The following is a 288,358-nucleotide window of genomic DNA, read 5'->3' as shown; positions in this document are numbered from 1 at the left end:
AGGTTCCTAAGTAAAATCTATGTGTGATTCATGAAGCGTTCTTAAACAGCAGAATTGTTCGCAGGTGTGTTCTTAGAATGATGAATCCCAATATTTCGTAAGTCGAAAGCTCGTGCCCCGTTGCTCCTATTTAGCATAGGTAAACGCCCCGTTAATTCCCATAAAAAGACATGATATGGCAGGGCCGTGTGCACACTCAGAGAAATGTCAAAACGACGTGGTAAAGACGGTTGAGGCCTCGACAAAAGACAGAAAAACTTAATAATAATTCTGAAGTGGAGGTACAGCTGCAAGAAGTTAGCGACAAACGACACATCATATTTACGACACATCATATTTCCTTGAGGGTTTAGGTTGGTTGAGGGGCAGTTCTATGGGCGTATGTGAAGCCCTCTGTGACATGCTTGCGTGTAAAAAGGGCTATACAAATACATTTGATTTGATTTGATTTGATACGTAATAGCGTCGGCTGTGGATACAAATCAGTAAATAAAACCGATGCATGGTATGCAATTACTCATGCAGTGAACGCTGTATCTGGAGAAGTGCACAGAACTGATGAAGTAAAAAGATTAATGGTTTAACTTAAATCTGTATTCTTAAGCAAAAAACTGACAGTTTTTTTGACTGTTACAAATATCCATGAGGACTGCTCTTGGTAGCCCAAAGCGTTCCAACAGGTAGCCTACTCGTCGCTCTGTGCAAATAAATTGGTATGGTCAAGGAAGATGTGATTCCTCCTCAGGGAATGATCTGCAACATTTTGCAGCAGAAATAAATACGCCATTGTGTGGTGTAGTCCTAGTGTACGGAAAAAGCCTACTTTGGGTCTATAAATACAGTGATAAGTCACTTGTTATTTGATGGCAAAGTTCCCTGTTACAGTTTTCTTCAATCGCTATGACAGTTTTTTCAATACCTTTAACAAGTTTTCTAAACTCTTGACACAGTTAGCAGAACATCCGCCTGTGTTGGCTATACAATTAACACATTTCTTGTTGCTTTGACACAAAATGCATAGAGTAAACACAAATTTTAAATGCTTGAACTTCTTTTACACACAAGCTCCACCAAGACCAAAACAATCGATTTTTACGGACCAATTTACCAATGCTTTAACACTGTATGTCAGAACAGATAACACTATGTTCAAAACCTAATTTATTGGCTAAAGTCAAAGTGAACAGCTGTTCATATTGTGAATTGAAACACAAATATATCCCCTGTATTTTATTCCATTGCTACTGAGAAAAAGCTGGTTGAAGTTATGCAAATACTATAAATTACAGTTGATTCCCAACTAGGAAAAACTATGGTGTTGAGGTTCTTTCAATCGCATGACTATATGGTATATATACTGCAAAGTGGAGCTCTTTGTGCTGATCTTGTGTGGAAAAAAACCAATATAGAGAAACACGAAGAAAGTAAGAATACAGTACAGTAATACCTGCACGAAGGAGAGGAAGACAAGTACCAGGACAAGGGAGAGGAGTGGGACAAGGGCAAGGGAGAGGAGTTAGAATGTGTGGTGGCGCTCAGAGAAGGGCCAGAGCTAGGGTAATTGGCAGTTATGTTGCATATTTCTTGCAGTAATGTCCTGTTGCAAATGAAGCCTTTACTGCAGCAATTATGTTTCTGGCTTCTTTTTTTTCAATACAGTAACCATACATTCTATAAAGCTATTCTGACATCGTCATTCATTTTTTGTTCTGAATTTCTGCAGCAAAAGAAACAAAATGCATGCATTTTCTAAACCCAACAAAACAAAAATGTAGAGGCTTCAAAAGAAACTGCATTGCAAACACAATCTATAATCCATATACTGTGAGACCTGACACATACCTGCATAAATGAATGCAGTTTCTGTAATTCCATCTGATGTTAGTGTCCATCTGATGACATTGTGCTATGATTGACTAAATGTTACTGTGAAAAGAGAACGTGTGTTAGTGTTTGGTAGACATGGTGTCATTTTTAGTATATTTTTGTGTTATGACAATTAGTGTTTGAGTTTAGTTTACAATGTGTGATTTTGAGCATGAAATTAACAGTTTTGCCAATTGTGTGTGGTAGGTGTGTTGTTGCGTTAAGAGTTTAGAAAACTTGTCATAGCGATTGTAAAAAACTGTAACATAATTGATTTGAATTGAAGGCAAAGCAAGGCTAGTTTACAGTTTTTTGAATGACCCATCTCAGAGTAGCTTTAGAGAATGTACAGTTACTGTATTGAAAAAAAAGACATAGCATAATTGCTGCAGTAAAGGCTTCATTTGCAACAGGACAGGAAATATGCAATATAGCTTCCATTTACAGTATTACCCGAGCTTTGGCCCTTCTCTGAGCCCCACCACACATTCTAACTCCTCTCCCTCTCCCCTGTCCCACTCCTCTCCCTTGTGCAGGCATTACTGTATTCTTGCTTTCTTTTGTTGCTCTATATTGTTCTTTTCCCACACCAGATCAGCCCAAAGAGGTTCTCTTTACTGTCTATACCATATGGTCATGCAATTGAAAGAACCTCAAAACCTGAGTGTTTCCTAGTTGGGAATCAGCTGTGATGTACAGTATTTGCATAACTTCAGCTGTTTCTCAGTAGCAATAGAATAAAATACAGGGGATATATTTCTGTTTCAATTCACAATATAAACAGCTGTTCACTTTGACTTTAGCCAATAATTAGGTTTTGAACATGATGTTATCTGTTTTGCTGACAGTGTGAAAGCATTGGTAAATTGGGCTGTAAAAATTGATTGTTTTGGTCTTGGTTGAGCTGGTGTGTAAAATAAGTTCAAGCATTTACAATTTGTGTTTACTCTATGCATTTTGTCTCAAAGCAACAAGAAAAATTTGTTAATTGTACAGCCTACACAGACGGATGTTGTGCTCACTGTGTTAAGAGTTTAAGAGACTTGTTAAAGGTATTGAAAAAAACTTTCATAGCGATCGTAAAATACTGTATTTATATAGGCCTAGCACAATTCATACACAATGGAAATTCCAAGTGCATTACAAATGAGCAGAAGTGTAAGTGTAGTGTGTATTTATTAAAACAAACAAAAAAAAGTGTGAAATTAGGAAAATTATTAGTTGGAAAATTATAAAGGAGAGAAAAATTCAATTTAAAATTTGAATGGACGAAAAAGGTATAACTAGGCTATTAATTTTGCGCAAACATGTCAGCTCTCAATTGTGCGTAAGAGTGCTCATGGGTGTGCGTAAATTCTGTTCTTACCTAAGAACAAATCCCAAATAAGAAAACATTGGTGAATGCCAGAATTTTCGTGATAACTGCGTAAGTGGGGTTTGAGAACAAATTTGTTCGTAAGAACATTTGGTGAATGAGGCCCAATGTGTGCTTCTTGTTTTGGCTACCCGCAATGCTTTGGGGCTATCTTGTTGTTATTATCAGTGACCTATGCACTGTGTAAAGCTCTCTCTTGGAAGTCGCTTTGGATAAAAGCGTCTGCTAAATGAATAAATGTAAAGAGAGCCCGGCGGAGTCCAAACGTTACCGGGAACAAGTTCCACTTACTGCCGGTAATGCGGACCAAACTCTGGCACCGGTCGTACAGGGACCGGACAGCCCCTAACAGGGGCATAAAGCCCCCGACAAAATTGCTTCCAGGATCACTAGGACACGCAAACCTCTCCACCACATTCATTTAAGGGCCCTATCTTGCACCTAGCACAATTGACTTAGTCAACGACGCAAGTGTCATTCCTAGTTTGCACTCGACGCAAAGGTGACTTTTCCCTCCACAGACGCACATCGAAATGACTTTGTGCTCCCGTGGGCGGTTCAGCAAAAAAGGAGGCGTGTTCCGGCGCAAACGTTCCCTGGTGCTATCTTGCAGTTTCCAAAAAACAATTCCGCTACTGACCAGGAAAAACATGGTCTAAAGTCATTGGCGCATTATTCAGATGCTATTTTAAGGGCGCAAGCTTGGTCCGTGCGCACTGCTGCGAGGCCAGGGTCTTCTTTCTGCGAAGCTCCGTTACATTGTTTTGATTTATGGCTGTTACATTTCTTCAATGATTATAAAAAGATTTTCATAAGAAATTTCTATGTATGTGAACTTTATTTGTAACAACTGTGGCAATTTCCACAGTTCCACAATGCCCATCAGAATCAGAATTCGGTTTATTCGCCATGAAGCTTATGTTACACAAATACACGATTTACTGTGGTGAAAACAATAAACATATACAAAAGTACATTAGGTAAACTAATTCTAAGAACTAAACAATTAGAAAAATATATACAGAAAATAGTACAAAAAATATAACAATTAAAAAAATATATATATGTAAAAATAAGAATAATAATTTGAATGAGCAGCATGAGTGGGCAACTTAGTGCAATCAGAAAACTGCTCTGCCTTTCTCATACAATGTCACTTCTCTATCTTTTACGGCCCTGAGGACAACATCGGTCTCCTCGGCTGTGAACCGCAGGCGTGCGCCTGGCAAATCCGCCATAATAATAGCAATTCGCCATGGAACAAGCGCTGTTCTTAAAAGGAATGTAAGATGATGCTCTGATTTGTTTATTGCACGTTACTCCCAAACCACACCCATTAGTAATGTAGCTACTTCAGACCAGCCCTTTTTTAGATTTGCGCCAGGCGCCAAGTCATTTATCCCGCCAGCAAAATAACAACCAAGCTGAAGTCACGCCCAAAAAGTTACTTGCACTTTGCGTTTTGATACTTGCGTTTCAGATCTCAAAATAAGGGGGTAAATGTTAAATTTCAATTTTTTGGACTCCACTTCAAAGATCAATTGAAAATACTATTACAATGTAATCATTTAATATTAAAATACCAGTCACTAGAGAGGGGACAATTTCTGGGAAAATTGTCAGGTGTGCTTGCATCAGCTGAAACTGGGATTTAAAAAAAATATATAACCTATTGTTTACTACTATCAAACAACCAAACATTTAAAGAATTGTGTGTGCTAATTTTTACAAGTTTACGACTGATATTTCTGTAAATTTTAATTAAGTATGTATACTTATAATTTAGAAGATGGCATAGATTTAAAAGAATACATATTTTGCTGCTTAATTACACTTCAAAATAAAAAGAGTGAAGTGTGGAATGAAACTAGCCTGGTCCTAACCAGACGGTCATACATTTCATTTGTACAGAGTCTGGCCTCGCTCCATTGACAAGCGTTGACTTCTTTGTAGGCGGGTACTCTGTTGAAGTTTTAAACTATTGGATCTACCCAGAGCCACTCTGATCTGCCATAACCAATCGCTAGTGTTCGCCTTAGCCAATTCCTTCACCACTACTGTAACAGAGCTTGCTGCTGTAGCTGGAAAATCAAAGTGTTCCCGCACCCCGTGGGGAGGAGGGCCACAACATCATGGCCAACAACAAAACTCAGCAAAACTTGTTCTTGCTCTGGCTTTAGCTTATGGATATTCAGCAGCGTTGTCACAACAGACCGAATGGCTTCACTCCCATCTTTCTCCGCCGCCATTACGGACTACAACACAAACTAACGCACGACATCAACGTCATCATTCTCAGCCACTCCCTCTGTTCGCTGATCGGCCGGTAGAAAATTAACCGTCCCACAGGGGATGTGTGGGGGGGACAGAGAGAGGAGAGCAGGGATTAGAGAATGCCATGAGCAGCTAACAGTTACAGTCATAATAGAATGAGATCCCCACCGGTCAAGTCTGGACTCGTGCAGAAATTTCACAGAGCTAAAAGGGTATTTGATGCAGCCCCACACACCAAGACAGCGACAGTCCCCCTTGGTTGGAACACGAAATATGTTCCAGGGGAAAGAACTCTAAAATAAGTTATACTTAAATGAATAAGGATGAAAACAATCATTTGGAATACATGCATGAATGTGGTCTCTTTTGAAAGCTGACACTCTGAAGTTATTTCCCCTGTTGTCAGTCCTACTGGTGTTGAGTAATAGAAGCTTGAACACAACGTAAATTAAAGTTTCTATTTCCACCTAGATTTTGTTTTGAAAACAGAGGCCTGAAGAGGCCTAGAGGTGGTAGGTATTAGCTGGAAGACAGAATTGGACCACAGCTTGAAGCCTTACCCAATTCAAATCAAAATTCAAACAAAATACCACAATATATTCACATTTGACAAATTTTTTGAGAGTACATCCAGGCGTTTTCTAAAAGGGCCTTTTGGAGACTGCAAAATGACCCTATGTAACCAAGGTGAATACTTAAGATAAAAGTAGTGCTGTCAAACGATTAAAATATTTAATAGCGATTAATCGCATTAATGTCATAGTTAACTTGCGAATAATCACAATTAATCGCACATTTTTATCTATTCTAAATGTCCCTTGATTTCTTTTGGTCCCATTCTCATTTCAAATTTTAATGCTCTTATCAACATAGAAAAGTGGTTCGGATTACTTTGTGCAAATATTTTTTTTATTGAAAACAACATTGCAATCGCCTGGCTTTGACGAGGGGGCGGAAAACTTGCATCAGCTGTGTGCTTGGCCATCAAGTTGTATTTCAGACTGGACGTGCTGCAATGATAGCTCAGTTTACAACGACAAGACATACAGATCACTGTGGTCATGTCAATGGAACCATTTGGCAACTTTTTAACAGTAAACTTTCCATTCAGAATCTTATTGGCATCCATTTCGGCGGCTCGCGCTCGCCATCCACTCAAAACGTAACGTTAGCCTACTACCAGAGAATATCTAATATCCGTAAACGGGCTCTGCTACTACTATTTACCCGGCTCGCAAGCCAAACAAGTGTGTGTGGCGTGCCTGTTGTTTTGTTTCCGGTCTAGCTAGATCCGGTGTGGTGTTGTAGTTTTTCTAACGTCGGTAGTTGTTGCAACAGCATGTGAAAAAAACTACAAAGTTTGCTTGGCCAAAAAGAGCGTTAATCTCGCGATAAAAAAATTGACGCTGTTAATTTGGGTTTGCGTTAACGCCGTTAATAACGCGTTAAACTGACAGCACTAATAAAAAGGGATTTATTTTCATAATTGTTATCTCTAATGAAAGGTGGTACTGAGAACTATCATATATTATAGCTAAATCCCCCATTAGTATTGCCTAAACACAAAAACTGTAGCATGAACACGTTGGAGTGCTTTGCAGTATTGACACAGATAGAACACAGCTTTTGCCTATCAAGTTTGCACCCAGGACTTGTATTTATTTTGAAGGCTCCATAGATACCTAGCATTAGCATTTACAGCATTACCTTAACTACAAGGCTAACAAGCTCATTTCAGAGCCTTTAGAGGGCTGTCAACAGGGCGTGGAAGCTCTTATTGGGTCAAACAAGGAGTCAATTAAAAGGTCAGGGTGTAGCGGCCGTCTTAACTATCTCAATATTGTAATATTCAGCACATATCTTCATATGAGCGATATTGTGTGAGAGACAGCAAACAAATTGAATTGGCGAAGGCAGAATGAAGCAACAAGAACGTGGCTATGTGTGGATATAATTCATCGTTTGGATGAACTACTCAACATTGTTAGATAGTTTGGACCTTTGGGAATGTAACCAGTCCATTTTTGCAGTGAGGGGGTAACATCACCCTTTGCGCTGCTATTACACAAAATGGGGTCCTCCACCACCATGCAAATCTGAGACCGTATAATGCAAATCTGATACTTGACAGATTGCACAAGATTGTCACAACCAAGTGAACCAGATGCGGTACATTGTTGTTTGGGACAATGTCTCATTCCATCGGGCTGCTCTGGTCCGGAATTGGTTCCATGAGCACTGTGAATTTAAAGTCTTCCTTCCCCCATACTCCCCCTCCCTGAATCCAACAGAAAAGTTTTTTTCAGCTTGGCGGTGGTAGGTATACGACCTGCGGCCCTAAGACTGTTTGCCCTTCATTCAGGAGCAGGCCTGTGATCATATCGAAGCAGCTTCCTACAAGGCGATTCTTCCAACCGTGCCTTGCCAATGAAAAAATAGCCTGTGATGTGGATGAAATCTTAGGCCTGATCCAGCCAGACGGAGAGATGATGAATAGTTACAGTATTCTTGTTGCTTTTACAGTAGTTTTTCTCCAGAGTCAAAGGGTATGTACCCTTACAAAAAAGAAGTATATTAAAGTATACTATAAGAATATTTCAACATGGATAGTACACTTTTAGTTCACTTTTGATATACTTTTGAGAAGTATGCTTAGAAACAGAAAATGATATACATTTCTTCTGGAGTAGAATGTACGTTTTCTATTATTATACAGCAAAAACACTCAAAATAATTTTAAAGTACATTACAGGTTACATTTTTTAGATCCATCTCATTCTAATTATTCATGTCTATGAAAATCTATTATGCATTGCACATTGAATCTTTTTTTGTTTTGAAGCTGAAACCTTAATTACTGTCAAAACATTCTGAAGCCCTATATTCTTATACTAATAATTATCAATTGGAGTATTAATGAAAAAAAAAAGAAAAAGCTACTTGAGAATTTGAAGGTTATTCTGTCAAACTGACAGCGTGGCTCATTGGCTGGTCAATTCCCATGATGCAAGGCTGTAAATAGTGTTAACATTTGCAAACAAATTGAGTGTGGTGTTTGGATAATTGTGATTATATTTGGAAAAAAAGGACCCGGTTTTCAAAATTGTGTGTAAAATTGAAAAGAAACGTATTCCTACCGTATTTTAGGTTTGCTATAAAATTCCAGACCAGAATCTGTCCTGATCATGTATGCATCTCTGAAATATCTACATGACAAGATGGGGCTTATGTCGTTGTGATGTCAATGGCCTTATTTGGTAAAATATGCCTACTTAACCTTATTGTATTAATTCAACGATAACATTTTAAGATTAAGATATTATGAATGTTATCCACAAAGATACAGCTCTGGAATAAATTGAAAGACCACTGCACCTCTTTCTTTTATAAAAAAAAAAAGTTGAGAAGACAATTTTGAGTGAGGAATAGAAGGGTAAAATGTAAGAGGCCACTGCAAATGTACCCTTTTGTTCCTCACTCAAAAATGTTCTTCTCAACTTTTTCAAAAATTAAATAAAAAGGTGCAGTAGTCTCAAATTTTTCAAGAGCTGTATGTTCCTTTCTTATTTTGAGACACAAAATGCTGAATGTCCCCTTTCCACTGTACTGTGACCCATACACACATTCCAGGTAGGGTTTAGGCTCAATTAAACCACATAGACTTGATGCATTTCAAGTTATTTGTATTAATCATGAGTCTGGGTCAGTTAATCATAACTTTGGATTAGTGCAGCAGATGAGGAGATTAATCTTCAAACTGTAGGAACATTCCCAAACGTACATAAATAGAAATGATAAAAAGAGGAAAAGAAGTATAGCCACATCAGTCTGTTGATTTACATATTGCTATCTCTTACTAACATCTCCCGAGGAGAGGAAAAGGAGACGGATCAGGGTGCCCTACACTGGCTGGCTGGCTAGTTAGTGGGAGGCTTGCTGCTGGTTAGTGGGAAGGCTGGCTGTTTGGTACAAGGGGAGACTGGCTGACTAAAGGTTGGCAAACTGGCTGACGGATTAGTGTGGGGGCTGGATGGCCGGTTAGTGGGAGGCTGGCTGGTTAATGGGGAGGCTGTCTGGTTAGTGGGAGGCTTGCTCTCTGGTTAGTGGAGAAGCTGGCCGGCTGCCACTGTGTCATCCATCCAAGAGTCTAATCGAGTTATCATATCAACAAATCTCTCATCAGAGGCCCCACGCCTGACAGTCCCAGAAAAACACCTATAGGGAACGACAAATTTGGAGCAGCAGGATGCTAGAGCGCTGAGAGCTTGCCTGCCAGGCGGGATGAAAGGTACCTGCAGTCCCGGTCAAGCTCCCCTCTGGGAGGAAACTCACGCTGGGCGCCACAAGCCCTGACACAGTCCCACAGAGCATTGGTTGCTAGGAGCACGGTAGTCTGGGCAATAGAGGGTTGGACCTAATTTAGCTTGACACACAATGAGGACTGAGTAACTAATGTAGTGGCCACGGCATGTTTGGAGGGGAGAGCGAAGCAGAGACCGCCTATGGCTGTAAAAAGGAACTTTGGGGTCAAAGTTTTTGTGGCCCCTCCCTAGGAAGGGGGTTAATGTACAGCTGATGTGAGGTCAGGGCTGCTCATCCAAGGGGCCATACATCCTTACTGACAGCAGCACTCACTGACAATTGTTGCCAATCATCTGTCATAAATCTCAATGATGCCACTGGGGGGATGGCCTGTCAGGAAAAGCTGTAAACTCCATCCGTTTGGAGCACGTTTGAATGTAATGGACGAGCAAATAAAAACCGTGAGGAGCTGATTTTGGTTTGACTAAAACCAGATTAAACTAAGTAGTCTGAATGACATACACAGGAAGTTCTGTGAGGTGGCCTAAGAAACCAAAAATAAAAGTGCTTACCCATACAACAATTTCTCAACAATAGTATTAGCAAATTTGTTTTTTTGCTAGCTCTGTTTATACTGTGCTAGACATTAAAATGTTTCTGGGCTCAGCTCAGTCACAAAAATATTTGCTTGTGTTTCTCTTGCTGGCGGTGCACATCAATCCTTTTAATTGTCCATATGACATGTTTGGGGGATTTTGGTCCCATTATCAAACTTGTATCATCAAGTGCTGATCTCGACCTCTGACCTTATTCCCTCACAAGCCAATAAATATAATTGCCCATTTTGCTAAAAGTAGAGATGTTAAATTTGCTTCACAGCTCGGCTACATCTCCATGTTAAGAGCCTCCTATATTCCCTGTTGAATGGTTTCTATTGTTGCCCACTCTCTCTCTCTCTCTCTCTTTTGGATAATAAACTGTTATGCAGGGCAGGTATGGAACCTCTCAGAGGGGGCTCTGACCCTTGACCCCTTTCTACAGAAAGACTCTGGCCCATCCAGACTCATAATGCTAGTTGGATGCAGCTCTCCAAGTTGCCTGCTGCTTGCCACAACACAGCCCTTTGGCTGGGTCGCCCTGGACAGAAAGACCCCCTGGAGATTCTGCCTCCATCCGGAGCTCTTTCACTGCTCTTTACTCACTCTCACTCTCTCAATTTCTCCTGTTCAGCGCCAAGCTTCTGGTCAGAGGGGGGGCTGGCACACAGAAAGAGAGGAAAGAACGAAATAACAAAGAAGATAGAAGAGGAACAAAGGGTTTTTAGAGGGCATTTTAACCCGCAAGAAACACTGTCAACATCTGTGGTAGGATAGACACTGTGACCACTCTAAGAAAAAGCCCTTTCCTTATGGGCAAACTCAAAAGGGCTACTACAGTGTTTTGGGGCGTGTATGAGAGGGATTTGGTTGAGTCTTTGGACCCTTCTCTTTTCAAAGGCATTGAACTGCTCCATGATGCTCCACATCAACTTTGTCTCGCTAGGGAGCCAGGGCAAAAGATGAAGTGAATCTGCTTTCTTCTCATGGCCTCTTCTTTTGGAGGGTTGAAACAGATAATCGTAATACACATTAAGCAGAGGGGATGGGGGAGGGGAGAGGTGGTGGTGGTTGTTGTGTCAGCATCTGTGTTGTTGTGTGTGTGGTGACCACACGCAATGCCTGAATCTGGAGGTAGAGGTATCCCAGTTTTTCCATGTGTCTTCAACATGTGTTCGTTCCTCATGCTAGTACACTGTTTCCGCATAAAGAACTTCTTCAAGTCTTCCACCTCAATGTGAAAGGGATCATTGACTGTACCGCACACCCTCTAACTCGCACTAACCTTAATTTATCAGATATCCCCAATTTGGTTACTAGTGGTAACCAGGTGCTCAACATTAATTATGTTTGTTGTGGAGGACAGGACAGATGAGGAGCTGGGTGATGTTCCAACACGTCAAATCAGGGGGATCAACATCCAATTTCCCACGCACAAACTTAAGGCCCATTCACACCAAGGACGATAACTATAACTATAAAGATACAGTTTTAAGAATCGTTCTATATTTTAAACAACGGCAGAGTCCACACCACAACAATAACTATATAGTAGAACGATATTGTTGGGATCACTTTAAAAAAAATGATTTACAGCTGATGAATGCTAAAACACTGACAACCAATCAGAATCGATCAGAATTTAAAGCGCCCTCACATTTGAAATGGCGGACAACATTGAAGCTAATTGTTGACTTTGGTGTGGATGCAAATATAGTTATTGTTATAGTTCTCTTGTCCTTGGTGTGAACGGGCCTTTAGACCTGGGCTAAGAATTGTACAGGACGAGGAAAACATGTTTTGAAATTTCTTAAGAAGCAACTTCCTCTGTGTTGAGCAAGATTAAGGGCCCTATCTTGCACCCAGCGCAATTGACTTTGTCGACGACGCAAGTATCATTCCTAGTTTGCACTCAACGCAAAGCAGACTTTTCTCTCCACAGACGCACGTCTGTAAATTAGGGAATGACTTTGCGCTCCCGGGGGCAGTTCAGCAAAAAAAGGAGACGCGTTCTGGCACAAACGTTCCCTGGTGCTATTTTGCAGTTTGAGAAAAACAATTCCGCCACTGACCAGAAAAAACGGAGTCTAAAGTCAATGGCGCGTTATTCAGATGCTATTTTAAGGGCGCAAGCTTGGTCCGTTGGCGAGGCCAGGGTCTTCTATCTGTGAAGCTACGTAACATTGTTTTGATTTATGGCTTGTTACATTTCTTCAATGATTATTAAAAGATTTTCATGAGAAATCTCTGTATGTGAACTTGATTTGTAACAATTGTGGCAATTTCCTCCCACGCCTGTTTTGGGTGGGTTTCTTCTCCCATCTCCATCAGAATTCGGTTTATTCGCCATGTAGCCTATGTTACACAAACATGGAATTTGCTGTGGCAGGAAGGTGCAAACAATAAACATATACAGGTCTTAATTTAAGTTTAAAAAAATACAATAGTTAAACTCATTCTAAGAATTAAACAATTAAAAAATTTAACAATTTAAAAAATAAAAGAAAAAAAAGAAAAATAATTTGAATGAGCAGCATGAGCATTTTGGTGTAATAAGAAAACTGCTCTGCCTTTCCCATACAATGTCACTTCTTTATTTGTTATGGCCCTGACTAGAACGTTGGTCTCCTCGGCTGTGAACCGCTCCTGGTGTGCGCTTGGCAAATCCGCCGTTATAATAGCAATCCGCCATGGAACAAGCGCTGCTCTTAACTCTTAAAGGGAATGTGAGATGATGCTCTGATTGGTTTACAGCACGTTACGCCCAAACCACACCCATTAGTAATGTAGCTACTTCGGACCAACCCATTTTAGATTTGCACCAAGCGCAAAGTCATTTATCCCGCTGGCAAAATAGCAACCACGCCAGAGTCCCGCCCACAAAGTTACCTGCGCTTTGCGTTTTGATACTTGTGTTTCAGATCGTTAAAATAGGGCCCTAAGTCACATTGCTGTTTTCCTTCCTGGTGATTCTTGATTTCCAGTGAGGAAATCAGGCTACTAGAAACAGTCCGACAATAACAGAAGGCCCTGGTATCCTGTTATAGGCCCAGATGAACACTGGTCTTGGTGGTGTTACCACTGACAGGTGTGCTTAGTGTGTTTTCTCTCAATACACTTGCTTACCTGAACTGAGCGTAGAATGCAAACTAACTGGGTTGCCTGTTCCTGTAGAGGGGGATAGCTACACTAACACTCAGAAAACAAAAAGGTTTGTCAAAGACTACATCCTCTTTGAGGAGCGGTAGTCCTCAGTCCTCTCTATCCACAGCTTCCCAGGAGTGCCTCCTAGGCTTCTGTGTGCCAGTGAACCAGGCAGTAATGTTCATTGCCCTGCCCAGGAAGAGAGAGAGGGGGACACCTTTGTTCCCTAACCCTCACCCAAGAGAGCCAGGGCAGCCAGGGCATTTGGCTAATGTCTAGTGGCTGATAATCTCTTGTATTACCCCTCCCACGGTGCTCCTTTATTTTCATAGCCTCATTGGTTCTCTAAGCTACTTATCCGCATATAACAATTATTGAAGGCAGGAGACCCCCTCCCTTTTACTCCAAGTGGTAAAGGCCCCACATGGGAACATGGATGATAAAATGTCCCTAATACGCATATAATCAATGTTTCATTGCACATCAAGGGCTTCGAGGAGACAAGTAACCCACTTGTTTTTTTATTATTGCATTTTGGTTAGAGGAATTGAAAAGAAAGAACCTAATCCGTTTCTCTGTGACCCCCTCCCCTCCTCCACCCTCCACACACACACACAAACAGAACATGGGCAAAACCATTATTCATATAATGTGTATTAAATATCAATAACTTGTTTAGTCAATTTGGTTGATTGTAGAAGAAAGTCAAACCTTTTTAGTTATGGAGAGGGTAGCCAGCTATAGTGCTCGCTGTTTATTGGGGAAGGAATTCGTTTTTTCCACAAATTACTAGAATGGTTGGTCATAACTTCTAAACAAAATGTTATATTTCTAATCTGTCTGCTATTCTACATTGCCCTCATAATTATTTATATTTCATATAATTTATGTTTTCCTGTATCCGTAATAAAAGTGGTTGAAAAAGAAGTTGTCTGATGAAGTATGGCGGGCGGAGAACATTTTTGTAAAATTGCAGCATGAAATCTTCTTGATAAGGGATGATTTGCCTTAGATAATCATACATATACTTATATCATTAGAAAGCCCTGTTTATTTTCTTCAACAGGATGTAAACAGTTCAGGTGTATGATCTAAAAGGAAAATTAATGTAAATATGAAAAATGCATATTAATATATCATAATCGAGCACCAAATGTAATTTTCAGAATTTTGGCTCAGGCTGGAAAGGGTAAACCTTTCAGCATGGGTTTACACAGGTTGCTTGACATTGCATTTTTTGCAGCACAACCCCGGTTTTAGCCTGGTTTCTGTAGAGCAGCCTGGATTGCCCTGACTGGGGAGCACACCTGGGCCAGCTGTTAGCAGTAAAGAGCTTGTGCTGTCAGAGGCCAATAAAACACTTTGGCGGCGGCCACATTCCTTCCATTCCCCAAGTCTTCAAGCTTCTTAACTAACGGTAAAACATCCTATATTAATTGGTCTTTTAACTCAGAAATATTGGGCACATATGGCACATAAGGGATAGTGCCTGACGAAGTGTACATTATCACCTGATAATGGACGATGCGGAGGCCTGAACCTTCCGACGCGCAGCGTAGTCCATTATCAGGTGATAATATACACCTCGGTCGATTACTAGTATATGGCCGATACTTAGTTTGAGGAAAATCTTGATATTGGTTTTGAGACAGTGACATGGCGGATTAGCTAGCTAGTCTTCTAGCTAGCATTATCCTGCTTATACCATGATCATTGCCAAAAAATTTTTTAAATAAAAATTAATTCATGTTTTCATGCGTTGCAATAGAAATATAATCTTTTTCAACCTTAGCCAACTCTGATATTTCTAGTCCGCTAAGCTCATAGAACCAACACCGGTTTCCTTTGGCTGAGTTATTAGCCCGAAAGCTAACGTTATGCTACCAAGATTCAAAAGCAATGACATTGTGTACAGTTGACAAACAGTAAACAGTATGTTTGAGAAGAAGACTAGCTAGCTAATCCGCCATGTCACTGTCTCAAAACCAATATCAAGATTTTCTCAAACTAGGTATCGGCCATATACTAGTAATCGGCTACGGTATGGCCGCAGCCTGTTTAGCGAGTTAAATAGATGTGAAATGATTGTATGAAAATCGACATTCTCCAAACATGAATTATAATTTAACAGTATGTTTAACAACAAGACTAGCCAGCTATCGAGCCATGTCATTGTCCCCAAATCAAATCGAGCCTGTCTGAAGTACTGTAGATTGACTAGCAAGGTGAATAGCGAATGGGATGTGAGATGAAGGGTTACGTGACACTGACAGCAAATTCAGAAAAGTAATATTTTACAAATAGGTTAAAAGAAATATTGAAGTCACTCTTTGTTGTAGCTAATTACATGCTAGGCTTTGACCTGAGACTTGAGAGACTTGAGATGGGCATCACTGGCACTGCACTTTAGTGGATCTCATCCTACCTGTCGGGAAGATCCTACCAGGTCTCCTGGGGAGGCAGTGTCAGGCCCCCGCCAGCTCTCCACTGGTGTCCTACAGGGCTCCGTCCTTGGACCCCTCCTCTTCTCCCTGTACACCACCTCACTTGGACTGATCATCACCTCCCACAGCTTCTCCTACCACTGCTACGCTGATGACACGCAGCTGTACCTGTCGTTCCCCCCGACTGATCCGGGGATCTCAGCTAAGATCGAGGCCTGCCTCACAGACATCTCTGCCTGGATAACCAAGCACCACCTCCAGCTGAACCTCGCCAAAACAGAACTCCTTATCATCCCGGCCAAACCCTCCATCTCCTACGATCTCTCAATCACCCTGGGATCTGCGACGGTGACCCCTTCATCCTCTGCTAGGAACCTCAGGGTGACCATAGATGACAAGCTCTCCCTCACAGCCCACATTGCTGCGGTCTCCCGGTCGTGTAGATTCACCCTCTACAACATCCGGAAGATCAGGAGATACCTGTCTGAGCATTCCACCCAGCTGCTAGTCCAAGCACTTGTCCTCTCAAAGTTGGACTACTGCAACTCGCTACTCGACGGTCTCCCAGCATGCGCAACCCGCCCTCTCCAGAGGATTCAGAATGCAGAAGCCCGCCTGGTCTTCAATCAACCCAGATGCTCCCATGTTACCCCGCTCCTCATCTCCCTCCACTGCCTTCCCATCACGGCCCGTATTAGATTTAAGACCCTGGTACCGACCTTCCGAGCAGTGAATGGGACTGCACCCAACTACATCAAGTCTATGCTCCAGCCTTACACCCCAACCCGCCACCTACGGTCTTCTTCTGACAACCGTCTGGTGGTCCCACCGCTCAAGAGCGCCCGATCTCGTTGTTATGATCAGTGACCTATGCACTTTTGTAAAGCTCTCTTTTGGAAGTCGCTTTGGATAAAAGCTTCTGCTAAATGCATGAATGTAATGTAATGTCCCTGTTGTTATGGTTACTTATTTCAGACACTTTGTACAGGCTCATACTATGTTGCCAGCGCAATAATTTAGAACGTTGAACAAACAGTTTTGCTGAAACTACTTCGTAAGTGTCCATTTATCACCTGATGATGGACACCCCTGCAGCCAATTAGAATCGAGTATTCACCCAGACCATGATATAAATCCATATAAACACACCCAATATACAATGCAAAAGTTATAAACACAGCCCACAACACTGTTCTTTTTTTCACCATAGTTCTCAGACTTGTGACACAACAATTAGTTTTGTGAGAGCCTGAGGAATGCAAAGCCTGGTTACCTGACTCAGGATCAGCCTTATGTGCATTACAGCAGATTTGCTCATGATCAGTATTGCGCAGCTTTAGTTCTGCTGGCGTTCGTTGTACAGGCTGGGCTAAAGCAGAGCAGGGCCTGAGAACACAACCCATGTCATGTGTGGTCCCTTGACAGCACATGTCAGCATGAGGAAGATGGACTGCTATTCCAGCAAGGGCCTATTAAGCAAGCGAATGAATGAGTGCCGCAGAAGTTGCACAGGTGGGCGGAAATCCCAGAGGTGATGGGGGAGACACAACACCCCCAATAAGATTCCCCCCCCAAATACATCAGTGTTAACAAACAAAGTAAGTTCATGATTCATAATATAAATGGACTGCATTTATATAGGGCTTTTCTACCTAAGCAACACTCAAAACTATTTTTTGCATCTGATTTACCCATTCATATATATGGCAGTGTAGCTGGCATGCAAGGTAATCCAGGAGGAGTTGGGAATTGACCCACCAAATTAAGATTAGTGCTTGACCCTCTCTACCACCTGAGCCACGGCCGACCCACAATATGCAATTGAAGGAACTTGTGCTGACACATAATAAGTATTTTTACGTTTAAAGTATACCATTTTTTTGCAGGTGCTGTCTCAGTTACAAGACAGTGCAACAATAATTTCTCAAACAACATGCTCAAAAAGGTTGATTTCAACAGATAAGTGCCTCGTAAGGTACCCTTACTGTGCCACAGAAACGTTGAAATCATATATGTGTGCAATAACAAGTTAATTTAAGTAGAATAATTTATTCAGTTATAGGGGTGTAATAATACACTCAGCTCATGATTCTATACATATCACAATACTGGGTTAATAATGCATATCACAACATTTTGAACAACATTATAAACTGAAACTGAAATCAGTTTTATTTCCAAAATATTTAACATTATAAATAACTTTCGTACATACAACTTAGTTAACTAATTTTAAGCGATTTCTGTGAATGCAGTGAATACATGGGTGACACAGGTGCAGAGTGGGTCGTATGCCGGTAGCTCAACCAATAGGATAAAATGGATATCATTTAGTAAAATAATGCCATAACTCTACAATACATATTGTTTAAGTTTTGCTTTGTGATTTATTGCACCACAATAGAGTTACACCCCTATTTAGTAGTAACACAAAAGTTAATTTCCCTAGTAAACATTTTTGATGCAGTTATTTGTAAAGGAACTGAATTATTTTTTAAAGAAGTAGTCATTGTAACGAATGAGTACTATTCAGTAACCAGTTTTTTCTCCCTATTCATTAAGACAAATCATGCAGGCACTTCAAACAGTGTAAATCTCTGGTCCAACAGAGACTAGATTGGGAGACACATGCGTGTCTGTGAGTGAGTGAGTAGAAGTGTGACCAAGGGGGTATTCCAGAAAGCAGGTTATGCCACATAACCAGGTAAGTTAACCCACCAGCTGATTCACAATGTTGCAGCAACCTACTGGCAATGTTGCTACAACGCTGGATGTCAGCTGGGGAGTTAACTTACCCAGGTATGTCACATAATTTGCTTTCTGGAATACCCCCCAGATTCCACAAGTCATTCAACACATTTGTCTAGAAGGTTCCTGCCCTATTGACCCAACTTAGAAACAACATAAAGTTAGAAAAAAGAAAATCCTCAGTGTACAAAAATATGTTTGAGGAGTTAATATATCCTTTCATGACCCAGAAATCCCTGAGAGACTGTAAGAGGATAAGGAGTCAGTAGTCAAGCACCATTGTCACACAGGGCACTGAAGAACCTGATGCAAATATGCTTTTGTATTGCTGTCACCGGGACCCAAATGTGACTGTTCAAGCTTCAAACACTGCCCATTGAAGAGAAAGAGAAAAGTATAAATCCTCAGGCAAATTGTTGCATATAGACAAGTCACACACAATTTCCTTTTTTTATTGGGCTTAGGGCACAATTTCAGAGAATAACCTATTGAGGGTTTAGCTCTAAGTATGACAATCATTATATCCTAAGCTTATTCCTGAGGTTTCTCTGACCCCAAAAGAAAGCAAAAAGCCATAAAACTATTTTTTCCATATAATTGAATAAATTATAAAATGTATATTATTATCAATTACATATTAAAACAAATAAGGTGATTTAGTCTGTCTACTTGACTCCAAAATACCAAAATGAAACTTTCCTCTGTCTTGATGGCCTGATCAACATGTTTTCCTCTGTATATCTTTTCCCCCTTAATTACAATAAGTTAGTGCCATAATAGGATTGTCAACCACCAAGGACGGACAGCTTAAAAGAAATGCTTTCCAGTTGAAATGTGCCTTTGAGGGCCGATTTTCCAGAGCTTTCTTTCTTCTCATGAAAGCTCCATCCAATTCAGCACCCCTTTCAGTGTAACTGGGATACAAATCCATGCCACTGCAGCTATCAGAGGCCCAGAATGAGCATAAAAAAGCTGCATTAAATCTTGCCTCTTTTTTAAAGGGTTCCTTTTGGCTCATCCTGAGTAGGGCTCTCTCTTGGAATGAGCGGCCCACCTTTGGTCTGCCAGAAATCTTTGTTTTTGGGATCCGTCATAGAAGAGTCAGAGTATCGTGGTGGAGACAATGCTAGTGGCAACCATTTTATCTCCAGCCCAGCCTCTCTTTCTTATCTCAGAAACACCATTGTCATTCTGCTGCCTGCCAAACAAACTACCCAAGCCAGCCCTTTAAAAACAACCACCCCTCTAGTGATTCCAAGTTAGCCAGAGTATTTCTGAGGCTCATTGTGTCCCTCTCGCAGCTCCCATTCCTCCAGTACCAGGAAGGTTTGACAAAATCCAGGAGTCACTGTGTTTTAGCCATTGTGTCTAAGCAGCTGTGTCAGCTAGCGGATGCTACCGATAACCATCCCTAGCTAAGGGCTACTACTGTGCCCTTTGTGGACGATTTCAAGGCTCACTCACACTATCTCGCACCATCCACCTTCCTGGACGCTCCACAAAAAGGACACAGAAGCCTTCCCTGAAGCCTTCCCTGTGATTTCTTTTGCCTTTTGTTAAAGAGGGGAAAATCACATTTCGATGGGTCCAGAAACTCCACGGATCATTCTTGACGGTTCAAAAATAGATTTGGTCGAAGCAGAGACAGATGGGGGGAATGAGTGACAATGAGAGAAGATGCACTGAGGCCTTTACTCTGACTTGTTCTAGTAGACCATCACACCAGACCAATGTCAGGGTAAGTGCTAATGCTTAGCTCCCTTTAAAGGATGTTTTAAGGAACAATTATTTAGGGACAGCCCCCCAAAATTATTTGCTTAGAAATATCACCGTAACTTTTAACAAGAAAGGTTATGTGAAACGCTTCCACTGAAACATGGATCTTCATGGCTAAACTCATAAAACAACTTGACATAATGACACTTGTTATGTGGATAAATTACTTTCAAAATCATATATGAAGTCAGAAAGCACAGCATATTTATTATTTATGAATAAATAATAAATATTCAATCACTTCTCTTTCCTTTATCCCTTCCTCTCTCTGTTTTCGCTAAACCCAGATTCAGGGAGGGCCATCCTGGTTTCTGTTTTATGTTCTCCTCTCCTCCTCTGACCAAGCCAGAGATTGAGAAGGGAACTCATAAAAGATAATCAGGGTTCTCTTAGGAGGTCTGTCGAGGGAAAGGTCATTAGTCGACTTGACCTGCCCATCCCAGTAACAGTTTGATTACACAGGCGTGACCTTGTATCAATAACATAACACTGACACCTTAATTTGGAAGTTAAATGTAGCACAACCTGTTAAGGCTCACAAAAAGTTGTATTCATCGTTCAGAGGAACATTTTTTTGCATTCCATATACATCAAGAAAAAGAGACAGAAAGCATGACTGATTAAAGCAGGGAAAAAATAGCAGCATAGACAAACAGGACACAGAATAGAGAAAGGAAAAGACAGGTGTGCAAGTTAGAATTAACACATTAAGGTAAATAAGAAAAAACTAGGGAAGTGTAGGTGGTGCTGAAGTTATGCCAGACCCTGCAGCCATGACCTCAGTCACATCTTCTGGTGAAGCAGCCTTGCCCCACCTCACTTCTTCTCCCCAGCCCACGGCCCTGCAATAAATACACTTTCAATTACAGGCTCTGGGTGAGGAGGAGGATAAGGAGGAGGAGAGAGAGCCCCCGAATGGTCTCTGTCAATCCCCTGGATGAGAATTCCTCCAGCCACAAGCCCCAAACAACACCCTTCCCATATCCCTACCCCGTTCTCCTCCTTCCCTTACTCAACATGGCTGTGGCCTAGCCATCGCTGCCCAGCCAACTATTTAACAGGCCCACTGTCTGGGTCCAGGGGCAGAGGAGTGGGTTCGCTTTGGGCTTTGAAGGAACACCTGCAGTGAAGCAGTATATTTAATACCTGAACGTGAGTAAATCTCACAGAAAGAGAGATAGGAGAGAAGGTACACCATCGGCGTATCTTGCCCAAACTTTTTATTAGCCGCCCCAAAAATGTTTTATAAAAAAAAAATATTATAATAATAATTTAATATTTCTACATCTAAATGTGTTAATTTCTCTTCCTAAAACCCACTAGAGGACATAATTTAAAATAATATTTTCAAAAATGTCTTCTGAGGGAACATGCCCCCAGACCCCCCTAGTTTTGCTGGGTCACAGGAAAAATAATAGGTTTTATCTAGGGGCTTACCCCCCCCCCCCCCCCCCCAAAAGTGGGAACCTAGATTCGCCCCTGGGGTACACGTGTGTGGTAGCGAGTTGGGGGGGCACTCATCCATATGTGGCAACATGTTGAAGATTATTGAAGATGAGGGTTGTCAACAGCACAGCTAATGCAAGAGAGGCTAATGTAATGTGTACATACATTTTTTAATCTAAAGTATAGACATATTTATGTCTCTGAATGCATCAGTAGAAAACGTTTCATTTCTTTACGTTTGGGTTAAAACTATATGGCTGACAGACAGAAACCTAGCTTTTACACTGAATTAAGCAGAATACAAAACCTCAGAAGAACACAAGGAAAGAGATAAGATTATAACAACTAGAAAGAAAATAACAATGCATCTAAACTATAAATAGTTTATGGCTAATCACATGAACAGTATGTCTCATGTTGGAGTTTTTTTATACCGTGAAATTACACAACATTCCAAGCAACGTTCTTTACCATTTTAAGGGGATGCTAGTAATATACCTCAAAAACATAACACAATGCACCAGCCAGCAGGCCAGGTCATTCATCAATTCAACTGACACTGAGGGCTAAATGATGAATTTGTCAGAGAGCAGTTGAATTTATCGAACAAAAACGGGCTGTGGCTAAGTTCCATAGGGTATCAGTAGCAACTGCCAGTGATCCCAGTCTCCACACTGAATACCGTGACTACTGCAGTACTTGCCTTAATTGGTGCGAAAGGTTTTGGCATTCCAGGAGAGTTAGAGGGCTTGGTTTGTGTGGACGCAGAGACACTGGACTGTATTCTACTCCCTGGATGAAGGTACGTTTATTTCAGCACTCAGGGATGAAGGCCTTATCTGTCCCTGCTCAGATTTAGAGAGGGACAAGAGAGGTATGGCGCAGGTCAAGTAACGTTAGTGTACATGGTCAGTTTGCAGTCAGTGTGGTCAGTTTATGGGCATTTAGTTTAAGGTCAGTGGATGTAGGAAACTATGCTTTCGGCTCGATCATGTTATCTTCATACTGTTCATACTGTGAACTTCCCATCGTCTTCCCTTTTAGAATTAAAACTGCCCTCAGACATTTAACAGTTTTTCATGTTTTGGTCTTCTGAAAGATGGAGCTATTGTCTTCTTGCGTAATGAAGTGCGTATGTGTATTCAACGCCTCATGTACTAACGCTTTTGCGCCCACTTCAGGCATATTTGTTTCGCAATTTGCGTGTAAAAGCATGGCGAGGTATGTACAAACATGCTGCACTGACGGAAAAGCGCAGACTGCCTGTCGCGGAAACTTGTGCTTTTCCGAGTCATGCATATGCATTCACGGGAGGGTCAAGGGGAAAGTGGGAGTTCCCATAATGAGATGGGAGGAGATGCGTAAAGTGCGCCTAATTATGTATTCCGCGGTATGTACAGAAATGGTGAGAAATTTTGCAGTGAAAATGATCCGCCTTTTAAAAGCTGGCATAAACCAGGATGCGCATTGGCCTCCTGGTGAAATGGCCAAAGGATTTTTTACCACAAGGATCACACTTTTTGAGTTGAGTGAACACAAAATCATTATGCGTTACAGATTAAGCAGCCATGCAATATTACAGTTACTGGAAGAAGTCAAAGATTACATTGAATCTCCGACTCAGCTTTCACATTCCATTCCAGCATTGGCATCAGGATAATTTCAAACAGTCATCACTGTTTTGACTTTGGTGGCTGATCCACGAAAGAAAGAGAAAAGGAGGCAATGTATGGTATAGTCGGCGGAGAAATGCGCTGTTTACCCGATGACCTGCAGGTTTCATAAATACAACGTAAACTGAAGTATCACAATGTGCGCAATCTGCAGGTTGCCCATGGCACTAATAACGCTACTTTTGCGAATGTACGTACATGAGGCCCTCAGTATTCATTCTCTATCATAGATTTATTAGTCCCGTTATTAGTTACCTATACTGAGCTCACCGGTGCTTTTTAAAATGTGGACAGCTTTACTTGCACTGTCAAGTATTATATTGTCAGACAAATATGAACCCAGAAGGTCATATTACTGTGATGCTGCTAATAGCACTGAGCTATAGGGTTCAAGCACAACAGTGGCCTCGATGTTTGAGGACTCTCTAACCTGAAAGCTTTGTGGATCTTAGGTGAGTTTCTAATTGTCAAGTTGTTTTTCATCAGGCACGTTTATCTATTTGGAACTGAACCCTGTAACATCAGTTTTTCATTGGTGGTCATTTGGGTTGAGATTGGGTGACTGCAAAGGGCATAGAATATGATATACTCCATTTCCCAAAGTCAACCCCAGCCTTAGGCCGAATCCCAATACTTCCCCTAACCCCTTACCCCTAGCCCTTAGTTTACCCCTAGCCCTTGGCCCTCGAAAACATTAGCCCCAGCCATAACCTCGGCTCCATGCAGGGGCGAATCTAGGTTCCCACTTTTGCGGGGGCAAAGCCCCTAGATAAAACCTGTTATTTTTCCTGTGACCCAGCAAAACTAGGGGGGTCTGGGGGCATGTTCCACCAGAAGAAATTTTTGAAAATGTCCTTTTAAATAGTGTCCTCTAGTGGGTTTTAGGAAGAGAAATTAACACATTTTGATTTAAAATATGATTTTTAATATTAATAAAAAAAAATATTAACAAGTTTTGTGGGGGGGCTAATGAAACTTTTGGGGGGGGCTCCAGCTAGATACTCCCACTGCTATGTCCCAGCCCCAGCTTCGGCTCCATGTCCAAACATCAACCTTAGCCCTGGCCAGCATCTGCCCTAGGTCAGTCAACATGGCTAGCTAGCTAGGATCATCAGAGCTAAAAACATTTCCACCATGGCAGCAATCTGTGGAACCAGAGATGTGGAAGAGAGTGTGTTTATGTATGCTTGTTTGTGTACTTGGTGTGTGTTTGGTGTGTTTGTATGGGATGTGATGAGAAAGGACACACTTATTGGCATGTGGTCATAGCTTGAGGTGACTGACGGGTGGTCATAAGACTACAGTGTAATTTCGATGTCACCCTGATCCAGCCAATCAGCAAAGCTGGGGACCAGGGGGTTGTGGTAAAACGTGTTCGGCAGCGTGACTTGTGATTGTGATTTGGGGAGATGGTGAGGTGCAAATGGGTGGAAGGGGAGAGAAGTGTGGAGCTAGCTTGGACTGCTTTGGCACAAAGCCTCCCGCTCACACTGAGGTCTGCAATTACACAGGACATAAACACGGTCTCCCCAAGAACAAGAGGCCACGCTTTAACTACAGGCGTCTGCTCTGAGGGCTGGTGGGAACAGAAAGAGCTGGAGTGTGTTGGTGAGTCCACAGGGTCAAGGAAAACACCCCAGACACAGACGTTACGTGACTTCAGAAAAGCATGAAGAGGTGCTTAAATGATGTGGCTAGTGATGTGGACAGACAGAGAGTCTGACAAACAAACAATGCACTCCACATTTACCAACTGACCCAAGTTGAACACTTGATTTTGGTGTTTCAACACCCATTGACACTTCCCTGCTGTATGACTATGTTAAGCCTGTGTTCTGCACCTCTTTTTCACCAACCGTCTCTGGAGGAGGGGATCTCTCACTGAATTGCTCCTCCCAAGGTTTCTTCGATGTTTTCTCCTCTAGATAATTTTTTTGGGGGAGTTTTTCCTTGTCTTCCTTGAGGGTTTAGGTTGGTTGAGGGGCAGTATGTGAAGCCCTCTGTGACATTGCTTGTAAAAAGGGCTATACAAATACATTTTGATTTGATTTGATTTGACTCCATGGACAGACCGTGACAAACACTGGCCAAACATGCAAATCAAATCTCTCCAGATTTGAGACCTTACCTTATGACTTGCCTCCCTCTCCCCTCCATACACACACACACACACACAGGCAGTCACACACAGATCTGCATAAACAGATTTCCAGAAAAAAAACACATAAAGGAACAGACTGGGCTTAGAACAATTACCAGTTTAGGAGTTTGAAATCAACTGCTACACAGAAATGTCTAAATAACTGTCCCTGTTCTTTACGGCAATACATTTGGGCCCCATTATGTAAACACAACTGTTCAGGGACTGCTACTTGAGCAGGCTAAATGCCAGCAGATTAAATGGCTGTCAGGGAACTTAAAAATAAAACTGTGGTGGTAAGATCAAAAATCATCTTTGTATGAATGAAGTAGTAGAGAGAGATATAGGTGATGTGTTTGTGTGCGTGTGGGTTTATGTGTGTGTACATGTGTCTGTAAGGAGTTAGTTCAGTGGGACCCTACTCAAATATAGAAAGTCTAGTGAAGTGTACAAGGGCATGGGAGCAGACAGAAGTGTGAGACAGGCAGTCAAATGCACATAGATCACCCCCCGGTGTGTGAAGTTAGCATAGTGAGATACACACACACTTACACTCTGTATACATACACACACACAAATCTATCTGAGGTGAGATTTTTTTATGTGTCTTTGTTCGCGATCAAGAAGGCGCCGACGAAGGCAGCCGCGGTAGCTAGGTGCGCTCTGTTTTGTCTTGTTTTGGCTGTTAATTCAGTGTTCTGCCAGGATTTCCGGGGTTCTCTAACAAGAGAAGCATTTCTTAAGATCAAGACTACAACTCCTGTGGATTTATTTCCCACTTTTCTGGTTCCAGAGGCAGATTTAGTGGGATTTATAGTCAAAGCCACCCTCGGCTTTGTCCTAGCAGCGAAGCATCGTAGGAGAGGTAAACGGGCCGGTGCTTTGGTGCGACTTCGTCGGCGCGGAGTGCGCACAGCGTTACCGGGGATATTTCTCTCCAACATGCGTTCGCTGAGCAACAAACTGGACGAACTTAAGCTACTGGTGTGGAAAAACTTTTGTTCATCTTCCGTTTTTTGCTTTACGGAGACATGGCTGAGTGAACTGATCCCGGACTCTGCGCTACAGCTAGCAGGTTTCAAACTGCTGAGAGCGGATCGTAAATCCCTGCTTTCTGGCAAAACGAAAGGCAGTGGTATTTGTTTTTTTATTAACAGTGGCTGGTGTGAAGATGTGACAGTGATTCTGCAGCACTGTTCTCCTGATCTGGATTTTTTTTAATTAACTGTACCTAAACCTTTTTACTCGCCACGTGAGTTTGCTTCATTCACACTGGTCGGCGTCTACATGCCCCCTCAGGCTAGCGCTAACTAGACTCAACGTGTGCTCGCCAACCAGATATTGTGCGTGCAGCATGAAAATCCGGATTCCTTGGTTATTGTGCTTGGCGACTTTAACAAAGCCAATCTCACTCAAGAACCCCAAATACAGACAATTCATCAAATGCTCTACCAGAGAAGAGAACACTTTGGATCACTGCTTACTATCAGTAAAGCATACCATGCGGTTCCCCGAGCAGCACTGGGTCACTCAGACCACGCCATGGTCCACCTGATTCCTGCATACAGGCAGAAGCTAAAGCGCTATAAGCCTGCTGTGAGGACATCGAAACAGTGGACCAGTGAAGCTATGGAGGATCTGCGAGCGTGCTTGGACTGCACTGACTGGGACATGTTCATGACTGCCTCCAATAGTCTGGATGAGCTCACAGAGGCTGTGACATCATACATCAGCTTCTGTGAGGACTGCTGTATACCAATACGCACCAGGGTGAGCTACAACAACAACAAACCCTGGTTTACAGCTAAACTCAGAAGGCTGAGGCTGGACAAAGAGGCCACGTTTAGGAGTGGGGACAGGGACAGATTAAAGGAGTCGAAAAACAGGTTTAGCAAAACAGTGAGAGAGGCTAAACGACTGTACTCGAAGAGACTAGAACATAAATTTTTTGCTAACGACTCTGCTTCTGTCTGGAGAGGGCTCAGGTAGATCACCAACCTTCAAGCCCAGAGCTCCCCACTCCACTAATGACTCTGCCTGGCCACTAACGACTCTGCCTGGCCAACGACCTGAAAAAGTTCTACTTTAGATTTGAAAGACAATTGGACAGTCCTGAACAACCCCTTTCCACCCATGAGGCCCCCCCCCCCCTCTACAGTGACGACCCTCTCCATTCAGGAGAGAGAAGTGAACAAACTGTTCAAGAGACAGAAGCCCCGCAAAGCAGCTGGGCCAGACTCTGTCTCTCCAGCCACACTCAAGAACTGCGTTGACCAGCTCTCTCCGGTGTTTACTTACATCTTTAACACCTCCCTGGAGACATGCCATGTGCCAGCCTGTCTCAAGTCCTCCACCATCATCCCTGTGCCCAAAAAGCCAAGGCCAACAGGACTTAATGACTACAGACCGTCGCCCTGACCTCTGTGGTAATGGAGTCTTTTGAGCGCCTAGTGCTGGCACACCTTAAATCCATCACAGACCCTCTACTGGACCCCCTGCAGTTTGCCTAAAGAGCAAACAGGTCTGTGGACGATGCAGTAAATATGGCCCTCCACTTCACCCTACAGCATCTGGACTCCCCAGCATCCTACGCCAGGATCCTGTTTGTGGAATTCAGCTCTGCCTTTAATACCATCATCCCCGCCTTGCTTCAGGACAAGCTCTCCCAGCTGAACGTGCCTGATTTCACCTGCAGGTGGATCACAGACTTCCTGTCTGACAGGAAGCAGTGCGTTAAGCTGGGAACACAAGTCTCGGACTCCCGGTCCATCAGCACCGGATCTCCCCAGGGCTGCGTCCTTTCTCCTCTTCTCCCTGTACGCCAACATTCCACTTAGTATTGTTAGTTTATGTATCCTTAGTATAGTTAGACCACACATTTAAATTTTAGATTCCTATATGTTCATTGTATGCACCTTCCTGCCAAAGCAAATTCCTTGTCTGTGTAAACTTTCAGGGCGAATAAATCCCTTTCTGATTTCAGATTTTTCTTTAGGCAGACTGATCCTTGAGAGCAGGAGTGGAGAGAGAATAGTGGAAGCAGAGCGAGGAGCGAGCGCTTGACTGCTGCATGTTGAGACATTTTCACGGCATGCTCAACCACCAGATCAGGCTCACCTGCCTGGTGTGCTAGTGTGTTTGTGTGCGTGTGTGTATGTAGGAATAGCTTCACAGCCTGATGGCTTGCCAAGTCAAACATGCTCCTGTTCCAGTTTACACATGGGGCAGAAATCCCTGTCTGCATGTGTTTGTGTGCATGTGTGTGTATTTGTATATGGGTGTATTTGTGTGTCTATGTGTGTGTGCAATGGAAGGTAAAGATATTTAATAAAGGTAAATATACATGGTACTTTTTAATTGTATGTACATTTAAATATCTATACTGAATATATTAATAAAACACTTGTATTTTTCTTTCATTCACAGTTCACATAACATTAATTAATATTAATAATTCACATTCAGTTTTACACATATCTATTTGATAACTAAGTGCTTAATTTCTCTAGATATTAATCTGTAGTCGATCTGGTGATAAACATAGAAATGTCTATCCATGATTCTGAGACCATGATCCATGAAATTATGTAATGCACATGTGCTTCATTACTCCAAAGAGACTTTGGTGCTGACATGACTTCCACTCAAAGCCAATTCTAACTCTAAGAATGGAGCCGGCTGCAAGTGAAGAAGGATGTGGGGGGAGTTATTTCCTTCTCTCCAAGTCCAAACGTCCTCCATTACTCTTTTTAATACTTATTTTCAAATCACACTGTATGCTCTATTTTCCTCATTCTTTTGTTTCTCAGCAGGCTTTCAGACACTTCCCACAAACTTTCCAGACGCGCACGTGCACACATTCAAATCCTCATATACACATTCACAGATACACAGGCATATGTTTACGCACACACACACTCACAAACACCCACCCACATTTGAGTACACCCACCCACATTTGCACAAACACTCGATTGCTTGCACACAGACACACACGCGCAGGCACGTGGTGCTTCTCTCCCTCAAGCAGTCTGGCTGTAAAGTGATACTGTGTCTCGGAGCATTTCGCACATGCCTTCCCGGACAGTTCCCACACTCCCGGCCGTCTCTGCCTGTCTGACCTTTGCCAAGACCACTCTGCAGCCCCCCCAGACCTCCTCCCTCTCTGCTCTCCTCCCCAGGCCTGCGGTTTGGACAGCTGCGGCCAAGCTGGCTGCTCCACTCGTGGAAAACATCCGCCACACATGTAGAACCCCGGCATTGACTACCCCTGGCCCTCTCTTCTTGGCTGCCTGGCTGACTGAACGGCTGTGGAGGTCTGCTTCACAACCCCCGCGGACAAATGTCTGACCCCTGCTAACCTCCATTCCCTACCCCTCTCCACACCCCCAAAACCTCAGACTCCCAGGGTTTGCAGGCCTAATCCCCTGCAGCATGGCTCCAATTTAGGGCCTCCCCACCGACAGGCTGTGGTGCATAAACAGGCCCGGGTTACATGCAGCTGCCTGCTCTCCTGCTCTCCCTTTACCTCAGGCCCTCACTGGTCCCAAGCCAGACTTTACATCTGAGACTGGTTCATTTCTGGACCTGGACTCTGCCGACTGCACAGCTCAGAGTTATGGTTTTCAGAGTAGCACTGACTAAGCATATACACATGGGTGCTTCCTCAAACATACATTCATTGACAGAGAAGCCATGCTATACACATTGTACTTTTGTGGATAGACACAGGCACATGCACAAATAGAATTAGAGATACACTCACAGACACACTGCTTTTCTGCTCTACGTCTCAAAGCCATCTCCTTCAGTCACAGTGCACCTTTACTAGTACAGTACACACACACACTCCTTTCTTCAGTTTATTTTTCATATTGTCTTCACAGGTACAAAACGAGCTATGAGTAATAATACCAAGTCAGTGTATTGACACACACTGATGCACAGTAGACAACAAATACGATGTGCAACCTCCACAACTAATTGATTTAGGTTTATTGTACTTTCATGCATTGCTTAAAAAATGCCAAAATATGTGTTTTATCATTTAAACAAATAGAACAGTTATTTTAGCTACTCCACTACACAGCATTAACCCGACAAACAGCTTTGCTAGCTGAGAAGTGCAGGGTGATGGAATCTCTCAGGAGAGGCTGTAGAAGGCTGCACACCCACGGCAAGACCAGATCCTCCCCCCAGCCTTCTGCTCCCACCCACCTCTGCACCGTCCTCTCCCCCTCCCCTCAACATGCATCGCCCACAAGACCCTCTCGCTCTAAGGCTGTGGTAAGGCTGCTTAGAAAACCACAAAAAAAACATACAAGAACAAAAATTGTCCGGAAGAAGAAAAAAACCAAGCGTTTTTTTCCCTCATTGCTCAGAGCTTTTGGTTGAAGCTTAGAGCTCCCTGGGTGCCAGAGCCTTTCATCATTTGGCAGCCTGGTGTTGTTGTTTTACCTCCTGGCTGCAGGCTACAGAAGCGCATCCCATACTCTCTGCTGAAAGAGAGAGAGAAATAGAGAGAGAGAAAGAGAGAGTGAGAGAGCACTTACTTTAATGTTAAAGCACTCTCTGGAGTCATCTATGGCCAGAAATGGGTTTCTGTTTTTGGGCCCACTGTTGCTGCAGAATAATAGTGATATATAGCAGTGATTATGTAATCTCCAGTGATGGGAGGACAGCAAGGAGGTAAGGTGACCTTTGATGAACAGAATCTCAGAGGTATCATCACATAAATTTACCCATCTCCCTTCCCTAATAAAGTTCAGTGTTTTTTGAAAACACTCTGCTTGCTGTTGGACGTAAATACATTTACATTTAGCAGACACTCTTATACAGAGCAACTTACAGTAAGTGGGGACGTTCCCCCCCAGGCAAGTAGGGTGAAGTGCCCTTGCCAAGGACACATCATCATTTGGCACGGTCGGGAATCAAACCAACAACCTTCTAATTAATAGCCTGACCTTCTAACCGCTCAGCCATCTGACCCTCATCAGGTGACTAAATAGAGTACATCTGTCTCCCTTTTACCTTGATCTGAAGACAGTAGATTATTATTACCTCCAATGTTCTTGATTCTTGTGATTGTTCAGTAATAAAACATTTGAATCGTGGGTTCACCAGGTAAAAAGCATCTCATATAGGCTGAGGGCTTACCACAGGGGCCCAGGTTTGATTATAGCCTGGGTAATTTATGGCATATCCACTTTCTCTCTATTCATGCCTTTCCTGTCACTCTTTCACTTTCAAAACAGATAAAACTGAAAATGCCTCAAAAATAAATAGATAAAATATTCACATATATCATAATCCTTTCCACGTTTTAGATTCCACAAAGTCAAATCACAGCTTAATCTGGGTGCAACAGTTGTGTAAATGATCGAGTTAAATGAGCAGCCAGCTTTAAATTACACATTTAATCAGACCTCAGGCAGCCACTGATCAAGCCAGCATGAAAATGATGACACAGACACAGAGCCTATTGTTTATTCACTCAAGGCTAAAGGCCGTTATATGGTACTCCGTACTTCACGATTACGGACACATGGGAAGGGCCTACGCATAGATGGAACGCCCTGGAACGCCCTCTCCGTCGTCTGCGGGGCTGTCGGAGAGCTCTCCCGTGCACCATTGAATATCCTGTCGATCCGTCATGCCGTGCTGTACAGCGACGGATACCCCTTGGCCGTGATTGGTCCGCTAGGACATCATTTCCAAACGACATCATTTCCGACTTCGACAGAAAGGCGTTTTCTCTAAGGTCGTCTTCTTGAAAGACGTCTGTGATGAAAACTTCTTGGAGAGAACGTTTATTGTGAGCTAGTTTATGCTCTTCTCTAGTGAATTCAGAAACGTGAGTTTGTTGTCTGTGCACTGACTGTCACAGTTTAGTGACCTACAGTAGTACATTGTAGTTTTGACTGTACATACAGTTTGTATGGATCTTTTTGTTTTCAATTATATCAGTCTGTTTGTTTATCATTTTTCACATTGGATTATACACTTGGTGGTGAAGAAATGAATTCACAAAACCAGAGCCTTGTCTATATCGCAGGGGTGTCAAACTCATTTTCACCGAAGGCCACATCAGCATTATGGTTGCCGTCAAAGGGCCAGTTGTAACTACGATGTAACGTCAGTAACGATGTAAAAACATGGTGTTTTTGTTGTAGCTTTTGTGAACATAGGGCCTATTATGCTGCAATTGAAGTCCGCCTTTTAATTCTTGGACAATCTGCTGTTTTTCATGGAGGATAAATGTGCTTATTTTTCTCAGTGTTTGGTGACAAAATGCAAGAGCGCATAGCGCAAGAGTAAAACTTTTTTTGCCCTTTATTTGAACGCAGAATAGCTTTTTGGGCTTTATGTAAAATAAATATTTGTTTTCCAATTGGTAAAACCTTGTCTAATGAAGGTGATGTCTTCATCATTTCTGGCTCCAAATTGTCGACAAGGGAAGCAGAAACATGCTAGCTTGGCTGAGTACTCTAACCAAGTTCGAGAGTGATACCAACATGGGTTGAATGCCCGAGGACCTTGGCTGAAAATGCACATGGGGTACGTTCGCAGGACCGACTGCATTGGAGTGCTGTCATTCAAACCATGCTCGCCTTCACCCAGTTAAACTTTGCATTTAACACTGATGTGCGTACACTGCTTTCTAGAGGCGGGATGTCGTCACTTTGCCTTAACACAATCGAAATGCATGGTGAGAGATGTCGTTTATGGTCAATGCACGCTGTAAAGCAGCGTAGACTTATTTCAATAGCCCATTAAGCTTCCACGGGCCACATAAAATGACGTGGCGGGCCACATTTGGCCACGTTTGCTCTTTCAGGTGGTTATATTGCATTAGACACAATCTTTAATATAATATTATGCGACTGCACCTGAAGCACTCATAGTCTGACTAGTGACAGCTGGTAGGAGGGTCACACGTGTGATGAGAGGTGGGAGATAAACAATGACGATTTCTAACTTACAAAAACGCAACACAGCAACGTGTTTTCGACAAAAAAACGCTTCTCCACCTACTGTTCTGACGGCGAATTGTTTTCAGCACCCCCAGTCTTCGGAGAACCATAAAGGCAACAGAAATGCTAATTAATCCGTCCTATCTGGCGGCCCGCCCATTCATAACGGAGTCTGAGTACCATACTGGCACCTTAAGTGTTTGGTCTGTCAGAGCAATCCAGTAGTGACTTTGAACATAGGTTCCCAAAGAGACAGATAAAGCTCTCCTGCTCTACACATTCCTTAACTTTGGATATGCCACCATAGTCAGGAGACATAAGCATGTCAGCCTGCCTCATTGAAAGACCAATGACTCCTACCATTAGGGCCTTGGTGCTCCTCTGAGTGTGTGTGTGTGTCTCTCTGTGTTGGCACAGTGGGACCCACAGCGGGACCCACAGGCACCCCGCTTGGAGCACTGGGACCTAAGCATCTGGTATCACACACACATGCACTGAAATGTTTAGATGTGCACTTAAAACACACATGCATGCACCCACACACGTTCACAAAATGTTTAGACGTGACCTTTACACACACAAATGCACACACACACACACACATGCACTGAAATGTTTAAACATACACTTTTAACACACACGCATACACACCAACATTGTCCATACGTACACACACACACAGTCACATATATTCACTAAAATGTTTAGACACGCAGTTATATACACACAAGCATTTACACGAACACACACAAACACATACATGATGAGTTCAACCCTTGTAAATCCCAAGGACTCGGTGTTGGCTGACCAGCATGCTTTTAGGGAGACGTTGAACTTGTTTAGTGGTTGCTAATTGGGAGATGGAGGCGTGTGGCAGCCACCACAGTCATCTCCCTCAGCCAAGAATGTCATTCAGAGAGAACTGAATGTTGTGGGTGTCTCAGAAGGAGAGATGAAACTCCAGACCTGACAGATGTAGCTTCTCAACAACAAGTTAAATGTTTCTTTATCTAAATAACAGGTTGGACAGCAAGAGCCGTATCCTTGAGTTCAGTTCTACTCATATGTTACACTCCTACAGCCAGGATTGACCCATTCCTAGAGTAGAGTTACAGTTAAATCATAGGACCCAGAAAAATTACCTTTCTGTCAGGCACTACAGACTAACAGGCATTCCTGCAAAACCATCAGAGGTCTGGTTGTGATAGATGACCCGTCCCAGATACCTGCCACGACTCAAAGAGGACAAAACCAGAGGGCAGGGCCAGAACTAACTTAATTCTTGTCATCCGCCCCTTTGCAAGGTATGGGAAAAATAGCCCGTACTGAAGTTCTAGGGATGAGAGAAGGGCCTTGAATGGATAAAAAAGGAGAAGGGGGCTGAAAGAAAAAGTATCCTGGTCAATGGGAAATGGGCTGGAGAGGATGAATGCCTCTCATTCCCTGGTCCACAGTGTTGATATTTCCCTCAATGGCCTCTTCTAAAGTGAGCATTTTAAGCCACCCCGACACACTAAATTTGCCCTTTGTCAGGGGAGAGGCCCCTGCCTGTCGAGAGGCAAGGTGAGGAGGTGCTGGAAGCAGATGGAACCTGCTTGTCACCTCAATGGTCCCCTTTCTGGCCGCCGACTCCCCTCCCCGCCCATTGCCGCCATTCAGGCTGGGCCTCAGTGTCATGTCTCAAGACCCCGTGCTTTGGGACAGCCCCATATAATGAGCCCCTCTGGAATGGTTGAATGTGGTGTCATTGTTCGACCCAGGGCCATTAAACCACCTCCTGGGCAAACAAGAGCGTCCCTTTTCCTTTATGGGGGCCGAAGAGGCGACAAAGAGAAGAGTCATTGAGACACAGAGGGGCTGGCCTTTGTTTAGTGTCCTTTCTGAAACATCTGAATGCCCATGCTGGGAAAGGGGAGGCTTCTGTTGGCTCTTTAACACTAGCCCTGTATCACCAATGTTCCTTGTTTTGCTAGAAGTAGAGATATGAACTTAATTGACTAAGTGGCCCCAGTGCGCCACACTGCAGCTTACCTGGAGGAGAGACAGAGTCAGTGTTGTGTGTCCTGATGGAAGTGAAGAGTGGGTCAAGGAGCAGGGCCCGTCTGGTCCCCTATCTAGCTAATGTAGTCCTGGAGAATGTAAGAATATCTGAATATTTCAATATCATTGACAGACGGAGATCCTTGAAAAAGACCCAGATGCTAAATGTTCTTTGAAATATCGGTTGAATTTGAAGCATAACTTTCAGATCTTCATTCTCGTTCGCTAGTAACTAATGTAATCATCATGGCAGAAGCTTCCCTGCTCCCCACATACCAGAGTTAATGAACACATCAGAGATGTCTGTCACATGACAGGCAAACACAGCAACACTTAACCCCTGAAGCCACTTTTTAAAAGTTAAAATCTAATTAGTCTTCATTAATCTATCTATCTATGGGATAACTGACAACTAAGACCATTAAATAATAAACACATAGTGAACATCACTAGAATGTGTGTGTCTAACCAGCCCCTGATCCTTACCCCCAACTTCTAAACCTTTACCAAACGTTACTTAACGTTTTATTCTGGACAGAACACTCTCCAAACAGAGTGATAAGCTGACGACAGGTGCAGAGCACTAGTCACCTGATGAGTTCAGCAGAGAGATCAGCCCTCCTTTTCCATCTCGGGAAGCCTGGTCATCTATCTGTATTGGCTCTCTGCCACCATGTCAAGTACCGCAGGCTCTAATCGAGTTATCATCCCTACAAATCTCTCTTCATGGGGGCTCAGCATTTGACACTCACAGAAAGACTCCTGGAGAGGGACAACAAATTTGGAGCAGCAGGATGCCGGTAGGGAGGTGGCTGGCTCGCCAGGCCGGATGAAAGGTACCTGAAGTCCAGGTCACGCTCCCCTGGGAGGGGACACTCACGCTCAGACACCACACTGAGGAGTTATTTGATTATGCTGCGCGTTAAGTGGGCAGGCTCATTCTGCAGCCCTGGAGCCCAGCTAGCCTCCCACTGGGGCATCATTCTCTAGCTACTATGGGGAAGAAGAAAGGAAAGGAGCTGGAATCACAGGCATCCAGGCCTTCCTGTTGCAACATTTCAAACTTAACAACTAAAACACCAGATGTTTTCTGTGGTGACTTGAGATTTGTTAAAAGCCTCCAAATAATGGGAATTCTGTCAATTTGACCACTGTCTGGAATAGAGTAATTGGGAGAGAAGCTTTTTGGTCAGGTAGGTAACCAAGAACCCAATGGCCTCTCTAACACTTTAGAATAATGGTCTATTGTTAACAAGTAGCTATGCAGGAAGTAATAGGTAGTACTCAGTGTTTCCTCTAGGATTTTTTTTTGCAGTGGGGGCAGGTCCCCCTCCCCCCCGGCCAAAACAGAGTGCTAACCCCAACCCTATATTTTGGAGCAGGTTCATGTAATAGTCTAATAGCTAATGTAATATTGCACATATTTTCGTCCCATTTCCCCTAAAGAAATATAGCCTACATAAAGACACCTTACAGTCATAAAGTATGTTCTACATGGCATAAATGCTGCCAATTAATAATTGACGTAACAACTTATTGTAAATGGTCAGTGGCCTACCTTAATTGATAGGCTAGGCCAGTGGTTCTCAATCCCGGTCCTTGGGACCCCCTGCCCTGCATGTTTTAGATATTTCCCTGCTCCAACACACCTGATTCAAATAAATGGGCCTGATAGCGAACCATTAATTTGAATCAGGTGTGTTTGAAAAAAAAAAGATACTGGTTGTGCAGAGGCTCGGATGAAGGAACTAAAAGAAAGACTTTTCTTTTAATTTGTAACGTCCAAACACAGAGCAACTATTATGCTTCATTTGTTTGGTAGCCATGATGTCTCTCCAGGAAAAAACGATATTGCACTTGCCTTTGCACGATCGTAGCTCAGTTTCTCATGGGCGGGCCAGATTATCAGGGCGGGCAAAGTAAAGAGAGGGGAGGTAACCTTCCTCCTTGATACATCACAAGGAGGAGATTTTCAAACAGAGCAATTGAGCCTTCATTTTCTCAAAGGCGGAGAAGAACACCCAGGGCTTGGTTTACACCTATCGAGGCAGGCTAGGGGAACTCATATTAATGTTAAATGACCTCCTAAAGTGAAGTTTTCATGTCATGTGACCTTTAATACTATTAACTAATATGGAACCAAGATTAACTAGGCAGTAAGTAATAGCTAATTAATTTATTTTTTTGTTCCTTGGTAGGTATTTGATTATTACTAAATAAATATATCCTCATTGTGAACTACCAATTAAGAAAGAATAACCAATGAATTACTAATTACAAAAGTCATGTCTAAAAAGTGAACAATTGTGTTTTTACTCTTTAGATGGTCATAACATTTCAGAAGCTTGTGCCTCAAAAAGTGGCCCGGGAGTTACTGTCACCCCGGCCCACTCAATACAATGCGGCCCATTCAGTACACGGCGAGTTGCCCACTCAATGCATCGCACGTATCGACCAATCAGTGGCCTACTTGGAAAAATACCCATACACTTAACATTATTTTTGATGATTACAAAGAAATTACATCATATATATATTTTCTTACGTTGAACGTCCAAAGTCCTTAAGAACACATTTCAGAAGACAGTTCAGAACATTTTGGTAAAATAAGCACCATTAGTGTGAATATAGATTGCGAGGAGGAGTATAAAACTCAGTCAGTGCTTTTTTGATGGTCTGAGAGCAAATTGTATGTGTTCAAGCAGTGTAAAATGGAAAATAGTGGGAGGCGCAGGTGATGTTGGAGGGAGGGCCGGTTGGTAATGGAAGTGGGCCGGTATTTTGGACCATCCCAACCTAGTCGGCCCACCAGGGATTCCCCCGGTATACCCGATGGCCAGTCCGCCCTAGGCCTCAAATGAGTTCTTTGTGGAAACCAGTTTATGAATATTAACGTCTTTGGAGTCTGAGACATATTGAACTGACACTCAAGAGCTCATAATAGTGAACTAATCCAATCATGAGTGTGTCAGCATCACTTCCTAATTATAAAAAATGTTGAACAAATGATCATTATTTGTATTATTCTATGTTTAAGTTTGAAATAAACAGAGAACATACGTCCATCCTTTGGTAAGAGTAGTCACAATTCCAACCGGGGGAATATAATATTCATAAACTGGTTTCCACAAAGAACCCATTTGAGGCACAAGCTTCTGAAATGTTATGACCATGTTAAGAGTAAAAAAAAAGAATTGTTCACCTTTTAGACATGGTACTTTTGTGATTAGTAATTAATTGTTTTTTGTCCTTGAGTGGCCAAGCTCAGAGCCCGGACTGAAACCCAATGCTGATTTCTTCACTTAAACATCATGCAAGCCATGCATAGTGTGTAGCAAAGATAGCATGGCACACTCTGGTAAGACAATAACCAAATCACTCACTAGGTGAAGTCAGTAAAAATTGCCCTTCAGTAAAAGTGAGTGGAGTGACATTGAGTCTTTTTGCCATTATGGCCTGTTGCTTAAAAAAAACAGTTAAATAAATATACAAAGCTTTCACTTCATTTTTAGAGACCATCTGTACAGGCTCATGCCATCAACAAACTATTACACAGCATGTCAAGTAAAGTTCTGCTGATATTCAGTCAATGATAAGAGTCAGGGTTGTGGTTTTATTCTTTTACATTATTTGTTTTTTTGTGTTAGTGTTTTGGTTTTCAATTCTCACAGTGTTCCGGTGTAGACTTGATGATGATCCTTTATTCACCAAAGTCCTGCTCCCATCTGAAAAAAGGTTATTGGTAAAAACGCTAACTGACAGTAGCTAATCAAATCGGACCAAATTTAATTTTGCCTAGCTTCATTAGCGGTAAGGTGATGACTCGTTACTAAGTCATTGAAATGTGCAAGTTGAATACGAATTACCTCTAGAATACAATGGGATGGTTGATGAAGCAGTGTTAATTTCTGAGCTATGTGTCTTCATAATTGAGACACTCACCCACAAAAACACACACCCCAGAGTTGACCTGACAATCCACTGCTATCTGCTGGCAGGGAACAAAGGGATCCCAAGGTGGGTCACGCTGGGAAGAAAGAGCTTACAGATAATGAGAGGGTGCTCTGTCATCACAGAACCAGAGACCTACTTCTATAGCCATAGACCCCTCTGTCAGCCATGAATACAATTTACGCCATGGGAGTCTTTTCCTGACAGATCCAGCGTCCTTCCTCACCCCCCTTCTAGAATCTCTCATCTTCGCTTTGCACTCCTTACTGACTGAATCTGACAAATGTGTCCTAAAGCATTACAAATTGATTATACTTTTAAACATTTATTACATAGCAGCAGGGGGTCTGGGTGATTGGGGGCCGTGTCAAAAATGCTGTGTGGAAGTGGAAAGGGACTGGGTCCAACATTATTATCCACCAGTAATCATTCTAATATATATGCCGTATGGTCACAGGAAACATGACTGTATGGCTATCACAATAGATGACTTGACTCTTAAACTATTCTATTAGTCTACAACTTCATGAAAATGGCCATTATCCATTACCAGATAATCATTGGTTGAAGACAAATTTACTGATGTTAAAAATAGAAAGTTTTGCTTAGCCTTCATTCTGACTGCTTCATCTGTGAAGAATTCCCTCCAGTCAGTGGCCTTCTCATAAGTAGAGTGTGTGGGGGAAGCCCTCAAGGCCCTGCCTCCACATCCAGAGTGTCAGAGTTGCCTGGAGATCAGCCATCGTCTTGGGACAGCCTGACACATGCACACACACACACATTTTCTCCCACCTTACCACCTCACTCCCGAGTCTGAGAATTCCAGAGGACCTTTTGTGGTCTGGCCTTCTTTAACTTTCTCTCTGTTCTGGTCAGGTTTCAACTTATGGATCCAAAGTTGCTGAAGTCTGCGATCCTTTTGCATACTGTACTCCTGAGCTGGTGAGACAGGGGGTGGGATTCAGGGGGACGCTCTTTCATAGATGCTTCAGCCCAGGCACAGGACAAGATGCCAGCCCTGCTTCCTTTATAGCCTACATCAGCAAAAAAACAATAGAGACTGGAAAGTTATTAGTCTTAAAGGCCAGCAGGAATGAAAGGGGAAGTCTAAATTAAGTAATTATATATTGACTGAAGACCAGAAGGTCAGTGGAGGTTCAGCTACCTACAAATAACCAGCCTCTGAATAATTAACCAGGAAGAGAGCTATTCATCTTGACAAAGAACAAAGCCTGAAACAATGGGAACTAACCAATCATGAATGGTCACGTTCACACTCTGGAAACAACACACAACTCTGTGAGCTTCCTGAAGACACTGGGATGCTGCAGTATAGGAGGAATAGAGATGACTGGACAGCACAGCACAGGAGAGGGTGGGAGAGGAGATGACGGGACACGAAAGGAGAGAGGACAGAACAGGAGAGGACAGGACAGGAAATAGAGGACAGGAGAGGAAGGGAGGAATGGACAGGAGAAGACAGGAGAGATGAGAGGAGAGCGCAGGAGAGAGGACAGGAAATGGACAAATGCCATTCTTATACATGATATGGTAAAATGCACATAGACATGCAAAAGTAAGTTTTATCTTGTAGCTCTTTACCCTTGCTCTGAGTGACTTTTGCCACACTCCATACTGCCATTGTAAATGATAACTTTTTCCGAATGACTTGTCTGTATAAATAAAGGTTGAATAAAAAATGAAATACTGCAAATAAAAAAGGACAGAATTATAATACATTGGATGGTGTGAATATCCACTTTCTCACATTTTAAAAAACAACAAATTGCCTTTCCTTTTTCATCTACAGCTAACTACAATGGTGGTTAGCTGATGTCATAGAGTTAAATTGAGGAAGAACTTAGTAAGTGATAACTTCATGTAAATATAAGTTACTGCAAGGCCGTTATCATTATATATATTGGGGGGAACATCCCCCGATATTCAAATCTGTCCAAAATGCTCATTTGAGAGTGTATGTGTCAGTGTGTTCCTTTGTGTGTGTGTGCTAGTGGGTTCATTTGTGTGTAGATAGAGTTTGCCTAACGGGGTAACGTGTGACAGTATGTGGCAAACCCCTGGCACACTCGCCAGCTTCACACCACACTGCTCACTCTCCTGCCCCCCCCACCCACTGCCCTCCTCCTTGTGCCATTTATATGCCAGCATAATCTCACAGTTAAAAGGGGCTATGCAGGTGGTCTTATTCCCCCCTGCCAGCCTCACTGCCCCTTGTGTCTCTCTATACTCTGGCTGCAGAGTTAGTAGGGCCTTAGTAGGGGTAAGGGGTATTCACATTACCCTTGATTTCAAGTAAGCTCCCGAAACCGTTTGGTTTTAAGGGGTGTGTACCCCTACCCCTTAGTCTTACCCCTCGATCAAAACAAGTATTCGGACAGCCCTTACTCTCACGTGAACGCGAAAAGTAAGGGGTAGGGGTAAGGGGTAGGGGTAAGACTGAGAATTGGGATTTGGCCTTAGTGTACATCATGTATTCGACTTGGCGTACATTAATTAAAGACTTAAGTAAATATGTTGTTAGTTATTTACTCATGCTTTGTAAAGGTAATGTAAATGGTTTGTTCACCATTTGCTAATGCTTTCTATACCAGCTCATGTACCATTAACAGCTTATAAACTACTGGTTTGCAACTATATTAACAAGCTGTCTTTAAAGTATGGTAATGCAGTTATCAAACACCTTATGAATCGTATTATGAATCAAATACATCATTTTTAACAGTGTTTTATTAATGATTAACATAGTGTTTAATAATAAGCTTATTAACTATTTAATAATAATAATAATAATAATTTAATAATGTACTGTTAATGTTTCAAAAGTATTAATGAACTATTAGTTAACACTTTGTAAATGCCAAAAAGCGTTGACTTATTTTAAAGTGTTACCTATTTCTTTCATTGTGCAAGCAATGCTTATTTTGGGAGGAAGTAAAAGATCAGTTAAACTTTTACATTTTACTTTGCAATTTAACTAAAACTCAAGTTCACTGTGTCAATGTAAACAAAAATGACTTTTTACAAGGTTCTTCTACCGCTCTACTACTCTTATACTGCCAGGAAATAACTCAGTTGAAAGACACTCTGACATTGACAATCATGAAAGTGTCACCCATCTCTTGTTGGTCTGTTTTCTGCATTTTCTTTCTGTGCTATGTGTGTTATGGCCTTGTACAACTTTAACTATGTTGCTAGATTGTATTACATGTATGAAGAGACAAAATAATAGAACTGTATTTTCTCCTGAAATAACACAGTGCCTTGACTTTATACTAAACATTTTCCTAAATGTGGGCTGTGTTTGTATGATCAAGATGGCACCTCCTACCTTAGGGTACAAGCTTTAAGCTGTAACAACACCAAAAAGTTAAGTGTGTGCGTGTGTTTGTGTGCAAACCTGTACAGAAAAGACTTCAAGAGTGAGAGGAGACAGAGGCCACAATTTACAGGCCCAACCATTAGTTTTGCACTCACCAGCAAAACAAAGTTTACTAAGGTCACTGTTGTTGGCCAGGCATATAGACTTGGGTTCATGTACTCACAATATCAATCAAAATACCACTTTTACACAACATTTATTTTACACAATAATATTTTACTAGTGCAAGATTACAGTACACTAGGCTACATGTCACGCCACCGGTCACTCAACCAGTCATGTGTCGGCTGGGCTAGCAAGCTAGCAGTGGCACAGAACGATCATGTAATTTGACGAGACTGAATTTCGTATAAAAACACACCAGGGACACTGACAACATCGGCAACCCTGCATCATGGATTATTATTTTAATATCATCTTTAAATTCAGGCTTGTCAGATTAGGTAACTTTGTTCTGAACAGAACTGGGTGTGCAGACACATACGATAAGTTTCGCCTTCATCTTGAAATTGTACCAACAGTTGCTGCATTACAAGAAACCAATCCAATTGGCCAACGCTAGCGTTTTCACGCTCCTCATTTACATAAAGATGAAAAAATCAAATTTATGCTCCGCTCGCCTTCCCACAATGCCCTATGCTATCATCATCGCCCGATTTCATTGAAAATGAATTGGAAGCTGATGCCCCACGCCGCCCGCTCCGCTGTAGTGGACATGCACCGTTAGAGGAGGTCCTTGCAGCTGGTCACTCTGAGAGCTGAACGATGTGTTACTAATCAGATCTTACAATTCTTGGAAGTAAAAAGAAAGGGATACAATGACAATGTGAGAGAGATGGAGACATATGATAGACATATGATATAGATGACAGCCCGACATGAGAAAGAGGGAAAGGAGTGAGTGTTCTTAGCGTAGGGAGTGAATAGTGGAACATTATCGTGTGTGCCCGAGTGCAGGGTTCGGTCTTGCCTGACTGAACTTGCACCATGCTTCATTAGTGATGAAGCTACTTCAGACCAACCCATTTTAGATTTGCACGAGGCGCAAAGTCATTGATCCCACCTGTATAATAGCAACAGTGACGTAGTCCCGCCCACAAAGTTATTTGCGCTTTACATTTTGATACTTGCGTTTCAGATCGTTAAAAAAGGGCCCCAAGAGTGAAACAGCCTACCTAGTTTTTACTGTGACAGAAGAACAGGCCGAGGAGAAAACAGAGAGATGGTGGTAGACCGGGTATGGTACACTTCACAACGCACAATGAAAGGAACACATTGACTACCAGCAAGATCCACAGGGATTCTTCAGGCTCACTTGAGCAGAACCATACTCCACGCCCACCCCTGGTTACCCCGCATCACAACACAATCAAACTGCCCCTACCCTAGTCCTGCCTTTATTACACACCTGAAAATCTGTGTCTGTCCATGCAAATACTGTACCTGCCTTCTCCTATACCCACACCACCACCACTGCCACACACACACCTCGACACATACACACATACCGTCTCCACACACACACCTCCACACACACACTCACACATGCCATCTCCACACAGACAAATCCACACACACACACAGATTTCTCCCACTGTCTGGCTTGTCTAACCAATCGTATCCAGTCCTTTCACTCTTGGTCTGTGTTTTCCCTGCTTGTCCACATAAAAAGATACATCCGACACACACACAGAGGGAGACAATGTCATGTTTTTGTAGGTCCTTCATTTTCCAGCCACCTATCTCAAGACACAACCATTACAGACCATAGTGGGACAAGGAACTGCACAGGGAAGCTACTGTGGAACTGGACAAAAGGTCTCATTTACAGGGCAGTCTTTAGTGCAAGCCATCAAAATTAACTGTGTCATGGAAACATTTATTAAAACGGTTTTTGGCCAATTTAACAGAACATTGTGAAAGGGGGTACTCATAACATGCCAATTCACTTGAAACATCTAAAAGTGTGGAAGAGAGAGAAGGTTTCTTTATTGATCGGCATGGTTCCATTTTTACTTCTCTCCGGCACTGAGGCCAAGGAGGAAGCCATGACGCCTCTTTTGTTTTCACATCACTTGTTGCAGACAATGCTTCATGCGTGTAGACTAAAGGAATGTCCTTACTGTAGACACTGTGTGTTTGTGTGTGTGTGTGTGTGTGTGTGTATGGGTTTGTCTGTCTGTCTCTCCTTCTCTCTGTTTAAACCTTTGTATGCCTTTGAGTGTGTGTTTATTCCTTAGAAAATCCAATGTGGGAAAAAGTTCTGCCTTTTGTGAATGCTTTACGTGCATTCCAAAAGTGCTTCCGTTCTCTGACATCCAACTTGCGACTGAGAATGAAGTGTAGGACATATACAAATCAGTTCTTATTAGTTTCATTCATGCATAGCAGATTTGTAAATGAAATTACAAAAAAGAAGGGGGTGAGAATGAAATCTCTGTGCAACAATCCCACCGCCATTCACAGCCCACTGTCTGCGCGAACTGTCACCAACATTCCACAACCCGGGGCAAACATACTTTGATTATTATTATTTATACTGACCATGGCAAAAAAATATAAACTCAACGACTCAGCATAAAATATGTTAATCATATGGGATCCCTAGAGGACCTCAAAGGGGCCCTAGAACACAAATTGAATATTACTGATGGCTTCTGAGGAGGTACGCGTCTCAAAAGAGGAGCCCCTAACCCTGTTAGTCACACGGCCTGCAGCTCAATGATGCTGCATATTTCCAGTCACTGTCGATTACTCTGACACCGTCTGTGGCTGGGGAGAAAGAGGGAGAAGGCCTTCGTTCACCAGGCCTGAGCTGCACATGTGGGGGAAGAGTGTGTGGTGGAGGTTTCCCATGCATTCACTCGCTCATTCGGTCATTCAAGTTCTTTTGATTGCAAGAAATGCAGTATTAACTTGGTTGTCTATTTGTCATTGCGACTGTCGGCATGCTAATTCTGAGTCCTGAGGAGGGAAAAATGGACACAGCTTATCACGAGTCTACACCTGAAAAAAACTGTGCTTATTTCTCAATTTGTTCTGTAAAATGTATGTGTTTTGGTACATAAACTGTGAATATCTCTGTGTCTGTAGGAAGTATATAGGAAGTAATTTATTTCTTGAACATGTTGTTTATCATGAAACATGGTTTTTCACCCAGTGGCCAGTCAAGAGTAGAATAAAGGTGCGTGAAGCCAGCACATCCCTCCCTGACACTGACTGCGGTTCAAAGCACTGACACACTGAAGAATCACAGTCAAACTAATTAACCACAGTTTGATGCATTTGCATTGAGTGTGTCATAGGCCTAATCCACAGACTGTCCACTCAGGTGTATCTCAGAAAAGTGTATTCTCTTGGTTCTATTGCAAAGAAAATGTTGTCTTACGCCACGTTTTCTCAGCAGAAACTTTACCCCGGAATTCACTATGTTTCCCCCACAGGAACCAGGAACCAGGAACCAAATTGAGTTCTGGGGACCAACATACAGAAACTTTTGGGGTGGGGCTTGCAGCCCTGCACATTTAAAATTGGTAGAGTATTCGCAGCAGCCCAGAGTATTTCAACTGACAATTCAACTGTCAATTCTGTAACCGCAAAGATGTATAATGCGTTTGTGCTGCGTCTCCAGCTGGACCCTACTTTACTGCAAGCACACACACAGACCAAGTCTTTTTACAATATTGATGCTTGAAGGAGAGGGAGATCAAGTCGCCCATGCAAATTTCCCTGTCTTTTAATAGTCATGTAGTATTTATTTCCTAAAAATCTGGTGTTATTCAGCTCTCCTGCCGTCAGGCCACCAGGGGGCGCTTTCCATGACACAAGTGACAAATAACCTTAAACGGTTGGTCAACGAGGTATTCTAACCGTCAAATTATCAAATTTGACGGTTAATTATGTCTGACACACGTGAACTACCTTCAGATACCCAAAATATAATCCCACACTCCAGCGGTGATCAAGATCACAACACAACCACACATGAGCTGAATACATTTCAAACAGACACATTTTTGTAAATTCTAAATTGATCCATCTCTTGCTCATGTTACTTTTGAGCTACTTCAATGATCTCATACAGTCACAGACCATTTTAGGTTTACAAGCACAAACACACATGCAAGCTTGCTGGATTGGCCTCCAACAAACCATAAATTCACTACAGTTATAATGCAAAAGGCCAAACAAAGGTGTCCAGTGAGTGTGTGAGAGAACACACATGACAAAAGGTAAAGTTAAACAGCTGGGGGAGGTGGGGAGTCCCATTATGATTTTGTAACACACGTTCAGAGATGTGAAAACACACAACCACATCCTTTGGGATGGCATGCATCGGGGCTTTAGTGGCTCGTCACACCCCAACCCTATCTCAGAGCCCAGCTCCTGCCACTGGCTTTAAGGAAAAAGAGGATTACTGATTGGTCCACAGGAGCCATGGCAGGCTTAGGCTGGTTTGCGTGGCCGGTGTGAGAGGGTGGTGGGATAATTCCATTTCATGTCTCTCTGTTTCAGACCTTGGCATGATGCAATTTATCTCAACGGAGACAAACGAAAGCATAGGGCAACCAAAAACCCAATATACCACAAAAATGCATCCCCTTACTTACAGGAAATTGCCTCAGGATGTTTTTGGGGCGGATTGAAGTATGATATATCCCTCAAATGTACTTAAATGTGGGAGTTTACATCAAGGCATGGTGCTTACTGATATATGCTGTCCATAGGTTGATTGGACAAGAACAACCCAGATTCTACAACAACAACAACAACTCTTTTTTTTTATCTGATGAGAGCCTTCTTCTGAACAGCAGGTCCTCACCTAGATAGATTCTCCCAAATCAATGTGTTCATACGACACACTATCGCCCACACACACAAACACACTCTCTCTTACTCAAACACACACATACTGCACACAAATGTGTGATTGCTCTGTTCTTAACACTCCTTACTCTTTTTTACGGGAGCACTATGACATTGTTTTTGGTAGAGATCAAACACACTAGGTTATCACAACTGTCTCTGCATGCGCTGAATGGACATTCGGACTGGTTTTGATGTGTGCAGGGGTCAAACGAACGGGCCCTATGACAGAGCACTCGTTAAAGACAGGAAAATTTGAACTGCCACAAGAGAGCGACCACCTTAAGGCTCTATGAGTTTTCAAAGACCTAGATAATTGATCTCACTTTCATGTTTCACTTTCACTTTTTCGTAATTCCACCAAAAGCCTTGAAACATGGAAATGAACAAAACAGACTAAACATTTGAGTATGTAGAAAATAATACCTAATCATTAGAGAATACATTTGTAATACATAAAAAATAGCCACGCATGCCACACATACAAATAAAAAAAATTGTAAATGGTCTCTTACAAACTATATGTTCAGAAATAATATACTTTGTGTTTTATCAAATGTTGCTTCAGTTTAATTAAAAAATATATATTTTTACTTTAGTTTTAGGCTTGTTTTCCTGGCAAAAGCACAACATTGTCCTCCTTAATCACTATTACAGGGCTGAGTGTACTTAAAGACTCACAAAGGGACTGTGACAAGGTCATCACAGTCACAGTAAAAAGCAATCTGACGTGCCAACATTCTGACTGACGGCCCACACAGTCCCTCTCCCTGCCCTAAACTCCTTCGCAAGATGTTTACCAACTAGCAAGAGACACTGGGTTAACGCTTAAGAGGGTTTGGAAAAGAAACAACTTCTAAAGGCTCCAGATCAAAAAGGAATAAGTAATTAATGTCAACGGACCACCTTAGCTGGATACTCTTCTTTGTGGTTTGGTTGGTGAGAAAGCGCTGGTCCACCAATGCTGATTTCCATAGCCATCTCAGACTTCAAACGCAGGGGCTGACATCTGAATGGGGCGGCAAGGAGGTAAAGGGGGGGTCTTTGGTGGGCCATTGTGGAACCCCGGGATGGGGCGGTGAGGTGGGTGGTTGGCTGGCGAGAAGTGGGCATAGCATAACCTTGATAGGACTGCTGGTAGAGTTAATATTGTGTGTGTGCAGGTGTGTTTGCTTGCATGTGCTTGTGCATGTGTCAATGTGTGTGTGTGTTGGCAAGCAATTTGTATTAGTAATTTAGGGTATTTTATAGTTTACTTGTCAGCACAATTCCTGTACAATATGCATTAATTGAATGTTTTCTGTTGAAGAGTGTTTTTCCCTCTTAGAGTAAAATTCTAGCAATCTATACATTTTAACTCTTCCAACAGTGAATTTAATGCAATCAGGTACAGTATAAAGAATGGGCGAGGAGTTCACATTCAGTGAACAATCTGAAACAAGAAATGTTTTACAATGTTTTGCCTAATTTCAGTACTAGTTAGGTTAGTATTAGCCACATCTGAAGGACAAGAAAGTTGAGGACATCTCTGCACCTCTCTCTTACAAAACGCCCCCCGAGCAAAACAGCTGCATGTGAGACTTCTCAACTTTGAGTCTGCAGCATGACGGCCATTGAGGTCTCTCCTGTCACCACTCCTCTTCACACCTTTAGGGGAAAAAGTCACAACTGATGTAACCCTCTATCCAAGTCCCGGACATACGATCCAGTTCTATACATTTCTGGGATCGCACCTGGATCCAAGTTGAAAGGTATTTTGACATATGCAGCAAAATGCTTCGTTGTTGCCGGCCTTGTAGGCAGGTAGGTTTGTACTTTATGAAAATGTTTTGCTGTGTTGCCCAGTCTGGTGTGTCAGGGGACAGAGAGTCACTGTGAAGCTAAACAGAGTGATAAAAGGTCCAGCTCCAGCACCAAGGAGACAGCACAAAAAACATTGCAACAAGAAAGCAAGTCATAAAATGTAGAATGGCCCTCACTCCACTGTGTTCTCGTGGGGCAGAGAGTTTCCATCAGTGGACAGTGCAGCCCAACTTAAGTCACAAATAAACATGTACTTCTTGCCTGCTGCCATTATGGCCGTGAATAATAAATGTAATCTCTTTACCACAGACTCTGCATGAACATTTTATATTTTATTTTTTTACATTTACTGTACCTATATGTGAACATTGTTTTTGTTGCATGTCTTTTTATTTTCACTCACTTTCTCTGGTAAACCCCCATATTAACCACACTCAGGGAGGTCAGTGTTGGTTACATCTGTGATAACATGTTGCCCAACAGCATGTATGATTTAGGACAGAGTAGGTGTGAACTCGATCCAGCTCACAGTCACTGCAAACTTCCTGTCACCCTCTGCCCCCCCCCTCCCCCTCCCTCCGCTGCCCATCATCGTACTCCTCCTATTCCTCTAGGTTCTCTCTCTCCCTTCACTCCCCTCCACCAGTCCTGCTCGTTTGTGGCTGCCGCCTTGTCTGTCAGGCTGTCTCCAGCCGGCCCGGGTCTGGCCAACCCTGCACAGGGGAGGAGGACGGGCCAGGGGCCAGGGGGAAGGGGAAAGAGGAGGGGTGCGGGGGAGGAGGCGAGGAGGGGCAGGAGGAGGGAGAGGGGGGGAGCTGACGCGTGTGTCAGAGAGGAGCTCACACACATTCCCCCGGCGGCTGGCAGCAGGCCGGGCCTGCCGAGGGGGGTTCGCCTCTTTCTCACGACCTCTCAGGTTCCTGTGCTCATCTGGGAGCTATTCATTTCCTGCCAGAAAACAGCCTTCCCCTGCAACTACAGGAGGGGTGTGGGGGGAGGGGGAGTGGAAGGGGGCGAAGCAGGCGAGGGGGGGCAGTGTTTGGCTTCAAAATGAATCCAGGGCTTGGTACAGCAAGCCCCAGGCTTAAATCATAAAGCTCTCGCTTGTCTGGGCTGCAATCAAAGGCAGCCCCAGTGACGGGCTGTTAGAGGGATGGGGAGAGGGAAAGGGAGAACAAGAATGAGAGAGTCAGAGAAAGGGAGAGAAGGAGAAAAAGACAGAGGAAGGGAGAGAAGAGAGACACAGGGAAAGAAAGATTGCACCATATGGTAGCACTTAGTGAGCAAGGAGGAAGCATGGAGGGACTTTTTTCCCCCCTACATTTGTCCCTCCCTCCTATCGTTCTTGCATGCGCACGGAGTGTGGGAAAAGTGAATGGACACGCATGGCAGCTAACCCCCTGATGGTGTTGTGACATGTGTGAGGTCAGTCCGGCTGAGCAGCCACTGCAGCAGGGTAAGAGGAGAGCCCAGTAAAGCTCCCCTGCTCAGGAGAGCGGGAGGTGGTGGCTTGCTAATGATCATGATAATGGGGAAAATAGGGAGGGAGGGAGGGAGGGAGGGAGGGAGGGAGGGAGGGAGGGAGGGAGGGAGGGAGGGAGGGAGGGAGGGAGGGAGGGAGGGAGGGAGGGAGGGAGGGAGGGAGGGAGGGAGGGAGGGAGGGAGGGAGGGAGGGAGGGAGGGAGGGAGGGAGGGAGGGAGGGAGCTGGATGTCATCCAGCTGTGAGCCTGGAGTGGTTAAGAGAGGGCAGGAAAAAATTACAAACATATCCCCCCCATACACACACACACGCACACTAACATACCAGTCCAAGAGTACGGACACACGCAAAAAACTTCTGACCCACCACGCCCACCTCTGCCACCACCTTTATCCCGAGCAGACCCCAAGCCTCCACACCAAAGCTGCCCTGGCCTCTACACTGAGGTTCCCTCTACACACATGGCCCAAATCTGGAATCCCTGGCCCCCTATAAAAAGGTGTGATGGAAATTCAAAATGATGGCACTTATCCACACTTTGTGCCTCTTAGCAGATTGGTAATTACAAACACATGCCCCCACCCCCAGAAGAGTGACCACACTGGAAATGCTGGAGGGGGCACACCTGGGCAGAGTGCTCCCACGAAGCAATGGAAACCATCCTACCTCTAACACTCATCTCCATAAAAAGGACTTCACAGAGCTGGTTAAAGGAAAATCTTGTGTCATCACGATAGACGTGCCCCAAGACCAAGGCAGTGGATCTTATTGCACATTTTTTTCTTAAGATGCACATGAAATAGAAACATAGCCTGAAGTTGCAGTTTACTAAAGTAAACTTAGGGCAATTCTACAGTACATCAGTGCAGACACCAAGACAACCAATTCAAATGGAACAATTCTAGGCCTAGGCTACTTGTCAATTTTCCTACAAGCTCTTGAAATAAAAAATCAAGAGACAAAAATTCCTTTCTTTTGTAAAATGTGTATCTTTGTTTTGAAAAGTTTATCCTTGCTGCTATCTACGCATAAGGCCTGTTATCTATGTAGACTGTAGAACTTGAAAACATAATCTAGCCTTTACGCAAATTCTTATATACCATGTAAAAACTTGTTGTTGTTGTGTCTCTTTACTGATCCCATTTTGTATGTGCCAAACACTTTAATAAGACCAGTTTGCAGCTGTGTGTGTGTGAACACAATGGTCCGTTCATTGATCTGATTGCAGTTCTTTCCTGGTGTACTAGATGGCGCAACTGACCTCCAGGAAGGTGAGTGTAAAAGATAGGCTAGTTAACTGAATTGCCTCTCTTATGTGTCTGTTTCCTCAGTACATTGTCCACAGTCCATTTGATATGCATGTCATGATTGCTAGTCCTGAAATGATCATAGAAATGAGTGGACGCTAAGACCTGGAAAATTATAGGTTATAGCATATGAACTTCTGCTCCTCAATGGACAGAAACAGTACAGCCTTACAAGTCCATCACAATTCTTGTGGTAGTTTCTGACTTTTCTTCAGAACATAATGTAGTCTGAGACTTGTGCAAAGTGCTTCTATCTTTTATCATTTTTATACACCTATTAATTTGACAATAGGCCTACATCATCTCAGTGAACACTAGAAGTTGAATAATTAAATTGTAATACTCCCTCAAGATATCACTGGTCTAATTTTCTGGGCTTGCATGAAACAGAAATGGTTCCATCCCAATGCAATTATCTGCCATTTGTGCAGATTTTTTGAATAATTTAACATTTTCACACACACAGACCATAAAAAATGACCACAGAGCATACATAATTATTATTTTATGACCAAACTGACTAAATGGCTGTATAGGTATTTGATAACAATTTGAAAATCAGTAGGCCTTTAAAGAATTGCTAGGCAAATGTCCAGAGCAAATTAATGTCACTGAAGACAAACACAACGAAACAACAACGTTTGTTTTCCAAATCTTTACAAATTTATTTTGTCTTCCAAAACGAAGAAATAAGAGCATTTGACATATCTTTGGCATCAGACAGTAAAAATAGACACCTCACATAAAAATGCAGTGAACATGACTTAAACAATACAAATTTCATTTCAATATGAACTTCACTTCCGTATAGTCTATACAAATATAGTGCATACATCTTTCATTTACGCATTGCAATACAAAAACAATCCAAACAAACTCATGTAACATTGAACCAAAAAGAGAAGTGTCAACAAGTTTTTAAGTTTAGTCCAGTGATTTTACCAGGGTCGCCACACCGAGTCTGTATTGCCTGATGGTGCGCCTGGGGAGACCGCAACAGGAACCGGTGTGCTGACATTGTTGGCGTAAACGGGGATAACAGGACCATTTGGCGCAAAAGCTGCATTCGGGATCAAAAAGGCAAACTGTCCATCTGTGGCAGGTACAATCTGGAAGCCTCCATACACTTTTGTAGCGTCTGAAGGTAAATTTGATGGAGAGCTGCCTTTGCAAGGCATGGGCATGACGTTCGCTTGAGGAGAGCTGGGGATCTGGACCATGGACTGGCCAAAAGAGGGGTGAGGAGGGCCAGTAGGGATCTGATGTTGGGTAGGGTAGTTCATAGCATTGATCTGCGTCATGCAGCTGGCCAAGTGACCGAGAAGCCGTGTCCTGACCTCAGTGTTAACCCCTTCACAGGTCGAAAGGAAACGTGTGACTTCATTCATGCATTCACTGAAACCAGCTCTGTATTTCCCAAGAACTGTGGGGTCGGTGTTCAATGCAGCTGAAGAAGAAATGCAAAATATGTATTACTTGAATTATAAACCAAGGAACAAGGTGATGGTCTTCTCAAACATTCTGTAAAGTCAAATATATATTTTTGTTAATGATGCTCCAACTAGACTAGCTTCATTCTAACAAGATTAGATAACAAATGTGCGCCAAATGTAGAAATAGACTACCAAAGTGTAACAATATATATCTTCCTGAGGCTTAATCAAAACAGCTCCAATGACTTACCCGTCATCTGAGCTCTCTGAAGATTCCGGAGATGTTTCACCGTCATCTCCAGGATGTCCGCCTTTTCAAGTTTCGAGTGTCTGGAGCTCTGCGCCCAATAAAATAAATAACAATAATTAAGGATTGTTAGGACTGAGAATTGTTTTCTGATTTAGATCGTATCCAAAAGTCCTAACATCAATACCATGAGTAGACTAGTGTGCCATTCGTAAAGATAATATACACTACTTACATCTTTTTTCAGTGCATCCAAGATGAGTGTTTTCAACTGTCCCAAACTTTCGTTGATTCTGGCTCTTCTTCTTTTCTCCATAATAGGTTTAGAGGACTAAAGAAAAAATATATGTATAGGAAATTGTTAGAATGTGCTTCTTGTTTGAGTCATAAGGTTTCAGTTTTTTAAATTACGGTTTAAGGGTAGATAAGTAGAATTTCAGCCGGGTTAGACTCCCATTGCCTACCAACCTTTCTGTGCTCTGAAGCAGTCTTGGGTTTATCAGGTGTAGTGTTCATGCTCGCTGGTGTTGCAGCCACCGGAGAGGACGAGTTTTTTTCCATCATATCGGCAGGCATCTTGAGTCACAAATATCCCACAAGCGCACCACTGCAAATTGATAAGAGGGTCCACTGCTGGCGATTAATGACGGGCAACAATGTGCTTCCTGAGTGTCTTGTTAAAGTCCAAATCCTGTTGATACAAAAATCCGCTCTGGGTTGAAATGCGGAAGACGGGTGTCCCGTGAATGAGCGACAGCCTAAAGGATGTCACTGAATCTGAGATCACCGGCTGCCAGCGGACGATGCGTCTGACTGGTTTGGGGCTTCGTGTGGGTCTTATTTATATCTGGAACTGCACGCGAACGGCTCGTGTGAAACTTCCCAAACTTTCTTTCCCACAGTAACTTTGTACCAATCAGCGTGAGGGACACGCGGCCCGATGGGAGGATGGCTCGTGGTCGGCGCCCCTCCATTGGTTGTTTGGTGTTTGAGCGGGCGGCCAATGGCGCACGGTCTGGTTTAGGACACAACCGGGGCTGCCTTCAATCATGCCGTTTACATATTAACACTTGAGCCTCCGACTAGTACCACCCCGGCAGAAAGCGAGCACTGAGCTGACTTGACCGGGCATGTTGATCCCAATCTGGAGTGAAACACGAACAGAGAAGAGACATCTGAGACAGCGCACACTGCATGGCAACAATCCTGATAGTTTATTTCACAATGTACTTTCATAACATATAGGCTACTGTATAGTTTATAATATATTGACTTATATAGAATAATAAACAAATCGCATACTTCAACGTTTTAGGATAGGCTACTTGATATAGTAATTATGGTGTCTTGTATGGCATTTGAGTGCAGATTAAATTGTAATTACCCATAGCCTAGTAGAGTAAAAGTGGTATATAGAAATGTGAGTCTTCTCTGAAAGTGTCAAAACAAATTCCCGTCCTAATCAATCCAGTTTTAAGCAATATTTATTCAATGCGTGCGACTTCTGTACAAATTTGCCTTTTTGACATCTGTCGACATGCGAGCAGTATTGTGAATGTGAAGCACGTGCCAGGATGTTTTATGAGCGGTGGTTGGGGTTTGGCTGTCGGGCTGGGCGGGGGTGGGGGGTGGTGGTTGAGGTTTGGCTGCGGGGCGGGGGGGGGGGGGGGGGGGGGTGGTGGTGGTGGTGGTTTACATTAGAGGGAAGGTAAATAGCAGCTGCTGTTTTAAAAGCCTGGGAAAACCACGCCTACCGAGAGCTCGATCGGGCTTATCGGAATGTGAGCCAAAGCAGAGATATTTCAGTGTGAGCACACGATTAGAGCCTGTGGTCGGGCAGCAGTTGGGCGTTGAATTTCAAGTCATAATTTCGTTTCCTTATCTTTATCAGAGACAGAAAGAGAGAGAAACGGACTCAGACATGACCAGTAAAGTTAATGGTTATAATAGTTTCATACAATCGTATAATATTCTGTGTAGCCTATAGTTCCGGTGTTCAAGAAAGTAAACACAATGTCTATGAAGTAGGTTTATAGCCAATTTATTGTTACATGTTAAGTTACATAAGTTACAACGTTTATTAAACTATTAGCCTATAGGTCAACAGTTATAGACATATAAAGACAGTGTTGGTAATTAGCCTAAATAGTCAAGGATATCTCAAAAGGTAACTAATGTTACAAAAATGGTCGATCCCAATTATCATTAAGTAGGCTACGATCTAATTTCCAGCATTACTGGAAAAATGTCTTGGCCTCCTTCTGTTAGGAAACAGCAGTTGAAGACCGCACTGTGTCCGCTCCTTTACGGACTTAGTAGGTGAAGCTTCACGGGCGGGATCTCCAGCTGTTCCGGAGCCCGCGACACGTGGCGCGCAAGCGACGGAAAGCACTGCTCCTCTAGGCTTGCCGCCTGCAACTGCGGGAAGTTGCTCGCAGCTGCCCACAAGATCGTGGATATGATAAGCTCAATTGTGAGTGCTGTTTGGGACACAACAACTGCAGTCTCCATTGAGCACCACCAAAATACATGTACTCACTTCATACAATACACTAAAAAGGTAATATATCCCGCAAAATATAGATTTTTAGTTTTCTATAGAATCTATAAATCTATAGATTTATAGATTTTACTAAATAAATAAGATGTCTCAGCCGAATAGCATGCAGGGCCGACAATACTCATACAATCACTCTCTCTTTCCATCATGCTTTTCCAACCATGCACACATCTCCATCAATTTACATCTAATTCTTCATTCCATTTACGCTGTCTGCTGTGTTACTTCAACTCTGGCTTTTGGTCTTCAAATACAAGCATGCTGTCTTCTCCATCTGTTGGACCTCTGCTTTTCCTAATATTCCATACCTGTTCCAACTTTTCTCCATAAACATGATTGCAATATTTCTCCATAGGGACATAAGAACTGCTCTTTCCACGTATCTTATCCTCTCTTTACTCATGACTATTAATTTACAGTTCTCTTCTTTCTATTTTTTTTCTATTAATCACAAGCACACAAAAGGTATTCCTTGTTAAGCATACAATACAAATGTCCACTGCCAAGAAGGGATGCAAAAAAGTCTGTGAAAAACTAAGAAAATATTTAGAAACGGATGCACTTTCGTAAAATGTTGCATCACCTGTGCAAGGTATAATGCACACCAATAGCATGTCTAATTGTTTGCCTCTAACACCTGACTAATTCCGTCTTGCACAAAGGCACTGACAAGAGTTCCAAAACAAATGTATTGATGTTGAGAAGACAAGAAAGTGCAGGTTTTGGAACCCTCTCTGCCTGAATGACTTTCTCACGCTCATGTTGCAAGAGGTTCCTGCACCGAATCGAGCCTCAGCGCCCTGGGTCTCAGTCACTCCCTTTTCCAGTGAGTTTAGAGTCTTATCGGCTGCACCTGGTCGCAGTCTGTCTCAGGAGTACTGCCTGCTGCTGTGTGTCAGCTCCACTATCACACAGCCAGCACTGAAACAGCTTTACCACTGAAACAGATATCTAGTGTTTTACACTAGATATTAACACAAATTAATATCTTATCCTAAGAATGATACACATATGGTAAATTGTTATTGTTTAAAAAGAAAATACATTCTATAATAGAAAGTTTAACAAAGAAAAATAACCCAACAAATGTATTTTGCATGAGCTGCAGTGTTGCGTAACATCCCTTCCACCCCTAAATCATTCCTTCATTCATAAACCATCCCATTTCCTCCAGACTGCCCTGATCTAGCACCCCTACATCCCTGACCTACATCCATACATTCCCTCCCTTCTGTACCTCTCTTCTACTTTTCTCAATCCTCCACTCCAGGCTCTTTCCCAAGCCGATATCTTTGTTGACGCCTCTCTGCTGTGGACCTCCGTACTGCAATAACGCACACACGCCAGATGATTGCAGGGTTAAAGTGCGTGTGAAAGTGAACGATATTGCGCTCGCAAACCAAACTAGACAGTTATCAAGCTTGTGTTTAATGTGTAAACCACTGACAGCCGTCTCTGCCAGCAAACAGGAACAAAAGATGGCGTAGACTGAGGAAGGTTGAGAAGGTGCTAGTGTCAGGCTGGCTGGTCTAGGGTGCTAAGGGAGGCGTGGGGGTTGACAGACAGTCAGACTGTAGCCAAGCTTAAGATTTGGACTGGTATGCTAACCACAAGGTGGGCTCTACTATAGAGGATAGTGTGTATCTGTGTAGGTGGGTGTGTGTTTAAGTTCACACAGTCCAGTTCACCCAAACAGTTCACCAATGCAGGCTACCTAGTAACTGATTTTCAGCTTCAATTTCCAGTAAAGCCTTTTTTAAGGAAGCTTATAAAAGATCCAACTAAATGAAAAAGACAAACAGTTGGTATGTGTATGCATACGGGTATGTGTGGTTTAAGTAAGTATGTGTACCACTTGTGGGAGGAGAGGAAGACCTGTGCTTGGCTGCTGTAAGCAAGTTAACCAAGGCGGGAAGAAAAGGGATCAAAGCAGGGACTCAGAACGGAGACAGAGAACTGAAAGATCCTCCGAGCAGAGACAACAGAGGGAGAGGAGAGAAAGAGGAGAGGAGAGAAGAGGGGTCTGGAGGCTCTCCAGATACAGACTAACACATCGCCCACCTCCCCTCTCAATTAACCGCTCAAGAACACTTAAGCATCACAAACTTACTACACACACACATGCACACACATTGACACACACATGCACACACATTCAAACACACACATACACACACCCACCAGGAGAGAAGAGGAGGCCTGGGGGGGCCTGGGAGCAGGAAAAAAATGCAAAGCAGTGGTTCATGCGCCAAGCACACACAGATATACACACACAGCACACACACACTCAGATCAGCATGGGTCACCCCAGCCTTGCAGTCATGAGAGCTGGGGTGTGTTTGGCTGGCTCAGAGAGAAGCCCGGGCCCCATGCGTATGCATGGAAGATGTGAGGAGCCTCCCCGGGCTGCTGCTCTCTCCTCCTCTGAGGAGGGGCCCTCAGGGTCACTCTCTCTCTCTGTTTCTCTATCTGTCTCTCTCTTTCCCTCTTTCCCTTTCTCTCTCTCTCTTTCCCTTTTCTCTCTCCCTCCCTCAGTTTCTCTGTCTGTGTCTCTTTACCTCTATCCCTTCTTTCTTTCCCTCTCTCCATCTCTATGTCTACCTTTGTCTACCAACCTTGTTTTTGCTTCCTCCCTCTAATTCTCTCTTTTTCACCTACTTCCATCTCCCCCTTGTTCTCTCTCTTCTCCCTCGGCTCTTGAAGAAGGGCCTGTATAGTATTTGCATGTGTGGGGGAGGCTGCCAGTGACTGGGTCATCGGTCATCAGAAGTGAGTGAAATAGCCGTGAGAGCAGAGTGGGCTGGTGGGGGAGCAGACCGCTCAGTCGGCCCGGTCTGGGGCTTCAGCCTGAGGCCTGGACTGGGAATACTGGTGAGGACCTTCTAAATATGTTGTTTTAAACCGTGTACACCATAAAAACAATGAAACAATGGATTCAGCCCGAGTGTTTGTAGTGTGATATCATGCATGTACGAGGTATTTGGTAAATTATGAATGGATAACTGTCACAGGGAAAATTAAAAAAACTGCAGTTGAGCTTGACTGTGGTTTGTCCACATAATGTACAATAATGACAGATATTTCTGCAGAAATGTCTACATAGTATATTTCACTCCTCAACCTTGTATCAATTCAATCAACTAGCCATGAGGAAACGTGAGCCAGTGTCTTCAAGGTGTTGTGGGGAGAGTTGTGGCCCATTTCAAACACAGGTGCAAAAAGCCTCTCCTTTTCCTTGTCGTAAGCACACACACCCACTCCCAATCTCTTTGTTGACAGTAGATAAGAGAAGGGCCTTTGAAGACAAGGCTGCTTCTTTTAACTGATGGCACGGTGCTTCAAATCATTATCTCTAATAGGACTTACTCAGAGTAAACAAAAACTGGGCGGCAATGTGTGTTTGATGAGGACCTGGACCATTCAACTCACTGATCCCACTCATATCCCAACCATTATTTCTAAATGAAACATGTCAAATGTTCAACTGATGCAGATTTGCATGAAGACTTAACGAGTCTGTGTTTCGGAAAGGGTGTAGTGTGGGTGGATGGGGGGAACAATATAAGCTGGATGTGGGGACTCGTGGAGCAAAATAAGACAGAAACCAATGCAATGTTTCAGAGTTCTTGTTAGTTTGTGCTTGTTGAAGTTTGTTGGAAATCACTGAGAATCACTGAAAACCTGAAACTGTGACCAACACTGAATAAACAAGTTCACCAACCAAAAAGTCCCCCCTATTTTGACGATCTGAAACGCAAGTATAAAACGCAAAGCGCAAGTAACTTTGTGGGCGGGACTCTGCCCCTGTTGGTATTATACCGGCGGGATAAATGACTTTGCGCCTGGTGCAAATCTAAAATGGGTTGGTCTGAAGTAGCTACATTACTAATGGGTGGGGTTTGGGCATACTGTGCTGTAAACCAATCAAAGCATCATCTCACATTCCCTTTAAGAGCAGGCGCGCTTGTTACATGGCGGATTGCTATTATAACGGCGGATTTGCCAGGCGCACGCCAGGAGCGGTTCACAGCCAAGAAGACCGGCGTTCTCGTCAGGGCCATAAAAGATAGAGAAGTGAAATTGTATGGGAAAGGCAGAGCAGTTTTCACATTGCACTAAATTGCCCGCTCATGCTGCTCATTCAAATTCTTATTCTTATATATATATATTTTTTTTTATTGTTATATTTTTAAATTGTTTAGTTCTTAGAATTAGTGTAACTATTGTACTTTTTAATTTAATTTAAGACCCGTATATGTTTATTGTTTGCATCTTCCTGCCACAGTAAATTCTGTGTTTGAGTAACATAGGCTACATGACGAATAAACCAAATTCTGATTCTGATGGAGATGGGAGAAGAAACCCACACAAATTAGCTTCGGTTAAACAGGCATGGGAGGAAATTGCCACAATTGTTACAATTCAAGTTCACATATGTAGAGATTTCTCATTAAAATCTTTTTATAATCATTGAAGAAATGTAACATGCCATAAATCAAAACAATGTAACGTAACTTCACAGGAAGTAGACCCTGGCCTCGCCAGCAGTGCACACGGGCCAAGCTTGCGCCATTAAAGCATCTGAATAACACGCCATTTACTTTAGACTAAGTTTTTCCTGGTCAGTCGCAGAATTATTTTTCGGAAACTGCAAAGTAGCACCAGGGAAAGTTTGTTCCGGAACACGCCTCTTTTTTCACTGAACCGCCCACGGGAGCGCAATGTAATTTCGACGTGCGTCTGTAGATGGAAAAGTCGGCTTTGCGTTGAGTGCAAACTAGGAATGACACTTGCGTTGTTGACTAAGTCAATTGCGCTGGGTGCAAGATAGGGCCCTGTGTCTGCCAACCATTATTAACCAACACCAACACGGGCATCTCCCAAAGCAACAATGTCAGTTGAAGGTTGTGGTGGGGTCAGGATTACAGCCCAGAGCAAGCGTGAATATCCTGGAGACCTGAACTGGTCCCCTGCCAGGGACAAGGGAGACGACACCCATCACTCCCTTACTCCCCCTCTTATTCTCTCTCATCCACACATGCTCTCTCTTCTGATCACTGGCACATTATTCCAGTACTGTTTTCCCCTTTTTTCCCTTTTCCAGATTTTTGTGTCAAACTTTCCAGTTTTTTCCTCTCTCTACCTCCTGTGATTGTGACTGAGATTAGACTTTTTCCTTTCTCAACCTCTCTTTGTTTTCCTGCCATCCCTGCCATCATGTCTTTGACAGGAGGCAGGGAAGGGGGAAGAGAGGAAGGAGAAGGGGGGAAAAAGCAGCACTGTTCACATGATCTCCCTACGCCACCGCTATTATCTGTAGATTGTCGGGCTGCCAATTTCAATTTAGCCGCCCTATTATCAACCCCGAAATAACCGGCTAATTTGAAAAGTGGGAATCAAACTGTCCCCACAGGAGGCATGACTGACGTTGATTGCAAACTAACTGTTTGGTGGCAGAGTCGAACACTTTGTGTGTCTTTTGTCGCTGCCTTCCCTTCTCCCCTCTCATCTCTCTCTCTCCCAGCTCCACGGCTGTCATAGTCCTTTAGAGCTGGAAAGGTCAAGTGCTGCTTGCTGCCACGATGATCTGAGAGCCTGCTGGGAGATTCATCCCCTCTCTGTATAGAAGCAACAATGCTGCCCCTCACCCCACCTTCCAGCCCCCACCTCCCACCATAACATACTGTTTTGCACAGGAATGTGTTTATCCCTATCATTTAGCCGCCATGTTGACTAATTTTCCACATGCAGGAGATGTTAAAATATAGAGAGAATTAAACAGAGACCAATTACTGTCCATTACTGACATGAGTGAATTTCATTGCAAAATAGCTAGTGATGCTATTCCATCCTAGTTGACTGTAAGATAGGAAGGCTAGCAGACCCAGAGCTTGTTGTTGCATTTGTATTCAGAACTCAAATAGTCAAAAAAGCTTAAAAATGTATTTTATAAATGATACAATTGACTGTTTACTGACTGTAATCCTTCCAGTAAATATGTTGATGTTATGGTTTGGATGTTTCCATGACATCATCCCCAGCTAGCCTTGAGGGGTGGCAGCGGATACCTTTTGAGGTTCAAACAACACACACACGTGCACACACACGCGCACACACATCACTACTGCATTCACACCTGACTCCCCTTCTCTCCCTCTTGGTCACCTTATCTGCCACCTTTCCCACCCCACCCAGCACAGCCCCATTGTTTCCTAGTCAACATGGCTGTTTTCTCATGCAGCAGCATCAGCTTTCAGTCTTCAGACAAGCTTAACCCCTGGTGTTAAATCTATCTGGCTGAAGGCTCTCCACCTTTATACCACATGTCCCAGACATCAGATTCAATGCTCCACCCTTTTGGTTTTCTAACAGAGTTTTACTACAGATAAAGGAATCCTATCACATTGGCTGTTATCAAATTATACAGTATATTAGGCAACATGCTTGTTTTTACCAATATAATTATACACGTAAATGTTAATGTTTAAAGTTTGTAAAGTGTGTAAAGCAGAATTCCAAGCCTTCAAGTTAACTGAGCAGCACTTTAAATCAAGGTTATGTTAACTACACCATATCTACATAGCATTACCTGTGCAACCAACATTTTAGTGACACAAGTATCGCTAGGTCATTACTTTTTATCAAGTCTTAGCTGGATGAGGATGAGGCAGTTGAAGGTTTTGTTTGCAAAACAATATCAATGCTTACATTGAGCTACCCTCAAAAAGCTCACCTCCCCCAAATCAAGTTTCAAATTAATAAAACCTTGAACCTCTAAACTTTAATAAAGTGTAACTACATAGCAGTTCCTACTTAACTACATTTTGTTATCATAGCTGTTGCTATGTAGTTACATGGTAGTTCATGTAACCTTAATGTAAACTCGTCTTAAACTGACTCCAGGGCTATTATGTTGAAATAAAGAAACAAGCACAACAAAAGACAGTGTATGTAAAGACAGCATTAGGTTTGCCTAACCTATCCTGCCTATCCATGGTAACCAAATTTCACACCAAAGCACATTCGGAGCAGCCTGCTAGTAGCCTGCGTTCTGCTTCCCCTGAGTTTTGAGTTAATTGGTTTCACCTAATTGATTCCCTAGTTTTGTTGTTAAGTTGTTACTCTTTTATTAAAGTTTGTCTGACCATTTGTACCCCGAGTCTTGTCCGATCAGTGTTACCGACTGATTTTTTCTACTACTATTGGATTGGATTGATTGGATCTGATAGTAGGACCTTCTGCCTGTTTTTGTATTATGATTTTGGATTACCTCTATTCACCTACCTCTGGGGCAATAGGGCATATGCCTGAACACCGATCTCGGCCTGTTCCTTGACTACGCTATTTTGTAATAAAACTAGTGGTGGGCATAGATTTTTTTTAAAATCTAGATTAATCTCACTGTAATATTGGCATTAATATAGATTAATCTAGATTAACATGCCTCATTTGAATTCCGCCGAAGGCATTCATAATATGTGTGCTACCCAAATAATGACTAAAAGTAAGTCTTTGAGAACGGGTTTCTCAAGCCAGGTGGTACATTAGACCAGGGGCTCATCTCCTGTTTTCAAAATGCATCACAAACTGCTTGAGAAAGCTGTTCTACTATGATAACTGGTGATGAAAATAAATTATGTTCAATAAGATGTACTTGTGTTTATTAACTGTGAAAAATTGTAAAACTATCCTGTGGTTGGGTTAAAAATACTGTAGGGAGTCCGGTCAGAACTCCGTGATGTCATGCAGGGTTCCAGTGATCAGACGTTGTATCCAGAAATGTATTCTTTATTTCTCAACTGACAGGATTGGAGCTGGGATAATAGTTTTTCTCAGATTACTGAGTATGTGGGTGTGTGTGTGTGTTTCTGAAATACAAACATAGATATATAAGTAATGCAGAATAAAATATGCACGTTCTCCTAAACTGAAACTAAAGATAAGCTCCATTAGTAGGCTAGCATTGAACTGTAAACCATACATTACATACAATTTACTTTACTTAGGCTAACACGTTTTGATAAACGGACAACACAAAGTCAACTTACATTAAGGTGGACGCACACGATAAAGTACAGCAGGTTGTTTTGCCTCACTTTCAGACCTGTTGCATGATAAGCTTGGTTGTTCAGGCCACCCCGTTAATGGCAACTTCAGGAACACTGGGCCATGGGTCCAACGGCTATCACCACCCAGTTTCTGTAGAGTGAGTCCTCGAGTGAGGTCATCGGCCGGGTTGTCTCTGGATGGGACATAGCGCCATGTTGCAGAACCTGCCAGCTCCTGGATTTCCGCTATTCAAGTGCCAACAAAAACTTTGTAGCGGCATAAGTCAGACAGCAACCATGTAAGAACAGTCGTGGAGTCCGACCACAAGATACAGCTACAGATGGGGAGGGTTAACTCAGTAGCGATAACCTTAAAGAGCTGAGCACCGGTGAGGGCTTGACACAGCTCAAGACGAGGGATGGATTGTTGTTTCTTGGGAGCTACTCGGGACCAGGCAGCCAGGAAGGAGACCTCAACCTTACCCCTTATATTGTCAGTTCTGAGATAGGCCACAGCTTGCTCTGAAGCATCTCAAGACACACAAATATCTCTTACACTACTGAGGTGGTCCATCTCTGGGCTGGTGTAACACCTGGGTAGCTTTATCTTTGGCAGGTGTTCCAGCTCTGATTCCCATTAGCGCCACAAACTTAGTAACTCTTGTGGTAGCTGTGGGTCATCCAACTCTCGTTGGTTGTCCCATGAGCGTTGCACAAGGACCTTTGCTCTGGTTGTGTATGGCACAATGTAGCCGAGGGGATCATATCAGCTGGCTGGGACTATATATGTTCCTCATTGTGGCTACAGAATACTCGACTGTACAATCCTTGTAGGCAAGGGTGTCGGACTGACAGTGCCAGTGCAAGCCAAGGGCAGGCTCTTGGACATCTGGTTGACCGTGACTGAGCCATGGCTCTGAGTTGTCCGATTACTCACCCACTGTCTCAACTCAAATCCCCCTTCGGCCAGGAGATAGCGCATTTTGTCTACCAGACCCCTGGCAGCTTCTTGTGAGCTGAGACTATGCAGACAGTTATCCACGTAGAATGACTTCTCGATGGCAGCTCGAACATTGTCATCTGGCTGGGTCAAACACATGCTTCTGTAGTGCGAACGTTGCACAACAGGGACTTCAGGTTGTTCCGAAGGGAAGGACTTGCCACTTATACACCCTTGGCAGACTGTCCCGCTGTAGGTCTCTCAACAGGAACCGCAGCAAGGGTGTATCCTTCGGGAGCAGGCACACCTGGTGAAACATCCCACGTATGTCACTGCTGAAGGCGGCACAGCCAGTAACGAGGAGCCTAAGGCAGGTCCTGGAAGTACGAGCTAATTCAGATTGTGTCCTTGGTACTGAAATGAAACAGTTATACAAAACCCGGTTCTTTCCGTTGTGCAGGACTATATGATGCGGTATATACAATGCCTCCTCAGTTTCATTTACTTGATGTGGCTCCAACTTCACCACGTAGCCTGCATCTTCTAACTTGTGAATCTCTGCTTCGTAGGCGGCAGCTTGTTCTGGGGCCTTCGCCAAACGCTTCTCGATGCCTCTTAGTTGCGGCAGCACAGACTCCGATGAGGCGTGTAGCTGAGGCACGTGTTTGACTCGAAGGACAGGTGTGGCATGGCGCTCGATGCCGTCAACCTTCACTCTCACTGTCTGCTCTTGAAGCAGGTGTATGGCTTCCCGGTCTTGACGTGACCTCATGACCAACTTCTCACTACGATACGGAAGCACATCCATCTGCCACAACTTCTCCACATGGGAACACACTACTCAGGCTACTCAGCTACAGCTACTCAGGGATGATATAGATGTGAAGAGACATTGAGGTGCCTCAAGGTTGAGCTTGATATCTTGAGCTGGACCCTGCAAAGTCCATCCCAGACGTGTCCTCACCACGGCTGGCCCACCAGGTGGACCCAATCGTACAGGCTCTATGGGAGTGATGAGGTGTATGCAGTCAGAGCCAATCAGCAGCACCGGGTGCACTTTATTCAGCTGCTGGAGGGGCAACCCGGTTAAGTGTCAGTGTCTGTACTTCCGCTGGAGTGCGCTGACAGGATGAGTGTGCTCTGCCAGCCCTAGCTGCTCTGCGTAAAATGCACTCTGAATCTTGTACTTCTTCTTTGGCTCAGCAACAGGGGATATAGTGAACGACACAGCCGCCCCGTGCAGTGTCTGCAGCTCTTGTCTGACGGTGCGGAGAGCCAGCCCCTCTGGCTTGCTCTTTAGGCCTAGCTTCTTTGATGCTGCATGGAGAAGGATGGTTCACTCTGAACCATCATCTAGGATCGCATATGCCTCCAGGGACTTGTCACCATTTCTTAGGATGACTTTACTTATTTTCAAGAGCACTTTACAGTTGTATGCTGGACGATTGACGAACAGAACTTTATAGGCCGTGTTTACTAGACAGTACTCCGTTGCTGTCTCTTTCCCTTCTACTCTCTCGTTCACCTCGTGCAGCACAAGCAGATGTCTTCTGTTTCATGTCTTGCAAGGGGCCTTTAGTGTGCACTTAGCTGCTTGATGACAGCGACCACAACGCCAGCACCTGTTGTTATCCTTGATCCATGCTACCTTTTGTTCCTTATTCAGCTGCTTGAAGCTAGCACAGCTGTTCAGATAGCGGTCATCGTCGCAGTAAGGACAGTAGGCTCTCCCCTTCTCTGTTTTACTGGGAAGGCTGGCTGCAGGTTCCGACATGGGTAAGGCTGCTGGAGTACTTGTTTCTGTAGCTTTATTTGTTCCCAAGAAAATGGTGGTGACATTGCTGGGTTGCTTTGGATCTCTCCTGTTCTCTTTCTTCCTGGTGGAGGAGTCTTCTTTCTTGTTGCTGAAGCACAACATGCTATCTTCTTGCTCGTCCAGCTCATATTCCAGCCACTCAGCAAAGTCGATGAGCGTGTGGATAGCTATTCTCATTGGGTGGATGAATCTCTTGAAGCTGGCAGTGAGGTCATAGGGTAGCTCACCCAGCAATCTGGCTACATCAGAACCACATTGCAGCTCCACACGGCCCCTCACCCCTAACTGTTCTAGCATACCCACTAGTGATCGTACATTGAGGGCAAACATGCGAAAGGTCTTCACATCTCCACCACGGACATCTGGGCCATCCATCAAATCTGCCATACGATGGAGAGCCAGCTTGTGAGGTTGCCCATACATTTTTGTGAGAGCCGTCATCGTGTCGGTGTGAGGGTGCCTGGAGTTTCTATACGAATCTGCCATGAGTGAGGCTTCCTCACATTTCAGTTGATCTGTGAGGATTTGAAACTTGTATCGCTCAGTGGCATTATCTGGGAGGAGATTCTCCACTGCAATTTTCATCCTTGAGAACTTTCTTGGATCTGGTGAGATCAGATGTGGGAAAGATGGCTTAGGCCCTCTGTAGATACGCTCTTGGGTGATTGGCGGGTCTGCGTAGTTGAGATGATGCGGCGTGTATCTTCTATCTGGTCCGTCTGTTCTACACCAACGCTCGCGTGCACCAAAGGTTTGATGCGGCTGGGTTCTCTGACCATACTGGTCTGCACAAGGGTAACTTACTTGGGGAGGGGCAGAATATCATGGTGTTACAGAGGGGTCTTCTTTCTTCTGGTGTGTGACTCTAAGGCGGGGGAGATCCTCAGCTAGCTCATCACCGTAGCCAGGAGGGGGGGATAGGCCTCTCTATGTTCAGCTGGATGCACTGTGTCTTGCATCCAAGCCGGTGCTGGGTGATGGGTCTCTCTTGCCCTCCATCATCCAGGCCTGGTGACAAGCAGGAATGTGGAGGTGGTTGTGGTGTAGCAGCTACGGGTGGGGCTCTCATCTCTGTTACCAGTCTCTGGAATTGTTGCCGAAGCTCAATGTTCTGTTGCTTCATCTCCTGCAGGGCAGCCACAAGTTCTGGTACCTGGCTAGACTGCTGCCTCAGGACTGCATTTTCTTGGTTCACTTGCTGCCACCTGGTAGTCAAATCTGGTACCTGACTCATTTGTTGGCTCAGATCTTCCTGATCATCTCTCATGGTCTCCAGCATCTGTCTCCATTCTTCTGTCAGCATGCATTGTCTGGTACACCGCTTTGACTGTTAGGTGATATATCCCTGGAGGGAGCCCCTCCAACAAGGTTCTTATACTGTCTCGTTGGAACACTTTCTGGACAAATTGTCTTCGATCAACCTGCTCAGAGTAAGGATGACAGGGAACCACTCCTTACCCTACAACAGGGGGTTCAATCAGTGGCCCAGTATGCTATGGCCTTCCGTATCTTAGCCGGGGGTAGTGGGTGGAATGAGAGCCCTTTACAAACCACCTACCATTGCGGGCTTAACACCACCCTACAGTTAGAAGAGCTGCTTCGCGATGCCAAGTGGTTCACCAGACCTTTGGAGCGCATACAATCTCATCCGGAGGTTGGAAGATGAGTGGAAAACCGCGTTCCAAACTAGTGGTGGGCACTACTAGTACCTGGTAATGCACATGTCTGGTAAAGGCCCCTTATGTCTTTCAGGCATTTGTCAATTAGGTCCTCAGGGAGTTCCTGAACAAGTTTGTTATCATATACATTGACCACATCCTGATCTACTCTCCATCCATACAAGAGCACATCTCTCAGGTCCGTACTGTGTTGTCCCAACTGCTACAGGACAACCTGTTCATTAAGGCATAATTCCACAGAACATAGTTCGCCTTTCTGGGGTATATCATCAGTAAGGACGGCATTGCCATGGACCAAACCAAGGTCACAACTGTTAAAGACTGGTCTCCTCTGGACACTTTGAGCCCTGCAAAGATGGTTGGCCTTTGCTCATTTTTTACAGAGGGTTTATCAGTAATTTCAGTTCCGTAGCCTGCTAAATTACATATGTGCCGGTTCTTTTGAAGGAAACTCTCTCCCACGAAAAGGAATTATGATGTCAGCATGAAATTGACTGAAAGAATGGCGCCACTGGCTGGTAGTCAGCATCCTTTTGTTGAACCTACTGACCATCGCAACCTCGAGTACCTCCACTCCGCCAAGAGGCTGCACACCGGTCAGGCCAGATGGGTACGGTTCTTCACAAGGTTCAACCGCACCCTGACCTACCAGACAGGAAACAAGAACATCAAGGGTAATGCCCTCTCCAGACAGTTTGAGGCATCCACAACTCCTGCCTGTGAGAATCACATTATGCCCCATTCCTGCCTGGTGGCACCGGTCCGATAGGATACTGAGGAGAACATAGGTCTAACTCAGTCATCTTCTGGCCTCCTGACCACCATCCAGGACTTATGATCCAGAATCAATCTGGTCCCAGCTCCTAAACTTAGTTCACACCACACCAAGTTCTGGACACCCAGGTATTCAGAGAACCCTTACCCTCATGGGAAGCAAGTGCTGGTGGCCTCATCTTACACTTGATGTGACCCAGTTTGTCAAGGCCTGTACAGTCTGTGCACAGTCCCAGAACCCTCATCCACGCTGAGAAGGGTTATTGGAGCCTCTACGAATTTGTCAATGAGCCTGGTCATATTAAGCCATTGACGTTATCACTGACCTGCCCAGGTCTCAGGGCAATACTACCGTCCTGGTTATTGTAGACCGCTTTTCTAAAGCTTGCCGTTGGCTTCCTCTTCCACACTTCCCTATGGTCTTGAAAACAGAGTGTCATGAAAGGCTGTAAAGAGGACCCAAGCGCGGAGTGTTGAACTAAAAGTTTATTAATGAGTCTTGTTTGGTGTTGCTTGACCTTTTTGCCTTCCATTTGACTACTCCTATTGGATTCTCAATTTTGTCCTGTTAGCCGATGTAACAACCTTCTGCCTGTTTTGGAATTACGATTTTGGATAACCTTTATTGCCCCGTCTGCCTGAATACCGATCTCTGCCTGTTCCTTGACCACCCTGTTTCGTAATAAAACCCTTGGATCCCTCCTGAGTCTGGTCTGGTTATACCAAACAGAAAGCCAAGTCATGATATCTTCTTCAGACAACCGCTTGGTGGTCCCACCGCTCAAGACCGCCCGGTCCCAACACAACCTCTTCTCCTGCCCGGCCCCCCAGTGGTGGAATCAACTCCCCACCTCCAGCAGAGACACAGACTGTTTCTCCACCTTCAAGAGAAGGCTCAAGACGCACTTGTTCCAGGAGTACAACGGTACTTAGGAATGGTTTGCTGAACCCATTGCTAGTTTTTTTTCAAGGATCACAATGACTCTTGCTCAGAGACTTGCTGCTCTTGTTGGTTAGTGGCAACTGATTTAAACTGTTGTATTTTATTTTTATTTTACTGCTGCTGCTTTTTCTACAGGTACACTTGCACTTAGAGATTCATGTTGTTTAAATTGTAACTTGCTTAACTACATGCTCTTATGGTTTTTCCCTTTGGCACTTATTTTTTGGTTTTTCACAATGTGTGCTTCTTGTTTTGGCTACCCGCAATGCTTTGGGGCTATCTTGTTGTTATTATTAGTGACCTTTGCACTTTGTAAAGCTTTCTCTTGGAAGTCGCTTTGGTTAAAAGCGTCTGCTAAATGAATACATGTAAATGAAAATGATATTATGGTAAGGCGTTGTTTACTATTCTAAATGATTTCATGGACAGAGGCATTACCTGTCTATGTTCTTTCTTTGCTAGTAATAAGATCTTACTTTAACTACTTAGCCTATGGCTTTTTTAGGATGCATGAACAATTAATTTTGTTTCCTACTTCCTTTATTATAGTCCCACTTATCTGACTGTTGCATGACCAGGAACAGTGTTTTTCTATGGATGTCGGAACCTTGCTTAAGAAATTCAGTTAGCCACACTTTGGGGTTAAACATGTCTGACGAGCAGAGGTGGGGTAGTTACTCAAAAAAAAGTAATATATTACACATTACTGTTACTGTTTTTAGTAATGCTTTACTTTACTAGATTACTCACTGCTGAAAGTAACTAGTCACACTACTCGTTACACTACTTTTGGATTACCCACCTGAGATGCACTATAACTTACTTGCCAAATAAAAATACATGCACCACATATATGCCCAAATCAACTCAAATTCTTATTATAATGAGGACATACACAAGATGTTATGAAAAGACGGCGATTCCACTGTCGAAACAGGCAACATTTCCTCAACTATATATGCTCCTACAAGCCTGTTTAACTCTGACATGGTAACCTGCCGTTGGAAGTCCAGTCATGGCTGCTTGGCTGGTGTCAGCAACGGCAAACTTTTATCAGCATCAGTGTCACTCCGTTGATCTGTAGCTACTAATCTGGAGTTGGCATGTTGCCGTTGATGATGTTTTAAAAGATTAGAAATTGTGTTTGCGACGGTGGAGAGGTGTTTTTGGCCTGGGCAACATGTGCATTGTAGAGTTAAGTTTTTGCCCTTTTGCGCAACTAAAACAAAGTAATGTACATACTTCCATCCCTCAAATTTTGTCCTAATGCCATTATGTCATTATGTTTTCGCCTCTTGAATTTTGGCACAAAGGTTAAAGTGACGAGTGTTACGCAAACACACAGACTTTAAAGGGGAGTTTGATTTATTGATTTTTCCTCCCGATATGCAGATTGCAGTAATGCAAGTAACGAAAACATTTTTTTTAGGAGTAACAGTAATGCGATTACTGAAGTTATCAACAGTAACGCGTTACATTACTGTGTTACAGACAAATGTAATATTGTAATGTAATACTTTGTAACGCGTTACCCTCAACACTGCTAATGAGCCTTTATTTCTTCTGATAGGACTGTAACTAACTCCAAAATGTCACAAAAAGATAGGGCATCTTGAAATAGTGCTACAAATAGCAATACTTATGACCATTATACCATTTTACAGCAGCAACACCCTAAATTCTAGTCCTTTTTTTTATATTGAAAGTATTACATAAATTGGAACGTACTGCACAATGTGTACAACATGTGGTGTGAATGTTTTATTTACATAAATATATATAAACTCACTTCCTAAATCCAACCACCCTATGCATTTTTCAAAATGGAACACAAAAGATCCATTATATCAACAACATATACATAATTAAAAAGATAGAAGCAAGAAACTCTTGTTTTCATAATTGTAATCTACTCAGTATTTCTTTCAAATAAACTTGCTCTCATCTCTTATTATAGAAAACTCTTTCATCTGTAAGCCCGTATGAAATTCCCTAACAATATGACTTCACAGTGATCAATACTTATTCCATGTAATTATTATTTACTTACTAACCCTGACATTGGACACAACCATATAACTGTTCCATATAATTGTCCTGGGAAAATCACAGTTGGCCCATGGAGCGCAAAGGTCCTAATGAAAGTTACAGAGAGGGATTATGGGAAGCAGTGGTAGTCTGATGTGAGAGGTTCTGACATAGAGTGTGTGATCTTCTTACCTGATCCAGAATGAGTGTGTGTGTGAGTGTTTAGGAGTGAGTGGAGAAACTCCCTGTATAGGACGATTTTGCTTGTCATCATATGTTTTTCTGCATAAACCCAGAGAGACACACATGGAGGCATGTACACACATGGAGAAAAATCACACAGACACATTTTCAAAATGCATAAGAACTGACATTCATTTGAAGTGTTTCTTCATTTGTGTAGTTCATTCCCACCTCACGCCCTCTCTGGGGCGGTAGGGACCACTAGCTCCAGACAAACCAGGTGTGAGGATGGGGGCAATACACATCAAAACACGCAGCCCTGCCCTCCGCCACACATACACGCACACATGCAGGCTCAAAGTACACATATAGGGCCCTATCTTGCACCCAGCGCAATTGACTTTGTACACCGACGTATGTATCATTCCTGTTTTGCACTCGACGCACAGCAGACTTTTCCCTTCACAGATGCACGTCGGTAAATTAGGGAATGAACTTGCGCTCCAGGGGGCGGTTCAGCGAAAAGAGGAGGTGTGTTCCGGCACAAACGTTCCCTGGTGCTATTTTGCAGTTTCAGAAAACAATTCCGCCACAGACCAGGAAAAATGTAGTTTCAAATCAGTGGCGTGTTATTCAGATGCTATTTTAAGGGAGCTTGCTTGGCCCGTGTGCACTGCTGGCGAGGCCAGGGTCTTCTTCCTGTGATGCTACGTTACATTGATTTATTGAATGGTTGTGTTACATTTCTTTCATGTCAATGATTAAAAATATTTTTCTGAGAAATCTCTAAGTATGTGAACTTGATTTGTAACAATTGTGGCAATTTCCTCCCATGCCTTTTTAACCGAAGATAATTTGAGTGTGTTTCTTCTCCCATTCCCATACAATGTAACTTTTCTATCTTTTACGGCCCTGACGAGAACGTCGGTCTCCTCGGCTGTGAACCACTCCTGGCGTGTGCCTGGCAAATCCACCATTATAATAGCAATCTGCCATGGAATAGGCGCGCCTGCTCTTAAAGGGAAGGGCACGTTACGCCCAAGAGTCATTTATCCCGCCGGTATAATAGCAACAGCGCCGGAGTCCCGCCCACAAAGTTACTAGCGTTTCGCATTTGATACTTGCGTTTCAGATAGTTAAAATAGGGCCCATTAAGTTTCCTACGTGACTGTATTAACAAGATAAATCTCAGTGAAGAAGATAAGGTTGACAAGGAGGAAGAGGAACGTGTGGTGGAGGGGTTGTGTCAGTTCATGTCACCTAGCTCCCACACGGGACCTTAGCTGCCTGTCTTTCATCAGCGTCACAGATCAGAGCAGGGCTCACACATCCCCTCCCCTCAGCCTGCATGTTGCATTTGTGTGAGGGAGAGGGCAAAGACAGCCTGCAGCGCCCTCCTCCCCCATCCCACACAGGCAAGAAGGGCAGGGCCTAGCAGCAAGTACAGGGTTATGTTTACAATTGTGTGTGTGTGCGGGATGGAGTGAGTCAGCCAACCTGGGCACATTTCGTATCCTCCTCCCTCCCATCACCCTCTTTTCAAAATGTTCCCTCACTCCTTCCGTTCCACCCCCCACCATTTCCCTCACATAACTCTCATGCTTAGACAGCAGTCAGTAGCCGGAGGGGGGGGGGTGTGCTAGTGTTGAGGTTATCGATCCTCTCGAGCTGTGGGGGTGGATGTGCTCCCCCTCCCCCAGCCCTCTTTTAGCCGATATCGGCCCTCCTAACCCTGGGGGGTGGGACCAGGCATGGAGGGGGTTCAGGGTTGAACCTGCTCAAACTCCTCAAAGGCCTGTCTGGCATCTCTCTGTTCACCCCTGGAACTCCTCCAACCCCCCCCCCCCCACCCCCCCACACACACACACACACCAACACACACACGCTCATGGGGGCCTTACATGGCAACAGTTTGTGGAGTAAAATGTTGAGTTTCAGTTGCTTTTTGTCTTTCATAATGAAACCCCATTTGAGAGTTGTTTCAAAATTGAGATTTATCAACGCACCATCAAGCCATCCAGGAATGACCAGGCTACTTTTCATGTGCTAACAGGACAGTGCTATTCATTTACCCTCGTCTCTCTGTGTGGAACAATGTCTGTGTGTGTGTGCCAGGCGTCCTCACTCCTCCATCCCTGTTCCTGCTGAACACACAACTATTGGCTGTTCATCCATGTTTTTATCCACTGGCCCACTCTGTTGTTTTCTATTCATGGCTGTTTTTTTCTGTCAAAGCTTTCTTGCACGGCCGTGTTTTTGTGTGCGTGTGTGTTAGTGTAGCAGCCAGTGACAACTGTAGTCAGTAAAAAAACTAAAAACATTTACATTCAGCAGAACCGTTTTTATCAAAAGCATTATCACATCATCTTTTATGCCACCATCATGTGCCACAAATTTGAATAGTTGCACCATTCAACAATTATTAATTGTTATTAAGTTGTTAATAATTCAAGTAGCATTTCCATTGCTCAAATAAAAACAACTGTCATAAAGCTCACTTCTTCTCTTGCATTGAAAACATTCCCAAACAGGCTGACCTCTTATAGACGCACATAAACACACAGAAATATACGCAACACACACATATATTGGCATGCTTAACTTTGGTGTGATAGCAGCTTCTCAGGATCTACCCAGCACCCTGGACTATCCAGGACAGCCGTCCATCTGCCTGTGTGAGAGATGTCATCTTGTTGTCTTCCAAACTGCTACATGGTCCCAACACTTTATAGACACTTTTTATAATCGAACTGCGGCAAAACTGAAAAATCTAACGTGTGGACAAAGCGGAGGAAGTGGTTAAGAAATGGCAAAGTAAACACGCACAAAAACATTTATCACAGTATATCTGGAAAATGCATTCTACGTGCTCAGGACTGAGATGCAGGTATTTGCTTTTTTCTGATATCCTGTAATGTTATTTCTTTGAATACTGGCCAACACACACACATACACACATATTCTCTGTCTTTCTCACGAACCGCGTCCTTTCACACACACACACACACACAAACACACACCGAAATTTCACTCGTCTCCTCCAAAAGGAGGTCTGGAGGGCTATACTCTCATGTACAATGCTCATTCTCTGTGGCAAACAGTGCACACCCACACACGTCTCAAACGTACACACTCATACTTGCCAGCAAACTAATGCAAGAACAATTGTTTGAGATCCATATATACATACTGACAGTACGTGCCCTATACTTACACTGTAAACACACAAACACAGATACTACACACCCAATGAGCATGCACACACACAGTAGATCCTCCAAACTCCTTGAACTAACACATCTCCTCCCCTTCCCACAAACTAAATATTTACCCATGTTTAGATGTTTAAACCCTGAACAATTTCCACAGTCTATCTTCCTCCTCGCTCTCTATCTTCAGAACTCCCTTGAACCTCACATGTCCCTCCAATACACACACGTCATTCCAACACACAGAACCTCACATGTCCCTCCAAAACACACACACGTCCCTCTCACAGACACACACATGTCCCTCCAATATACATACAATCTGTCCACTAACAACATCAAAGGTTGTGCATGTGAATCTGCTTAGACCGGACTGGCAGTGTGGGACAGGGAAGACCCCCTGGCACTCCTCGCCTAGCTGGATGGATGGGGAAAGACAGGGGGAGTGAATTGTGGAAAAGGAAGGCCAGCCACGTTGTCCTGCTCAAGGCCTTGGCCCCTAGCGATAATTGGGCCCTCCACATCAAACAGGCTTCATTAGAAGGACTCAAGGAACTCCTAATCCCCGCCGTTCACACAGCAGGGGCGGGCTGTGTGGGTGTGTGTCTGTGTGAAGCCTCGGCCAACACAACAGCTCAAGAGCAGATCAAAGCCGGCTGCAGAGACGCAAGGAAGAATGTGTGTGTGTGTGTGCATGTGTGTGTTAGGCCCCCTGTGTGACTGCCATGTTCAGTTCACCTTATCTGGTTTGGGTGACAATAGGCTGGAGGCTTTCACAGGCGAGTCATCTGGAAACAAAAGACCATTTTGTCTCCTAAAAAAAGGTACGACAGGAAGGGACTGGTCAAGACAGGATCCAAGAAGGGCCCACTTCTCTCTCCCACTGACCCCTCTACATGGTCTCTCTCTCTCTCACTCACACAAACCACACATACGCCACACATACATACACAACACACTCACATACACGATAACATACCACACACACACATATGTGCACACACACATATATACACATTCCTGCACACACTCACATGCCAAAATTACACGTAGACACCATGTCATGATGAGTGATAACAGACTACCAGCCAAGTAGATCAGAAAGCATCCTTTTTCAAGCAGATGTGTGTTTTGCCAAGTAAAAAAAAGGTAGGTCTCTTGCTGTGTATGATATACTCTCAGGGCTTCATTTATCAAGACCTTTGCACCTGTTTCCAGGCGTTAATTGTTTGCAAAGACTGACTTAACCGGTGCGGGCTATTTACAAACAGGGCGCACTTGGGTAAAACAGGCAAGTTGCGTTTTCAATATGCATTCGTGGGAGGGTCAGGGGGAAAGTGAGAGGGTCATGGGGAGAGTGGGAGTTCCACCCAAAAAGGTGGGAGGATACACGTAAAGTGCGCCCAATTATATATTCTGCGGTATTTACAAAGACTGCCAGAAAGAGCGTGCCTCTATTCTGCGAGGGAAATTCTCCGCCTCTTACTGTAAAAGCTGTAAAAGCAGGTGTAAACCAGGAGTGTGTTTTCCTGTGTGTACAAATGTACCTTATTCAATGGCAGCACTGATCCCAGCAAGGCGAAGACATAAGCTAATTTGTTGTGGCCTATGTGTGGTGTGGATGTTCTTCATGTTCGTATGCTTCATGTTTTGGTTACCCATAATGTTTTGGGGCTATCTTGTTGTTTATCTCGTTGTTTGTGATCATTGACCTATGCACTTTTGTAAAGCTCTCTCTTGGAAGTGCTTTGGATAAAAGCGTCTGCTAAATGATTACATGTAAATGATCTGCCCTGTAATATGTTCAGGTTTGCTGTTAATTCATGCACGTCGCTAAATTTAAACTTGCCCTTTCTTTTTCCAGTAGAAAGATCCATGACAGATACATGCAGGGCCGCCCATAGAAATGGCTGTGAATGGGCCCCCACTAATATGTCTTATATATACTTATATTAACGCATGCACATGTGTGCTCTCTCTCTCCTACATAAAACATACGTAAACTGAGAGAGACTTACTCGGTGATGGGAGCTACATTATAGCAAAACAAATACTTGTAATCTTTATACATAAAACTTAAACATAAAGTTTATTAAATATAACTGAGAGGCCTTAACAACTTGTGTGGCACCGGGGCACACACACACTCACACATAAAAATAACAGTTTGACACACTGAGATCTGCTACACTCACCCCACATTTTCTAGTATAATATGCAATTTACCTGCCTTTGTCTTTGCGTTTTATACAGCCATCTTCCTTGTCTTTCTGGATGAATTTTTTATAATGTATTTGAAGTCAATTTGTTTAGCCATTTCACACTCAATGGCAAGTATTGTGATTGAGCCTCTCCTGGCTCATTGTGGAGCGCAAGTCATTTTTAGGAATTTGAGTTTACCGAAGGACTTTTCTCCCCCTGCATGTTACAGGTAAAGTGCATAATATCCTCAGAGCAATACGAGCAATGCAGAACATGCGCTTTCTCAGTGTCAGCTTTGCTCAAACTAGCTTCCTCTTGGCTAGCATCGTGGCTACTGCTGCTCGTCTCTGCAGCCTGGCTGGGAGCATCTTTCGAAGTTGACAAAAAAAAATGTTTTTACTTTTATTTGGGGGTAATGCCCTTGCTCGCTCTTTCCTTTGTTTCTCTTTTCTGATATGCCGATTCTGAACAGGTCCTGGCATAGCAACGAAATGTAGTCTACTCAGACATTAGTATTAGCTTAACCTTAGATCAATAAATTACATCGCTAAACAAAAAATGACTCATACCATTTTTAGGAGAGATAGGGGCTGGGGGGGGGGGGGTTCATTATGAAACAGGCTACATTTCAGTTCAAAATAAAATTGGTCATAATTTCTCAAAACATTTAGGACAAACATGATTATTGCTGGCAACATGGCTGGGCCCCACCACGGCTGGGCCCCAGAAAGCATTTCCCCCCTTATGGGCGGCCCTGGATACATGCAGGCCCATTGTTTGCTCTTTTAGAGGTGCGCTAATTACGCTAATGGCCGGAGTATGTGCTGATTGCCTGATGAGTGTCAGGTTTGATAAATACTACGCAAAATGGAAGCATAGCGTGCTATTACCGAACACGCAAAAACAGACGCAGCGTAAACTGCGCCATTGTACTACCGCTTTTGCGCCCACTTCAGGCGTATTGGTTTAGCAATTTATGCGTAAAGGCATGGGGAGGTATGTACAAACATGCCGCACTGAGGTAAAAGCGCAGACTGCCTGTCTTGGGAACTGAAAATGGCAAATTGCGCTTTTCCGAGTCATGCATATGCATTCACAGGAGGGTCAAGGGGAAAGTGGGAGTTTCCCATAAAGAAATGGGAGGGGATGCGTAAAGTGTGCCTAATTATAAATTTGCGGTATATACAAAAACCGCCTGTGAAAGCGCATCTCTATTTTGCAGTGAAAATTCTCCGCCTGTTAAAATCAGGTGTAACCCAGACGCACATATGCCTCCTGGTGAAATGGCAGCCGTAACCCGAGCAAGACGAAGACATAGGCCAAATGATTTTTGCCACAAGGATCACACTTTTTGAGTTGAGTGAACAGTAAATCATTATGCATTACAGATTAAACAGCCTTGCAAAATTACAGTTACTGGAAGAAATCAAAGATTACCTCGAATCTCCGACACAGCATTCACATTTAATTCCAGCAGTTGTTAAATTCCTCGCTACATTACAAATATTGGCATCAAGATCATTTCAAACAGTCACTGCTGTTTTGACTTTGGTGACTGATCCATGATAAAAAGAGATAAGGAGGCCCATTCAATTGCGTGTTTAAATGCTCGTAATGTACAATATAGTGGGCGGAAAAAGGTGCTGATTACCCTATGACCTGCAAGTTAATACGACGTAAACTGAAGTATCACAGCGTGCGCTTTCTGCATGTTGGGCGTGGCGTTAATAATGTTAAGTTTGCCAATGTATGTACATGACACAGCAATGCCATTGAGCTTTTTTGTGTGTCATGGTTGATCGCAACCAATAGGTCAATGAAAGGGAGCGAGCCAAACATTTCAATTTTAAGCAGCCAAACGAACGGGCCTACGAACGTCCTATCCTTGACAACCAGGAAGACGCCAAGCCTAAAAGCACAAACGCCGGCTCCCAAAAATACTTTAAATACGCGTAATACACTTTTTTTTTCAAAAGTGTTAAGGTACTTTTGTGTGGCCAACGTTACACATGCTAACATCGCCTAATCAGCTGTGCAGTTATGAACTGTTGCTTGTCGCCTTACGTAGGGAGAGTGGTGGGTACGGATAGGGGTCACTAGGAATCTGGGGGGGACACGTCCCCAGTGCCATCTGCGCACATGGTTGAGTGAGTTGGTCTGTCCTTAAACTGGTTTAAACGCATATTTTGAGTTTTCCTTCATCAAACAGACACCATCTTCTGTGAATTATTTTTCCTTCTATTTCTCTCCCTTTCTTTCTTCCTTTATTTCTTTAAACAAGTCTTTTAGAAATGTTGATGTTGGCACCCTGACAAAAACTGAAGCATTAACCCTTAGCCGAGTGAGTTATTTCTCCGAAATGGTAGCTAGCTAGCTTTAGTTAGCCATACTAAAGCATTTGTTGCTTAGTTTTTGTCTAACAGAAAATATTAAATTGGAATGTTAAAATCACATATTTGTGACGCTACTCCTAAAAGAAACAGTGGAGGGAGGGAGGGAGAATAAGGAGCTAGGGTAGGAGGGAGGATGTGGAGGGAGAATGGGAGGGAGGGAAGATAAAAAGGGAAGGGATGATGGGGAGGGGGGAGGATGAAGAGGGAGGGAGGTGGGATGAGAAGGATACGGGATGAGGGATAACTTAATTGGCAATTCATGATGGTCCGTGAAGGCAGGTCCTCTTGAGTCTGGAATAATTCTCTTTCATTCATCCCACCCTAGTTTTTTTCTCTTTGCGTGTCTCTTTGAGCGCTCTTCTTTCATGAGTGTTGCTTCTTCACCTGACCGATCAGCCACTGTGGTCTGTTCCTACAGGGAATTCTTTGACTGTCATTTGCCCGCCAACTGAGGAGATTAGATGAAGTTACAAGAGCAGCTCTTCCTCCTCTCTATTTCTCTCTGACAGGGAAGTGAAAAACCTCAGTTTTCTTTTAAATTGACTTTGACATTAAATCTGATCAAAACACCCTTAAAAACAAGCAGACTGCTGTCACTTTGAAAAGGGAGTGTCTGCATTTTTATTATCTTATAACAAAAAAAAAAAAACTGTATGTAGTGGTAGAAACAGGTTAAGTTTAGGGTTTCTTGTGTTGTCTAAGTCCATTAAACTTTCCCTATCTCTGTTCACTTCCTTGGAGTAGCAGGTGCTGTAGTCTGATGCGTGTTTAATTTTAGACCATGAAACAGGTTATTCTTTCCTTGACTGGATTTATTTACCTAAATGAAACAAACATAAAACTGCTACATAAACTTAAGAAGATTCCTTTCAAATTATCTTTCTTTATTCCAAGTGTCTTTGTCTTGGCGTGGAGCTCCCGTCCACACGTTGACCCGATGACATGGTCAATGACTGTTTCCGCACACACCTGCCACACCCCCGGCCTGGATCACTGCACCACCTTAAGTAGGTTTCTCATTGGAAAGGGAGGATTATGAGGAGTTTCTGATAGAGGGACGCCCATGCAGCGGTAAATGCACACTAACACAACGTAAACTAGAGAGAGTACAATTTCTGGGAAAATTGTAGGGTGTGCTCGCTTGCGTCGGTTGCAGGTGGGTAAAAAGTTTTTACCCATCAAGTGATATTTTCAAGCATTTAGCCTACTCACGAACCCCCTTTGAAACAAGCGAACCCCTTTGAAACAAGCTACTGTAACAACGTTGTAACCGGCAGTATTCCAGATGGAATCGTGATTCAAACAGTACCATCTGCTAACTGAAAATATGCCCCCAAAAACTAAAAATAAGCTTTACATCTATTTAGGGAGAAATGGCTAATTCCAAAGAAGTTTGCTACCAGCAAGCTAGTTGCAGTGGCTAGCCAAACTTCACTGAGTGAGGGGATTGTTTGAAAGCGCCGAAAATGAGAATGTTTCTTTTGACATTAAGTTTAGGCTGTGGCACTGAAGCCAGCAACGCACCACACAAGCTTGGGTTTAAACTTTACATACATTCTTTAACGTGACATTACTTACTGTACATGCACGTCTTGATTTGCTTAAATGTACATGTATGATGCTGCTAGTAGTAGTACCCCATGGCATGATACTCGCTGTGCAACAGCACATCAATCCATGCGTCGTTGCTAACGTGTGCTGGTGTGGTGACGTAGCTAGCACTGAGTACCCTTCGTTGACTAAAGGCACTTTTTGCCACAAAAACGTTGTAAACTCCTAAACCGTGCAACGGAACGTAAATAAAAATACAAGCAACGCAATCGAGACCAAGACGAACATTTTGACACAGGCGTTGTCTATGTAGTCCAAATATTGCCTGATCCTTAGGGGAGCGAAAATAAACAATAAAAAGAAATAAATATGTGAGACAACAATGGTTGTGCTCGCTGAAGGCGTGAGCACACCCAATAATAGTATATTAGTTAATTGATATAACTTAAGTCTATATCACATATATATTATATGTATTTAGAGCTCTTATAGTTTTTATCCAAAGTAAATGAATGGCTCCTACACACCGGCCCCTAATTGTGTGACTAGGCATCAATTATTAACAGAAATTCTGCATAAGGAGCCGTACTCTAAACACCATCATTTCGTATCATAACCAAATGTTACAAGGTGAGAACACAGAAAGTTCACTTATTTCTATATCCAACCATGCTGAAGCTTCTAGAAGCAGCCAAAGTTTATTAGTTTTATGAAAACTCCAGACTTGGTCTTAAGAGTAACAGTACTTGTTAGACCCTGTGAACCAGGATGGACTTTGAGTACCCTTCCCAGACACCAGGATCCTCGTGGAGCTGTGCTGTCGACCACTATTACGACATCTCCTTTCTGGAATCCTCTCTTCACAGTGAGCCACTTCTGTCTCTCAATAACGGTAAGTACTCACGGGTCCATCTTTTCCAAAACAAGTCAGCCAAGTACTGAACTTGTTTCCAACGTCTTCTAGTGTACAGGTAGGACTTCTGGAACAATCCAGGTGTGAGAACAGGATGAGTTTTTACGAGAATGTGGTTTGGAGTCAGTTTAACGCATTCGTTCAAGTACAACCACAAAAAAACTAACCAAGACATTCCCAAAAACCCTTAAGTCTATCAGAGCCTGTGTTAGAAGGATGAATACTTACATTACAGTAGGCTAAGCTGAGGAAACAGAGCATTCCCCGAATAAGCTGTCTCTCAAGGGCAGGAAGGGGTTAAGAGAAGCAGTGTGGGAAACACACACACACATGCACGGACACTCTCCCTCCCGTGACTCTACAGTGGTTGTGAGTGCCAAGGGCGGCCCACCCCAACCCTCCCACCTCCCCCCAAGACCCCCCTGCCCGCCGCCCCCATGCGCTGATGGTCCAGTCGGCTGGCTGCGGGGCTGAGGAATGTGTGAGAGCCATGTGTCAAATCCCCAGACTGTGGGAAAGTGCTGCTCTCTGCTGAACTCGGCTGCCTCCCGCCCTCCGCTCCTCCACTCCTCCCTCCTCCTCTCGTTTGTCAGTTTGTTCACTCTTCGGGCAAGCGGTCTGCCCCGCTCCGTCCCCGTGAGTGTGTCTGTGTGTGTGTGCCTTGCTCTGTCCCCATGTCTCTGTGTGTGCGTGTGCCCTGCTCCGTCCCTGTGAGTGTGCCTCGCAGCACACAGGAAGTCTAAGGAGAGCAGCTGCCAGAGGCATGCTGCCTGGAACTACCACTTCCTGCAGACGGTCTCTATGCCAACAACCCCTCCTCTTTCTCACACACAGACACAAACACGCACTAACACACACATACACATCCCTCTCTCTACCCCAGCCTTTTCCTCCTTGACTTCTTGACAGGAAGGACCTCTTTGCCTGAGGAGGGAGGTCCACACACACACACACAGAGTATTCTTTCTTTGCTCAATTTTTCTCACTATCTTCTCTTTTCTTGTCTGTTCCACTCTGGTGTTTGTGAATTTTTTGTTTGATCCTATTCAAGACATATCATAACAAAAAGGTTGAAAAAGCCAGAGATGACTGAAAACTACTCAAAATACACAAAGTAATGTGCAGACCAATGACAGAAGAATGAGTGCACACTCCACACACCATGGACACAGAGCAGATGAGACTGTGTCTAACATGGATGAGTTATGGATGGATGTTGTATCTTGCAGGATAATCATGTATTTTAAGAGATACAGTAGAGTGATGTGACAGTATATAGTTTACACAGTATACGCATACAGTACATACAGTATATAAATACATACTGTATATTGACAGAGAGAGAGAGTTCTTCATCAATCAAGTTATTCTCCTCTGGGGCCTAAAAATACACTCTCCTACACCTGCTTGGGGTCACCCAACTTCCTCATGAAGCATTTCCAATACACACCCTTATGCACGTAGATACTCCCACACAGACACACATACAAAGCTCATAATCTAAACAGGCAATGCTTTCAGCCTGATAATATTTCTCTTGCTGGAATTCCTTTTCGACTTGGAACCACCAGTGTGACACATGCTGACATGAACCCTTTTATAAGCACACATACACATTCACCCTGGCTGTGAGTCAAGAGCAGCTCTCCAATTCTGCCAGATGTCACTTTTCCATACGCTGATGGCCAAAGCTCCCAATATGAGAAAGAGTTAAGTTAAGAGGGAAAATTATTATTATAGAGTAACCCAGGTCTTTGATTGGTGTTCTGGAGGGTGGCAAGGTTCAGAGAAATTACAGTTCCTGTGGTCCTTCTATGGGGTGACAGCCAGAGCTTATCACACACACAATTCACTTGCACTGACTTGGGTGTAGTTTAACCCAACCTGGGATGGATGGCTGGTTGACATGCACATGCTTGCCCATGCACACACACATGCACGCCAACATGTATCTATGAATGAATATATTCATGGATACACCAGTGGGTTGGCGCTTCACCCACCAGTTGAATAAGCACCCTCTGTCCTTGGCACTGCCCCCCTCCAGCCCTGGCCCTTGTTGGCATGCTAATCTCATTCCCACACTCCTGTCACTGCTACAGAGAGGCCAGTAGGATTCCCTTACTATCACTGAGATACAAGCAGGCAAACATACTTCACCTGCTCAACAACCATGTCATGTGGAGGATGGTGATTTTCTGTTCATGTAAGGGTTTGAAAATTAGGTTTTCATCTGGCAAAGGTTGTGTGCATTTGTAATTGTAAATAAGACAAGAGAGAACCATAATTTATTGTTTGGATAAGCATGTATATAATGAAAATATACGTGTTCTATAAGTGTAAATGTACTTGTAGATGCTTTTGTATTTAAAGTTTTGACTTGTGACTACAGACTGGACAAAAGGATGTAAGTGATTATTTTAAAAACCCCGTAAGTTCCCATCCATTCATCCTCATATTTACAATAAAAGACAGTTATCTATCTTGATGTAATCTCAACATCTCTATGACTTGTTTAATATGTTGGCATTAAACCTGCCAGGTCTTACTGCTTATTTACAGCAGTGGCTATAGAGGTTATAGGTTAACTACTCTAATTAGATAGTGAGTGAGTCATTTGCTTACTCCTTTCCTTCTCTGTGCCCCATGCTTTTTGATATACTGATTCACACAAAAAAAAACACTACGCGACTTTACATGAACGCACCTGTATAGGTTTTGAGAAAATATTTGGATATGTACTGAACAAAAGACAATATAATCTTTTACAGTGCATATAATTATTCCAATGATTGCCTTATCATGTATATATGTGAATTTTAACAAAATGATAACAATGTCATAATACCAAAGTATTTTGGTAAAGAGGATTTTCCAAGGAATTTGACCACTTCAAAATAAAAAGAAACAACACCTCTCAGGATTCAGTGTGACACACAGTCGTCATTTCAAGTCCCCAGAAATGACGCACTGCAGACGTTTTCAAGCTCTGTGGCATGTCGGCTGCTCAGTGAGAGATGTGGAGTTAAAAGCATCTGGACGACTCGTCTCTCTCTGTTCATGAATCCTCCTGAGGGGACCCTGAGGACTGTGCCAGAGAGCGACGATCCTCTGTAACTGTGTGAGAGGGCAGAGGAGGGCAACCTATTTATAACCAGGGAGTGCCTCAGCATGGCTAAACAGCAGTATATTATATTATATGAAAACAACGCTGGTAAAAACCTCTACCTCCACAAAGTCACCATTAATTCATCGTTAAATCATGACTTTTTATAAACAGTTATGACATTTCTCCTTAAGAAATGCACCCAATTGTGTATGTATGTCTGCGTGTGTGTGTGTGAGAGAGAGAGAGAGAGAGAGAGAGAGAGAGAGAGAGAGAGAGAGAGAGAGCAGACACTCTTATCCAGAGCGACTTACAGTAAGTACATGATGATTTTGAACTGACACAAATTAAGCCTAACAAATCCCAACATGGAAAGTTAGCTTCTAAAGAAAGTTCTGGAGGAGGAGATTGCACCACTCAAATCAGCACCATCTGCCATCATGACCACACAACTTTGACCACCAGTCTTATGAGACAAGTCAGCAGGTCCACAGATACAGCCAAACACACTGTCATTCATGTATGTCTCCTGTCACACTCCTCTCTGACAGGTCTGAAGAGGGGATCGTCCCACCTCTAGGGAGCCTAGCTCAGATGTCTCCTTTGTCACACCCAGTTTTCCACCTAAATCACATTCATTCATCATTCATTGTTAATTTGTCCAGGAATAATGGCCTTCAGAAAGCCACAGCCAAACTCTATCCAAAACCCACTGCCAGGTCTCGGCCTTTAGTCAGGGGGCTTTTGGGCTGTTCATCGTTAGTTGAAATGTTGAAAGTCTGTGCTTCGGGGCAAACACAATGTGTCAGTGGAAAAAAAGGTAAAGATTACCGTTAGGAGGGAAAGGATACGATAGAAGGGAATGGGGTAGGGGGGAGTTGGGGGTAACAGGTAAGGCCAAGCCAAAAAAAGAAGGGGAGGAGAAGATGAGAAAGAGATAAGAGAGGGTCCATGGCCGTCTTATCGGCCCAGGGGGCCAGGCAGCTTATCATATAAGTGGGTCTGAAGTGTAGAGGAGAGTCTTTGTTGTACCCTGTGATCTGCGGCTTTGCTTTATGGCACGCTCCAGATCATTATCAGTGTGGGAAAGACTTCAGGGACAGAGGGGTGAGCACTGTGTGTGTGTGTTTATGTGTGTTTGTGGGTGTGTTTGGATGTGTGAGCGTGTGTATGTGTGTATGCATGTGTGTGTATTTGTATGTGTGTTTGTGTGTGTGTGAGAGTGTGTGTGTTATTGCTACTGGAGGACTCAGAGGGCTTGCAGTACCTGATAAGGACTATGAACAAGCAGAGCCAACAGCAGGCAGGCAGGTTTACTCACACACGATAAGACAGAACTTTGACCCCTCATAAGCTAAACCGACCATTCAACAACAAAAAAACACACAAACACAGTACACGTACACATGCACTGCCACATAAAAATACATATGACTGTCTTATGGAATGTACATTATGAAGTATATAACCAATGTTCCATAAAAGAGTCAAGTCAAATGTTCTAATGAAACACCATCGCCTTGCACCATTTCTCATACACAATACTCTAAGTCTCCTGAAGTATATGAATGTCTTTTCATACAATGCCACTAAGCGAACGTGCAGACACACACACCTTGTTAGTAATGTCTTGTCTCTGCTCTCTGAGCTACTGACCATTTGTCATCCTTCCTGGCATCACGTTGACTTCAACCGCCAGTAACGGGAGTTCAAGAGGAATGACTTCTATGATGTCATAGAGTGTGACCCATGAAATGAGGTATGTGAGATATGGGAGGAGAATAAGAAAAAGAGAAAGGCAAAATTATGGGACCTTGGGACCTACAGGGTTATGTGTCCCTTAATAAAAATCCATGGTCGAGTTTTGAGGGGAGGATGAGGTCATGGCTAAATGGATTTAAGTCTCAGCTATTAGCTAAGGCACAGATGAGTTCATGAGAGAGGACTGCTTACATGGGGGCACGGTATAACACCCTTCACTTCCACCAGACAGACACACAGTCAGGCCATGCACACCCACATTTACACACACAGACAAGCCCCTGGTGCCTTAGCCATGCACATACGGAGAGCCTGATAGCACACACACATAGATGTGCTCAAGTGTGACACCCCTGAACAATACCAAAGTGAGCTAGTGTGTGTATGAAAGTTTGTGTATGTGTAAATGTGTGTGTGTATGTGAGTGTACATTTGTGTGTGCCCTCGGGTGAGTGCCAAGGAATAGATGTTGGCTCCAGTGATGTCACCAAAAGGAGACAGTGAGAGCAACGTCGCCTGGTGGACTGGACGCTGTGCTCCCATCCTGATTGAACCTTTAACCTGTAACCTTTCGCTTGGAGTACCTGCCACAGCAGTACCTCATCTGGTGATGACAGAGGGAAGACAGAGAAAAGACAGAGAGAGGGAGAGGGGGCAAGAGTTAGGAAGTGAGGGGCTGTGGAAGCTGTTGAGGTAGGCAGGTCACGTTCTAGTTGGGCTCCAAACAGGAGAAGGCCCAGTGAGAAGAGACTGTCCCTACAAAAAGCTAGTCACCGTCCATTTCCCGTTATGTCAATCATAGAGACCTTAACCAAAGTTTTGTTTAGAAAGACCTTTTGTGCCAACCATGGAGGGTAGATGGACAACTCTTAATTTGTTCCTGCGATGCAGAAATGCATTTTCTGTGTGGCTGGGCTTGAGTGAAAGTTGCTGTGACAAGATTTTCCTGCCAAAATACCCTTGCCTATTAAAGTGACAATGTGTGCAATCACACATTTATTTAACATACAAAATCTGAAGTATTTTATTATTGCTGACTTTACAGCTCAGCAAACAAAACCATCTGACTATCCCAGTCCAATTAATTTAATACAAAATGGAGATAAAGAGAGATAGAGGGTGATCAAGAGTGATGAAGAGATATAGTAGATAAGATAAATCTTTATATTCCCTCTGGGGCAATTCATTTTGCAGCCAACAGTTACAAAATGCAGAAAATAGTAAGATTCGCTGCTGTGAGAGAAATTGAGATAAAGAGATGGAACGAGAAGTATAGAGAATAGAGACAAAGAGGAAGATTACCTTGTTTCATGCAATTGTCTCAATCTGGCCCTGCCTCCGGTTCTCCTTTGATTTACGTGGAGTTATTTTGTTTCCAGCCTGACACACAGACCACATTTGTATTTACATTTAGTCATTTAGCACAGTGGTTCCCAATCCGGTCCTCAGGGCACCCCTGTCCTGCATGTTTTAGATGTTTCCCTACCTCAACACACCTGATTCAAATGAATGGTCATAAGCAGGCTTCTGCAGAGCTGGATGACGACCCATTCATTTGAATCAGGTGTGTTGGAGCAGGGAAACATCTAAAACATGCAGGACAGGGGTGCCCTGAAGACCGGATCGGGAACCACTGATTTAGCAGACGCTCTTATCCAAGTACAGGGACATTCTCCCTGAGGCAAGTAGGGTGAAGTGCCTTGCCCAAGGACACAACGTCATTTGGCACGGCCAGGAAACAAACCAACAACCTTCCTATTAATAGCCCGACTCCCTAACCGCTCAGCCATCTGATCCATTTATAGTGAATTGAATGGAAAATAAATAGATGATGAAATATGTTAAAGGAAATTAAGTGATAAGAGAAGTGAGAGTTTTTACTTTAATCATAATCGTACAAACATACCTAAACATGATTTTGAGCATTCATTTTGCTATTGATATGGACAAAACACATGGGCCAATCAGTGCACACTGCTGGTCTTAATTAACTAGACCTGCAAAATATAAATTACCTGTGTGTAAGTCTACATTCAGAGTTGATCCAAATAAATGCAAATAAACCAAATGTAACGCAAAGCCATTTCAATCCAAGGTTAAGGCCTAAAGCTGAAAGCTCAAGCACAATTACAGCTGCTCCAGCATTGAGCCAAGGTCCTAGCAGAGGAGGCCTGGAGGGTTGGACACTCGCATGCAAGAAAGCTTTGTGTATCTCGGGTGTTTTCTGCATGTCCAACGTTAAACTAAACTGAGAATAATATCAGGCACATTATAACCAAACTGCATTTGTGCAATTAAGGGTCTGAAGGTGGCCGATATCCTTATAGCTAAAATTTGCCTTCAAAATCACGGATAATTCGGTATTCAACCTCAATTTGGTTTGTGAAGATTTTCCAAATTTTATGATATCCTTCCGTGTGGCACGTTAGGCTTCGAAACCCATCATGTTTGCCAAACCAAAAAAGTATTTCATTCAAATGGGCACTGCACTAGGTACTCATGACTGAGTAAGAGAATAGTAATGCATTTTATGATCTCATGCACTGTAAAAACGTACGCTTGGCACTTATTTTAGAACCTGTGTTAAAAGGTTAACAGGTTGCTATGGCACCACCATGGGGGACTTTGGGTCAATGTTTCTTATAATGTCAGTTGGTGAGGATTTGGAAATGCCTACAAAAGGGTAAAATATTTAACTGCTTATTGGTCAGAAGGAACAGAACAACTGCTGTTTAGACTTCTAATAACAATACACATGAAAACAAAAGGACTGTGCAGCTTCTCTGCTTGTACCTCAAAATAGATTACCAAAATCAAATAGATGCCTTTTTACCATGTCTGTGTAGAAGACAGTGTCGGTTCTCCATTTAGACTCATCATAGACAAAGATTCACTGGTGGTATTGTGAACATGATAGAGCAGTATTGAAAGAAACATGTTGACAGAGTGGATAGAGATGGAAAGCTGGTTGAAATCTCACATCTGTGCTTCATGCTGCTACTGTTGGCCTGCCAGATTACTGTGTCAGTGGAGAGGGGTGGTGGAGAGACTAAGTGTTCTCAAGTGTCTAAAGCCAGGCTTTACCCCCTCACGGACACAAAGTGATAAAAAGGCAAAATCAGAGGAGCATCAAACATCAAAACTGGTTTGATATTTGGGTTGAAACGGCGTAGAGCGATTAGGTGTGTTTGAAGTGTGTGAGTGTGTTCAAACTCCCCCTCACCAACACCCTTAAACCTCTTTCCATCCCACACACAATCGGACAGAAACAGTACACCTCACTAATCTGCAATGCCATTAAAAAGGGATGCCAGCGTCTTTTTCTATGGTAGCCTTGCCCCTGATTCCATATTGGTTGTTCCCTGTATAGACTGCAAAATAGTACATTTGCATACTAATATGAGCAGTGGTCTTCTAAGCCCAGCTGATCCCTGAGCTGAAAAGACCATTCACAACTCTGTGAAACTACAACACAAGGTTTGAGAAAATAATCCACCAACAATAAAGGCCAATTCACAACTATGATACCTCAATTACAGTAATGCCGCCTTTACAAAGGTCTGGAAAGACAGATAGCCCAGCCAGTCCATAACTCTGAGCAATTTAGAGACTCAGAATGAATATACTGGTCCCCTGACAATCTCAGCGAAAAATAACACAATCCACAACATCCATAACACAACTCAAAAAACCCTACTTTAAATTATAAAATAGTTTTGTTTGATCAACATATTATTACATCACTGTGTATAGGTATGCACATGTACAGTATATTTCCCAGACAGAGATCATATCTACAGCTAAATTGGTTAAACAATTCTAGCAAGATTAAAGATATCCATTCTCTTTTCTGCATCCTTAATGGATTCTTGTTATCATCCTTCCCTCTTAAGAATCTTCTTCAAGCCTTTGAAACTAGTTTCTATTTCATGTGAGGTTTGCACCTAGTTTAGGAATAATTGCTCTGCTTTACATTTCAAACAGAAGAATAATTCACAGATATTTATATTTTCAACATAAATGTACTTAGATCCCAACGTTGAACCCTTAAGCACAGCTTAGAGTTTGACTGATTGTAATGTTTTTGTTCAGTGTTTTGGTTCATAAACATTTAATTATTTAATAGTTATCAATACTGTAGCCAAGGTGACAGTTGTCCCAAAAAAAATTAATAGTGACTTATTTTTTGTAAAAGTTGTCAAAGTTTTCAAAATAACCCGTTCAAATCACAAGTTTTTTGCATGTCTCAGTGCCAATGTAGTATGACAATTAATTATAGTGTATTGGATATTGCATCAATACCAGCCAGTATTAGATACATTGGGTATCAATATTGGCCCAGAAACCCACTGGTACATCACACATTTTGATACTTCTGTCCACATGTTGTTGCTCTCGCACAAGTGTTCCTTGTCCACTTTTCAAAGTAGTTTGCCACTTCTCCTCAGGAGGAAGAAATGGCCAAAGTGGTTGAGAAGTGCCCTTGTGTATAAAGGACTTTAAGGTAAATAGGCCTCAATCGATGCTGTTCTGTGTTTTATTTTTATTTGGGAATGTAGAGGCCCTTCTCTTTGAGATTCTGAAAGAGGGAACACTTAACAAAGACTCTTTCTCCTCGGTGGGCTGATCGACTAGTTTCCCTCCACAATGACTTTCTCCCCTCCACCCCACTTTACAATAAGAGCCCAACTGAAACATAACTGGCCCTGGGTGAATTAGCATGCCCACAATGGACAGTGGGCACAGTTCCTCTGAACTCACACACTTTACAGTCTATCAGGCTGAACCCGTGGGGCAATCACCCTCCTAAAGCCCCACCTCTTTACATGTCTATGGAGCAACTCATTAGCTAAGTAGAAACCCCTATTTTTCACTGCACCTCGCCTCTTTGTCTAAGAGGTAGTCTTTGTGTCCTCTAAATGATCCCCAGCCAGGCCCATTTTCTGGTTAATACATATTTACAACCATGTAAGGTTTGTGTGGGGGTCCTGTAGTTTTATTTTGCAGGTTATCAGTCCAGACCCCATAAAATCATTATCAAGCTGTTTAAGGGCAATTGTTTAACCATATATTATTTCTATTCGTAGATCTCAATGAGTCAGCGTCTTTTGAGCTGACAGATGGCTGGACAACAAATGTTGGGGGATTCCCAGGGAGGAGTCAGTACAGTGGAAAGCCTGACTAGGACAATACTGACCAATTTTTGAGGTTAAAGAAGAAAATCTAATTAAAGCATGTCTAGTATTGGAAACATTGGTTTTAGTTGACAAAATGAGGACCATCACATTGTTTGGTAAAACAGAAAACCTCTAACGTTAGTCTTTTTATATTGTTCTTAGGGTGGCTGTGAGTGTTTTTACAGCGGGTCTGTTAAGAATGGTCACCATGTTTCCTCAGTGAATTAAGGGAACAGCTGTGACACCACCTGACAAGACGAACATGAAGCAAAACAAAAGAAGTCCTTTACCCCCACCAAAGACAAAAGAGATGCCGAAACCTCACAACAACTCATAATCTACAATGGGCCAGCTCCTGTAACAAGGTGGATCAGGGGGATTGGTGGGGGCTAATCCAGTCTAGCCACAGATTTCAGTGCAACCTGTTAATTCCACTCTCCTTAGCGCACAATTAATTTCACTCACATGCAGCAACTCAAAGCTGTGCAGTAATAAGAGGTAACAGAGGCCCAGATTAAAAAGGTGTAAGTTTTGAGGAGCTTGAAAAAGATGTCCACAGACCCAAGGCTTGGTTGTCTAAGAGGCCAATGATGAGAACAAGTCAACTAGGATAGATAGTCAAAGCCAAGGAGGATGTTCATTCCAGAACCTACAGTACAAATAAACAACTGGATTCATGCAATACAATGACACACTAAGGACCTCATTTACTAACAATGGCACAGTTTACGCTGCGCCCATTATGCCTCCTCCTTTTGCGTCGTATGTACCTGACACCCATAAGGCAATCAGCGCATACTCGGCACTCAAGCGTAATTTGCGCACTTCTAAAAGAACAATGTGGTCGCATATTTCTATCATGGATCTTCCTACGGGAAAAAGAAAGCCCAAGCTTAAATGAAGTGACGTGCATGAAGTAACAGCAAACCTGAACATATTACAGGGCAGAACATTTACATGTATTCATTTAGTAGACGCTTTTATCCAAAGCGACTTCCAAGAGAGAGCTTTACAAAAGCGCATAGGTCAATGATTCTAAACGACGAGACCCGAAAATATTACGGGTAACCAAAACATGAAGCATACGAACATGAAGAACATCCACACCCTTGGAAAAAATTGGCCACAAACAGCTGGTAGCCCATTGGTCACAACGCTTCAATTACTTTTTAACATCGTTGTTGTTACCCGGTCAACTACAAATTGATGCCTAATTATAATCAGGACAACTATAAATCAATGTTATTAGATGGTCCCATATATATGTTTCATTCGGTATTGCAATGTTTCATTCGGTAATGCATTAGTAACTCAACGTTTATTCAGCATTGAGATTTTTGGGTGGAACTCCCACTTTCTCCACAACCCTCCCACTTCCCCCATGACCCTCCCACAAACGCATATTGTAAGCGCAACTTGTATGGAGTCAAACGATGCAACGATGCGGGTTCCTCCGCAAAATGGCAAAATATTATAAACATGTACACTGCAGAAGATCGAGACTTGGACAACAAGAGAGTAAAACGAATTAATGTTTGGCCGTAAACAATTCCAGACTCTCAGTCAATGCACAACTAACTAAAGTCATGTGGGCAACTGGACTACGACAGCATCCATATTCAGCTCTTTGCAAGAACAGCCTGTACAGTTTAGCAGCCGGCTCTCTGGTCCAATTACACTACACAACATACACAATCACGGTGACCAACAAGATTATATTAACTAGCCAACAGTAACATTACAAACATCAAATTGAACGAACACAACAACTGAAATCCCTCGCAAGGCTGTTGTAAACAAACTATTTTCCACAAGTCTTTGCGTTTTTGGACATGCCACACTGCATGCTGGGTACCCAAGGGATCTGACGCTGATTATCTAGCAGTGCTCCAACTGCGTGATATGAGTATTAGTTTTTTGTCAGCTTTGGGACAAAGGTTAAGAAACAGTTGACATTTCAAGGTTAAATTGCATGAAATTGTGCATGGTATTTCAGAATGATGTCTGCCAGTTTAACTAAACAAGTAATCAAAATTATGACAGGCCAAAACACTGTGCCTGGATTCGAACCTGGGACCTTATGCTTTGTAGTATAATGTTTCAACCCATTGAGGTACCCGCAAGGCTGAGAAATTCTAGTCAGTTTCTATCAAAAAAAAAGCTGTATATCCTGTAGCATGGCTTGTTCAATTCAGCCAAAGCTTAAACAGCTGTAATTCAATGATCTTTTGACATATCAAGGTGAAATTGTGCATGGTACTTCAGAACGATGTCATCCTGTTTAACTAAACATATATTCAAATTTAAGACAGACTCAGTGTGGCTGGATTCAAACCTAGGTGGAAATTCTGTCACTTTGAAAATCGGACTTTTGGGCGTTTCCTGTGGCGCCCCCTATGGTTTGATGGGGCCCATAGTTGGCGTGGGGGTTCCCACTCAGATGTAGTATCACTGTGCCAAATAAAAAAATGAGTTACCAATACCATGTTGAGTTATTGTGGCGCAAGGAGAAGAGGAATAATAATAATAATAAAACTAAGGAAAACAATCCTCCTGACGGAGGAACCCTAATAAGCAGGAGCAGAAAAAGATTTGCAAGAGCAGAAAAAGTGTTTTTCGAAAATAATTCGCATAATACAACTGTAAATCTTTTTCTTCTCCTGGAAATCGTTTTCTGCTCCTGCAAAACGTTTTCTGTTTCTGCAAATCTTTTGCAGTGTCAAAATCGGGACGATTTGCAGTCGCAGAAAACAATTTGCAGTCGCAGAACAAGGTTTACAGTCAGATTTACAGAGCAGAAATAGTTTAGCATCCATAAAAAAGTGTTGTTTTATGCGAATTATTTTAGACAAACACTTTTTCTACTCCTTTTCTGCTCCTGCAACTCGATTTCTGCGATTGCAAATCTTTTTCTGCGACTGTGAATCTTTTTCTGCAACTGCGAATCTTTTTCTGCGACTGCAAATTATTATTGACCCTTATTTGACTCCATAAACTTACCTGTTCTCGCTCATGTGGCAGGCAATCTGCGATTTTATCGAAGTGTGCCCTGTTTGTAAATAGCCCGCATCGTTAAATCAGTCTTTACGAACAATTAACGCCTGGAAACGGCTTGATAAATGAGGCCCTAAGTGTTAGTTAAAGATCCTGTAAAGTGGAATTAAAAACGAGCTTCAAGTTCACCACACCACAGAATAATGTGTTATTAACTAACCATCTAAATTTGATTGAAAAAAAACACCAACAAGTATTTTAAATTAGGCTTTGAAATCTGTTTGAGACTGGGGGGCGTGTGTCGTCTGAAGGAACTGAAGCTCGGCCCCCTTGCTGGAAGGTGCCGCCTCTCTCAAGTAAGCTACCTACGACCCAGATAATGGACGCTATGTCAAGCCGAACAAAACAGTATGGAAATTAGAATGTATTTGTTCAATGAGTGAAACATACAGATGCATAAATGAAATATTCCCCTGAGCTGTAAGACAGGAGTAAACATTTACAGCAGAGACAGCAGACAGTGAGCTCTCCAACTACTTCTAGCACATTAGCTACCCTTTCACCAAAATACCATCATTCTACACCGAGTAGCCTAATATCAAGTTAGCGGTTTGCATTAATTATATCAGAGATACCTCTGGAAAAGTTATCTAGTAAAATTATAACAAGCACACAGAACTGAGTGATGAACTGCTGGCGGCGGTGAATGGTCCAGGTGCGACCGGAGGATGAACGGCCGGGGGGGCGATGCTTGGTATGGCTCTGCGCTGCAAGAGAAGCGGTGTGTTGGTGAACCTGGTTCTTGGGTCCATGTTAAAACTGTCCGCCGTGAAATGGTCAGTGGTGCAGAGGCAGCTGTTGGAGTTTATCCAAAGCTTTCCATGAACGTGGCTTTTCACAAAATCTATCCACCTATTTTTCCTTTCATTATCAACAGGGAACTTAAATGGCGTTGCAGCACAGTTGGAGTTCTTGCATCCAGGGAAGATGCAGTTGCGGGTGGTTGGAGACATCCTGAAGCTAGCTGATGTAAGCTACAATAACAGTACAGCAGGAGAAGCCATTCAGTGATCTGACGTAGATGGGGCGAAATGACGTAGACAGGGCATTTTTGGGCTACGTCCATTAAAACCTGATCTGAAAACGGAAGAGAAACTGTTCTTCGGTCTAACTCCACATTTCATTGCCACAAAGTTTTAGCGCTTTGCACATGCTTTCAGGAACGTATTTCACACGTATGTAATGTACTTAGAAGCAAAACATGGAATTTACTTTCCAGGATCTTTAAGTCATTTGTGATCGCTGAAAAAGGCATAAACATATAAATAAATATGTGCGAAAGTGTTTTTGTTGACATTGCCTGAAAAAAAACTTAACTAAATCCGGACTTAAAATGTACTGACAACTTCGTAAAACAAAAAATAAACAATCAAGTTATCCAAGCATACCACGCTCCTGCTGACTTTTCCATTTAAGATAATGTGGCCGCAGTTAACGCTTGTAGCGGCTTAGGGCGACAACAAAAGTATTCAAACCGCAGGGATAGCTAATGGCCACGACAGCACCTGCTTAAAACCCAGGAGCTTGGGAATTAGAAAGGGGTCTCTCCTAAAGAGGAGCCCATGGTTCCAGATTAGAAGCCTGGAGGGTAGACATCTCCTTGACTCCCCTCATCCTGTTTTCTAATAGCTCCCCTGGGGGGTACCGGGACTCATCTGATAAGCCCTCGTCTGATAACCCCTCCAGTAAGCTCTGGACACACCAAACACACATGCAACGAAGAAGGCAGGTCTGTTTAAAAGTAAATCAGCTCTAACAGACTGGCTAAACAAACTGCACCAGTGGTGGTAGTCAGCTCACCGGGTGGGTTGGTGAATTGTCTGACAGAAATCAACATTCAAAACAAAGGGACCAAATCTGCTCTGTCACACGCTGTTTTTAACAGACTGACGGGTTGATGTGTTTAGCTTTTTAAAGGCAGAGAACCACCTGTTTAGAATACAAACCATGTCTGAAGACATTGGATACATTTTCCATCACATTTTCAACTATTCAACATAGATTTTCAAGACACATTTGCTGTACTGTACACCAGTCTTTTCTGATTTCTCCATAGGTTCATGTGTGTGAAGCCTGGCAAAGTTGAGTTCACGGGCCCAAGGAGGGGTTGAAAGCATTGACCAGGGCCTGACCAGTGACTAATGTTCCGCACCCAATCAATTGGCCGTGGGGGTCAAAGATAAGATGTTGGGGCTTCTGGTCAGAGGATGCCAGTGACCTTCTTCTTCTTTCCCATCCATCACTGTCCTCATGTCTTCCTTCTGTAGTTTGTTCCTTTATCCCTCCATTAAGCTTTGCTTTTTTGACGAAGTAGGCAGATGCTGCCATTGGCTGTGCTTCAGCTTGCTATTGCTTCAGCTTTGGCTGCTGTGTCACCCCCTCCCTATTTATCGGTTTCTTTCTCTCACCCAATTTTGGGATTATCAAATGACAACATTGAATATAGCAGACTTTACACCCTAAGCATTGCCACAAGCACGAGGCAAGACCTCAGATCTAACCAAATTCAAAGATGACTTTTGGGAGTTATTGGTGGACTGTGAAAATGCGTTGAAGACAATTTTGGATTTCAGCGGGTTAACACAATGCCTGATTTCATGCCCTGGGTTGCCAGATTTGTTTTATTTTGTTGGGGAGGGAATTATTTTATTTAAACAAATTAATATGTATAGTTGAGTATGGAATGTATGTGAATGTATTATGTAAAAGAGTTGTTAAAAGGAATATTGCTTGGATTCCTATTAATTTCCACAAACATGCCATCAAATGCTCATCAAATGTTCCCATCAACCATGATGTGATTAATTAACTGAGGAGAATCCAGTTTCCTTTGGTAGACAGCCTTACTTTCGGAAGAAGAAATTAACTAAGGCTGCTTGCAAAAATTGAAAGACCACAGCAACAATCGGAACAGTTTAGTAGGTTTACTTAAAAAACATGGATGCGTGAATTAATAAGAAAGACTGAATGTATAAATACCAAGGCTGTCCAGGCAGGAGAGTCTGGGTGGTTTGGATGAGTCTGGATGGGTCTCAGCCTAATTTCCCTAAAACTCAACTGATCCCCCCCCTCCCCCAGGTATCCAGATTTCTAGGAGAGAAATGGATTACAGAGAAGGAGAGAGGTTGAGAATTGTGGCTGCAAGTGGTAGTGGAACAAAGTTGTGTTTACATGAACTACTGTCTATCAACTGTTCTCAGTTGTATATCACATGGGCAATACGTGTGTGATACGGAAATTGACAGAGAGAATTGAGGTGTGGTGTCTCCTCCCGAATCTTAAATATATTTTAACTCCAGTCAAGCCCAGAAGTCTCAGCCCATGTTAAACAAGAGGGGTCTAAGCCTTCTGTCAGTCAGATGCTTTTGTTTACTTTGAGAATCGAACTCTGCAGGCTTATGAGGATGCTAATTGCATTGAGGAGTTCCTTCAGGTTAAAGAACAGGAGAAGCACCTGCATACACACAATATCTGACACCTTTCTCATAATGGAGTACCCAGAGTCAGGAGAACTGTCGTACCCTTTCACCTGCTAGGCAGGTAGGGGTCGAGACACATGGGGTCAGCATCCTGCAGAGGCATTCTTAGCCTGGGTTGGTAATTATGCTGCCAGCATGAGCCTGGGAGCTGACACAATACGGATGATGTAACTGTCAATCTGAATAAAAGCCAAAGTGGTGCAAGGCTGATGCTGGTAAGTCTTGACAATTATGTTTTCATTTGAGTGGATAGTGAGCTATAAATCTCTACTCAAGTAGAAAGTAAAGTAACGTGGCCCAGAGGATTCTCACTGTCAGTGGAAACAATGTAATGTAACTATGTAACAAAGTATTCTTATCTCTCTTTCATCTGAATGTAATTGCATAAAAGTATAGTCTACAAGAAAAGTCTACATTGCCATTGCTGGCATTTTGTTTTATGAAGTATTGTGATTTTCAAAATTGTCCCATTGTTCACATCCCTTGGGGTTTGGTTGTTGAAGTTTTATAGAGCAGCGGTCATCAACCCTGGTCATTAGGGCCCACTGTCCTGTATGTTTTAAATGTTCCCTTGCTCAAAACACACTTGATTCAAATGAGTGGGTCACTATCAGGCTTCTGCAGAGCTTCATAATGACCTTTTATTTGAATCAGCTGTGTTGGAGTAGGTAAACATCTTACCATACGGGACAGTGGGCCCTGAGCACCAGGGTTGGAGACCATTGCTATAGAGGGTTCTTTGCCACATTGTTTCCTAACCTCACCTTCCCTCTGATATTACCAAAATACTCACCCGTTCTACTGTATGAACAAGGTAAACAATGATAAATTCCCAAATATTTCCATTATGTTTCCTAAAGAGCGTGACTGGACTTGACTTCATCATGGCCGCTGTCAACCAATTACATTTTAAAGACTTTTGAGCTATCCAATAATGTTTACCTGATCTGGTATGTTATCATGACACTCAGTACTGTATACGTTCATGTTCATCCAAGGAACCAAGGCTGTCAGGCTGGTTAACTGAAGACCTGAACCTAAAGTAATTAATTTACAGAGAACAGCCACATTGTTTGGTACACAGTCAGTCATGATTGTTAGTATAAGTTTACATTTAGCAGACGCTCTTATCTAAAGCAACTTTCAGTAAGTACAGAGACATCCCCCCCCCCCCCGAGGCAAATAGGGTGAAGTGCCTTTCCCAAGGACACAACGTCAATTGGCTTAGCCGAGAATTGAACCGTCAACCTTCTGATTAATAGCATGATTGCCAAACCGCTCAGCCATCTGAAGCATACCTGTCAACATTGGAGTACACTACCTTTTTTTGTGGGGGGGGGAATTGTCGATGCGGCTGGCTGATTAGACAAGATTTTTTTTGCCGTAGCACCATCTGAGACTGTTGCCATTTCTACAAGTTATTCTGTATCAAAAATCAACCATGTATTTTTCAAATTCTCCCGCCTACCTGTGGAGATATCAACAGCGCAACTGAATGAGAATGTAGTTAATATAGACGGGCTCTGGTTGCAGTTACAAATGGGTTGAAAACTGTATGATAGCCTATGTAGTATGTGAGTAGGATGCGTTTCATACAAGATCTTGCAACTGGACAACGTTGAAATAATATATTGATGTGAATATTTATATAATGAGGTTTGGCCATACAAATTACGAGAGTTTCACGGGAGAAATGACAAACGGGAGGGGGGCGGGAGATGGGTGTGAAATACGAGAGACTCCCGGGGAAAACGGGAGTGTTGACAGGTATGATCTGAAGTCAAATAAGTGAGGTCTTGTTGGTTGTGTAATTTCTATAGTAAACTGCAAGAAACGGATGCACTAGTACATAACACCATGTAAAATAAGACAATTACCTAGTTGATGTTACATTTTCAAAAAGTATGCAAATATTTGCTAAACCTAAAGGTACAACTAACAGCAATTGTTGTAGGCCATGATGTAGGCCTTTCTTTGAAACAATTCTCATGGAACCTTTAAAACAGTGCCTCAGTGCCGTTTTAATAAGGTTTCAAGCTGTTCAGCACTTAAAGAAAACCGTAAAAGCCCAATATGGTGATGGGGAAAAAAACTAAAAAAGAATCTGTGACACAATATCAAAAGGCCCATTTCTCGGTGGAATCAGAAGTTGTGGTCAGTTCTGGCTCCTATGGTGAGTGGTCATTGGAGTGGTCAGCGTGAACAATTCCCCATGCTCCATCATTCTGAAGGCTGTGTCTAATTGTATTATCCCAGATCAGCAGGTAGCCCAGGCTGCTAGGGTCTCTGTTCTGATTGGCTTGTCCCACTGGCTCTGGCCCAGGTTCATGGGTCAGGTTCCTGCCCGGACACAGGCCTGACAGCCGGCCATGGGGCGAGCCGGTCAGCGGTGGTCAGTCTTACAGCCAGTCGGATGATTTATAGGTACTCCAGAAGTGGGAATGGTGAGAGGTTGCGCTTATTTACGTGCCTGGGCATTTTTGTTCAACTTCTTCAAAAGACATTTTATTCATTTGTAGCTTTTCCTCCACCAGCGCAATCCACTTAAACCTTTCTGCAAACTAACACATTTTCTTTCAGCCACTTTGTACTTCTGATATTCCTTGCATATGCATCCCCTGAAACATTTCAATAACCAAACAGACCAACTATCTTTGATGAATCAGTGTTTAACTTAGTACAAATATGTTTTCAAATGTTTATTTGCAGGTTGAAAAAACGCTTTTTCTTTCATCCTTTTGGCAACTGTTTATCCTCTGCCAATGTATTTAAGTTTAAGTTGAGTCTCGGTAGACAAGCTCTGTTTTCCCAAAAGTTTTTTTGTTCTCGTTAGTATTTTAAAAACAGATGTACTTCTTTCTCAGTTGCCCATATCAAAGATGGCATTTGTTTTTCATGTTAGATGATGTTATCCCTCAAAAGAATCAAAATCAAAAGAGACAGTATTATACCATGGATCAAGTATCTATCAGTGAATGTTGATGACTCACTTTACCACACTAGAACCATATTATTTAAATTTTCTGGGGAAGTTGTCATAATCACCAAATGTAAATACTGATATCACATTTCATCAATGAAAAGAGCTGAATAGTTTACCCTGTACCAAAAAGTAAACATTACCAGACAATAGACCAAAAACGGTAACAGTTTTATGCCAGAAACTAACCATGTGGGGGCCTTAATTCAAAATGACATCTGACATCATACATCTGCTTTTGGCAGCTCATTCGTTGATTTCATTTTTTGAGACATACATCAGAGCTCACTGCGTTGTCCTGGACACTCCCTGATAACATTCTATGCTCAGATTCCCAGCTGCCTCTTGCACGTGGGAGGACAATTTGCCTCCAATAGCCTGTGGAGCTGAAGCTTATGACCAAGAAACCCTTGTGCCCTTTCAGCTAATTGTCTGTGGTTTGCCTTTAAATGTATTGACAGTCTGTGTGATATAGTGCTACCATTGTACCAACTGCCCATTGTGCTGCTTCTGTCATCCAGAGCATTGTGTCTGACTTGGGGCCAGAGAGCAGCTTGGTGCCTAAAATGAGAGCAGGCTAGGCTAGGAGGCCTTTACAGGTGCCTGTCCTCCAGGGTCGGACTGGCCGTTGGGAGAGTCAGGAGATTTCCCAAACGGCCGGTCAAACGGCCGCAGCATGATGCAAGAAAATTAAAATAATAATACACGGTTGTGGGCCAGTCTGCGTTTCAAAGTCCCGGGCCGTTTTTCTGTTCCAGTAAAGACCTGCTGTCCTCCCATCTTAGCAGCACACCCCGCTGCTTTAAATTTGTCATCTCCATCTCGGAGTATTTTTAAGAGTGCCAGTTGTTGGCCCTGATAACCGATTGGTTGATAACTTGGTTAGAGGCCAGGATTACTCACAGCACTCTCTCTTAAGAGACAGACAGTCTCTTAACTTCTCTCCTCAGAGACAGTGCTCTCTGACTCACCCTGATCACCAATCACAATGAACTGCATACCAACCCCATGGAAACAAATGTTTATCCTTAGAATGAATCCTGCTATAGACCGAGGTAGCTTCCATAGAGTTGAAACAAATATATAGTCCTAATTAACAGCTACACAATTTTCAAAACACTGAACTAAGACAGATGATAACATTTTAGGACTTTCATTAACGATTAATGAAATTGCTTCAATGTGCTCTTCATTTGCTTTAAAAAGTTAATGTGCAGCTTAGAAGGAGCTGAAGATAGAGTTTCAGAATGTAAAAATTAGGTAATTCATTTTAAGCCATCAAAGCATGGTTTATTTTGTCTGTGGGAGGATGGATAGGGCTGGATCCCAGGTAGAGAAAGAAGCATTACTGAGTAAGACTATGAGGATCCACTTGTGTATCCACCCTGCTTTGCTTCCAATAAAAGATCTTTACAGTGTCTGAAAGGGTTGCACTCTATCTCATTTACCCTTTTCTTAAGTTGAAGACTCAATGTGGATTTAAATCAAAAGACATTTTTCCCTTGAGGAGTCTGTCTATAACTCCTGTGCGTATATGCAGGTGTTGAAGGGTCAATGAGCAACTCACCAGAGAGTTAATTAGAGCTAAAATGTGTTAGCAATGAGGCTTGTGTCTCTTCCACAAGCTTAGACACACCTAAACACAACCTTTCCAGGAAATCCCCACATAATACACAATATAAAGAATGTTAGAAGTAGGCTTATAGTAGTTTTGTTTTATTTTTTATATAAATGAATGTTTTGTTTCAATTCCACATTCTAATTCCATGTATCTTAGTTTGATGTCATTTTTAGGCTTCTCTTTTTCTTGTTGGGTTTTTTTAAACACAGGAAAACTGTGTTTTTGTGCTTTTTTCGTACATTTTCGTTAACCTGTCTCTGCCCTCCTACGTACTTCCGCTCAATTTTGATTTTGCTTCTGTACTGTCTGGCTATGAGGTACGTAAGTCAGATGTCTCTGGTTAGTTTTCTACCGGCCAATCAGCAAACAGAGGGAGTAGCTGAGAACGATGACGTTGATGTTGTGCGCTAGTTTGTGTTGTAGTTCCGTAATGGCGGCAGAGAAAGATGCGAGCGAAGCCATTCGGTCCGTTGTACCAACACTGCCGAATATCCATAAGCTAAAGCCAGAGAAAGAACAAGTTTTGCTGAGTTTTGTTGGTGGCCATGATGTTGTAGCCCTCCTCCGCACGGGGTTCAGGAACAGTTTGATTTTCCAGCTACGGCAGCTAGCTCTGTTACTGTAGTGGTGAAGGAATTAGCTAAGGCGAACACTAGCGATTGGTTATGGCAGATTAGAGTGGCTCTGGGCAGATCCAATAGTTTTAAACTTCAACAGAGTACCCGCCTACAAGGAAGTCAATGCTTGTCAATGGAGCGGGACCAGACTCTCTGTACAAATTAAATGTACGAGAGTCTGGTTAGGACCAGGCTACATTTTTGTAAGACCCGGTTTAAACAATGCATATGATAAACATACAAGAGACAACCTGTAAGACCCCTAGTTGTAAAATTAAAACGTCACTTTTAGCTCTCTGATAGTTTTTTTTAAGGTCACATTTACATAGCCAACGGGTCCTATTGTCTTGCCTTGCAATGCCATTGGATAAATGTGGTCTTTCCAAAAAAATAAAATAAAAAAATTGCAACTAGAGAGCTGAAAGTTACGTTTTAATTTTACAACTAGGGGTCTTACAGGTTGGTTCTTGTATGTTTATCGTATGCACCTTCCTGCCATAGTAAAGTCTTGTTTGTGTTAACCTACTTGGTGTATAAAGCTGATGCTGATTCTGATTTTCAGATAAACTCTATTCCATTGCGGAAGCCCATGATGACTTTTGAGGTAAGCTTTATTATTACATACAAAAAATTATGACATTCAAATACACAAATGATGGTAAAATAATTATCAAAAAATAGATATTTAGGTTCTTCTTAAATGCAACACACACACATTAGGCTGTGTGAACTGCTAGCATTAATATCCTACATGGGTGAACTACAATTTGTTGGTCCATTTGTGGACAAGGGAGATGGGGGTTATATTCAATGCTTAAGTTGAAACCTCACCAAAAATTGTAGTTTTGGAACTGCAGATATTGTTTTACTTTAATTTCAGTGTATTAACATAACTTTTGCTATATATATGTTGTAGGGAAAGCTATTGTCTATTGTGCATTATCTAAAGGCATGATGTCTCAAGTTATAACATAGTTATGGTGGAAGAACTCTTCAAGCTACAAATGTAATATTCAAAACACAAAAACCTTGATTATATATAGCTGTTTGTTTTTTATCAAACATGTTATTTTCCTCTGATATTCTGGTACATATATACTGTATGAACCTTTGCCATAGAATGTAGCCTATGTTTTTTAGTATTTCAGAGTTCTAATAAACAAAAGGAAAAAGTTAAAACATTTTAATTCAACAAAATACTTTTTACTCTTATGGCAGTGTATTTTCAATAACTTTTACTAAAGTATATTTACATGTACAGTTTTTCAGTTTTCTCTGATTAATCCCGCACATCTCAACGCAGTGTACATGTCCATAGGCACACACAAGCAGAGATATATCCTTTTCTACATTTTTCACAAAGACACACTCACTTCATCTCGCCCTCCACACTGCTGAGACAGAAAGCCAGGCCTTTGCCTAAATAGGAAGTAGCACATGTGTATCATGTTAGGAAAGCCTTCCCAGACCCATGGACGGCAATTAGACCTGCAGCTGGTCTGTTCTAGGCACCTGCTGCGACCTCCAATACGGATATTTCGCACATCCATCTGTCCCAATAACAGGTGGGAATGTCTTCAAACAGCCCACCTACAAGAAACTCTATTGTGGGAAAGCTGGAGTACAGCAGACATCATTCAGTGGGGCCCACAGGCCAGGGAGACCCCCTTGGGCTCAGGCCAGGGATGTGGAAAAGGTGACCCACCAAAGCAGACAGTCTATGGAAGCAGGGCAGGCTCAGGTGAACATTCCACAGGGACAAGACGGTGGTGTTAAAGGGATTAAGTGAGCAATGTTAAGTTCCAGTTAGTCACCCCTTAGGTTAGGGATGTAGGCTTTACTTATGGTATCTGTTTAAGTGTGTGGTCAACACAGTGAAAGATTATTGTCGACCGCCACTGAACAGAAAAGCGTAATATGATGGAATTTGAGAAAGAGCACCACATTGCCCAGTCACAGAAAATGATTGAAAATGTATTGAAAATGTATGAATTAACACATGCAATTTTGCCATCTCTACGAACGCTGTTCATTCTGTATTGTGGAGATTTTCTTCAGTGCATTTACCACAAATTCAGAAAGCCGCCACCTGCCCACTCTACAGCAGCACCCTCACTCTCATTCTCACACACACTGCTCTCATCAACCACACATGAGCTTGTGGTGCCGTGACGCAAGGAAAACGACATCAAGTAGCTGTGGTTGAAAAGTACAAGATGAATCATAACCTACCCATATTTTGCATGTATTTAGAGGCAACAATTTAGAAACATGCAAGCAGAGCTTTGGAAGTAGAGGGGGGGGGGCAGGGGGATCAAGCGTCATTGCACCTTACAGATTACAGAATTTATTAATGGGGTGTTCCAGTGATGATGAGGTACTAGTTTGGATGCTAATATTTTACAGAGTTGTTGAGAAGACACAAGGCAGGAAACAGTTAAGCTGTTTGGACATTGACTGAAAGGACAACATGAACTATGGTTGACAGGGACTGTTTGGCAAAACCATGCATGTATGGTTTCTTTGAAATGGATGATGTCATGTGTAAATGTAAAATGATTTGGGCTAAACAATCGCAAAGATCTAGGACTAAAGGTAAATAAGCTAGGCAAGACAAGAACATTTCAGTTTTTTAAACACTTAATATTGCTCAAGTACTAGGATGCTTAGTTCTAGAAATATCACATTTTGTATTTTAATAGTTTTTATTGATTAAGTTACTTGAAGAAGTAGTTTAGCTCTGGAAAATATTTGCTCTTTTTGAGCAATGATTTTTAGGGGTACATCTTATATGAGGGGTCAGAAAAGTTAGAGCTTGTCCTAAAACTGACACATGTTCTCTATTGTTGGAGATCTATATGACCTGTCACAGGGCACCCACTCACTGTCAGAGTTCAGAGTGATGGGCCAGCAAGCTGTTTGTGTGTTAGTGTGTGTGGGCATGAGTGTGTATGTGTGCGCGTGAATGTGTGCGTGTGTTTGTGTGTGTCTTTGTGCATGCATGTGTGTCTGTTTGTGGTGTGCCCGTATGCAGTGAGGTGTGGTGGGAGGCGGAGGAATAAATGATTGGAATGTTAGGCTCGATAAAGGACAGAGGACTTTTGAGGTTCGATTTTATATAGGTTTTTGGGGGTGGAAGTGTCCTGCAGGTAGCCTCACTAGGAGGAAGGGGGGGGGGGGGTGAAATTGAATCAGAGAATATATGGAGGGAGGGTGGTGTCACAGTCTGATATGAGTCTGCTATGTGGTCTTAATTTGAGCGGCAATTATGTCTTAAAGCATACTAATTCATTTAAATTACGCCAATTGGAAAACTTGCTGTCATGGTCATGCATAACGATGTGTCACGCCCTCCTCTCACACTGTTCTCCTAATGGTGATATCATTCAGGATAGCAGGTATATGCTTTTCTGTCAAAGAGAGAGGAAGGAGGCAAGTGGCCATTACACTGGTCCAATGTGAGCCCACACACTTCCTTGCCTCTTTTTTCAAATTGCCTTTTTCACTGCACGTCAGCACTTTTCTACTGCTCCTCATCTCCTGCTGCCATAACGTTGCTCTATTAAAGATGCTTGGCTTTTTTGTGACCTGACTTGGCCCCTGCACTGTTAACAATTCTATCAAATCCTGCAAGCCTCTCAGTGTGTCACTCATTGTGCAAGTATGTGGGGTTCCTGCAGTCTCTTGACTGACAGCTTTCCTTCCATTCTTCTATGCTAGGTGAGGAAACAACATCTGCTTGGTCGGCCTGGCCTGCTGACACATGTCGCTCCTTGGTGTCCCACAATTGCCCCACAGTGAGGAGGCATGAAGGCCCTCACCAGGAACACTGTCCCAGAGGCACCCCCCACAGCCTGATATCTGACAGGGGCTAGAGAAGGACTAGGGACATACAGGAGTTACTGTATATCATGGGTAGGACAGACCACAGCTAGAGAAGTGGTAAGACTGACAAGGGCCATAAGAGGGGTCAGATGTGAGTGTTGATGTGTGTACAAAGATACATCTGGGGATTTGAAAAGTTGGTAGAGGGCAGGACAAGTGGACATTGGAGATTTGGTGAGGCAGGATATAGGACTAGCAGGACATGTGGGACATAAGAATGACTGAATGACACTTGGTTGAAGAGAATGTTTGCATGAATCTTTAAAAACATGTGTTGTGGTTTATACATGGGGCATTACAGAAACAACAGGGGCTCGCATGGAAGTATGGATTGGGAACTAAATTGAAACAATGTCATACATATGTAATAGAAGGAAAAGAGACAACAAAAACATGTATAAAAGTCACACAGCTAGGGCCATTTATTCTAAAACTATATTTGAGACCAATAACACTTGCCAACATGCAACAAATATCAGGTGAAACCCTTCTGGTTTGTGGAGATGTATGAACATATTTTTGCTATATTTTGTCTACACACCTCAAAACCTACATCACAACACAACCCCTGCCACAGAAAACATCCAACTAGCCACCATCAATCTTCCCAACCAACCAACCAACAATTACAGCACTCACCCCCCCCCCCCCCCCCCGCACCTCTCTCTCACACACATCCACCCAGCCAAGATTGACCGTATCCCTTTTTCCCCCTTCTCCTCCCGCCCTCTCCCTCCTCCTGCCAGCCTCACACAGCCATATATTAACAAGGGGCTGAGTCAGCACCTCTTCTCCAGGGTGGGGGTGTGTGTTGGTGACAAGAAGGGGGGACAAGGGCCGCTCCACCCAGTGAGGGGACAGATGGGTGAGGAGGACTCCTGGGCAGGTAGTCATCCACAGAATGTGGGGGCGGCTTGGGGGGTCTGAGGGTGTTGAATTGCCCCTAACTTCTCCTCCGCCCACACCCATGGAGAGAGATCAGAGGGAGGGCTATTGTCAAGGAAGACCCCAGCCTTCCATCTTCTCATCCTCCTTCTCCCCCTTTTTCTAAGCGTGGTGCATTCCAGGGATCACATTAACTACATCCTGTATACTAAACTGAAATTAACCAGGGAATGATACAGAACCAACTCTGCTTTTGTTGGATGTTCAAAGCGAGAACAAGAGGAGAATGTGGTGGAAGACTTTGAGGAGTGGCGAATACAGAACCACCTACAGCTCAACGCTAAATATTTCAGTAGACCTACTGAAAGATAATTTTTGTGAAACGTACATGAAATAGAAATCTGAGATTCAATTACAGAGGTTAGTGATTTCCTTGGTTACTTGTGGACTTGAGGGAGTTCTACTGGGGTAGACAGACAGTGTCATTATGTGGGTGTGTTTCAGGAACGCCGTCAGCCCAGACGGACATAACACACGTGTCAGGAGACACCCACGCATGACACACAGCAAGTGGCAGGCTGTGACACACGAAGCGTGGTGAGGTGACGCTCGCAGAGCCAAGATCGGTGCCTCTGTGCCACATGTCACCGGGGAGAGAGGATGCAGACAAACACACGGAGAGGCAAGCACACACATGGATATGCATACGCACAAGGACTTACATGGTGGTGTCTCACAGTGGTATCTCACCCTTTCCCTTCAACTGTTTTTCCCCTGTTGCATGTAGACAAATTAACCTGGTGAAATCCTCAAGGAGACAGTTTGTCATCTGAATCGGCCAACACTGCATTGTTTAATACAAACAGCAGACATGTTACTTAGAGAGTTGTTTAGTGGTTCTACTTTATCGGGTCGGAACAAACTGCTAAATGTATTGGTAGTTGCAACATAACAGTTCTGTTGTGTTCTGCTGTAAAGGAAACTCACTTTAACCCTTCCTCCCTAGTCTACAGCACCACTTTCCTTTTCCACTGCAGAATCAGACAGGTTCATAGCTTTCATTAAGAAACAATTTTTATAACTTTCTGACATGATTACTGGACCATAGCGAGTCAATCTGCAGGTGTTATTTAGGCCTTGACCACTATGGTTAGCAACTGGTTACATTGTAGAGCCATGTCTTACCAAAGAGTTACATAATTTGAACCTGAACAATCTCTGACATTGGCCGGGTTGCCCAGATTTGTTAAGAAGCTCTTAACGCTAAGAGCTTCTTAGGAGCATTCTAAGAACGCTCTAGAACGCTCTTAGAACGCTCCTAAGAAACTTTTAGCGTTAAGAGGTTCTTATTAAATCTGGGAAACCCGGCCATTATATTTAGAAAATCTACATTATATGTCATACTTCTTTAGGGAGTGAATGCTTTGGTAATGGTAGACTCCACAGTTAACCCAGTCAGAGACAGCCGCCAATCATTATTCTTTTATTTTTTGCAATCCTATTTGGTGTGCTTCTGATTCTTTTGTTTTTTTCCATTTCACTCCAAAACATAGTTTTTGTATAATTTCCCATAATTTGTGTTTTTTCATGTATTTTATTTTACATTTAAGGTAGTAAATGGTTAGCTTGGTCCTAACTAGACTCTCGTACATTTCATTTGTACAGAGAGTCTGGGCTCGCTCCATTGACAAGCATCAACTTCCTTGAAGGCGGGTACTCTGTTGAAGTTGAAAACTATTGGATCTGCCCAGAGCCACTCTGGATCTGCCATAACCAATCGCTAGCGTTCGCCTTAGCCAACTCCTTCATGACTGACGGAGCTAGCTGGAAAATCAAACGAACCCCGTGGGGATCAAAGACTGTTCTTGCTCCGGCTTTAACTTCTGGATATTTGGCAGTGTTGCCACAACGGACCGAATGGCTTCGCTCGCATCTTTCTCCAACGCCATTACGGAACTACAACACAAACTAGCGCACAACATCAACGTCATAGTTCTCAGCCACTCCCTCTGTTCGCTGATTGGACAGGTAGAAAGTTAACCGGAGACATCTGACTTACATACCTCAAGCCCAGACGCAGTACAGAAGCAAAATCTAAATTGAGCGGAAGTACGTAGGAGGGCAGAGCCAGGCTAACAAATGGTAGTAAGTGGTCATCACTGTCATCGGATGGTGCCAGATTACTGATTGCCTTAGTTTGCTACTTCATCAGTCAAAATGGCTTTACATTTAGCCTTGACACTACTCATCTACTCAAGACCAAAACGCAAGGCCTTATTTTGCTTACAATTCTCGACTCTTTCACATGTTTAAGCTATCTCTCTTGTAGATAAATCAAATTATTTGGATATTACATGGGCGTCCCCCTGACAAAGCCACCAAGTCATTGATACTTGTCAGTGAACCCAGCACCATGTGCTCCCCTTCATGGTCCAGAATTACCCTTATCCACTGAGCCTAGCGCTACAGCAGAATGGAGGGCCCACACAGCCTCACTCCCGCTCTGTTTACTTATGCATCTGAGTCAACGAGCACCCCGGAAGGACAAACATCTAAGACAAGACAAACACAGACCCCCCTATTTTGACGATCTGAAACGCAAGTATCAAAACGCAAAGCGCAAGTAACTTTGTGGGCGTGACTTGAGCTTGGTTGTTATTTTGCCGGCGGGATAAATGACTTTGCGCCTGGCGCAAATCTAAAAAGGGTTGGTCTGAAGTAGCTACATTACTAATGGGTGTGGTTTGGGCGTAACGTGCAATAAACCAATCAGAGCATCATCTCACATTCCCTTTAAGAGCAGCGCTTGTTCCATGGCGAATTGCTATTATAACTGCGGATTTGCCAGGCGCACGCCAGCGGTTCACAGCCGAGGAGACCGACGTTGTCGTCAGGGCTGTAAAAGATAGAAAAGTGACATTGTATGAAAAAGGCAGAGCAGTTTTCTCATTGCACTAAGTTGCCCACTCATGCTCCTCATTCAAATTATTATTCTTATTTTTACATTTTTTTTTTTTTTTTTATTGCTATATTTTTAAATTGTTTAGTTCTTAGAATTAGTTTAACTAATGTACCCGGATATGTTTATTGTTTGCACCTTCCTGCCACAGTAAATCGCGTATTTGTGTAACATAAGCTTCATGGGGAATAAACCGAATTCTGATTCTGATGGGCATGGGAGAAGAAACTTAACCAAATTAGCTTCGGTTAAACAGTCATGGGAGGAAATTCCCACAGTTGTTACAAATAAAGTTCACATACATAGACATTTCTTATGAAAATCTTTTTATAATCATTGAAGAAATGTAACACGCCATAAATCAAAACAATGTAACTTAGCTTTGCAGAAAGAAGACCCTGGCCTCGCCAGCAGTGCGCATGGACCAAGTTTGCGCCCTTAAAATAGCATCTGAATATTATGCCATTGACTTTAGACCACGTTTTTCCCGGTCAGTGGCGGAATTGTTTTTCGGAAACTGCAAAATAGCACCAGGGAACGTTTGTGCCGGAACACGCCTCCTTTTTCGCTGAACCGCCCACAGGAGCGCAAAGTCATTTTGACGTGCGTCTGTGGAGGGAAAAGTCGGCTTTGCGTCGAGTGCAAACTAAGAATGACACTTGCGTCGTTGACTAAGTCAATTGCGACTCCAGCCATAGCCCAGACTCACCCCAGTTCCCTGGTATTCTTCTTAATAGATGGAGCTGCGTGTCATCATCAGACCTCCACCTTTTTCTGTTGGTCTCTGGTTTCTCTCGTGTGTTTCTATGCAATCCATGGAGCAAACATGGACAGACATTCTGATTTCTGAGGATGGTCTACTAAACTGTATCTCCCTGCTAGTGGATGATAATAGGAATATCGTAATCCTGTGAATCATCTTGTGAATTAACAACAAGGCCCTTTTTCGAGACTTTCTCTCATGACTTATCACTTGTTACTATCTCTCATCACTCTGAATCCTCCCAGCACTCCTCACGAGGACCCAGGGTTCGCTCTTCTCAGTGCTGGCTCTCCTCGGATTTGGCAGCACCGTAGTGCAATGAACTACCCAGTACTGTCAAGATGCCATAGTCTATGCTTTACACTTGCTTATCGAACATCTTATTCCAGGGGCATAGATTTTTGTTTTGAAATGTGGGCAGGACAGCATTCTTGATAACTGAGGATGAGGCCATTAAATAAAATGTCCTTCCCAAAAAGTGGGAAAGACAGTTTTGCCGTTTTCAAAGTGTCCCACCTATGTATAATGAAACCTACACCTTTCTTATTCCAAAATCATGGAGTGAGTCATATGAAGGGGTTTCCACATACATCTGTCTGTGCAGTGATATGGATAGAAAAAAGTGGAAGTGTATGATCTTGCACTGTCTAATGTTACTTGTTTTCATCTAAATCATATTGCATGAATAACATGCTAAATGACTCAAATTTGATTTACAAAAGATTATTTGAAGTAGGTAACGTTTTCCTGTTCATAATGTGGATGCAATTCAAATCTCAAAGACCATATTTCAAATATGATCAGATGTAAAGAAACGTTTTCATTTCATTTCATCATGTTATCCTTGCATTTCTGGTAGTCTTACATGTGAGAGCATGAGCTGCAGGAAATGTAACAATCATACAGAGATTTAGACTTTGTTTAACTTCAACTAGTTCATAGTCATAACTATTACAGCTACCAGTTAATTTTGACACCTCTTCAAAGACTTTACTGTTTGTACTATAAACTTGTTGAAGTCGCAGTGAACACTCATGTCATAGTTTACTGGGTTTGTTGTTTGAGAAAAACAAGATTCTTCGACCTGCATCAACTCAGTGCAAATAAATATGATGCATGCTGCTTTTGGGTTGAAAATGTAAAAAAAAGCTTGCTGTTGATGGTCTGAATAATGTGGAAAGTGTCCTCCACACAGAGGCTACATCTCCCTCTTGTGGCAAAGGTATTTACGGAATTGTCCAACAGTGTCTTCATCTCTGATGGTCTCTGGTGAGTGCTATTGCAGCCTTAGAGACCATTGTTGCTCACCCAAACAGGTAGTATCTTTACTGATCTCAAGTTTAAATAAATAAATAAACACTCTCTACATGCAAACTCAAACTTGTTTTCTGCACACACCAAACCTGTGTAGATGCCTAGGGTCCCTAAGGTAATTTCCTTTCACCCAATCTCTATATGTCCACTATGACAGTCCAGGCTAGGAATTCTGATGGGGCATGCTGGCTTGGATGTTGGAGCTGGAAAGTATTAGGGTCACTGGGGGGTGAGTGGGAGGAGAGAAGCAAAATGCTTGACCATGAAGGATATGTGAAGATTTGGTTAACTACAACCTCAAATAACTAAATGTTGTGTAAAACTGAATTTATCCACTGAGCTTCTGACTTTTGGGCCAATTTCATCTCTTTGGTTGACATCATCAGACCTTTCCTGCTATTGTACCTCAAAGCCCCAGAGCTGCCAGGATTAGCTAGGAAGGAGGGTAACATTTTACCAGTTACAAAGTACAGAAGATATACAAGAAAGATGGGGTTCATTAGAGACAATGGTGTAATGAATAAGTGTATGCTTTCATGTGTCCATGTGTGACTTTGTGTATGCGTGCAACATTCAAGATGACTGCAATAGTACATTATATGACTTGTTGAGTGTGTTTGTGTGTATGCCCTCAAAATAAAAATCGAAGACGCTACAATGTAATGTCTTGATCTGAAAATAGACCCAATTCAGCTTGATTCACATGATTACATTCAAATTTAAATAAAATTGTCATAGATTAACTACCCTACTTCTTCCTTTTCCATTTCTCCCATTCATCCACTTGATGAATATATGAGTGTAATAATTTAGTCAGCCATGTTGGGAGAGATCAACCCAAGGAGACCCTATCATACTACTTGCATATACATTCGGAAATGTTTGGCGCTAAGACCCCTCTGGGAAATCAATGATCAATGGGCAACAGCCCTGCAGTCAGACAGAAATCCCCCCATGGAGTCCAGACACTGGTGGCGGTGGCGGCAGCCGACGACCCAGCCAGGAGCGAGGACAAGCCGAGGGATGGGAAGAGACAAAGCCACCGGGCAGCAACGGGGAGGTGGGGGTCCCTCACAGCAGTCGCATTGACAAACTGAAGAGGGAAGAAAAGTATTTAAAGGCACGGCATCAGTAATGATAGGCTAGCGGAGGAGGCATGGCACTGTGCTAATTGATAGAGAGAGCAGCTAATCGAACATAGAACCCCGATGCAGTGCCGGCATGGGGAGAAAGGAGAGAGCATGCATAGCGAGGGGAGTGAGTAATAAGACAACATGTGGATGGCCCGAGCGTGCAGAGTTTGGTCTTGCCTGACTGAACTTGCGCTAAGCTTCATTAGTCATGACTGTTTAGATAAGGTTTGGGGTTCCAGTTATATTCTGTATAATACCAAGGGAAAATTGATGAGGGGTTTCATGAGTGAATTATTATGGGATGACAGACGTAGATGTTTTCCCCCGTAGTCTGCTGTCAATGGCGGCTCTTTGGATCTAATGTGATTGTACCAACATATAACCACTAACAGCTCTTACAATGTACTTAATTTAGTAGACTTTAATGTAAAGATCAATTAAGAATTAGTCAAAGGGACACATAACTGCCCTTTATAGTGTGGTTGAGAATGATAAAATTAATTTAGCTCTAGTTTGAGTATTTACAGTCAGTAGCCTAGTCATTCTTCTTACAAAAGGGATTTATTGGTAAATTCATTCAGTGCATGTCTCAAAGATGCAAAAGTTGTATCTAGGGAAAATAATCACAATTATTTTAGTTGAAAACTTTTAAAACTCTATAAAGATGCAGAGCAATGTCTGATCATTGAAATTCTGATTTATGTATTGATAAAGACAATACTTTTGTTATTGTAATCAACATTATTTTATGTAAAACACGTAATTTTTTGTCAATCATAGTTTTTAATACATAGAATAGATACAACTTATGGGTTCCAAACAGGGTGCGAATTACGGGGGGGTTTGACCCCCCCGATTAAGACTCGGACCCCCACAAAAGAGGTAAAAACCACAGGTCGGGGGGGTCGATACATTTATATATCGTTCTTACATGTATTCGTAAATATTACAATTTATTTATGGAAAAGAATATTACTCAGTATTACATTGACTACCATAGTCAAAATTTGCTATAACTCAACAAACACACACAGTGTGAGTGACAAGTGCCCAAGAAACACACCGAGCGAGTGACCAGGCAGTGTGCAATACAGAAACTGGTTGAATCACCTCAGTGTAGCTACATAGCGGTACGTTCTGCGTCGTAAGAAAGTTCAAGACGGCAAGTTAGCTAGCTAATACAAAAAATAAATATTAATATAATTTAGATCTATAATATTTCTGTCAAGATTGTATTTGTAATGGCAATTAGCTACAGAATATTCACAAGAAAGAACTAGCAAGCACTGAACTGTTTAGAAACATGACACAGAGATTAATGAAAAGATTAGGATTCGCTAATAATATCCTTTGACAAGGTAAAATGATCCTACGCTTATGTGCATACCTACATACTTTGAAAAAAAGGCAAGTGTGTAAGGAATCTTACAAAGTAACATTAATTTGACATTATGAAACAACTATGATGTTTAAAACATTTCTGGTATGTGGTCAAAACAGACATATGCACAGTCTTTACACAAATTATTTATAAAAAAAACAAATTCTGTTAGATCCCTTTGTACTGTCCAGAGAATCTGTCCCATTTGGCCAAGTCAGCATTGTGCTGAAGAGCTCTGGTGTCCTGCAGATTAGCAAAGTCAAGTGTGGATGCAAATTCTGCTCTCTCTAAAAGAAAGACAGCATAAGGTTAGAGTGAGAAAAATAAAGAGTAAGAAAAACAGAGAAAAAGAGAGTAAGAGGATAGAGAGAATATTGCAAATACCGAGCCACCTTGGACTATGAGAGGCCCCAAATTGTTCTCATCTTCAACATCTCAGAGAGCTGAGTAGGGCACTCCAGTTAGACAGACATACAGGCTCACCTTCTCTACACCACCTGGCTCCTCATATATCCAAACCTTGAATGAAAAGCGAGAAGCTGTATTGTGTGGCCTCTTCTAAGAGGCAGAGGCAACTTAGAATGAAACAGCGATGAGGATAGAACTTTCTGGGGCCTCTCATGTGAAAGAGGAGAGACAGATTGACCAACAGTCAATGAAAGGGAATAGGAAGAATGGAGAGATGAGAGTGAAGGTAAGGAGGGCTTGGGTGTTAAGTTGGTCATCGTCCTCCAAAATGTTGTCAACATCCCTCCCTTCGTTCTCCTGTCTCAACACCAGATCCCCCGCTCTTCTGTTTCTCTCTTGTTTCTTTTTCCATAGCAACCCCTAAAGTTCCTTCCTCTCCTTCCTCCCTTCTTACAACTCCCCCCCCCCCCCCCCCCAAAAAAAAAGAAGAAAAAAAACCTTGAGACTGACCCCATCCCCTGCCCTGTGGTGGTACAGGCAGATTTCTGCTCCAGCGGTCTGGGACAAGACGGTCATTAACTGCAGGGATGTGTGGCAGGCATTTGGGACAAAGAGCCCAACATGCTGTCCCGGCCCTCAGACAAGCCTGGAAACAAATGTTACAGGGTTGGCGCAGAAAAGAATCATCCGGCCAGTGTCACTGAATACATTTACCTACCTCAAAGCCCTTTCAACGTCCCAGCTTGGTTTTCTTCCAGAGAAGAAGAGAAGGCATGAATGAAGGTTGGGAAGGGGCAGAGTTCCCGGAGTCCTGATATGAGGGGCTGGAGAGAAGATCCAGGTTGCCATAGTGATGATATTGTGGTTATGTTGTGTGCGTGTAAGTGTGTGTCACTTCTTAACAAGAATGGGTTTTGTTTATTGTTAGCCCTTCCCTATCCCTTTGTTTCTCCTCTCTTTCCTTCTTTCCTTTGTACACAAATTAGGCAGTTTTGAAAGAAGGCGGAACTCAAAGGAGAACTTTTCTGAGCTTCTCAATCACAGTTTGGACAAATAATTTGAAAGCCAGTTGGCGGAGTGGATGGGTTATCCCAAACGTATTTGTCAACAGTTTTGAGTCTTCGCCTAACAGAGCTGAGTGTCAACAGACAACAGACAGTAGATCAAATCAACAGACATAGATCATAAATATACACATAAACACATTATAGTCCACTGGAATAAAAGGTCTGTTTGTCTGTCTCTACATCTCTCACAAGACTCTGATGCAAAGCACTGTAGTTAGCCATAAGAAACATTTTGTTCAATGAGTGAGAGTGCATGTTGTTTTAACTGTTAAAATTGTACTGTATATATATTATTACTTGTATTATTGTTTTATTGATTTTATGTAAGCACCTTGAATTGCAATTCTTGTATGAAATGGGCTATATAAATAAAGCCTTTTTCTTATTCTTATTATTATATGATATAATAATAATCATCATAATTCTGTCTTTGGGTGGAAATATATATTCACACACATTATAGATTGGAATAACACTGGCATTAATTAACTAAACAATTTGTTTAAGCTACCAGCCTTTTCCCTATCTAAAATTATGTGCAGAAGCACTGTTGACAAAATATGAATAAAAGTAAGTCTCCTGACAAAACAGGTGACGATAATACTGTCTTTTGTTTCACTCGCCCATTTCTCCCTCACAGGTCTTCCCAATTCACTAGATTCTTTTAATATTCAAACACATTCTAATGACAAGGCATTTTACGTTTTCAAGTTCTTTATGTTGATCACAAGCTGGGTCGGACTGGCCTTCGGGAGAGTCGGGAAATTTCCCGAACGGCCGGTCAAATGGCCGCGGCATAATGCAAAAATATATTACATTACATTTAGGCATTTAGCAGACACTCTTATCCAGAGCGACTTACAGTAAGTACAGGGACATTCCCCCGAGGCAAGTAGGGTGACGCGCCTTGCCCAAGGACACAACGTCATATGGCACTGCGGGGAATCGAATCGGCAACCTTCTGATTACTAGCCCGATTTCCTACACGCTCAGCCACCTGATATATATTTATACCATGGTCTGGGTGAAGACTCGATTCTGATTGGCTGCAGGGGTGTCCACAGGTGATAACGGACACCCACTACGTCATTGCAGCAAAACTGTTCTAAATCATTGCGCTGGCTACACAAAGTGTCTGAAATAAGTAACCATAACAACAGGGACGGAGTCAATGCCCCCATTTACAATTTTGAAAGACTTTAACAAGCTAACTTGTATTTACAAAAATGAGTGACTTTTGCTATTCAACTCGCTCCACAGGCTGCGGCCGTAGCCTAGTACTAGTATATGACCGATACAGTACTTTGTTCATGAAAATCTTGATATTGATTTTGGGACAGTGACATGGCTGGTTAGCCAGCAAATCTTCTTGTCAAACATACTGTAAAATTATATTTACTGTTTGTTAACCGTACACAATGTTATTGCCTTTGAATCTTGCTAGCATAACGTTAGCTTTCGGGCTAATAGCTCAGCCAAAGGAAAGCCGGTGTTGGTTGTATGACCTGAGCGAACTAGAATTATCAGAGTTGGCTAACGTTAAAAAACTTGAAAAAAAAGATTTCTCGTGCAAAATGCCTGAAAACATAAATTGGAAATAGGGAGTCAGATGGCTGAGCGGTGAGGGAGTCGGGCTAGTAATCAGAAGGTTACCGGATTGATTCCCCACCATCCCAAATGACGTTGTGTTCTTGGACAAGGCACTTCACCCTACTTGTCTCAGGGGGAATGTCCCTGTACTTACTGTAAGTCGCTCTGGATAAGAGCGTCTGCTAAATGACTACATGAAAATGTTACTGTTTGTAAAAAAAAATCGGTGGTAAGTGTCCATGGTATAAGCGGGATAATACCCTTCAAGGTGTCCAATATCACCTCCGCATCGTCCATTATCAGGTGTTATTATATGGCAACGACAGTACAAGTGCTCTGATTGGTAATGGGTAGTCATGCCAGCCGCGTATTGACCTCATCGCCGGTCCGCGGTCTGATACGGATTATTATTGCCCTCCTCTGACGTCATCTTCAAAGTGAGCGATATCGAGGAGTCAGCTGAGTTTTACTATCCAGACGATACTGAAGACGTCAACAGCGACAAAGAAATTGTTAACTTTCTAAAAGAGTCGTTACTTGTGTTGGAATTAAAGCTATTTTAGCACAACCGTGTTGTCCGTGTTCTATCAAAAGTAATTGGTTGCTAAGCATCACCTGAACCACACCGTGAGAAGACTTGAGAGCTAGCTACAATTAGCCTAGAATTTACTTTCTTTAACAAAATGAAAAGAGCTATAAATGCCATATAATAAACAACTTACTAACCTCAACTGTTCGGTCATGCCTGGAAATATCGAACTGACAGCAAAGCCGAGGTTATTATATAGCAATAACAGTCCGAGTGTTCTGATTGGCTAATGGGTGGTCATGCCAGCCGCGTATTGATCTCATCGCCGGTCCGCGGTCTGATACTGATTATTATTGCCCTCCTCTGACGTCATCTTCAAAATGAGCTATATCGAGGAGTCAGCTGAGTTTTACTATACAGATGATACTGAAGACATCAACAGCGCGACAAAGAAATTGTTAACTTTCTAAAAGAGTCGTTATTTGTCTTGGAATTAAAGCCATTTTAGCAGAACCGTGTTGTCCGCTTTCTATTTCATTTATATTCATTTACAAAACTAAAATCGCTAAAAATGCCATATAATAACTTACCAACCTTGACCGTTCGGTCATGCCTGGAAATATCAAACCTCGGCTTTGCCGTATTGACCGAGCTATAGCGAGGCCTCAGTTTGATGTTTCCCGGTGATATTTTGATATGACCTCACTCTCGGGAAGTAGTCGATAATAACAATACACGATCCTGGGCTGTTTTTCAGTCCCAGTCCAGACCTGGTCACAAGTGCAAGCGCACTGAGCTATGACATTAATGGCATTGTCATCAATTCTTCAGCAACACCAAGAGGGGTTTTCAGCTTCAAGGAAGCTGCATGTTTTCCTCATTGTTGTCATAGTTGTATCTCCAGCCCAACCCCCCTTCATTCCTCTATACCCCCTTCATCACCCCCTTTCCCTGTACAGATTTTGGGTGGCATAAATGTTATTTGTCTGGGACATGCAGGCTAGCTACCATCATCTCCCAGGCTGCTTGTATCATCACCTACACTTTGAAATATGAACCAGGGAAGAAACATATTTTTCCTTACCAGGACAGCTGTGAGTCATTGAAATATGCTGCCTGTTCTGTTGTGGCCTTGGGAAATTTAGGTCAAACTATAACTTACCTGGCCTATCATAAACAAAAGCACTGTTCACTTTTAAGAGGAGACACAGGACACAGATGGTCGATGGAGTTGAGAATTGCAATACACAGCCCGGTTTATAAAACACATACATTCATATCTGTAAGTATGGACATGGCACACACACTCATGCACTCACTCACACACAAACAGCTTATCAGTTATTCAGTCTAGTCTCTTGACAAAAAATAGCCATTGTTTCATGTAACACCTCCTTCAGATCTCAAAGTCGCGTAATTAGATTTGTCTCCTCCAATTTATTCACTTTCAGACATAAAACATCTTCATGCAGCATGAGACAGCCTTGTCCTCCATCATCAATCTTCCTTCTAGTTCAACACACCCCTACACACGCACACACACGCACACACACACACCGAGTCAGAACCATGTCCTCCCTCCCCTGGGGGACAACACACATCGGAAAGGTCTGGGTAGTCCTGCTGACCACATCCTGTCCAGAATGAAATCCTCTTGTGTCATGCAGAACAAAGTGGCTCCTTTTAGGCAGACTACCTGCATGGGACCTGAATGCCTCCCCAACTGACAGGCTGTCCCTAGGTTTTGTGTTGTGTTTGGGCTGTCTGGACTACTTACTCTTATCACCCCCAAAAAATTACCCCCCGGAATAAAAGTACTATATGTGTTTCTATATCCCAAAATATATGCAATTTTATATCTATAAATACCACCATAATGTATGCCGATTTATATGGGAAAATGTATTGGTAATATATGTAAAGATAAAGTGTCATGTATGTTTAATATATGGTAGAATATATTTTAAATATATGTAAAAAAATATTGCTGCAAGCAGCAATGGCGGATTCCTCCTTCAAAATTGCAAAATATTGTAAAATTGACAATAGTTACACCGGGATTACCCAGAAGACTATAAACTGTTCTGTCCAAAAAAAAAAAAAAAATGCCTACGTCTGGAGTTGACCTTGGAACCCTTCGTTAACCAGAACAACCTCTCATCCAATTGAGCCATTTCTAGATCTAGACATTGACTGTGTTCAGTTACTGAATAATAAAGTAAGACATTTCTCCTATGGCAATCACATTTAGTCCAAGCTCAAACAGCTTTAATTCAGTCATATTTTCACATATCAAGGTGAAACTTTGCAGGGTACTTCAGGGGGAAGTCACCTTAAAGCCTATTCCTGACAGGGAATCCTAATTATATGGAAAGATATACATGAAATATATGTACAGATATGTATTATGTGTGTTATGAGATATGTGTCAATATATTGTGGAATATATTTTAAATATAGGTAAAATTATATGGAAAAATATTTGAAATATATACTGACAATGATCGCTTCCAGCAAACTTAGCCATTTCCCCCTAAATAAATGACAATCTTGCGGTATTTACGTTTTTGGGGGCACATTTTAGTTAGCAGATTGAACTGTTTGAATCGGGATTCCATTTGAAATACTGCCGTTGACAACATTATTAGAATACGTTCTAGATGGCTGAGCGGTTTGGGAATCAGGCTATTCATCAGAAGGTTGCTGGTTTGATTCTCGGCAGCACAAAAATGAAGCTTTGTCCTTGGGCAAGGCAATTCACCCTACTTGCCTCGGGGTATGTCCCTTTACTTACTGTAACTTAGTGTAAGTCGCTCTGGATAAGATCATCTGCTAAATGCCTAAATGTAAATATCAACATATATGTCATTACATTGTATGTTCTCATATATGTACATATGCATTGTACAATATATATGTACATATATTTAATGTATATCTTTCCATATAATTTTACGTATATTTAAAATATATTCTACCATATATGAAGCATACATGTGACCAGTGTTGGGTAACATTACTTTAAGGTTTTAACTAATTACAGTTACCAGTTACATTCCTTGTAAAGTAACTAATTACGTTACTTAGTTACTTGCTGTAGTAAGGCATTAAGTTACTTTTGCGTTACATTAAGAAAAGTCTTTAGCTAGGTATATGGTAGCAAAATGGTGTTCATTTATGTACTGAACCAGACTATTTTACTTACTGTAATATAATCTTAAACCGAAACCACGATACAGCAACACATCACACAAGCCTGAGTTCAATACATTATTTAATGTGACATTACGTAGGCCTGTACATGCAAGTCTTAAATAACTATTTAGCTGGTCGGCTCCATGACGCCGGGTAAATTGGGCTTGTGAGACTGCTCACCAAAGGAACGAATGGGAATCCACCTGTATAGCAGATTAAGATCTTTTCGTAGGTACCTAGCGAAAAGTATCCTCAACTTCCTAGACCTTTAGCTACATGCTGAGGGCTTGCGATTAAAAGAATAAATTAAGTAGTGCGTTACTTGTCTGAACAAGGAACTAGTAATAGATTCATTCAATTAAATAAGTAATGCGTTAAGTTACTCGTTACCTTACAAACGTAGTTTGACTACTGCACTCAACACTGCATGTGACAATATATCTTTTCATATATTACCCATACATTTCCAGTCTTTAAAAAGGGGGACCAGAGGGTGTGCTCCAACTTTAGGGGGGATCACACTCCTTAGCCTCCCTGGGAAAGTCTATTCAGGGGTCCTGGAGAGGAGGGTCCGTCGGATTGTCGAACCTCGGATTCAGGAGGAGCAATGTGGTTTTCGTCCTGGCCGTGGAACAGTGGACCAGCTCTATACCCTCCACATTGTCCTGGAGGGTACATGGGAGTTGGCCCAACCAGTCTACACATGGCTTGTGGATTTGGAAAAGCCGTTCGACCGTGTCCCTGGGGGGCTCATGTGGGGGTGCTCCGAGAGTACGGGGTACCGGATTCCCTGATCGGGGCTGTCCGGTCCCTGTACAACCGGTGCCAGAGTTTGGTCCGCATTGCCGGTAGTAAGTCGAACCTGTTTCCGGTGAGGGTTGGACTCCGCCAGGGCTGCCCTTTGTCACCGATTCTGTTCATTACTTATATGGACAGAATTTCTAGGCACAGCCAGGGAGTTGAGGGGGTCCGGTTTGGTGACCTCAGGATCGGGTCACTGCTTTTTGCAGATGATGTGGTCCTGTTGGCTTCATCGGGCCGCGACCTTCAGCTCTCACTGGAGCGGTTCGCAACCGAATGTGAAGTGGCTGGGATGCGAATCAGCACCTCCAAATCTGAGGCCATGGTAATCGACCAGAAAAGGGTGGAGTGCCATCTCCGGGTCGGGGAGGAGATCTTGACCCAAGCGGAGGAGTTCAAGTATCTCGGGGTCTTGTTCACGAGTGAGGGAAGAATGGAGCGCGAGATCGACAGGCAGATCGGTGCGGCATTCGCAGTGATGCGGGCTCTGCATCGGTCCATCGTGGTGAAGAAGGAGCTGAGTCGAAAGGCGAAGCTCTCTATTTACCAGTCGATCTACGTTCCTACCCTCACCTATGGTCACGAACTATGGGTAGTGACCGAAAGAACGAGATCGCGAATACAAGCGGACAAAATTAGCTTTCTCCGCAGGGTGTCTGGGTTCTCCCTTAGAGATAGGGTGAGAAGCTCGGTCATCCGGGAGGGGCTCAGAGTAGAACCGCTGCTCCTCTGCGTCGAGAGGAACCAGCTGAGGTGGCTCGGGCATCTGATCAGGATGCCTCCTGGACGCCTCCCTGGTGAGGTGTTCTGGGCATGTCCCACTGGGAAGAGGCCCCGGGGAAGACCCAGGACACGCTGGAGGGACTATGTCTCTCGGCTGGCCTGGGAACACCTCGGGGTCCCCCAGGAAGAGCTGGTGGAAGTGGCCGGGGAGAGGGAAGCCTGGGCCTCCCTGCTTAGGTTGCTGCCCCCGCAACCCAACCCCTGATAAGCGGTAGATGACGACAACAACGACATTTTCCCATATACAGTGGCGTACATTATGTTGGTTATTTATGAATACATAATTGCATATATTTTGGGACATATAACCACAAATATTATATATTTATGTTACATATATTGCAATATGTGGAAAACGGAAATCATTTGAATATTCTGCAATATATTGCAATGTATAGCAATATATTACATGTATATAGATTATTTTGTATAATATCTTTATCATCAATATATTATCCCATGTATTTCCATATAATATATTGGAATATGTAATAGGAAATAATATATTACAATATATTTCGAGTCATATATTGGTGAATATATTTTTTCTTAAGGGTACATATGCAGAACAATCCTTCATCCTAGTTTGTCACTCTGGATCCAGACTGTTGCTTACCTATCTCCACACACATGTTGCCTCTTACATCTATCAGTTAAACAATCCAATCAATGTGATTCCTATAACATACAGAATGTAATTTAAAGGTACATTATCATTTCAGTGCATACAATATAAGTTAATATCTTGATAATATTTTATCAAGTGTAAAAAAATGTTTATTGCTCAATTGATAGGCATAAAAATGATTAGATACTATTTATCACCTGCATTTCACTGTTGAGTTTTATGTCTAACAACGCCTCTGCCTCTATCCCATCAATGCAGTCAGTGTATCTAGAAATACAACAACATTACACTCCAGATCTAAATAGTGGCCTGGGGGGTATTTCAGGTAGCGGGTTTAGTGAAAACTTTGAGTTGGTCAACCTTGAAAAGAGGCATACTCCGGGTTTTCCGTTCCAGAAAGAGAGGTAACGAAAACTTTTAGTCAGTGCCCCTGGTAACTTACTGTGTGAACCCTGCGTTTTTACCGATCTCCTCCCACTTTCTGAGCTATACAGTTGGCAGACATGGGATATCCTTTCCTGCATCAGCAGACTGATCTCAAACAAAATGTAATTCGCTTAGTTACAGTATGTCAGGAGAAGATTTTAACTGCGATTCGATATGCTTTAAATCCCTGATGCATACCTAAGTTAACCTTACCGTTTCCCGTCACAATCTGTAATTTATTTTAGCAACATTCTCAGCCCTTACATCTCTAATGTTACACACCACGGACGTGCAGTCAGAACCGGCCAAATGCTTTTTGGCACTGAAATAAAGACAAATAGATTGTATTTGATCTTCTTCATTGCCTACAAATAGAAATACAACAATTAGTATTTTTATTGGCCATTGTTTCTACAATTTACATTATTCACATGTGTACATGTCCTGTAGCCTAACTGGTGTTTCAGCAAATCTATTTCAAGATTGTAGGGGGTCAATATTGGCCAAACAACCTAAACTAATTCCCGTTTGGTTTGAAAGAAGATGGGAAACTAAACAGTGTATTAACATTAACCAAAAAATGCCAATACCAATGGAGTTATTTGACTCTAATAACACACGCTGCCAAGCGGACTTTTCCCTCAACCAACGCACGTCGGTAAATTACGGGAATTACTTTGCGGTCCCGGGGTGCTTCAGCAAAAAAAGGAGGTGTTCTGGAGCAAACGTTCCCTGGTGCTATCTCGCAGTTTCAGAAAAACAATTCCGTCACAGATAAGGAAAAACGTAGTCTAAAGTCAATGGCGCATTATTCAGATGTTATTTTAAGGGCGCATGCTTGGCCCGTGCACACTGCTGGCGAGGCCAGGGTCTTCTTCCTGCAAAGCTACTTTACATTGTTTTGATTTATTGTATTGCTGTGTGTAACCTATCTTTCATGTCAACGATTAAAAATATTTTTATGAGAAATCTTTATGTATGTGAACTTAATATGTGTTAATTTCCTCCCACGCCTGTTTGACCAAAGCTAATTTGGGTGGGTTTCTTCACCCATCCCAATCGGAATTCGGTTAATTCGCCATGTATGTTACACAAACAGGGAATTGACTGTGTGGCAGGAAGGTGCAAACAAGAAACATATACGGGTCTTAAATTAAGTAAAACAAGTACAATGGTTAAACAAATTCTAAGAACTAAACAATTAAAACAACAATTAAAAAAATATATATATAAAAAGACAAAAAGTTTGAATAAGCAGCATTAGTGGGCAACTTAGTGCAATGAGAAAACTGCTCTGCCTTTCCCATACAATGTCCCTTTTCTATCCTTTACGGCCCTGACGAGAACGTTGGTCTCCTCAGCCGTGAACCGCTCCTGGTGTGCCCCAGGCAAATCTGCCGTTATAAGAGCAATTCGCCATGGAACAAGCGCTGCTCTTAAAGGGAATGTGACATGACACTCTGATTTTTTTATTACACGTTACGCCCAAACCACACCTATGAGTAATGTAGCTACTTCAGACCAACCCATTTTAGATTTGCGCCAGGCGCAAAGTCAAAGTTCCGCCCACAAAGTTACTCAGTGACGTGCAGTCAGGGTAGGCAAGGTAGCCCACGTAGGAGGGGACGTTATTGGAACTTGCATAACGCATACTTGCATAATGCATAACGTTCCCCAAAAGTTATCTAACTGTGACGAACGTCCCGAACCTTTACAAAACATTAGGGACGTTTTTAAAACGTTCTCATTTGGTTCTGAAGGTACTTTTTTGAAAGTTTTGTGTATGACTTTATGGAGACATTCCATGTTCGTTATTTTGTGGTCACACCGCAAACATTACAAATATGACATTTGGGACTTTTAAAGAACGTCCCCATATAGTTCCCTGATAGTCACATGGGGACGTTCTGTGTATGACATTGGGGTAATGTTGTTTTGGTTATTTTATAGTCACATACAACTTTCGCTATATTCACGTGCGTCGTACAATTTAAACCAAAACGAGGCTATTACGAGATGGACAGAATATATTGGTTGCTTTTTGATGGAAAGATGTGAAAGCTTACATTTACATTTAGTAATTTAGCAGACACTCTTATCCAGAGCGACTTACAGTAAGTACAGGGACATTCCCCCCGAGGCAAGTAGGGTGAATCGCCTTGCCCAAGGACACAACATCATTTTGCACAGCCGGGAATCAATCTAGCAACCTTCAGATTACTAGCCCGGTTCTCTAACCGCTCAGCCACCTGACTCCTCTCTATTCAACAGAGCTGTACTGACGTACTATAGCAAACAATGGGGTTTTAAGTTAAAAAAAATACGCTCCCGGTGTGATCGGCCCGAATTGCCTAAGTTAGCAATAGGCTACTCTCTCTAGACCAAAGTAACCTTTTGTTTGTCTAAACTAGCTACAAGGTAAGACAGTCATCCCTCCCAAAATACCAAATTTAATTAGCACTAGCTAATTAGACTAACTACTGTAGCTAACCACGTAACCACATAGCTAACGTAAGCTAGGTTGCCTAGTGTAAATAAGTAATTTAAAATTCAAAAACAGGTTATTGAATATTTGTATACTTAGCCTACTTTTGTCTTTAACTATATCTGTACTTAACAGCGTCCAACTGGTCTAGCCTTCATCGACAGTAAGCTCCCTTACCTTCTATGTACCGGCTGTAGACTGCACTCTCATCTGGCTCAGTGCAACCTCTTGTGGGGGGAGGGGTGACACTGGGGTGTCAGGATCAGAGTGTGGAGATACATGACAGGATACGTGGGTTTCTATGACGAAACGTTTCAATCGTAGACTGTGGTTTCTGTAGGCTAACGTGTATTTTGAGGTTGGTTTGTCCTACAGTGAAGTTGAAATCCTGTTTTCCATAATTGAAAATAAATAAATAATAATTCTGGATGACAGACACGCGACTTGCGATGGGGGGGGGGGGGCAGCAATTTTCTCAGGGGGCCGAGGCCCCCCCTGCCCTCCCCCCCTGACGGCGCCACTGCTGTCCATTCATTGCGGACGACAAGCACAAAACTTGTGTTAACATGTACGTTGAAAGGCACAACTCTTCAGTGCCTTTGCACGTAAATATGTTATGCCAGTAATCATCTACGTTACGCATCAAACATGGACCATGGACATTTGTGCAGCTAACGTCATTACACTGGCTACGTTGTAAGCGTAATCCCCGGAAAATTCAAGTCAAAGTGACAGCAGCGGTGTCTGCCGATATTCAGAGTTGAGGAATTTCTCCAAGCTCGATTTTATTCAAAAAAGGAGGTAATAGCAAGAGGTAGGACAAGCCAGAGCTGAGCTAAGGTCTCAGGAGATCAAGAATCCACAGAACAATGCTTCACAATTCCTTTTATACCCAAGAACAACCAAGCACACCACAATCTTGACCCTTACAACATATGACTAGCAATGCTACAGTAAGTTACACAATGCAGTGTTTCCTCCAGGATTTTTTTCAGCAGTGGGGGCAGGTCTGTCCGACCCCCGGCCCCTGCCGAGACAAAGTTGTAACCCCATATTTCGGAGCAGGTTAATGTAATAGTCTAATAGCTAATGTAATATTGCACATATTTTCGTCTTATTTCCCCTAAATAAATAAAGTTAGGCTACTTAAAGACACCTTACACTCATAAAGTAGGCCTATGTTCTAAATTGGCATTAATGCTGGCAATTAATAATGGACGCAACAACTTATTGTAAATGGTCAGAGCCTAGCCTATCGATTAAGGTAGGCCACTCGGAAGCATGTAAACAGTCTGCTTCATTTGATCTTGATAGGCTAAGCATTCTGTAGCAAATAATAGCAATAAGCCCACTATTTCTTAATTAAAACTACTTCAGCATAATAATGCACTTAAAATACAAAGTGAGCAAGGGCAGATATTGCTTTTGAATTAACCGACATGTGCAATTTAGCTAGCAGGGGAAGAATACAAACAATGACAATCACCAGTTAACTTAATTTAAATTTGCAAGAACTATAGACTATTACAATAACAGGCTTAAATAAACTGACAACATAAGTTATATGACTTAGCCTACAGTTTTCAAGGACGCACACATGCAATCTCAACTGCTGTGTGAAGGGCGTGTCCGTGCTATTCTCCGACATGTACTCTAACAATCACAGCTGATAGATGGCCTAAACATTTTTACAACCCTATTTCTGATAGCGTGGGGGCAGAAATTTAGAGAAGGAATTTAGAGTGAGGAAACACTGCAATGATGTGTGAGAGTTGAGACTCCATCCAGTAACTCCAGATTTTACCATATGAGAGGTGGGGGCAGGTTGATCGCCTTACAATATCAGCTTTTATTCTTCTGCCCTAAGGACACCATTTCTTGGTAAAAATAGAAAATCAGCAGATTCATCAATTTGTATTCATATAGGCTATTGTTCCTACAATTAACATCACCTGTGACCATGCACCCTCCTGTAACTGGTGTTCTAGTAAATCTTTTTCAAGATTAGCCTTTATTTTTCTACCCTAAGTAGGCCTACACTAGCCTGGTTCTAACCAGACCCTCGTACATTTCATTTGTACATAGGGTCTAGGATCGCTCCATTGACAAGCGTTAACTTCCTTGAAGGCGGGGTCCTCCGTTGAAGTTTAAAACTATTGGATCTGCCCACAGCCACTCTGATCTGCCATAACCAATCGCAAGCGTTCGCCTTAGCCAACTCCTTCACCACTACAGTAACGGAGCTAGCTGCCGTAGCTGGAAAATCTAACTTTTCCTGAACCCTGTGGGGAGGAGGCCCACCAACAAAACTCAGCAAGGAATGTTCTTGCTCCGGCTTTAACTTATGGATATTCGGCATCGTTGCCACAACCGCAGAATAGCTTCGCTCGCATCTGTCTCCGCCACCATTACTGAACTACTCAAATTAGTGCACAACATTAACATCATCGTTCTCAGCCACTCCCTCTGTTCGCTGATTGGACCTACAAAAAATTTGTTTCTGAAAACCGACTTCAAAGTCAAACTCCCAGACCTAGTACAGAAGCCAAATCCAAATTGAGCGGAAGTACGTAGGAGGGTAGAGCCAAGCTAGGCCTACACCATCTCTTGGTTGGTTTTTGGCACTTTCTTCATGAGATGCAGTTTGTACAACTCATTTACTTGTAACTGGGAATACATGAGATTACATTAAATTTCAGTTCCACATGCAGAATTCACCTGCCATTAATTGAACATCTCACTGTATACAGCATCCATGCTCTGTTCAACAGGATCATATATGCATTTTTATATTCAACATCCTTATAATGTGAGTGTAACAGACAATTCCACACAAGCCTGTAAATAAAAGTACATGGGGAGAGAACTACCAGTATACTGTACCATAATTCCCTGAAACCTTTTCTGCGGCAGCAGAATAAATTACTCTTTGTCATTGTAATCATCATCATTCTGTGATGAAAAACATTCTGTTGGAGGTAACTGCTACTACAACTTGAAATAGGCACCAACTGATATTTACTTTGTATCATGTCGAATATGATTAAAACCAAGGTGACTTAGAGGCTACATTCACAAGCTTTTAGGCCTAAGCAAAATATTCCTTAACTGTTTGTATGTTTTTATAACATTGAACATGCTATTTTATTAAGTCCACCACTTTTTCTCCTGTAATAGGCTATTAACGAACAGTGGGGTTAAATGTTCAATGTATGGACTGGCTATTGCACTATTGTCTCCCACGCCAATTGTATACACTGCTACAGCCATGTTGCTTTTTTCCGGAATAGGGTATGTGCTCAGATTGACCATAAACACGTAATGAAACTTATATCTTTGAAGTGTGGGGAAGTAGGACAACGTTTTTGGTCGCCGGGTGACATGGTGGATCCTAGTATCGGAGCCCCATTAATGTTGACTTGTAATAGTTCTCATGCCCACGTTTATTTCAGAGTGGACGTACTCCGAGTTGACTTCACAAATATAAATCTGCTTTTCTGGAACCAAAAAGTCGGAGTTTCCCATTTTAGAGTAAGTCAATTTAGAGTTCAGGGTTACAGTGCGTGTCCACTGCAGCGACATGATGCGAGCGACAGTTTTCCATTCATTTTCAATGGAGCCAGACAAATCGCTGCGTGGTGCATTGTGGGTAGAGACGCGACGCGATTCAAGCGATTTGAGTTGAGATTTTCTCAATTTTATGCAAAGGAGGAGCGATTTTCGCGAGCGATGGCCAATCGGATTGTTTTCCTGTTTCTCCTAACGGGGCAACCATGGTAAACATTTCTAGCTCTCAGTTTCCGAATTGAGGAGATAATAATTGCTTGTGTAGCTGCTTACCCCGTGTTGTACGACACATCTCTATATTCTTACAGAGATGTAAATTTAAAAAACTATGCTTGGTGCAAGGTTGCCGAAGATGTTGGTGCCCCTGATGGGTATTTTGTACTTTCAAATTCAGTATAGTCAAATGACGTAACTTCGTTCTGTGGTAACTAGAGCTAGCTATCCTAGTTAGCCTGGCTGGGACTCCATAGTTGTATTGACAGATTAGCAGATGAGTTTTTGACTTCGAGTAATAATCACGTCAACGTGTATGTCTATTAAACTGTTTTCAAATTATTTGTTTCTAGCTGAGGTTTGCAAAAAAAAGTGGAAGAAAAGATTGTCTACAAGCTACAAGAGGGAGAAGAACAGGGAGAAAAAGTTGGGCAGGAGTGGAGCAGGTCTTTCCAATCACAAAACTTGAAAGTATGTTGCTGTGATGGGGTACCTGGCTCCATTTATAGAGTACAGGGACTCCAGCAGCAACTTCCAAAGGCCTGCCACCACATCCCCAGTCAGCCAGGCCAGTGAAGATCGAGAGCAGACAGCAGCCAGTGCCACACAGCCAGACAGCAAGCCAGAAACCCCTGCCAGTGAGGCCAGAGTTTCCATTGCTAGTCGGGCAGCTGCAACCACTAGCCAGCCCCCAGGATCCTCTGGTTGAAAGAGGGTGCGCAAAAAGAGGCTGACCGAATTCAAGGAGAGGATGCTTGGTGCTTTCCACCACCTCAAGCAGAGGATGAAGATGAGCTTTTTTATAAAAAGCCTACTCCCTGCACTCAAAAGACTGCCACTAGCTACGCGGTCCGAATTAAAGTTTAATATTCACTGCATGTTTTTTGAGGCAGAGAGGCAGGCCACACAGAGTGACATGTCATTAAAAAAAAATTACTGACAAAACTTGTGTTTCTTTTATTGAATGGGATGTCAGGTATTTACTATGAATTGTTGGTTGTGAAAATTAATAATGATAAGAAAAACAATGATTTCAGCTCATATTTTATGAAAAGAACATTCTAGAACTGTTTGCTTTTTTGTGATTAATGTGGATGGCTCTTAAAAGAGCCTTTGTTTCTTGATGACATGGGCTATACAAGCAATTGCTGCCAGGGCACTGCACCTTCTGCATTGAAACATGCAGTGAATTCATTCCTCACACAAATTGCTGTACATGCAGCGTTGTTGCTGCCAACTCGTGTAGCCTCCTGGAGACCTGCTGACCCCTCCTGGACAGGATTGGCTGCTGGAGATCCCCTGGCACCTCTCCTGGACCTCCGGATGTAGTTGTGGAGGATGCAGGTGGCCTTCACACACGCCTCCGCTTTTGCCGGGTTGACACCAATGACACGCCAATACATTCTCCACTGGCTGGAGAGTATGCCAAAGGCACACTCTACTGTCAACCTGGCACGGCTGAGGCGGTAATTGAACATCCTCTTCTCCCTGGAGAGGTGTGTCCCAGGAAAGGGGCGCAGGAGGTTGCTCCGCAGAGGGAAGGCCTCATCACCCACGAAGACGTGTGGCAGTGGTCCACGTGGCTCTGCTCCAGGGAGGATGCAGTTCTGTGGGAGGTCCAGAGTCCCATACTTCAGGGCCTCACCAAACGCAGAGTTCCCCAGGGTCCCGCCGTCACTGTTCCGTCCATAGCCACTGACATCGATGAACCGGAACATGGAGTCGATGGAGAATGTCCCCTTGTAATTGTGGTACAGTGACCCTGAGTTGTGAGGGGCCTGGATGACTACATGCTTGCCATCGATGGAGCCCAGGCAGTTTGGTAAGTTCCACCTCTGAAGGAAGCCTTCAGCAATGGCCCTCCAGTCCTGCTTGGTTGTCACAGGCATGAACTCCTCCACCAGGCAGTCCCAAATGGCTTTAGACACAGCCCCAACAATACTTCCCACAGTGCATGAGCCCAACCGATAGCTGAAGCTGATTGACATGAACGACTCCCCCGTGGCAAGGTATTTACAAGGACAGAAAATAATGCATAGAAAATAAGTACACTATATTTATGTCTGAGAACACTGATATATTAACTGTTTAATATAAATGCTATTAAAGCTTACTGTAAACAAATAGCGAGGCGTTCAGCTGGGCTGATCGCCTCGCGGAACAAGGTGTTTAGCCTCGCTATCCGGGGTCCCACTCTGGTCAACAGGTCATTGAACTCGGCCCGGTTCAGCCTGAAATACCGCTGAAACATGTCGTCGTCCAGTCGCAGCTCCCGAACCAGCCGGTGATAAGCTCCGTTGTTTGTCCGCAAACGGCAAATGGGATGAACCCAGGAGAGTCGGCGGCGTCTTCTCCGGCAGTAGAGCAGGGCGATGACAGCAATCCTCTCAATTTTATTCACGATGAATGATGCATGTAATTTGTTGGTTCTGAATACAGGGTGTGGTTATCAAATTCCAGCTAGGCCTATGCAATTATTTACAGTCTTACTGGGAAAATCGGTATTGTGTACGGTAGACAAAATCGTGCAACATCTAGCCAGTGTATCTGATTTTTGCTTGACGTGTGTAAAAGTTGTATTTTGATTGATATTGCGAGTACGTAAACCCAAGTCTGCACACTTTGCCATGACATTATACAAACTACAACAGTGACTCTAGAGAACTACAACTCTATATTCATCTATCTGACACGCCCCCGAGCGTGGTGCACTGTGGGAAGGCAAGCGATGGCAAGCAATTCGCGTCGCTGCAGTGGACACGCACTGTAAGGCTCACAGTTTGTTAAACCCGCTACCCTGGTCTATACTTCCAAAGATTACAGTTACTTTAGTCTTGAAATACTCAATTCAGCGACTGTAACTAGACCAGACTCAGGCGGGGTCCAAGTGCAGAGGGCTTTATTATTGAAATAGAAATATTATTGTAGTCCAGGAACAGGGAGAGATTGGTTTACAGGCAGACAGGGCAATAGAGGTAATCCAAAATTGTAATCCAAATACAGGCAGAAGGTTGTAATATGGCTAACAGGGCAAAGTAGAACATCCAAGAATCTTACTCAGAAGGCAGGTAAATGGTCAGAAACACAGAACGGACAAGGTTAAGTGGATCAAGGCTCACACAAACTTTTAAGTAAAGAGTAAGACTTTGCAACGAAACTATAGGACCACAGGGGTTTAAATAGCAAACAAAAAGGGGCAAACAAGCAACAGGTGAAACCAATCAACTCAAAACTCGGTAAGCAGCGTGCAGCCTCCTAGCAGGCTACTCCTACTGCCTAGGTGTGACTGCAACATCAAAAAAATAGAATCGCACTGTGTCTCTTGTGAAAGGTATGTAACAGCTGTAGCCACGCTCCATCACGACAAGGCTTGTTCGCCACTCACTGGACTCGAACGCACGACCTCCAACTTGCCAAGCATGACCACTAACAACTACGCCATAGAAAAGCTAGCTATTTGTTGACGCTGGTGGCCTGTTACATACCTGAGGAGTGAAAAGGTCCGAAGCATCTGTCTTTTAAGCAGATTTCACATAATCTATGGATTGAGAAGAGAGGGCTTATCATTAGGACTGATGTGTTCAATGGCATCTCAGGTCAGTTCTTTGAAGACAGAAAGACTGCTTGCACAAACAGAATTTCCATCCCCCCCCCCCCCCCGCCAGACAGCATCCCGCTAAATTAGCCGAGCGCTGCCCCTTGCTTTCACGGCTCCTCCAGTCACGTCTCGACCATGGGGGGGCCTTTTGTCAGTGGTCAGTGACCATCACAATGACCCTCCAGGAGACCCGATGGCCCGCTCACAGCGGGAGCCTGCAGTGGTAGGTGGTGTTAGGGGGTGCGGTTAGAGCCTGCTGCAAGGATGGTTGTCGCAGTGCTGTGACCCCTTTGCCTGTACCTTTTGTTTGGGTTGGTCCTGGAGCTGACTGGTCTGGGGTGTCCTGTGGGGTGTATAGGGGGATGAGCATGCATTTAGAGAGGCTAACTAGGGCCTGGACATCTGACCACTAACTGAGAGGGACCAGAACAGGTCACCTGGGCCAGAGTCCATCTGGTCAACCACGGCTTGCTGTTTAAAAGGAATCATTCAATAGCAGCAAAAAACCCAGACACAGTGCAACAATCCCTTTGGATCATATAATTATTGACACACTTTTTCCTTATGATGAAATTCACATTTAGTCATTTAGCAGACGCTCTTACCCAGAGCAACTTACAGTAAGTACAGGAACATTTCCCGGAGGCAAGAAGGGTGAAGTGCCTTGTCCCAAGGACACAATGTCATTTTGCACAGCCAGGAATCGAACCGGCAACCTGCTGATTAATAGCCCGATTCACTAACCGCTCAGCCATCTGACTCCTTCACTCTGACTCCCTCACTCTCTGATTACATGTAATCTACTACAGCTCCACAGACCAAGTATAGCCAACTTAAAAAAAAAACTTTTGAACATGAATGTGCAGTCTCTTCTATGTCATCTATTGAGCTTATCCACAGGGCATGGATGAGCTTTGGAGGGCTGGGTATTCTCCCTCGATGGTTATTTAGTTTCAAATAAGGCCTCAGTGTGTGTGCATGCGAGTATGTGTTTGTGTTTGTGTGTGGTGTGTTGGTTAGTGTGTGTGAGTAGTGAGGAATGAAACAGTGAGACAATAATGAGACACACTGTGTGTCTGTATGTGTGATGATGACGCTGGTTCAATGAGCCCATCGCTGTGAGGCCTATGTGACTATGGTTTCTTTTGTGTCCTAGCAGAGATTCAGTATGAGCACTTGGAGCACTGAAAAAAGAGTGGGTTCACTGATAATATTAAGATGAGGACAGTTTGTGCCCTGCTTTTAAGTCCTCCCAACATTTCTTTTTTCCACCCTTCCATCTATCCATACCTGACAGCAGTGTCTGACTAAGCCTTGTCCATGAAGAGGAAGGCACAGTCGAGATAAGGTTGTTATCAGCCCAAGTCAATGAGTCTATTACCATCTGGAAGAGTGTTTACACAAGCTCAGCCAAGACTGAACAGCCCAAATGATGACAAAAAGAGAGATTGCTTCTTTATTTGAGACGGTGTAGTGAGAAGTAGTTTAACCTCCTACTTTGTGTTTTTATAGTTCCAATCATTTTATTTATCTGCATATTCTAAATACAGTAAGAGGTCTGGAGAAAGAACTAGTTTGGTCCTAGAACCTGTTATTCAGTTATCCTGTTATACCAAAAGTCACAAATTGGGATTTGTTTTTTAAGCACTGAAGAGGTGTTTTTTACCACTATGAGGTGTTTGAATCTTTCTAGCGCTTTTTTGGGTTTCTCATATTAGTGCCGGAGAGGATCAAATTATGGATCAACAAAGGACCATATTTTTTTTCTCCTTGGCACCTCCAGCTTGCGTTAGAGTAAATGGCCAATTAATGAGAATTGACCGTGCAAGGTTGTCCTGATCGCATTGTAGATTAATGACCTCCGGTGGCTTTCTCCCCCCAAACCTATTTATCAGAACCAGCAACTAGGTCAGACCACAAATAAATGTCCAGTCGGCCCCAAGGGGCTGAGTCCCTAACAAACCTCCAATTGAATTTAATTGCTTCTCTTGGTTCTGTGGGCAGTAGGAAAGCGGAAAGGACAGGAGAGAAGCCAGGCCTATTAGCTTGTGAGGTGCCAGCACCGAGACATCTGGGTCTCGTCCTCTGTGCTTCCGGGAGACAACACGCCTGGCAGTGCAGGCTTCATTAGGGGGAACACTCTGAGGTAACAGAAGGGCTCTGGTCAGACTGGATGCTGCCACACTGGCCATTTCCTGTCAACAATGTGAAGCACTGGGAAAGTGTCTGTAGCTATTATGTATGAAGAAAGAAGTAGGGGAGTGAGGGATGATGTATGGGAGGGAGGTAGCTAGGAAGGAAAATTGATGGAGGAAGAAGGTGAGGGAGGATAGCAAAAGGTTGTCTTTTTGTTGTTTGCAATTTTGACAAAGTTTTAATGTCAGTCTTCAGACCCAGCACATACATACATTTAGTCATTTAGCAGACACTCTTATCCAGAGTGACTTACAGTAAGTACAGGGACATTCTCCCTGAGGCAAGTAGGGTGAATAGCCCGGCCAGGAATAGAACCGGCAACCTTCTGGTTAATAACCCAACTCCTTTACTTCTCAGTATTAACCCCCATGACCACACTTTACGTATTTGATGTAAACAAAAAATAGACATACGGTAAGCATATCAACACAGAATATTCTGGTTCACCACTGCTCTGTTTATAAGATATGGTACTCTCCCTCAGGAATGTGTTTGACAAACTGTCCCAGATGCTGCCTGCTTGTACCCAGAGAACTTAATCTCTTCAGGAAACTCAAATTATTTGTTTTGCTATAATGTGATTAGTATGTGTTTTATTTCACAATACATTTGATCACTTGATGAAAATAGCTAGGTAGTGAAACAAGCAGCTTATAATGAATTGTCAGGTGTGGCTGATTTGTGAGTAGAGGCTAAAGACATTGCCATTAGCGGCTGCTACTCTTAGTTAACGATTAATGTGTGTCTATCATACGTTGTTGAATTCTGTGTGAAAAGGGGAGGAAGTCTCTCTTTTCTCTGTTTGTAAGGACTACGGGAACACTTCACCTTGCAATACTTCCAATATTCAATCAGAACATACCAATGTAACCAGTGTATTCACACAAGGCTCTGATTGCCTTCTGGGAATGGTATGTACATGTCTATCTACATATCTATCTATATTTGTATAAATATCCTTTTATTTCTCTATTTTTATATAGATAGATACATCTGGTAGATTAGAGAACAATGTTCTGGTGAACAACATGGAGGGTTTTCGCCCGGTGGTCAGGTTAGGGCAGGGAAGGGAGCAGTGAGGGGTCTGGGTGTATCAATAGCATTTCAAAGGCAGCAGAGCACTACGATCAGTCTGACCTCATCGTGGCCTCTCTATTCAGCGTCTATCGCTTGACAGGACAAAGCCACCCAAAGCCACCCATATCTCCAGACCATCTGATGAGATACTAGACCTGCCACACAGATAGGAGAAGAGAAACTGAGCACTGCTGGGTTTGGGGGCCCATGTAGGCCCCAAGAGTGCCATAAGGAAAGTCCTGTCACCAGGGCCACCGGGGGCCATGGTCAGAGTCCAGGGTGACCTTTGACTTGCTGCCTTGTTTGGGACACATCAGTCCACAAAGCATTGCAAGATCTAATCCAGCAGATTAGAATATGGGTGGGATGACAGGGGGCAGAGGGCTCTGGACCCTCAGTAGCCTTCAGATGTGTGTAGGAGGTTGTGGGAGTGTATGATTGTGTGTGTTTGTGTGTGTTGGCATGGAGACCTGGACAGAGAATGGCGCCGGACCACCAGACCCTCCCTTGTTCCCTTCGTCTTTGTTGGATGGGCAGTGTTACAACAGGGATGATCCCTCACTACCCTGCCTCCCTGCTTTACCTATACTCTTTCAGGCTGGGCTTAGCTTTGTAAGCCTGGCCTTATTCACCTCTCCCCGTCTACACCACTGGGCTGGTCTTTTTAATGTCCTGATACTCTGACCAACATAATGCAACTTAAGTTTGTATCTTAGAATTAAAGAGTGCTTTGCTGTAATTGTTTGAGGGAACAGAATTACTTTTTACAAATAAAAATGTCTCAGTTCACAGTTTTTTGCAGATAGTTTGTAGGCTAAATAACGTAATAGAGTAGACAAAAGTTGAATCAATGTCAATGCCAATTTTAAATGTTCGCCATCCTTAAGCCTTCCTCATACCATATTTAACTGTTTCTCACTAACCATATGCAGCCGTCTGGTTTTTAGACTTTATTGAACTTCATCAATGACAAATCCCTAACCTCGCTGTTCTGTTTGTATTGTGTCTGTTGTGGGGGTTGGTTGAGGATATGTTTGATTGGGATGGTTAAGGTTTCCAAACCTCTATCTGAACCTCACTGCCCTTCATATTATCCAGTACGACCAGCTATGCACTGCGCTGTGTGTGTGTTTGTGAGGTAGGGGAGCAGGAAGGTCTTGTTCTAACGCTTCTGTGTGTTCTGATTCAGCACTGGGGTTGTGTGTCAGGGGTCTGGAGCAGACAGGGGAATAGGGGCAGTGAGGGATTTGGAAGGGAGTTGTTGAAAGTGAAGATGAGGGGTGTCGTACTGCCCTGGGCAAGTAGGCAAGCTCTTAATTGGTCCCTGGAGGCCTCAGCATAATTTTGTGCCTGTTGGTGTGTGTGTGTTTGAGGGGAGACTATTTTGTGAAGGACATGGAACAGGGTGTGAAAATTTAGGTAGAATTTCTGGTGATTGTGTGTGTGTTTGAGGAGTGGAGTGTGTAGCACAATCAAGAGGTCCACGACATGAACAATATAGCCTGCAGACAAACTTCTGTCTTCTGTTTCTGTCTATAACTCCTCACGGTACCGGAGGTTAGGATCTCATTCTAAAGAGGATAAGGTGTGTAAATGTGTTTATGTGACGGACACAGAGAAGGAAAGAGAGAGTGAGAGAGCTGTATATGGTGAATTACTGATTCAGTGGATTAACCCGTTGAAAACAAGATGCCTAGGTACGTAATGGTAATTCTACAGCATCTAATCTATAGTAACTGGAGGGCTACTCTGAGGGCAAATACAAAATCATTTCATCAAACTGATTAATTAATGTCTATAAATATGTAAAAATCGAAACAGAATCTTCTTAATCTTCCCCTGGTAAGAGTCATAGGGACTATGTTGTGAGGATGGTCCTGTTTGAACAAGGACAGTCAGGGCAGCACCCAAGGAACAATCCACCTACTAAAGCCACACTTATTTACCTTTCACCTCGTAAAGGAAAGACCACGTCTGGCAGAGAAAGGGTTGACTCCTGCCCTCCAAGTGTCTTCTTAGGGTTGGAGAGGAAGGAAGACTGACTACAGTTGTTCAGTATTGTCAGAGCAAACATTCTTGAGCACTGGATCACAGCAATGAGGGATACACACAAAACACACACGCCCACACAAGAACAATAGACACACACACACTTGGAGAAAACGCGTGTGCACACACTGTACACACACACAGACACACACACTCACACATAGAAGGCAGGGTTTAGACTGGTGGGCTGTCCTCCAGACCTGGAGGAAAGGAACAAAGCAGTTCACTAGCAACTGTCAAACACATCAAGAGTCTGCCCCAGGACACTACCTCAATATTGGATGCCCTTACCAGAGAGGGGGGGGTGTCGAGGCTGGGGTGAGGGCCAGGAACAGAGGGCATAGGAGGAAGGGGAGAGTTGGAAAGACAACCTAGGGTCTTTCAGAAGCAGCACATGTCTGGTAATGGTTAAAGGCAGGTGAATAAACTGACCATTGACCTAGCAAGGAGTAAGAGGAACAGTAGAGAAAGAGAGGGTCAAAGACACAGCACTTTTAAGAAGATGGTGGGGGGGGGGCAGTGGCCCAGAGCTGATCCAGATGCATCGTAAATCACAATAAGTGTTGTATGAATATACAATACTTTAAATTTGTATTACATTCTCACGTAACATTAAAAAAAAATCTATGAGGTAGTGTATTTACTCACAATCAACCAAATAATACATTAATCTAAATCAACTCAGTCACTCTTAAGACACACAAAGACAGTTTGACACTGATTGCTTCAACTTCTAAGCTGTCATCTCAAAGTCACTTTAACACTTGTCAATGCCGCTATGCTATGTCAGCCTGACCAGGCTAGCATGCTGGCTCATTCATACCCAAGTCCCCCCTCTGTTTGCATTTAGTTTTAGGGCCTGCTAAGATACCATTCTAGACAGTCAAGTAATGGCACCAGACCCTTTTTGGTGTGGCCACACTGACATTCAAAGCAGTGAAAGTTGGGTACTCAGTATCCACCCTCCCGGGACAAGTGCTAGCCTCCAGTCACTATAGCTCCACAGGGAAAGGGATAAGCCACCCCGATGTAGCCTTTGTGGACAGATACACTTTAGCCCCGGCAACCGAGCTTTGAAACCTGGCAACCCCATCATTCCCAGAGCTGTTTACCTAAAGGATGAGCCCAGACCTCACCTGCTTGCGCCTTAGTTGACATCAATAGCCAAATAATCCCTTTAAGTGCATGCAAAACCACTGGTCCTGCTTGTAATCGAGGCTCCTAACCTTTCTCTTTTCCCTCTCTAACTTATCCTCGCTTCAGAAAGATTTTATGTGGTGATCTGTTTTCCCATGACAACCTCATCTGCACATAAAAGTCCTCATCTGTGCCTGTGAAAGTAGACTATAGTGCGCTCCCTCCTTCTCATCTCTGTTTTGTTGGTATCCCTTCCTGTTTCAATGTATTTTGCTGGTCCGTTTCTGGGTGTTTGATTGGATGGGTATCCAGTTATTGCATATGAACAGTTAGTGTCAGGGTTTTTTTCAAGGAAGAATGAAATAATGAGACAGGCTCCTGTTTTATGCATGGAGCAACCCAATGCGTGAGCCAACAACAGTGTCCTGAGAGGGTTAGAGCAAACATATAGGCTTGCAATCAGGAATCCATTAAACGGCTCAATTTCAGACACAAATGTTTATTCATTTATGGCCCTCCCTGCTGTGAGAATTTCAGAAATTATTGGGGCCTACCCAAGTCTGAATGGTGGGAAATGCCGGTACTTGCCCTGCCACCACTGTGATTTAACGCAATCTCTTAAACAGAGGGACACACGCACACAGTCTGCCTCCCATAGGATTCACATGGGAGGAAGAATTTCAGTGCTTCCTTTGAAGATACCCGTAGAATAGTGTTTGGTTGTGTGTGTGTGTATGTTTGTGTGAGTAAAAGAGGGGGTTGATCAGTGTATAGGGACATTCACTGACATCTGTGACTTTGCCAATTCAGCTTGGATCTAATTTAGCTTTGAATGGACCCCTCAGGCTATGTGAAGATGCCTCAGACATAATGAGCACAATAGGCAATTGTGACATCTTTTCTTCTCTGGGTAGAAAGCACAGCGCCCCAGGGACAGTCTAGGTCTTTAGGCTGGACATAAAGAATGAAGCCTGATGCTTCCACAATCCTCGAATAATTTCAGTGTCAATTTGCCTCACATCGAAACAATTTGATAACATATAAATCATATTTACAGTAAGTCTTTCATATCCTTAAATATTTCAATCCACCTTTGTTGTTGTTGCTGTGTAGTCACTGAATGACAAGTACACACAATGATTTCAAATGTTACAGTAAATAAATAAAAATAATTTAAACAAATCCCATTAAATCACAGACCTTTAACCTTGTTCTGCTACGTATCAATCTTCGAGAAGCCTTCATTTCAAGAACTTGTTTGAAAATGAGGATGAATTCGCTCAACAACAATTGAAGGTGCCATGTCAAAGGTTTACCATCCAGTGCCTGTTGAAGTAAAGGCCTAGTTGAAACTGTGTGTTCCAGACTGTCACAGTCTCTACATCAATTTCTCCAACACAAACCAAAAAACAAAGGCTAGCTCCACAAGCCGTCAAATTAAAGTCAACAACAAATAGGTATCTCCTTTTTGCAAGGTACATTAGACTGGTTAAACCCACCCTGATACTCCACACATCAGACACATCATTTCTACCATCAGACCATGAGGGATGGAAGAGAGAGAAGGGGGGATTCTGAAAAAAGAACAAGCCTTATCTTTCTGGAAGCAGAGAAATGGTGCTTTGTGAGCCTCTGTTGCAGTGGCAAATTTGACAGGTCTTTGCCAGGCCTTAGTTGCCTTTGTGGCAGTACCATAATAGAAGTAAAACACAAACTGAGCCAGTGTGCCGTTGTGAGGCCTGCTATTCGTCAACGTGACTGCCTTTGGAGATGCTAATAGTTGCATATGTCCGGCCCTCCCTCCTATTCTGAACGTGGTGGTCTGATGGCACACAGACAGGTTGGAGGTTGACTTATTGGCTGCCTTTTGAGACCCTGTAAAAATACATTAAGTTCATGTATTTTCAAAAGGTTAAAGGCTTTTTAGATATTTTTTCAAGCTGAATATGAAAGCACCCTCAATGTAAAAACAGCAATTTAATGGAAGGCGTGTGTGTATGTATGGAATAAAGATCGATGCTCCTTAGATGCCTGAAACAAGCAAGACAAGGCAAAATTGTGCAACCTCCCCCCACCACCAGTGACCCTTGGTGGAGGTACTGTCTGTAGGTACAGTAACAAGCAATCCCATGTGAAAGACAATTGCCCAGGAGTGAATGACCTTTTCACCCTACAGTATGTTATTAATCAGTCTTGCCACCTCCCCCGCTGTCTATGCCCGATTTACCCCCCAGCCTGCCCCATTATCAAGACTGTTCACCTGGAATAGCACCCTGGAGGGTACTGAGCATGGAGGCAGTTTAGTCCGACCTGGAGCCTCTCCGGGGAAACATACAGTATGGAACAGAACACAGATCCTACGTGGACTTTACCAGCAACACATCTTAGTGAGCACAATTGAATTACACGTATAACAGAATGTTATTTGTATCCCATCTCTTACTGTACCTTGACAAAACAACCAAACTCTCATTCTTGATGCTCTTCTCTTCATATTTTAGAAGTGGCTTGATGTCTTGACTTTTTGACTACATGTTATTGGTTACCTTTTGAGTTACAGCCACTCAAAAGGTAACTTTAATAATGCCTTTAATAATCATTTTTACTACATCAACAGACGATGACAGATTACACCTTTATCCATTCTGGCTTTAGCTGGTAGTTTGCTGCTGCTCCTTGCTTTTACATCAGGCATTAAACAATGAAAAACACTTGTGAAAAACACAATTTTAATGACATTAATCTTATTTATAATTTGTTTCTTTTACACACAATTAAAATGAATAAATAAAGCATATCTGATGTGTCACATCATGCAAACATAACATTTTATAACATTCTAGAGCAATATAGGTTTCATCCACCAATGGATATACTGTCATACAGGCATTTAACTAGTGGACAATGGACAAAGTTAATGTCTAACCTTTTTTTTGTCACTGACAATAGACACAGAACAGCTAGGGGAAAGTGTAAAGAGAGGGTGAAGATGGGCAGAGAAAAGTCTGTATAAACAAGGAGTGGGAAACATTTTTACCTGACTGACCACTTGATCAAAGTGAGTCGATTGGCAAAGGGAAATGAGAGCATGTGAGGGAGAGAGAGAAAAAGTAGGCCAGATGGAGAGAAGTCCATGTGTATAAGGAAGCATGTGTGCTGATGTCACGTTTAACCCTTTTCTTTCCTTCCAGGAAAAACACTATGCCCATGAGAAACCAGTCTTTTCCCATGATTTGATCATACGGTTCAAAATGCAACTCAATTATCGTTCAATAGAAGGTTGTATAGAGATCTAAAGCCTCCTGAAATTAAACGTCATACAGACTCTTAAGAGCACACAAGATATTGCAAAAACACACTATAGTGTAAAGAGTAAGTAAGTAAGGCTCTTACACTTATTTCAGCGTTAGACGTCTTTCAAATCGAATGTGCTACAGCAGAATAGAACATACAATCTTAGTGTAGGAATTCAATGATTCACTGGTACAAATGTACATAATTTTGAGGTTGTGTATTTAATCCATGTAGATGAATGAAGTGAAATCTGTATGGTTTAAATAATGTACACCAATACATTAGTACACAGTAACCATTTCTACTGGTGCTAAATAAAAACAAACTTACATTAAGTCTATGTGATGTGTTTCCATCCAAAAGAATATATCACCAATTTGAAAAATGAGAAATCATTGGAACTATTTTCCAAGTGGATATATATTGTTTTGGAATAAAACACTTGGGCAAGTGCTCTATTTGCAACCAGGAAATAAGTGCTGCAAACTAGCGGCATTAGATAGTCAAAGTGATCTGAAGTGTGCCAGATATGTCGGTGATTCAGTGAGATGGAATCGTATGGAATCCTACAGGAAGTTATAAATGTGCTACACACCTGCACACATTACACACACGCACACACATACCAACAAACATGCACACATATCCCAACACACACACCAGTGAAAATGATGTGGGAAGAGAAGCCTGTACAGCATAATTCTCATTTATTAGAAGTGAGGGAGGAAAAGAAAGAAGTGGCACGTAATTTTGTCCGTTTTCCCCTCCAGGGTTTAAATGACAACATCTTTTGGTAGTATGGTGAACACATCAAGGGGATGTTTAGCACTGAAGGGGACATGGGGGAGAGACAGTCCCCTTAGAGCCTGCCATGTTAGTCACATTGAAGTGCTTGGCCAAGGGCTTCAATTCACACAGTTCAATTCAATGTTTATTTTTTTCTGGACAGCTTGAAAAAATAAATAACGAGATAGGAGAATTAACTAAGTTCGTAAGATAAGCCATGGGCATTGAAATCAGACATTGGTGGACATAGCATTTGAGAGGGTGGAGTGCAGTAATTACAAGTAAGGGTGGGTTTTGTTGCGTTAAATCAGTGCATCTTCAAGCTCTGATTTGTAGTTTCTCGTCCATGGGTTCTGCAATTAATGAGAATTGACATAAAATGGATAATCTTGATGGTGTGACAAACATTAATTAAGTACTGGTTAGTAATAATAATCATATTTTTCAGCATTAAATACCTGCAGTTCTATTTCTCTTTGTGAAGAGCTTCAATGAAAGCTTCAAGTTTCTCCTGGATCTCACGAACTTTTTCTGGAGAAAAAAAAAACAGGTGAATCAGATATTGGATTTCTTTCATTTTACGCCCAGAGTATTTAATCAATTGTTGCTATCTGGTGTGAAGTTTATTTCAGCTTCTCAAAAACCCTACCTACCCATCTTTAATATGCCAGTTACCAGGAGACAAGCTATTATTAGATGAACGCTCATCTGTATGCCATGCTTCAAAATAAAAAGTATGAATAACTTTAAAATGAATGTAAAACAAAACATATCTGCAGGTTTTAAATAATAATTCCCTTTAGTGTGACAAGGGCACCTTAAATATACAATATATTATTAGAGCTGTAATTGAATCTATATGATGAAATCTTTATTACAAAACCTTGGTTGACTATTGCTCTGTATTTTTTTTTAGAACACTTTAGAATCAGTCAGCTGTGTACAGCCAAATTTGTTGTGTCCCCCCCCCCCCAAAAAGAGACAAAAACATGATTTTGAGGATTGAGGAATGGAGTATTTTGTTCACTTAGTTAAAATTTGATGAATCCCATTTTTCAAAATCTAGGTTGTCACATCCAACTATTCTGTTTGCTCATACTGTACAAGTGCCAAAAACAATACTGTTAGTATCAGTCATATCATGACATAACATGAACCCCAATCTACCTCCTGCCACCTCTTCTCTCACCCTTGCAACACATGGCTCCAAATAGTCACACAATCAACCTCAAAACAAGGCTACTTTGCAAACTCAGATAAAGGCAGCACATATCATATTTCTTGTTAGCTCACAACACAATCAAGTTGATCCCTCTGATACTTTGACATATTACCTCCCTCCAAGAAGATGTGTGATTGATCAAAAATTCTGAGAAAAGGGAATATAGCATATATATCGCGGGGTACTAGCTGTAATGTTTTGTATGTAGGCTGTGTTTCTCTGTACGGCAGATCAGCAGATTCCGTCTTGAGTAAAGTACCCTTAAATGTAATGTTTCACAAGTAGTTTAGGTTCAACAATGGATTTTGGTGTTTCAAAACCCATTGACACTATGACTATGTTTTGCCTGTGTTCTGCTCCTCTCTCCCACCAACCGTCTCTGGAGGGGATCCCTCTCTGAATTGCTCCTCCCAAGGTTTCTTCCATTTTTTCTCCCGTTGGGAGTTTTTCCTTTTCTTCCTTGAGGGTTTAGATTGGTTGAGGGGCAGTTCTATGGGCGTATATGAAGCCCTCTGTAACATGCTTGCGTGTAAAAAGGGCTATACTAATACATTTGATTTGATTTCAAGCATGCCTTCTGCATGTTCAGCATACATTTTTGTCGGACTAAATAGATTGAATAGGATATCTCGGGCATTGCATTGTACACAGGATACATTTTTCTTTGTTTGACCTGGTAAACTGTGAGTACATCTTTCAAGCTGTTTTTGAAAGATGCGATTTGCACCAACAACTTAACACATAACTTAAGAACCATAATTGGGCCAAGTACAGTGCAATGTATTCAGTACAAAAATACTGGGAGATAAAACACATCTAGGATAAGCCAAGAAAGCAGGAACCTGTGCGAATATATATGTATATATTTTTTTCACTGCGTGAAATAACCGGCGCTCAATGCTTCTAATGATTAACGCAAAACAATCACACCTCTCGAGGTGTGAAAAAGTCTAAAATATTTTAAGCCGAATATCTTGGCTAGAGCTTTCCAGGTTTACCAAAATTTTGATCCGCGTAACTACTTTCAGTTTTCAATGTATGAGACACAACTTGAAAGCTTACAATCTGCAATTTCACAATCTGTAAAAAACGGAGAAATGACCTCGGACAACAACGTCCCGTTTTTATCAGACCGTGTCACAAATTTAGTGTAGTGGAAATATACAGTAAAGATATGGCAGTACGTTACACACATGCATCCATTTTGTTGCCATCTTTGAGCAGAAATCCACCCATGTGCTCAAGTACAGTACACGAGGGGCGGCTGGGGAGACAGAAACTCCTGATGACTGAATTAAACAGTGGCTGGCCTGGGCTGGGATTACCGGAAGTCAGCATACCAACAGAAAAAGAAAGAGCCTGGATGCCAGCTGCACCTGAGTCAAACACTCTATAACCTGCCTCCACCAAGCACAAACTCAAACACACACTCCGATCAAAGTACACAAGTCTCTGTTTGTTCATCAATTGGCAACACAACACTTTTTAAGCAGTGCGTTTCATTGCTTTCAACGGAAGTAAAAAAAAAACAATTTCTAAATTGCTACGGTCGTTCATTCCCAGAATTATAATAATAATGGTTTACACAATTGAACAACAAAGTCTTAATTGTACATTTTAGGTCAACAAAAAAGTTATAACTCAGAACATGCTTTAGAGTGTAACTATCTTCAAATGAGGGGCTTATATGAGGTCCCCTTTAACAGGTGCACAACAGCAGTTATGCCTTCACTGACGGATGAAATGCACATGGCAGCCTTTGAGGAGTAACAAATACCTAGGAGAGCTGAAACAATAAGAAAAGCTGCAACTCAAACACTCTAGCACACACACAACTTGTGGGCCAACCCTTGATACAATAATTCCTGCCCACACACACATACACACAGTGATGGCTGGCTGGTGGCTAAAGGAAATTCCCCTGCCTTTGATACTCTGCTAACCGGTTGGGGGGGCTGAGGGGGGAGATTTCAACACCTAATGGAGGCATTATGAGTTGGGATAGCTCAGGCACACCGACTCCAGAATAGGTGTGGATCTGTAACCTCATCCTGCTTCAAGTCCCACAGTGCACACAACGATGACATCATCATTATGGTAAAGGTATGAGTACACATGCCAAATGACAACTTAATCATGGTAACTTTCCTCTAAACCGTCAACTGCTGGTGTGGTTCTTCTGTAGAGAGAATTAACATATTCTCACTTGTTTGTTCCAGCACAATGCATTTAAAAGTTTGACATTTTAGAGACACAAACATCATAAGTTCAAAAAAATTACAGGCAAACACTACTGACTTTTTGCAAACCCAGTTAAGCACATTAAAACTGGTCCCTGCCAGATTTCCAGACACTGTCAACGAACAAACTATTCTGGTTACAATTGCTAAGAAACATGTAAACTGCCCAGTGCCATCTATTAGTCCCTCAAGATGCCAGGTAAAGAAAAGACTGCAACAAGACCACATTCTATTCAGTGTCTAAAATTCTGTCACAAAACCACAGTCCCTTTTCTCTTGTGTCTGAGCATGTAAAACTTCCTTTTAGCAGCCTTGTTTACCTAAGAGATAAGCCACCAAAACACATTCATTAAACCACCCACTTTCTGTGATCATGAATATTCCTACAATCCCTTGGTGTCTATCCAGGGGCCTCTTTCTTCAAGGTGGCCGTGTGTGTGTGTGTGTGTGTGTGTGTGTAAGGTTGGGTTGACTTAGGGGCCACACTCTGATCTTCTCAGATGGGGGTTTTCCCAATCCCTTCTTTCAGGTTCCTCTTTCGCCTGATTCTCACATGAAATGATATCTCTTTCAATCCAAGTCAGCTGAGCTCTAAACCGGTGGTGTCCAAAACAGTGGCAGAAAGGGCTGGGGGAAAAGCCTTTAATTTACCTGTAATTAGACGTTGAAAACATTGTGACCCTGTTTAACAACTGATTGATGCAGATGCAAGAGAAGAAAGGGATAAAGAGAGACAGAGAGGAGGGTGGCTGAAGCATGCTGAGAGACAGAGGGACCAAATGTCATCAAATGGGGATGCTCCTTCTCTGGATTAAACATGAATGACAGACGACAGTTTAAAAAGAGAAACCAGTATTAAAAAAAAGTTTCAAAGGTTTTCAGCCAAGATGGTATTTTAATATGGTGCCCCATAACTACTTCATTGTAACAAGACAGAGGTTGCAACTTATCCTTGTTCCAGTGGCGGCTGCTGGTCTTTCAAATAGGGGAAGCCCATTTTCGGCCTACATCATATACATTTTTGCTAGTTCACTGGCTAGTTCACCCCTACGACACTAGCCTAGCCTACTATATGAATGAATGAATGAACGAACGATCTAACTAAACAATATTAAACTCGAAGGAAATGTGGGAATTAAGTTAAACTAAAACAAGGAATGTGGTGTATAATTGTATGAAATGTATGATGAAAATTGGCTAGCAATTTGCCAAGCAAATAACAATAAATAGGTTGCTGAAGTTTGTCTTTCAACTACACTTGCAAAATCAGGACTGAGCTTCAATATCTTCGGCAACTTTTTATAGTACAAAATTGCTGTAAATCAAAAGGAGATGCAGTCTTTCAACAGACCCTCCAATCATCACACAGAAGCCAAGCGTCCAGGCCAGCCCACTCCTCCATTCACACCCAGAAAAGCTGAGCATCCGTGGGCGGGACATAATTGCAGTATTTATCCAATGACCGTATAGTTTCGAAGCACTGAAAAAACTGTTCAAAGTAGCCCCATTGAAGTCCATGGCTGCTGGGCCTCAACAGGGAAATTCACTGTGACGCCATGGGAATGTATGAGAAGGAAATAAGTCAGTCGAACTGCTAATATATGTAGCTGATTCTTCGAGACGGATGTGTTCTAACGCATTTAAAATGTTAACCCAATAGTAAATATTTTACCATAAATGTTTTGACATTTTAGGGGAAGCTGAGCTTCCCCTTGCAGTCTTAAATAAATCGCCACTGCCTGATTCCTGTCCCAAATTGACATTGTGTAAAAAATACAAAATAAAAGAGAAATGTAACAACTTCTGCAACAAACCAAGGGGCCTTCCTGCCATGTAATTTTCTTTGTCTCTAAATCTGTACTGTAAAACGCTATAAAAGGGAGTCAGGTGGCTAGGGAGTCAGGTGGCTGAGCAGTTAGGGAATTGGGCTAGCAATCAGAAGGTTGCTGGTTCGATATCCGGCCGTGCAAAACTGACGTTGTGTCCTTGGGCAAGGCACTTTACCCTACTTGCCTCGGGGGGAATGTCCCTGTACTTACTGTAAGTGGCTCTGGATAAGAGCGTCAGCTAAATGACAAAATGTAAATGTAATAAAAGCTGTCTGCAGGGGGTGCATAGAAAGATGGTAATGTTGATGGCCCAAAAATGACAGAACCATGAATTAGCTCTGGTTCTGGAGGTCTTATTTAGAAACCAGAACTGCCCACGGGAGAGAGACAGGTCTGGAGAGATGGGGTCAGTAAAATGTCAGACTAAACAAGATTTTTTTACTAATATAATGAACCTATATTTCAGTCCCAAACAGGACAGTCAAAGTATAGTAACTTATACCTACAGAAACAAATCCATTCAGAAAGCTAGGCTTTGTTAGGATTTGACTAGCATCACAATTTATTTGTTGTATAAAAATTGAGTGACATGGACTGTGTTATGAACAAGAATACACAAGTCTGTCTGAATATTTGTAAAGTCTTCCCTGCTGTTTTTACTTTCTAATAGATTGATGTGTCAGTCTGTGATTGGCTTATCAACTCTTTTCTTCATCATTAGCGCTACTGCTCCAGAAAGATATAAACCCCTCGTCACTTTGGAGTCAACTTGTTACTATGTTTGTGTGTGACTTTGTGGCATACTTCCCTTCAATATCCATGTCATTTGTGTTGGAAATAAATATCTTACTTTACTGTTATTTTTGCATCCTGGTCATTGTGTTTGTATTCGGTATGTCCCCATTTTGCTTTGATGACAGCGGGCAGTTGAGCTGGCATGAAGTTTGTGCAAAACCTAACGATCCCAGCTTAATTTGACAATGTTTCAAATAACGTCTTGTGATCACCATTTTCTCAGTATTTCTCAGACATTTCTCAAGCTGTCAGTCTTCAATTTCCCCAGTAAATGTTCCATGTGATCTCAGACTTTTATACCCTACTGTTCATGCTTCACAAGGTTGAGATGCTCACATTCACATTCTAAGCTTCTCTATAGGCTGACGATTACAGCTAAACTAATCACAAATAACACCTCTTAAAGAACCCTCAAATTGAGAAACATTTGTACCGTCTGTGCTCAAGTGTACAGTACTAAAGAGAATTAGTGCTGTTTTAAAGGTGACTTCATTTAAAAATAAAGATGCACATATGATTCAAACATGCCCCAGTTTGTATGTCTAAAATGCCAGTTGAATTTCCTAGAATGGACATTGCCTGACCATTGCAACTACCAAAATGGAGTCATGTGCCATTGCATTTCCTTGCAGATGCCTAGGCTCCTGCAAAGGAGAACAAGCAGAGAGTTAGGGTATGGAGAAGGATCTGCTGTAATCTTGACAATACTGTAAAATCTAATCTAACTAAGAACCATCCGCTCCCTTTTTACGGTGGAAGGATACCGAGAAGCAATTCCCACAAAAATAAAAATAGCAAACGGATGATTAGTCTATTTTGTGTAAACGGACCTTCAGTGAACAGGCCCAGACAACTAGAGGATATTGTACTGTGCTGTGTCCTCACCGAAACACATACACTGAAACACACTGTCCCACCACTTTTGAGCCTAAACTCAACTCAGAGACAGAAAAGACCTGGGTTACCAAGGTGAACAGAAGTGCCTCTGTATGCTTAAACAGGAGTTGTGTGTAGGACAGACTGTGCGGACGCACACACACTGCAAGACACGCGCTCTCCATCAGCATAACAAGCCGCATCAACAGCCACAAAGGGTAGTGACAGCCAGAAACTTGAATTTCTCTTTCAGCCTCACAAATTCATATGGCATCTCAAGGCAAAGATTTATGCTTTTAAAGAAAGGAGAGGAAAAGTGCATTTGCTGGTGCTGTTTACACAGCAATTTCCACCCATTACGAGTCACAGAGGGTGTCAATCTGTAACAAGGAATGGGTGTGAGAGGGGAACAGGAGGAAGAAAGAGGACACTTAAGTGAGGGGAAGAAAGGGTGAAACCGAAAAATTGAGAGCCAGAGGGATGGGAAAGAGACAGAGAGCGAGTAAGATAGAGAGAGGGGGGGTGATATTATGCATACCTGGACAGGTCTGGGCTTGTGTAATTGAATTGTGTCTATTAAGATTATTAAAATGCCTGGATGCAGTGGTCTCCTGACTGGCCTGCAGTCTCACATTAGAGCTGGCCTCCCTGCCACAGACGCTATAGCTGCTTCGGGTTGTTTGATTTGCTCCCATTCAAAGTCGACATACAAATAGACACAGCTCGCACCCCCCATTACTCATTTTGATATGACCCTTTGACACATGCACACACACCTCTGGCTCTCTTCCCCCATGTGAAATCCGAGTAGTGGTCGGTTCCTCTTCTGCCTCACTGTGAGGGCAAATGGGTGTTCAGTGCTAGACAGCCCTAGGCAGCACATTGCTGTCTTTGTTGCGAGAAGTATCTCTATCCCCCCTTCTCCCAACAATGGTCAGCTTGGTACAAACCTGGACCCATAAAGCGCAGCTTTGAGTGTGCCAGCTCTTCTGTTTTCAAATGGTTGAGAGCATTTGCTGGGCAAAAGCATAATACCTCAACACGAGTGCTTTGATGTGATTAGTCTATTTTGTGTTGAACACAGTACAGCGAGTTGATCATACTAACACTTTTTGTGCAGAGTAGACAGCTTTAGATTTAAAAACCGTGATGGGATCTACAGTGAGGTTGTCTTTCCTCAACCTGAGTGAGAGATGGATTGTGTAAGCCCCTGGTACTAGACAGTTGCCCCGGGGGTCAATTCCTTGCCTTTCCATGAGGCAGTGAGCTGGTGACTTCATTTCTCCCAAGGGAGGAAGCACATAACAGCAGTGTGGGGAGAGGGGGATTCAAGAGCCATCATGTCTCTTCATACACACCCATTAGTGCATGCATGTGTGCACACACACCCACACCTTTGAGGACTCTTGTTGAGTCTTGCAAAGGTGAACAAAAATACCCCAAGTGATGATCTCTAGCAAATCGTTCACCTTATCGCTGAAAAATCACTAGACAATCTTATAACAAGCTTCCTACTACTCAACTCCCAGTATCTACTCCTCATATATAATTTTCTTTACCAGCAAAATTACTCTAATAAGAAACATAATTATTAATTAAGCCTGGAGAACTTCTAACGTAAACAGAATGAGGTATTCATAAAACTTTATATATTAACTTGATCACTGTTATGCACACACATCTAACTGCCATTACATGACAACCCCCTCTCTGTTTCTCCTGCTCTCTCTAACTAACATCCTGCTAATGAATCCCATTCCTCAACTTTGACCACTTCTCTTACTTGAAGTAGTCTTTTACAAATGATATTGGCAGTTTGGTGTAGAACTGATAACTAAACGAAAATTGGAGAGCAAGTCAGATAAGTAAGACCCGAGTCATGTAAAGACAGTTGGGTCAAATACTTTCACTCCAATGGACCATTACAGCAATGGCTGTTTACTGAGCCTCTCAATACTTCCCAAAAGTGAAAAGCAAATACCAGCAGCGCAATGAAATGCAGTGGAATAGACCGATTGTGATGCAATGTTAAAGGGTATGACTTTAAAATGATCAGATTGTATTTTATTAGCAAATCTAAATCAAATTTACATGTGTATTAAAGCATGTTAGTGGATTAACCCCCAATAAATTAGTACATTTAGGGAACATTGTAACAGATTAGACTAAAAGCTAGCAACACAAACAGCCTAATGTAAATTCCTTTCTCTTTATGCTATTTTATCCAATGTTGTGTAATTCTTTGCAGGGTGGGGGGATTAAAATATTTGTTAAATTTAACATTGGGGCATGTGAGAGCATGCCATGCAGCACAGCAAACCACGGTGGAGACTATGCAAGTACAACAAGGAGGAAAGGACGCAGACAAATCTGAAAACCATAAAGATTACATTTGTCAAGTCATTATCTGAAATTAAAAATAATCTGAAACATTCATATCCTTTCCATCCCTAATATACATTAGGCTGTGATTGCTCTTGCCCATCATATACATTTAGGAACATAATGTAAAGATGATTAAAATAATTAAAAGCAATAAACATGCTCTTTAACAAAGGTAACGTTAGCCCAGAGCCATAGAGCAGAATCTATCTTTACATGGCTCTGCGTTAAAATGTCACCAACAACAAGGCAGACCATGCTGTGTGTTCACAAAAATCCTCAAATATTAGTGAATAGTAATTTTAAATATTATATGTTTACATTTATTTAGTACCAATTATCAAAAATTGCATTCTGTTGCTCTGTTTTAACCTATTCAAATGGCCCACCAAGAACTTCATGGAACTATTACAACTACTACTACTACTACTAATTGAACAACGTAACGATCAAGCATTTTGGACTTCCGTTCATGCGACCCTATTTTTACATGGCTATGGTAAATTCTCATGGGTATTTTGAATGATTAATGTATCTTATAAGTGTTGTGTTTTTTATGTCATTGATTGTACACATGATCAAAAAGCAATTTATTAAACAGATTAAATGAAAAAGAATTACGGAGACCCTGGGATGGAACAGTTTTGATTTTACAAGGCCAGGCAGGTCATATAATTCCTAAATGTGGTCAGAGCAGAGTAATGTACTTGCTCACTTTCCCAGCATTGTTGTATTAAACCATTGTTGTATTAAACCAATCTTCATCCTGTGTAGGTCTGATCAAAGCGGAGAGCAGCAGTGTGACACTCCCAGTGAGTCCAAGTCCATCTTGGCAAACACTGATAAACTGATCAAAACCGGTCAAATCCAAAATCCCCTCACAAAGCAGGGCTTTATTGTACAAACACAAAACATAATGGAAATAAGACAAGTGATTTCTAGGTCTGAGTTTATGACTGTGTCTGTAATGAGAGAAAGAGAGAGACGGGTGTTACAGTGGGACGACAAGCCCCTGCCTGGCAGCATGCCTCTCTCGTGCTAGTCCACTAACACACACTTAAGCACTTAAGAGGGCCTTGCAGAATAAACAACATTGCTGTGGACGCCTCAGTCACCATCCCTGATATTACTGACCTCCTCTCTCCCGTCTCACATGCAAAATTAGCACTGACGCGACACGTCCCACAAAGAAGGCTCCATGTGAGCTAGCAACTCCCCAAACACGCTGCACAAACATTTACTCAGGCACAAACCTCCACATGCCTGGGCTTGCCTTTATTAGCATAGTGCCAAGCAGACATTTTCCAGTCCCCGGGGGGTCGGTGTTGTGTGTTGTGGTCACCGTGTGACTGGAGTCCTCTGAGAGGTCAACTTGTGACAGCGGCAGCAAGCCCAGACAAAGATGGGTGAAGGCATGGCGGCCCGCTGACTCATGGTCAGTCCAGCTGTGCATCCACACAGCTTAGGGAGAGGTTGCTTCATGCTGTAATCGATGGTGGTAGCATTGTCACCCCTTCCTCTCCATAACCGGTGTTATTGTGCTTGTGAGAGTGGTGTGTGTGCGAGTGAGTGCGTGGTGTGTGTGCGAGTGAGTGCGTGGTGTGTGAGTTCGTATGTGTGTGTGCGCATGGGTGTGTGTGCGAGAGAGAGAGAGCTTGTCTGGGTTTGTCAGAAAGACACTTGACATGGCTGCGTTTAATTACAAGGGCTGTCTCAACAGAAAAAGACGAAAATGCAGGCTGGACACGACAAGCTGGCTTACTATGACAACTGTTCCTCCCATCAACTCTGCGTGTTCTTTCAGCCTTGAGAGTGACACTTTGAGTCTGGTCCCACTGGAGGAAAAGTGAAAGTGTGTGCATTTATGTGGGATAACATGGGATGATTATGCATGTGGTGTATGTGTGTTTTGTGCAACCATGTGTTTGCAGGTCTGGTGTCCCCTGGTGCTGTGGTGGCAGGGTGTGCATGTTTTTGGGGACTTCAGAGCCACTGGCAAGGCAAGTATCGCTTGGTTTGACCTCAACTGTCCAGCCAGTGAACTAGGAAGCTGGCGCAAAACAAACTTTGCCTAACTGGAGTTGGCTGACTTTTGCCTCGCGCCACAGATAGCCACAGATAACAACTGTACCATTGAAGTGGAAGTCAGATAGCTGGGCGATTAGGGAATCGGGCTATTAATCAGCAGGTTGCCGGTTTGATTCCCGGCCGTGCGATATGACGTTGTGTCCCTGGGCAAGGCACTTCACCCTACTTGCCTTCGGGGAATGTCTCTGTACTTATTGAAAGTAAATGTAAATGTTCCCTTTCCGAGCCTTTACAGAATGACAATTTCTTTACGTTCACTGCCACCTAGTGGTGTTATCTGATGATGCCACTGAGTTGTACCGATGCTCAATTTTGTTGGTACTCCTACACAAAAAACAAACAATGCACAACTTCCGCTGGAATAACTTGAAAATTACTAAAATAATTTACATCTACCACTGTGTGTTTTGGGTCATTATCCTGTTGAAGGACCTATGACCTGAGCTAAGACACAGCTTTTTGACACTGGGCAGTACGTTTTGCTCCAGAATGCCTTGATAGTCCTGCACAGATTCAAGGCACCCTGTGCCAGCCTCCTCACTGTTTCACTGCAGGGTAGGTATGGCATTCTTTTCTTTGAAAGCTTAATTTTTCCATCTGTGAACCTAGAGCTTGTGACTTGCCAAAAAGCTCCAGTTTTGACTCATCTGTACAAAGTACATTCTCCCAGAAGGATTGTGTACGGTGGCTGAGACGTGTCAACCTTTGCAAAAGCCACAACACAAATGCAACAGTCACAACACAACGGAAGTGATCTACAATGGAAGTCAATGAAACAGAGGTTTTTCCTTTATATTTTCATGTGCATGTACACTAATGTTTGGCCATTATGAAGCTATGCAGTAGTGTCCCAAACCAGACTTGAATTACTTTAATTAGTCAAGCGGGGCTAATGTGGTTCCATTAAGGCCAATTTCAGCTCACGCAATCCTACTAATTCAAGTCAGATTTAAGTAGTCAAGCTACGCTTGCACCCTATTCTTAAACAGCCCGAAAGGTAAAACATGGATCATACAATCCACCACGGCAAAAGCAATGCACACGGCCACGTGACTTCTTCCAGAAAGAACGTTCCCTTTAAGCCGAGTACTATGACAGATCCCTCATTCACCGCTTCATCATACTAAAATGACACGTCATGATTGACATGAACGATAGGCTACGTAGGTCGAGGTCTTTTTTAGACCTTTAGTTGGTTGATTAAAAAACAGACACCCTCTAAACACATCGGAATTGAGTTTTTTGACATTGTTTTCAATAAATAGCCTACTATTAATCAATACATTACCCAGCAGCCTAACTTTTTAACATGGTTGTTGTGTCGGGAAAATGGAGGATAGATGTAGCCTATAGATGTAGGTTTGTTTTGCTATTGTAGGCTACTGTTAACAATTGTATCGCTATGATAATAAATGATAATAAATGACTAAATGATAATTATACTTGGATAATTTAGATTGAGATAGGCCTATACCTGATGCCTAAACATTTGAAATCACAAACTACCATATAGCCATACGTTTAACTTGGCTATATTGTGTATCAAATCATTGTTTATCATTGTTTAATGCATTAGGCAAAATGTTGTAGCCTATGTAGGCTATTTAAGTTGATTTTCTATAAATGTAGCCTACATATTGAACTGATGAGAATTAGAAAATGAGAATGTCTGTGGTAAATCATAGTTTTCCTGTTGGGTCAGTGTTACAGGAACGTCTGGTTAAGCAAGAATATAGTCTTAGCCTGACAATTAGCCTGACTCAGACCAGGCTAGTTTCGAAGCATAAGTTACCATAGTAACTGAGTTCGTACTACGTTGAGCTAGCTTTATGGAACCGATTTAACTACAAATGAGTCAGACTAACTGACATAAGTCTGGCTTATTCGGTAAACTCGCTTTATGGAACAGGCCTCTGGATCTTCTTCCATTGAGGCACTTTCGCTCAAACAGCGACAAATGGCACAATCAGAAACCTTGGAGTTCAGCTTGTATCTTTTTGGCAATTATCCTTGTTTTTTTTCCTAACATTCACACTATCCTTCTATGGGAATTTCCTTTTGCGCCCGCGCCCATGGAGGTTGGCTACAGTCCACGAATCTTGAACTTAATATTTGCAACTGTCACAGGAACATCAAGCTGCTTGGAGATAGTCTTGTAGCCTTTACCTTTACTTTACTTGTCTATTATTTTTGATCTCCTCACAACTCTCTTTTGATTTCTCTGGTCCATGTTCAGCATGGTGCACAAAATGATACCAAACTGCACAGTGAATACTTTCCTCCATTGAAATAGACTGTAGATGTGTGATATTGATTAAACAAACAAATTTGTTTAGAAAATAACTATAATCCAATTATTTATTATCTCTTCTATGGGGTTTACCAACACATGACACATGTCCAGGAAGATCTTTGTAGAATGAGCAATATTTCATAAAATTTCACATTGACTTTGGTTTATTCTATGCAATACCAAAGGCATGCAGTTATTTACATTGCAAAAGCATTATTTTTCTGGGTGGGTGGTGACTAACTTACTGAGGTCCTCTGCCAGCTGCACCCTTCGACCCGTGATGAGGTGGACCTTCTTCTCTGTGTCCTCGCCAAAGTCCTCCAGCACCTCCTTCACATTCTTCTCTAGGCGGCGCACTGACGGGAGGTACGAGACACGTCACACTAAATCACCCCCCCCCCCATTCAGCCACACCTCCCCCACAGGTCGCCCGCCTCCCACCTACCCTCTGTGTTTGTGAGCTGCTGGCGAAGTGTGTTGGCCGTGATGCCCAACATCCTTTGAATCCTCCAGAACAACACAACATCATTGCACTCCAGCTGGGGGAACACCAAACACATGTCACCTTGAGCACAGACCACAAGATGCATTAAAATCCCGCCCCCCCAGTCTCCTCACCTCAGAGTCAACAAAGTGTCTCTGGTAGTAGTAGAAGCCCCTCTTACAGAGATTACAGTGGGACAGGGCCTTCTGGAGGAAATGGCGTCGGTAGAGCTGATGCCACGTGTCCTTGATCTGACGGGGCAAAAATAAAGGTATGGGGGAGTTCACAAGTTCACGACTGAACACCAAGGAAAACACCAAGTAAAATACAGAACACTGATACTGCACAAGTGAAGACTGGAATATGTTCCAAGCGATAATTCTATTGTGTTTAAGGAGGGGGGCGAGGGGGGGCTGGGCTTTAAAGTGTCATTCCTCACCAGGACAGGGTCCACCTCAACCCCTCTGCCTTCCAGGTTCTTGCGGACGGTGGTGACCTCATCATTGGCCAGGTAGGCAGTGTGGTCTTCGTGAAGCTTCAACAGGCGTTCCAGCTCATTCTTGGTTTCATTACGAGTGTGCTGGAGAGACGACACACAGGAAGCACGCAAGACGGATGTAAATGGAAAGGAGAGGACAGCGAGGAGGAACTCAGAAGCCGCCTCCTCATATGGCTGGCAGCTCTTCAATCTCCTTAATTTAGAAAACCTCTGACTTGAAATGTTGTTTTACGTTTGTGTAAATGTTACTGTGTGAATGACCTGCCTTAAAGGCAATTGAGTGTTTAAAAAATGTTTCGCACATTTTGAGTAGTTTGATCAACATTAAACTCATTACAAAAATGTAAGGTGGTAACTTCACTGTTTATCTTAATTGATAAAGCCATATCCTCATCTTTATTTGTAGATGTGGAAATGTACCAAGTAAAATCTATTTTATTCTCCTCACAGTCGATCTGTAAATTACCACACCTTAGCAATAAGCACCCCCCCCCCCTCCGCCCCCACCCCTTCAAAGTGAGAAGATTTAATGTTGTCAAACTGTAGATTTGCAAAATGCCCATAGAACCCTCAGAATTTGTTGGAAGGTTAGATAAAGAAAGGAAAAAATACAGCAGGTTTACGTATTACAAAAATAATCATAATAATAATTAAAAAAAAATTGCAATGAATGTGATTACATATTAAAATGACCAGCCTGACCTGTTCTGGGGTGCGGTTCTTCCAGCTCATCCACCTCTGCTTCCAGTCAGGACCCACCATGTCATTGATCACTGACTCAGCTTCAGTAAATAGTGACAGGATAGAGATACAGTAAAGAGAAGGGAGAGGGCAAGTAAGAGAGACTGAAAGACTACTTTCAGTATCAACATCCTCACCCAAAAATACTTGAAACATTAACCATTAACCCTGCGTTCAAACGGCATCGACGCGATGCGAGCGACAACATGTTTTCCATTCATTTTCTATGGAGCCAGGCGAATTGCTTGCGTGGTGCATTGTGGGTAGCGACGCGATCGAGTTGAGATTTTCTCAACTTTATGCAAATGAGGAGCGATTTTCGCTAGCGATGGCCAATCGCAGTGTTTTCTTGTTTCTCGTAACGTAGCAACCATGGTAAACATTTCTAGCTTTCAGTTTTAAAGATGGAGAATCTAATCGCCTGTGTGGCTGCATATCCAGTCCTGTACGATATGTCCCTGTCTTTGTACAATGACATTAATAAAAAGAATGAGGCATGGCACAGGTTTGCCGACGTTGTTGGTGCTCCTGGTGGGTTTTCTGTACTTTCAAATTCAGTCTCTCGTCACATTACGTAACTTTGTTCTAGCTAGTTACAGTAGTAGCCCGGCTGGAACTCCCTGGTCGTAACAACAGATTAGCAGAGACTTCAATAATAATTTTTTTTATGTTTATGAAACAGTTTTGTATTTTGTATATAAGTTGTACTTTGACCGATGTTGCGAGTACGTAAACCCACGTCTGCACACTTGGCCATGACAACTACAACAGTGATTTTAGAGAACTACATTCTAAATCAGTGGTTCTCAACCTTTTTTCAGTGATGTACCCCTTGTGAAATATTTTTTCAGCCAAGTACCCCCTAACCAGCGAAGAGCATTTTTGATTGAAAAAAAGATGTAGGCCCTAATACACAGCGCTATGCCATTGTAACGGATGTGTTCAGGGCATGAACAGGCACAACTCATGGATGGGTTTTTAGATTTATTTGCTCCTGCAGAAGACAACAAAACCACAAATTGCAATCATATTTTCTCTCTCTTTGCACCTCAGCTTCCCTCAAGCAATACAAAATGTAGTGTTCATTCAACATTACATCTCATATTCAATGCACACTACTAGCCAAGAGCAATTCAAATTTGACCAGAAAACATTTAGCAAATTAATGTTAACATCATGTAAAACTATATTCAGAGGAGATATCAGTGCCATCTAGGGCAGGGGTTCTCAAACATTTCAGCCCACGACCCCTAAAATAATGGTGCCAGTGACTCGCGACCCCCGCATCAACGGAGGTGGTTTAGGTATACATGGGAGTAAAAATAGGCCCTGGACTTGGATCCAGACCCGCCCACCAGAACCGGCCCCCGTATACGCCACCACAGCTGCCCTGCCCATGCATGCACATTATGAGTTAGATGTGATGCTAGTTCGGAAGATCAATAGTTAATGCGAGCACGCGTAGCGCGCAATCCATTTTTTTTTTTGCCTTTGAGTGTAAAATATTTTTTGAGCTTTGTGTAAAATAAACAAAGCCGTTTTTCAATTGGTAAAACTTTGTGCGTAGCAACCATACCTGTCAACACTCCCGTTTTCCCCGGGAGAATTTATACACGGTTGAATTTTGATACAGAATCACTTGTAGAAATGGCAAAAGTCTCAGGTGGTGCTACGGCAAAAAAACAACAAAATATAGCAGCAAATTAACAGTACACAGTAGCGGACTGGCCATCGGGAGCACTGGGAGAATTCCCGATGGACTGAAGCACTTCTGGGCCGGAGGGCCGCTTGCCTTTTTACTACAAATTTTGGCAGAAGATACAGGGTTGACACGGTTGGCCAGCAACACGGTTGGCCGGCCCCCCTTTCCACCAGGATGGTTGGTCTATTCCAAATGAACGTCTATGCAGCCCACAACAGTGACACTGACAGATCAAAAGCTAGCAACTAATGGAGACAATATAAAGATGGAAAACCAGGCCAAGAAATGTATACGTAATTACCTTCACTAGACAATGTTTTACCTATTGAAAAAGCGGCTGTTTGTTTGTTTTACATAAAGCTCGGAAAACAATTTTTCGCTCAAATCAGCCCAAAAGATTCGCTCGCGCACTCGCATTAACCGTGGAAGCCCCTTACTAGCATCACATCACGCACAGAAGTTGCATGCCGGAGGAATTACATGTCTTATCAGCAAGCCGCAGCGACAATTCCCACGCCTGCTACAAAGTGTGTCACGCCGATTTTAGTATCGCACACAGTGGGAAAAATTATGTTCGGCAGCACATGAAATCACAACGGCACAGAAGGCTGCCCACAAGGACACACAGGCGATTTCGAGCGTTGTAACTATGGGACTGACGGAGGCAGACACCGCGTTAGAGGTGGATTTTGGTACTCCAATGTTGACGGGTATGGTAGCAACCGACCTTCTGACTTCAAGTTTCAATGACTTTCCGTTACGTTAAATGACCGGACTACTTGCGGAATTATATGAAAGATGTGAATTAGCAGCACAAAACCAGTTGCCAATGACAGCGGTCTTAAACTTTTCGCAGCGATGAACATGAAGAAATTACCAGACCTGCGAACGCAAACATTTAACCTACATATGGCCCATACAAATCAACAGAACTTTTTGGAACATTCTGAAGAGCTGTATAATAACTATTTGTAAAGGATTTTTTAATGGATGCTAATGGATGCTAATCTTTAAAAATCTCACCCCCTTGACTGCCTTCACGTACCCCCAGGGGTATCAGTACCCCTGGTTGAGAACCACTGTTCTAAATAATCTGTTTGAAACGCCCCCCAGCGTGGTGAACTGTGGGAAAGCGAGCGATGGCAAGCGATTTGCGTCGCTGCAGTGTGAACGCAGGGTAAGAGTTCATGTTTAGACATAACCACCAAGGCTGCTCTTGTGGAAGAAATTGGGATTTCCTGTGTGCTTACATTATTCACTATCAATAGAACTAGTCATTGGATACTAGTTAGTATGTTCTCATGTAAGCTTGCTATTAATAAGAGTAGATTGTGTCAATGTGTCAGGGTTAATAGATGTTCAGGGTCAGGAGAAAATACTGGCTAAACGTTGATCTCTCTTGTCTGAGTAGTCATGTGTTGGGAGCTGTGAATCTCTTTCTCTAAGACTGTTGTTTTGTCATTACTGCCTGACTGTCACTATCTATGTTTACATTCTTGTGCCCTGTAATAAAATGGTCCTTCGGCCTTCAGAGGGGAGAGACACATGAGACCTAAGCCTGGTGTTGTGTCGTCATTTATGTCCAGGGGTCTGGTTTTCTCTCCCAATCTGCAGATTAATAAATACTTAAATCCAGAACTCAACTGAACTTAGCCACTCCGTTTATGAAGAGACGGACAAAACACTTTCTTCATCACTTTTGAACACTTGTTATCTGCCGTTTCCCCAAATTTAACATGTAATTCAAACGTAAATTCCACACAACCAAACATCTAGATTTTACTTTGCACTGACTTTGACCAATGCAAAGTCTGTATTCAAAAATGAGCCCTACAGCCCGTGTTTGCCCCAAACATCAGTTCAGGAGGTGTTTCGATGGAACACAGACGCCTTTCTGTTACACCCCAACTATGTATGGCTGATCGTCATTGTTGTTGAATTGACGATTGTAGGTGCAGAGGAGATGGAAGAAAAAGAAAGGAGATGCGTACTGTCTTTGAGACGAGACTGCAAGGTCTCTTCCATGAATTGGATGGCAGCATCCCACTGGGGCTTGTCCGTGATGGAGCGGTCCTCCAGAGCATTGTGCTGGATCACCCTCTGATGGACACACAGGGGTCAAAACAATATATTGATACGATTACCTATGAGGTAGAGACAGAAGGTTAGACAAATTCCCAAGCGAGTCTGCAGAGTAACTGTGTCTTTCTACAATGTGAACGTCTGTGTCCGGGTGATGTGTGTGTGTGAGTGATTTGGAGGATGGTCCAACCAGCCCCAAGTTGGCTACAGGATGTTTACACAATATGTTACTGTTATGTACACTTCTCTGAGACAATACTTTGTTTGTATACAAATGCAGTTAATCTGATTACTTGATGTTGCACTGATCGGATTGCATCCAATTTTCGTTTTTGTACAATGACAATAAAGACTCCAATTATTCTATTCTGTATAAAATGTTTGAAAAACCAAAAATGTGTGTGCATTTTACCAAGCTGTCCATAGCTCTTTCATTCCATTTGTGCCTTTTGATGCTCTCATCTTTTACAGCCTCTTTCAGTTTGTCGAATATGTCGTCCTGGTCTTTCCCTTTGTACTCTGACATGAAACGTGCAAACTCCTCTTGCAGTGTCTCCCAGGCAACCTGGAGTTGAGTGGAGCAAAGAAGACCAGTTGTCTTACCTCTTATTATTGGCTGTCAGGCAGAGACATTACTTATAACAACATACTGTACGTTTTGTATGTATTTGTATTAAAATATATACTTTTTACACCGCTACCACTATCAAGACATATCACATGGACACAATGAATGACTGGTCGCATACTTTAAACTAAAACTATATTTCATACCTTGTAGTTATAAAAAACTCACCCAACTGGGGAATCTAATTAAAATGTTAATATACACATTTTAGTTGAAGTTATGGAGACATTGATCTGTGCATGGTCTCTTCAATTAGCCTTTGGACAGAGGTGCTGAGCCAGCTGTATTCTACTACCTCCAGTGCTTTGTGTGGCAGCTGCTTGTCTGTCCACTGCTTGAGCTTAATATCCACAGTGGTGTTGAAGGTGCCGGAGTTCATGGTCTGGGCGGCTGGCAGGTAGATGTTCTCTATGACGTGGGTGGACACACGCTCCCAAAGCTTCTTCTGCAGGATGGCCTCCCTGGAAGGAACAACGAAGGTCATATAGTAGCCACAATTAGTACATAAAAATGACATAAAAGGTCATAAAACCATTGATGTAACATAGAATAAAGTCCTCTCAGTAAGATCTGCTTATCCTTTTACAATAGAAACAATCCAGTATTGTGCAGTATTAAAGCCGGGGTTTGGAAATATCACAATCTAAGATGGGTAACCATATCTACTGAGGGGATATTTTGTTTCTTCCTTAAAAAGGTTTAAGGGTAGTCCTTTTAGTTTAACCTAATTATAGGTCATACAGTTCCCATGTCCTTTCAGTGGTGCTGAAGGCGAGAGTGACTGGACAACACCACTCACAATGAACATGCAAGATACACTTGGTGTAGTGTTGAAGTTTCCCTTGATTAAAGTCTGCAAACCTATCTCGGTATACAGCCATGGTTGTGTGACAATGGGACAAAGCCTAGCTGGATTCCCCCTTGGGGCCATGGACCTTCTCATTTATCATAAGCACACATTCATTTTTCATTCGCCTCCCTTTGTTGTTCGGGCTCCCTGCTCCCTCTTATCAATACACGCCAAACACCCCCAGGTAGTTTCATCAGCATATTGATCCATCGCACTTGATAGCAATAGTCTCTCATTTATTCTCCTGTTGTCAGAACATAAATATATAATGTACACCCGATTGGCTGAGAGATTGACCCTGGAATGTGATGTCACCTTGCTTAGGACCAAACCTGTTTTGTTCAATGAAATTCTGAAGTCAGCTGACATAATTAGTTTTTATCCTCAATTTAGATATAAGACAACATATTAATACAAATTCTGTGTTATTCTTTGTAACAGGAAAATGAGTAGGAAATACACTTTATTTATTAGACTGGCAACAGGTTTATATACATGTTATACAAATGTTACTAAAATAACTAACCCTAATAAATATATATAAGAGGAAAAGCACAGCCCAAAAAATTACACTTGCTCAACCAAAAACAAACTAAAATATTTTTTTAGAGCTACATTATTTTCTATAGGCCATGACCTAGCCTGTCTCATACAGTCTACTTTGATTAAGCTCTTAATAATAGAACGCTGGAATCAAGTCATGGTCAAGTCCTGGTTTTGGGTATAAGTAGCGCTGAACATTTTTCACAGCTACAAAAGAACAGGATTATGGCTGTCAAATTTAAATGAGAATTTAGAATATTTGTTGAATCATTTAAAAAAAGACATTCAAATAAAAAAAACGTGCATTTGAAATGTTGGTGTCTTTCTCAGATTTTCCCAAATAGTCGATGCAAATGAGCATGAGTCAGTATAATGTTAACAGTTGATGACTTGACAAACATTTTATTGAAAAAACCTCCCAATGATAAGTATTTTTTCCCAAAAAAACAACTCAAAATACACTGTTCCAAATTATTATGCATAGGACCCCTTCTTTGATATCACCTTCACAATTCTTGCATCCATTGAACTTGTGAGGTTTTAGATAGTTTCTGCTTGAATTTCTTCGCAGGATGTCAGAATAGCCTCGCAGAGCGGCTGTTTGATGTGAACTGCCCCCACCCTCATAGATATTTTGCTTGAGGATGCTACAAAAGTTCTCAATAGGGTTGAGGTCAGGGGATGGTGGTGGCCACACCATGAGTTTCTCTCCTTTTATGCCGATAGCAGCCAATGACACAGAGGTATTCTTAGCAGCATGACATGGTGCACTGTCATGCATGTTTACCATTATATTAGGGGGGCGCCCTGCCCCCCCAACGGCACCCCCCGCCTCCCCTGGAAGGTCGTTATTTAAATATAGACATCTCCGCCTGGATGACCGAGCACCACCTCCAGCTGAACCTCGCCAAAACAGAACTCCTCATCATCCCTGCCAAACCCTCCATCTCCCACAATCTCTCAATCACCCTGGCATCGGCTACGGTGACCCCTTCATCCTCGGCCAGGAACCTCGGGGTGACCATGGATGACGAGCTTTCCCTCACAGCCCACATTGCCGCGGTCTCCCGGCCGTGTAGATTCACCCTCTACAACATCCGGAAGATCAGGAAATACCTGTCTGCAACTCGCTGCTCGCCGGTCTCCCAGCATGCGCAACCTGCCCTCTCCAGAGGATTCAGAACGCGGCGGCCCGTCTGGTTTTCAATCTACCCAGACGCTCCCATGTTACCCCGCTCCTCATCTCCCTCCACTGGCTTCCCATCACGGCTCGTATTAGATTCAAGACTCTGGTACTGACCTTCCGAGAGGTGAATGGGACTGCACCCGACGACATCAAGTCTCTCCTCCAGCCTTACACCCCCACCCGTCACCTACGGTCTTCTTCTGAGAACCGTCTGGTGGTCCCACCGCTCAAGAGCGCCCGGTCCCAACACAAGCTCTTCTCCTGCCTGGCCCCCCAATGGTGGAACCAGCTCCCCACCTCCATCAGGTACACTGACTGTCTCCCCACCTTCAAGAAAAGGCTCAAGACGCACGTGTTCCGGGAGTACAACGGCACTTAGGAATGCTTGGCTGGACCTGATGTTAGTTTCCTTCAGGTTCACAATGACTCTTATTGAGAGACTTGTTGCTCTTGTTGGTTAGTTATAACGGATTTAAACTTTTGTACTCGCTGTGAAATATTTTAATGTTGATTGTTCTTCTACAGGTACACTCTTGCACTTATTGAGTTTCATGTTGTTTAATTGTAACTTGTTTAACTGCATGCTCTTATGGTTCTTCCCTTTGGCACTTATTTGGTTTTTCACAATGTATGCTTCATGTTTTGGCTGCTTGCAATGTTTGGGGCTACCTCGTTGTTACAGTGCCTTGCGAAAGTATTGGCCCCCCTTGAACTTTTTGACCTTTTGACACATTTCAGGCTTCAAACATAAAGATATAAAACAATGTTTTTTTTTTAATCAACAACAAGTGGGACACAATCATGAAGTGGAACATTTTTTGGGGGGATATTTCAAACTTTTTTAACAAATCAGAAACTGAAAAATTGGGCGTGCAAAAGTATTTGGCCCCCTTAACTTAATACTTTGTAGCACCACCTTTTGCTGCGATTACAGCTGTAAGTCGCTTGGGGTCTGTCTCTATCTGTTGTGCACATCGAGAGACTGAAATTCTTGCCCATTCCTCCTTGCAAAACAGCTCAAGCTCAGTGAGGTTGGATGGAGAGCGTTTGTGAACAGCATTTTACAGTTCTTTCCACAGATTCTCGATTGGATTCAGGTCTTGACTTTGACTAGGCCATTCTAACACCAGGATATGTTTATTTGTGAACCATTCCATGGTAGATTTTGCTTTATGTTTTGGATCATTGTCTTGTTGGAAGACAAATCTCCATCCCAGTCTCAGGTCAGGTTTTCTTCCAGAATGGTCCTGTATTTGGCTCCATCCATCTTCCCATCAATTTTAACCATCTTCCCTGTCCCTGCCGAAGAAAAGCAGGCCCAAACCATGATGCTGCCACCACCATGTTTGACAATGGGGATGGTGTGTTCAGGGTGATGAGCTGTGTTGCTTTTATGCCAAACATAACGTTTTGCACTGTTGCCAAAAAGTTCGATTTTGGATTCATCTGACCAGAGCACCTTCTTCCACATGTTTGGTGTGTCTCCCAGGTGGCTTTTGGCAAACTTTAAATGACACTTAATGGATATCTTTAAGAAATGTCTTTCTTCTTGCCACTCTTCCATAAAGGCCAGATTTGTGCAGTATACGACTGATTGTTGTCCTATGGATAGAGTCTCCCACCTCAGCTGTAGATCTCTGCAGTTCATCCAGAGTGATCATGCGCCTCTTGGCTGCATCTCCGATCAGTCTTCTCCTTGTATGAGCTGAAAGTTTAGAGGGACGGCCGGGTCTTTGTAGATTTGCAGTGGTCTGATACAACTTCCATTTCAATATTATCACTTGCACAGTGTTCCTTGGGATGTTTGAAGCTTGGGAAATCTTTTTGTATCCAAATCCAACTTCTCCACAACAGTATCTCGGACCTGCCTGGTGTGTTCCTTGTTCTTCATGATGCTCTCTGCGCTTTAAACGGACCTCTGAGACTATCACACAGCAGGTGCATTTATACGGAGACTTGCACAGAGGTGTATTCTATTTATCATCATTAGTCATTTAGGTCAACATTGGATCATTCAGAGATCCTCACTGAACTTCTGGAGAGTGTTTGCTGCACTGAAAGTAAAGGGGCCAAATACTTTTGCACGCCCAATTTTTAAGTTTTTGATTTGTAAAAAAAGTTTGAAATATCCAAAAAAATTCGTTCCACTTCATGATTGTGTCCCACTTGTTGTTGATAAAAAAAATAATGTTTTATATCTTTATGTTTGAAGCCTGAAATGTGGCAAACAGTCAAAAAGTTCAAGGGGGGCCAATACTTTCGCAAGGCACTGTATGATCAGGGACCTATGCTCTTTTGTAAAGCTCGCTCTTAGAAGTCGCTTTGGATAAAAGTGTCTGCTAAATGCATAAATGTAAAATGTAAATATAGCGCCAGATCACAAACTAAGTCATTTAAGGTTACCTCAAGGACATAGGAAGAGAGCAGTCACATTCACAGAGAAGTGCTCTGAAGTTTGAATCATTTTGATATTTTTTGATGATATTACTCAGAAACAAGTACTTCTGATAGAGGCAAAGTGGATCGACCACAACCACAAAAAGGTACAACCTGAGGGATTGAAGCCCAAGGAGAACAGAAGTATTTTTGGCCGCTCTCCCAGACTGACAACAGGAAATCTAGCTAAAGCTTGTTCCCTGTAGAGCTATGGCTTGCAACGACAGCAAACAATTTACTCAAAAGATAGCCGAACTGGAGCTGAGAGTCAGAACCCTCTTAGATATCAGAGAGCCCGAAGACTTTATAGATTCCATGCAACCTAATCTGGAGGCTAAGCTATCGGCTAATGAGCCACCCTTGGAACCGGCTTTCTCTACACCGGCCGGTGGACCAGATGAGTCCTGGCCTGCTCTCGGCGCCAAACCAACGAGGCCTAGCGCCCCTTCTACCTTCATCGGAGGGGACTGGCACCAAGCAAAAAAAGCAAGGAAGAAACTCTTCCTCCATCAGCTCTCCTCCTGTCCCACTCAGAAATAGATTCTCTCCCTTGTATGTGGAATCCAAGGTGAAGAGCCACGCAAATCCAACACCGACACATAATCGTCTGCTGCGACCGGGAGTCCCTCATTTCACTCCAAGCCCCTCTCGGACCACTTGGGACGCTATTCGATCCCCTATCAAGCCTAATCAGACAACAATATCACAGGATTATCAATAATTGGTTTCAGAGAAACTAACATTGCTAGCACTAGCCCTATAGAATCTACTGCTAGCACTGACACAGTGGCTAACCTTGGTCCAGCACAAGGTGCTATCAGTGCAAACCTAAAATCTGGCTCCGTAGCCACTGATAGGGCAAACTTTGGAAATTCAAACACAACACCACAGATGGCCACTATCTTGATCGGAGATGCCATGACAGCACATGTTAAACTGGCAAAGACAGAAAATATTTGTTTTACCAACAACTCTGTCGAGGAACTGTCATCATAGGTGCAAAAAATCCTCAACAATAACCCACACAACCCCAAAATTATCATCCCACTGGCTCGTTTGATATACTGCACGAAAAAAAACTGGCACCGAAATACTTAAAAAGCATTTCACCCTGCTACTGAGCACACTCAACAGATATCAAGTTTCCAGGAAATCAGCTATTTTCTCCTCTAAACTGTTCAAAATCACTGAGCAAGGTGAATTCACATCATATGAATATCTTGCTATAGAGCTCAAAACCGAATCAATACTTTTTGTTATTATATGTATCGGCCACCCAAGCACTCACCAATATTCATACAAGAATTCTCAGAAATATCATCACCATGTATCACTAGATATGACAAAGTAGTTTTAAACAGAGACTTAAATATCCAAGTAAATAAAAAAGCAGACCCAAGAACTATTGAGTTCTTAAATCTCCTCGACAGTTTCAATCTAACTCAACACATAACAGACCCAACACACCGTCACGTCATGGAAACAAACTAGATCTAGTAATAACAATTGGACTAAACATCAATAATATTTCAATAACTGATCTACCCCTCTCAGACCATCATTGTATACTTTTTAATGTGGAAATTATCCTAACAAAAACCACAAAATAATTCTTAGTCCAAAGAAGACATCTAGATGATACAGCTATGATGACATTTTCTGAACAATTTGCTCTATATGAGCCAACTAATCATGATTGCTCTCTGAATTAAATGGTAGAGAACCTCAATGATGCACTATTATGTGTTAAACTCAATTGCACCACTGAAAACCGAAAAGAAGTCCACAAGCAGAACCTCCCATGGCTGAGTAATAAAAATGTTTAGTGAAATGAAAAGAAAATGCTGTGCAGCAGAGAGAAAATTGAGGAAAACAAAGATCACTATCCACTACAATATCTACAAAGATACACTAACCACTTATAACAAAACCATTCGTCTAGCAAGGAGAGAATCTTTCTCCAACATTACAGAAAATGCCAGAAATTCCAGGTCTTTTCTCCACCAATGACCAGCTACTAAACACTGTGCAACTGTCCATCCTCAGCAGTTAAATGTGAAGAGCTTGCTTTGTTCTTCAAGAACAAAATACATTTGATCAGAGCTAGTATTATTAATAGTGGGGTTGAAACTGACATCAGTAGATTCTGCAACTTAACCATGAGCACATTTACCTGTATCACACTTAGTGAACTTTAAAAAATTGTCAGTGAATCTAACTCCACAACCTCAGATATTGATCCTATACCCACAACATTCTTTAAGCGAGTGTTTGATAGTGTCTCAGGTCTGTTGCTAGAGATTATAAACACATCCCTTAGAACTGGCTTCTTCCCAGACGCCTTCAAAACAGCTGTTGTAAAGGCCCTATTAAAGAAACCCAAATTGGATAGACCCATATCAAATCTTCCATTTATTAGTAAAGTACTGGAAAAAATAGTATTAGTCCAATTAAATTATTTTCTTGAAGAAAATAACATCTTGGAAGTCTCGCAGTCAGTTTTCAGGAAATATTACAGTACTGAAACTGCTCTCACCAAAATAATTAGCGACCTCAGACTAAACTAAAGTCTCTATTCTTATCCTGTTAGATCTCAATGCAGCATTTGATACCATTGATCACGACATTCTAATCAATAGACTGGAAAAGCTTATTGGGTTCACGGATAGTGTATTGAACTGGATGAAATCATATATCACAGTAAGGAAGTTTTATGTTAGTTTAGGAGATCATAGGTCCAAGAAACATGAGAACTGCTATTGGGTTGCTCAAGGAAGTTGCTTAGGTCCATTACTTTTTTCTCTTTATATGTTACCACTCGGCGACATAATCAGATAACACAACATAGATTTCCATAGCTATGCGGATGACACAACTATATATATGCACTGAACCCAACAATGCAACGGCCATCAATTCTATTACCAACTGCCTGTTGGCAATAAACAAATGGATGAATGATAACTTTCTTAAATTAAATGAAGACAAAACCAAAGTCCTATTATGTGGCCCCAAATCCAAAAGAGAGATGCTTACTAAGAATCTAGGAGGCTTAACCCTGTCTTAAACCAGAGGTGACGAGTCTCGGTGTAATCCTGGACTCAGATTTGAATGGCAACTCTCACATTAATAAAGTGACCAAAACTGCTTGTTTTCACCTGAGGAATATAGCAAAGGTACGACCATTTATAAACCAAAATGATGCAGAGAAGTTAATTCATGCTTTTATATCCAGCCGGCTGGAATACTGTAACGCACTTTTCAATGGTCTTCCCAAGAAAACCACTGAAAGACTACAGCTCATTCAAGATTCGGCAGATAGATTATAAACCAAAATAAAAGGAGAGAAGACATTAGTCCTGTCCTAGCTACTTTACACTGGCTCCCTGTTACCTTTCCTCACATACAAAGCTCTACACGGACAAGGACCTAGCTACATTGCTAACTCCCTTATAAACTACACACCAGCTAGAACACTGCGATCATCAAATGCAGGTCTATTATTGGTCATCAGAAGCACTCATAAGAAGATTGGTGATGCGGCCTTTGTCAATTGCGCACCAAAACTATAGAACAAATTACCCATACATTAGGGAAGCAAACACGCTAGACATCTTTTAAAGACAGCTTAAAACCTACCCTTTTATCCGAAGCATTTAAGTAATTTTATCTCAGAAGGGTTTAACAACTTTTCTAGTTATATTATTGTTTTTAGAGATTTGCTATTTTAATTATTGCTTTTATCACTTGTATTGTTGTTTTTATTGAGTCTGGGCTGTTATATGGTTTTGGAAACCATACAAAGGCAGCTTGAGTCCAAGACAGATTAGTGAGACTGCAGATAGATTGCAGCTCGTCTGGGTTCGATTGTTATACATTTTGGAAACTGCAAAGGCAGCTAAGTCTAAGACAGACTCGAGACACCGCAAAGACTGCGGCTTATGTGCTTTTGATTCCCGCAAAGACAGCTGCTTGTATTTTTTCTTGTTACATTTAATTTTCTTGTATCACTTGTATTATTAGGGTTCCTCCGTCAGGAGGAAACCTATTATTTTCGTTAGTTTCATTATTAGGGTTCCTCCGGTAGGAGAGAACCTATTGTTATTGTTGGTATTCTCAAAAAGTCCTCCGGTCATAAATTTTCTAATTTGGAACATTGATACTACATCAAGTGGGTACCCCCACACCAAATATGCGCACATCGGAACATTGGGGGCGCCACAGGCCATGCCCAAAAGTCACATTTTCAAAGTGATGGCATTTCTATCCCATTGCTCCAATTCTACTGAAACTTGAAGTGCATGCCTCATTTTTCATGAGGAACAAAAAAGCCTCAAGGACCCATAAGGTCCGCCATGATGGATTTTCCTGTACAATGATAAATTTGGAAAACATTCAAAATTCCTCTTCTCTTGAACCAAAGGTCTAATTGACTTGAGATTTTGTACATATATGTATCATTGACATATTTAAAAGTGTTACTTAAGACATTTGAATCATGTACAAAATGGCTGAAAGGGGTGTATTTATGTAAATGTCCACATTGCCTCTATATGTTTGTGTCACTAAATCAAATGTATTTTTGAAGAATGGTTCAAACCTAATAGGCTTTAAGGTGACATGCCTCTGAAGTATCGTGCAAGGTTTCACCTTGACATGTCAAAATATGACTGAATTACAGCTGTTTTAACTTGGACCAAATCTGACAATCCTCGCAATTGGAGAAACAGCTTTTTCTATTATCCAGTTATTGAACTTTGTGTATTCCATGCCTGGGAATGGCTCAATTGGCTGAGATGTTGTGCTGGTAAGCAAAGGGTTTGTAGGTTCAAAACCAGTCAGAGACATAGTTTTTTATTTTTTATTCTGGCAAAACGGTTTCTAGTCTTCCAATAAATCCTCTGGTTGTAACACATAGTGTTTATTTTAGTCCATAACAACACTCCTATCATCTGTTTAGCGACCCTGTGTAAACCACTGCAAAACAAGCCAGGTTCACCACAGTAGCTAGCTAATTGTAGTCTAAGCATGGTAGTATCAGATTCACAACCGAGTTAGCTCAAATTAAGTATATTGATTGTTCAGGTGGATCCCTTGCCTGTTGCGCAAATTCATTTAAGTTACATAAGCCAGGACACATTGCCAATAATGCTGGGCATGTCAGGTGAGATTGCATGTGTCAGGTGGCTGAGCGGTTAGGGAATCAGGCTAAGAATCAGAAGGTTGCCAGTTCGATCTGCTGTTCCATCACATGAGAATTCATCCGGGGAGTGCAGATCTGTGCAAGTCCCATATCCTTGCAGGTGGCTGTTTGAATTTTCTGTTCTGTTCCATGGGAGGTTGTTTGGGATGTGTCAGTCAGCTTAGACACAAAAGGGATAGGGATAGGGAGAGCAACTTGATTTGTGGTCAGGAGCACGTGACTGATGTTTGCTGTTAGTAGTTGAGATCCTCTCCAGTTTGGGTGGAGTCCGTCAGCTTGAAAATGGTCTGCACAGTTCCAGAACACATTGAAATGATCGATAAATCCCAGTTTGTGTGCCAGACAGACAGATGCCAACCATGTGTTGAAAGATAGTAGTCGACTGAAGGCTTATTTTCCTCTTTGAAAGCATGCAATTGGTCCACTGATGAATACATCTTGATATCTGTTGAGGGTGATCAGTAGCTGGGTATAATGTTTTTTAAGTATCTCAGTGCCAGTTTTTTTGTGTAAAATATAAAACGAGAAAGCCAAATGTGGTGTTGTGTTTGCATTTCTAACGTTTGCCTTATTAGACCAAGGTTAACCACTGTGTCAGTGCTCGAAGTAGATTCTATAGTGCTAGCAGCGTTAGCTCCTCTAAGTGCTGATTGGCTGTGGATAGTCTTAGCATACCTTGGATTTTTATAATCCAGCGCCCCGAGTGGTCCAAGAGGGGCTTGGAGTGAAATGGGGGACTCCCGGTCGCAGCAGACGATGATGTGTTGGATTTGTGTGTAGTAGCTACGATCATGGTGTGTCGGCGATCTGGGCCCTTCATGTTTGTTAGCTGCGTGGCTAGCACTCCTGTGCCTCTTTGCCTTGGATTCCACACACAAGGGAGAGAGTTCCCAGTGGTTCGAATCTGTTTCTGAGTGGGACAGGAGGAGAGGTGATGCGGGAAGAGTTTCTGCCTTGCTTATTTTGCTTTTTATCCCTGGTGCCAATCCCATCTCCGATGAAGGTAGAAGCTGCGCTAGGCCTCTGGTTTAGCGCCAAGAGCAGGCCATGACTCATCTGGTCCACCGGCCGGTGGACAGAAAGCTTGTTCCAAGGGTGGCTCATTAGCCGGTAGCTTAGCCTCCGGGCTAGGTAGGATGGAATCTATAAAGTCTTCGGTCTCTCTGATATCTAGGAGGGTTCTGACACTTACCTCCAGTTTGACTATCCTCTGAGTAAGTTGTTTGCAGTTGTTGCAAGCCATAGTTCTACAGGGCACAAGCTGTAGCTTGCTTGCCTGTGGTCAGTCTGGGAGAGCAGCCCAAAATACTTCTGTTCTCCTTGGGCTTCAGTCCCTCGGGTTGTTCTTTTTTGTGGTTGTAGTTGATCCATCCATAATATCATCAAGGTTAGAGCTGACTGCTGGCAAAACATTGAATCAGCTGCTTTCAAAGGGGTTTCTTTATGGATGAAATGCTGGCTAGCTAACAGAACAACAATATATAGTGGATATACTTTCAGTACAGATTAGTGAATTTTGTTACACAAATTAATGTGTTTACTGATGTCAAAACTGCCTGCACATTGCAAATGTGCACAGACTCTTAAAAGCAAATCCACTATGACATTGTAATCACCAGCTACGCAGACACGGGCACTATTCCTACCACTTTAGCATCCTTGATCGGCAGAACTGTACATGCAAGCGCTGTATGGTGAATTAGGCCTACAATTTTGACAACTGGCTCAACCATTGTGCATGTAAAGACTTCTGTTATGAAATAAATGTCTAGATGTTTATGGTGGTAAGACAATTTAACAGAGAACCAATATCATATAATTTCATCAACATTAGCAATTTATAGCAGACAAATGAAGGCTACATAATAATTTGCATGGATGTACCACAGCATTGGCAATTTGTTTAAAATCATGAGAAAGTAATTTTATGACGTGACTAGAATAGATGATGTGGAGGTTGAACAAGTACTTCAGAGATGAAAGAGAATTTCAATTGTGATCTGAGAAACATGGGTACCAAAGCCACTGAAAAGGACTGTCATAACCAGCTGCATCACGGGCATGCATTTAAAATTCCAGAAATCTGTGTGTGTCACCGACATCATCGCCCTATCTATATTTCTATATGTATATAATACATATCTATATGTGTGTGTGTGCCACAAATTGTATCCCAGGCACTATGCACTATCTATAGTTCAAGTAATCTGTATTTGTGTGTTTCACTGACATCTTAATCACTGATTGCTTCACGGGCACTGTGTATTGTGCACTAGTAGGATCAAACTTCAGGACATGCATGCCGTCTTCTCATCCCAAATGTCAGTTTCAGAATGGCAGTAGGCCATTTTGTCTAACATAATACATTTCGCTCTGTTGAAGTGTTTTTCCTCATATGACTGATTGCACTTCCACTTGTATGCACTTTTGTAACTTTAAACCACCCTGTAGTACACCTTTACAACAAATAGCTTACTCGCCATATATCCCACAGGTACTTTTCCAATCTTATGGACACATGTTAAAATACAGCCACACGTCACCCAATAATACAATGACACTAAACAAGAATTGTACTTGCCAGTGTTTTGGTGTCACTTGGCTCAAGCTGATGACTTCATCCAAGATTTCATTTTTGGCTTTTTCAAAGAGTTCATTCTAGAAACAAGATTACCAGAATGAATAGGTTTCTGGTGTGGGTGTGACACAGACAGTTTAGGAGTGTGTATTGGATATGATAGCGTGTGTGTTACCCTGTCCAGCTCTCTAAGACGAGGGTAGTTGTTCTTCCACTCTGTCTCCAGGTTGAAGCGAGATGCTAGTGACAGAAAGAACACAATAACAGATGGATACTTTTGAACATGAAAACAATTTGCAGTTTGGCTTAAATCTTAATCAGTACTTTACATATGCATGCATTATTCTATGTTCTTCTAACGCTTTTAGAAGACATAGACTATGTGGAATCAGATTTTTATTACATTTTATATGAAACAAATAGCTGGATCAAGCCTGGACATATAGTACATTCATATATACATATATATACATATTAGTGCTGTCAAACGATTAAAATATTTAATCACGATTAATCGCATTAATGTCAGTTAACTATCGATTAATCACAATTATTCGCACATTTTTATCTATTCTAAATATCCTTTGGTTTCTTTTTGTCCCATTCTTTTTTCAAATTTTTATGCTCTTATCAACATGGAAAAGTGATTCGGATTGCTTCGTGCAAATATTTTTTTTTTGAAAACAACATTGCTATCGCCTGGCTTTGACGAGGGGGCGGAGAATTCCCATCAGCTGTGTGCTTGGCCATCAAGTGGTATATCAGACTGGACGTCCTGCGATGATAGCTCAGTTTACAACGACAAAACACACAGATCACTGTGGTCATGTCAATGGAACCATTTGGCAACTTTTTTTAAAGTAAACTTTCCATTCAGAATCTTATTGGCATCCATTTCGGCGTCTCGCACTCGCCATCCACTCAAAACGTAACGTTAGCCTACTACCAGAGAATGTCTAATATCCGTAAACGGGCTCTGCTACCACTCTTTTTCGGTTTGCATTAACACCATCAATACCGCGTTAAACTGACAGTACTATGTGTGTATATATATATATATATATATCACACACACCATCTCTCCTTACACAATGGATATTAGGGTAATTGCTATTAGGGTCCAAGGCAGCACCAGGCTTGGCAGGTTTTTGATGGGCTTTTGATCAATACGCCACACAATGTGAAGGGGAAGTGGCAGTCGCTAGGCTATTCATCACCAGTGGTGTTAGAGGGGGCCAGCAGCTGTCTGGGCTCATTCCCCATGGTAAAAGAGGATGGAGGAGACGTGTGGCAGGGAATGGGTGGGCTGATTTGGGCCAGGAAGAAAATGGGAGCAAGGAATAACAGAACAAAAGGAGAAAAGGACAATGGGTGGATCAGGATTAACTGATTTAGTGCTTTAGTCAAATGATGTTAAAGCTTTATGTTGTAGTTCTTTTTTTGTGCAACTGCTGTTCAAATAGAATTATAAGGTGATTGTGTTATTATTATGTGTGGGGTATTCTTGCCTGTATTGGATAGTGTACAGAGAGGTTGTGCATACACGCCATAATGGGCCAGTTCTGGATAATGAATCTTGATCCCTGAGGAAATAATTTTAATGTTTTCTACTTAATAGGGGATGCTTGTAATGATGTTCCAAACTTCCATATGTTATGTCTCATTCTCACCATTGATAAAAGCAAATGGAAAATGTAAACTAGAGCAGTCGTTCTCAAAGCGTCGCAGACCACTGCCCCCGTAGTGGTCCGCGACGGCCACAAGTAAATCATTGCAACATTTCTAACATACAACTCAGAACGAAGAGAACACAGTCAGCAGTGGCCTAATCTATTAAAGTAGGCTACACATGTTAGGCATTCTGACACCGCAGCCTCTGCACATGTTGTACCATGTGAGGGAGTTCTCCCTTCCCAAATAGAGTTGGTTGGTTCCATAACCTGTCTTTTCCAAAACCTTTTCACAGATAGCTGGGCCGGGCGGCCCTACCGTAACAATACGCATCAGGGAGGATGGATGGGAGCAGGGCCGGAGTGATGGCATCACTAGACAAGGTTTTACCAATTTAAAAAAAACGTTTATTTTACATACAGCTCAAAAAACTATTCTGCGTTCAAATAATGGCCAAAAATGTTCGCATTATCCCTATCTTGCATCACATCAAACCCATACGTCCTAGGTTTGGGCTCAAATGTTTACAACGTCTGGCTCAGTGCCTGATTAACATCGGATCGTTAAGCTGTCACAAAACGATTTTTTTCTTCTTAGCGGAAACCATAATTAGTAAAATACAATCTCCCTTAGAAAATCATGTGCCGCTAACAATATGGCTCCAGGTCTGGATAGGAGGCCTGTTGTTCCGGGGATATATTGTTTAGTTGGATGGTCCGCAAGTTTTTGTTTATTGGCGAAGTGGTCCTTGGTCTGAAAAAGTTTGAAAAACACTGAACAAGAGGATACAATTTCTGGGCAAATTGTAAGGTGTGCCGTTGCAGATGGGTACATTTTATTACATTTGAGGACTAATTAGGATTTCTCCGTCAGGAGGAACCCTATTGAAATTGTAGGTATTATGTAAGGGATAATGCCCGACGAGGTGTCCAATATCAGCTGATAATGGACGATGCAGAGGCGTGAACCGTCCAACGCACAGCGTATTTCTGAATGATGGTTTTTCAAACCTAATAGGCTTTAAGGTGACACCCCCCTGAAGTACCATGCAAAGCTTCACCGTGATATGTCAAAATATGACTGAATTACAGCCGTTTGAACTTGGATGAAATCTGACAATGCTCGCCATTGGAGAAACGGCTTATTTTATTTTCCAGTAAGTAAACTTTGCATGATCAAAGTATGGGAATGGCTCTATTGGCTGAGACATTGTGCTGGTAAGCAAAGGGTTGTAGGCAGGGTTCTAAATTAACACCCGCCAACCGCGGGTTAAATTTCATTTTGGCGGGCGTTAATTAAAACTCACTTGCCAGTTTGGCCGGTGAAACATGAGGCATAATTACATGAATGATAGATAAGGCTCTGATCTCGGCATGGTTCTCGGTAATTTATCCCCCTGGCAATACTTCCCAAGTTTCCCATGAACACTGTGCCGTAATGCTACGTGATAACGTTTTATATACGAGTGTCCACCAGAAAACACAAGGTAGTTGCCACATGTAATTAGCCTGGCTGCCAGGTGGAGGGTCTCGTATTGGGAACAACTATATAAAACCAGGATCTGGGCGGACCAATGAAATTGCCAGGGCGGGCTTTATACAATGATGGACAGATGATCAACAGTAACGTAATCAACAACGTCACGAAAGAGCCCGTGGGTTGAATTCGTTTTCAACAAACAACATATTACGTTGCTCTGATTGGTTGTAGGTCTATCCAATTGAGCGTAGAGGCATTTGTTTTACGAGTTCGGTTAAAACACGCCCCATAGTCATAGCCAGTGACGTGCGGTCAGGGGAGGCAAGGGAGGCAGTTCCTCCCCTGTGTCGTCATCATGAAATGTAAAAAAAGAATTATATAAAATAATAATATTTGTCCACTGATCTGTGATAGAAATATAATTATTGTATTATTACAATGATTTTATAGCCAATATCGCTGAATTTGTGTATTTTCCTGTTCAAATACGGGCAAAGAAGCGGAAGGAGGCAGCGACTAGCTGTGCCTCCTCTCGGATTGCGCAATCCCACACAAACTGGGCTGAGCTACAAATTATTTTGCTCAACTTGAGCACCTGCAATTTCATCTCTCTGTATGTCACCAATGTAATGTTTGTACAAATTTGTATTATATGTCCTCACATTTCATAGTCTTGGTCGTGTATTTTACGTATTTGTATAACATATTAGTCTTGCTGATCGTACAAAAAAAAAAATCGTACATTATATATATATATATATATGGTAAGTTTATAATCTTGCATTTTTATAATCTTGCATATATATAAGTTTAACATTTCTCAAAACTGGACTTTCAATCAAAACTGGAAGTGATAAATCATGGAAGATTGATGCCCGGAGCTAAAAGATTTGCTTCAAACAACGGGAAAGAAGATAACAAAATTATATAAAACCAGATAAGAAATGTTTTTAGTTATGGATTGTATATACTTTCATTTCTATTGAATGAGTATGAATTGTGGAATTGTGATGGCAAATTAAGAACACGGAGGATGCTGAGCCTCTATAAATATAACGCTTTTCTTTGGCCAAATATGTGTGTGTAAAGAATGCTGATATGGGATATGAATCACATTAGTCAAGTCAAGCAGCCAGTTGAATGGTGAATTGATGCTGCTCTGTTGAATTCATATGTAAATCTGACTTTGAAAGTGTCAGTGCCTCCCCAGCCACGAACCTTACCGCACGTCACTGGTCATAGCCCAACGGAGAGTTTTCAGACTCATATTCTGACTAGTATTATGACTATGACAACGTCAGGCTAACATGTAGTATACACAAAATACAAATTATGTTGCTTAATACTGACAGAGTCTTCTGTAGGGATGTCACGAGAACCGAGTTGGTTAGATACACCTCTCTTGTATCTAACCAACTGTCTAACTTTCTCTCTCAGAACAACCTGCTTGACCCCAACCAATCGGGCTTCAAGACCGGCCACTCCACAGAGACTGCCCTCCTTTCAGTCACCACTGCCCTCCAGTCTGCCAGAGCGGCTTCGAGGTCATCCGTCATCATTCTGCTGGACCTTTCTGCAGCGTTTGACACGGTTAACCACCAGATCCTGCTCTACAGACTTGGAGAGATGGGCATCACTGGCACTGCACTCCAGTGGATCTCATCCTACCTCTCGGGAAGATCCTACCAGGTCTCCTGGGGAGGCAAACTGTCAGACCCCCGCCAGCTCTCCACCGGTGTCCCACAGGGCTCCGTCCTTGGACCCCTCCTCTTCTCTCTGTACACCACCTCACTTGGACCAATCATCACCTCCCATGGCTTCTCCTACCACTGCTACGCTGACGACACCCAGCTGTACCTGTCGTTCCCCCCGACCGATCCGGGGATCTCTGCTAGGATTGAGGCCTGCCTCGCAGACATCTCCGCCTGGATGACCGAGCACCACCTCCAGCTGAACCTCGCCAAAACAGAACTTCTCATCATCCCGGCTAAACCCTCCAACTCCCACGACCTGTCAATCACCCTGGGATCTGCGACGGTGACCTCCTCATCCTCTGCCAGGAACCTTGGGGTTACAATGGATGACGAGCTCTCCTTCACGGCCCACATCGCCGCAGTCTCCCGGTCTTGTAGATTCACCCTCTACAACATCCGAAAGATCAGGAGATACCTGTCTGAGCACTCCACCCAGCTGCTAGTCCAAGCACTGGTCCTCTCCAAGTTGGACTACTGCAACTCGCTGCTCGCTGGTCTCCCAGCATGTGCAACCCGCCCTCTTCAGAGGATTCAGAATGCAGCGGCCCGCATGGTCTACAATCTACCCAGACGCTCCCATGTTACCCCGCTCCTCATCTCCCTCCACTGGCTACCCATCAACGCCCGTATCAGATTCAAGACCCTGGTACTGACCTTCCGAGCAGGGAACGGGACTGCACCCATCTACATCAAGTCTCTCCTGCAACCTTACACCCCCACCCGTCACCTACGGTCTTCTTCAGACAACCGCCTGGTGGTCCCACCGCTCAAGACTGCCCGGTCCCAACACAAGCTCTTCTCCTGCCTGGCGCCCCAATGGTGGAACCAGCTCCCCACCTCCATCAGGGACACTGACTGTCTCCCCACCTTCAAGAAAAGGCTCAAGACGCACTTGTTCCGGGAGTACAACGGCACTTAAGAATGCTTGGCTGGATTTGTTAGTTTCCTCCAGGATCACTACGACTCTTATTGAGTGACTTGTTGCTATTGTAGGTTAGATATAACGAAGTTAAGTCTTGTACTTGCTGTGTAATATTTTACTGTTGATTGTTCTTTTACAGGTACAGTCCTGCACTTTTGTGGTTCATGTTGTTTTATTTGTAACTTGTATAACTACATGCTCTTATGGGTCTTCCCTTTTGGCACTTGTTTAGCTTTTTCACAATGTATGCTTCATGTTTTGGCCGCTTGCAATGTTTGGGACTATCTCGTTGTTATGTTCAGTGACCTATGCTCTTTTGTAAAGCTCTCTCTTGGAAGTCGCTTTGGATAAAAGCGTCTGCTAAATGAATAAATGTAAAATGTAAATGTAACCGATACTTACGACACATTATTTCCTTATTGATAACAAACTCCTTCCATTGGTGTCATCCTGTAAATACGAGGCAATGGTTCTTTCTGATCATTCTCCTGTGTCCATGGCAGTTCATTTTGCAGGCCGTGTTGGATTGCATGTTCCATGGAGACTCAATACAAGCCTCCTCTCTGAACAGGATTTTGTTAACTTTATTATTGCATAAACAAAACTCCTGGTGTTTCAGCTTCTGTTGTATGGGAAAGCCTGAAAGCTTTTATCAGGGGGGAAATAATATATTATGCTGCATATCAGAAAAGAGTTAGGGCTGACAAACTCTCGATGCTAACTCAGCATATATCTCAGCTCGATGGCGTATATGCAACTTATCCATCCCAGATGTATATAAGGAACGCTCATCTGTACTAGCCAAATTTGATATCCTTATGACGCAACGCTCTGCTGACCTCCTACTCCGAACTAGATCAACTTATTTTGAACATGGTGATAAAGCTAGTAAATTACTTGCACACCAGCTGTGCCAGGCAGCCCCTTCCCAACAAATCCCTCAACTACGCATGGACCTGGACAAGACCTCTGATTCATAAGAAATTAATAATGCTTTCAAAGACTTCTCATTTTATGCAACCAAACAAACTCCAACCTCTCTTGATTTCAATAATCTTTTTTTTAATGATTTGAATATCCCTTCTATTGTAGAAGTTGCTGCAGATAAATTTGATCAGCCTATCACAGTAGAGGAGCTCAACTCAGCAGTCCGTACATTGCAAAGTGCTAAATGCCCAGGACCGGACGGGTATCCCATAGAATTCTACAAGATGTTCTGGCTCCAGCTCTCCCCTTTGCTATTGGAAATGTATAATAAATCATTTGAAAATGGCCTTCTTCCTCAGACTCTCAATCAGGCATCTATTTCTCTCATTCTGAAAAAGGACAAGGACCCCTTAGCCTGTGCCTTTTTTCGTCCTATAAGTTTGCTAAATGTTGATTTTAAAATACTGTCTAAACTTATGGCTCTTCGTCTAGACCCTATTCTCCCAACTATCATCTCGCCAGACCAAACAGGTTTTATATGTAATAGACACTCTTTCTCCAACCTTATGCTGGGGACACACTAAACAATTTTGGTCTTATAAGATCTTCAAACTGTGAGAGCCCACACACATGAAGACAAAAAATCCTTGATTTAGCCATTTCGCTCCTACAGTGTGTGGTGTGCCATGATTTGACAAAGACAGCACACCACACACAAACAGATTTCCAACTAGTGTCCCGACTGTTAAATCTTGCAAAATCTCTCGTGACTTAAGAATGAGCATGGCGGACGATATGCAGGAAGACATTGCGATGATAGTCTTTGCAATGATTTTCACAGAAAAAAAAAAGAAAAAAAAAAGGGTTTGCTGTTGTCACAAATTAATTCCATTTAACTTTGTGCTGCGCCGTGACTCTGTTTGTTATGCTTCCGTCTTCTCTTAGCTTGCTTTCTGATTGGATATTGTTTTGTTTCACATGATAAACTCTGCGTTTGTCCTCGGGGTTCCCCCCACACATCAGGATTCACGATCGCGGCGCCTCCGACGTTCTTCCAAAGAGATTTGGTCACTCTTGACACACCTCACATCAAGGGAGCATCTGATAAAATAATCTGTAGAACCATCAACATAATCGGGACGTTACCTAGGATTGCCGGAAGGGGCGAAATCGGCCCGATTATCCTGTAGTGTGTCCCCAGCATTAGGCAGGTTTTTTTACACTATTTACCACCGCTCCCACGGAAGAAGCGTTGGTATCCATGGATGCTGAGAAAGCTTTTGATAAGAGTGGAGTGAAACTCTGTTCCACACTTGGGTTTGGGGAGAAATATATATACTGGATTAAGCTGCTTTACTCCTCTCCACAAGCTTCAGTTAGAACAAATACTATTCAATCAGAGTACTTACATTTACATTTAGTCATTTAGCAGACGCTCTTATCCAGAGCGACTTACAGTAAGTACAGGGACATCCCCCCCCAAGGCAAGTAAGGTGAAGTGCCTTGCCCAAGGACACAACGTCATTTCGAACCAGCGACCTTCTGATTTCTAGCCCGATTCCCTAACCGCTCAGCCATCTGACTTTAATCTCCATCGCTCTACGAGACAGGGTTGTCCTTTAAGTCCCCTTCTATTTGCAATTGCCATTGAACCCCATGCTGTGGCGCTTTGTTGTGACCCCCATATATCTGGCATACACAGACACGGTATTGAATGAAAGGTTTGTTTGTATGCTGATGATCTACTCCTCTTTTTTCCAACTTCTCTGTCTCTATACCTGCCACCCTGGCTTGTCTTCAGTCCTTTGGTCAGATATCTGTCTATAAATAAAATTTTACCAAGAGCGAGATATTCCCTTTCAATACAGCTGCTCAAACGTTCCCTTTACAAACCTACCTTTCAAAGTAGCCCATCATAGCTTTAAATATCTTGGGATTCATGACACTCACAAATTTAAAAACATTTTCAGGGCAAATTTCACTCCTTTGCTGTCTAAAACTCAAGAGGACTTTGAACGTTGGTCTCTTCTCAACTTGTCTTTGGCAGGTCATGTCAATTCTGTGAAGATGACTACTCTCACACGTTTCTCATATCTGTCCCCATTTTCCTCCCTCAATCTTTTTTCCGTAAACTTGACAGCCTAATCTTGGAATTTATTTGGAATAAAAAGGTCCCTAAGTTGCGTAAAAAATATTTACTGAGACCCAAACCACTTGGGGGATTGGCTCTTCCTAATATTACATTCTATTACTGGGCCGCTGCTATTACAATTCTAAAGTTCTGGCTCCAATATGAACCTTTAGATCCCATGCCCACTTGGGTAACCATGGAGGCGTTTTCTACTAAACCAGTTTCCCTGATGGCTGTCGTACATTCTTCCACTTTTCCGTACAGTAAGAATGTGCTTGTGAGAACTTCTCTTAGGATCTGAGCTCAATTCAAACGCTGTTTTGATTTACAATCTTTCTCCATCCGAGTTCCAATAGCCACTAATCATACTTTCCCTCCATCACTTGTAGACAATGCTTTTCAGTTTGGTCCAATCAAGTCATAGTGTCATTTCAGGATTTATACATTAACAACACCTTTGCGTCCTTCCAACAACTCTCAGAGAAATTCTCACTCCCTAAATGTCACTTTTTTAGATACCTACAAGTTACAACCTACAAGTTACAACAAGTTACAACCTTCCCAAATGTCCCCAACATGCCCAACGAATCGCCTCTTGTTGTAATGTAACTTACTTATTGTAATGTTTTGCTGAATGTGTATATGTGTCTGTATTTTTGTATTTAATCCTAATTACTGTCTGTGGGGGGTTGTTGTTGTGTTTTAGTTTGCTTTGATTTGTTGTTTATTTTATTTTGTGTGTACTCAAAAAAAGGAAACTTGTTATTGTACATATATTTTTCAACTGCTTTTGTATTGCTGTTTTAACTTTAATAAACAAACCTGGGGAAAAAAGGGAAAAGACAAAATGGCTGTAAGGGGTACATTTATGTAAATGTCCACATTGCCTCAATATGTTTGCGTCACTAAATCAAATTCCATTTAGAATGATGGTTCCTCAAAACCTAATAGGCTTTAAGGTGACACCCCCCTTAAGTACCCTGCAAAGTTTCACCTTGAAAATATGACTGAATTACAGCTTGGACCAAATCTGACGATGCATGCCATTGGAGAAACGTTTTATTTTGTTATCGAGTTACTGAACCTGGCAAAATACAGATTAGGGAATGGCTCAATTGGATGAGATGTTGTGCTGGTAAACAAAAGGTTGTTGGTTCAATAACTGTCAAAGGCAATAATTTTTATTTTTTTTGACAGAACAGTTTCTAGTCTTCCCGTCAATCCTCCGGTTGTAAAACATAGCAATGAGTGTTTATTTGAGCCCATTACAACACTCCTATCATCTGTTTAGTGAGTGTGTAAACCACTGCAAAACAAGCCAGGTTCACAGCTCAAATGAAGTATATTGATTGTTCAAAGTGAATCCCTTGCCTGTTGCGCAAATTCATTTCAGTTACCTAAGCAAGGACACATCGCCACTGATGCTAGGCATGATTTGAAATTCTCTTCCATGGCAAGTTATGGCACCCCAAACAACCTCTGCAAAGCACGAGTGAGTAAGCTATTCTTTACAGCAGCAACCCAGTCATCCCGTTTTTTATGTCACATATATAAATAGGACTAAATTACAACTGAACAATTAAAAGTCTAAGTCTGTGAATGGCTTAGCAGGATGAGACACAGCGCTGATGTGCAAAGAGTGGTGGGTTCTAATCCAGTCAGAAATATAAACATTATTTTATTTTTTTTCTGAAAGAAATTACTTATTAAAATCTTCTGGTTAATCCCAGTGTAACTATCTATTATGTCAATTTTACATTACATTTTGCCATTTTGAAGGAGGAATCCACCATTGCTGTTGCAGCTAAATCTTTTCTGTATATTTTCAATAATTATGCATAGGCCTACTTATGAAGATTGCATAGATTAAAAAGCATGCATTTCTTGCTGCTAATTTACACTTGAAAATACCAAGTTCAGTGTAGAATGGAACAGTTCTCTTCTCATTTCGCTTAGTGCATGAGGGAATGGTGATAGGCTATATGGCAGCCTCACATAAGCCTAGTTGAAACAGTTGCATGACAACAAAGAAATATGGCAATCCTGTGTAAAAAATGGTCCTTACATATGACTTAAACTTCCCCTTAAGTATTTCCCTTGTATTGATATTTTAAGCATTTACTCTTATTGTATTCATTCATTAATAAAAAACCCTCTCTGAAAAAAGCTGATTCAAACGTGTCAGTATGGATATCGCTATTCAAACACTACAATCTGCAAACTGAAAATATGCCTCCCAAAACTGTGAAGCGATTGTCAGTAACGCCCTTGTCTGGATAGACTCTGGGCTCATGTGACCGGCTATCCACGTTGTAAGTAGAGAAAAGCGCATTTAACTTTGTCAGCTTCTCTAATATTGTTGATGTTCATATGCTCCAAATGACTGGGTTGCCAAAATAAAAGTTGGAGGCAAGATACCACAAGTGTGTCCTGCACCTCCCCCCACTTGTCCCTGAAGGTCAGTCACTGCCAGGGTTGCCATATACACGGTTTCTAGCCAAATAAGGCTACTTTGAAAACAGTGTTGCGGATGATTTTTATTTTTTGGGTGGCGGTTTTTGGGCTACTTCTAAACCTCACTGCAGCCACCGCATTTATGCCCCATTGTGGCCTGCGCTTGGAGAGAGGGAAACAGCACGTATTGGGAAAGTGTGTGGGGAGAGTTCAGAGTTCATAACCTACACACACTTCCTTTAGTAATGTGTCTTATCACTTTCGTGAAGTAATTGTTGCTCTGTGTCTCTGTTAGGTGGTGATAGGAAGTGGCATGATTTGATTATTTTTTGTAACGGTGCGTGTACACTGCAGCAACGCGATGCGAGTGGCAACGTGCTTTCCATTAATTTTCAATGGAGCCAGGTCAATCGCTTGTGTGGTGCATTGTGGGTAGCGACACAACGCGATCCAAGCGATTAGAGTTGATATTCTCAACTTCAATTGCAATGGCCAATCGGATTGTTTTCTTGTTTCTCATAATGTAGCAACCATGGTAAACATATCTAGATTTCAGTTTCAAGATGGAGGACAAATTGATCGTCTATGTGGCTGTATATCCAGCCCTGTTTGATACGTCTCTGTATTTGTACAGATATGTTAACAAAAAAAATGAGGCATGGCGAAGGGTCGCCGATGTCGTTGGTGCTCCTGGTGGGATTTTTGTACTTTTAAATTCTGTCTCGTAACAAACTGGTTTAAATAAGCCTGAATACAAAACTTCCTACCAAGTAACCAGTATAGCAACCGTGACAGCTACGCATGCTAGCAGGAAACTCTCAGGAATTTAAGGTCGGCATTGCGACGGACACGTCCTTGCTTCGGAACTGCATTGTGATGTCAGGTAGGACAGTATTTGGCCCTAGGACACTATTTGGCCTGACAGCGCCAATCACCCTCATTGCCACTCATCACTGACTCCTCCCTCCCGGTATCATGTTCAGCTAACTCCTGTTCCCATCATCCAATCCCATCATCCTTTCAGCTGTATATCTGTGCCACTGTTGGAACGAGGTCTCTGTGTGTTTGGCTGATAGACCAAGGGCCCGTTCTCCGTACGTTGCCAACTCAGTTAGCTGAATTTGATTGTGTATGATTTGTCATGATCTTGGATTGTTCTGTTCTTCGAAGCTCATCCTGGACTTGCTGTCATAGCAACAAGTCCGTAAGCTTGAACCTACTCGGGAGCAGGTTTATTTTATGTAAACAGGATTTGATTGTGGCTTTACAAGCAGAGGTGATACAACCATGTCTTATCCGTTTTTAAGACAACAACCCTGTTGCAAAAGGTGCAAGAATAATTAGCAGAATTTAAAATGCAACCGAATTAATTGCTCATTGCGTGATAGATGGATCCTAAAGCACAGCGCGAGTACTCACCTATACTTTGAGAGATAGGCCTGCCTAGCCTATCGTTTTTTTCGTGAGGGTATCATTTACGTCAAATGTGCTGAAATCATATTACATGACATTAAAGATGATAAACAAAGTATAAAAATACAAAAACATAGGCCTAGCCTACTGTAATAAGAGATAAAACATCTAACATGGTCACTGCTATTAATTGGTCTGCTACTTTTTGCAAGCCCTCTTTCTTGGATTTTGCAGACTTTGAGGTGTTCCCAAATTTTCTGATTAAATCTTCAAATTTGGAGTAACCTTTGAGCAAGCTGTTGGCTCTGTTGCGGAAAAAATAGGGTGCTCTTTTTGGCCATGGTGAGCAGCCATAGACTTACGTGAGCAGCCAATAGTAGCGTTGCTGATCAAGGTTTCTAATATTGATACATACCCCCTTTTAGACCAACGCATAACTCAATCCAGCTATACTAATTATAAACAACATGGGTGTTCAAAGAACCAAATTAGCCAGATCATGATTAGCAAGATGATGTCATCTTGGGTGTGTCATTTGATCTCGTATGTAATAAGCGACGTATGGAGAACGGGCCCCTATTGTTATTGACTGTTGTTTTACCATTACCATTGTTAATCTTTTGTTTCTTTTTGTCTTCCCAGGGAGGAGGGGAAGTACCTTGGGCGTGTTAGGCAATACGCCCTGGATTCACCCTTAGGCAGTGGTGTAGTGGTAAAATTAGAGGTGGGTAAACTATGAATTGTATTATTTATTTATTTACAGGGTCGTGTGGAGTGAGATTCCCGGAGATCCCCCCCCCCAAGACGAGCTTTCACGTGTGTTCGCGTCTATTGTGCTTACCTAGTACCAAACGTACGATCGCCAAAAAAACTACACGCATTGACCGTGGGACACGTATTTCAGCCCCTTCACAGAGGCTTGAGAACCCTGTTTATTTATTATTATTTATTATTATTATAAACAATGTTTACAAACGTGAATTGATCTTAATCTGTACTTGAGGCCTTTAGCGGGCATCTGTGGAAGTGGGAGCACTCAAAAAAATCGCCTGACTAATCCACAACGTGTATGTGTGTACATACTTTGTGGATCCTGATGGGTGTCGCTGCCGCAGCCGCAATGCATTGATTGGAGGGTCACAGACCATACAGCGCAGATGAAATGATTCAGACTATACCATTTATATGTTAAACAATATGAAATGTAGTCTTTGGTGTTTTAAAATTACACCAAAAAGATTTAGGATTATTCCAACGGCAGAATACGAGGCGCAGGGAACTTTGATCTGCGTAAACGCGCATAAACGCTATTTAGAGGTGGACAAACGCTATTTCCAAATTTCGGGAGGTGCGTAAACGGCGTTTACGTGCGTTTAGCCCCCACTACATCCCTGCCCGTAGGGTAACTTCCTTGTCTGAACACACTAGGTTAGACCTGGGCAGACCACCCCCTGTATTTTGGTTAGGGCGTTCTGTTCGAGCGCCAGTTAGCAAGTATTGTTTGATAAGTAGTTAGGACGGGTAAGGGGGTGGGCTGTATTTTACTTTCTTTGCTTTGGTCCTGTCCAGCCCCTGGTTGTGGGTCTCATGTTTTGCCAACGGGAAACAAAATGGGTACAGTTTCAGTACCTCTGGATTGGGTTTATCGGTCATCAGATTTGGTGTCTGGCTGTTTCCGTGTTGGGGTAGTGCCCAAATTGCTAGTCAAGGGTGTGGCTCTGTTATTAGGTAATGATCTTGCTGGGGGTAGAGTAATCCCCATAATGGAGGTGTTGAACAAACCTGGTCCCGCTTACTCAGATTCAGATCCAAATACAGACCTTCCAGTGTTTCCAGCTTGCGCAGTGAAAAAAGCAGTGATTAAGGTCTTGATTACGTTTTTCACCACGTTTGGCCTACCCAAGATGTTACAATTGGATCAAGGTTCCAACTTCACGTCAAAACTATTTGCTCCTGTGATGCAAACACGAGCCATCACACATCAAACCTCCAGTGCATATCATCCTATTGTACTGTACTCCACCTAGGTTAGAATAGGTTATAGGTTGAATAGATTCTATGGGAATTTAGGGTTAATATAGTGTATTATTATATGGCAACGACGGTACGAGCGTTCTGATTGGCTAATGGGTAGTCATGCCAGACGCGTATTGCCCTCCTCAGCGGTCAATACGGCTCCGTATTGCCCTCTGACGTCATCTTCAAAATGAGCGACGAGTCAGCTGCTGAGTTTTACTATCCAGATGTGCTGAAAAGATTTGTAATCGAAAGTGAGGATGAAGACTAGACTCTTTTAAACACTTGTGTCGTTATTTCGTGTTGAAATTACAGCCATTTTAGCAGAACCATGTTGTCCGCTTTCTATCAAAAGTAATGAGTTGCTAGGCAACACATGAAACACAGCGTGAGAAGACTTGAGAGCTAGCAACAATTAGCCTAGAGGTACCATTTATTTTTACAAAATGAAAAGAAGCTAAAAATGCCATATAATAAACTACTTACTAACCTCGACCGTTCGGTCATGCCGGGAAATATCAAACCTCAATACGTTCCAGCCTCAGTTTGATATTTCCCGGCATGACCTCACTCTTGGTTAGTAAGTAGTTATTATTTATTGTTATCTGTATATTTAGGAAGTTTTTGTATTAGGGTTAGTGTAGTGGATTATTTATTGCTATCTGTATATTTAGGAAGTTTCACTTATTTAAGCTCAGCATAGATGTTAATTTCGTTCTGTGTACATTATGCCCCCCTCCGTGAGTCACCACCTTACCGCGGTGGAGGGGTTTGCGTGTCCTAGTGATCCTGGAAGCTATGTTGTCGGGGGCTTTATGCCCCTGGTAGGGTCTCCCAAGGCAAACAGGTTCCAGGTGAAAGACCAGACAAAGCGTGGCTCAAAAAACCAACCATGAAGAAACACAACAATGGTTCCCAGTTGCCCCTGCCCGGAAGCGGGTCACCGGGGCCCCCCCCTGGAGCCAGGCCCGGGGGTGGGGCTCGATGGCGAGCGCCTGGTGGCCGGGCCTTTTCCCATGGGGCCCGGTCGGGCACAGCCCGAAGAGACAACGTGGGACCCTCTTCCAGTGGGCTCACCATCCGCAGGAGGGGTCATGGGGGTCGGGTGCAGTGTGAGACGGGCGGCGGCCGAAGGCGGGGGCCTTGGCGGTCTGATCCTCGGCTGCAGAAGCTAGCTTTAGGGACGTGGAACGTCACCTCGCTGGCGGGAAAGGAGCCTGAGCTGGTGCGCGAGGTAGAGAGTTTCCGGCTAGATATAGTCGGCCTCGCCTCGACGCACGGCACGGGCTCCGGAACCAGTCTCCTTGAGAGGGGCTGGACTCTCTTCCACTCTGGAGTTGCCCTTGGTGAGAGGCGTCGAGCTGGGGTGGGAATACTTGTTTCCCCTCGGTTCGGTGCCTGTACATTGGGGTTCACCCCGGTGGATGAGAGGGTAGCCTCCCTCCGCCTTCGGGTGGGGGGACGGGTCCTCACTGTCGTTTGTGCTTATGCACCAAACGGCAGCTCAGAGTACCCACCCTTTTTGGAGTCTCTGGAGGGGGTGCTGGAAAGCGCTCCTCCCGGGGATTCCCTCGTCCTCCTGGGGGACTTCAATGCTCATGTGGGCAATGACAGTGAGACCTGGAGGGGCGTGATTGGGAGGAACGGCCCCCCCGATCTGAACCCGAGTGGTGTTCTGTTGTTGGACTTCTGTGCTAAACACGGCTTGTCCATAACGAACACCATGTTCAAGCATAAGGGTGTCCATATGTGCACCTGGCACCAGGACACCCGAGGTCTCAGTTCGATGATCGACTTCGTAGTCGTGTCGTCGGACTTGAGGCCGCATGTCTTGGACACTCGGGTGAGGAGAGGGGCGGAGCTGTCAACTGATCACCACCTGGTGGTGAGTTGGCTCCGATGGTGGGGGAGGACGCCGGTCAGGCCTGGCAGGCCCAAACGTAATGTGAGGGTCTGCTGGGAACGGCTGGCGGAACCCTCTGTCAGAAGGAGCTTCAACTCCCACCTCCAGGAGAGCTTCGATCATGTCTCGGGGGGGGCCGGGGACATTGAGTCCGAATGGGCCATGTTCCGGGCCTCCATTGTTGAAGCGGCTGACTGGAGCTGCGGCCGCAAGGCGGTCGGTGCATGTCGCGGCGGTAGCCCTCGGACCCGGTGGTGGACTCCGGAGGTGAGGGATGCCGTCAAGCTGAAGAAGGAGGCCTATCGGGCTTTATTGGCTGGTAGGACTCCTGAGGCAGCTGATGTGTACCGGCAGGCCAAGCGGAACGCGGCTCTGGCGGTCGCGGAGGCAAAAACCCGGGCATGGGAGGAGTTCGGCGAGGCCATGGAGAATGACTTCCGAACGGCTTCAAAAAGGTTCTGGACCACCATCCGGCGACTCAGGAGGGGGAAGCAGTGCTCTGTCAACACTGTATACGGTGGGGACGGTGCGCTGCTGACTTCGACGGGGGACGTCCTGGATCGGTGGAAGGAATACTTTGAGGACCTCCTTAATTCCACCAACACGTTTTCCGACGTGGAGGCAGAGTCTGGGGACATCGGGGGGGGCCCTCCTATCTCTGGGGCCGAGGTCGCCGAGGTGGTTGAAAAGCTCCGCGGTGGCAGGGCCCCTGGGGTGGACGAGGTCCGCCCGGAGTTCCTTAAGGCTCTGGATGTTGTAGGGCTGTCTTGGTTGACACGACTCTGCAACATCGCGTGGACATCGGGGACAGTGCCTCTGGACTGGCAGACCGGGTGGTGGTTCCCCTCTTTAAAAGGGGGACCGGAGGGTGTGCTCCAACTTTAGGGGGATCACACTCCTCAGCCTCCCTGGGAAAGTCTATTCGGGGGTCCTGGAGAGGAGGGTCCGCCGGATTGTCGAACCTCGGATTCAGGAGGAGCAATGTGGTTTTCGTCCTGGCCGTGGAACAGTGGACCAGCTCTATACCCTCCGCGGAGTCCTGGAGGGTACGTGGGAGTTCGCCCAACCAGTCTACACATGTTTTGTGGATTTGGAAAAGGCGTTCGACCGTGTCCCTCGGGGGCTCATGTGGGGGGTGCTCCGAGAGTACGGGGTACCGGATTCCCTGATCGGGGCTGTCCGGTCCCTGTACGACCGGTGCCAGAGTTTGGTCCGCATTGCCGGTAGTAAGTCGAACTTGTTTCCGGTGAGGGTTGGACTCCGCCAGGGCTGCCCTATGTCACCGATTCTGTTCATTACCTATATGGACAGGATTTCTAGGCGCAGCCAGGGTGTTGAGGGGGTCCGGTTTGGTGACCTCAAGATCGGGTCGCTGCTTTTTGCAGATGATGTGGTCCTGTTGGCTTCATCGGGCCGTGACCTTCAGCTCTCACTGGAGCGGTTCGCAACCGAATGTGAAGCGGCTGGGATGCGAATCAGCACCTCCAAATCTGAGGCCATGGTTATCGACCGGAAAAGGGTGGAGTGCCATCTCCGGGTCGGGGAGGAGATCCTGAACCAAGTGGAGGAGTTCAAGTATTTCGGGGTCTTGTTCACGAGTGAGGGAAGAATGGAGCGCAAGGTCGACAGGCGGATCGGTGCGGCGTCCGCAGTGATGCGGGCTCTGCATCGGTCCGTCGTGGTGAAGAAGGAGCTGAGTCGAAAGGCGAAGCTCTCTATTTACCAGTCGATCTACGTTCCTACCCTCACCTATGGTCACGAACTATGGGTAGTGACCGAAAGAACGAGATCGCGAATACAAGCGGCCGAAATGAGCTTTCTCCGCAGGGTGTCCGGGCTCTCCCTTAGAGATAGGGTGAGAAGCTCGGTCATCCGGGAGGGGCTCAGAGTAGAACCGCTGCTCCTCCGCGTCGAGAGGAGCCAGCTGAGGTGGCTCGGGCATCTGATTAGGATGCCTCCTGGACGCCTCCCTGGTGAGGTGTTCCGGGCACGTCCCACTGGGAAGAGGCCCCGGGGAAGACCCAGGACACGCTGGAGGGACTATGTCACTCGGCTGGCCTGGGAACGCCTCGGGGTCCCCCAGGAAGAGGTGGTGGAAGTGGCCGGGGAGAGGGAAGCCTGGGCCTCCCTGCTTAGGTCGTTGCCCCCGCGACCCGATCCCCGGACAAGCGGAAGATGACGAGACGAGACGAGAGACGAGTACATTATGCCAGGTGCTTGCGTTGTCTTGTCTCAAGAATTTCAGTGCCCAGTCTGACCTTGTGTTGTTCTGTGTACCTGACAGATAAAAGACTTGAGATCCCAAGAGCCAGGGTGCATTAGAAAGATGGCTCCAGACTGAAGGGGATGCTTACAAAATATTGTTGAGCAACAAATTCAGACTGGAATAAAGGGGTTCCATTTTTATTGTTCTAGGAGTTTGCCATGCATAACCGCTCCACTTACCTCCCTACTCAGCCCTATGGTTCAGTTGGACAGCAGACTGTTAACGCGCTTTTGAATAGGCTAAAGCACTACTCTTTACGATCCCCATTCTCGCAGCTCCAAACTTTAACAGACCATTTAAAATGGAAGTTGATGCCAGTGGTACAGGAGCTGGGGCAGTTCTTCAGGTAGATGTTGATAGAGTAAACGGTCCAGTATATTTCTTTTCAAAGAAATTCAACCGGTGCCAAACCAGATACTCTACGGTTGAGCAGGAAACTAGCGTTATTGCTTGCTTTACAGTTTGAGGTCTAAAACAGGGGCAATCATCGGACAAACTCAAATATCTCAAAACAAAAGTCCCAACTGGAAGATGTTAGCTGTTTTCACAGCCCTGTAGAGGAAACCTTTGTGAACAAATTGGCATACAGTTTAAGCTGTGGCATTGAAGTTTATCAGATTGGTTATCAGGTTGGTTATCAGATTAGTTTTTCAATTGGTGAAACAATCTGGGACTTTTGATTTAAGTAAGGGGAGTGCTGAAAATGTACTGTCGCCGTTTGGTTTCCTACACAGTGGTGAAATCTTTTTTCTTACTAGTGTGTCGCGTACAGCGTTGCAGTGAGCTACACTGGTTTAAAACAACAAATAATTATAATTTCACCAACAAATTGTTTACTTGTAATCTAATGTCATAAATCCTAAAACAAACATTTATCTTTGAATAATTTTTATTTTAACGATTGAAAACAGATGCATCACAGACCGCTGTCGTATGTGTCGGGCAACAGAGGCTAATGTCATGATGTTAAAGGTGCGTTTACACTGCAGCGACGCAAATCGCTTGCCTTCCCACAGTGCACCACGCTCGGGGGCGTGTCAGACAGACTAATGCAGAGTTGTAGTTCTCTGAAGTCACTGTGGTAGTTCGTATAACGTCATAGCAAAGTGTGCAGACTTGGGTTTACGTACTCGCAATATCGATCAAAATACAACTTATAGCCTATACAAAATACAAAAATGTTTAATAGACATACATGTTGACATGTATAAAAACCGTGTTATTATATTACTGTACTCGAAGTCTCTGCTAATCTGTCGATACGACTAGGGAGTCCCAGCCGGGCTAGATAGCTAGTTACCCACAGAACAAAGTTACGTAATGGGACAAGACTGAATTTGAAAGTAAGTATATATATTTATATATATACACACACACACACACATACATATATATATATATATATATTGTGGGTGGCAACGCAACGCGATCCAAGCGATTGGGGCTGTCAAAGTTAAAATGTTAATAATGCGTAACGCAATCTCAATTTAACACGACCAAAAAAAAGTCCCGTTAACGCAAGGTTTTTTTTTTTACCCTGGGTATCACCTGTTGTCACATGACTTCGACTACCAACGGTAGCTGAATGATAGAGAGAGGGCTTTTAGATGGGAAGTCCATTTCAAATAGTTGCTCGACTGACAAAACTAAGGCTGTGTGTACTGATTGTCAGGGTGAGTTCAGTTATCACCAGAGTACTTCCAGCGTATGTAAACATACCTCCAACTATGCCCCATTAGTTAGCGCTAAAGGGTTTGAGTTAGACTCCAAATTTGCTATGGTATTAGTTCAGACTGTCCACTGCAAAATATTACAACTTTACTGCAAGCAGTGCTATGGGCTGCTATAGACTCCCATGGCAGAAGAAGAATATTGAATATAGCTGCAAGCAGCAATGAAGTGGCCAAGCAGTTCAAATAAAGCAAAATACATTTTGGACACCATCAGAACAGGGTTCAGAGTACATACAGCAAGTTTGGTGTAAATACATCTAAGATATGTTGAGATACGACCCAACTTCCTGTTTGATGGCTCTGCTGCAGATTTTGATTGGCTGTACCAGGCAAACGGTTTAGAAAATCAAAAAAACATGTGATAGCTTTTGTGAGGATTGGTTGGAAGATTATCTGTGCTGAATCTGGTGAAGATCGGACAACATTTGTAGGAGAAGTAGCGAGGAAACTGTATCTCATGAACTCAAAATGGCAGCTGCATCAATTCAGCTGTTATAACTCCGCTAGACTTCTGAAGGTGTGCAGTGGTATCTGGCATCAAACTGTTAGCAGCTGATCATTAAGTCCTGTAAATTGCAAGGTGGAGCCTCCATGGATCTGACTTGTTTGTCCAGCACTTCCCACAGATGCTTGATTGAATTGAAATCTGGGGAATTTTGAGGCCAAGTCAAAACCTTGAACTTGTTGTTGTGATCCTCAAACCATTCCTGAACCATTCCTGCTTTGTTGCAGGGCACATTATCCTGCTGATGCCACTGCCATCAGGGAATACTGGTTCCATGAAAGGGCATAGCAGGTCTGCAACAAAGCTTAGGTTGGTGGTATGTGTCAAAGTAACATCCACATGAATGGCAGGACCCAAGGTTTCTCAGCAGAACATATCCCAAAGCATCCCAGCAGCCTCTGCTCCCATAGTGCATCCTGGTGTGATGCGTTCCCAAGGTAAGTGACGCACATGCGCCCGGCCATGCTCATGATGTAAAAGAAAACGTAATTCATCAGACCAGGCCACCTTCTTCCATTTCTCTGCGGTCCAGTTATGATGCTCACATGCCCATTGTAGGTGCTTTCGGCAGTGGACAGGGGTCAGCATGGGCACCCTGACTAGTCTACAGCTATGCAGTCCCATTCTAGGGATGGGGATTTAAAATGATTTCACTATTCGAATAGTACCTGAAATTATTTTCAAATATCCGGATAATCTATTTTTATTAATGCGGTTCGGTTATTAGCCTGACATGGCACAAAGCATACAGTAAACACGTGAACCACCACACATTCTGGCAATAATTGTGACTGTTAAGCTATTATTATTATTAGCTATTATTAAATAAGGGTTAAATAAAGAAAACAAATGAAAGATACATTTATAACATGTCGAAAAGACAAATTAACTTGAAAAAATGCTGCGTCTTCAGACGTAGGCTCTTAGACTAGGCAGAATAATGCTTAGCTTATTATGTGAAATAAAAAGTACAAAAATACATTGGACGAAATTAAACACATTGGGTAGGCTATCCTTGATAAAAATGAAAGACACACATGGAGAAATATTGCATATTAACTTGGAACTGGAATCCTATAGGATACGGTGCGCCACCACACAATGCAAAAATAGCTGATTACGTTACATGGCTACCGGTAACATTTTTATAAGCCTCAACTGCATTATCCCTTCGCATGGAAAATTAGCATGTAAACATGCTCAGGTGAGAGGCGAGTACGGAGTCGATTTACGAGCAGGCCGGCGAAGACTCTCTACAGAAACTGAGGTTGCTACGAGGTACTGCTTAGCCAGGACACTAAGCTTCTTGTAGCGCCAAATGAAATGAAAGGAGATTCGGAGCAGAACGGAGGGTCACGTAGCCTACCTTTTTTGATGATGTTTTGATCGTTTCTCAAGTCACAACTATTAGAATTCACGACACAACGGTTTTTTATAAAAAAAATAAAAAACATTAAAAAAATTAAACTGCGCTCATAAGTATTGGAAAAAAGTATTTGAATACTACTTACTTTAGGATATAGGGATATTCGATTAACCTGCCCATCCCTCACCCATACACAACGAACTGTGATGCACTGTGTGCTCTGACACCTTTCTATCAGAATCAGCTTCATCTGCCAAGTAAGTTTGCACAAACAAGGAATTTACTATGGCAAGAAGGTGCATACGGTAAACATCAGTTTAAACCAGCATGAAAATTTTCAGCAATTTGAGCTACAGTAGCTCGTCAGCTGGATCGGGCCACACGGACCAGCCTTCATTCCCCCTCGTGCCTAGGTCATGACCTTTTCGCCGGTTCTTTGCTTTTCCTTCCTTGGACCACTTTTGATAGGTACTGACCACTGCAGACCAGGAACACCCCACAAGAGCTGCAATTTTGGAGATGCTCTGACCCAGTCATCTAGCCATCATAATTTGGCCCTTGTCAAAGTCGCTCAAATCCTTACACTTGCCCATTTTTCCTACTTCTATCACATCAACTCTGAGGACAAAATTTTTACTTTCATGCCTAATATATCCCACCCATTGACCATGCCATGATAACGAGATTATCAGTGTTATTCACATCGTCATATTGGTCATAATGTTGGCTGATCGGTGTATGACGACGGTCAGACAGTTCTGTTCTACAACATATTCCCAGGTGACACCAAGCTGTGAAGGTTAACTTAAAATTAATTCAGACAGACAGGGGGGACATTCTGAATTAATCCAGATTGTCAGACTGCTGAAGTTCACCAGCATGCTTAAGGTCTGTTGGTGTGTCTGGTGGTGCAATCTTCCTGGTTACCTTTGAAGGCATCAGCCTGTTGCTCCACAGACTCCCGCACCATTTTCCAGAAACAGTCAGAAACAGCCAGACTCAAGTTCTTGGTGGTCACCTGGTGGGCCTTCAGCATGCCGTCCCTATGGGCAGAAGCACGGTTACAAACACAGACATCAGAGAAAAGCAGAATGCCATTGAGTACAATGTTATTTTCAGATTCACGCATACAGGCAAGTCAGTTGTTTTGCTCCACCAATTATATAATATCCCTAAATGGCAGGGTAGGTTATGTTGTTGAGAAGCACTTTTTGTCATATTTGCTGAAATAAACTTCCTTCCACATCCTGTTAGCAACCAATAAACCTAGAGGTCTGACAGCAAAATGTAATAAATCAGATATCTGTCCAAGGACTGTCATAAACACAAACCAATCATTTATTTTGGACTGAACTAAATGAATGGACAGCATTCAGACCAAATGCAATGATTGGACAAGCTACTTCTCTGTCTACCTATGGGCTACTTCTCTACTTACCTACCTAAAGTCACAAAACGTAGCTAACCTGCCTTTAAAAGCAAATAGTTTGGTGATAAACTCACTTCAGCAGCCTAGAGTTCTGGAAAAAGTCTTCCTCGTAGTCTTTGATAGAATCAATGCTCTCACTGCTGCTGCCTGGAGAGGAGCAGAGCACATGTAATGGCTGATCCAGCTCAGTGAAGGAACAAGTTATACCAAAGTAGTTTAAAGAGTCAGAGCACCGCACCTTTCCCTGTCACAACAGCAAAGTATCCCAGAGCCTTCATGGGAAACAGCCTTCCTTCAACTATCTGTTGAATCTGTTATAGAACAGAACAAGAAAAAACAATTATTCATTAAGACCACAGTCACTTTTTTTCTCATCACCGAGGACATGTGGAAAATGCACCAATAAAAATGGTGCTTTACTCTGCTGGGGCTGGCCAGGTTCTTCTCAGCCAGGTCCACTTTGGTTAAGACAAAAATGGTCCTCTTCCCTTGGGGATCCATCTGACTGACCAGGTCTGTCACAATACTGCGTTCAGCATCTACTGACCCATCTGAGAAAACAGAACATGAATAAGGGAGAAAAGTTATGAACAAAGTTATGAATTGAACACATATCTTTGTTCAATTCAAAGTTGTGTTTTATTTTTTTCCCTTCTTTGCCCCCACATTTGCCATTTGTGTAATGTCCTTGCTGCTGTCTAATGAGTAGCAGCTTGCTACTAAAGAGGTCTGTCACAAACCATTGATCAATTAACAATATTTAAAGATTACAACTAATGATTACTTTATCATTTTATCATATCAATTTATTACTAGACATTTTTTAAAGACGGCTTAAAACCTACCTTTTTACCGAAGTATTTAAGTAATTTTATCTCAGAAGGGTTTTACTACTTTTATTAGTTATATTATTGTTGCTATTTTAATTATGACTTTTATCACTTGTATTATTGTTTTTATTGATTTTATGTTTATGTTTATTAAGCACCTTGAGCTACAATTCTTGTATGAAATGTGCTATATAAATAAAGTCTTACTTACTTACTTATGACTCTTATACAGTTTTGAATGTTTTGAACATAATAAACAATGTTTGATCTATACCCTGCTATATTAGCTCATGAGAACATGACCTTTGGTCATGTCCAGGAGAGAAATGTGCCTATCTCTGAATTATGTTGCTTGTATCCTTAATAAACTGTCATTATGCTGTTCGCTAAAGCTTGCTTATGTCTGCATAGCCATATAAATTAGTTATTTGCAAGATGCAACTAAGGAATGTCTGAGACACTAGTGTAGGTCCAAGGTTACCATTTCTATGAGCCATCTAAAGACTAAACAAACGCTATCTAGCACCATGAATGCGTAGACACTAGGGATGGGCATAATTAATCAACGATCGATTATCGATCATTAAGAATTTCGTCATTTGTTCGTCGATAAAACTAATATGTGTTCCCTTGCGTAGTGTGAGTCTTGAAGGAATGTAATGGATTTCGCTATGTGGCAGGATTTAAACATTTTACAGAACAAAGCCAATGTTTGGGAAAAAACGCCACAAGCCTACTCAGTTAACGGCAAGTTTCCATGTATTTTAAAAGTAAACATGAAGAGGTCACGGCGAAGTGTAGCGTGAGACCATTTTGACTTAAAAATGACTTTGTTCACTGCCAACACTGCAAAGCTGAGTATAAATACAACTCCCCCACGACTCAAATGATGTATCACTTAAAGAACGTACATCCGACCCTGGTTAGTGGTGGTGCATCCTGCTCTCGTTAGCACGGAGGAGCTGCGATGCACAATGAGCAGAGAACATTTCCCAACGGATCTGCAAGTCCATCGAGATGGATATGCTACCCTTAGCCTGAGTATTATTGAGGGCAAAGGTTTTTATGAAGCTTTGTTAATTAGCCGGAAAAAAACGAGGGTCAGTTTTGTTTGATCACTGGCTTCTTGCTGTCGGCTCCGCTTCTAGGAGTTACAGAAATAGTTGTTCTTCTTGTAATACAGAAACACGTTGTGTTTTTTTTTATTTTCACTACATTTTGATATAGCCTATATTCCTACAGAGCCCAAACCACTAACACAGATACACACACACACACACACACGGCTAGCCAAACACTCTCCCTCTTCCTCCTCTCCCTGCCATTCAAAATGTTAATGATTAATCGAAAACCGATCGTTAATTCTCCCGACGATCGATTAAGACAATTTAATCGAATGCCCATCCCTAGTAGACACCTTCTGTGCTTGCGAAGGCTATGTTGATGTCACACCCTAAACGTTTCATGTGAGAGTAAAACCTCCCATATTGTGATACTATTTAACTGCCTTTCATTCCTGTTTTCATTGGTCAGTCCTTGGAGATGCTCAACTTGAGCGTATCAGACAACTACACCTTACAGATCTGTAATAAATATTAGATTTTTTCTTGAACTTGTACTTGGCACCTGACCTCATTGACTTGGTACTTTCACAGCAATAGGGTTCACAACGAGACTTCTTCACTACCTAATGTAATAGTCACATACACAAAGTAGGCCTACTTGTTGTTTAGTAATATACAAAACAACACAAACAAAACACTGCCTCTGAATATAACTGGCTGTGCCTTGTAAACCAGGTTATTCATATCAATACAAAAAAAAATCACATTTTGGAGACAACCCGAAATTGTATATCTGATTGTTGCAACTGTCAAATGTGCATTTGGTTAAACTGCACGCATAGGGCAAGCAGTACTAAGATGGGTCATCTACGTTTAAGTAAAAACCGTGTCCTATTCCTAATGGATAATAGATAATCTGTCAATATTGACTACTGGGTCTCACCTTGGATACAAAGGATGATGGCGTTAGGATTTGCCATGTAGGCCTTGCTGATGCTGAATATAGTCTCCTTGGTATCTGCAGCCATGCCTGTGGTCACAGTCTGGAATATAAATCCATAAATGTGCATTAGCATCACAGTATTATCACAACTGTACATCTGTGTTTAACTCAAAGTATCTTGAGTTGCACTCACGTTGATGCATCCCGGTAGATCCACAAGGACCATCCTCTGGATACCTGGGCCTTTAACACTCAGGGAGATAGTCTGGCATCAAAACAAAAAATATTTTGCATGATTTTAAGTTAAAATATCCTCAAGCTTGACATTAATACTTGGTTAGTAGTCTAAGACCAGCAAATGTTTGGGTCATACAAGTCTGTCGCTTTGGGATGCACTGCAAGTTATTTGTGTCCTAATGCAATGCTACGCCATGGCAAAACTAGCGGTTTGCCATGAGGTCTGAAGTTTTTGTATAAAATTACAAAAAAAAAATACAAATGGCACAAAAGATACAAATTGTGTATTGTAATGCAAATGTCAACGTGTTAAGACATTAAAGTCGGTGTGAACACTTGGCCTAGTTGAAGAGGCCAACAGCAGATGGGAAGAAACTTTTTTTTGTGGTGTGTGGTATTGGTCGTGATGGACTGCAGCCTTCTGCAGTGAGACGAGTGAGACGAGTCGGCCACAATCTTCCTTGCTCGCCCCCAGAGTCCTTGAGATATGCAGGTCCTCGAGGGTAGGAAGATTGCAGCCGATCACCTTCTCAGCAGCGCGGATGATATGCTGCAGCCTGCTCTTGTCCTTGGCAGTGGCAGCAGCGTACCAGATGGTGATGGCGGAGGTGAGGATGGACTCAATAATGGCTGTGTAGAAGTGCACCATCGTTGTCTTTGGCAGGTTTAATTTTTTCAGCTGCCGTAGGAAGTACATCCTCTGTTGTGCTTTCTTGGTGAGGGAGCTGATGTTCAGTTCCCACTTGAGGTCCTGGGAGAGGATGGTGCCCAGGAAGCTGAAAGACTCCACAGTGTTGACTGGGGAGTTGCACAGGGTGATGGGGGTGAGTGGGGCTGTATTCGTCCTGAAGTTCACAACCATCTCCACTGTCTTGAGAGCATTGAGCTATAAGTTGTTCTGGCTGCTCTGGGCTTGAAGTTGGTAATCTGCCTGAGCCCTCTCCAGACAGAAGCAGAGTTGTTTGTAGATAATTGCTGTTTTAGTCTCTCTGAGTACAGTAGTTTAGCCTCCCCCACCGCCTTGCTAAACCTGTTCTTCGACTCCTCCCCACTCCGAAACGCGGCCTCTTTGTCCAGCCTCAGCCTTCTGAGTTTAGCTGTAAACCGGGGTTTGTTGTTGTTGAAGCTCACCCTGGTGCATGTTGGTATACACAGAGCTGCCAACATTGTGTTTTTGAAATTAGTAGCAAGCCGAGCGGAGCGAGGCGATTTCTTTTAAAAAACTTTTTATTTTAAAAACTTTTTATTATATGTCCTTTCTATCTATAGAATAGGAAATGTCTTTTAGGTATGTGTATACCCCATAAGTCTGATCCGACATAAAACCACAGTGAAAAAGCAGAGAGGAGGCAAACAATGCCTCTGCCTCAATGAAGGGCGCGTGCGAGAGTCTGGAAACTGGACTTTCAATTGAAACGTGACGTGATAAATAATGGGAGACCATTGCCGGAGCTAAAAGGTTTATTTCAAACAACAGGACTGAAGATAACGCGATCGACTACTCACATTTGAGCCAAATAGTTTTTTTGAACCTCAAGAATAGATTTGGCTTTGGACAAACAGCGGAGACTAAATATTAGCAAGGGGGAGGGGGGCTTCTCACCCCTCATTCGCTAACATTTCATTCATATCAGAGTAGTAAGTCCTTGCTCTGTTGATTTCACATTATTTCTCTGAGGATTGTGTTTAATGTCTATGTGAAGCCATTTAACATCATACAAGTGGTTGTAATTTAGCCTGCCTGCTAGCCCAACTTAACCCCGCCCACAAAAAAAAAATTGGGGTCGGAAAGTTGGGTCTGGGGAACCTCGGTTGGGGAAAAACAATGTCCGAAAAGGAGCTGTTCGGACCAATGAAATTGTCAGGGCGGGCTTTATGATGATGGACAGATGATGAACAGTAACGTAATCAACCACGTCACCAAAGAGCGCTTGGGTTGAATTTGTTTGCAACAAACAACATATTACGTTGCTCTGATTGGTTGTAGGTCTATCCAATTGAGCGAAGAGGCATTTGTTTTACAAGTTCGGTTGAAACACGCCCCATACTCACAGCCCAATGGAGAGTTCTCAGACTCATATTATGAGTATGACAATGTCAGGCTAGTTGTAATCACTTTGAACCCAACTTCGCAGCTAAAGTTGTGTTTCTGGTTGCTATGGTAATCCAGTTGCTATGCTAGCTACTGTAGACTCATGGTGTTCCGTTTCCATAAAAATTACATCCTGGCAAAATGTATACTTGATACTGTTACAAAGTTAATTTTCTCCCGCTTCCAGCTAAATCAAATTGACATCAGTTGGACTTCTGCTGTCAACAAGAGCACAGTAAGTAGCAAAGCTCCGCCTATCGTCGAATCATGGGCTTTAAAAATGGTGCCGGGAGAGGAATTTGCATAGCAATTAGCTAGGCGGAGCCATATCTCCGTAAGGGAAACTGCTCTCTTAGCTTTGTTTTATCAGCTTACAAATGTCTACATTAAACAGAAATATATTAAAGTATGTTTTGACGTATAATTTCATAAAATGTTGTTTTAAAATGTCTTGTTAAAGTCTTGTTTACGCGTCTGTTTAATTCTAGAATCACCTAAGGAAAATTGACTGTCATGACACGTCTTTTTGACTGAAACCAATATAAATGTATTATCATGTATTGAATTACGTCAAACTGATCTTTTATTTAATGCCAATGTATTCCTTTACAATGATTATCAAAGCTACCCAATAAGAGCACTTATAAAAAATTCTCAACTGTCACGTTGCGTCTTATGCAACCGCAACCTAAAATCATTAGACTGAACACTACTGTTAAGACGTGATATTTCTCTTACTTCAAATAAAATGACTGAACAGTTATTACTGATGCAATAGTCAACCTTATTTACTATATTATGAAATAGAAAACAGGTACAGTAGAATGTAATACTGTGTGGCGCTCCCTTTGACTCCAGTGGTGGCACTCCTGCTTTGTCAGGACGGGGTTCAAATCCCTGTGGTGTCTTTTGCCTTCATTAATAGACTTAGCATGATCAATATATTTGATCATCAATATACTGTATTGTAGCCTAACCGTGGTGCACCAGCAAAAACAATATCTAGAAGGACTCGAGCTTCATCTATTATGCCACAAATGATAACGCAATATTAACAGACAGCTACACTGCTCATAGGAATCACACACACATCCAATGCAACTGTAAGTAGTCGCGCTTGTGAATCGTTCAGTCTCAGTTCAATCTCTCCAAGCTGAGACCTCCAATTTACAAGCGCGACTAATTACACTACCGGCTACGGCTCCTCTGGCACGCATGTATTTATACTTGGGGACTACGTTTACCAATCCACGTTGGTTACGCAAGCACTGGACTAATTATTGTACATTACTTTAGTTCTAAACTAAATAAGCACATTTTCAGATTGCTCTCCTGCCTGTGTCCCTTGTCAGGACATTTGAAGCACTAGGTCTGGTCCCCTGGTGTTCTCCACCACCCTCCACACAAGTGTTCACTATGTGTGAGGAAATGTGTGAGCCTGAATAAAGGATTGTCGTTTTCTTTGTCTATTTCTAAAGCTAAGGCTTCCAAAGCATCGAAGAGTAGGAGGACCTGCACCCCTCAAGAGATGGAGGAAAGGGTAGTAGAGGTGAGGGGGGGAGGAGTGTGAGTGAAGTGGCGAAGAAATGTGGCATGCCTGCCACCACCCTTCAGCATTGGGTGACGATAAAGTACAGCCATGGGCCCCACAGCAACCTGGCCATCATTCCAGAGGAGGAAGAGGAGCTAATCAGGTACTCCATGTGCAGATCATGGGTGGCCATTGAGCCGGGCTACCATAAAAGTGTACGTGCTGGAGATGGTCAGAGCCTCAGGGAGGGCATTTCTAGTCAATCTGGAGCGGGCCCTGAGTGACAAGTGGTGGTCACGGTTCCAGGCTCGCCACCCGGAGCTGTTTGCCAGGGTCCCCAGCCAAAAGGCAAAAAGACATATACAGACAGCAAGTCACCACCCAGGAGCACATCACTGTGCACTGCTGCATCAGTGCTGCAGGAGCAGACATACCCCCCTTTGTCATATTCACTGGATGCCTCCCAAGTGCTCCATATGCCCTGGAAGGCCCCCCTGGTGCCATCTATAGCAGGTCCGAAAAGGGCTATATGGACAGTGGCCTGTGGCTGAAGTGGCTAGGCCACTTTTTCAAACATGCCCCTCCAGAGAGGCCTCTGTTACTTGTGGTGGACCAGGCGGAACCTCACAAGAATAGGGAAGCCATCCAGTTCTGCAGGGAGAACGTGGTGGTTGTGTGCCTCCCTGCGCACACCACCCATGTAATACAGCCGCTGGATGTGAAGGTGTATGGTCCTCTGAAGAGGATTTTGGACTGCGATAATGCCCGTCTTGGCCTGGTGAGGGGGGAAAAAACTTTTCCCAGCCTTCAGGAGGACAGGCCAACAATACCATGGTAATAATATGAACATTAATAATAGTACAGAATTTAATTATAATACATATTTTGTAACTCGTATCTTTTCTCCTCAGCTGATCAAAGTCACACCTGCCCCCTCCACGGCGACCACCACCGGCCCAGCCCCCATCATGGCAACCACCACCGGTCTGGCCCCTTCCAAGGCGACCACCACTGGGCCCAGCTCCTCCACCGGCCCAGCCCCTCCTGCAGCAACCCTTTGCTGCCCAACCTGCACCTGCCATTGCCCTGCTCAATCCAACCCTTTGGTGCGCGCAGATCTGGTGTCAGCAAAGTGGGGAGACATTTTTATGCCCCCAGTGATGGGCCACCACCAAGACCAGCGGCTATCAGTGGTAAGGAGGAGGCCACCACTTGGTGCTCGTGTCGTCACCAGCGACGAGTACAATGAGCTGCTGGTCCGACAGGAGGAAGAGAAGAAGGAGGAAGCTCGGCTTTGGAGGCAGGCGGAGGCGCAGACGAAGAGGGAGGAAGCGCAGAGGAAGAGGGAGGAAAAGGAGAGGAAGAGGGCAGAGAAGGAGAGGCAGTTGGCAGAAGTGGACGAGCTTGACGGACACTGCGCTGTCTGCCGCTATCTATCCCCTTCCTCAGAAGAGGAGGACATGGACACCATCCATGAGTTGGTCCAGTGTGAACTCTGCGAGCTGTGGTTCCACCTCGCTGTTTGGGGATTGCCTGTGTGCCAAAAGGGGACTGGTACTGCCCCAAGTGCTTTCAAAGAAATCCAGCACTTTGTATATATGTTTGCTATTTTGCACTTTTTTACCCAGTGCTGTTTAATGTTTCTAAATATGTTCCCCATTTCAACAGTTCCATCTTTTTTCCTACAATCAATTTTTATGTAAATAGTTTTTTTGGGAGGCATATGGATCAGCGTTCTCGTAGCGCCTCCTGTCAGTACCTGTTCTTATGCAGGGAAGCTAATGGTCCAAATATTTCTTAACACTTCATCTCACAATTCTATACTGGTATTTATGTAGACATATTTACACATATTTAGTTATGCTAGTTTAAGACCACAATAGCTACGGAAATAAGAGTAAATGCAATTATGGAGGGCGGCTTTGTCCACATACATATTTTCCATTGTGTCCATTTCAAAACACCTTGTATTTCTAACACTGAGAAGTAGCCTTGCCTAAGGCATAACTTGTCCTGCTACAATGGACAAGGCGCAGGCATACGGAGGCAAGTTGTCTGCCAAGTTGGGTTATACATCATGTCTCAAGTTAAATACTACCTACCAGACAATCAGAAACACCAGCACGGCCTGCCCCCGTCTCCCGGATTTCAGTACCCAAACATTGATGGGTAGCCGATGGTAATGTCAAGCCAAAGCTTTGAGAAATATTGAATCACAGGAGCTTCCACTCTGTGCCCATAACATATCCCTGAATCCCTGTGTGCTAGCGAATAACTGATACACCCACTCAAATACAAGCGCCTATTCTAACTTTCTTGTGATCAGAGAAAGTGTAATATGCTGCCTTTCACGAGCGATAGCAAATCAAAGTGACTTATTTGGTTATTAAAATAATGGGCAATTAGAATGGTCCCTAATATACTTACAGTAATTTATATGGATAGTATATACCTGGGCTGGGCGATATATTTTTTTTTATTGACTTATCTAAGTAATGACTTTCCTCAATAAAGATATTGTAACATTAATTCATTTTTAAATATAGCTGCAAGCAGCAATGGGGTGGCCAAGCAGGCCAGATGACCCAGTAGAAACTTTTGACATCCTCAGAAGAGGGTTCCAAGTACACGCATCAAGTTTGGCAGTTTCGACAATCTAAAATAATTTTGATTGTTTGTGTGAGGATTGCATTGACTACATACAGCTTGACTACAAGTAGCTAGTGTCTGCAGTGTACCTGGCTTCCTTTGCAGTGGCTTACAGTCTCGCTAAACAAAGAATCAAAGTCATGACAACCACGTATTGAGGAGTATTTGATATTCACCAAAAACGTTTTATTCATTCATTCATTCAAAATTCTGTCCTATTTTGACATGTCAAGGTAATTGTGGTCTGAAGATAATCTGTGCCAAATTTGGTGAATATGTTTTATTCATTCATTCCAAAAACATTTTATTAATTCATTCAAAATGGGGGCCACATCAATTCAGCTGGTATCATCACAATTTAACGTGCGTCAGACACTGGATCACCCATGAGCGGTTAGATGACAACGTTTTGTGGACCTCTTTGGAACAGGGTCCTGTGCACCTGTATCAAGTTTGATGTAAATTCAGCAAATATTTCCTGAGATATTATCTCACTTCCTGCTTTGGTGGCTCCATCGCCGACTTTGATCAGCTTTACCGGAAAAATAGTTACGGTAAAAACAGAAAATCAATTTAAATCAATCAAATTTATCTTTAGATAATTGGTGCCAAATGTAACTTATTGCAGCGCCACCTAGAGGTGAAATGGCATGACCTATTTTGGACCTCTTTAAAACAGGGTCCCTAGTCCAGTGATTCTCGACCCTGGTCCTCAAGTACCCCCTGTCCTGAACGTTTTAGATGTTTCCCTGGTTCGACACACCTGATTCAAATGAACGGTCGTAACCACTGCCCTAGTCCCTATACCAAAAGTTGGTGTCAATGCAGTAAAGAGGTGCTGAGATATGACCTCACTTTTTTTTATGGTGGCTTGGTTGACGACTTTGGCTGTTCCAGTCAAAAGGTTTAGAAAATGTGATGTCTTTTGTGAGGCTTGGTCTGAAGATGATCTGTGCTAAATTTGGTGAAGATTAGACAACTTATATTCATTCAAAATGGCGGCCACATTAATTCAGCTGGTATCACAAGTTAGACACCCAATCTACTAAGATATCACAAGACAAAGGATCACTTAAATAAGACAAACAAATCAACAGTTATTGGGCAACACACAATCCTGCCTATTGTAGTGCCCCCTAAGGTCAAATGACACTACCCGTCTCAGACCTCTTAATAAGAGGGTCCTGAGTCTATATACCAAGTTTGGAGTCAATGTATCAAAGATTGGCTAAGATATGACCTCACTTCCCTTATTCCGGATCAGTTGCTCTATTTGATTGGCTGTAACTAACAAATGGTTACGAAAATCAAAACGCCATGTGATGTCTTTTGTGAGGCTTGGTCTGAAGATGATCTGTGCAAAATCTGGTGAAGATTAGACAAACTTTATAGGAGAGGTAGCAAAAAAACGTTATATTCATTCATTCAAAATGGCAGCCACATGATTGGCTGTAACTAACAAACGGTTGCGAAAATCAAAACACCATGGAATAACTTGTGAGGCTGGGTCTGAAGATCATCTGTGGCAATTTTGAAGACGATTCAATAAGAATTGTAGGAGGAATAGCGAAAAAACGCTTTTCCTTAACATTGAAAATGGCGGAGAATCCATATAACTGGGTATGACGTCATAAGAGTGCGTTGAACTCTTCTTGATCCAAGGAATCCAATAATACCTCATTTTGGAAAATGCGGCGTATGGTTAAACAGTAATGCAGGGCTCTCAAGTGATGAACATGACAGTCACTCATTTCAGTCTTGTGTCACGCACTCCCGCCACACATTGTATTTCTCACGCGGAAAAACTATTTATAATATATTTAATATGTTGCAGCGCCCAACCAAAAATTATCTGGCCGCACCTCTCTCACTATAGAACCGGCAGGAATCAAGCGCATCTCCCCTGGAATTCTTAGTCGAGCCTGACACTTATCAGCCAATCAAAAAAAAGAAGGGTCTACACAATAGCCAATCTGAAAAAAGCACTATTGTATCTGGGTACAATTTTACGCAACAACCAATGGAAAAAAAGTATATCCTGGAATTGTTCACGTTTCGTTCTCCCACGGATGTCATGATCTCCTGTTTTAATGTAACAAATTCACAACTTGTTTGACACACACAATGACAACTTCACTGCTGTTCCCAGATAATTAGCATCAGTTTTTCATGAGTGTCTGTAACTAAGCCAACAGTTTTACAGCTTGTTCACTGACAACACCTGCTCAGAACAAGTAGTCTAGGTCTAGTCATATTTTCGCACACGATCACACGATGACTGACATATTGTCACATTATAAACATCTCTCTCCAAATAGGCGTAATAATTGTATTAGCACTAAATACATGGAAGTGTTTAGTTTTATTTTATTTTTTTTTTTTGGGGGGGGGGGGGGGGGGGGGATGTCACTATTGCCTGTCTTCAAAACTTGAGAGCCCTGCTTTAGTTTTTTTAATGGCCTTGAATGTCCCCGTCGATGGAGGAGCTGGATTTTTGATATTTGATATTATCAGTCGTTTTTGCTTAAAACATTTTTGTTTGTTGGTACATCCAATTCTTGCATATTTTTTCTGTAGGTTAGTTCTAAGTTAGCAACTTTATCAGGCAAACGTCTCAACTACATTACTCTCCGACCAACCAGAACTCGTGTATCATCTTGTTAGCTAATCGAATGGTTCGTAACCAGCGGCGTAACAATGACTTGGCGGGCCCGAGTGCAGATCTCACCAACGGGCCTTAACCGACCTATCATCGGGCGAAATTATGGAGTGTTGATCTTAGCGAGGCGCATGGAAATGTACTTATTATCAGTGTTGCGTCTGAACACGTTCATGAACTTGCTCATAATTTTGGTGAACGTGAACTGAACGTAGTCTACTGTATTACTGCCTGATGAACAATACTGTGCAGTGGATGCATTCATTCTGGTGTCTGTGAATGGCGCGTTCACTCTTTTTAATTTTGTTTAATAAGGTGCCAGATTTCTAGAGACTTCCAGGTTAAAAACACACCGTTAACAGTCTTGTGTCCAGGGTTACCCAACCTGTCAATCGCTGCGTGTTCTTTATTTTTATTTATTTATTTCTTCTACTGTCTATTCATGGCAAGTGTGAGAACGCCGAATTGCGTAGAGGCAGAGAGCGGTATTGCAGACGGCAGCCACATAGGCCTATTGAAAAAAAGAACGGAACTAACTTAGTTCATTATTTGGAGCATTAAACTTAGTTCAACATTTTGAATTATGAACTATGAACTGAACTAGTTCATGTAGATAGTGAACTTTCCCAACACTGCTTATTACAATACACATTGTGAATTGATTGATTTGCCATGATGAGTGATTAGCCTATCTAGCGTTAGCTATTTTCCAACAACATCCTGCACATTGTTTTCAATATATAACCTGGCTGCTGCCTTATGCCTATACGTGCATTTAATGACGTTTAATAGCCATGTCTAAATGCATTCAGTAGGCTATACCAGACAGTAAACGTTAGCCTACCCTGGTGGCTGAGTTTCACTCATTGCTGTTGGGCTGGGGGTCAGACGTAGCGTCCTCGCCACAAATCCAAATGAAGATAATTTTGCCAGCTTTGCCACCCTTTCATCCTGCTCTTTGCGTTCGTGCCGCTTCCTGCAGCCACTTTTGTGTTTTTGAATGTAGGGCATGGGGTAGCGTAACCGCAATTACTCAACACACAAGGCGCAACACAACAGGATGGCAAACGATCACAACGTGTGGGTGGGCTATTGAATCGTTGACAACATATTACCCAGACAATATTACTTAATAAAAACGAAATTCGTTTCATTCAGCAAAAGACAAATAAGGCTAAATGAATTAGGCTATTTGCTGTTGTTAAAACTGACTATTGTTAAAATGTTTATTGGACAGGTGAGAATAACTGACACCATAATTGAGAAATTTTTGTGAATTGATCGGACTGGATCATATGTTAACCTTTCTGTGATTTACGCGGAGAGGGGCCCGGTCAGTTCTTCAGGTAGAGTTCTCACTTGAGATCGAGGACGGGCCCCCTTTCGCCACGGGCCCTAGTGCAGCTGCACTCCCTGCACTCCCTATAGTTACGCCACTGTTCGTAACAGGATCAGCTGATATTAAAAACAACCTAGGTGACCATGCGTCAAGTAGCTAGCCTGGTAAGCCTACAAGTCTGGGCACCACAGTAGTAGCTCAGTGAGCTTTAATTAAATACTTGCTTTCCGTGTCACTGTCTGTCTTTAATTGGAGTGTGCTTGCCTTCGGCGAGCACAAACCATTGTTATCTCACATATATATGAAGAGTTTGGTTCCAAAACGCAATAAACGCCATTTAAAAAAAAATTGAGTTCCTGCCTAAATTGATATTGTATTTCGTTGGTATTGAAAAAGTCCATATTCGATTTTACGCAAAACACGATATCCGCCGTGTTATTCTACCATGTTTTCTCCCTTTCTTTCCAAACCGCGACAAACGCCAGTCTCCCTTCTCTGCAGAATGCGATACATCCGCTCAACCAATCACAGCGCACTATTACACGCGCACCATTCCATGTAAACAGTATTGGCGGCACCCTGAATGAAGCCGGAATCCCGCTGGTCATCTTGTTGATAAATAGACAATAACAATAAAAATACAACATGAATCCATTTGACGGTATGGATGAACCTGTGAGGGAAGCCATCGAAATCTAATCAAGAACGTGAAAAAAATAAGAAAATGAGGCACTCGGGTGGAGAAAAATGCCGGCAGTTAAGTGTTCTCACAAGAAGGCCACTAACTTCTGTCACGCAGACACATTGACCCCAGGGGACCTAATGAAAAACTTTTGACTCTGTATCTACCAAAGTCGAGCAGGATCAAATCATTTTACAGCTGATCACTGTCAAAAGAGTTCAGAGGCGACATCCAAAGGTTGACACCATCGATACGCAGAAGGATAGGGAGGTCACTAACGAGTATCATTTGCTGACCGAAGATCATCCGACAAAGATTCCTGTCTGCAAGGCCACCTTCTGCAGTGTATTGGGTGAGTTTAATTTTGATTTACGAATTATAATGTAGCGACCTGTATTGTGTTAATGTGTCCATGTTGATGTTCACTGGTTCGATTCCAGGCTCTGGCAAGAGTTTTTAGCTCTAAACTGGTCCAATACACATTTGGCCAAGGACCACCGCGACCTTTGCCTGTAAACAGTGATTCTGAGAGACCTTTATATAGCCTGAAACGGGCAAAACTAGCCTGGCTAACTGAGGTTGATTTTCAGCCAGGCAAATGACGAATGAAGCAGGCTCACTTTGAAAAATCAGAGACTCTGGCTATCTTCAGCAGGCTCGTATCTACAATAAGCAGTCCTCCCTGACGTTTTGGTGTAGTTTGGAGTGAATACAACATTGTGAACACACTGCTAGTGAGTGACCCAAGTCTGACTCGCTAACGTCAGATCAATGTAGCCAAGTACCGGGAGACGCAGTGTCACTCACAGAGCTGCCAACTCTCACGGTTTCGCCGTGTGACACACGCATTTCAACCATTTCTCACACTCTCACGCCACACCTTGTATATCTCAAGCTGAAAAGGCAACGCCTTTTTTTTTTTTTTTTTTTACTCCAAAAACCCAGTCCTCTTCCCCTGTGTCCTTGCTCTCTGTTCTCTGCAAATTGTGTGTTTGGGCCTCTGCTGGCAAACATGTATAAAAACAAATAAATGTCATTTTTATGTCATTCCAGGTATCGGCAAGGATCGTGTGTCTCGAGTGGCAAAGTATTATGCACTCAATGCTACAGCCAGACCAGAACTCAGGGGTGGTGCTCGTAGGGTGGCAGAAAGTGATGCCAAGAAACAGCTTGTGATGGATCACATCAAAACCTTTACATGTAGGGCCAGCCATTATGGAAGAAGGGGAGCACCTGGCTGGAAATGCATTCCCAGTGACCTCATCGTAAAAAGAATGCACAAGCTATTCGAACAACAAGATCACGATGCCATCAGCTACTCCCTGTATTACACTGTTTTTCCACAGCACTTCAACCTTGGTTTTGGGCATCCTGCAACAGATGCCTGCAGGGGTCCAGACTGCGACCAAATGGTCCCATTTTGCGACCAGTTATTGAGACAGTGCAAGCATTTTTTATAAACACTCGCGCATGTGCAACCTACACATTTTGAATTCATTGGGTGTGCACAATATCAGCACACGTTAGCAACAACGCATAGATACGACGTTCTAGTCAGACAGCGATATCAGTGTTCCTTCTGTACTAGTACCGTAGTTAAAAACGGACCCATCTGCAACCGACGCAGGCACACCCCACAATTTCCCCAGAAATGGTCCCAGGGGCGATTCTAGGATCAGCTTCCCAATGAAAGCACAGTGAAGGAAGAAAAAAAGAAGGGTGTCCTGAACTTGCTCTCTGAAATTGGTGTGAGTGACAATGTGTGTGCCTTCTATGATGATGCACTCTCTCAATCACAGATGAATGTCGACTGTGACAGTCATGAAGAGTAGCTGAGAGAGGAAGCATCCAGTGACCCAGCGTATGAAGAGCAGCAGAAAACGAAACTTCCCCTAATTTATTGCCAGGATTAAACAGAATTCAGAGGGATTCAGAGTTCCAGATCCTTCACCCAAAGTCTTGCATAGAACTCTTTTTTTTACCTCTTACAGGGAGCTCAGCCTTTTGAGAGTGACGGTTCATTTAATTAATTTATTAATCAAATCAATTAAATATTGTTTACAACACTGTTTAATACTATATTCATAGTTTAATAATGTTGTTTATAATATATAATTGTTGTATATATAATTGTTGTATTGTTTGAAATTTAATTGAAAATTGTTGAATGTTTTAACACAGAAATATTGTATTGTAAATATTTTGAGAAAAAAAACGTGTAATGGATTTATTGCATTTTGGGGAAAAAATTCTCCGTTTTTAAAATAAATCTTTAAAATCTAAATCTGGATTTCAATTTTCTGTTATTATAACCTCAAGATGCTATGTGAATGTTTGAAACAGAAAATAGTGGTTTTCATCTTTGCACTTTCTTGGTAAAGAAAACACATTTTAACTCAAATTGATCAAAATGGATTTATAGCGTTTTGGAACCAAACTCTTCATATTATTATTATTATTATTGTTTCTCTTCACACCCCTAAAACTCAGTCAATATTTGGACTACATAGATAACGCCTGTGTCAAAATGTTTGTCTTGGTCTCGATTGAGTTGCTTGTATTGGGATTTACGTTCCGTTGCACCGTTTAGGAGGTTACAACGTTTTTGTGGCGACAAAGTCCCTTTTGACGACAAAGGCTAACTCTGTGTTAGCTACGTCACCACGTCAACACACTTTGGCAACGACGCATGGATACAAAGTGATAGACTTTCTAGCTCGCAAATTGGAGCTTGGATTACGAGTGAAAAATACCACCCCCAAAAAATCAAAACCATTTGGCTTTGTAGAGAAAGCAATTTCGAGTGGAACTGCAATCTCGCATTTTTGATTTAGGTCGTGACAGTCTTTGAAATTTGAGCGAGTGCAGGTCGCCCGTGAGACCCCCTCGTCTTTTAGGCGACAGCCATGCTAGAAAGCGTCATTGTAGTATTTTTTTGTAGCTAATTTTATAGTTCAATTTTACACAAAAAAACTGAAAGAGGGAAATGTTATGACGATATGACTATTGTGAAAACAGCCAGGTGGTGAGATTTTAATATAGATTGCTGTAAAAACATTGATTTGTTTGCTACGTGAGAGCCTGTCAGCCTCCATCGACAATTGCGGTAGCAACAACAGTGTTGTCAACAGTGTTGACACTCAGTCAACTGTCGATCTGCGTCTGGCGAGTATTTTCTTCATTTCGTACCAGGGTCAATTCTACGTCAAATGGACAGCAGTGTTTTAAAGATATGGCAATTGCAAAGACAGCCAGCGGGTCAGCATAGTTTGTTATTTGTGTAAAACTTGGAATTTGAGTGAGACTGCGTCTTGTTTTGACGTTAGCCACAGAGTCACAGACTTGGCACGCAGTGTGGCAGTGTAGTAGGCTACAGTACTATTTTCAATGCCACAGCTATAGCTAAACTTTATTATGTGTTATTACACGGCTGTTCTTAATGCTGTAGAATGCTCCATTAACTTGAATGGGGCTTCCCAACGTTCTGCGGTGAACAATTTTCTCTTCCAAAACTGGTTGTTCCCATCCTTGATTGTGATTGGCTATATCGCGTTCCATGCCGTTGTAAAATCCAGCATAACCTCACAGGTTGTCCTCATAACATTCTTTACCATTCCATATTACGGCGCATCGAATATTTCAAATTGAAAAACACTGCAAAGGTGTCCATCTGGCTGTTGCGTGGCAACGATTTATGTAGGAACTATACTTTTTAGTAGCGGAAGAATGACGGTTTATTATTAAACTATTTTGTTTCTAATTGTTTTTATTGATGAAACCATATCAAATATTTGTAGTAACAGTTTTAGAAAAGCAATAAGCCCCGCAAGTCCGTGGTTTACGCTGATTTTAGAACAGGTAAGGGGGTTTTCGGCACCCCGCTTCGCGTCGTGCGTAACAACTCCCCTTACCTGTTCTAAAATCAGCGTAAACCACGAGCTCTTGGGGCTTATTGCTTAAATATTTGACCGTTGCTATGCATATTTGACCGCTGTCAAGGGAAGTGGCCTTTTTGCCTTGGACTCACGTCTTTCGTAGCACTCCGCAAGTAGTCCGGTAACTTTTCAACCCCAGCGTACTCTGTTGCTTAGCGACATCAGCTGATTTGAAGCCTAAATAATGCTCAAAGTCTATGAAGTTCAACGTCTTTGGCGAACTATTTCTCTGCTGATCAACAATACGAATGGTAACAAATACATTGTAAAAAGACACAATGTGTTAAGTTATTTTTGTTGGCAAGTAGCCGTGTAATAAGCGGGATAATGTATAGAACGCCGGTCATTATCGGGGAAATAAGCCCCTTCATGGCGAAAATCAGCGCGAACCACGGCCTCTTGGGGCTTATTGCTTAATTATCCCTTACAAAAGAAACGTTCTAATTTCCTGCGCTTTCAAACAATCAGTGGAGTGTGGATAGCAACGGCAGCTAGCTTGCCTCTAGCAAACTGCTTTTGAATTAGCCATGTCCCCCTAAATTAATATCGAACTTATTTATGTTTTGGGGGGCTTATTTTCAATTAGCAGACGGTACTATTTGAATTCGCAATTCTATCTGAAATACTGCCAGTGACTACGTTGTTACAGTAGCCTAGCTTGTTTCAAAGGGGGTTCCTTGTTTCAAAGGGTGTTCTTAATGAATTATGCAATATGAGTAGGTTAAATGCTTGAAAATATCACTAGAAGGGAAAACAGACCCACCTGCATCTGAAGCAAGCAAGCACACCCTACAATTTCCCAAGAAATTGTACCCTCTCTAGTTTACCTTATTTTCTTCGTTTTTTAAATCAGTGGCGGATATTAAAACTGTTGGGCACTCACTGACCTGGAGATTTAGCTGGCTGTGCTCAGGACAAGGGCGTAATTATATGGGGGGACAGGGGGACACGTCCCCCCCAATATTTAAAGAGGGACAATTTGTCCCCCCCAATATTTGTTCATACTGTATGATTATGCGGGCAATATCGATGACTGCTAGCCTTTGTCTTTCTTTCCTGCTTCGAAAATATCAAATCCCGGCTAGTCCATGTCCCAAATCCATTCAACTTGCCTTACACTATACATTAACAACCTATTTGTCCTGTCCATGTAATGTTTTCCCTATAGCTTATACATCAATGAGTGAGTTAGCAGTGCAACATCAGACAGACATTTGGCAAGTAGGATTTTTATGGATGGTAAATATCCAGTATTTGGATAACATAATCCTTGAGATAAGGACTAGGTGAATTACACTGGAATTTTTTAGAAAATTGTAGAATTAGTGCGAATTTCGATTTCCATACTATACAGCTTGGATGGGACTTTTGACAAGCTAGCCGGCAGCAACCTATACAGGCTAGCATGTAGCCTGGCTTTACAGCAAACTGGGATAGCAGTCATGCAGTGACATGCTAGTCAAACGTACCAAAGCATTGATAGCGTTTTGGGCTACGTTCCTGTTCTCTGAATTGGGCTATCTAGCTATTTATTTTAGACTCCTGCCATTTGTTCTTTCTTCCTTCATCATTTTCATCCTTATTGAATTGCATTGCTGTTGTATTTCGCAGTAAAGTGGTCAAAAATTAACGAGACTTCAGCAGCTGACGTCCGTTATTTCTTTGGAAATAAAAACAAAGTATGTTTTTGGATATGATAGACATTATTAACAGAGTAGTAGTTCATGTAACATGTTTTAAGGTACAGGACACCAGACTGACATTAATAGCGCTTAACTGACATTGTGAGTGAAAGTATACATCTATGGGTAAGATGGGGGTAATAAGGCCAATGCAGAAAGTCCCACAGCTGTCCCCCCCAATGTTTGATTGACAATTTCGCCCTTGGCTCAAGATAGCCAAAATACACAAAGAAATATGATAACATTATTGAGATGTTTTTATACAACAAATACCATAATATGTAGCATGTTGAAAGTGTTTATGTAGTCTTGGCTCTTCCTCTTGTGTTTAATGGAGACTTAAAATCGACACTGGCTGACCCTTAATGAGGTAGCCCTTGCAAGTGATCCCCAAAAACCCTGTAAAAAGTAATACGCAACATCTGAGTAGGACTGTTTTTATACATCTGATGCTATAATGTATTACAGGTAGAGGGTGTAAGCTGTCTTGTGTCTACCTTTTGTTGAGTGTACAGTCGACCAAGCTGGCTGGTGAAGGGACCCTGAGCTGACTGGAGATGGTAGACTGAGCTGGCTGGTGAAGGGACCCTGAGCTGACTAGAGATAGTAGACTGAGCTAGCTGGGGATGGGACCCTAAGCTGGCTGAAGATGGGAGACTGAGCTGTGTCAACATAATCAAACGAGCGATAGGTCTCGGTCTGCTCTAAAAGTAATTTCCCAACCTTTAACCTTAGTCATTGTCTTTTTGTTCTGTCCTTAAACATCTAAAGATAATGGTTTTTAACATCTATGGCCTTTATTGTACAAAAAACATGGGAGCAGACACTCGGACGACTAGAGGGGCATGGTAATCCACATCAGATTATAGGTCTTCTTTGTCCTGCCCATCCTCTCCTCTGCCCTGCCCATCCTGTCCGTGCTTTTAATAAGCATGCTATGTCTGTCAACTAATTTTCTAATAAAATGTGGTGCACTTTAGATTGTAACAGCAACATTGATTTTGCAGTAGGTTATTTGTATACACTGACCCCACTGTACATCTTGCCATACAAAATACAGAAAACCTTCTCCAGAGCTGCATTTGCACTCTTACGTGCTTTAGCTGTATTTGTTGTGTTGGTGAAGTTACTGTAACATCCCTGTGAAATCCAGCATTACCTACTCCTAGCATATGGTTCTGACGTGCTGAATTTAAGTTGAATCTTTCCACTGCTTTTTCTGCAAGAATGCTTCCCTTGCTGTCAAAATGTTGCAATTGCAATGGACTCTGAACAAACTGGATCAACTAGCTTCAGTAAATGGGTAGATTAAATATTTTGTTTGGCTACCTACATGCATACAGCATTATTGCAACTACTTGTGGCCTTGAATACACTGCTAGCAATACAATTAATTGTGCACATGCGTGTATTATGCTAATGAATGAGCCCTGTCGACTACTGACAATATACCGGCTCACCAAAATGAACATGTTTACTTCCTACTTTATTCGCCTTGAATATCGGGGTATATGATTGGTGGATTTTATGAAGGTGTCTTGTATATGAGCTCTTATTGGATGCGGACCATAGTTGCCCGGAAAACATGCCTGTGTCGATAACAAAATCGAAACAAAATGTTCCTTGAAAAATGTGCAAGAACTGGGCATGCCAACACATTTTTTTAAGGGTTGTAGAAACGTTTTAAAGCGATACAGAAAAATCCAGCTCCTCCATCGCCAGGGATCATTCAAATGCACGATTTTGAGCTTTGGCCCACAACCTTTGCCCACAAGGTTGTTGCTCAGCGAACGCACGTTGGAGAGAAATATCCCCGGTAACGCTGTACGTGCCCCAGAGTCGCACCGGCTTGTTTACCTCTCCTACAACGCCTCGCTGCTAGGACAAAGCCGAGGGTGGCTTTGACTATAATGGCCACAAATTTTGCTGCTGGAAGCAAAAAAGTGGGAAATAAATCCACAGGAGTTGTAGTCCTGATGTTTAGAAGCACTTCTCTTGTTAGAGAACCCCGGAAATCTTGGCAGAACACTGAATTAACAGACAAAACGACAGAAGCTGCCATCATCGGCGCCAACTTGTCAGCTACCTGAAAAGCTTAATGTCCTTCAGCAATTGTATTAAAACACTTTTTTAGTTCTGTTGTTGCTGTCTAAAATTGGCTTGAAGACAATAGGATGGCATAACTCACCTCAGGGCTGACAGTCTGTCCCTCCTTCACACTCTTCCTCATCCTCAGCTCAATCTCATGTCTCAGGGCTGCCAGCTACGGAGAAGTGGGGGGATCCGCTGATCAACTATCAGTTAAGTGGATTGGTTGATCCAGGTGGCCCAAAGATTTTAATGTGTTATCATGAACTTACATCCTCCTCTTTGCCCAGGTCAAACTCTCGGGTGCTGTCCTTGAACATGGCCACATGGTGAGGGCCCTCACTTAGAGTTACCTACAACAGAAACAGATGCATTTGCGATCAAAATTAGCTAACTTCCTTATGAAAGAAAATTACATCTGCGGTCAGTCAGTCAAATGAAGCAGAACCATTTTGTGTCTACATACCGTGCATTCACAAGGAAGAAGTAGGCATAGAGGAGTCAAGGAAGGTAATTAGAATTCAGCCAGACTTACTTTGACAGGAGAGCGCGTCATCATTTCTCCAGAACCCCGAGGAAAGATCCTAGCCTGAGCAATCATCTCCAACACACTGGTCTTTCCTGCACTCTGGTCCCCCACCACGACAACCTGCCACACAAGACAGGAGGGGAGAGGAAAGAAGGGGAGATACAAAGTAAGCAAGGGGACTGAAGTAGCAGTTTCATTTGCTTCATTTGTGTCCAAGCTAAAAGAATTAAAGCAAGCCACACCTATAAAGCCCTTACCCTTGGCAGTTGGTCCTGCGTGTTGTAGTTTGAGTCATAATCAGACAAGATGTCTAGAACCTCAGAGTACATGTCGATCAGAGATTTCTGTTGCAAGGAGACACAGGATGAAAACTTGGGATCGTGGGATAGAAAAATTATGTATTTTGCCGTAACTATTTTTTTTTTGTGTGCATCATCACCTTTAGTTTCCTTTGATGGATGCCCTTGTCATCTTTTTGCAAGACCACCTTCCTTAGCTCCTTGTTCTCCTTTTCCAGCCTCTCTAGCATGCGTTGGTATTTTATCTGTAAAGACACAGAGCTCCAAACTTAAATAACCACTCATCTAGACTACTCAAAATTAACAGTAACATTGAATTGAATATAATAACCAATTGAATATACTGAAATATTATTTCCCACCTGAGTTCGGACCAGTTCTTCTTGGAGCTGGTCAATCTTTTCTCTGTCTGAAGACTGGATTCGGGGGAGAAAGAAAGTAAGAAAAAAAGATAGAGGTGGATAAAGTTAACAATCCATTTCACGTCAGGTATTCTTTTTCCCAATTACAACATGCATGAACCACTCCGAAAACACCTAGGAAAACTGAAATCCTCCCCCACAGCTACAGGGCATATTAACACCAGTACTAAGGAGCACTATAGGGGAGGGAAATCCAGTTAATGAAAAACAAATTCCAGAATGAATTCAATCATGAATTTTGCTGCATAAATATCAAGAGTCAAATCACACCAACCTATGTCTGGGAAAAGTTGGATTAATTTAAATCCTAGTGAAATAAACATTACATCATTACAACAGGATATATAATGATTCTACAACCCCAACAATCAATTAGAAGACAGTTATTTCGATGGAAGAGAAGATGCACAGACAGAGGAAGACAGAGCAGACGACATGAGGGGATTAAATGGAAAAAAAACACACACTTAGGTGGACACACTAACAAAGAGAAAAAGGTTTTTCATGATCAGATATGCTTGTCATTAAGCTACTCTTGCGTGCAATGCTCAATAGTGAAGCAATTCCCTAACATAAGACATAACCACGAAGATCAGAAGCTATTTAAACAAAACATTTTAAACTGTATCATGTACGGTTGATCTGGGCGTTTCCAAAAGTAAAGACACACCATGCAGGGGAATGCCTCTCCCTTCCATGATGCTTATCAACTGTACATTTGTCATATTTTGGGTGCATAGTTGGCTGTAGTACAGTGCTTTGCATCGCTAGGATGCATGTGGTGTACGTAACTTCTGTAGGCTTGATTGTCAGTGCATGCCATTCCTTCACTGACGTGGCAACACAATCAAAATATAACTGACCTGTTTTACTACAGCTTGCCTACCCAAGTAATAATGTGTATCAACGGCTTCATTATTGGTATTTGTTTAAAAGGAAGATTACAGAAAGCACTGGAATTAATGAAAATGGCAAATTGTCCCTTGCCAATTGTACAGTGTTCTGCTGCTTTAATAGTTAGTAAATGAAACAAACAAATAATAATCAAACTTGGCGAATGGTAAATCTTAGTTTACAATCTTCAATCCTATCAGTACTTTTAAGGGACTGATTTTCTTTAGCGTGAATTTGATTATCAGGATCTTAATAGTTAACTGGATTGTGAGGAGGAAGGGGCAGTCAGAGGAGGGAGTACTGTACAGGGCTTTTCTCTGTATGGCCAGGGTAGGGAGGTGTGTCCTTCACCTTGCGTTTCTGCTGAGGGGGGCTGGGGCTGGGGTTCAGAACAGTTGCTGGGCTTGCACTCGGGTTGTGGCGCGGGGGCAGGCTTGGTGGAGGTGGTGGGCAAGGGGCGGGGTCAGGCGGGGGCGCTGGCTGAGCGTTATTAGCGGCGGCAGCCCGCCGAACCTCGTCCTCGTGCTGCTGGATCTGCTGCTGAATGATAATGAGCTCTCCCAGCAGCCCCTGCGAGGGACGGCACAATGAGACAGAGGCAGGAGCAACAATCGAAAAGAACCAAGTCCACACACAGGGCGGGGCCAGGGTCAGGACATCACCTGTACACAACCTTTTACACAGCCTACACATCTGAATGTGTAGGCTTCAGTTGATGCTCAAGATTAACGTAAACTATAACTATGAGATTCTTGCCATCATCCATCATGGGACTAAACCAAGTCTGTTTTAGGTCAATAAGGGCAGGCTCCAGACTTTGCTAGTCCAGAAGTCTGACTGTAAGGCAGGCAACCTATAACCAGCATCTCTAATTCCAGTGGCACATCGGCAAGATGCTGCTCACATTTATTCTGACAGTACAGTCATTCCATTGCATATTCAAGAAACAGCAAGAATATGCTTAGAGATACTAAATATCTAGCACAAGCAGTTGCTAGATATTGAATATTATTAATGTATATCTATATCAGTCTACTCATCACAGACTATCAAGAATATAGTATCACACTATATATGGGATAACATGTGGCAACGGTATCTTTTTTATAGTATTAAGATGAGGAGAAAATGCTAATTCGTCTGAATGGTAAATATGACAATTAAATGCAAAGCAAGCACTGAGAGTGAATGATCTATCAGGGATGGAGCAAGAATAGTGTTGTCATCATCTCTAAGGAGAGAGAATCTGGAGAATAAGATAGGATGAATGTTCTGTGTTCAGCCTGGTCAGCCAGTTTGTTGTTGATGCTCAGCCAATAGTCCCATTGTCGTACCATGTTGACACTAACAGAACATTTATAGATAAATGAAGGAGTGTGACTACAGGAAGAAAAAAGTGAAAGTCTGTCAACGACAGAGAGACAACATTAGAGTAAAAACAGACAATGATATGAAAGTGACAGATGGATATAGTATGGGGGCTAAAACACACAGTACAGTAAGCAGAGATGTGACATCTCCTGAATGCAAAATGGCATCTTCTGGAAAAACAAAAACATTTGTAAAGCTTAAGAGGGTAGAAAACAATATATCTATATATCTCAGTTATATGGAGTGCTGTCACATTCAAAGACAATCTTAATAGGACAAGACAACTCCATGTAATAAGTCTCAGCTTCACATAGCGTAACATCTATTGACACTGAAGGAGTAAAACAAAAGGTATAACATTAAAATGTCCAGAACATAGGTAAGCAACTCTTTCTTTGATTTCTTCAATTTTTCTTATCAGTGTTGACTAAAGCAGATCAAATTGCGCCAAACAGCAGTATGCTGTGACATAAAGCCAGCCATTGCATAGGGAAGAAGAGAACTGCGATAGTCGGATCACTGAAACTTGCCTTCTTGAACTGCTTATCAGAGCTCTCAGGTGTGGCAAAGGTGGTGGCTGGGGCCTCTGTGGTTTTCTGTTGGGGTTCGCCAGGGGTTTCTGCCATGGCACACAAATAACAATACAATATGGTATTATTAAACACACAACTAAGTATACACTACAGACAACATACTCGTAACTAATAATAACAATATCACTCATTCCCAATCCCAAATTATTTGTAAAACATTACCACATGGGTGTGAATGATCACATTGTAACACCTTGAGATAAATCACACACCCCCAGACACGATTACATAAAATTGTAAATAGCCTCAACATCTAAAGAGTGCTTGGATAAAACAAAAGTGATAAAATAAATAATTGCTGTGCTTGTTTAAAATTAAGTAATAGAAGACGAAAAAAACAACCCACAGTACGCAGCTCCCATGTGACTGAATCGAAATGTTTGGAAAATGTCTGAAAACAATTTGTCTGTATACATTTGATTTATTTGATTGTTTAAGGTAGTTGTGTTTACCCATTACTAGAGCCACAGCAATAGATGTTTTGGGTCTAATACTGATTATTTAGCAGGATTTTTTTTTTTTTCAAATACCCGAAGCTTCAAAAGTATGGGAACACTTCGACTTAACGCTATCATCAAACAATAAGGTGGTTTGTACATTGTGCAAAGTTGCAATGGAATACCACAGCAGCACTTGCGCTATGCACGAACACCTGAAAAAAAACAGGGGTGCTGTACAGTATAGGTGCTATTTAGCTAACTTGTTAACCGTAACCATGACGCGTTGCTAGGACAATGGAGGGCGTATGAAGTGATTTAAAGACGTTGGCCCTACTGTACTCCGGCTCTCGGCCAAATCCCAATACTCTCCCTTACACCTTCCCCTTACCCCTTCCCCCTAGTTTTATGCGTTCCTGTGAGAGCTAGTGGTGCCCCAATACTCTTTTTGAGCCAGGGGTAGGGCTAAGACTAAGGGGTATACACCACTTAAAACCAAGTAAGATTGGGAGTTTACTTAAAACCTTGGGCTACGTGAATACTGGGCGACCGGCAACAATGGCGGCCAAATCAGTCCGATAAATGTAATATATTCGGCTTAATTAATTGATGAAAAAATTATGACAGTCTTGTTTTGTGTTATACACAGTCCTGAACATATATTTGTAACCATTTTCCTAATTGAAACGTTTCTAAAAATTGCTAGTTTGGTACACTAATGTTACAGTGCTGAATTGCACAACAGTCCCGCATTTCTTTGACTAGCATGTCTACAGTTTTAAGTAAACTCCATTAGCAGCAAATTTCGTTTAATCAGTGCATAACACGGCTTGCTTTGGAGATATCGATATGTGCTAGATGACGTACCTGTAAGCAAGTGGTGTCCCATTTCTTAGGGATATGCAGCCCTTACCCCTCAGTTGAGGGCCAAGAGCTAGGGGTAAACTAACGGCTATGGGTAAGGGGTAAGGGGGAGTATTGGGATTCGGCCCTAGTCTGTGGTAAATGTAGACTACCTGGTTCTTAGATAATTGGCGAGTATCGCTAGAATCATTACCAAACTGGCATAAGCAGCCCAGAACCAGCACCTTGGAATTTTTTGTTTAAAAGGGGTGTGTGTTCGTGTATGTTGGGATATGTTATGTACCTTATCTAAATATTTTAATTAATTTAATTAACGTTGGAGTTGATCATTTACACCTAAAGTTTAGCACTTTAATTAGTAAGCCTTTGTTTGTTTGTCAATGACATATAAAGTTTGTTGTTTTCAAAATAAAATGAACTGAAATGGTCAAAAACAATTTTTTTAAATTAATCGATTAATTTAGATTAATCGATGATGAAATAGTCTACAGATTAATTGATAGAAAAATAGTCATTAGTGGCAGCCCTAGTCTATTCTGATATCTGCAATAGATTTAGCAAGTGTTGCTGTTGTTGCTAAATTCAATTAAATTCGAAGGGGCGGAGATTCAGCTCCTTCAGACGACACGCCCCCCCCCCCACCACCCTCCCCAGTCTCAAGCAAAAAAGACTGCTTATATTCTCATGATTTCAAAGCCAAATTTAACATACTTGTCAGTGTTTGTTTGTTTTTTCATTTGAATTTGGATGGGTAGTCAACAACACATTTTTCTGTAATGATCTTAAAACTAATATGAAATAAGATTTTACCAGTGGAGACCTTAACCACTACACCACCAGTGGGTACCTGATATATATATATATATATGGCTCTCCTATGCAATATTTATAGTTGTAAGGTTAATGTATTGCATGAGTCCTTCAATCCAAGTTAAACCTTTTAGGATGAGTGTTACTGGGCCTTGGTTGTCTGTCAGCATTGACTGTTGCTTTTCAAGATCTGTATTTAATTCAACAGTGTACAATGGGCATGGTAAAAGTCTGTACTGTATACATATTGATTTTGCAAACATTTAAGCAAATGGACATGGATAGCTCCACAAAACAGAGATTAGTCATTCCAAACACAAAGAACCGTAAATATACAACGAAAGGTGGAAGTCAAAGGAGACAAACCCAGGCACAAACGGACAGACAGAAACAAGTGGTTGTCAAATCAAAGCCCCCCAAAAAGATCTAAATAAGAACACTGTTAGGGGTGAACATACTGTATCTGTTGTTAAGAGCACTACAGACAGAAGATAAATGCAGTCCACAGTTAATTCACTGTATAGCTGCATGTTTGCTTTTCACTGTACTCATTTCACTTTAAATCATGAATATAAATACATTTTCCACTAGCATGTGTAGGTTTGTGATCCTTGTAAAATACATACTCCTGTATGTATATCCTGTAAAACCCCCATCCAGTGGGTGTGCCATCTTAGACTACCCCTTCACTATGTACTACCCCTTTCACACTGACCTGAGGACACAAGTAAACTCTTTGGACGATACTTGTGCCATACAGCAGTGCTTCTGAATATGAATGGTGACTGTGCACGGGCTTCTATTGACTGTGCAGACAAAAGTTTTCCTTCTCACTTGTTGCCACCAATACAAATTAAAGAGCTTCTACAAACTCACAAATGCTGCAGTCCAACAGTGCAAAACAGGATTTTTTGGTGTAATTAAATGTAGTTAAAGTTATAGGTTGTTTAGTATGAACTGGTCTGACACAGGTTTAACCCATATAACCACATTGTGGGTCTTTGTGAAAAACGGGTATTAGAGGGGGCTGTTCAAATCGCTCAAGGTAGGAGCACATCGGGGCAGAGGCAGGATATGGGCGTCTGAGGTTTACACACCTAACAACAGATGCAGGCCAGAAGCTCCTTTGACTTCACTACCCACACTCACACCTGTGAAGAATTCAGAGGGAGGGGGAAGAGGGTGAGGGTGGGGACAGAGAAAGGAAAGAACAAAAAACCTAATCAAAAAGACTGAAGCAAAGATGGGATGAGGCTAACTGCTGAATATCAGTCCCAGTCCTGATGTAGCTTAAGCTTGACTGTTGCTGCCTTCTGTACAGTACGTCCATAAGCAGCCAGAGATGAAGTTGTCCTTTCCAGTATTGTTACGCAAAAATACCTACAATGACTTTGGAATGTATTCAGACCCTTTTCCCTTTTTCAAAAACTGGTTGTGCACTAGAGTTAATTTAAAAATTCAGTAAAAATAAATATGTTTTATTATATGAATAACATTAAAATATAATAATGATATTGTATTATAAATAACGATAACTCGATGCATAAATCTACATACATTATCCTATAATGATCAGTTGAAAAGATGTTTAGAGATGGTAAGCTAAATTTTTTATTTTTTTTATTTTTTATAATTATGTAAGCTTTTTGTTCAGTACTAAGGACTTATGGCAATGATTACAGCTATGAGCCTTCTTGGTTGGACCTCTACCAGCATGCAAATGGAAAAACCTTACATTCTTCCTTGCTAGTCCTCAAGGTCTGACAGACTAATTGGGAACTGAATTCCGCAAGTTTTCTGGCTAGATCACTCGATACAATAAGAGACTTGTTATGAATCTATTCCACCACTGTCTTGCTATGTACATATAGGGCCAGTTTTGCAGACACCAATTCCAGGACAAATAAATCAAATTCAATAGAGAATTCCATTGAGATTGTTTGTCTTTTTTCAAGAATATGCTTAATCTGTGTCTGCGAAACCAACTCCTAGTTACTTACTTCATGACTTGTTTTTTGTTCTGCGGTACTATGAACTGTGTAGACAAATGTTTGCATTTCTTGTCATTAAAAGTCCATTAAATGATGATCCCCCCAAAAAAACTGAGAGCAAATGAACTGTGCAAATGAAATGAAATGTTAAAAATATATTTATTCTGCAAATTCTTATAACTCTTCTGCAAGCTCTTACAAATGAGCTAAAATATATATCTGTACTTTAAATAAATAAAAATGTTGTTTCCATTGTCAACATTTTGAATAAATGTAAGGTAAGGTACATGGAAGTACCCTGCATCAGTTGATGACAAAAACACTTATAATCACTTTTAAATTAAGTCTAAGAATGTGGAAAAAGTTAAGAGGTCTGATTACTCCAAAGGCACAGTTTTTCCTACATCTCTTGAGTGATATGAACGATATGCAAAATATCATTTTAAGTATGGGTTTTGAACCATCTTCTCAACTCCTGTTCTTGGGAAGTCAGAAAATTTTGCTGATTAACACTTTGATTATCATTAACAAACAAGCTAATAATGTCAAGTTATATAAAAATGTATATAGCCTTTTTTGTGCAATATCCCACGAAAGTGCTTTGATGAGAAAAATAATACTAAAACATGCAACAATAACAATACATATTAATTAAAAAGAGCGTTACAGTGATTGCCAGGAAAACTGATTAATTTAATGTGACAATGAGAGAACAATACCATTTAAATAACAAAATAGCATACAAATCAGTAATGTACAACATTCAGTCTGATCTAGACCTGGTCCAAATAATGATAGTTTATTTACCGGTGGACAGGATGGTCTTGAGGAAGGTAAAGTTAGCTCCTATCTTATCCAGGTCAGGAAAAAACTTGACAATCTCTTCAATCTCTGGGAGGGCTTTAGCCAGTTTTTCTAGAAGTAAAAGGAATGAAAGTACATTTTAAAAGTTATCATACGTTTACAGATCAGGCCTACTACATCAATAACCCAGCTACATACGCCAATGACTAAGAGCCTTTGATAATTTAAGATCTTATATTTGAGGGCAGTGATTATGCGGGTCAACCTACCTAAGTCAATTTGTTCACTCAGCTCCCAAACAAAATCAGGTATTACCCAGTTGTATTCACTGAGATCGGGTAACATATCTTTCCACTCCTCATATGTCTGCAAAATGAAAACAGATCATTAAAAACATGAGTGGGGAGTACAAACGTTCTGCTCTCAATGTAATCACAACGGAGTTCCAAGCGTCAACAAATGCAAAACTGAACTTTTTGCTCATTTACCATTGTGATAAAACACAATTGTGAGATTTAATCAGGGATGGATTAACCAATGGGCCTACCGTGCCCAGGCCCAGGGGTGTGACGTCCCCGTTATTAACTTGATATGTATTGTATTGATATGATATGACACGATGCGCCATATCCGGTATATGCTCGGCTTAAGTCATTAACAGGGCCCCAAAAGTCCTACTCATTAAACAAAAAAATTGCCTAAACATTCACTTTGAAGATGTCACAAGAAAGACATCTTCATTAAACCTTTCAAGTGAGTGTTTATCCACTCAGTTTATCTATAGGACTTTAGAGGGGCTGAGTACTGAGTACATGCAATATGGGCCCTTCAACTTTGTAGGGAGAAATCCAATTAGCAAGGGAAAAACATTAGCATTAGAGCTGTGTCTAAGCACCCCCAACACACTATTTATTGAATATATAATATTGTTAAGCCTAGGATGGTCATTTTTCAAGAAAGAGAGAGGGTTGTGTGGGCTACAAATGTACACTCTATGGCAGGGGTGTCCAAATCCGGTCCTCGAGGGCCGCTGTCCTGCATGTTTTAGATGTTTCCCTGATCCAGCTCACCTGATTCTAATGAATGGTCGTTATAACAACCCATTTAATTGAATCAGGTGTGTTGGAGTAGGGAAACATATAAAACATGCTGGACAGCGGCCCTCGAGGACCGGATTTGAACACCCCTGCTCTTGGGTTACAACTATCAAATCTTTTTGTTATATAAAACCCTTCCAGGGAGTTATGTTGAACTAGTGAAAATGCATATATGATATCAAAGTTTAGCATCTCACAAATCACCCACAAAAGAATCAGTGAAAATAAACACTCAGAACTGTTACAAAACCTTGTTCCAAAGTAGTTTATTTAGCCCTGAATTTTCAAAGACTGGAGCTAGCGTGTGGCTGATCACGTTTGGATCACAGTCAGTCCATGGCATGCACAGCAATATGGCATTATAAAAAACTGCGTTGTCACTCCTTTGCAAGGACCTTATATGTTTGAGCTGTCTAATTCAAAATCACCTTAAATTAATTGAGTGAGTTACAAAATGCTTTGCTATCTATATTACTCCTAAGTATTATAGCTAGCACAGAGATGCATTAGAATTCCCATTGGAGAAAAAAGTTCACAGCCATTCTTCATGAAATTAGTATGTTACATTTTTTGAGGAATACTGTTTACACCGATGCAACAACAATTTATTGTAAAAGCGCTTGACTTATCTCTACTCCTGATAACAGGATGTATAATGTTGTGGAGAAAATGGGGTAAGTATACTTGAAAAAAGTATCATGTCACTAATTGTTTCAAGTTGTACATGACATCTGTTTTGGGATTAAGTTTATTTGTTTTGATATGAATATGCTAATGCTGTGTACATAAACTACATTCCACTTTCATTTCTGTAGATGATCCTACCACCGTCACACGGCCTAGCACTGTGTCCCTGGGAAATGATGGTAAAGTGATGAATGACCGTTTATAACAGTTACAATAATCGTATGAGCCATGGCAACCCTAAAGGCTATGATTTTAAGCAAAAGCATGACTTCAAACTTTTGCATCACCAGATGCCATACCCCTAGGTGTCAACTCTGGTCAAGTGGAGGAGAATCCATCGGGGGGCCAGGAAAACAGCTGGCAGCCAGGCAAGTGCAAATATAAGACACTCAAAAATACTCAAACCATTGCCAACTCATTGTAAGGCATACCTAAGTTGTTCTGATCGTGGAGGGAAACATTTGTCAAAATAACAAATGTCATACTAATGCTTTGTATACCCCATTCAGCCGTACCATCTTGGGCAAAGATCATTCAAGGTAACATTTGTTATTTACATCAATGTTACAGCGAATCTAGAAGAACCACAGTATATGCCAATCATGCAAACTCTTGTAAACTTGTTTTACTTAATTACAGACACATCACAGGTTATGCGAGAGGCTCTCCTATTCAGGCGACTAAAGGGCAGACACACTGAAGAGGTGCCAGTGATGGACCTACAGGTGGCCCAAACACTGAACTCCAAGACCTTGAGGAGCGCCATAAGGTGCTGCAGTTCCTAAAGAGAGTGGTAAGTGTTTTGAGATGCCATGAACTATGGCTTCTACGCAGCGTTCAATGTGCAAATTGGTGCTGACAATAAGTTCATGACTTCTAATTGCAGACGCTGTGATGAAGTGGAAGACGGGACTGGGAGAGAAGGCTGTGGAGCTCCTCATAGCGGAGAGACTCAAACACGCCCCGGCAGCCCATTCAAAACAAGCCAGGTGAATGAATCATGACTCCAGCTTCCATATCCAACCTTTCACATGTCTATGTGACAAAAAAATAGAATCCCATAATATTTTTTTTATGATGTATATTATTTTAGATGTGATTTTTTATGACTTGTATAGCCCCTTTTACACGTGCAATTATGTTGATAAGACACTTACTTATTTTGTGCTACATTGTCAGGACCAACGGACAGGACCTGTGGCTGGGACTGGCAGAAGATTTTAATTAACTGATTGCCTGACGAGGATCTGGTTTGATAAATACCACGCAAAATGCGGAAAAACACAGTGCGCTATTTGTGGTTGGGCAAAGGCGCAGATTAAGCTGCGGATGCAATGTTAGTAAATTAGACCCTAAGTGTGTTATTTAGGAGGAAGTTGTTCAAACAAAGCTAAATTGACCTATCGCGAAAGCCACGCCCCAAAACGGCTTCGACCAATCCAACCTTAGCTACCAGTCACTACTAGAGATCTCTGGCCGTACGATGTGTATGACGTCATTGACATTTTAAAAGTCTCTTTAGAACAAAAAGGCGACTTAGGCAAAATATAACACCCAGTAGTGTGTATTTTTTTGCCTCCTTTTGAATTCCACATTTAAATTACTAGACAAAAAATTATATCCTGAGAAGTGGATTTTGAGGGGTATAGCTCCATAGACCTCTCTCTGTCTAGTCATTTTTATGTGGAATTCGAAAGGAGACAAAAAAAAATACACACTGCTGGGTGTTAGATTTTTTTTAAGTCGCCTTTTTGTTCTAAAAAGCCTTTAAAATGTCAATGACGTCATACACATCGTACGGCCAGAGATGCTGCTTTACGACAAACTCTGTCACTTCCTTTTTTCTCTCGAGGATTCGACACAGAGTTGACAGGTTAGGCTCTTCCTGTCAATACACATGCTAGAAAGAGTTTTGGTTTGGTAATGTTGCTAATGCTCTGACATTCTGATGGTTTGGATGCCATCAAACGGAATCTCTGGTCGTAGTCAGTCCTTCACTAACCAATCAGCATTCATTAGCAGAATTTTAGCGTGTTATGGGCAACATAACTCATCGACTCATCCTGTAAGAAACCAAAAAGGACATAAGTAGGCTACTATGGATGTCACGACAACCGATAGTACCAACACCTTCCGGTTCTAGAATGACAAAGCACAGACGATGCCCATTTTTTTGAAGCACCGTAGGCACCGTTAGTGACAATGCCAGTGTAAGGCCGATTTAAACTACTCCGTTTTCACGGATATGGACACAGGGAACGCCTTTTCTGATGTGAATTGCCCTCGGAGAGTCCCTTGAAGAGCTCTACGTGCACCTCCTGATTTTCCTGATGTCCGTCCATCATTTTAAGGATACCCCTTGGCTGTGATTGGTCCGTATTAAAAACCACTTGGGTCAGGGGCGGGGGCAGGGTTGCCGTGACCAACAAGACGAACAGAATCCTTTGACCGCCATTGCTGTAAGTTGACAATTCATATTTCAGCTAAACAGTACATGTAAATCAGCATCTGAATTAAAATGTGACGAGAAATGGGCAGTGTAGTTGCTGAAAATGTGCTTATTTTATTGATGAAACGGCTAATTTGTAAATTTTTTCTGACTTTTCGATAACCTAGCTTGCATTGCAGTGCAGCGCCTTCTACGCTTCTGGCAGTGAATTGTTTTCAGAACCCACAGCCTTCGGAGTACTATAAATTCAACGCATCTGTCCGACTCCGTCCGTCTGTAACGGAGTCGGAGTAGTATAAATCGGCCTTTAGCAGCATCGGTGATGCGCCTTCCGTAATTACGGAACTGACCTGAGTTCTGATTCATATAAACAACATCCAAATAATGAACGTTTTCTGTTTATTTTATCTGTCATTCTGAAATACATGATGTTTGGGATGGTCGGCACATTTGTTACAATGGTTTATGTTATGTACGGAGCTTATGCCATGTTACTTCACAATTATATTTTACCGAAGTCTGCATTAGCAAAACACAAAAAAGTGTCTTTGTCCCAAGATCTGTACAGACCTTGCAGCTAATTTAATGCTCAACACTTGAACGGAGGCTTATTACTTGAAAGAGGAATTATTTACTGTGTCGTCTCAGATACACTATCAGGGCTTTGAAATACATTGAGTTACTCAAGTAGGCAAATGAAAATTAAAATAAGATAAATAGCCCAGAGAAGAAAGAAGCTTTCATGGGTGTTCGCGCGTCTATGTTGCTTTACTCTGTGTGCCTGCGCCTCGTCCATTACTGTTAACAACGTTAGCAGGACTACTTGGTTAGCTTTGCCTGGGAAATACAAGGTTTGGCGTGAGAGCGTGTGAAATGGTTGAAATGCGTGTCTCACGGCCAATGCGCCCTGGCTGCCAACTCAAACTTTACAGTTGAAAATTAGCTGATATTTAACTACATACATTTAACCAATACAAAATGTTGCTAATGCTTGCTAGGTACACAGCTGCCAACGCTAGCTAGCTGGAAACGTCAACACAAAAAAAACGTATTTAAGAAAAAATGTTATTATGAATCTTTAGCCGGACAAGTGACTTGTGCATGGACAAGTGAAACTTAAATGTACTTGTCCAAAGGACAAGTGCCTCAAAAAGTTAATGTTGAGCCCCGCGTAAAACACACTGCAGGCAGGTCTGTTCTGATACATGCAATTGATTTAGCTAGTGTGGCTGTTGTTGCTAAATTCAATAAATTTGAGGGGGCAGAGCTTCAGCTCCTTCAGGCGACACGCACCCCCCAGTCTCAAGCAGAAAAGACAGATTTTCTCACTATTTCAAAGTGTTGTTTTTTCTGCAGTGTGATGAACTTAAAACTAATTTTCAATTCCACTTTACAGCATCTTTAAGCCAGATTGTGCAATATATAGAAAAGCAATGTAATGGCTGTATTATTTAATTGTTTTTGAAGACTATTTTGTAAAGATACTACGATGAAGTAGCTACGAGCTAGCATCCATTGTATTTGATGCATTGTGAAATACATGTCATTGTAAACCAGTGGCAATTTCTGTAAGACTGCAAGGGAAGCTCGGCTTCCCTTAAAATGTCAAATTAATGGTCAAATAATTACTATTGTTTTAACATTTAATTGTGTTTGAAAACGTTCATCTCGAAGACTAATTTGTTCAGAATCAGCTACATATAGTAGCAGGTTGACTGACTTGATTTCTTTCTCATACTTTCCCATTTCAATACAGTGCTTTTCCCTGATGAAGCCTGGCTTCGTGATGATTGGAGGGTCTGTCGAAAAACTGCATCTCCTTTTGATTGACAGCGATTTTGTACTATAAAAAGTCGCTGAAGCTAATCGAGCTCAGTCCCATCGCGGATATTGCAAGTGTAGTCGAAATATAAACTGCTGCAACCTATTTCTTGGTATTTGCTTGGCAAAATTGCTAGCCAATTTTCATCATTCATTTCATACACTTATACACCACACTCCTTGTTTCAGTTGAACCTAATTCCCACATTTCCTCCTTCGAGTTTAATATTGTTTCATTACATCGGTTGATCATTTATTTATTAATACAGTAGGCTAGGCTAGTGACGTAGGGGTGACCAAGCCAGTGAACTTGCCAAATAAATGCAAATATGTTATGATGTAGGCCTAAAATCAGCTTCTCCTATTTGAAAGACCAGCAGCCGCCATTGTTGTAAAAGTTTGCAGTGTTAGGTTAAATTGTTTTCTTTGATAAATTATACAAATGTCATTTTTGTATGAAATTAGTATAATTTATTTAAAAAACTCTTTATAAAAGTGTCATAAATGTGTCGAAAGACTCGCTGCACAGTGAAGGGTTGCAAACCAGTTAACAGCAACTGGCTGATTTTGAACTGATGACATTTGTATGTTTTGATTTCATAATAGTTTTTGTATATGACAGTCTATTGTGAGTACATATGATTAGTGTTTTCAATTGATAAGCTGAGCGGTTCCTCTGTTTAAAAATAATTAGGAAAATACTTAAAAGAATATAATTCATATCAAACCCATGGGTAAGATAGAATTTGATTAAAAAAAGATAGATTTAAATTACATATGGGTTAACATAATCCAAGTCAAACTAAAAGGTTTACATGAACCACCTCATTGAACACAGCTGAATATCTATCTAAATATGTTTCTTATAAAGATAATGTGTTTGTTTTTATTTTAGTTTTTATGCAAGTTAGTAAAAAATTCAGATGAAACACGCCGGCAAAACAAATCTATTCTGTGGTCTGTTTATTTATAGCCTCATCCAGAGTTGTTCCTGGGTAAAACATTTTTTTGGGGTGCTCCAAAAAGAAAAAGTTTGTGTGTATATGTGTGTGTGTGTGTGTGTGTGTGTGTGTGTGTGTGTGTGTGTGTGTGTGTATGTATGTATGTATGTATGTATGTATGTATGTATGGAGCACCAAAAAGTGTGTGTGTAAAACACCTGGGAATAAATATATCGATTAGACAAAAAAAAATATATATATATATATATACACACACATATATACACACACATATATATACACACACACTTACACACGTTTGTCCTATTTCCCCTAAAGCAATAAAGCTAGGCTACTTAAAGACACCTTACACTCAAAGTATATTCTAAATGGCATAAATGCTGCCAATTAATAATTGACATAACTTATTGTAAAAGGTCAGTAGCCTAGCTTATTGATTAAGGTAGGCCACTCTGAAGCATGTACACTGCTTGCTTCATTTGATCTTGATAGGCTAAGCATTCTGTAGCAAATATTAACAATAAACCCACTTTTCATCCATTAAAACTACTTCAGCATAATAATGCACCTAAAATACAAACCAGAGCAAGGGCAGCAATCGCTATCGAATCAACAGACATGTGCAATTTAGCTAGCAGGGGAAGAATACAAACAACCATAATCACCAGTTAACTTGATTTAAATGTGCAAGAACTATAGACTTATACAATAACAGGCTTAAATGAACTTACAACATAAGTTATACGACTTACAGTTCTCAAGGACGCACACACGCAATCTCAACTGCGGTGTGAAGCATGTGTCCGTGCAATTCTCCGACATGCACTCTCACAATCACTGCTGATAGACGGCCTAAAATGTTGTATAGCCTGGTTTCTGATACCGTGGCAACAGAAATGTTGCCATAGAGGGAACACTGCACTATATATTATCATTCCAGGTACACTGGTAGAACACCAATGGAGACTGAGTTTGAAATCGTAAATCAAACTTTTGCCAGAAATTTGAGTGGAAATTTCGTTTGCATTTGTACAGGTGTATTCGTGCACGTCGGGCTGGACCTCGCAGCGGAACAACAGTTTAGTGGCCACTGTCGATTCTCACCTCACAGTTGCATATTGATCAGACAGGAAGACACACTCACCAACTTGATTACTATTGATCAAAACAGAACGAGGGTTCGGCTGTAGCCTACTTGAAAAATACTCTGTTGAGAACATATTCGCTGACATGCATTGCACGCGGGATGGACACAGCTTTTTTTTCTTCTTTTCTTCATTGCAGACTTTTTTTTGCCTTTGGCGCCCTGCAATCTTATTACTGCTCCCTTCGAATCTGGTCAATGGACCTTACCACACTTCATCAATTATAGGTGCTACAAACAGAATAGGCTAACATGCTGAAATGCATCTTACCTTTTTAGCAGTGTACCCTCCTCCAACCGCTGAACCCAGCAGGATGTATCTGATCTTAAGCAGTCGAGCCGCCAGACGGGCTATCCAAAAGTTACGGTGCTGCTGGTAGCCGCTGCCACCAGTGCCAGGGGGAAGTTTGGGAGGGCGCATGGGTAACCGGGACATGGAGGTGAAGTGGCGTGCCGCTGTGCAATGTGGAGGCCGCTGGGGGTTAGCATTAGTGGAGTACCGTTGGTGGATGGCACGAGACAGTGGGTGCAGCTTCTGCAACGGCACTCTGAACCTCACCCCCATGTTAGTGGAGACCAGGGACCTGCATGCCAAGCTGCAAGAAAAAAAAAACACATTTTGGAAAGGCTTTTGTCATGAAGAGTTGAAAAGTTAGTGGTTATTGTGGTTATTATTCAATTGATCTTATGTAACACATAAGCTAATCAGAAGTGAAACTTTTGAATACATTTTTTATCCAAAACTGAATTAGACAAAGTTAAGACATGCCTCACCAAAATGAATGGGGAACATTGTCTTTCTCTTTACAATCTGTCGCATGCAATTACCAGTCCAAAGATAATCATGCGTTGAATGTTCTGGAGAACACTACTTCTGTAACAGAGCTCCAGACTAAAGTTTTGCCTTGGTTGCACTGGTGTGCCTAACTTTTTTTATTTAGGTGCACCAGCACAAAATGTAGGTGCAAAAAATAAAAAATCCTCGCGTCGCTTTTAACGCCACAATTTCAAAGTCACCTTTTTATCACGCTCCTTATACATTCATAACTCCTCCAAAAAAGTTCTGAAATGTTATTCCGGTCAATTATTCCTCCCCTTTGTATTTCATATTGTTGGAAAGCCTGATTAGACACCTTTACAACAAGGTACAACTTGTAAGGATGGTGCATTCGTGGAATGAGCAACACAGCTAACCGTGTGGGTAGCGGCCCCCCAAAAATTGCCAAAATCCCCTGCAATATTCTTTTGTTGGTATTCACTCTCGTTTTGACTTGCTTGGTGGATTGGATGATTGCACTCTCCCACAGTAATAAGAAAAAAAAAACTACACATATTGGCCATTTTTACACTTTATTCATTTTACACTGTCACAAACCTCAATAGCGTGTGGATAATCCATACGCAGCCACAACAGCTTGGCACCTCCTCCTCATGCTGGTCAAACACTGCTGTGGAATGGCATCCCATTCCTCAACCAGGATTTGTCGCAAGTCAGCCAACATGTTTGCGTTGGTCACTCTGGCACAAACAGAACGCCCAAGCTGATCCCACTTGAAGCTCAAAACGAGAGTGAATACCAACAGAAGAATATTGCATGGGGATTTTGGCAACATTTTTGTGGCTGCTACCCAGACGGATAGCTGTGTTGCTCATTCCACGAATGCACGATCCTTACAAGTTGTACCTCGTTGTTAAGGAGGAGTTTATATTATGTAAATGATAAGTTGGAGGTAAATACCTTGTTTAATTTGAAGCACAAATCTTAAAATGTATAAAATGTTTAAAGTGCTTCACTGAGCTGCCAAACTACAACATTTTAAGCAAAATGAAAAATGCATTGGGCTATTACCTAAATAAATTGGGTAAATGCAACGTCATAGCTGAATGTTGTGTTCCCATCTAATCCATTTTTCTTCATCAGAACAATTTTCTTTCAAAATCTTTTGAATGGCAGCTCTTCTTTTGTGATGTTATAAGCAACGTTACATTTTATTATCATCTCTGATGGTTCTGAGGACCTGATAGCTGTCTGCCGCTGAAATGCAGCCCCAAATTGGTCGCACTCTAGAACCTTGTGTAATGATGAGCGCTTGTGTTGGATGAATGGCATTGTGACAACAGTTAAGATTGTACCTCAGAAAGTGTGAAAAATCATGCAATGAAAGATTTGTGGTGAGCTTATCATAGAACAGTGGTGCTGCAATATCAACAAATTGCTCAGAGGCAGCAAGAGAAGGCGTATGACAAGTTTGGATATTTCTAATTACCGTTGTATCAAGTAGTAGTTTAATTACACAGATATTGCGTGTTACGTGGTGTTCGTGAGATGTGCTTTGTCAAGAGCAGCACCTGAGAGCACATAGAGCGAGTGAGGGAGGAAGCTTTTAAGTACTTTTATCACTCAAACAAAAGTACCCCCCGGAATAAAAGTACCCACCGGAAAAATCCTCAAAATCTAATAAAAGTACCCCCCGGAATAAAAGTACCCCCCGGAAAATTGCCAAATCAGCACGCAAACTGTGTCCATATGCTATCAAAATGTGTTCCTACCAGTGTAAGTGCGCATATTTTACTGTCACTTGCAATCAGGAATAGAAATGGACAGCAAATATACCTTTGCTAGGAAAAAACTCCAACACTTGTAGTTTGGAAATACATAATCATTGTTAGAAATTTTTTAAAAAGATTGGTTACAAATATATATATATATATATATATATATATATACTCGTCCTGCAGGAGCAAAGAGTTACATCTTCCACGGCCCAAGCATCACCTTATCTCAAGTTGACACTTTACTCCCACGAGCTGAGAGGTGCTCACACCAGTCCCGGGCATCACCAGCTGCCTCCCAAGTCAGCATACTGACCTTCAACATTCTTGCACACACACCAGTTACATTTGTCACGCCCCAAAATTTGCTGCGCGCTGCTCTGTGTACTTCCACGGAATTACAAGGAAGAACGTTTTTCTAGCATAATAAAAATGGACTACGGTACAGGGAATGCTGACACTTTTCAGAGTCTTCCTGAAACCAAAACACTCGACGGGCTGTGATGTTTGTCTATGAGAAGGTCTAACTGAAGGTGCAGTTCGACCCTCAATTACACACTCGCTCTAACCATTTCACTGAGGACAGTTTTAAATGAGAACCTTGGACAATTTAAAGAAGGATTTGCTAAGCCGCTGTTGCTGTTCCAACCGTATGCTCATCACAAACGCAAGCTGCAAGTATGATTTTGTCGCTAACAGTTAGCCTATTAGCTAACGTCTCCTGTATCTAGCATAGGTAGAATGCTAAATAAATTTCTAAACACATCAACATACCTTACTTGGCAAATTACTCTAGCTAGACTAACTGTAGTCGACATTAGAAGGGAAGCTTCCGAAGAAATAGCCAGAAAATGAATAGCAGTCTGGCCTATTGTTAACGCCTGTCTAGATTATCTATTTGAAAGAACTGGAGAAAGGCAGGTGGTAGATACAAGATACGTTAGCATTGCTAATAAATGTTACTGACAAAAATCATACTTCAGCTTGCGGTTGTAATGAACATAAGATCGGAACACCTCTTTTCAGCAACAGCTTCATAGCAAATCCTGCTTTACATTGTCCCAGGTTTTCAAAACCGTCCTTGGTGAAATTGTTCGCGCAAATGTGTCGAGGGTCGAACTGCACAGGGATCTTCTACCCTACTACGGTACTATAGACAAACATCATGTCCGTCTAGTCAATGTTAGCTAGACTGTAGCTCTTCTGCTTTTTATTAACGCTGATTTGCAAGGAATGCAAGAACAGCTAGATAGCGAAAACACCTCTACTGTAGGCATGTAAACTAGTTTAGCTTGCCAACACGAGAGCACCGGTAGAATGTGTGATAATTTAGCCTAGTTTATTGACAATGGGGCTAACATTATTTCATGATCCTGACTGTGTTTCATTGAAATAAATAACCTGTGTTGTCATGTAAATCTAAAATTCAAGATGCATGTTTGGCCAGATCTATTTTTCAGCAAGATAGCTTGAGCTCACTGAAGCTGAATTGAATCATGAGTTTGTTTGCTAAGCTGTAGTGCTAACGTTACCCACCTCAGACGATCCTGTTTGCTTCGACAACAGAAGTGGAAACGACTAACGTAATCATTTCAAATGATATCTAGTCAATCTGTTGAAAACAGTGTTGTGTAAACACAATAGATTTATTTTTATGTTCTTATTTCAAGTCTCTACCTTCTTGTTTCAGTGAGTGCTGTTGGCCATGTTGCGTCTTTGCTCCGCAGCTTCACTCGTTGTAAACCAACCAATCAGCGCGCAGCTCATCTATATATTCATGAGCATATCATAAAAGTAGAAAACCTAGCATTTTTTCTCAAGTCTTACTTACTTTAGCGAGAGTTCCGTTCCATTAAGGTGGATTATTCTAGTTCTAGCTACGTAATCAAGGTTCGGAACTAGCCTGATCCGTGTCAGGCTAAAAGCAGAGAATGTCTAATCAATGATGGGCAGTAGCTTTGCTACATGTAGCGACGCTACTAGCTTAACTACAGTGCCTTGCGAAAGTATTGCCCCCCCTTGAACTTTTTGACCTTTTGCCACATTTCAGGCTTCAAACATAAAGATATAAAACATTTTTTATTTATATTTTTTATCAACAACAAGTGGGACACAACCATGAAGTGGAACGAAATTTATTGGATATTTCAAACTTTAACAAATCAAAAACTGAAAAATTGGGCGTGCAAAAGTATTTGGCCCCCTTAACTTAATACTTTGTAGCACCACCTTTTGCTGCGATTACAGCTGTAAGTCGCTTGGGGTATGTCTCCATCTGTTGTGCACATCGAGAGACTGAAATTCTTGCCCACTCCTCCTTGCAAAACAGCTCAAGCTCAGTGAGGTTGGATGGAGAGCATTTGTGAACAGCAGTTTACAGTTCTTTGGACAGATTCTCGATTGGATTCAGGTCTTGACTTTGACTTGGCCATTATAACACCTGGATATGTTTATTTGTGAACCATTACATGGTAGATTTTGCTTTATATTTTGGATCATTGTCTTGTTGGAAGACAAATCTCCGTCCCAGTCTCAGGTCTTTTGCAGACTCGATCAGGTTTTCTTCCAGAATGGTCCTGTATTTGGCTCCATCCATCTTCCCATCAATTTTAACCATCTTCCCTGTCCCTGCTGAAGAAAAGCAGGCCCAAACCATGATGCTGCCACCACCATGTTTGACAATGGGGATGGTGTGTTCAGGGTGATGAGCTGTGTTGCTTTTATGCCAAACATAACGTTTTGCATTGTTGCCAAAAAGTTCGATTTTGGATTCATCTGACCAGAGCACCTACTTCCACATGTTTGGTGTGTCTCCCAGGTGGCTTTTGGCAAACTTTAAATGGCACTTTATGGATATCTTTAAGAAATGTCATTCTTCTTGTCACTCTTCCATAAAGGCCAGATTTGTGCAGTATACGACTGATTGTTGTCGTATGGATAGTCTCCCACCTCAGCTGTAGATCTCTGCAGTTCATCCAGAGTGATCATGGGCCTCTTGGCTGCATCTCTGATCAGTCTGCTCCTTGTATGAGCTGAAAGTTTAGAGGGACGGCCGGGTCTTCGTAGATTCGTAGAAACTTTCATTTCAATATTATCACTTGCACAGTGCTCCTTGGGATGTTTGAAGCTTGGGAAATATTTTTGTATCCAAATCCGTCTTTAAACATCTCCACAACAGTATCTCGGACCTGCCTGGTGTGTTTTAATTTTGTTCCACTTCATGATTGTGTCCCACTTGTTGATTTTTTCATCAAAAAAAAAATGTTTTATATCTTCATATTTGAAGCCTGAAATGTGGCAAAAGGTAAAAAAGTTCAAGGGGGGCCAATACTTTCGCAAGGCACTGTACATTTGTCAGAAATATATCTGCAAATTAAGGGAGTCAGGTGGCTGAGCGGTTATGGAATCGGGCTAGTAATCAGAAGGTCGCTGGTTTGATTCCCGGCCGTGCCAAAAATGACGTTGTGTCATTGGGCAAGGCACTTCACCCTACTTGCCTCGGGGGGAATGTCCCTGTACTTAATGTAAGTCGCTCTGGACAAGAGCGTCTGCTAAATGACAATGTAAATTAACAGTAGGCTAAACAGTAGCGGACTGGCCATCGGGAGCACCGGGAGAATTCCCGATGGGACAAAACAACTTTTGAGCCGGAGGGCCGCTTGCTTTATATTATTTTTTTACTACTAATAAAAATTTCGGCAGAAGATTGAGCGACACGGTTGGCCGCCCCCCCTTTACCCAAGGACGGTTGGTCTATTTCAAATGAACGTCTATGCAGCCCTAAGTGCCGCTTACACACAAAAGTGACACTGACGACAGATCGAAAACTAGCTAGTAGAGACAATATAAAGATGGAAAACCAGACCAAGAAACGTAATTACCTTCACTAGACAATGTTTTACCAATTGAAAAGGCAGCTATGTTTGTTTGTTTTACATGAACTCCCAAAACTATTTTTCGCTCAAATCAGCCCAAAAAATTTGATCGCGCGCTATGCGCGCTCGCACTAAGTGTGGACGTCCCTATAACTAGCATCACATCAGGCACAGAAGTTGCCATAAGCTGGGCACTCGCTGGTGGCGTATACGGGACCGGTTCTGGTGGGTCGGTCTGGATCAAAGTCCAGGGCAAGTTTTACTCCCAGTCCGTCCCTGACAGTAGGCTACATGGACAGAGGAATTTAATGTCTTATCATCAAGCCGCATCGACAATTCCCACGCCTTCTGCAAACTGTTTCACGACGATTTTAGTATCGCACACGGTGGGAAAAATGTTGGGCAGCACATGAAATTACAACGGCACAGTCGCGCTGCGGAGGCCCACAAGGGCACACAGACTATTTTGAGCTTTGCAACTATGGGACGGCGGCAGACACCGTGTTACAGAGTGAACTGAATAGTGCACAATGTTACAATAAAAAGAAATAAAAAGACAACATGAAGTCCCCCCCCCAAAAAAACTCCCGGATTTTGGTACTCCAATGTTGACAGATAATCACCGAAAAGCAAATAACGGAAAAAGCATCTCACATATCCCATTCTGCAGTTCACGTTACAACCAATCTCACGAGAGCCGAGTACAGCGAGGGCTATGATCGTCTCATCTCCACTCACACAGTGCCTGCGCGGCCAGTCTGACTAGATAACAGCAATTGTGTATTAGCATTTTGGATTAGGCTATTGTTCAATAAATACATCTAAACATATTTTAGCCTTTATCTTGCTGACAATTGTGTTGATCACTAAATTTGCATCGACTTGGCATGCATTTTTTTTTTTACTTACTAGCTACTAATGTATCAAGCTACTTTTGACAGATTTTTGTAACTTAGCTTGCTACATTTTTATGAGTAGTAGCTTCTGTGTAGTGAAGCTGAATTTATTGTTGAGTAGCTAGTAGCTTAGCTCACTACACATATCAAGTAGCTTGCCCATCTCCATCCATCCATCCATTCATCATCTACCGCTTGTCCGGGGATCGGGTCGCGGGGGCAGCGACCTAAGCAGGGAGGCCCAGGCTTCCCTCTCCCCGGCCACTTCCACCAGCTCTTCCTGGGGGACCCCGAGGCGTTCCCAGGCCAGCCGAGTGACATAGTCCCTCCAGCGTGTCCTGGGTCTTCCCCGGGGCCTCTTCCCAGTGGGACGTGCCCGGAACACCTCACCAGGGAGGCGTCCAGGAGGCATCCTAATCAGACACCCGAGCCACTTTAGCTGGCTCCTCTCGACGCGGAGGAGCAGCGGTTCTACTCTGAGCCCCTCCCGGATGACCGAGCTTCTCACCCTATCTCTAAGGGAGAGCCCGGAAACCCTGCGGAGAAAGCTCATTTCGGCCGCTTGTATTCGCGATCTCGTTCTTTCGGTCACTACCCATAGTTCGTGACCATAGGTGAGGGTAGGAACGTAGATCGACTGGTAAATAGAGAGGTTCGCCTTTCGACTCAGCTCCTTCTTCACCACGACGGACCGATGCAGAGCCCGTATCACTGCGGACGCCGCACCGATCCGCCTGTCGACCTCGCGCTCCATTCTTCCCTCACTCGTGAACAAGACCCTGAGATACTTGAACTCCTCCGCTTTGTTCAGGATCTCCTCCCCGACCCGGAGATGGCACTCCACCCTTTCCCGGTCGATTACCATGGCCTCAGATTTGGAGGTGCTGATTCGCATCCCAGCCGCTTCACATTCGGTTGCGAACCGCTCCAGTGAGAGCTGAAGGTCACGGCCCGATGAAGCCAACAGGACCACATCATCTGCAAAAAGCAGCGACCCGATCCTGAGGTCACCAAACCGGACCCCCTCAAAACCCTGGCTACGCCTAGAAATTCTGTCCATATAGGTAATGAACAGAATCAGTGACATAGGGCAGCCCTGGCGGAGTCCAACCCTCACCAGAAACAAGTTCGACTTACTACCGGCAATGCGGACCAACATTTTGGCACCGGTCGTAAAGGGACCGGACAGCCCCGATCAGGGAATCCGGTACCCCATACTCTCGGAGCACCCCCCACATGAGCCCCCGAGGGACACGGTCGAACGCCTTTTCCAAATCCACAAAACATGTGTAGACTGGTTGGACGAACTCCCATGTACCCTCCAGGACTCCGCGGAGGGTATAGAGCTGGTCCACTGTTCCACAGCCAGGACGAAAACCACATTGCTCTTCATGCAGGCCTCTGCCAGGCCTGACCGGCGTCTTCCCCCACCATCGAAGCCAACTCACCACCAGGTGGTGATCAGTTGACAGCTCCGCCCCTCTCTTTACCCGAGTGTCCAAGACATGCAGCCCCAAGTCCGACGACACGACTACAAAGTCGATCATCGAACTGAGACCTCGGGTGTCCTGGTGCCAGGTGCACATATGAACACCCTTATGCTTGAACATGGTGTTCGTTATGGACTAGCCGTGTCTAGCACAGAAGTCCAACAACAAGACACCACTCGGGTTCAGATCGGGGGGGCCGTTCCTCCCAATCACGCCCCTCCAGGTCTCACTGTCATTGCCCACATGAGCATTGAAGTCCCCCAGGAGGACGAGGGAATCCCCGGGAGGAGCGCTTTCCAGCACCCCCTCCAGAGACTCCAAAAAGGGTGGGTACTCTGAGCTGCCGTTTGGTGCATAAGCACAAACGACAGTGAGGACCCGTCCCCCCACCCGAAGGCGGAGGGAGGCTACCCTCTCGTCCACCGGGGTGAACCCCAATGTGCAGGCGCCGAACCGAGGGGAAACAAGTATTCCCACCCCAGCCCGACGCCTCTCACCAAGGGCAACTCCAGAGTGGAAGAGAGTCCAGCCCCTCTCAAGGAGACTGGTTCCGGAGCCTATGCTGTGCGTCGAGGCGAGGCCGACTATATCTAGCCGGAAACTCTCTACCTCGCGCACCAGCTCAGGCTCCTTTCCCGCCAGCGAGGTGACATTCCACGTCCCTAAAGCTAGCTTCTGCAGCCGAGGATCGGACCGCCAAGGCCCCCGCCTTCGGCCGCCGCCCGTCTCACACTGCACCCGACCCCCATGACCCCTCCAGCGGATGGTGAGCCCACTGGAAGAGGGTCCCACGTTGTCTCTTCGGGCTGTGCCCGACCGGGCCCCATGGGAAAAGGCCCGGCCATCAGGCGCTCGCCATCGAGCCCCACCCCGGGCCTGGCTCCAGGGGGGGGCCCCGGTGACCCGCTTCCGGGCAGGGGCAACTGAGAACAATTTATTTTTTTCTTCATAGTTGGTTTTTTGAGCCACGCTTTGTCTGGTCTTTCACCTGGAACCTGTTTGCCTTGGGTGACCCTACCAGGGGCATAAAGCCCCCGACAACTTAGCTTCCAGGATCATTTGGACACGCAAACCCCTCCACCGCGGTAAGGTGGTGAAGGAGTCTAATATAGAGAGAACTGCCACTCTCGGGAAACTTCCGGGTTCTGAACTGGTTGAAGTTCCATGTGAGGGCGCTAACGAGCGAGTGCGGAATGAATGGAAGTCTATGGAGCGGTACACCTCAAAATCCACTTTCCTCCGGATATAATTTTTTTGTCTAGTAATTTGAATTCTGAATTCGAAAGGGGAGGCCAAAAAAATACACACTGCTGGCTGTTTTAAAGTCGCCTTTCTGTTCTAAAAAGCTTTTGAAAATGTAATTGATGTCATACACATCGTATGACCAGAGCTACTGCTTTGAGGCAAGCTCTGGTCTAGAAAGAGTTTTGGCTTGCTAATGTTGTTGCTAATGTTGCTAATGTTGCTAATGCTCTGACATTCTGATTCCGCTTCGGATGCCACCAAGCGGGAGCTCTGGTCGTATCAGTTCTTTACTAACCAATCAGCATTCAGTAGCAGAATGCTAGCGTGTTATGGGCAACAACGACTCACCATGTAAGAAATCAAAAGGATATAAGTACTCGTTCATTCAATTTTCGACCTATAATCCATGTTGAACATGCACAAACTACAATCAAATTGGAGATTTTTCAACGACAATCAGGCGAAAGAGACAAATTTAGCCGTTTAGCTCCATTGACTCCCATTCAACATGCACTCGCTCGCGATCACCCCCAGTGGAGCTCTGGTGGAACTGCAGCCAAATTCGGTACAATGGGGTTTAATAGGGAGTGGCAAGGCTCTCCTTAAACAGGCTCTGGTGGAACGGAACGTTAGTGGAACGGCTTGAGGCTTGAATCTAAGACAAGTCTAAGTTGACGTTTACCTAAGTGAGACTTATTTGTGTTAGCGCGACTTGCGTTAGCGACATTGATGGAACACCCCCCTGGTCTGTCCGTAGATTGTTGACCTGTTCTTCTGGAGCAAAGACGAAGATGAATAAATCATGTCTGACCACCACAATATTGTTATGGTTATGCTTGTTATGAAGGGCTCTACAGTGCGACCATTTCACTCGCATTTGCGCCTAAAAATATGTACGTGCGAACTTGAAAAATAAGTTACGAGCACAGTGCGAGAGTGACGGGCTGTTGTCAATACATGGAACAACAGCACGATGAAGTGAAGCATACCATTGATTTCACATGGAAAGCTCGCACTGCACTATGTAAACATAGCATAATGACGCGCGGGCGACGATTTGCAACCAATGGGCCAGAGCCATATAAAGAGTTACGACACTTCGATCTCGCCGACACTTGATCACTTGGTTCAAGTAGTTAGCAGCAAAAAAAAACACTGCTGGCAGTGGCAACCTGTTTGAATGGTTTTCATCGGGACAGATAGTAGCAGCATCTCGATTTACTGACATTTTCGGTATAGCCTACACATAATATCAACTGGTTACTGGTGTGTTGTACTATGTATAAGTCTGATACTTAATTAACATTTATGTATTACATTACTTATAACGCTAGGCAGCAATATTGTCAAGCAAAGCAATAAATGGCTATGCTATCTACCATAGCTCACACCAGCTCAATTTAAGACAAGAAAGGAGTTTGGTAAATAGAACAGAATATACAAGGCAACTAATTGCATTCAATTAAACATTTTATTATGGAATATGTCCAGTGAGAGGGTCGTCTGTTTTTAGTGAGTGGACCTGAAATTCCTGCCGAGCGTCGACAGTTAGCTGGACGATAGGGGACCCCTTGATCTGCAATTCATTGTTGCTAGCTCTAATCAGATGTGCATTTAGAATATAACAAGCTATATCTTACAACAGTGTTTCCCCTATGTTTCCGCGGCCCGCCACGGTTACATTTCTGCCGCCGCGGTATCAGAATTAGAGCTGTAAAAAAATTTTGGTCGTCTATCAGCCGTGATTGTTAGAGGTCGGAGAATAGCACAGGGGTAGACCTGACCAATAAACTTGAAGTAAAGCTGGCTATATAACATTTGGGTGAGCGATTTTGCCTCGTCGGAAATGTGTGTTTCTCTAGGTCTTTCACAAACTATTACGCCATTCATGTTCAGTGTTACGAAGCAAGTTAGCTGGTAAATTGATCAAATGACTGCATTATTTTAAAACTATTTTCAAAATCAGCTAACTTGATTTGTAACACTGAACATGAATGGGGTTGAACGTTGCAAAATACAATACTTGGGACTATAGGTCGCAAATGACACGCTTTAGGCTACTTCTTCCTTCTTCGATTACGCTAAAATGGAAGTCTATGGAAGTGTCCCAACTCTCTTTATATGGCTCTGGGTCTACCTAGCTTTGACTACCAAGCCTTTTAATCCATGGCGTGCTTACATAGTCTATAATGTCCCAGTGTTTTAAGAAAATATTAACTATAATGATATACATGTTTCTTTAACTATTTGTTCTAGTTCTATCAGAGTGAAAGTTGCTGGCCAGCATTAACTGTTAAGTCAGTGGCGTTGCTAGACATAATACTGTACTGGGGCACAGGCCCCTATTCATATCCATTCTTCCAAGCTTGTTGCGCACAATTCACTATTAGGCTATAGAAACTAACTCGCTTAACCCACTATATAACAGCTCAGGGACGCAAGTTTTGTCAGCTTTGGCAGGGGACATCTATAATGAACGCAAGCTTTGTGTTTTCGGTTTATTAAAACTCAAACTTTAGATTTGACTGGGGCACAGCAAAACGACGCCCCTGTGTCAAGTTATGTTTAATAAAAGAAAAAAAAAAGAAAAAAAAAACTGTGCTCCTAAATTTCTTTGTGTGCTCCTAAATGTTTTCATTTTGGAGCACATGTACTCCTTGGTGAAAACATTAGCGTAGAGCCCTGTTATGGTTGTGGTTGTTGTTATGGTTAGGCCTATGCCTATTCAACTTAGCTTGCTTTGCCGAGCTAGAACAACCACAGAGCAAGATATTCGAGTTTACAGTTTCTTTAATCACTACTACTTTAACAACAATACTTAAACAGTCATACTAAAAACACGAGGCAAAAAGAACAACGTATGTGGTGAGTCCTATGTGGAACGTATGATCTTCAATAGGCCTATATAAAAAAAAAACAAGTGAAAGTAATACTATACAGTAGGGCTGGGCAATATGGGTAAAAAATTATCGATATAGATATTAAAATTTCCATTCGATAACACTAATTAAGATGATTGACCACAGATCCATAGTAGAAGCAAAATAAGTCTCTTCCTCAACTTTTTCCCTTCACTCAGCATAAAGCGCGGTGTGAGAAAAATGTCTGCGGCCAGGGAGCACACACCTGGGATCAAGTAACTTAAGCTTTTTAAAACCTTGCTTTTTATCAATACCTTGGCGCAAACTCACACTTTCTGCATGTTCCAACAAGTGATTTTGCTTCAGGTGGTAAAAAAGGTTTCTCATACTAATATTATAATTGGACCAATGCGCTGTTCTTATTGGTCCAGAGACGTTCTAAGAGGTCCACAAACAATTTACGGACCTAGCAAGCGCTTGCCTTGGAGATGTTAACAACATGGCGTCTGCTGCAGATTTGTCATGTTTGATTTGGGATTTTCCCACGTATTGTTGTACTATATAATCAACCAAATATGGACATTTCAACTGCAGGGCTCCAGACTGCAATCAAATGGTCGCATTTTGCGCCCAGTTTTTGAGACAGTGCGAGCATTTTTTACAAGCACTCGCGCATGTGCGACCTACACATTTTGAATTTATTGGCTGCACAATGTCAACATACGTTAGCAACGACGCATAGATACGACGTTCTAGTAAGACAGCGATATCTGCGTGCCCTCAGCATTAGTACCGTAGCTAAAAGTCTAGAAATGTTTAGGCTATTTTTCGTTAGGTAGCTATAAACCTCGCTAAAAGTCTTCGAAAGTTTAGGCTATTTTTCGCTAGGTTCCTACGAACTTGTCTTAATCTGCCAGACAAGTGGGTTACCCTTCGTTCTTTTGGTGAGCAGTTTCACAAGCTCTACTTACCCGGCGTCATGGAGCCTTGCAGCTAAATACTTATTTAGCACTAGCGTTGCTAGCGTATCCCTGCCTGTGTTTGAGCTGGTGGCTGTTATACTCAGCAAGTATCGTGTTGTTGTGTCAGAGGACTGATCGAAAAGTGCATCATACATTTAAGTCATTTAGCTAAGACTTGCATGTACAGTACGTAATGTCACATTAAATAATGTACTTAAACTCAAGCTTATATGGTGCGTCGCTGTCAGTTGTAAAAATGACAGTAAAAAAACGGACCCATCTGCATCCGACGCAGGCAAATCCCACAATTTCCCCAGAAATTGTCCCAGGGGCGATTCTAGGATCAGACCTTTATGGGGGCTCAGCCCCCAATGAGAATGTGACATGAATACAGTGCCTTGCAAAAGTGCTAAACGTAAACCCCCTTGCTAATATAAATCCCTAATTTCACTGGATAACAATTGATACATGCATGTATTATTATGCAAAATATTGAATGAAAACACTAAGGATGTCCCTTTCTTCATGAACTACCAGCATCAAATGATAAAACAATATATTTTAAAAATATATTATTTTTAGGGGTGCTGAGATTAAATTTAGGGGTGCTTGAGCACTAGGGATGGAGATTTGAACTGATTTCACTATTCGAATAGTATCCGAAATTATTTTTGAATATCCGGATAATCTATTTTATCAATGTGGTTCCGTTATGTAATCAGCCTGACGTGACGCAAAGCATACAGTAAACACATGAACCACCACACATTCTGGCAATTTTTGGGACTGTTAAACTATTAGATTAAATAAGGGTTGAATAAAGAAAACAAATGAAAGATCAATTTATTAACATGACGAAAAGACAATGAACTTGAAAAAACGCTGCGTCTTCAGACGAAGGCTCTTAATTTGGCGGAAAAACGATTAGCCTATTATTATGTGAAATAAAAAGTAGGCTACATTGGACTAAATTAAACACATTGGGTAGGCTATCCTCCATAAAAACGAAAGACACATGGAGAAATATTGCATATTAACTTGGATATTAACTTGGAACCGGAATCCTATAGGATAAGGTGCGCCACCACACATTGCAAACATAAACAGCCGATTACGCTAGCTCTACATGGCTACTGGTAAGAAAATAAATAAGCCACAACTGCATTAGCCATACGCATTTTTATTCAGGCGAATTAGCATGTAAACATGCTCAGGGGAGAGGCGAGTACGGAGTCGTTTTACGAGCAGGCCGGCGTAGAAAAGACTGCAGGAACTGAGGTTGCTGCGTGGTACTGCCAGGACACTGCTTCTTGTAGCGCCAAATTAAATGAAAGGAGACTCGCAGCAGAACGCATGCGTAGCCTACCTTTTTTGATGGTTTTCATCATTTTCTAACGTCACAACTATTAGAATTCACAACATGTCGCGACGGTTTTTCAATAAAACATTTTTTTAATCAAACTACGCTCATAAGTATTCGAAAAAAGTATTCGAATACTAACTTACTTTAGGATATCCGGATATTCGATTAACCACGCCCATCCCTATTGAGCACTCCTAAAAAGGGTCTAAAATTGCCACTGAATTGTACCCTCTCTAGTTACATTAATAAATGCATTGCAGGTCAATATAAGGTGTGCCCCTAAATTTTCCTCTTGCGCTCCTAAAATTTTCAGTCAGGGGCTACTGTGCTCCTAGTAAAAAAAAGTTAGTCTGGAGCCCTGAACTGTCTCAGTTAACAAACATTTTAACAAATCTCTGCTTACAAATGCGTTTGTAGACCTATCGAGAAGTCCACATTTGCAGTTTGTCGTATTACCAGACTTGGTAGCCACCTGTTTGTCTACAAAATTTGCACCAAACATTGCTCTGCTCTTTGTTGGATTTCAAAAAGCCAAACCACTTCCAAATTGAAGACCAACTGAAGAAGACCAACCGTTTTTATCAATAATTTCTTCATTGGAAGTTACTCCCTCGCCATGGCTATCGCTGCCGCCGTTTTCGGCATTAAGACTCATTTTCCGCGGTTAACATTAGCTACTCCACTCGAGGTGCTCAGTATACTTTAGTGAGCGTCGGCTACCATTTCTCCGCAACTTCCTGCTACATCACAGAAATTAAATGGACTGCTGTTCCTAATTATTCTCTATCGACATTATCGAAACTGAATTAATGTTACGATATCTTTATTGAGGGAAGTCATTACTTCGATATTTGTATCTATTTATCTCCCAGCCCTACTATACAGTACAAATAGCAATGATTTTCGTAAAGTTCACATGATGTATCTGCTTCATGATCGGACTTGTACCCCATTCTACCAGTTTTCTAACTGCAATGCCTTAGCTCACACGCGTATGACGTGTATAGCAAGCCACTGCTCTGCACACAACCCGGAACTGGAAAGATGGCGCGGCCATTTTGGGCTCTCGCTTGCCTCACTCAGACTAATATACAGTCGACACAGCACGCCTACTCTTTAAAAACGTCCTCTAGCCCAGCGGTTCTCAAAGTGGGGGTCACAACCCCTTTTGGGGTTTTCAGGGGGTAGTTAAAAATGTTCGGAGGCAAGATGATTCCTGCCGGACAATTCAAATATGGGAAATAAAATTCCCATGTTTCCTGCTTTAATATCTTTGCCGTCCAATCACCGATTCTATTTCTGAAAACTACCAGATACTCATGACAACTTAAGCTCGAAGCACATATCATTGGCTAAGGGGTTACTGGGAGGGGGAAATAAATGTATCGTCAGCAACGGCAGCCATTGTTTTCTGAGGCGGAGCCAGAGCGGATACCATGGGAGATTGCCTACAGTGTTAGATTTACAGCTTCAAATTGAAATCAGAGACGATATGAGTAAAGACAAGTTTCTTTATATGTATCGTCAATATTGTCAATTAAAAACATTTTTACTTACGAAGAATTTGTTTGTGGGAGTGACGCAAGTTTTTTAGAAAATAATTACGTGTCCGACATGCCGGACAGGCAGCTATGACGGTAGTAGTAGCACTGTTAAGCCTCAATTTGAGTAGATTTTAGAAAACTTGGAAAAACAACATTATCTAGCTAGATTATGTACACTGTAATGTAAATGTACAAGCCTTGTTTTGCCAATTCGGTCGATTGTGGAAGAAACGTTTTTTAGTTAGAGAGAAGTATCCAGCCATAGCGCTAGCTACTTTTGGGGGATGAGAATTCCAGTTTCCCCCATGTTTCCACTAGTCACTAGAATGGTCATAACTTTTATTGAAAATATGACATTTCTAATCTGTCTTCTGTTCTACATTTCCCACAAATTTGTGGATATTCCAACTACTCAAAGTATTTCTCCATACTGTAAATAAAGTGGTTAAAAATGTATTAAATTGTCTGATGAGGTATGGTGGATGGAGAAGTGTATGTAAAAGATGGCTGCCTGAAATCACCTTGATAAAACATTATTTTCCTTAAGTAATCATATTTTTATTCATATCATAAAAATCCCTTAGTTCTCCTCTTCGATATGGTATAAACAGTTCTGCAGATGCACTGTTCTGTCATGTTTAAGTTCTTGTTATAACTAAACTAGGCATCTTGTCATTTTTCCTTTGATATAATTGTTTCTTCTTTGATTATTTTCCTTTCAGTTTGTACAATTGTAGGAACATGCAATACACAGGTTTTAAAATAAGCAAAACATTTAATAGGGGGTCGCCACGGAATTTTGGGGGGGGGTCGCCAGGGGAAAAGTTTGAGAACCGCTGCTCTAGCCGAGGAGCGGGGGATGGGGGTCTGGCCTCACTGCGCCACTGAGCATCCATAGAAATGAATGGGGACGCCATCTTTAAAAAGTAGGCTCGCTTGGTCTACTGTACAAGTCTATGGTTGTCCCGCATCCGTTGTGTATAGAGGCATGCATGCATATTTTAATACATTTTCGTATTAAATCATACACCTGAACTGTTTATACCATATGGAAGAGAAGGACTTTCTAATTGTATAAATGTATGCATGATTATTAAATAAATTATTCTTTAACAAGAAGATTTCAAACAGCAACCTTTACAATAATCTTCTCTGTTTGTCCAACCTAATTTTCAACCATTATTTTTATTACAAGATGAAGGAAAACTTGGAGCATATGAAACATACATAATTATGTGGGCATAGTAGAACAGGAAACAGATTAGAAAATATATCATTTTGTTAAAGTTATGACCATTCTAGTGATTAGTGGAAAATCCGGAATCCCCCCCCCCCCCCCCCCCAAAGAAACTAGTTATAGCTCTAGCTATACTCCTCTCCATTACTAAAAAGGTTTGACTTTTTTTCCACAATCAAATTGGCCAAACAAGTTATAAATATTTAGCTTAAAGGGTACATAGTGTAGCTAGCTAACTTTTATTTAGCAAGTTTCACAGAAATCTGAAAAAGGATGAGGCTATACAGTACTACGGTCTAGGGCTGCAACTAACAATTATTTTAATAATCGATTAATCAGATAAAAAAACAAAAAAGTATGAATTTCCAACCCTTTATTCAAAAACCGAACTGACACTGCAAATTCATTGTGCACGTTCTGAAGATTTTATTGCACTAACAGGCACACAATTTTGAAAAAGTTATTAATATTAGCGTTGATTTAATGCTGTCTTCCAAGATGAGCAACTTATTTGAATTTTGTTTAAAACTTTATTGAAAAGACTTTATTAGAATAATTAAGATTTTTGACACAATTTTGAAAAAAATTAAGATTAGCAAGGATGAAGCTATTTTCAAAGATTAGTGATTTATCATTTTATTTGGAACTTCATTGAAAAAGTTAAGGCTGTGGAAGTATACCAGACATTGTTAAGATACTCTGGTGTCTATTTGAAGTTTTATATTCGAAAAAATATTATAAAAGTCAAAATTTTTCAAAATGGTATGGGTTGTTTTCACCCCGTCCCTAACGCGATGCTGCAAAGTAGCATCTTCCGAATGTGACACGAATGTTGAATATGAAACTAACTTCACCTCGGTCAATTAACACACTGTTTTGATGTATTTAGTGTGAAATGCTCCCACAACTTGGATGACTTGGGTCGTACTGATTTCTCTGCCTCCGCCATGCGTTTCAGAACGTTACTCAACGACGTCTCTCCGATGGCCTTTCCTCTACCTCCGCTCAGTGCTCAACAAATACTTTTTTTTTTATACTCAAACATCTCCACGACATATTGAGTGGCGTAATAATCGCGCAACACAACAAATCAACAATGGAATTCGTTGCCAACGCTTTTAATAATTGATTTAATCAATTTGTTGTTGCAGCGGATTTAAATCAAATCCCTGGTGCACAAACATACATAGATTGTCTAACAAAATTACTAAATTCTATTGAATTGCCCCCCCCAACCGCCTTTAAACTAAACAAAGAATGTAATTTTCCTGACGCTTACTACGCTTCATTTCTCATTTTGTTGCCTGGAAGGATGGTTGTACGTACAAAACTAAGTGGTCACAGGCTTGGCAACATTTTAATTGTTGACAATAATAAGACAATTCAGGGCTCTACAATCAGACTCTCCAGGAATTTGCGATGTTGCGATCGCACCAATTCACGCAAATTCAACAATTCCCCGCGAATTCAGCGCAACGTTGCAATTTTAACCAATCACTGCAATTTTCCCGCAACTTTGACCAATTATCGTTGTCTCCCCCAACTCTCCCCAGTAGGGGTTAAATTCAGTGTTGCGCCTGAACACGCTCATTGAACTTAAGTTAGAGTTATGAACTTGTTCATAATTTTGGTGAACGTGAACTGAATGTAGTGTTTTCCTGCCTGATGAACGATACTGTGAACGCGTTCATTCTGGTGTCTGTGAACTCTTTCACATTTTAAATTTGTTCAATAAGGTGCCAGATTTCTAGAGACTTCCAGGCGAAAAACACACCGTTAACAGTTCTGTATCTCGGATTGCCAAACCAGTCAATCGCTGCGTGTGCTTTCTTCTACTGTCTATGCCTGGCAAGCATGAGAGTGCCGAAGTTGCGTAGAGGCCGAGAGCGGTATTGCAGACAGATAGAGATTTCAATATTTTTTGTAAAAAAAAAAGGGAGATTCCTAGCCTGACGTTCTAATACTCATAATTTTGGTCAGAATATGAGTCTGACAACTCTCCGTTGGGCTGTGACTATGGGGCGTGTGTCAACCGAGCTCGTAAAACAAATGCCTCTTCACTCAATTGGATAGACCTACAACCAATCAGAGCAACGTAATATGTTGTTTGTTGAAAACTAATTCAACCCAAGCGCTCTTTGGTGACGTTGTTGATTACTGTTGATCATCTGTCCATCATCGTATAAAGCCCGCCCTGACAATTTCATTGGTCTGAACAGCTCCTGTTCGAATATAGTTTTTCCGCAATCAAGCCCCTCCAGACCCAACTTCCCGACCAAATTGTTTTGTGGGCGGGGATAAGTTGGGCTGGCAGCGAGGCTAGGAGATTCCTCCCTTCAATGCGAATTCACTTTTTCACAATCCTGGTTGGATAAGGATAAAAAATTGGATATGAAGATGAAATCTGACTGTTTCAGCGTTAAACTAATAAAATAATTGCCATCTGTGGTTCTGTATGGGCTGTGGAAGTAATTTAGAAAAATTATAGATCGCAAATATTGAAAAAAAATTACTGAACTAGTTAATTTTTGGGAGCTGTGAAATTTGTTAACAATCCTGAACTATGAACTGAACCAGTTCATGTAGAAAGTGAACTTTCCTAACACTGGTTAAATCTTTAACTGGCATGTGGCATCGGAAGTACATGCCACTGGCAGGAGGCGGGACATGCCCGTGAGCAGCATCAATTGTTGACAACCAGTTGCACAAATGAATACTGAGCGAGAAATGTCCTCTCACTCTCTCCTTTCCGCATTACTTCCGTATTGAGTTCGAGTTGAACTGACTTTTTTGTATACTTGAATTTTGTTGATCCATAGGTATCTGTTTCATGTTGTGTATTTTGCTACATTTTTGTAGTCCTGGTTATCTTTTGTTTGGCATGTTAGTAAGGCTATTTAGGGGACCATTTCTCAGTGGTTTTATTTTTTAATGAATGTTTGTTTATTAGTTACCTATTTTTCAACTAATAACTCAAACTTAAAATTACTAAGAGGGAAATGTGCAACTTTTTATTGCAACTCTCACTTGCTCCCGCAATTTCATCGCAACTTTTTGGAATAGCTCCCGCGAAATCAGGAATTTTAGCCCGCAACTATCACAAAAAAGGCCCGCGAAATCCTGGGGGGACTGTACAGTGCAACTATTTTACTCGCATAGGCCCTTAAAATTAGATACATGCGCGAACCGGACCGGTGTGTGAGTAAAGACTAGCCCCCCCCTCCCCCGCTGATGATCATTCAAAACACAACGGGAGTATGGCTCTGTGGGCTGCTTAAGCACCTCGTTAAACAAAAACAATGAAAAGAAGAAAATAGGGATAAGATAAGGAAGGTTTGGTTAGATAGTCATTTATCTATATCAGGTGTTTTTTGTTGAAACGTGTTCAACTTTTCATAAAGTCGATCATCAATGTAACTTCGTCAACCGACCAATCAGTCATTTAATTACTCATCCAGGTTGTGGATAGTACATCTGCAGTGGACATATGTAGATTTAGCCAGAGCCAGCATTCATTGTCCCAATATGTGCTCCTTTTAGCCAGCCTCCAGAGAGCAACACATTCCCCTTGTTCTATTTTACGTTTTACGTACACAAGTTAGTTATATAAATGATAGAAAAGTATCGATAGTGGTATCAATCAAGGCTCGAATCGTTAAGCACTCTCGAAAATGGTATCAATATCAATAAAAATTAACAATCCCCATACCTAACCATACTCCCCTTCTCTCTAAAAGGCCCTTTCCCCCTGGAGACCCGAACTCCCTCCTCTCTGGATGCCCCCTTTTCCCTTGGACAGGCCTTGACATTAACTTTTTGAGGCACTTGTCCTTCGGACAAGTACATTAACGTTTCACTTGTCCAGACACAAAAGTCACTTGTCCGGGTAAAGATTTATAATTTAATATTTTTTTTAAATGGTGTTGACGTTTCTAGTTTGCTAGCGTCGGCAGTGGTGTACCTAGCAAGCTTTAGCAGCATTTGTATCAGTTAAATGTATGTAGTTAAATACCAGCTAATATTCAACTGTAAAGTAGGTGCTCAAGCAGGTGCTCAAGCACCCCTAAAAATATACATTATTCTTTATTATCATTTGATGCTGGTAGTTCATGAAGAAAGGGACATCCTTAGTTTTTTTATTCATTCAATATTTTTCATAATAATACATGTATTAATTGCTATCAAGTGAAATTAGGGATTTATAATAGCAAGGGGGTTTAGCACTTTTGCAAGGCACTGTATTCATGTCACATTCTAATTGGGGACTGAGCAACCCTAGAGGTCTGATCCTAGAATCGCCCCTGCTCAGACGCTCTCACACCAAACCTTGTACTTCTCACGCTGAGAAGGCAACGCAAACCAAGTTGTCCTGCTAACGTTGTAAACAGTAATGGACGAGGTGCAGGCCCACGGAGTGAAGCAACATAGACACGCGAACACCTGTGAAAGCTTGTCTCGCGGCCATTTCTCTTATTTTAGATACAGTATAAGTTTAGATAGCTTGCAAATACTGAGGATAGCCTACCGAAGTAGAGTTAGCCAATGTCGTAGCAATGCTAGCTAACGTTAGTTTGCTAGCTGTATAACATTTCACTGGGTCTTACAGCGTTTGATTTACTGAATTTATTATGAAATGGTCTAGCCATTTGCCTACTTGAGCAAGTCACACAGTTTTTAAGCCCTGAGAGTGTAATTGCGATGACACAGTAAATACTTTTTCAGGTAATAAGCCCCCGTTCAAGTGTTTACCATTAAATTAGCTGCACGGTCTGATCTTGGGACGAAGCCACTTATTTTGTGTTTTGCTAATGCAGAATTCGGTCAAATAAATTCGGTAAAATAGACGTAATAATTAGAACATAACGTGAAGTAACATAGCATTTTATTTGGTTTGAGTTTTAACTTGTCCAGTGGGACAAGTAAAGTTCTCTTCCACTTGCCCTACAAAAAATCCACTTGTCCCGGACAAGCGGACAAGCCTTAATGTCGAGCCCTGCTTGGAGACCCTGCCCACCACCCCATATCATCAGCCCTGGAGACCCTGCCTCCATCACCCCATACATCTTCAGGACCTTGGGATGACCTACTCCCTACTTTGGAGAACCGCCCCCCTTTTATTGCATCAGACCTTTGGGTCTTATCTGTCCCCCCCCCCTCTCTGAACATCATCAGATCCTTGAATGGAATCCCTTCCCCTTGCTCTTTTGACCAATCACCAAACAAACACCTGCCTCTCTTGGGGGGTACAAGACCTGTCTCCCAAGGACAGGTAAACAGAATTTTGTTTACTGTACTAGACTGAGAACATCCTGGTGTGTTGTATTAATTGTTGATTGCATTTCTTATCAATAAACTACAATCATTTCTTATTAATAAACTACAAAGAACTTGGTCTGGCATTTAACCTTGTATTCTTCTCCACCCTAGATTGGCAAACTTTAACAATAGCCAGGGGGAACGAGGCGAACGGCTGGTCCGTCTTAATTACGTGATGTGCCGTTGTTATAAGTCATGCAATAACACAATGGGCATCTTCATTTAAATTATTGACCAATGGTCAACGGCCCGGAAGATGTTTTGTCAACCACCCGCAAACCAGGGGCCTGTACAACGGATCAAGATCAACATGCTCTGGATTACTTTCAGTTACCCGGCTACGCAAAGCCTAACAATCGCAGTCACGATAAGCGGTACTACGACGGCGGTTATCAATTCTCTAACTCAACCCAGATCTTTCCAATCTAGAGACGTGCGCGTTCACATAAAGGGGCGGTGATTGAACCGTATGTCCAATCGCAAACATGGACAGAACAAGAGCCGCATATTTCACAGAGGAGGAACTGAAGTGGAAAAATATCACACTGTTGTAATTATGAAGATGAAGAATGAGTATGGATATATGATGAAGAATGCCATTTGATTACGTTTATACTAGTGCTGTCAAACGATTAAAATATTTAATCGCGATTAATCGCATTAATGTCATAGTTAACTCGCGATTAATCACAATTAATCGCACATTTTTATCTATTCTAAATGTCCCTGATTTCTTTTTGTCCCAATCTTTTTTCAAATTTTAATTCTCTTATCAACATAGAAAAGTGGTTCGGATTGCTTTGTGCAAATATTTTTTTTATTGAAAACAACATTGCAATCGCCTGGCTTTGACGAGGGGGCAGAGAATTCGCATCAGCTGTGTGCTTGGCCATCAAGTGGTATTTCAGACTGGACGTGCTGCGATGATAGCTCAGTTTACAACGACAAAACACACAGATCACTGGTCTTGTCAATAGAACCATTTGGCAACTTTTTAAAAGCAAACTTTCCATTCAGAATCTTATTGGCATCCATTTCGGCATCTCGCGCTCGTCATCCACTCAAAACGTAACGTTAGCCTACTACCAGAGAATGTCTAATATCCGTAAACGGGCTCTGCTACTACTCTTTAGCCAGCTCGCAAGCCAAACGAGTGTTTGGCGTGCCTGTTGTTTTGTTTCCGGTCTAGCTAGATCCGGTGTGGTGTTGTATCAAATCAAATCAAATTTATTTGTATAGCCCTTTTTACACGCAAGCATGTCACAGAGGGCTTGTAGTTTTTCTAACGTCGGTAGTTGTTGCAACAGCATGTGAAAAAAACTACAAAGTTTGCTAGGCCAAAAAGAGCGTTAATCAAACAAATATACAAAATATACAAAAAATAGATGACTTCTCTATGCACCTGCAATCTGAATCTCTCAGAGAGATCCAATTAGAAGTTAAATTAATTGTGACAAAACAAATATTGTACCAATAGTAAAACTTACAGAACTGATAAGGTTTTGATATAAAAGAGAGTGTTTGGAGAGAATTTCTTCAGTCTGGTTCTGCTGAATCACACTCACGTTTTTTGGAATCACCCTGCCTTTTTGGATTCCAATAAAACTCTTTGCATCAAACTCTGTCGGATTTCCTGTACTGTTTCAAACTTTTGATCCAATACTCAGACTTAGTACGTTGAATTTTAACTTCTTCAGATCAGACAATCTTACAAACTTTGTCTGCTCCTCTTGCGTGAAATATTGTAATACAATCATATCAGGAATACAGACATATAATATAGGCAAAATTCAACAATGTCGCTGCAGCCAATCTGGCAGAAAATAGCAGACGCTGTAAATGCGTAAGCTACATGACTTATTGAAGATGTGATCATAATTACACGTGTGCATTCCACAACGTTAAACTTTTGTTGCTGTATTATTTTAGTTGTAACCCTGCAGTGGCAACCCTGCAGTGGCAAACGATTGTGGGAGCAAATAAAAATAAAACCATAATTCAAAACGGTAAGCCAATACTTACATATTTTAAGGCCAACAAGTACAAGGCTGAATTGCCTGAACTAGTCCCTTTTTTAGGATATCTATCAGGGTCACCCCATGATGGAAGGGGGCATTTCTTCAGACCCTGGTGGCAGCAGGTTGGAAGCCCAGGCATATGTATGTTTCAAGTAGCCTAATCTATGTGACAATGTTCATTCAACAATTATTTATGAATATTGTAGGAGTGAAATGTATTACTGTTCTCTGCAGTGACTGTCGTCCCACTGTGCCATACAGAGGTAACAGTGAAACTAATAGTCATACGCCAGTATGTATGCCATATGTGGTTGCTAAATATTGATCCAATATACCATTTACTTTCTCATCCAGGTCCTAGATGATCAGGAAACTGTGTCTGCTTGCACATTTTGGGGGTACACTTTTGAGTTGTATTTACCACTTGCAACACAGATGGTGAGAGTGTTTGAACGTGTGGCTGTGATTGAAGTGTCTGTGATAACTTACTAATGGTGGTGGTCTCAACATAAGACACAAGTCCTTAAACTGCTCATTTCAAATATGACTCAATTGATTAAATTGCTATGGTGTTAAACTCAGCAGGAATAGGAACGTCTTCCTCCCCGAGCCTAGGGTCTCCACTTCAAAGCCAAGACAAAGACACAAAGTATAAGCAATGAACCTTGTAATAGTCAAATGGACACCTTCAACTTTGACCAAGTGTGCCTTGGAAAGGGACAATGTTCTTTTGTATTAGGTTGGAGCAGACACTGTGAGGGGCCCTGTATAAAAATAAACCCTGGAGCTCGATTATAAGAGGCTTTAAAAAAAACAAGGCTGGAGACAGAAAAACTGGAATATGAGAAGAGATAGTAATTGACTGGATGAATTACACAAAACTTAGTTACACTGACATATTTTTCTGTATTCCTAGGGAAGGGAGAACACATGAGGATGTATTTGTTAAACTTTGTTTTACGTTTTGGTCTATTTAATACCTTTTTGTTGCCTTTTTGTTGTGCCTTTTGAATCTTTTCTGGGGATTTTCACCACTTATCTCTTTCAATGTCCTAAAAATGCTATAAAAGTGAATGAAACATCAAAATTCAATGAAAGTAGTGAAATGATCATTTATGTATCACTTGTGAAGAGCTTTGTACAGATATCGATTGTTCTTCTAGGTTTGAAAGGTTTTGATTGGGGGGAAAAAAACATTTCTGATATGGAAATGATTAGAAAATGGCTCAAAGCAACCCAAGGACAACAGAATGGGTTAAGGGGAGACACACCAGTGAATAGGGATAATATATCAACATGAAACCTCCCCAGTTGATAACTAATAGTAGGCTAGGTCAAATATTGTTTTCATTACTAGTTTCCTGTAAATGTATGTTTAAATAAGCAAATGATTAAGTTGTAAAATATGATATTATTTGCATACATTTCCAGAACGGAAATCAGAACATTGAGTGAAAAACCTTGTTTCATTTTGTCAACATATTAGAGTCCAAAGTTTTTACAAAGGGCACTTTGGAAATCTCTTTTTCATCACGACATTAATCAGAATATGGTGGCAACAGCCATTAAAGAAAATCTGTTGCATATTGCGCAGCAGACCTTGTTCTTGCTCAGGTTCTCTGCATCACCACACTATAAAAGTACCCAAAGCGAAATAACAAAACGATATGCATACAGTCTGTGGGACTGAGTGCACAGCTTCAATGTGTCGCATTGGCCAAATACGGCTCAAGAAGCTGGCAATATACGTAATTCCCTCTGCTAAGAACCTATATATTTCAGAAAGATACTGATGTGGGAATGCGAAAGGGTTTTGTCAGTCTCTAAATGTTCTGTTTCTTCTGAGCGCACCTCTCACTATCCACGCACCAAGCTCCACAGGATCTTCTATGAACTGTGACGACATTATCGTCAAGAATTAGTTAGTGGGCGGGGTTTTTATACCGGATGATCTCTGATCTCCAACTTAACCTGCTCCCGACCAGGTTAGCCGTTCAGCATGTGTTACCATGGCGATCTACCCCGGTAACAAGTGATGCACCGTCGTAGTACAGAAAACCCTGGGTTGAACCTGAAGTTACCCCGCTAACGCCAAATCTTGGTTCGTAGTACAGGCCCCAGTTGCTGTCTGCTATTAGCATGGCTGGTCAGGGATTGTTTTCAAAAATTGCTGGTGCCTGTGTAAAAAGATCCACTTTTGTCTGCTTTAGACAGTAACATAGACAGACGACACAGTGCATCTTAGTTCCATTTTAAAAAGTTGTTCCCGTTTGAGCTCTCCTTTGCTGCCATCTTCACTTCAGTGTCTCGCGCCAGTTGTAAAAAAATTTGGTAATTACAATTTGACAATCACTCTTTACTCACGACTCAACTCTTGATTGGCCAACGGTGCGCCCCACAAGCTGCGAATTTATTTATGCATTTAGCAGATAAAAAACATGCAGGATATTAAGTTTTACAATGACATTTTTTTCCAATCAACGCTTTGCAGTGGCCCGATCAGGACAGTGAGTTGCTAGTTTAACTGTCCCTTTGTTACTTTTTACTGGTCCCGGGCCATCATTATTGTCGAGCCATGCAGGTAAATCAGCAATTGGCTAATGTTCCCTTTTGTGCTTGTGAAACAGGAGTTTTTAAAAAACAGGAGAACGGAGCAACAGACAAAGGGACTTACAGCAGAGTTGTGTGACATAAGCTTTCAAATTATGCACAAGTTGTGGTGCTTAATATTCGGTGGGTGCTCCTAAAATGTTGCTGGTGCTCTTAATTGTTTCTGTATCGAGTACCGCAATATTACACTTGGTATCAGTATCAAAGCAAAAATGTTGGTTTTGTAACAACACTTGACTATAGTAGCTGAGGTGTGGGTACTGTACTTGCACTAAGCCTATGAATGATATAGACCGTTGACTGACCATCGAAATCCCGTTAAATCTAACAGATGCACTACTGGTCCCTGATTTAGATACATTTCTGTTATTAGGCCATTTGTATTTTGATTTGGTTAAAAACGTGGGCAAAATGTGTGTGTAGAATACTACCACAGTGCTTTGGGCGTTAGGTTACTGTAGCAAGCCCAATCAGAGCGGAAAATTGCTATCTAGACTGGTCTTCACTAAACTTGCAGTTTATACATGTATTAATTAGCAAGCTAGTTAGAGCCTTCCATTATTCGGCTTCAATGATAGGTAGAGTACATTACCAACGACAGTAAACTTAAACTGGTACTCCTACCAGTACCACAACAGTCAGACAGGCTACAGTTGCTAGATAGAGCACAAAATATCCGTTCTAAAAGGTTGGCGATGTGCTGTAGCGCGTACCTAGCTCTAACTTCCACACTGATGAGATCTCAAAGGTTATGTGATGTTTTGTGCCAATTTTGGCCGCTTAAACACATTTTGTTTTTTCTCAAAAAATGTAGCAGCTATCTAGCACGTTTGTGGTTGGCCCCTCATATAATTAGCTTAAGAAGCAAATAGCCACCTATTACACACCATTACATGTCCCACTATTATTCTAACGACAGCTAGACAAGCTAGCGGTCAGTTTGCTGTGCTAGCTAGCTAGTAGGGAGTAATGTAATCAATGTTTAACTTACCATGCAACTTTATTTCTGACGCGCAACATAGACCAATTCCAATAAGGGGTGAATGCTAAAATTACATTAATCTTCTTTAGGCGCAAGTCAGCTCACATTTCCACGTGGAACACATTTGTCAGCCTGCTATTGTAGGTACTTTAGCAAGCTAAGGACACACATACATCTAAATGACACTCTACTTCCTGAAAACCAGTCCAACATCCAACTCAACCCCGGATTGCGACGGCAGATGTTTTATGTTCCTATGCAGGAGCTCTCAAGCAGGGGCATGGGTGGGGAACGTACGGGCCCGGAGGCTGTTTGCTCCGAGAAGCACGACATAGGCTACAAATCGATTAGGCTCTCAAGTGCAGCACAACATAACTTATATTTTGATGAAACATGAATTAAACGCCTCGGTTCGTCAAACTAAAACTAGCAATACGCTAGGAAGGCAGTGCGCGTTCACGCGTAGGGGAGTGGGATTCTGCGGGCAGGGGGACAACTACCCAGTGTCAAAGGGCAGTGTCAGGGTATGCAGCAACAATTTTGGCGCCCCCCCACCCCCCCCCCCAAAAAAAATAAGTGTGCCGGACATCATCATGTATAGGCTTTAAATAATAAAGGTTTATTTTAAAGTATATCAGCCACTGTAGGCCTACCATAATTATAAATAATGATCGATGTATATATAGCATAGGTATATTCATGGCTTGACAAATTGTGGCAACCATATTGTGACAAGTGGTAACCTAATCATCACCCCTGGCCACCACATTATTGTAGCCCACTTTTTTCATGTACTTTATTTTCATTACAAATAAATCATCATTGATGGCATTCGAGCATATGCTTTGCGGATGTTTAAAGGGGCAATTGACTGTTTTTTGGGGGTATTTCACACTGTTTCTTGAGGTCTCCAAATAGGGTATGTAACATTGGTTGGGTTGAAAATGGCCCGGGTGCTGTTCTATGCCCACTGACAGATCCTCTGAAATGTTCCCGGGAAAAAACACTAGCTTTCCTCATTTTATGGTATGCTCATTAATATTTAGATCAGCTGCGCGCTGATTGGTTGGTTTTCAACGAGTGCAGCTGGGGAGCAAAGACGCAACACGGCCAACAGCATCACTCGCTGAAACACCGAAGTTGGAGACTTGAAATAAAAAACGTGCAAATAAATCTATTGTGTCTACACAACACTGTTTTCTACAGATTGACTATATATCATTTGAAATGATAACATTACTTGTTTCCACTTCTGTTGTTGAAGCAAACTGGATTGACTTGGGTGGGTAGAACGTTAGGCTACAGCTTAGCAACCAAACCATATCCTGATTCTACTCGGCTTCAGTTAGATAGCTAGCTCTAAATAACTTGCTGAAAAATAACATGACCAAGATCTGGACAAACATGCATCTTGAATTGTAGATTTACATTACACAGGTTATTTATTTGAATGAAACACAGTCAGGAACATGAATCAACATTAGCCCCATTGCCAATAAACTAGGCTAAATTATCACACATTCTACCTATGCTCTTGCGTTAGCAAGCTAAACTTGTTTACATGCCTACAGCCTAGGTGTTACTAGTAACAGTTACTAGCAATGCTACCGTATCTTGTATCAAGCACCTGCCTTTCTCCAGTTCTTTCAAATAGATTATCTAGACAGGCGTTAGCAATAAGCCAGACTGCTGTTCGTTTTCTGGCTATTTTTCGGAAGCTTCCTTTCTAATGCCGACTACTACAGCTAGTCTAGCTAGAGTCATTTGATGTGTGTAGAAACTTATTTAGCATTCTACCTGGTATGCTATATTATAAAGGAAACGTTAGCATTGCTAATAACTGTTAGCACAACATCATACTGTCCTTATCCTAGCAATCCTAGCAAATCCTGCTTGCAATTGTCCAAGGTTGTCAAAACTATCTTGGGTGAAATGTTCAGAGCAAATGAATGATTGAGTGTCGAACTTCGCCGGGATCTTCTCATAAGACAACAGCAGCCATGCCTGTTGAATGTTTGGCTCATTGGGAAGACTGAATGTTAGCCTTCCCTGTAGGCTACAGCCTGGAACACAGCATTTACAACCGTGGTCCATTTTCAATATCCTTGTTATAATTCAAAACGTTCTTCTTTGTAATTCCTTATAAGTAGCTTACACAGAGAAGCGCGCAGCTAAACTAGTTTCGAAGATAAACGCTATCTGGGCTGGTCTGGATGTGAATTCTGGGGCGTGACAAAGATACAGACCAGAGCCAAGAGGGCGATCACCGGTCCTTCGTAGGACCGGTAGCTTTGTTGAAAAGCTAGCGTTTTACAGCCAAATTTTTTCTTTTTGAGATTTGAATAGGAAAGAGGTGTCAATGGACTTTGATATTCACGGTATGTTCATTTTACCCACCGAACTGTCGTTATTCAACTATGACAAGGTAAAATCGGTTTTGCAGTCAATTGCCCCTTTAAATTTGCGTTCTGATTTGTTTACTACGTCCCCACTGTCAGACAAAGGCTAATTGTTATATTTCTCACATGCAGGGTTTTGATACAGAAATGCATTTTTCATTCGCAATGGCAAGATTAGCTTAGCCTATAACAAAACATGTTAAATTATTTCGATTTGGCATTAGAACTAATCAGACTTCATCTGTAAGCAACCCCACTTTAGCTCACGTTAGCAAACACTAGCTAGTCTGAAAACAGTCTGTTAACATGAATATTTGCACGTCTCCAAGTTTGGTAGAAAATCTGTGCATAATTGCACACTGTGCATGATTGATGTAAACCAGAGTTATTGCATTAGTTAAGTTTTCCAGATTCTTGTCATTTATTGTACATACTACCTTATATTTTCCTGTTTTCAGCTCATCAACCTCGGTTTTGCATATTCTAAACTAACCTTAAACCCAAATTTGGCTGCTACATTCCATAGTTTGCGTGTTAGCAAACGCTAGCTCTGTTAACATGAATATTTGCAAGCCTCCAAGCACAAATGTCACACTTTAAATCCTACCTGTTGCCTTTAACCATCCACTTATTTACTACTACTGTTGCATCCCTTGACATGCCATCTCCCTTTCCCTATTTCTTTTTCTATTTTTAGCCCCCGACAGCTTTTTTGCATTGTCCATCATTTTCCATAGACGACAACTCAATACTCGTAACTGCTCGCTCAGCACTCCCGGCGCCCCCGCTCCCTCTAGATGTCAAAATTCTATTTTATGAGATAGGGCGCCTACCCTAATGCAGAAACGCACAACAGCAGCTATATATATTTATAAAATACCACCAAAATATTAAATATTTTTTAATTTATTAATTTTTACCATTGCTTTGGCGCCCCAATGGTGCGGCGCCCCTATGCGCTGCATATAGCGCATACCCACTTTTAGCGCCCTGTCTGCGGGGGAGTGAGAATTCGGTCCAACATCCTTGCTCACAGGTCCCTCCTACCAGAAATTAACTTATATTTTTTTTTGGGGGGGGGGGGGGGGTAATAATAACTATTTACTAACCAATAGTGAGGTCATGCCGGGAAATATCAAACTGAGGCTGGAACGTCATACGGCAAAGCCGAGGTTTGATATTTCCCGGCATGACCGAACGGTCAAGGTTAGTAAGTAGTTTATTATATGGCATGTTTAGCTTCTTTTCATTTTGTAAACAAAAATAAATGATACCTCCAGGGCCGGATTAAGACATTTTGAGGCCTGGGGCTAATTACCAGGATGAGGCCCCTATATCGTCCCAACGCAGATCATGATACGCACACCAACCCACGCCAGATGCACTGACACATCAGTGCTTTAAAGTCCACAGAGCCACTCTATAAATATGATCAGTTTAAACATGTGACTCACCATCATCACATCAGTGATAATAGGTGCGTTCGACTTCATGCGGCGCCGGTGTCGCCTGCAGCAGCCTGCAGCCCGGCTGACTTGAAGCAGCCAATGGCATTCTCAGCTTCAAGGCAGCCGACTGCAGCCGACTGTCGGCGCCGCCGGCGCTGCATGAAGTCGAAGGTGCCTATTCAAAGGTCAGTTTTCTGCTCTTTTTCAATGCAAACTCATCAATGAGCTCTTCAAAGTAGAGAACAAGTTGAAAGAAAATAAAGAAGTTGGTGCAGTATGTCATGCTCTATTGAGTAGGGATGCACTGAATCCAGGATTCGGTCGAATATTGGGCTTTTGGACGGGATTCAGTTTCGGCCGAATCTTACATTTTTTCCCACCGAACGCGAACCCTACGCTTGCACTACGCCGGTTACGCTGATCGAAATAATGCCGCCGCCGTTGAATTCGGGAATGTGTTTACGTAGCTAGGTGGTCCGTTCAAGGTGAGAGAAAGTGAAAATGGAACTCAATAGCAGAAAAAGTGTCGTGTGCAGTGGCGATTTATTTAAGACTGCAATGGAAGCTCAGCTTCCATTAAAATATCAAAAAATGATTTACACCCGAACCTAATAGCCTACGTAGTCAAGGTTTTGATGTGAGGTGAAATCGGAACTTCACATTCATGCGAGCGCGCATGGCGCGCGAGCGGAAAATGTTACATTAATTTCAGTGCAAAATCGTTTTTTAGCTTTATGTAGCCTAGCCTAATATGAACATTACATTGGAGTCATATTCTTAGCTATATTTTCCGGAAATTACAACCCAAATGTTTACCTGAAAGATTCAGGACTTTTGAGAAAACATATTGTTCCCACCCTTGCAGGAACCTAGATTTATGAAGTGACAGATCTTTCTTTTTTTACCTGGCTTTTTCAGTTCCTCCTGGCATCTTTTTCCCTTCCATTGTATTCTTCTCTAGACGCTCAGCGTCTCTGGGAGTGAATGGGGGAGTGGACGCTGGACGCTGGGCTTCTGCTTCGTGATTGGAGGGTGTGTCGAAAGACTGCATCTCCTTTTGATTGACAAAAAATTTGTACTATAAAAAGTTGCCAAAGTTATTCGAGTTTAGTCCCATCGCGGACTTTGGCCACACTCTCTGCTTTCCTTGACCGGACATTTTCGCACATTATTTTGGTTTTCACTCTTTTCTAGTGTTATGCGCGGTGCCGTTGACTCACTCGACATCGGGCAATCTGAGGCCCCCCTGGTGGCGAGGCCCGGGGCTGCAGCCCCTAAAGCCCATTGTCTTAATCCGGCCCTGGGTACCTCTAGGATAATTGTAGCTAGCTCTCAAGTCTTCTCACGCTGTGTTTCATGTGTTTCCTAGCAAATCATTCCTTTTGATAGAAAGCGGACAACATCGTCGTCATCGTCGTCATCGTCGTCGTCATCTGCCGCTTGTCCGGGGATCGGGTCACGGGGGCAACGACCTAAGCAGGGAGGCCCAGGCTTCCCTCTCCCCGGCCACTTCCACCAGCTCTTCCTGGGGGACCCCGAGGCGTTCCCAGGCCAGCCGAGTGACATAGTCCCTCCAGCGTGTCCTGGGTCTTCCCCGGGGCCTCTTCCCAGTGGGACATGCCCGGAACACCTCACCAGGGAGGCGTCCAGGAGGCATCCTAATCAGATGCCCGAGCCACCTCAGCTGGCTCCTCTCGACGCGGAGGAGCAGCGGTTCTACTCTGAGCCTCTCCCGGATGACCGAGCTTCTCACCCTATCTCTAAGGGAGAGCCCGGACACCCTGCGGAGAAAGCTCATTTCGGCCGCTTGTATTCGCGATCTCGTTCTTTCGGTCACTACCCATAGTTCGTGACCATAGGTGAGGGTAGGAACGTAGATCGACTGGTAAATAGAGAGCTTTGCCTTTCGACTCAGCTCCTTCTTCACCACGACGGACCGATGCAGAGCCCGCATCACTGCGGACGCCGCACCGATCCGCCTGTCGACCTCGCGCTCCATTCTTCCCTCACTCGTGAACAAGACCCCGAGATACTTGAACTCCTCCACTTGGTTCAGGATCTCCTCCCCGACCCGGAGATGGCACTCCACCCTTTTCCGGTCGATAACCATGGCCTCAGATTTGGAGGTGCTGATTCGCATCCCAGCCGCTTCACATTCGGTTGCGAACCGCTCCAGTGAGAGCTGAAGGTCACGGCCCGATGAAGCCAACAGGACCACATCATCTGCAAAAAGCAGCGACCCGATCCTGAGGTCACCAAACCGGACCCCCTCAACACCCTGGCTGCGCCTAGAAATCCTGTCCATATAGGTAATGAACAGAATCGGTCACATAGGGCAGCCCTGGCGGAGTCCAACCCTCACCGGAAACAATTTCGACCTACTACCGGCAATGCGGACCAAACTCTGGCACCGGTCGTACAGGGACCGGACAGCCCCGATCAGGGAATCCGGTACCCCGTACTCTCAGAGCACCCCCCACAGGAGCCCCCAAGGGACACGGTCGAACGCCTTTTCCAAATCCACAAAACATGTGTAGACTGGTTGGGCGAACTCCCATGTACCCTCCAGGACTCCGCGGAGGGTATAGAGCTGGTCCACTGTTCCACAGCCAGGACGAAAACCACATTGCTCCTCCTGAATCCGAGGTTCGACAATCCGGCGGACCCTCCTCTCCAGGACCCCTGAATAGACTTTCCCAGGGAGGCTGAGGAGTGTGATCCCCCTAAAGTTGGAGCACACCCTCCGGTCCCCCTTTTTAAAGAGGGGAACCACCACCCCGGTCTGCCAGTCCAGAGGCACTGTCCCCGAACTCCTCCCATGCCCGGGTTTTTGCCTCCGCGACCGCCAAAGCCGCGTTCCGCTTGGCCTGCCGGTACACATCAGCTGCCTCAGGAGTCCTACCAGCCAATAAAGCCCGATAGGCCTCCTTCTTCAGCTTGACGGCATCCCTCACCTCCGGAGTCCACCACCGGGTCCGAGGGTTACCGCCGCGACATGCACCGACCGCCTTGCGGCTCCGGTCAGCCGCTTCAACAATGGAGGCCCGGAACATGGCCCATTCAGACTCAATGTCCCCGGCCCCCCCCGAGACATGATCGAAGCTCTCCCGGAGGTGGGAGTTGAAGCTCCTTCGGACAGAGGGTTCCGCCAGCCGTTCCCAGCAGACCCTCACATTACGTTTGGGCCTGCCAGGCCTGACCGGCGTCCTCCCCCACCATCGGAGCCAACTCACCACCAGGTGGTGATCAGTTGACTGCTCCGCCCCTCTCATCACCCGAGTGTCCAAGACATGCGGCCTCAAGTCCGACGACACGACTACAAAGTCGATCATCGAACTGAGACCTCGGGTGTCCTGGTGCCAGGTGCACATATGGACACCCTTATGCTTGAACATGGTGTTCGTTATGGACAAGCCGTGTTTAGCACAGAAGTCCAACAACAGAACACCACTCGGGTTCAGATCGGGGGGGCCGTTCCTCCCAATCACGCCCCTCCAGGTCTCACTGTCATTGCCCACATGAGCATTGAAGTCCCCCAGGAGGACGAGGGAATCCCCGGGAGGAGCGCTTTCCAGCACCCCCTCCAGAGACTCCAAAAAGGGTGGGTACTCTGAGCTTCCGTTTGGTGCATAAGCACAAACGACAGTGAGGACCCGTCCCCCCACCCGAAGGCGGAGGGAGGCTACCCTCTCATCCACCGGGGTGAACCCCAATGTACAGGCGCCGAACCGAGTGGAAACAAGTATTCCCACCCCAGCTCGACGCCTCTCACCAAGGGCAACTCCAGAGTGGAAGAGAGTCCAGCCCCTCTCAAGGAGACTGGTTCCGGAGCCTGTGCTGTGCGTCGAGGCGAGGCCGACTATATCTAGCAGGAAACTCTCTACCTCGCGCACCAGCTCAGGCTCCTTTCCCGCCAGCGAGGTGACGTTCCACGTCCCTAAAGCTAGCTTCTGCAGCCGAGGATCGGACCGCCAAGGCCCCCGCCTTCGGCCGCCGCCCGTCTCACACTGCACCCGACCCCCATGAACCCTCCTGCGGATGGTGAGCCCACTGGAAGAGGGTCCCACGTTGTCTCTTCGGGCTGTGCCCGACCGGGCCCCATGGGAAAAGGCCCGGCCACCAGGCGCTCCCAATCGAGCCCCACCCCCGGGCCTGGCTCCAGGGGGGGGCCCCGGTGACCGCTTCCGGGCAGGGGCAACTGAGAACCATTGTTGTATTTCTTCATGGTTGGTTTTTTGAGCCACGCTTTGTCTGGTCTTTCACCTGGAACCTGTTTGCCTTGGGAGACCCTACCAGGGGCATATGCCCCCGACAACATAGCTTCCAGGATCACTAGGACACGCAAACCCCTCCACCGCTGTAAGGTGGTGACTCAAGGAGGTGGCGGACAACATGGTTATGCTAAAATGGCTTTAATTTCAACACAAAATAACGACAAGTGATTAAAAGAGTCTAGTCTTCATCCTCACTTTCGATGACAAATCTTTTCAGCATCATCTGAGGATAGTAAAACTCAGCAGCTGACTCGTCGCTCATTTTGAAGATGACGTCAGTGGGCAATATGGAGCCGTATTGACCGCTGAGGAGGGCAATACGCGTTTGGCATGACTACCCATTAGCGAATCAGAAAACTCGTATCGTCGTTGCCATATAAAAATGGGACTTATTGGCTGTTTATCAATCCGAAGAACGCAAGTACATTCTTTTGAAAAACATTCTTGCAAGCGTTCTTGCGAGAAAAGTCTTGCAAGGACGGAGAATGAATTGAGATGGTTAGGGTTTTCCTGGACTCGCAGCATTATGATAACACTGACGAACTACAAAAACTAGATAACAAAGCAAAAAAATGGTCCCTCTACCTGTAATTTTACGTTTTCTGTAGCCCTTGCTAACTTACAGTACCTTATGTTAACTAGGTTATCGAAAAGTCGGAGCAAATTTACAAATTAGCAGTTTCATCAATAAAATAAGAACATTTTCAGCGACTACACTGCCTACATTTTAATTCAGATGCTGATTTACAAGTACCGTTTAGCTGAACTCTGATCAGCGTTCTCGCTGGTCAAGTCACCATCCGATGCATCCTCGATAAAAGGGGCGGATCAAGAACATTTCCGGGTATTTTTTGCGTTCTTGGTGACTTGTGTTCTTTGGATTGGAACCGTACTTGAGCAATGAAAGATGACGTCAAACGAGTTCGCAAGAACACAAGAACGGAAAAAAACGTGGATTGATAAACAGCCATTATATGGCAACGACGCTACGAGCTTTCTGATCTTGCAAACTCGTAAGACATTAAATTCCTCCGTCCATGTAGCCTACTGTCAGGGACGGACTGGGAGTAAAATAGGCCCTGGACTTTGATCCAGACCGGCCCACCAGAACCGGTCCCGTATACGCCACCAGCGAGCGCCCAGCTTATGGCAACTTCTGTGCCTGATGTGATGCTAGTTATAGGGACGTCAGCACTTAGTGCGACCAAATATTTTGGGCTGATTTGAGCAACAACAAAAAAATTGGGAGCTTTATGTAAAACAAACAAACATAGCCGCCTTTTCAATTGGTAAAACATTGTCTAGTGAAGGTAATTACGTTTACGTTTCTTGGTCTGGTTTTCCATCTTTATATTGTCTCTACTAGCTAGCTTTCGATCTGTCGTCAGTGTCACTGTTGTGTGTAAGCGGCATTTACGGTGCGTTCACACTGCAGACTTTTTTACCGCTCTGCACCTCCGGCCTTCCCACAGTGCACCACGCTTGGGGGCGTGTCAGACAGATTAATTCAGAGCTCTAGTTCTCTTAAATCACTGTTGTTATTTGTATAATGTCATGGAAAATGTGCAGACAAAATACAACTTTTACACACATTAAGCAAAAATCCGATACGCATTCTGGATCTGACATGATCTTATCTACAGCACACAATAGGTTATCTTTTTCCACACTTTTTTTAGGCCGAGTGAAAGATTAAATGCCACCCGCACTCTATGTACAGTAACGGGTCTTGTTCCGGCTGGAAAAAAAAGATGCATCAGACATAAACGTTGACATGTGTAACCTTTTATTATATTACTCGAAATCTCGCTAGATTATGACTTGCCAACCGTGTTGCTGGCCAACGTGTCGCTCAATCTTCTGCCGAAATTTTTATTAGTAATAAAAAAATATATATAAGGCAAGCGGCCTTCCGGCACAGAAGTTGTTTCTTACGTAATCAGTTGTGAAACCTCACATTTGCACTACAATGCATTTCACAATACGTTTTAGAAACAGTATAATAAAACTGATTTCCCTGAAATATTCAAATAGAGCTGTATTCATCTATGTTTAATACAACTTAATGCCCCATTATTTTCACCTTGTATGCATTTCAGTAGGCTACTGTGTATGAGATCTCTTTATCTTACACGCTACCTCACCAATTTAAATATCCTAAAAACCAACTGCTACTCTGATCAACTATTTAATGATGCAGCAATTCAGAATTTCTTTTCAACTTACTGGGGGAGTAGGATTTTGGCAACACTGTTTTTCATCAGAATCAGAAAGGGTTTTAATTGCCATCAAAAGTTTGCACGACAAGGAATGTACTTTGTCAGGAAGGTGCATACATAAACATAAAGGAAACTTAGACTGAAATATGTGGTTTAACCATACAAAAGGTACAAAGTCTAGCTAATACTAAGGGAATTTAGAATAAAATATAAAGTAGCCATAATTTACAATATAAAAATACAACAAATACAAATAGTAAAAAAAGATACAAATAGTGCAAATTGCAATATGGCAAGGTGTCATAGTGCAGATTGTGATTAAAGTCATTTAAGTCAGTGTGAGCCCTTAACCTTGTTGAAGAGGCCAACAGCGGATGGGAACCAACTGTTTTTGTGGCGTGTAGTATTGGTCCTGATGGACCGCAACCCTCTGCCAGAGGGGAGTGGCTGAAACAGAGTGTGTTCACAATCTTTCTTGCTCGCCCCAGGGTCCTCTAAGTGTGCAGGTCTTTGACGGTAGGCAGATTGCAGGCGATCACCTTCGCAGCAGTGCGGATGATATGCTGCAGTCTGCTCTTGTTCTTGGCAGCAGCGTACCAGATGGTGATGGAGGAGATGAGGATGGACTTAATGATGGCTGTGTAGAAGTGCACCATCATTGTCTTTGGCAGGTTGAAGAATTTATTTCGCTGCCGTGGGAAGTACATCCTCTGTTGTGCTTTCTTAGTTAGGGAGCTGATGTTCAGTTCCCACTTGAGGTCCTGGGAGAGGATAGTGCCCGGGAAGCGGAAGGACTCTACAGTGTTCGCTGGGGAGTCGCACAGGGTGATGGGGGTGAATGGGGCTGTATTCTTCCTGAAGTCCACAAACATCTCCACTGTCTTAAGAGCATTGAGCTCTAAGTTGTTCTGGCTGCACCAGGTCACCAGGTTGTCAGCTTCCCAGCTGTAATCAGACTCGTCCCCGTCAAAGATGAGCCCAATGAGGGTGGTGTCGTCCGCCAACTTTGAGTTTGATGGATGGATGACTGGAAGAGCAGCTGTTGGTGTACAAGGAGAAGAGCAGAGGGGAAAGGACGCAGCCCTGAGGAGATCTGGTGCTGATGGACTGGGTGTCAGAGATGTGTGTTCCCAGCTTAACACACTGCTTCCTGTCAGACAGGAAGTCTGTGATCCACCTGCGGGTGAAATCAGGCACGTTCAGCTGGGAGAGCTTGTCCTGAAGCAGGGCGGAGATGATGGTGTTGAAGGCAGAGCTGAAGTCCACAAACAGGATCCTGGCATAAGATGCTGGGAAGTCCAGGTGTTGTAGGGTGAAGTGGAGGGCCATGTTAAAGGCGTCATCCACAGACCTGTTGGCTCTGTAGGCAAACTGTAGGCAAACTGCAGGGGGTCCAGGAAGGGGTCTGTGATGGATTTGAGGTGTGCCAGCACCAGGCGCTCAAAATACTTAATTACCACAGAGGTCAGGGCGACGGGTCTGTAGTCATTATGTCCTGTTGGTCTTGGCTTTTTGGGCACAGGGATGATGGTGGATAACATCCTACCTGCCGAAATCCTTCCCCCCCATATCTTGGGAGTATAATATCTGACACACCCCAAAATTATTTTGGTGGCTCCTCATGCCTTGATACTAGTTGCAAACATGTAAACGTTAGAAAGGGAGTAGGATTTTGGCAACACTGTTTTTCATACCTTCCAAAATCCTCCCCCCCTCAAACGAAATCCTCATTTTGGGATTATAAAATTTGACACACCCCAAAATTATTTTGGTGGCTCCTCATGCCCTGTAGAGTGTGCAACAAAAAGCTTTTGATACTAGTTGCATAAATGTAAAGTTAGAAGGGGAGTAGGATTTTGGCAACACTGTTTTTTTATACCTGCCTAAATCTTCCCCCCCCCCCCCTCCATATTTTGGGTTTATAAAATTTGACACACCCCAAAATTATTTTGGTGGTTCCTCATTCCCTGTTAAGTGTGCCATAAAAAACTTTTGATAATAGTTGCAAAAATGTAAACATTAGAAGGGGAGTACTATTTTGGCAAAATTGTTTTTCATACCTGCCAAACCCCCCCTCCTCCCCTCCCATATCTTGGGGCTATAAAATCTGACAGACTCGGGGATGTGGACAATCTGGATGGCGACACTAACTGGGTAATAGCTCGTCAACTGGTATTGAATACAAAACTTTTTTCATTACTAGACACATTTATAATGAAGCATTGGTATTTCTTTGTATAAGTGGTAATGTTATTATAGGTGACAGTGACAGTTTTTGCCATTCCTAATGTTTGATCATTCATTACCATTCCACAAATTAATCTTAATGTTTATCCAAAATCTCAGGTTGTCTGTGACAGCTGCCTCAGAAGGTTCCATCACTGTTGTGCTAAAATCCATCTGAAAGGAATATGTCTGTGCTGCCTGCCGTAAACATCCCTGACCTATTTTAATGATCAAGCCTCAAACTTGTTAAGACTCTTATTTAAATGATCACTTTCTTTTTTTCTACCTTTTTGTTAAATGTTTCATTTTAGTTTTTTGTTTAAAATAAATGTGATGGAACCAATCAAAATGTCATCATTTATTAGATGTTTTTCACTAGCCATTCACAAAGGGAAGGTCCAGACTTGGCTTATCAGGTACTAAAACCAAGCACTGTACATTGCAAGTTAGCAGACACAAACTAGGCTGTGGGAAGCAGGATCTATAAAATGGATATGATTGTAAACACAAAACAGTTGTGTGGCAAGTAGTTTACTGAGAGGAAAATAGAAGTTAATTTCTGGTGGGAGAGACCTGTGAGCAGGGGCCTTTTTATATAGCCTACATTTGTAAAATAATGTTGCTATACTCATTTACCAGACGATGATATGCCAATTAATTGGCATATAGTGCATTTACTAAGTAGGGTGGATTGCCCTAATGTGGGACATTTTTTGTTGTTGGATGCATCATTTTTTATGATTATCCCGCCCTAATTTCTGATTGAACAGTTAAAAGGTCATGTGATTTTGATCACATGACACTACAGCTTTACATTTCCGTAGCTTTTTCGCTGACATTCTTTAGTTTAGGGAAGAGCCAGACCAAGCCCCCACCCCTCGACTCTCGGCTTGAGGCAACAGCCCCGGTGGATGTAGTTGGTATTGCATTTCCGATTTTCTACCCGACTCGTCCGGTCGTTTTTATTCTATTAACTCCAGTCAACATATCGAAAACTATCTCCCCCAATAATTTTTGTTAGATTCTCGAACCTGGCTCATACTACTAGCTTTTTCATAGAATAATTTTTCCTGATTTTTGCAAAGATTGAAACCAATCCGAAATGGGTAAACTAGCAGCCCATTTATTTGCTTAGGTCAAGAAAAGTTGCCTGGAAACGTGCTCGCGGATACGAACAATGAACGAGCACAAAAGGGAGCATCAGCAAATCGCTGATTTACCTGAGCTGAATGAGAACAAAGAGAAAGGATTTGATAATCTACAGCTGCCTGCCTTTATTGTAGTTTTACAAATGGTTGCACATACATGACGGTTGTTTGTAGAGTAAATTAAGTTATTTTCAAGCAGATGTAACTATTTTATAATGAACGCTATTATGCACATGGCATGACAAACGTAATTATAGCCTAATCTAATTAGTTATAATATCGTGGCATGTTACGGCTTCATTATATATTGTTGACATGTTATTCTGAGGCAAAGACAAAGATGAATAAATCATGTCTGATAACGTCAATATTGTTATGGTCGTTATATTGTTAGAACTTTAAGTCAGTTAACACCACAACGATGGCATTAACAATAAGCTAGTAATTGTAAACAACACTCATCATCATTATAATAGTAAAGGTATAGGCTTAATTTGCTTTGCAAAGCTAGAACAACAACGGAGCCAGATATTCAGGTTTAAAGTTTATTTATCTGACACAATACATAAGCAGTTAAACTATAAACACAAAGCAAAAAGAACAACGTATAGGCCCTGCACGTATAATACTACAGTACTAATAGTATTGATTTTCGTAAAGTTCACATGTAGGCTATATCTGCTTCTTGATCGGACTTGTACCACATTCTGACAGTTTTCTGCAATGCCTTAGCTCCAGCTCACAAGCTCGCGACTGGTTGTCGCAAAGTATGACGTATACAGCTAGTTGCAAGCATGCATGAGTTTCGGGGCTAGGAACAAGCTTCTGCGCAAGACCGGACGAGTCGGTCTGGAAAGATGGCGCGGTCCGTTAGGAGCTCTCGCTTGCCTCACTGCGCCACTGAGCACTTTTCATAGAAATGAATGGGGACGCCATCTTGGAAGACAGAAGTAGCTGTCTCTAGTTATATTAACTCTATGAGCCAGACCCACTGGAGCTTAGGTGTCCCACATTAGGACAATCCACTCTATATAAACAGCAAGTACAACGTAATTGAGAATCAGAAGTGAATAGTTCTACTAAAAGTGATTCGTACAAATTAATACAAAGGATGCTCGCTTTTACCAGACAGTGACATAACAGCAACATAATTCACATATCACCCTCATTCCGATAATAGGACAGTGTAGCACGAGATCAACATCGTTTTTCAAGTGCAGCTCCTAAGTAGCCTACGTCAATTTTCTTGAGACAATCATTCGGACTTTACGAGTAGCACGACATAGGCTACAAATCGTATGGGCTCTCAAGTGCAGCACAACATAACTTATATTTTGATGAAACATTAATTAAATGTCTCGGTTCGTCAAACTACAACTAGCAATACGCTCGGAAGGCAGTGCGCGTTCACGCGTAGGTGAGTCGGATTCTGCGGGGGAGTGAGAATTCGGTCCAACACCTGTTGTTGGTCGTAGCGATGCTAACACCGGATAAAATAACACGATACTGTGCGTCAGAATAGCTGTTGAATATCGAACTATCAAACCAACTTTACCACGGTCATTCACCAGCCTAAAATACAATAGGACAATCAAATCAGCTCTGTCCATGACTGCACCTTTAGCGTGTGCCCACACAGCCCGCAATATAGTTAGGCTAGGCCTATATCGTTATCCCCAAAATAGCATTTAGTGGCCACGAATTAGTATTTCGTGGGAACGAACGAATAGGCATATTTCGTGAGCCACGAATTATTTTTTTCCGGATGTCATGTCTGGGGCTCCGTACATTCGCCTGTAGATTTAAAAACATCTTTATGTCCCTTAACTTTTCTGTGCCTTCTTTGCACTTTGGTGGTCGTTTCTCCATGTTAGCGCATTAGCCAACAGCTCGTGTCTCAGGGCTTGAGGGAGGCGATATCATGAGTCAGGGGAAGGGAGTTCCTGGATTTGACTGGGTCAGGTCAGTGCCAATAAAGAAAATTAACCAATGGGCCGCTGTCAATTCTTTATGGGCCGGCCCGACCAAAAAAGCCTATAAATTATATCGGAGATTCGGCCCAAAAATGCGTTGGCCCATCGGGCGAATGCCCGGTAGCCAATGCCAGGTGGCCAGTTCAGCACACTTAATTGCCATTTGAAAAATGCATATTGCCATTTGAATAAAGAGTCGAAAAACCTTGTCAATATTAAATGCAATGTAATAAGTATTCATTAAAAATTGTATTCAAAATTATACAAACTGAATTGCGGATTGCGTTTTCATTTACATATTGAAATGCCATTTGACAACAGCTTTTCAATTTGAATTGCGGGTTGCATTGTCACTTTGCACATTGAATTGCCATTTGAAAAATGCATTTCAATTTGAATAAATAGTCTAACACATTTCCAAACATAACGTCCATGTTTACCTTTCCCAACATAAACTCGAGTAGGCGTAAGTGAAACTGGCCACGAACACGACCTTAAAATCGTTTCCGGTTTTGTAAATTTACTTTCAGAATAAGAGCATAGCCTGAGACGTGCCAAGAAGTGGGAATGTTTGTGGCACAATTTAGTCCATGTTCCGATTTAACATGCTTTCAGGGTAAGTTAGTACAGTTAAGTACAACTTAGTTAAAATAAGTAGAGCACTAATGATAAAAAGGTACTCATCAATAAAAAACAAAGTAGGTACTATTTTGGTTTCAA

At 42.6% G+C, this 288,358-nt stretch overlaps 2 protein-coding genes, 1 long non-coding RNA gene and 1 pseudogene across 6 annotated transcripts; 2 read left to right on the top strand and 2 right to left on the bottom strand.

Moving 5' to 3' along the window:
• Positions 1 to 25,891: 25,891 nt before the first annotated feature.
• Positions 25,892 to 30,428, top strand: LOC146220995 (uncharacterized; annotated as a pseudogene).
• A 22,817-nt stretch (positions 30,429 to 53,245) lies between these two features.
• On the bottom strand, positions 53,246 to 55,109 carry hes1 (hes family bHLH transcription factor 1). Its single transcript, XM_084692695.1, has 4 exons — positions 54,754 to 55,109; positions 54,521 to 54,616; positions 54,289 to 54,376; positions 53,246 to 54,052 (listed from the first exon to the last, which is right to left on the bottom strand). Exons 1-4 carry the CDS (start codon positions 54,859 to 54,861, stop codon positions 53,544 to 53,546), a joined length of 801 nt encoding a protein of 266 aa, XP_084548821.1. The 5' UTR covers positions 54,862 to 55,109; the 3' UTR covers positions 53,246 to 53,543.
• A 49,792-nt stretch (positions 55,110 to 104,901) lies between these two features.
• LOC146220993 (uncharacterized) lies at positions 104,902 to 109,588 on the top strand. Its single transcript, XR_014750809.1, has 3 exons — positions 104,902 to 105,019; positions 105,882 to 105,923; positions 109,040 to 109,588. It is a non-coding gene; the product is annotated as an uncharacterized LOC146220993 (long non-coding RNA).
• Positions 109,589 to 147,372: 37,784 nt separating this feature from the next.
• Positions 147,373 to 272,153, bottom strand: opa1 (OPA1 mitochondrial dynamin like GTPase). Of its 4 annotated transcripts, XM_084693206.1 has the most exons (31): positions 271,961 to 272,153; positions 243,271 to 243,595; positions 235,109 to 235,205; positions 234,843 to 234,950; positions 233,142 to 233,195; positions 229,871 to 229,959; positions 228,321 to 228,539; positions 227,016 to 227,069; positions 226,794 to 226,898; positions 226,612 to 226,698; positions 226,361 to 226,474; positions 226,098 to 226,178; positions 225,926 to 226,000; positions 207,125 to 207,196; positions 206,932 to 207,031; positions 204,515 to 204,645; positions 204,333 to 204,405; positions 204,169 to 204,241; positions 203,593 to 203,708; positions 180,301 to 180,365; positions 180,125 to 180,205; positions 167,625 to 167,786; positions 167,114 to 167,266; positions 166,611 to 166,719; positions 162,879 to 162,958; positions 162,117 to 162,257; positions 161,812 to 161,928; positions 161,639 to 161,732; positions 161,439 to 161,549; positions 147,927 to 147,999; positions 147,373 to 147,821 (listed from the first exon to the last, which is right to left on the bottom strand). In XM_084693206.1, the coding sequence occupies exons 1-30, from the start codon at positions 271,987 to 271,989 to the stop codon at positions 147,935 to 147,937; spliced, it is 3,180 nt and encodes a 1,059-aa protein (XP_084549332.1). In that variant the 5' UTR covers positions 271,990 to 272,153; the 3' UTR covers positions 147,373 to 147,821; positions 147,927 to 147,934. The 4 variants fall into 4 exon arrangements, with proteins under 4 accessions (XP_084549332.1, XP_084549333.1, XP_084549334.1 ...); XM_084693207.1 differs by lacking the exon at positions 233,142 to 233,195; XM_084693208.1 differs by lacking the exon at positions 228,321 to 228,539 and having other exon boundaries at positions 271,961 to 272,152.
• Positions 272,154 to 288,358: the final 16,205 nt, after the last annotated feature.

Source organism: Hypomesus nipponensis, chromosome 26 (genome assembly GCF_054491055.1).
Source record: "Hypomesus nipponensis isolate SF chromosome 26, ASM5449105v1, whole genome shotgun sequence".
Taxonomy (NCBI): domain Eukaryota; kingdom Metazoa; phylum Chordata; class Actinopteri; order Osmeriformes; family Osmeridae; genus Hypomesus; species Hypomesus nipponensis.
The sequence above is the reverse complement of the archived record's forward strand: the minus strand, read 5'-3'. Positions and strand labels throughout refer to the sequence as shown.

Bases quoted from the DNA above. Each gene is read 5' to 3' on its own strand.
- hes1 (XM_084692695.1), bottom strand. From the start codon at position 54,861: ATGCCTGCCGATATGATGGAAAAAAACTCGTCCTCTCCGGTGGCTGCA. The intron at 54,617-54,753 runs GTTGGTAGGCAA...TTTTTTCTTTAG, and splicing joins CTGCTTCAGAGCACAGAAAG to TCCTCTAAACCTATTATGGA. The intron at 54,053-54,288 runs GTAAGTCATTGG...TTTCTTCTTCAG, and splicing joins TCAGAGAGCTCAGATGACGG to CTGCATTGAACACCGACCCC.
- opa1 (XM_084693206.1), bottom strand. From the start codon at position 271,989: ATGTTGCGCGTCAGAAATAAAGTTGCATG. The intron at 203,709-204,168 runs GTGAGTTTATCA...TTCTGCCCATAG, and splicing joins CAGAACTCTAGGCTGCTGAA to GGACGGCATGCTGAAGGCCC. The intron at 180,366-203,592 runs GTAACCAGGAAG...TTCTGTCACTAG, and splicing joins ACAGGCTGATGCCTTCAAAG to CATCTCGCTTCAACCTGGAG.